Genomic DNA, 280,707 nt, shown 5'->3' with positions numbered 1-280,707 from the left:
CCGCGCACCGCAAGGAAGAGTAGCCCCTGCTCGCTGCAACTAGAGAAAGCCCACGTGCAGCAACAAAGACCCAATGCAGCCAAAAATAAAAATAAATTAAATTAAATTTTAAAAATCAAGTTAAAAAAAAAGAATAGCAAGAGTAAGGAGTTGTTAGGGAGGAAAAACTTAAAAAAAAAAAAAGGCTGGTGTATCAGTGTGAGGTAAAGTTAGTCTTGGTAACCACTTCATTGGGCTGTTAGGAGGGCATTTATATCATGGAACAGTGCTTGGTACTTAGTAAGTATTAAATAAATATTAGTTGTTGCCATTACTATTCATATCACCGCCCTCCTCAAAGCCTGACAAAACCAAGCTTCCAGTCTTCATGCTGCCACGAAAGCCCTGAGCATCATTGAGGCCCCTCATGGGCAACGTGGAAGTTAGTGCCTGTTTCCCAGGGCTGCTGTGACAATTACACAAAGGTGTGGATGGGAAAGTGGTTGTTAAGAAGCATGAGGGGTTATTACTATCTTGAGTGTTTTCCAAAAGAAAGTTAAATACAGGAAAGCCCAATTAGTTTCAAAGAAGAAAAATTCTATACACTCTTCACTTTCATTTCACTATTTTTTTTTTAGGTATAAAAATTATATTTATTTCAACCAAGGAAAGGAATCACAAGTTACGATTTTTTTTTTTCTTTTGCGGTACACGGGCCTCTCACTGCTGTGGCCTCTCCCGCCGCGGAGCGCAGGCTCCGGACACGCAGGCCCAGAGGCCATGGCCCACGGGCCCAGCCGCTCCGTGGCATGCGGGATCCTCCCGGACCGGGGCACGAACCCACGTCCCCCGCATCGGAAGGCGGACCCCCAACCACTGCGCCACCAGGGAAGCCCACAAGTTACAAATTTTAAAAGCTGACCAACATCACAAAATCTGTAACTGCCTGACACACGTCTGTAATACTTTTTTTTTTGAATTTTTGAATTTTATTTTATTTTTTTATATAGCAGGTTCTTTTCATTATTAAGATCCATATTCAGTCTTTGCTCCATTTCTGCCAGCAAAAAGGTACTTTGCAGGTATGTTCTTTGCACGAGATGCTGAATAAGAGGCCATTTCAGAGCCAGGCCTTAAAAACTACAAGTCTTAAAAACTAACAGGGACTTCCCTGGTGGTCCAGTGGTAAAGAATCCACCTTACAATGCAGGGGACACAGGTTCGATTCCTGGTCAGGGAACTAAGATCCCACATGCCTCGGGGGCAACTCAGCCCACGCACCACAACTACGGAGCTCGGGTGCCGTGGAGACTGCGTGCCACAACTAGAGAGAGAAAACCTGCACACCACAGCTAGAGAGAAGCCCACGTGCTGCAATGAAGAGCCCGCGCAGCGATGAAAGACCCAGCATGCCTCAACGAAGATCCCACAACTAAGACCTGACGCAGCCAAAATAAATAAATAAATAAAAATTAACAAAGGGAGTTTCAGAAAGAATTGAAGATCTAAGGGTTAGAGAGAATGTTGTGCATCATAAAATATTTAAAATAACCTACCCTAAATAATCTAAACTATTTAAACAATCTGTTACAATCACAAACAATTTAAAATAATCCAATTTGATAGGATGGTAAGTTGAAAGTGGTCACAAGATCTTATCTTCTGATGCAAAATTGGGACTGGTGTGAATATAACAGTTTCCAACTTCTGTCCATGATTAAAATAAATTTTTTCTTGCATGTGTTACTCGAACACAGAAGCTTTAGAAATTGTTTCCACATTCCACAACCTACAGGAAGGACATTATTTCTAGAGGGTTATCTTAGTTGATAGTTTGTTGCTCTGGAGGGCATCTTGTAACTGAGTCTCTGTATTCTTAATAGATACTTCCAAGATTTATCTGTTACATCTGACCACAAGGATCACTGGCCTCGTTCTCTTTTCCCAAATGCATGATGGAAAATGTCCAACTCTCCTGGTTTTATTATTTAACAATGAGCTTGAGTGTTTAAATGAAGAGTGTGAACTCTGCTGTTTAAGAAATTGTGATCATTCAACCTGCTCAGGACAGAAGCTGACACTTGTTGCATCTAGAAAAACTTTTTCCCTAAGACATAACAGTTTTAGTGTTTTATGTAGTGGGCACTACTAATTTCAAACTGAAACCAAATAATACTCTTGGAATTACTTTATTAACAATTCTGGTTGGAAAGTTGTAACATGATTTGACGAAATTTTAACATTTCAGGATATTAATCACCACACTTTTCTTATCTAAAATAGCCGGGGAGGGACTTCCCTGGTGGCACAGCACTTACGAATCCGCCTGCCCTTGCAGGGGACACGGGTTCGATCCCTGGTCCGGGAATATCCCACATGCCACGGAGCAACTAAGCCCATGCGCCACAATTATTGAGCCCATGCGCCACAATTACTGAGTCCGCGTGCCACAATTACTGAGCCCGCATGCCTAGAGCCCGTGCTCCGCAACAAGAGAAGCCACTGCAACGAGAAGCCTGCGCACCACAATGAAGAGTAGCTCCCGCTCGCCACAACTAGAGAAAGCCTGTGTGCAGCAACAAAGACCCAACGCAGCCATAAATAAATAAATAAATAAACAAAATAATAAGGAGGGACTTCCCTGGTGGTCCAGCGGTTAAGACTCCGCGCTCCCAGTGCAGGGGGCCTGGGTTCGATCCCTGGTCAGGGAACTAGATCCCACATGCCTCAGCTAAGTGCCTGCATGCTGCAACTAAGACCCAGCATGGCCAAATAAATAAATAAATATTTTAAAAAATAATAAGGAAAATAACATGCTAGTGAGGATGTGGAGAAACTGGAACACTCATACGCTGCTGGTGGGAAAGTAAGATGGTACAGCTGCTGTGGAAAACAGTCTGGAGGCTCCTCAAAAGGTTAAATATAAAGTTACCATGGACCCAACAATTCCATCCCTAGGTATATTCCCAAGAGAACTGAAAACAGCCTCACAAAAGTTTATAGGCTTGGGCTTCCCTGGTGGCGCAGTGGTTGAGAGTCCGCCTGCCGATGCAGGGGACACGGGTTCGTGCCGTGGTCTGGGAAGATCCCACATGCCGCAGAGCGGCTGGGCCCGTGAGCCATGGCCGCTGGGCCTGTACATCCGGAGCCTGTGCTCTGCAACGGGAGAGGCCGCGTCAGTGAGAGGCCCGCGTATCGCAAAAAAAATAAAAAACTTTATAGGCTAGAACAAATAATTTTAAAATTTGTATGGAACTGCAAAAGATCCTGAATAGCAAAAAAAAACCCACCAAAAACCCCCAAAAAATCTTGAGAAAGAAGAACAAAGCTGGAAACTGGAGGCAGCACAGAGTGACTCCAAACTGTATCCCAGAGCTAGGGTGATTAACAGTGTGGTATTGGTATATAAACAGACACCTAGATCAGTGGGACAGAATTAAGAGCCCAGAAGTAAACCCTCTCAGACATGGTCAATTAACCTACGACAGAGGAGCCAAGAATATACGATGGGGAAAGGACGGTCTCTTCCAAAAATGGTGCTGGGGGCAATCCCTGGCTGTCCAGTGGTTAGGGCTCCGAGCTTCCACTGCAAGGGGCGTGGGTTCAGTTCCCAGTCGGGGAACTAAGATTCCGCATACCACATGGCACGGCTCAGAAAAAAAAAAAAAAAACAGGGTGGGGAAAACTGGACAGCTACATGCAAAAGAATGAAACTGGACTACTTTCTTACGTCACACACAAAAAGACTTGAACTTAAGAGCTGAAATCACGTTTCAGCTAAACCACACCATTTCCACATCAAACAACGTGGGTATTGAATCTTATATTTAAAAAAACAGAAACTTTTTTTTGTTAATTTAACCATTTCTTGGGCAGCAGCTTAAATCTCCACTCATTTCTTTTCGTTCCAGTTGGGCTGCTGGAATTTGCCCCCCACACGAGTGATTCAGTGGTCAACTTGCACGTGGTTTATCCACAGACTCTGGGGCTCCCCTTCCCTGACTCTGTCCTCGCTTTTCAGTGGCTTTAGTTTTTCTGTGCTCTGTTCTCTAATTCTTCAGTCCACAAAGACTGTGCGTTTTCTATCTTCAGCCTCCCTGTTTGGGCTCCTGCTAGCGTGGTCTGTCCTCAGTCTATAAGCCATAAAAAACAGGTCTGTTCCTCGGGGCAGGTCCCTTCGTCCAAGCATCTACTTCCTCACAATTGGGCTCATTCTCCAAGGCCTTCAGGTATTTGTGTTTGCATTCTGACAAGAGTTCATAGTTGTTATCTGAGAGAGGATTATAGGATATACTTGACCATGTTGAAAGCACAATTCCATGGATGTTTACATTAAAAAAATTTGGAAACTAAACAAAACAAACAAAAAACAGACATAGAGAATAACATTTTAGGCCATGTTAGTCCCATGGATAGTGGGAAATGCCTTTTGAGACAAGTACCTGACCATATCACTTTTTTTTCTTTTTTTGCGGTACGCGGGCCTCTCACTGTTGTGGCCTCTCCCGTTGCGGAGCACAGGCTCCAAACGCGCAGGCAGCGGCCATGGCTCACAGGCCCAGCCGCTCCGCGGCATGTGGGATCCTTCTGGACCAGGGCACGAACCCGTGTCCCTTGCATCGGCAGGTGGACTCTCAACCACTGCGCCACCAAGGAAGCCCCATATCACTTATATTTAAACTGGCCAGCTCTTGCCCATCCTTCTACTCTTAGGTCAGGCATAGGAAACATTTCCGGATCCCCTCCACTGCAACCGCCTGGGCAGGGTTAGGGTGAGAGGTGTCTTGGAGGGTTTTCATGTTACCTGGACTTTCCTCTATCTCTGCAATTTCATACTTCAGTCATCCCTCAGTATCCTCAAGGGACTGGTTCCAGGACGCTCTGTAGATACCCAAACCTGCAGATACTCGAGTCCCTTATATAAAGTGGTATATAACCTACCCACATCCTCCTGTATACCTAAATCATCTCTAGATTACTTATAATACCTGATACAATGTAAATGCTGTGTAAATAGTTGTAAGTACAATGTAAAAGCTATGTAAGCTGTGGCCAGCGCACGGTTTGCTTTTTTGGAAATTTCTGGCATTTTTTTTCAAATATTTTCCATCCGAGGTTGCTTGAATCCTTGGATGTGGTACCTATGGATACACAGCAATGGCTGTACTGAAACTGCCTGCTAGTGTTCCTATTTATCCCACTACACTGTGGGATTCTTAAAGTTGGATATTGTCAATCATTTCAATGCCCAGCAACTTCCAGATCAATTGCTAATGTTTCTTCTTTTTTCTTTTGCTGCGCTGCTCTGCGGCATGCGGGATCTTAGTTCCCTAACTAGTGATTGAACCCAAGTCCCCTGCAGTGGAAGCGTGGTATCTTAACCACTGGACTGTCAGGGAAGTCCCTGTTTCTCAAGCCCTTAATTAAACAACAGGCACGTACTAAGAGCTTGGCATGCATTACTATTTATTCTGTGCTGTAACCCTTTAATGTAAGCACTGAGTTGGTGTCACCCCAATTTTAACAGATAAGCAATCTGCCTCATGTTACACAGGCAGAAAGTGGTGGAGCCAGAACTGAAGGTTAAGAGTCTGACTTGTTTTCTGGGTGGATGCATGAATGGAACTTCCGGACCCGTTTTCTAGATGCTGTGGAACTTGAGCAAGTCCCCTTTCCCCGCCTTAGAACATTTTGTCATTTCAAGTTTTAGTGATTTTTTAAGTATGAAATACTATGATTAATTCTTATTATAAAATAATTCAAATGCCATAGATGAAGTTCTCCCTCACCAGACATTAACTATGATTGATTTGTTTGTTTCTCCCAGCCCTTTAATAGATACTCACATACAGTATTATTTTTCGGTAAATGTCACCATACTATCTGTATTTTTCTGCAACTTGTTTTATTCATGTATGTCTTATAGACTTTCCATATTAGTACTTAGAAACCTAGGTCATTCTTTTTACAGCAGCATAGCATTCCCTAGAATGCCTAGTTAATAGTTTACTCAATCATTTGCCTATTAATGGTCATTTAGGGTGTTTTCAGCTTTTTTCCCATCAGAAAAAAAATGCCGTAGTAAACAGTTTCATCCATGACTCTTCTCGGAACTGCTTTTCAAGGATATATCGTGTTTTAATCTTATTTATGTATGAGGCTGATTACAGGGCATTTCAAATCATTATTTATAATCCAAGTAGAGAGCGCAGAAATTCTCCCAAGGTTGGATGACCATACTGATAAAAAATGTGATCAATAGATATTAGGGGCCTGAATTCTAAGGGCACATTCTTTTTTTTTTCTTAATGTTTATTTATTTATTTGGTTGCGCCGGGTCTTAGTTGCAGCAGGCGGGACCCCTAGCTGCACATGCGAACTCTTGGTTGCGGCATACAAGTGCGAACTAGTTCCCTGACCAAGGATGGAACCTGGGCCCCCTGTATTGGGAGTGCAGAGTCTTATCCACTGCGCCACCAGGGAAGTCCCTAAGGGCACATTCTTGAAACCGAATCATATTTACAAGAACAGTAAAACTAAAATACTCGTGACATTGAATATTAATAGAGATGAATCACATATAATTTGTAATTCCTAACTATTTCTGAGTTTACTTTTTTTTTTTTGCGGTATGTGGGCCTCTCACTGCCGTGGCCTCTCCCGCTGCGGAGCACAGGCTCCGGACGCGCAGGCCCAGCGGCCATGGCTCACGGGCCCAGCCGCTCCACGGCACGTGGGATCTTCCCGGACTGGGGCACGAACCCGTGTCCCCGGAATCGGCAGGCGGACTCTCAACCACTGCGCCACCAGGGAAGCCCTCTGAGTTTACTTTTTATTAAACGGATACACCTTTCTTTAACATATCTATAACGTGCCTTACTTCACCTGTGTTTTATTCTGAGAATGATCTTATTAGATTCTCCTATAAAAGTTTGTTTGGGTTAATTAATTAAACATTTATTTTTGAGAACCTGCATATAACTAGTACTACTCTGGGCACTGGGCGATACTGACGTTAATAAAACACAAAAATCATTACCATCATGGAGTTTTCATGCTACGTTGGGAATAGTTAATTAAAAAACAGGGCAGGGAAGTCTGGTGGTCCAGTGGTTAAGACTCCTCCCTACCTATGCAGGGGGCCCGGGTTCCATCCCTCGTCAGGGGACTGGAGCCCACATGCATGCCACAACTGAGTCCACATGCCAAGTAAGATCACGCATAGGGCAACAAAGATCCCACGTGCCGCAACTAAGACCCGGTGTAGCCAAATAAATAAACAAATATTAAAAGAACAAGTAAATAAATTCTTTGGGTAAGGAGATGAAGGATTTAGGGGTCTCGTGAGGTCCAGTAGGGTGGAGGAGAAGGCCTCGCTGGGCAGGCGGCGTCTGATAAAGCCACGGGCTGGGGTCGGGCAGGCTTCAGGCGGAGGGGCTGCAAGCACCAAGGCCCTAGGCCAGCGTGCCGGCCAGTGTCCCGACCACAGAAGCTTCACCCCACACCCCTCCCGCCGGGCCCTGAGCTCTAACTGCCGCGACAACATCTTTATTTCTCCGTCTTTTAGCTGCGGAGGTGGGCCGGCGCGGGACGCAGTGAAAAGCCCTCGAGAAGCTGGCACCTGTCTTCACGGACCTCCCGCACCTGCGGGGTCCGCCAGCAGGTGCACAGCCCACCCGGAGGACGCGGGACTCGAGCTCCCAGAGCCGTGAATGTGCGGCTAGCGAGCTGGACGGCGACGCCTCGGCGAAACCTGATACAGCGCGCGAGTCTGTGGTTCCCTGCTTCCTATCGGGAAGTCCAGAGTCCACGTGCGGCAAGCCTGACCGGATTCACCGGACTGCGACCCGGTGGGGACCAGCGACCGCCGCCCCCCAGCCCCGCCAGCTCCGCCCCTGCGGCAGCGCCCGCCAGCGCTAACAGGTCCAGTCCCGCCTCGCCTCCTCGGAGGGCGGGACGTCACGCGGCCGCCGCTAACCAATGGCGGGGGTGAAGGGGCGGAGCCTCTCCAGCTCCACCCATCGCCTGCCCAAGCCCATGGGGGAGGGGGCGGCGGGCGAGCCGCCGGCGGCTGGCGCATGCGCGGCGCGCCCCGGCGGCGATGACGTAGCCCTGTTGCGGCCTCGGCTACCCGCGAGCGCAGCGCGGGCGGTGCCCGCCACCCGGTCGCGAGACTCCGCTTTGTTCCGGGCCTGTCCCTTGGCCGTGCCGCCCGCAGCCCCGCGTCGCGCTGGCGTCGTCCTCGTCTCCGCCGGCGCCCCGGCGCGAGCCGGACGGCGAGGCCATGGACGCGGAGCTGGTGGTGACGCCTCCGGGCTGTGCGCACCTGGGCAGCTTCAAGGTGGACAACTGGAAGCAGAACCTGCGCGCCATTTATCAGTGCTTCGTGTGGAGCGGCTCGGCGGAGGCCCGCAAGCGCAAGGTGCACCCCCTGCAGCGCGGCTCTGCGTTGGGGGGGGGGGGACTCGCGCCTCGCCGTCCCCTCCCCCACCTCCTGCACGCCGGGCGGGGGCGGGGTGGGCGCGGCCGTGCGCGCGGGGGGGCGGTCTCTCCCGGGGCTGCCGGGTAGGAGGGGGAGGGTCCCCGACGCTGCAGCGCGGGGCGTGTCTTAGGGACCCTCCGGGCGGGGTGGGGCCGGGGATGGAGAGGCTGAGAGGGAGAGGACGCAGCTGCTGAGGCCTGTGCCGCCCACGCTGTGCAAAGCCTCCGCTGCCCTGGCTGGTGCCTGGGGGTTGCTGGGTCGGAGGCTCGGGGTCACCGGGATGCGGGTACAGCCGTCGAGCGCCCAGAGTTCGCAGGGACGCCCGCCCCGCCCTCTGAGTGCGGGCCGTCCCCGGGCCCAGGTTCCGCAGGGACGCGCGCCCCCCATTTCAGCGCGGGGCGCCCCCCATTTCAGCGCGGAGCACCCCCGGGCCCAGGGTCCGCAGGGACGTTCCGGGACGCGCCAGCTTCCCCCAGGTGTGCACGGGCGCAGGTGCAGAGCGCCGCGAGTCCTAGAAACCAGCCGGCTCTGCCGCTTAGAGTCGCGTGTTTGTCAGCGCGACGGGGATTGGGGAGGGGGTCCCCTGTGGCTGCGCAGGAGCGGGTTTAAAGAAAGGGCTGTCTAAAGGCAGGTGGGGCTGGGGCGCCTCCCTGAGGTACTGAGGGAACGGTACACAGTGTCCTGTTTTTCGGGCTTAGGTACCATCTAAGCGATTAGGCTTATTGGTGACTTGGAAATCAGAAAATGACATTATTTCTTTATCTTAACTGAAGAAACTGTTTTTACCGTGTAACGCGATTTTACAGTTCGCAGCCTGAGGGCAGGCGCTGTGTTAGGCAGTGTCCACCTTGAGTAGCATTTTTTATGGGAAAACTAACATTTGCTGAGCATGTAGAGAATGTTAAGCACCAGTTTTCTTTATTTTTATCAGTATTGGTGTTGGGAAGCACTGCCTGGTAGGATGAACTTAAATCGGAGATGAAACCGATTTCTACGAGGATGGGAGTGAGATTCTTGCTGGTGGAATTTTGTGCCCTTAAAATGAAATCGCCTAGTTGATAACTTTTTCAGGAGATAATCGTGTTACTGCTCCATATTGTTTGTTGGTCAGTATGCATGTGACCCATCTCCACATTGCGTTGAGGCGGGAGCCCCTGCCCTTTTTACTCTTTCCCTCCTTGCCAACCCCCACCCCTGTAATGTTTAACTTGAGTCAAGTTTAACCCATCATTAACTTTGCCGAATTTCCTGAGGAAAGGATCACTTTTTCTTTTTCTTTTTTGCTCATATGTGGCTTGGATTAATCTTCAAATGTCAGTGGCTTAGTTTGAAAGCTGATGAACCACGTCTGTATTACTCACTAGTAAGAACTTGAGCTATAGACAGACAAGAAGTGGTGTGAGAACCTGTTTCCGAACTCGGGTCTGCCATGCTGCAGTGCTTTATGGTCGTATCCCAGCAGTGAACCCTTATGTCCTCCATCTGTCATTCCCTGAACGTGCATTTCTACAACCCTAGTGGCCCAGCCAAAGAGGATTTGGTTTGAGGAATGGTGAACAGTGAGTAAGGCACGTTTGGCAGTTTGCAGAGGTTTCTCAGCTGATGTGCAGGCTTAGTAGTTTGGTTTTAACACCAGGAAGTTGTCTATAAAATATTTCAACCTAAGTTAAGCTTCTTTGAGGTTGCTCAAAGAAGCTGCAGTGAGGTCTCAACTATAGTGAAATTACAGGGGTTAAAACTCTGTCTCCTCTAAGTAGAGGTGGTTAATGATTTTTATATCCAAACTTTGATTTTTCTTTTCATGGACAGAGTGAGAAGAGCGTGATCAGATTTGATAATTTTCTGAACGGAAAAATGTTCCCCGATTGAGGACTCAGAGCTACTGGATGTCTCTGGCATGTGTCTTACCACTTGAGGGTTTGTGTGTGAAAATGGAAACGGGAAATGAAGACATCAGGAATTTTCAGTTCTTCTGTTTTTTATAACTTAACCCAGTCTGTGTTCTATTTTGAATATAAAGACACTTTGAGGGACAGGTAATGTTGTTTTAAATAATCCCTTCTGTCTTCTTGAACGTTTTCTGTGATTCTAAAATTTTCCAGCAGTTTGTCCTGAAAAATACGGAGCACTTCTTGTAGCCGTGGTAAATATTTTTACCAAAGTACGTCACCACAAAGTGGAGAAGCTTTGGCACTTTTGGACGATTACTGATTTTGGTTTAATTTGGACAGTAATCTGGAGGACAGGAAACCATCTTGAAGGTTTCTTGGCACAGAATTTGGGGACTAAGGCAACCCTTTGGGTAGAAAATCTATGAGAGGTTTTTTGTTTGAGAAAAGGGGCTGGAGAGAAGGGACTGTTTCTAGATGCTCTCAGGCGCAGAAGTCGGACCTTGCCTGCTCCAGCATTTTTTCTGTTTCTGCATTTGTGGGCTTAATGCTACTATTTAAAGAACTATGGACCGGGCACCCTGTGGAAGAAAGTGGGCTGATTCCATATTTTTTTAGATCTCCCATTTTCTCTTCAGTCCAGAATCAACTAACTCTTTTTTTCTTTTTTACTGAAGTATAGTTGATTTACAACACTGTGCCAATCTCTGCTGTACAGCAAAGTGACCCAGTTTACACATATAGACATTCTTTTTTTTAATATTTTTTTCCGTTATGGTTTATCCCAGGAGACTGGATATAGTTTCCTTTGCTCTACAGTAGGACCTTGTTGTTTATCCATTCTAAATGTAATAGTTTGCATCTACCAACCCCACACTCCCAGTCCATCCCTCTCCCTCCCCACCTCGGCAACCACAAGTCTGTTCTCTGTGTCTGTGAGTCTGTTTCTGTTTGGTATATAGGTTCGTATGTGCCATATTTTAGATTCCACATATAAGTGATGTTATATGGTATTTTTCTTTTTCTGGCTTCACTTAGTATGATAATCTCTAGGTCATCCATGTTGCTGCAAATGATATTATTTCGTTCTTTTTTGTGGCTGAGTAGTATTCCATTGTATATACGTACCGCATTTTCTTTATCCGTTCATCCGTTGATGGACATTTAGGTTGTTTTGCCTTGGCTATTGTGAAGAGTGCTGCTGCTATGAACATACAGGTGCACGTATCTCTTTTTTTCCTTTTTTTTTTTTTTTTTTTGCGGTACGCAGGCCTCTCACTGTTGTGGAGCACAGGCTCTGGACGCGCAGGCTCAGCGGCCATGGCTCATGGGCCCAGCCGCTCTGCGGCATGTGGGATCTTCCCGGACCGGGGCACGAACCCGTGTCCCCTGCATCGGCAGGCGGACTCTCAACCACTGCGCCACCAGGGAAGCCCCTGCATGTATCTTTTTTTTAACATCTTTTTTGGAGTATAATTGCTCTACAATGGTGTGTTAGTTTCTGCTTTATAACAAAGTGAATCAGTTATACATATACATATGTTTCCATATCTCTTCCCTCTTGCATCTCCCTCCCTCCCACCCTCCCTGTCCCACCCCTCTAGGTGGTCACAAATCACTGAGCTGATGTCCCTGTGCTATGCGGCTGCTTCCCACTAGCTATCTACCTTACGTTTGGTAGTGTATATATGTCCATGCCACTCTCTCACTTTGTCACAGCTTACCCTTCCCGCTCCCCATATCCTCAAGTCCGTTCTCTAGTAGGTCTGTGTCTTTATTCCCGTCTGGCCCCTAGGTTCTTCATGACCTTTTTTTTTTTTCCTTAAATTCCATGTATATGTGTTAGCATATGGTATTTGTTTTTCTCTTTCTGACTTACTTCACTCTGTATGACAGACTCTAGGTCCATCCACCTCACTACAAATAACTCAATTTCGTTTCTTTTTATGGCTGAGTAATATTCCATTTTGTATATGTGCCACATCTTCTTTATCCATTCATCTGTTGATGGACACTTAGGTTGCTTCCACGTCCTGGCTATTGTAAATAGAGCTGCAATGAACATTTTGGTACATGACTCTTTTTGAATTATGGTTTTCTCAGGGTGTATGCCCAGTAGTGGGATTGCTGGGTTGTATGGTAATTCTATTTTTAGTTTTTTAAGGAACCTCCATACTGTTCTCCATAGTGGCTGTATCAATTTACATTCCCACCAGCAGTGCAAGAGTGTTCCCTTTTCTCCACATCCTCTCCAGCATTTATTGTTTCTAGATTTTTTGATGATGGCCATTCTGACTGGTGTGAGATGATATCTCATTGTAGTTTTGATTTGCATTTCTCTAATGATTAATGATGTTGAGCATTCTTTCATGTGTTTGTTGGCAATCTGTATATCTTCTTTGGAGAAATGTCTATTTAGGTCTTCTGCCCATTTTTGGATTGGGTTTTTGTTTTTTTGTTATTGCATGAGCTGCTTGTAAATTTTGGAGATAAATCCTTTGTCAGTTGTTTCATTTGCAAATATTTTCTCCCATTGAGGGTTGAATGGGAGGGTTGTCTTTTGGTCTTGTTTATGGTTTCCTTTGCTGTGTGAAAGCTTTTAAGTTTCATTAGGTCCCATTTGTTTATTTTTGTTTTTATTTCCATTTCTCTAGGAGGTGGGTCAGAAAGGATCTTGCTGTGATTTATGTCATAGAGTGTTCTGCCTATGTTTTCCTCTAAGAGTTTGATAGTGCCTGGCCTTACATTTAGGTCTTTAATCCATTTTGAGTTTATTTTTGTGTATGGTGTTAGGGAGTGTTCTAATTTCATCCTTTTACATGTAGCTGTCCAGTTTTCCCATCACCACTTATTGAAGAGGCTGTCTTTTCTCCACTTCTTGCCTCCTTTATCGAAGATAAGGTGACCATATGTGCGTGGGTTTATCTCTGGGCTTTCTATCCTGTTCCATTGATCTATATTTCTGTTTTTGTGCCAGTACCATACTGTATTGATTACTGTAGCTTTGTAGTATAGTCTGAAGTCAGGGAGCCTGATTCCTCCAGCTCCGTTTTTTGTTCTCAAGATTGCTTTGGCTATTCGGGGTCTTTTGTGTTTCCATACAAATTGTGAAATTTTTTGTTCTAGTTTCGTGAAAAATGCCAGTGGTAGCTTGATAGGGATTGCATTGAATCTGTAGATTGCTTTGGGTAGTAGTCATTTTCACAATGTTGATTCTTCCAGTCCAAGAACATAGTATATCTCTCCATCTATTTGTATCATCTTTAATTGCTATCAGCGTCTTATCATTTTCTGCATACAGGTCTTTTGTCTCCTTAGGTAGGTTTATTCCTAGATATTTTATTCTTTTTGTTGCAGTGGTAAATGGGAGTGTTTTCTTAATTTCACTTTCAGATTTTTCATCATTAGTGTATAGGAATGCCAGAGATTTCTGTGCATTAATTTTGTATCTCGCTACTTTACCAAATTCATTGATTAGCTCTAGCAGTTTTCTGGTAGCATCTTTAGGATTCTCTGTGTATTGTATATTTTCTTTTTTTTTTTTTTTTTGGCGGTACGCGGGCCTCTCACTGTTGTGGCCTCTCCCGTTGCGGAGCACAGGCTCCGGACGCGCAGGCCCAGAGGCCATGGCTCACGGGCCCAGCCGCTCCGTGGCATGTGGGATCTTCCCGGACCAGGGCACGAACCCGTGTCTCCTGCATCGGCAGGTGGACTCAACCACTGCACCACCAGGGAAGCCCTATAGCATCCTTTTAAATTGTAGTTTTGTCCGGGTATAGCCCAGGAGTGGGATTGCTAGATGGTATGGTAATTCTATTTTTAATTTTCTAAGGAACCATCGTACTGTTTTCCACAGTGGCTGCACCAACTTACATTCCCACCGGCAGTGTAAGAGAGTTCCCTCTGCTCCACATCCTTTCCAGCATTTGTTATTTGTTTTTTATTCATTTGGCTGCACTGGATCTTAGTTGTGGCCCGTGAACTCTTAGTTGCGGCATGTGGGATCTAGTTCCCTGACCAGGGATCAAACCCGGGCCCCCTGCACTGGGAGCGTGGAGTCTTAGCCACTGGACCACCAGGGAAGTCCCCAGCATTTATTATTTGTAGAGGTTTTTAAAAAAATATTTATTTAATTTATTTTTTTGGCTGTGTCGGGTCTTCGTTGCGGCACGCGGGCTTCTCTCTGTAGTTGAGTTGTGGCAGGGGCTCCAGGGTGCGTAGGCTCCGTAGTTTGCAGCCCACGGGCTCTCTCGTTGAGGAGCGTGAGCTCAGTAGTTGTGGCGCGTGGGCTTAGTTGTCCCATGGCACGTGGGGTCTTAGTTCCCTGACCAGGGATCGAACCCGTGTCCCCTGCATGGATTCTTTACCACTGGACCACCAGGGAGTACCCTTGTAGAGTTTTTAATGATGGCCGTTCTGACTGGTTTGAGGTGGTACCTCACTGTAGTTTTGATTTGTGTTTCTCTAACAATTAGTGATGTTGAGCATCTTTTCACGTGCCTCCTGGCCATCTGTATGTCTTCTTTGGAGAGACGTCTCTTAAGGTCTTCTACCTAGCTTTTGACTGGGTTGGTTGTTTTTTTGTTGTTGAGTCAGAGCCAACTAACTCTTAAGCCCAGGTTTCTATCTTGAGGAATTGAAATCATAATTTTTAAAGGCCATTTAAATAGTAGGTGTCAAATAGCAAGATACTAAATACCTGCCTTAAAATTTACAGTATTTGTAGATGTCCAGTGACAGTTCCTACACATAAGATAATTGTAGCCTAAACATACGTGAAGGAATGTGTAAATAATTCTAGATGCTGAGATGTTGGTTTTACTGAGAAAGATTAAAATTCATGAATCCACATAGTTTTAAAAAGTAATTGCAGAAGTGATGGTATGAATATGTTCTCAGTGTTTAAAAAGAGAACAGTTCAGGACTTCCCTGGTGGTCCAGTGGTTAAGACTCCACACTGCCAACGCAGGGGACACGTGTTCCATTCCTGGTTGGGGAAGATCCTGCATGCCGAGTGGTACTGCCAAAAAAAAAAAAACAGGGCTTCCCTGGTGGCGCAGTGGTTGGGAGTCCGCCTGCCAATGCAGGGGACGCGGGTTCGTGCCCCGGTCCGGGAAGATCCCACATGCCGCAGGGCGGCTGGGCCCGTGAGCCATGGCCGCTGGGCCTGCGCATCCGGAGCCTGTGCTCCGCAACGGGAGAGGCCACAACAGTGAGAGGCCCGCGTACCGCCAAAAAAAAAAAAAAAAAAAAACAGAGAACACTTCAAAGCCATATACAGCAAAGTTATACATTTTTGTTTTTGTAAATATACATGCTGTGTATACTGTTTCCTTTTTTCATTTGTTCCTAATGCATACAGATCTCACTCTGTTGAACTGTGCAATTAATATTCCATTGGCTGGAAATGGCATTGTGTATTTTGCTCTCCCCCCACCCCCCAGGCTTTCAGTTTGGAGGATTTACTAGAATTTGTAAAACTTAAGCCTGGGAATCAGTTTTAAGAAGGAATAATCTTGGGCAAGACCCTTTTAACTGCATGAGTCTTGGTTTGCTGAGGGATTGAAATGTGATTTGTTTACTTGATACAAACCTGAGATGCATTTAAAAAGTGCAGTTTTATGTAAGGGAAACAGAGTAGAGAAATTTTAAAAAAGTGTAAAATATAAAAGTCTAAGATAACATACTTTCATAGAGTACAAGAGGAATGCCCTAACTTCCATTTTGTATCATTACAAAGGGACAGTATAGCTTGTTAGCCTATGAACACTTGCCTAAGAGGAGGGAAGCTTTTGTAGTCAGTATTTCATTTTATTTTATTTTCAATTTATTTTATTGAAGTCTAATTGATTTACAATGTGTTAATTTCTGCTGTGCAACAAAGTTACATTCAGACATGTATACATTCTTTTTCATATTTTTTTCATTATGGTTTATCACAGGATATTGAATATAGTTCCCTGTGATACACAGTAGGACCTTGTTTATCCATCCTATATATGCTAGCTTGGATCTGCTAATCCCAAACTCCCACTCCATCCCTCCCTCCCCCTTGGCAACTACAAGTCTGTTCTCTATGTCTGTGAGTCTGTATTGTAGATAAGTTCATTGTGTCGTATTTTAGATTCCATATATAAGTGATATCATATTTGTCTTTCTGTTTCTGGGTAGTCAGTATTTTAGAAGCATGGTTCAAGCCTTTGGTTGTGGTGTGGAAAGGGAGGTCATTTCAGGTGGAAAATGGTCTTACTTATCTTGAGTCAGTGTTACTTTACTATGTGTTTTTTTTTAATTAATTAATTTAATTTATTTAGTTTTGGCTGTGTTGGGTCTTTGTTGCTGCGCGCAGGCTTTCTCTAGTTGTGGTGAGCGGGGGCTACTCTTCATTGCGGTGCACGAGCTTCTCATTGCGGTGGCTTCTCGTTGCGGAGCACGGGCTCCTAGGCGCATGGGCTTCAGTAGTTGTGGCTCGCGGGCTCTTGAGTGCAGGCTCAGTAGTTGTGGGACACGGGCTTAGTTGTTCTGTGGCATGTGGGATCTTCCGGGACCAGGGATCGAACCTGTGTCCCCTGCATTGGCAGGCAGATTCCTAACCACTGCGCCACCAGGGAAGTCCCCACTATGTGTTTTAGAAGAAGATTTATTCTAGGGTTCTTACAGGTCATCTCTTTTTATCAATGTTGCTTCAGTTCTAGAGTCTGAGATCTGTCTCCTGAGGTCTGAATGAATCCCTTATGTTTGAAATTTTTAGTAGAAGTGATCTTTGGAGAGTAACAGTTCAGCTGTCACTGGCTTAGACAAAATACCTGAAGTGACCGGACACAGCATCTGGTAGGGGGTAGACCGAGAGCTGTGAAAAGTACAGCGTTACTGGCTCCACCAGTGACTAAATTAGTATTTTTTGACTCTGCCAGGCACTTAACGTGATGATGATGAGAATGCTGCAGAGAGCTGTCTCCTGTCCGTCATTTTTTTTTTTAGTTCATTTTTTAGATATGTCCTTTTTTTAAAGTAAACTTTTTTCCTTTTCAAAACTTCTTTGCAGAATTGACTTTTGCTTTATTTATTGATGAATTGGATCTTCCCAGTCATCACAACAAAGCATTGCAGCATTCATACTAAGCAGGGGACAGGCCATTCCAAGTAGAAGATCTAAAATGAAAACAGTTTTTCTTTTGAGGTAATTGTAGATTGACCAGCTGTTGTGAAAAATAGCAGAGAACCGGGCTTCCCTGGTGGCGCAGTGGTTGAGAATCTGCCTGCCAATGCAGGGGGCACGGCTTCGAGCCCTGGTCTGGGAAGATACCGCATGCCGCGGAGCAGCTAAGCCCGTGCGCCACAACTACTGAGCCTGCGTGTCTGGAGCCTGTGCTCTGCAGCAAGAGAGGCCGCGATAGTGAGAGGCCCGCGCACTGCGGTGAAGAGTGGCCCCCACTCACCGCAACTAGAGAAAGCCCTCGCACAGAAACAAAGACCCAACACAGCCAAAAATAAATAAATAAATATTTAAAAATATATATATAGCAGAGGACCTTTACCTGGTTTCCCCTGATGGTAACATCTAGCGAAACTAATACACTGTTACAGCCACGAGTCAATACCGATACAATCAGCCCACTTATTCCTATTTCCCCAGTTTTTACTTGCGCTCATCTGTGTGTGTATTTAGTTCTATGCAAATTAATAACAGAGTAGTTTTAGAGTTACAGAAAAGTTATCAAAAGTAATACAGAGGGACTTCCCTGGTGGTGCAGTGGATATGTCTCTGCACTCCCAATGCAGGGGGCCTGGGTTCCATCCCTGGTCAGGGAACTAGATCCCACATGTATGCCGCAACTGAGAGTTCGCATGCCGCAACTAAGCAGCCTGCTGCCGCAACTAAAACCCCGCGCAACCAAATAAATAAATAAATAAATATTTTTTAAAAATACAGAGAGGTCCTGTTATCAATCCCCCATCTCCTCGATTGTTAACTTTTTACATTTCTCTGGTACGTTTTGTCCCAGCTAATGGCCAAGGTTGATACATTATTATTAACTAAGGTCATACTTTATTCAGATTTGATTAGTTTTTCCCTGATCGTCCCAGAACCCCCTCTGGGATCCCACCTGAGATTTGGTCTGAGTCTCTTCAGGCTCCTGTGCGTGTGAGAGTTTCTCAGACTTGCCTTGTTTTTGACGCCCTTAGTGGTTTTGAGGAGTGTTTGAGGAGTATCGCTCAGGTGTTTTGTAGGACGTCCCTCGATGTGGGTTTGTCTGCTGTTTCCCTCATGGTTCCCGGCTGTGGTTCCAGGTTTGAAGAGGAAGCCCAAGCCTTTATTTATTAAGGTCTGCACTTGGTGCGGCAGGTGAGGTGAGAAGCGTCTGCCACCGCGAGCTTCACAGAACACCTCACGCCCTCGACCCCGCGCTTTACCTGCTCAGCTCTCTCCCAGCCTTTCGTCCCTGTGTGGGGTCCCCTCGTGGCTGTACCGATCTGTCTTGGTCGCCTCACCCCTGGTCCACACATGGCATCTGCTGAAGAGCTTGTGGCTTTGCCGGGATCATTTGCCGGGTCTGGATTTGCTGGTTGCAGGCTTGGGGCACGAATTCATCTTTGGTTCTATTTCCTGCAAATTGGCGGCTGATTCAGAGGCTGCATCAGACCTGAGTTGAGCCCTCGGGCGAGATCTGAAGCAGTGCTGGGTTTTTCCTGAAGGTCCTGCTGCCTGAGTGCCCAAACCTGAGGAGGCAGGTGTCAAGCAGATGTTGAGAAGCTGAGGTTTCCAGACACTGAGGTGACCTGCCTCACAGACGCCTGTTCTTGCGGCATCTTAACCCGGCAGCACCTGTAGAGGAGGGTGTGTCTGTCACTTTCATCACCTGTTAGCAGTTCTGGGGAGGACAGTGGGAGCAACAGGTTAAATGGGGTTCTAGGATAATCCGATGGCTTCTTGTAGGCACTTGTGATGGACAGTTGGGAGGTGATGGGGCAGGGGCGGGGTTGCTTCTGCCAGGTGTGTGCCCTGCGACCTTGGGCGGCTCCACGGCTCTTGGGCTCACCTGTTTTTCATTCATGATTATCCTACTTTGTATTTACATAGCATTTTGCGTTTTATAAAGCATCTCTCACGTAATTTCGTTTTGGAACTCACGGTGCAGTTTAGGTGGCCTTGGCAGTTAAGTCTCCTGCCCTGTACAAGGTCACTGATTAAATGCCAGGTCTGGGCCTTGAAATTAGGTCAGTCTGACTCTGAAGTTCATGCTCCGGCTAAATTATTTGGGCATGTTTTCCAGCGCGACCGAGTAATTCTCCAGTCTCAGCCGACACCAGCTGGGCGTCACACAAATCTGACTGTCTGACTCGTCGACCTGGAGTTGGCGGCCAATCCTGTAGGTTGAGGGCTCAGTCCCGCAGGATGCACCCACTTCAGACACCAGTCACAAGGCTGTTCTCCCCTTCTCGGGCTCACAAGGCTCAGGGAAACATTTACGTACGTTTACCCATTTATTATAAAGGTTATTATGAAGAATACAGGTGAGCAGCTAGATGAAGAGATCCGTAGGCTGAGGTCTGGGGGGTGCTGAGCAAAGGGGCTTCTGTCCCAGTGAAGTTGGGGTGCATCACCCCCCAGCACAGTGATGCATTCACCTACCCAGAAGCCCTCTGAACCATCATTTAGGGTTTTTTTGGAGGCTTCATTATACACAATTAATGGGGGTGCAGTGGTTAAGAATCCGCCTGCCAATGCAGGAGACACAGGTTCAAGCCCTGGTCCGGGAAGATCCCACGTGCCGCAGAGCAACTAAGCCCGTGCGCCACAACTACTGAGCCTGCGCTCTAGAGCCCGCAAGCCACGAGTACTGAGCCCATGTGCTGCAACTACTGAAATCTGCGTGCCTAGAGCCCGTGCTCCGCAACAAGAGAAGCTACCGCAATGAGGAGCCCGCGCACCGCAATGAAGAGTAGCCCCCGCTCACCGCAACTAGAGAAAGTCTGCGCACAGCAGCGAAGACCCAATGCAGCCAAAATAAATTTATTTATTTAAAAAATAGGCAGTGATTAAATCATTACACAGGTGTGATTGATTAAATCATAGGTTGTTGATGGAGGTTGGGGGATGAGCTAACGTCAGAAATGAAAAGATAATGTGAAAAAGAAATTCATATTAGTTTATAGGTAGAGCAATTCTGTATTGGTAACAAAGAAGTAGCAGTGTGATTGCTTTATGGTAGCTGAGTGTAATCAAATCAGTACAGTAGCTTGTACAGTAATGATTGAATCATTGTAAAATGTCTGTGGTACACAGCATTGCAGTCATGTTCATAATACCGTATTGGAAACATTCTTAAATTAAAAAGTTACCCGTGATGATAGACTGATACGCAGTATCTCCGATTGCGAGGAGAGCGGGAGCAAGGGGCGCATACTGTATGGTAATTCTTTGAAAGCAAAGTTTTAAAACAGTAAGAAATGAATATTGTACGTTAAACATCCCTTACCTTATGCCTATGTGAGGATAGGCTGTCCACTTCACTACAAGTCTTGCATATAGTGTTCTACACACATATTTTTTGTATGTTTCTTGAAAATCCACACATAAGTGGACCCGTGTAGTTCAAGCTTGTGTGGTTCAAGGGTCAGCTGTACATCTATCTGGATTCGTAAGCTTTTCCTTTTGAGGATGTTAAGTTTGGTTAAGGCCGTGTTGGCCGGAGTTCTCTGTTGCCAAACATAACCTTTTCCCGTTTAATTAACAGGAGTCGTCTCTGGGGTGATACTTTGAAAATATCCAGCACCCCAGTATACATACATACGTGCATATGTATACACACACGTGAATACTTTGATGTATTTTTTTTTCTTTATTGAGGTGAAATTCACACAAAAATTAACCACTTTAAAATACCAGTGAGTTCCCAGCGTTGTACAATCACCAGCTGCCTCTGTTAAGCTTCAAACCGTGTCACCTGCTCTCCACGCTCCCTCCAGCCGCCGGCAGCCTCTGATCTCTGTTCTCTCTCTGGATTCGCCTATGCTTGACATTTCATATAAACGGAGTCACACAGTATGTGACTTTTGGTGTCTGACTTTTCTCACTTAGCGTGTTGCGAAGGTTCATCCACATGGTAGCGTGAATTGGTACTTTGTGTTTTTTTATGGCTGGGTAGTACTCCGTTGCGTGGATACACCGTATTTTGTGTATCCATTGATCCATTAATGGAGATCTGGGCTGTTTCCACCTTTTAACTATTGTGAATGACCCAGTATTTTTTCACCCCCCCCTTTTTTTTTTACGTGAATCAGTTATTACTATGCTGATTATAAAATGAAGGCTTTGTAGTCTTGTCTACTACGGTAGGTGGAATCCTCCTATGAAGAAGACTGCGCAGCGTGTGTGTGCAGTGTCGGTTTCAGAGTGGACCTGGGGGATTCTTTTTTTGTACAGTGCATATAACCCATTCTTTCCGCTACTCATTTCTGTGCTCAGATAGGGCCAGAATTGCCCAGCGGGAGTTCCCAAGCTGTCTCCCCTCCCTCCTCATGCCCATCATGCTGGAGTCACTGGCTCGTGGGAGCTGCCGTTCACGGAAGCACCAGCTAAGGCTTGTGGGAGCTGCCGTTCACAGAAGCACCAGCTAAGAGCCAGGCGTTTCCGCCTGGGGCAGGTGGCGCGTCCTTGGTGGTTATGGAAAAGAGGTTTGTGCTTGGGACTGCCTGTCAGTGGAGCCCTAGTTATAAAATCGGATTCACGGCCTTAAAATGAGTCCTGAGCACGGGCTTTATGTATGTGGAAAAGGTTTAGTCAGATTGTGTGTGCGTGTTTAATCTGGGGCTTGCTTTCCCCTCATCTGTTTCAGGATGTGGCCAGTTCCTTTGTTCCTGGCTGTAGCCCATCTGCCTCTGTTTAATTTCTGTAGTTCTGTTTTTCTTCTGTGAAGTTCTGCAAGAGAGCAGGCGACACAGATGTACATTTGAAATTCAGGGCCTAATTTTGATCTGTTTTTAAAGCTTCTGTGTGTTTTAAGGGGAAAAAATGATGTGTTAAAATTATACACTTATCCTGATTTGTCTGTATTTTCAGGGTAATGCTAGTCCTGAATTCTTTCTCAAATTATATAAACAGAATTGGATTTCTTGTTAAGTTCGTAGAGGAATTTTCATAAAATTACGATCACACATTTAATATATCCTGAGTGATAAAAACAAGGAATACCTCTTAATCTTTACATCTGTAGCTGTAGTGAGCAGTAAACAGCTTCCAGGAATCTGTTCCTAACAGTATTTATATAAAAGAAAAATTTCACGGGTACTGGGAAGCATCATTTGTTACACATCAAGTAACTATTATGTAATTTAAAAATTTTCCTGTGTTAAAAAATAAATAAATAAAAAATAAAAACGTCCTTGTGTTACTGAGGACAGTTAGAGTTAGCGAATTCCTTAGATTGCTCATTGGAAGAATAAACAGGTGACACAACTACTGTTTCTAGCGTTGCAGCATTTTAGACAAGTGTTTTCAGTGACCCTCGCACTCCTGTGGGATTGTCCCAGAGCAGGGCTTCCTGCTGGGAGGGGGCAGGCGCCCCTGCGACCCAGGGTGGAGACCAGGAATGTCGCTGGACATCCTGCCATCCACAGGAACACCCTGCGCCACCCGAGCACACACACGGGCCCCCTGTGCTGAGGCCTGCATTGGGGCTTGACCATACAGGGTTTGCAGAGATACCCTCTTGCTGGTGTCAAAAAAAGGTAAATAACTAGCCATTGAGAGCGACTCTTTTTTTTTAATTTTTTTATTTAATCAATTAATTTTTGGCTGTGTTGGGTCTTTGTTGCCACATGTGGGCTTTCTCTGGTTGCAGCGAGCCGGGGCTACTCTGCGTTTCCGTGCGTGGGCTTCTCATTGCAGTGGCTTCTCTTGTTGCGGAGCGCAGGCTCTAGGCACACGGGCTTCAGTAGTTGTAGCACGTGGGCTCAGTAGCCGTGGTGCGTGGGCTCTAGAGCGCAGGCTCGGTAGTTGTGGCGCACAGGCTTAGCTGCTCCGCGGCATGTGGAATCTTCCTGGACCAGGGCTCAAACCCGTGTCCCTTGCATTGGCAGGCGGATTCTTCTTTTTTCTTTTTTTTTTTTTACGGTACGCGGGCCACTCACTGCTGTGGCCTCTCCCGTTGCGGAGCACAGGCTCCGGACGCGCAGGTTCAGCGGCCATGGCTCACGGGCGCAGCCGCTCCGCGGCACGTGGGATCTTCCCGGACCGGGGCGCGAGCCCATGTCCCCTGCATCAGCAGGCAGACTCTCAACCACTGCACCACCAGGGAAGCCCGGCAGGCGGATTCTTAACCACTGCACCACCAGGGGAGTCCTGAGAGCGGCTCTTAGTCAAGAAGAAATACAGTGGTAATGATCAGAGTTGCATTTGGATCCAGAGATAAATTGTACGTGGAGGTGAAAGATCAGCCTGGGCATGAGGTTTTCCTGAGGCTGTGCTTGCAGGACAGGGCCTGTTGGCCTGTGGCTGCCCATGAGGACTTGTGTTTCTCAAGCTGAGCACCTGGCATCGAGGAACTTGGTGGTCTGGCCGCCCTGTGTGCCTGTCCTCAGACCCGTGCTCCAGCCTCGCGGCTCTCGTCTTGAGGGAGCATCCACACGCTCTCCCCCAGCTCCCCTGCACCACTTCCTGCTCTTCTACGAAGTCTCTGTGCAGCTTCCCCTGGTGGAAAAACTGTGACTCGAGTTTCACGTGAAGAGAGGTTTGTGCCTTGTCCTCAGGCCATGCCCTCCACGCCTGCCATCGAGGGTGGACGGTCAGCCTGGCCCCCGGGCGGCTCCTGCCTGGGTCTTGCGTGTGCAGAGTGAGGCTCGGAGGGGCTGCTTCTGGGCTCCGTGGTGGAGCGTGGCCTGCGGGGTCAGGAGGTCCTAGCCCACGTGCCGCTGTGTGGCCACCAGCAGACGCATGTCAGAAGGGCTCGCGGCCTTCCTCGGGGCTGGCCGTGAGGATCAAAGGGCGTAATCGCTCCAGTACCCGGCGCCCGTGTCCGTGTCACGTTTGTGCTGCTGTCCTTTGTTTCTGGGCCTTTTCTGTTTTAACCCTACCTCCCAGGCCCTGTTCATCTTCCACCTCCCTTCACCCCAGGCTCCCTGCACCCCAGTCAGAGTGAGAGGGTTGTGTCGTGCGGTGTCATCGCAGGGGCTGGGAGTTCAAGTTGGTGGCCTGCAGGGGTTCACAGTTGGCGCGGGTGTAATTGTCGTGCCGGGCATTCCTGGGTGGTTCGGGGGGACGAGAATTGTCTACCATGGTGCTCTTAATCGCTGAGGTTAGAACTTTAGGTTTCCGTGGTCTGGTTCTCGGACACAGGCCGTTCTTTTTCTTTTTTCTGTGTATTGCTTTGATTAGTATTCATCTGGATTGACTGATTATAGGTTTGCTGTGGTCTTGGAACCTGGAATATGAAACTGGAAGTGAAGTGCAGGTTAAAGGTGACCTGGGGCTGGGGGCCCCGTTGGATGCGGAAGGACCTTGGCAGCTCCTGGAGCTCCAGGCGCTTTGTCTGAGCGGCTTTGAGTTGGAGAAGGGGCCGAGGTCTCTTACACGGAGCCACTTCTGAGCTAAATGACCAACGTGCCTTTTGGGGGGCAACTGACAGGATCAACGAAATGACCTTTTAGGCAGTGAGACCTTGAGAGGAAATCTGGGCTTTCCCTTCCTCCCGAGCTGCGCCCGTTGGGATCACCTTGCCCTGGTGTTTCCGAGAACCCCTGGTTTCTAACTCTCTCTTCTGCATTTCAGGCGAAGTCGTGCGTGTGTCACGTGTGCGGCGTCCACCTGAACCGGCTGCACTCGTGCCTCCACTGCGTCTTCTTTGGCTGTTTCACGAAGAAGCACATTCACGAGCACGCCAAGTCGAAAAGGCACAACCTGGGTAAGGCCACACGACGCCTCCTGGGCTTTGGGGTCACCTCCCCGACTCTCGTTCTGTGAATTTGACCTTCCACTCTCTCGGGAGTCCACCTTTGTCTGAAATAGCTTGTGCTCTCCTCGTGGAACTCCAGGGGGAGAGGAAAGAGAGACACTGAACCCACGAGAGGGGCACGTGCCCAGCGTGCCTGAGGTCACACAAAGTCGTGTAACCCTGAACGGTGACTTTCTTTAACGGAGCATCAGAGACTCATCTTCCTCTCTGAAAAGCACGGTTGGGTATTAGATCAGGCAGAAATTTGCACAGGTCTTAAATGCAGCCTTAGGTTATCGGTGTCAGCGTGGGGTTGGGGGGCACTGGGTGAACTTAGTGATTTCTGTAACGGGTTTGCAGTGTCGTCAGTGTTCGCAGAGAGGCTGGCGTTGAGGCGAGCTCACGTTTCATGTTCAGACACTAGTGCCTTCCAGAGGTGACGCAAAGCTGCGTTTTGCTCTTGGCTTGATTTTCTGACCGTTGTCACTAAATGTTTCCCTCGTTGAGGATTGTGTTTTCTGTCAAACGATGCTGAGGTTGTTAGGATATCTGTAAGAAAATCACTTTCAGATGGTCCAGACCACAGACCCTTTTCTAGAACGTAACTTGGTGTGACCTAGCCTTCCAGTGAAAGATAGTCTCAGGCCTTTTAAGTAGTAGGAATGGCTCGTTCAAACGCGGTCATCTCCGGAGGTCGTGCCTCATTTCATTTGCAGCTGAGAACTTGCAGCCAGTGCTGGGGCTCAGCCTGTCACCAGGAGCTAAGTGGCCTTTTTGGAAGGAGAGCTGGCGGCCCTGGAGGTGCTTCACAGCTGTGGGTGAGCGGCTGCCCGGCAGGGCGGGGGTCAGCAATCCCGTCCCCCTTCCCCACGAGGGACCAGAGGGAAGGTCTGATGGGGCAGGACGGGTGTGGTGGGATTCTGTGGTGGTGAGTTAATGTAGATCTTTGTGCTTAATACCATCTGATTCTGGGACCAGACCCGCTTAGGCTCCTCTCAGACCGGGGCTGTGATACTGTGTGGTTAAAAGGGTCATGGAAAATGGGAAGCACCTTTGCACTGCAAAGGGCTGCGAATCTTATTGTTACCTAGCATCATCTACAAAAGTCACTCGAGAAATTTGTGTGCTTAGTAATTTTATCAACTGATTGATAAACTCTGCCTCTACTTTGGCCAGAATGAATAAGCTTTAGAAGGTTTTCTTCAAGAGACAAAACCACAAAATGGGAGAGCCCAGGAGTTTATTGCAGGTTGTGTGTGTGAGCGTGTGTGTGCGCGTGTGTGAACAAAGCCAGAGCTTAGCTTTCTGTGTCCACATGGCAGGGGAGGGCACGGGAGAGGAGCCCCGGCAGGAAAGGGATCGCCCGCCCCCGGCCCTGCGTCTCGAGCTGCTCCCCGTTACCCCTGGAGCCCCTCAGAGCGGCGGCTTGACGTTTGAGGGCCAAGGGGCCGTGATTCCTGGGCCGAGTCCTGCCTCTGGGAGCCCCGCGGAATAACCCTGGGGCCTGACGTGGACGCTTAGAAGGATTTCTCCCAGGGCTTGCGGCTTCTAAGCGGAGGGGCGTGAGAGGCCCACGGGGAGTCTTGTCTGAGTATTTGCTTCTTTGCGAGTGTTCAGTTAAAACCAGCACGTCGGTAGCTATGGGGTCTTTGCTGGCGGCCTGTGGGAGGACGAAGCTTCTGCTCCTCTGTCCGACCTGCCCTGTGACCCTGCCTGGTGTGACGTGGCGGAAGTGGCCCCCAGAAGGAAGGGCCCGTCCTGACCCGCTGCCGGCCGGTTTGCTGTGCGGGATGGTGTTGGGGTCCAGGTCACTGAGTAAGATTTGGTTTCGTGCTCCTTAGTTTCGTACAGGTTTTTGTTTGATGTCGAGTCACGGGGGCCCGTGGATGTTACCTGCGTGAGCCACAGAGGCTGTGAAAGGAGTGCTTTTAGCTTTGTGTCTGCCTCTAGGAAGCGTTATTTTAGTTTTCCCAGAGGGTGTGAGGATGTATGTGGGCATCAGAGGGCGTATCGGCTCCCCTCTGAGCGGGTGACGTTTCCCTCCATCTCAGGATCCTCCTGTGGCTGGAGGGAGGGGGACACGCGCCTGCCTGGGGCCTGTCGGCCGGGGGTTCCCGGGTGAGTGGGTTGACGGCCTCCCCTCTTCCTGGGAGCGTCTCGCCCGCATCCAGGCAGCCTTTGTTTCCATGGGTTCTGCACCTGCAGATCCAGCCAAGCTCAGATCGAAAAACAAATTCCAGAAAGTTCCAAAAAGCAGAACTTGAGTTTGTCTGGTCCAGGCAGCTACTTACGTGGCATTCACGCTGTACTAGGTAAAGCAGCCTGGAGGGGATTTAAAGTGTGTAGGAGGATGTAGGTTCTGTGCAGATGCCACACCATTTGCTACAAGGGGCTCGAGCACCCTTGGATCCCGGTGTCCGCGGGGGTCCTGGAACCAGCCCCACCGTGGGTACCACGGGACCACTGACTGTCTGCTCAGCCTTTAGTCCCGATGCAGTCAAGCCTTTGTCCTTGGTTATCTTGACTGGGAGATAATTTTCTGGAGGAACTGCCGTGACTGTAGGTGTTGCGTTGGGTTTTTGAATTCCATATTGAGATGAAATTCAGAGAACACACAATTAACCATTTCAACCAGTACAGTTCAGTGCATTTAGTCACTTGCCATGTGGTGTGTGGAAATACCATCTCTCTTTATTTTCAAAACTTCTTCGTCTCCTCGAAGAATACATAATACATGTCTCTGTTACGTAATCCTCTCCGGGCCCTGGCATCTGCTGATCTGTCTTCAGTTGTGGATTCGTCTGTCTTGAATATTTCATATAAAAGGAATCATACAACACACAGCCTTTTGTGTCTGTTTCTACCTCTCGGCAGGTTTTCAAGGTGCATGAAGTGTCAGTTCATTTCTTTGTGGTTGAATAGCATTCCTTTGTGTTGATATTCCAGAGTTTGTTTATCCAGTCATCCACTGGTAGACATTTGGGTTCCCACCTTTGGCGTTTATGAATAATGCTGCTATAAACATGCATGTGTGAGTTTCTTTGTGGACATACGTTTTCATTTCTTTTGGATACCAGAAGACCTTGGAGATAACTGTGGGTTCAGTTCCAGACCACCTCAATAAAGCAGATATCTCAATAAAGCGAGGCACACACATGTTTTGGTTTCCCACTGAATATAAAAATAATGTTTACACTGTACCGTAGTTTAAGTGTGCCGTAACAGCATTTCTCTTTGGTTGTTCATGCTTTTTCGGTGTCAGACTAAGAATCCATTGGCAAACCTGAGGTCGGGACGCTTACCCGTTTGTGTCTGAGTTTATATTTATACTTTTAGCTGTGATGTAGGTTGCTGACCGTGTGGAGTGAAGTTTTGTGTGGGGCTGGGGTCAGGCAAGCTGCCTCCTCGTTTCATCCCGGGGCCCCAGCGCCCGTTGTCGGCCCCCGCCCCTCCTGGCGGTCCCAGCCCCACACAGCGGGTGGGAGGCAGACTCATCTGGGGACATGGGGCCTCCCTCTGCCCTCGCCGTGCGGCTGGCCTGTTTCTCGCTGAACCCCGCTGCTTCCCTGAAAGTGTCCCTCCTTCCCACCGTAAGCCCGCCTCTGCCAGCTTGCTCTGGTCCCCGGGGCAGGAGTGACACTGCCCAGGAGTGGGCAGAACGCAGGGCAGCTGGCCCCGGCCTCCAGAGCAGCCTCGACGTGGTCTTGCAGAGACTTGGTCGGAATTTTGTAGGTTTTTAGGGAGGGGCAGGGGTAGGCCTGGGATTCTCTGAAATTGCTACTTTGAGTCTTGATAGATCTGCTTTCGATCCACCACAGTATCATTGACCTGTGTCTTCGTACCTTAAGACATGAAATATGGGGGTTTCCCTGGTGGCACAGTGGTTAAGAATCCGCCTGCCAATGCAGGGGACACGGGTTCGAGCCCTGGTCCAGGAAGATCCCACATGCCACAGAGCACCTAAGCCTGTGCGCCACAACTACTGAGCCTGCGCTCTAGAGCCCGTGAGCCACAACTACTGAGCCTGCGTGCTGCAACTAATGAAGCCCAAGCGTGTAGAGCCCGTGCTCCGCAACAAGAGGAGCCACCGCAACGAGAAGCCCGCGCACCGCAACGAAGAGTAGCTCCCGCTCACCGCAACGAAAGAAAGCCCACAGCAGCAACAAAGGCCCAACACAGCCAAAAAATAATAATAATTTTTTAAAAAAAGACATGAAATATGATAAAAGCTGTGATTTGTTAAGACATTACCATTTACCAGGAGGTGCATGCCGCTTAGTTGTTTATATGAACTTAGTGACCATGCAGACCTGTGTCAGTGCTGTTGCTGTCCCTGTTATACCACAGGGGACGTGGGTGAGCTCAGAGGTGCGCAGGTGGCGGGGCCGGGTTTGTGCTCCGAGCTGTGTCCCGTCGCCTGGCAGATGTCTGCTGTCCTTTGGTGAGTCTGAGTCAAGGGGATTCTCTCTTTGTTTTTGGAATTTTGTTTTGTTTATTTTTTATATAGCAGGTTCTCAGTAGTTACCTATTTTGTACATACTAGTGTATATACGTCAATCCCAATCTCCCAGTTCATCCCCCCGCCCCCTGCCACTTTCCCCCCTTGGTGTCCATACGTTTGTTCTCTACATCTGTGTCTCTATTTCTGCCCTGCAGACAGGTTCATCTGAACCATTTTTCTAGAGTCCACACATATACGTGTTAATATACAGTACTTGTTTTGCTCTTTCAGACTTCACTCTGTGTGACAGTCTCTGGGTCCACCATGTCTCTACAAATGACCCAAGCTTGTTCCTTTTTATGGCTGAGTAATATTCCATTGTATACATATGCCACATCTTCTTTATCCGTTTGTCTGTTGATGGGCTTTTAGGTTGCTTCCATGTCCTGGCTGTTGTAAACAGTGCTGCAGTGAACATTGGGGTGCATTTGTCCATAGTTCAACCTTTTTTTTTTTTAATTATTTATTTTTGGCTGCATTGGGTCTTTGTTGCTGCATGCCGGTTTTCTCTAGTTGTGGCAAGTGGGGGTACTCTTCGTTGTGGTATGCAGGCTTCTCATTTCTCATTGCGGTGGCTTCTCTTGTTGCGGAGCACAGGCTCAGGCGTGAGGGCTTCAGTAGTTGTGGCACGTGGGCTCAGTAGTTGTGGCGCACGGGCTTAGTTGCTCCATGGCATGTGGGATCTTCCCGGACCAGGGCTCGAACCCGTGTCCCCTGCGTTGGCAGGAGGATTCTTCACCACTGCGCCAGCAGGGAAGTCCCCTAGTTCAACCATTTTGAACTATGGTTTTCTCTGGGTATATTCCCAGTAGTGGTATTGCTGGGTCATGTGGTAATTCTATTTTTAGTTTTTTAAGGCACCTCCATACTGTTCTCCATGGTGGCTGTATCAATTTACATTCCCACCAACAGTGTAAGAGGGTTCCCTCTTCTCCACACCCTCTCCAGCATTCCTTGTTTGTAGATTTTCTGATGATGGCCATTCTGACTGGTGTGAGGTGATACCTCATTGTATGAATGAAACTGATTTTCATTTCTCTAATAATTAGTGATGTTGAGCATCTTTTCATGTGCGTCTTGGCCATCTGTATGTCTTCTTAGGAGAAATGTCTATTTAGGTCTTCTGCCCATTTTTGGATGGGGTTGTTTGTTTTTTTAATATTGAGCTGCATGAACTGTTTATGTATTTTGGAGGTTAATCCTTTGTCCGTTGATTCGTTTGCAAATATTTTTGCCCATTCTGAGGGTAAGGGGAATTCTTTTTAATTGTTGAATTGAGCGAGTTCCTTCCAGGTGCTTCGAGGACTTTTCTCTTGTTTATCTTCGTGAGGAAGTAACTAAGGGCTGGGTTTCATGCCTGTTTTCGTGGAGGATGCAGTTTAGGAAGTGCAGGATCCGCTCACCGGGAGCTCTGGGCACGCCCTCCAGGCTGTCTGCTTGGGGCCGTGCTGCCCATCCGGACGCCACAAGTCCTCGTGGGCTGATATGAATGCGAGTTCCCCTTGTTTCAGAGGATAGGCGGAGGGTCCTGGTACCTGGGGGTCGGGTCCTTCGTAAAATATGGTCGTGGCGCCTCTTTCTCCCTCAGGTTCCTCAGCCCTTGGCGGGAGCTTCCAAAAAAAATTCACGTGCCTCCTCTGCTTAGGGTACACCATCTGGAGTGGGGGGACAACCTTTTGTAATAATGGGATTCTCTGCTTTGAGAAACGGTGCAGTGAAACGCCTAAAAAACTTGCTTGTTTAATTTGTGTCCTGAAGCATTACCTTTCGACTTTTAATTAAATTTTGTCTTTTTCCTCTTTTCTCTTTTCAGCCATAGAGCTTATGTATGGAGGTATCTACTGCTTTTTGTGTCAGGACTACATTTATGACAAAGACATAGAAATCATTGCCAAAGAGGAACAGCGGAAAGCTTGGAAAATGCAAGGTTTGGTTTTCCTGAGATCTGCATGCCTGCTTGTGTCTTAGCCCTGCGTTCCCTGCCCCCTTGTCTGTCAGGGCGTGGCGGGGGTGGGGAGGGAGGGGGGTGGTTCTGTTGAAGGGGAGGAGCCCCTACACCTGCCTGCTCCCTCCTGCAGGCTCACGGGGGGGCCAGGGGAGGCAGGCGCGGTGCCCACAGGCCTGCGGCTGCTGTCAGGGCTTAGCCGGGGTTGAGAGAGACACCCCCAACCTAGCCTCTCCGGTCGCCGGGCATTTTTACAGACACGGGGCTGAACCAGGCACAGTGTCCGCAGGGATTTTGTGCTGCCTCGTCCCTGGTAGCTGCCCAGAAAGCAGCCCCTCGGTAACTGCAGGATGTGTATGCTGACGGCTTCCAGGAGGGTAGACTATTTTCTCGTTAAATTACTGTTGCATCTCTTAAAACTCTTAACTGGAAAAAAAAAACCTCTTAACTGGTTAGGTTATGCTAAACCTGTGTCAGCACAGAATTAAACTTCCCAGAGGAAAAATGCAACAATCTACCGCTGAGGCCCCTTAGTTCAGGAGCGCGCTCTCCGTCCTGTGCGGTGCCTCTGTAGCCGGAAAGGGAGAACTCCAGGCTTTCCTTCTTGTGTAGGAACAACCCAGCTGATGAGTGTTTCTCTCCCGTGAGTCTCCTTTACTTGCACAGGACCCTTCACACCCAGCACTTCTGGTCACCAGGTGTTTTTTTGGGGGGGTCAGTTCCCTGCCAAGAAATTCCCTGTGGCGCCAGCTGGGTATCTTATGGATCAACTCAGTTCTGACACAGTCGGCCTGGAGGTGTCAGGCCCCACGGGATCCCCTCCCCAACTTCAGATGCTGGAGTCTCAAGTCCAGGGTCTCATCTGTGCTCCTGACTGTCCAGCTGTAGATCGGAGGCTCCCAGGACCCCCCTGGACTGGAGCGTTTGCTAGAGCAGCTCACAGAACTCAGAGAGACACTTAGGTTCACTAGGTCATTAAAGGATGTGACATAGGACATAGATGAGCAGCCAGATGGAGAGAGAGAGGCACGGGGCAGGGCTGGGGAGGGTCCCCGTGGAGTTGGGGTGCATCACCCACTCGGTGTGGAATGTTCACCCACCTGGTTCGCTCCCCGAACCCCGTGCTACTAGGATGTTATGGGGGCTTCTTCCTGGAGGCCTGATGGATCATTAACCCCATTTCCAGCCCCCTCCCCTCTGTGGAGGAGTTGGGGCCGGCCGTGCGGGTGCTGCAAATTCCAAGCTTCCCTGGTCTTCTGGTGGCCAGTGCCCATCCAGGAGCCCGCCCGGAGTCATCAGGACAAGAGGTTCCTCTAGTGCCCTTCCCGCTAAGGCGCCCTTATTACCAGGGCGCGGGGCTCATGCGGGGGACGGGGCGGGGGCGGCACATGTGTCCCACTGACTGCGCGGTGGCCGTGGAGCCATGCCGCCACTCCCGTCCCTTCGCTGGCACGTAGTCAGCGGCACACGTGAACGTTATGCAGCTCTTTTCTTTTTTGTTCAGCTGCCTGTTTTTGGTTTCCCTGATAGTTTTTTCTTTCTTGTTCTCATTTCCAGCACACGGTCATGGGTCACAACAGTAATAGGTGTAGAAAGCCCCACTGGCCTGTGACCGTCTCTCCACAGAGAACATACAACCCAGCATGTGGTTTACAGTGTTTTGCCTTCATTGTGCTCCTCTGTAGACGTGCCATGTTAGAGAACGGAGCACAAGCCAGGGCTGTCGGTCATCGGAGCCGATGAGCCCGTCTTCTCTGGAGAACAGTCTCTTTAGTCCACTTCCTGTTCTCTTCCACCTCCAAACCTTAGTAACGTTGCCGGTGAGGCTAAGGCTGAGGACATTATTTCTTCGTGCAGAACAGTCAAACCGCAGGGCTAAGAAATGCACGTCCCAGGAAAAAGTGGGATTCTTCTAAAATCGTTCCACAATTCCATCTGTCAGCAGGACGGTGCGTCCTTCAGAGCGTGTTGAGTTCTAGGTGCGTGGAGCCAGTGCCTCTGAGGAGTAGGCTGTGCACTGGGGTGCAGGTGGCCCTGCTGCCATCCTTGGTTTAAGTCTCTGGTGGGTACGGCCGTCCCTTCATCCCCGTCGCCACCCAGCGCTCCCTGTGGGCACGGGTGCCGTGGTCCCTCTGCTCAGGGCGTAATTAAGGCTGAGGAGACCGCTGGTGCTGGGGCAGCTGTCCCCCAGGTCCCGCTCTCCTCTCCTCCTCTGGGAATGTGATGTGGTTCATTCACGGCACGCTCTCTGAGAGAAGCTCCTGCCATTGTCTGGAACAGGGTCTTAGAGGACCCTACGTTGCCCGCCTTTGACTCTGATAAACCCTGTGCTGCCACCACGCTGGTTCGTAGACACGATCAGGGTGTAGCTAACGGCACCTTCCACCCGCTTAGGCGTCGGGGAGAAGTTTTCAACGTGGGAGCCGACCAAACGGGAGCTCGAGCTGCTGAAACACAACCCCAAGCGACGGAAGATCACGTCCAACTGCACCATAGGTGGGTGGGCACGGCTGGGTGGAGGGTGCATTCTCCAGGGGGGTGCAGCGTGGCTGTCAGCTTGTCGCAGAGGCTCCTCCCTGCCCTGCCCCGTTGTTACTGGGAGCCTTTGGGCGGTGAGGGCTGGTGGGGGTGGGCGCGAGCACGCCTCGGGACGTTTCCCACGGGTGAGGCACAGACGTTAGAAGTAGGTTCCACTCCGCGCTCTGCCTGCCAGGTCTCCGCGGCCTCATCAACCTCGGGAACACGTGCTTCATGAACTGCATCGTGCAGGCGCTGACGCACACGCCGCTGCTGCGCGACTTCTTCCTGTCCGACCGGCACCGCTGCGAGATGCAGAGCCCTGGCTCCTGCCTGGTCTGCGAGATGTCCTCCCTCTTCCAGGAGGTGCGCCTGGGCCGGGAGGGGGCCGGGCCGTCACGGGGTGGGCTCTGAACATCCACAGACGTGCCGACTGTGGAATCGCACGTCCTTCCCAAGAGGGATCGTTGGGTGAGGCACTTGGTCATCTGCAGAGGCTCGTGGCTGCCTCACAGGGGTGCACGTGGCAGGTGCCAGCCCCTGCCCGTCACCTGCCGCTTTCCGGCTTTGTCCACAGGACGGGCGGGTCTCCTGTTACTGGCCCTGCTGACTGTGTGTGTCACCAGAGGCCTCTGTCTTTGGGCCCCTGCCGTGGACATCAGGTTCTGTCCCGACGGGCTCGCAGGCTGGACCCCCCCCTTCTCAGAGCGGGAGTGCAGCCCAGCCGCTCCCTCGGGTGCTGCGGGGAGCCAGGGGTTCTTCAGGCGTCGGCCCTGGGCCAGCAGACTCGGCCGGGTCTGGTTTTGTCAGCCTTTGATCACATCCTCTCGTTTTCCCTGTTGGGCCCCGGCTGCCTGAACCCATCTGGCTGCGGAGCTGGAATGATTCACGGTCTGGCCCTTTTCAGAAGTTTCCCGACTCCTAGCCTGGCTTAGCCAGTCCCCACATACCTACAGCCTAGCCTGACAGCGGCTCCTGAGGTCACAGGAGTGAGCAAGCTGAATGATATCGTTGGGCCAAAACGGGGACACGGGTGCCTTGGAGAACGGGCTGATGGGGGGGCCTCACTAGGGCACTGTTGGTGGTGAGTTCATCTCTGTCAGGTTGGTTTTTAGGTTCAGGTTTACGGGGGTACGCGTTTCACACAGCACAAGTCACCTTTTAGTGTATGTGTGTGTGTTTGACAAAAGTTTGTCGCCGTTCATCGTTTTGGCTTATTTCTAGAAAACAAGTGGTGGGAATGGAGAAAACTCTGAGCAGACTCAGAGTCTGTGAAAACACAGTTTGCCTGAAAAGGAAAGGAAATGACTTGTTTGGGCCGCGCTCGCCAGCGGAGGCTCCGGGCGGCTGTCAGACGTGCGCGTCTGCGTCTGTGTTCGAGGGAGGCACGCGCTCCTGACGAGGGTGCTTCTCCTTCTCTCCAAGCAGTTCTACTCGGGGCACCGGTCCCCCCACATCCCATACAAGCTGCTGCACCTGGTGTGGACGCACGCCCGGCACCTGGCGGGCTACGAGCAGCAGGACGCGCACGAGTTCCTCATCGCAGCCCTGGACGTCTTGCACCGGCACTGCAAAGGTGAGCACTGCACAGGTGAGCATTGCACAGGTGGGCATTGCACAGGTGGGCGCTGCACAGGTGGGCGCTGCACAGGTGGGCACTGCACAGGTAGGTGCTGTAGAGGTGGGCGCTGCACAGGTAGGTGCTGTAGAGGTGGGCGCTGTTTCTCAGGGCCTGTTACTGGGCCTGCCAGGTGGATGGCAGGAAACTGTTCACAGGGAGGAGCAAGGGGGAGAAACTGAAAGCACACGCGCGTCCCTCCCGCGCCCCTGTGGAAACCCGGGCCCTCCTGCTGCACCAGCTCTGCCCCTTGGGTCAGCGGCTTGGCAGTGGGCTGGCTGCCTTGGGGGCCCGGGGTCCCAGAGCCACCGTCTCTTGCCAGGTGATGATAATGGGAAAAAGGCCAACAACCCTAACCACTGCAACTGCATCATAGACCAGATCTTCACAGGGGGGCTGCAGTCCGACGTCACCTGCCAAGTGTGCCAGTAAGTGTGGCCTCTGCAGCCCCGGTGCTGCCGGCCAGGCGTCGCGGGGCCTTGTCGCTGCGCTGCCCCCGGGCCGTGGTGCTCACCCGTCCCCCCTGCTTGCTCCTAGTGGGGTCTCCACCACCATCGACCCCTTCTGGGACATCAGCCTGGACCTGCCCGGCTCTTCCACCCCCTTCTGGCCACTGAGCCCTGGGAGCGAGGGCAGCGTGGTGAACGGAGAGAGCCACGCGTCGGGAACCACGACCCTCACGGACTGCCTGCGGAGGTGAGGCGTCCGCGCCTTGTGCAGAGGGGGGCCCTTCCTCGTGGCTGCTCGGGGAAAGTCCTGGTAAAGCCAGGCCCCCCAGGGCCCCACGTTCCCGCACGAAAGCTGAGGGAAGACGGGATGGCCAGCAGACGAGCTGTTCCTGTCCCTGAGTGCCCCCCACCCCGGCAGAGGCTGGAGGTCCGCGGCCTTTAGTGACTAACGGGCAGAGTCACACCCAGCAGGGCCGCCCTCCTGCTGTGGCTCGTGGCCTTTTCTGAAGGTGATGAAAACGTTTTTAATTAAACTTTTTATTTTGAGATAATTGTAGTTTTGCGTGCAGTTGTAAGGTACAATCCAGAGAGATCCTGTGTACTCTTTCCCCAGTTTTCCCCAGTGGTAACATCTTGTAAAATTACAGCACAATGTCACGGTCAGCAGGATCTCAACATCCCTGCAGTCAAGATGCAGGATGCTTGCACCCCCGCAGGGTCCCTCACAACCACACGTCCTGCACCTCCTACCCTTGTTGCCTCCTTAACTCCTGGCAGCCGCAAATCTGTTCTCCATTTCTAGAAATTCCACATTTCAAGGATGCTATATCCGTGGAATCATACATCATGTAACCTTTCAAGGATTGACTTTTTTCACTCATCCTAATTCTCTGGAGATTCATCCAGGTTGTGTGCATCACCAGTTGTCTCCTTTTTATTGCTTACTAGTATTCCATGGTGTACACGGCTTAACCACTCATTCGCTGAAGGACATCTGCATTGCTTCCGGGCTTTTTTTTGGCCTTTACAGATAAAAGTGCAGTAGCCGCTCATGTACAGTTTTTGTGTGAGTGCTGGTTGTCACTTTTCAGGGACAGATTTGATTGCTGGGTCTTAACAGTAGTTAGAAAATTATTTTGAGTTCACCAGACTTTCATTTTCCAAACAAGTTGAGGATAAATATTTTTTGAAGTGCTCGAGAAGAGAAAGGAAGGAATAGCTTTTTCATTGTGAAGTTATAAACGTCCCTAACTGTGTGTGTGTTTTTAGGAAGGACGTGAACCCCCTGAAAGTGATAAAATAACTTTTCTCTTTTTCCTCTCTTACTGCTGCCATCTTTTTCCCCTAAAAATCCATGTTTTCACTGCGTTGCAGGTTTACCAGACCAGAGCACTTAGGAAGCAGTGCCAAGATCAAGTGTAGCGGTTGCCATAGCTACCAGGAGTCCACAAAGCAGCTCACCATGAAGAAGCTGCCCATCGTGGCCTGCTTCCATCTCAAAGTGAGTTCCCCGAGCACGCGGGGCCTGAGGGTGGGTGGGTGTGCAGAGTCCGTCCGTGCTTGTGGGGCAGAGAGGGCGGTGCCTGTAAACTGCTCTGCTCGTGTCTGTCGCCGGGAGGTTTGCCCGTGAACCAGAAAGTAATTGCTTCATGATGAAAATAGGGTGAGTTACTCTGGGTGGGGGGTGGTTAGGGATCTACTGCTCCTCTCCTCCAAGTTCTTCTGTCCTCACCCCAAGTTTTCCGATTTTCTTTTACTGGAAAGCAAGGACCCTTAGCATTAAGGTCTAGTCTGGGGGTCAGCACGTTCCTGTGAAGGGCCAGTAGCAAATATGAATCGTGTATGATGTATTGTGAAAGAATATGCAGCAGAGACAGTGTGTCTGCTGGTCTTGGGTATTTGCGATCTGATTTTACATGTGAAGCATACAGTCTCTGTTGCTCGTTCTTTTACTTCATGACCCTTTAAAGACGTAAGACAGAAACCAAATCCGCAGCCCTACCTGTTTCTCCCACCGGGCACCGTGCTAGGCCCACACCTGCTGTTGGGCGCATCATTTCAGGGCTGGGCTGAGCCCTGTGGGTTATGTCGCCCTGTGGACTCTGAGCTCTAGCTGTGGCCAAGGGCGGTTCGGAAAATGCAGGAAAGGCCCACTTAGGGAGCCACAGAGACTGTGCTGTCGGAGGAGCCCTACAGCCTTCCCACCCCCACTTCTGCAGCGATTCGAACACTCGGCCAAACTTCGGCGCAAGATCACCACCTACGTGTCCTTCCCCCTGGAGCTGGACATGACCCCCTTCATGGCCTCCAGGTTCGTCCTCCGTGTCTGTGGTCGGGTGGGCGTGGCACCAGGTCCCTGATGAGGCCCCAGTGGGCCCTGATGTCACTTCGTCCGTGACACCTCACTGTCCTGATCTCACCCCAGGACCGTCCCTGTGTGAGGGAGGCTGTCCTCCTACCAGCTGGCTCAGGGCAGCATTTCAGGCGTTTCAGCCACAGGCACTGAGGTTGGATACAAATCAACACAGTGGTTTTGTGGTTGTAGGTTTCATTTATCTTGTTTTGGAGTCTTTGTATCAGGGACTGCTTGAAATTTACCCTTGCAAAAATAGGAGGATGCTTGCTGGTAGGAGGGCTGCCTTAGTGAACAATAACCACAGGCGGGACAGCTTAAAGCAACAGAGGCCTGAGTCCAGTGTTGGCGGGGCCTCAGGACGATCTGGGGAGGCTGCCTGCCTGCCCGCCTGGGGGTTGGCAGGGAGACGTGGGTCTGGGCCGGCTCTGAGCCTCGATCTCGGCAGTCCGCTTCCCAGCCTGGGCCTCGGTTTCCCCACCGTAACTCGGAGGTCATCTCTGCCTGAGATGGAGCTGTTGGGAGAAGCGGACCCGTGGAAGCCGCACCAGCACGGCGTCCGGTGTCGCGCGTCCCCGGTGCCCACGATACCATGTGAACCGCGGGTTGTTAGTGAACTGTTTTAATCGAGCCTGAGTTTGCGCCGTTTGTTACAGCAAAGAGAACAGGATGAACGGACAGTACCAGCAGCCGGTGGACAGTCTCAGTAACGATAACAAGTGAGTGGCACCTCGAGCGCGAGTGGGGCCGGGGGCTTCGCGGGAGGCCCACCTGCATCTCCCAGGAGGTGCTGCGTGTGAGGGGCAGCGGCCGGGCTTGCTTGCTCTTGGCCACTGGCCTGCTTCCTGTCGTGTTGCCACTGACCCTCTGTCGGGGAGGGGCCTCCCCCCTCCCCCCCCGCCGCATGGCGGTGAGGCCCCTCTCCCCGTCCCTCCTGTTGGTGCCGGCGGGGAGGGTAGAACAGCAACAGCGCCTCCCAGGCGGGCCCGTTCTCCTCTCCCCTGTGCTGCTGTCGCCTGTCAGCGTTTGCTCCTGGGCGGCTACCCGGAGGGGACAGTGGTCCCTGGTGGGGACAGGGTCGTGACCTCCGTCTCCCGCCACCGTCCCCAAACCAGGTACTCCTTGTTTGCGGTGGTCAACCACCAGGGGACCCTGGAGAGTGGCCACTACACCAGCTTCATCCGGCAGCACAAGGACCAGTGGTTCAAGTGTGACGACGCCATCATCACCAAGGCTGGCATTGCAGACGTGCTGGACAGTGAGGGGTGTGTCCCGCGGGGCCCCGGGACCACGTCGCCCCTCTGCACCCCGTTCGCTCCTTCCTGCTCATCGTTGCCTCCCTCGGTCTCCAGACCATCCGCGGGGCTCCTGCCCCACCCCAGCTGCCCTGAGCTCCAGCAGGCGTCTGGGCTTGGAGCCGCGAGCAGTGGGGCAGCCCTGAGAGGCTCTGTGGTGGCCGTGAGGAGGCCGGGCGGGTGGGCTGGGGCAGGGACCCGGGGCCAGCGTCCTTCCGAGAGGGACCGTGTACAGGGCCGGGGGGCGGCCACAGCCAGGGCCCAGCAGGTGGACGGAGGCCAGGCTGGTCGTGGACTGGGGGCCCTGCCGCCTCCCTGCCGTCTCTTCTCTGCGGTGACAGGCTGAGCGCGGCTGTCCTGGTCAGGGTGGTTTTGCTCCGACCCCTCGGGAGGTGGAAGTAAGCGTGCTCTGTCCTCTCTCCTCCTCAGGTACCTGCTCTTCTATCACAAACAGTTCCTGGAGTACGAGTAGCCGTCGGCGCACCGGCAAGTCCCCCGAAGTCATCCAGGTGCCCGGGGTCACGCTGTGTGGACACTTGGCAAGAGGTGGGCTGGGGGGTGGGGGCAGAGGAGACGTGCGCCGGAGTGTCTCCTGTGTCCCCGCGAGCCGGGGCAGGCGCAGCCCCCGCGCCAGCCGTTCCACGCTGGGGCCCAGAAAGCAGGAGGTGGAGGAGATGCAGGCCTCGCGGGTCTTTCTCTTGGTGAGTTTGGTGTCCGTGCGCAGCGCGGACGCGGGCGTGAGCCCCGGAGCCTGTGGAGCTGAAGACCCCGTGGGGCCTCCGAGCACGTCTGTCCTGCATGTGGAAGCAGATCCCCGTTTTCTAGAGATAGGCGTTTGCGTATCGTCCCCCTTTCTCTCTCTTTCCACGATGGTGAATCTCTTAAACGTAATGATGGTAACGTGAATGAATTATTGAGTTCAGGCTGAAATTTAGATCGTTTTCCTTTTATCCTGGAGAATGGATCTTGCTTTTTCATCGGTGCTGTTTTTGTTGCCCCCCGCCCACCCCCCCGCAGGCACCTTGGACCTGGTCAGAGCTGCCTGGCTCAGTGGAGGAGAATCAGGCTGCGCTGGGAACGGTCTCTGTCGTATTAATCTTTTAGTACCTGAAGCGTTTCCAGTGGTTTCACTGTTTCCCTCCCGTGTTTCCTTCCTGGCCACCTGTCCCGCGAGCTCTCCTGGTCGCTGCTGGGCGGCGGGTGTGTCGGATGATGCGGCGGCCTCCAGGGGGGCTGCATCCTGGCTCTGGGTGCCTCTGCCTTGCGTTCCGGTAGCTTCCGTTGCCGCAGGACAGACGGCCGGGACTGAGCTGGTGGGAGGGGCTGACGGGGGAGGTGCAGCATCATTGTTCCTCGTGAGCCGTCTCGCACGCATCTGTCTGTTCACACCCAAACTTAGATTGTCCGTCTCTGAGATTCCAGCCCAGAGACGGGGGACGAGCCAGTGTCCCCTGAACGTGAGGCTTCTTTCCTGCAGAGGAACACGTTCACCTGCGGCAGGGTCAGCGGACTCTCCGCAGAGGGCCAGGTAGTAGATGTTTTTGACTTTGGGGGCCCTGTGGTCTCTGCTGCAGGTCACGTGGATGAGCGTAGCTGTGTTCCAGTAGAACTTTACATGATTACGGGAAGTTGAATTTCATGTACTTTAGCCACGTCACAAAATTTCAGCCGTTGTCACTGTTTAAAAACGTGTGACGGGTTCTCAGCCGACAGACCGTGAACCAGGTCCAGCTCGTCGGCTGCTCGGGTCTGGGCGCGGCGTGGCTCCTGCCCCCTCCCGTGGAAGGTGCTGGGGTCCTGCGGCGGGGGCGTCGTACCCGGCAGAGTCCTCAACGACGCAGCTCAGGCGCCTGCCCCGCGTGGCCCGTCCGCTGTGGCTGCTCTGAGGGCCCTGGAGCCCTGGGCCTCCGTGCAGAGTGGCGACAGAGGAGATGTACTGGCCGCGGGGTTTCTGGCGGCTCGCCTGTGGTCTGGTCAGCCCTGCGGCCCTCCCCTGCCGCCCACTCATGTCCAGGGCTCAGCTGCTCCAAGGATGTGAAGATTCAGGAGACAATGAGGCCGTTTCTCTTTTCTGGGTGTTCTTTTGAATTTTTATGTCGAAGTTAACCCTCTGTTCCCTCTGGCCTGGTGTTCTGAGCACTTATCTCTCTGCTGCTGAGATTCCCCTGTGGCTGGAAGAACTACCTGGGGGGCGCGGTGAGGCTCCGGCTGCCTGCACGCGTGCCCGCCCCCCGTCCCGCGCGCTGAGGTCCTGCTTTGACGTCACCTCGTCAGGAACAAAGAACTGCGTGATGGGTTGGGGGATTTATTTTCTTTCAGCTCCCGATGCAGCTACTAAATACGGGAAAATGGTTTCCTGTTTCAAACCACCACCCGTGTCGATGTCCAGACCGCTGAGGAATCCCTGGGCGACCCTTCCTCCCTGGCTAGTGTGTTTAAAGTGACTTGTGTTTGTGAGACGTTGGCTGCCGTGTCAGCGCTTTACAGTGAGACAGTGGGCTCTCCCTGGGTGTCCTGAGCGGGGGGCTGGGCCCGGGCCCTCTCCAGGCCGCCTCGGGCCTCCCGTCGGCGCCAGAATGTCCAGGATGCTCCTGCTGCATCACGTACACTCGTGCCGTTGTAGTTCTGCTCGGTGTGGATGCTTTCGTCGTATAAAATTGCCGTTCTTTTGACAATTCAAGTGACTTGTTTCGTCGTTTACTATAACCTTGAAAACAGAAATCGTAAGAACGAGATTCCAATGATTGTGCTGTGGATTTTATTACCGGGATGTTTCCGCGTCCCTTTCACCTGTCGTTTTGAGGGACTGTTTGGCTCTTCTCTCTAATGGCTTGTAGTCTCTTCCTGTGTCGTAATAAAGCTACATTTTATTCTGAAAACTGGCCCGTCTTCCCTTACTAGCACACGAGTCCCGTCTGTGACACCAGCCCCTTCTCAGTTTGTTCCAGCCCAGACCTGCCCTGGGCCGGGAAGTCCATGCCCCCTGCGTCTCCTCCTCCCGGGGGCAGGATGGTGACAAATCTGGGACTCAGGACACCGTGGGCTGTCAGACTTTGACGCACTTAAAAGCCACCCGAGGGGCTTCTTTAAACGCAGGAACCCCTGCTGGAGTTTGATTACAGGACCTGGGATGCGGTGCCGCAATACGGGTGTGCGGCTCCCCGGGCGCTGAGAAGGCGGAGGGTGTGGTCGGAGAGCAGCCCCCGTCCTGGTCAGTGTGGTTCCGACTCTGCCCACCCCCCGGTCCACCCTTCATTTCTGAAGCGTGCTATTTTTGGATGCCTCTGTCACACGTTCCTTCACTTCACGTACGCGGAAACATCAGGAAGTACCAGCGAGTGCCCCTCGGTTCCAGAGCAGCAGTCCTGCCCGGGGGTCTCTCCACGTTCAGGAGGACCATTGCTGCGTGCCTGCAGGCAGCTCCCCCGGGGCTCCGAGGCCTTCCCAGCAGAGTTCTCCAGGCCTGGGAGGGAGACGTGCGGTGGGGCTCTTGGTGTGAAGCTGTGGAGCCTGCCCAGCCCCAACCCCTCCACCCCAGGACCCGCTGAGCCCGCCCAACCCCAACCCCTCCACCCCAGGACCCGCGGAGCCCGCCCAGCCCCAACCCCTCCACCCCAGGACCCGCGGAGCCCGCCCAGCCCCAACCCCTCCACCCCAGGACCCGCGGAGCCCGCCCAGCCCCAACCCCTCCACCCCAGGACCCGCGGAGCCCGCCCAGCCCCAACCCCTCCACCCCAGGACCCGCGGAGCCCGCCCAGCCCCAACCCCTCCACCCCAGGACCCGCGGAGCCCGCCCAGCCCCAACCCCTCCACCCCAGGACCCGCGGAGCCCGCCCAGCCCTAACCCCTCCACCCCAGGACCCGCACGCTCCGGTCGCAGGCCCTCGTTGAAAGCGTTAAGCTGTCCTGGCAGACAGACTCGTGCCTGCGTCTCGGTGGGCAGCCACGTGGACACAAGGCCCCTGCTCCGTGTCCCGTGGGGCTGACGGAGCGTCGTTGCGGGGGGTGGTGCCGACAGGCAGGACTGGCAGATCCGCGTCCAGGAGACGGGTTCGATCCCGTGAGGACGCGTCTCTGGCCTCCGTGTAGTGGGCCTGCCGGCAGGTGGCCAGCTGCTCCTGGGCCTTGGTGGCGGTTCAGTCGCCAAGTGGGCGCCCGGCAGGGCCAGCTGGTGAGCCAGGGTCAGGGCCTGACATCGAGCCTGTTGAGACAGCCCCGTCCCCATCTCGATGGCCCCTTTGTTCATGGAGTGGGGCGGGGGTTTTCAGCGAGCTGTCTGCTTCTACAACTGGCCGTTTTGCCCACCTGGCGGTGAGTGTCCTCTGTCGGGCTTCTCCTTGGTGAGCACAGTCTGTGCCCGTTTGGAGAGGTCTGTCCCCACCCAGATCTTCTGTCGCCAGTCCTTAAATCCCGTTGCTTCCAAATCTTTGACCGTCCAGCCAAGCTGAACTTTGAAGACAAAGTTACAGTAAACGATGGTCCTCGGGTCCCTGGTCACAAGGGTACTTGTGGTTGTGCAGCGGGCGTGATTGTGCACGTCACAGCCGCCCACTCTTGCTGTACTTTGCGCGCGAGTGTCCGTCCCTGCACACCCAGAGGTGGGCCAAGCGGTCGACAGCACTCACTGTGTTCAGGGCACTCGTGCCACGTGGTCACCGATGTCCGTGGTTAGGTGCTCGGCCCGCATAGCGGAGGCTCTTTCTGCGGAGGACCAGCGCCCATGGAGGAGGACAGGTTTGACGTGCTTGGAAGGTCTGTGCCGGTGTCCTCTGGTCCCTGCTGGAGGCTTGTGACACGTCCTCATTCGCCGCGGATGTTGAGTTACTAGGTCTCTCGTATCCTCAGGCTCAGTGGTCATGCAGCATTTTCGAACTCGTTCGGGTCCCTCTTTAACTGGGAGCCACGTGCTGCCTGTGTAGACGGGTGGAATTAACACACCCAAAACGGTCTGTGCTGCCTCTCAACCCAGCAGGGCTGCCTGTTCTCGGGAGGGTGTGGGAGATGCAGTGCCCTGGCTTCTCGCTTCAGAGCACGGAATCCACAGGAATGCCATTGAGCTGGGGACCCCTGAGTTTGGGGCGCATTATTTCTTGTGATGGATTGATTGATTTTAATTTTTTAAAATTATCTTTATTTTTTAACTTTATTGGAGTACAGTTAATGTACAATGTTGTGTTAGTTTCAGGGGTACAGCAAAGGGGATCAGTTACACACGTGCATGTATCCACTCTTGTTTAGATTCTTTTCCTACATAGCTCATTACAGAGCATTGAGTAGAGTTCCCTGTGCTCTACAGCAGGTCCTTATTAGTTATTTTTATATATAGTAGTGTGTATGTGTCAATCCCAGTCTCCCAGTTTATTATCTCCCTCCTTTCCCCCTGGTAACTATAAGTTTGTTTTCTACCTCTGTTTTGTAAATAAGTTTATTTGTACCATTTTTACTCTTAATCTTGTGGCTTATTTCGTTCACTATTATTAAATTGTCTGCTCATCAGATCCAGTCAGCGACACGTCACCACCGTGGTGCATGGGAGTGATGCTCTGTGCAGCACGCGATGGTCTGCGTGTCTGGACACAGCAGCAGAGGCAGGGTTGGTGTAGCCCTGAGGCTCCATCGGGAGCAGTGCGGTGGGGCTTCTGCTCCGGGGAGGGAGGGGTGGGGGGAGGGCAAGCGGGACGGGACCCCAGGGGAGGAAACACTGAGCGACAGGGGCGTCGACCGCCGAGGAAGGGCAGGAAGGCGTGCAGCTGCCAGGGAGCAGCCCCTCCCTGAGAGCGTGACCCCACGGGGCCAGGTGAAGCCATTGGGGCCCGGGGGTGATCACAGCAACGACAGAACCCAGCCAGCTCAGCCTGTGACTCGGCCCCTCACTGACGGCCTGGAGGAGAAAGGCCGGCCAATTCCAGGCATAAAAACTTGGTATGTCAGTCTCTGCCGTCCCACGCAGGTCTGGCGTTTGGTAAAAAAAAAAAAAAAAAATCACAAGACACACAAAACAGCAAGTAGAAACACACACTGCCAAGAGACAGAGCAATAGAACCGGACTCAGGATGATCTGAGTGTCGGAACCGGCAGGTGGAGATTCTGGATAATTAGGGTTAGTGTGTCGACGGCTCTCAGGGATGTGTGGAACAGGCGGGAGCCTTCAGTGGGATGGGGGTTGTGTGAGGAGGGGCCACGTGGATGGAGGTGCTGGGAGCCAAGATCGTGGTGACAGGAAGGATGGCCCTGACAGGCCCGTCCGTGACCTCACAGCTGAGGGAAGAGGCATTGGGGCCACCCAAACTGGAACAGAGAAGAATGGGGGGAAAACCGAAAGAATAGGGCACCTGGGATGTGGGGCGGTACCAAACAGTTTGAAGGGATAATGGCCAGTAATTTTATCATGAAAAACATCAAGCTACAGAACCCCAAGCTGGATAAATAACAAAACAGACCTACCCACCACAGGAAACTCCAGGACACGCCACACTGAAACCTTTAAAAAGTAAGAGAAAGAGAACGATTTGAAGGCACATGTTGCAAAGAAACAAAGGTAGGAATCACAGCAGCTGTCTTGTCAGAAACTGTGGGAGCCGGAGAGAGTAGGGCGATGTCTCTGAGATGCTGGAAAGAAAAAGCTGGCAGCCCAGAGTCTTCCCAGAAAAATCTCTCAGAAATGGAAAGGCTTTGGAAGCAGACAGAATTCATCATCCGCAGACTCGCACAGGAGGTGCTGAAGGAGGCTCTTCAGACAGAAGTGAGAGATACCAGACAGACCTAGGTCCACACCCAGAAAATGAGGATTGTTAGACGTGAAGGTAGATCTACAAAGCGTTGTTTTTGTTATTTTTAATCATTCTATACGCTACTGAGTTTCTAAAGCAAAAACAGTAGCGACGGGTCGTGGGCTTCCAGGACAGCAGCACCGAAGGCGGGGCGGGAGTGAGGCGATGCTGTTCGCAGACAGCTCTTCAGAAAACCGTAGAGAGACACAAAGAGGCCAGTGTCCAGAGAAACAGTAGCGACGGATCGTGGGCTTCCAGGACAGCAGCACCGAAGGCGGGGCGGGAGTGAGGCGATGCTGTTCGCAGACAGCTCTTCAGAAAACCGTAGAGAGACACAAAGAGGCCAGTGTCCAGAGAAACAGTAGATTGTGGTTGCCAGGGGGTGGGAAAGGGGGAGATGCTGGACAAAGGGCACAGACTCTCAGGGGTGAGACTGACACGTCCTGATACTGTGTCCTGTGCTTGAGAGTTGCAGAGAGAGGAGATCTTACATGTTCTCACCACACGGGTGATGGTGGGCTGGAGTGGAGGGGTTCCTGGTGCCACGTGGGGAGCGTATTACAATGTACAGATGCATCACCTGGCAACTCACAAAGTTACGTGTCATTTATGTCTCAGTAAAGCTGGAGGTAAAGGCCCGAGCTGCGGAGCAGCAGGGCGGGGAGGGTGAGCTGTGGTGCCCGGTCTGAGCCGCGTCGGCGGAGCCCAGTCCGACCCGCCGCCTCCCCTGGCGCTGGCTGCCTGGGCACAAGCGCGGCAGGGCTGGGTGAGCGCTGAGTCGTCGCCGAGAGTCTCTGCCGTCTGGTCCTTTTCAGAGGAGCTTGCTGAGCCCTGGGCAGGGTGCACAGGGCGGATTCGGGGCTGGCGTCGCGGGGGCTGTGGCAGGTGGCGGGAATCAGAGTGTATTTTGGAAGTAGGACCAGCAGAACACAGAACGTGGATAAAATGGATGGTATTTAGAGTTTCAGATTTTCTTTGCAGCAGAGGATCCTGGTCTTTAAAAAAACAAAACCTGCCACGTCAACTTACACTAAAGACCAATTGAAAAACTGACAAAAAAAAACCCAGAGGTTATTTTTGTGGAAAGCCGTAGTCAGGCACACATTTCCCTGTGTTTTCGGCAGCCTTCACTCCCCCCACGGTCCAGAAGCATCACCCAGGGCCCCTTGGGCTCAGATGAGCAGAATTTGAAAACAGCTGGAGGAGTCTGCACACGTTTCGGATGAGGCTTTGCATCCCAAGCGCTTCCGTGCAGCTCAAGAGATGTGCTGGGGCGTCGCCAGGGTCTGGCAGGCAGCTACCCCAGGTACAGGGTCCGTGCTGCCAAGAGATGCTGCCGTGGGCTTGGTGACCGGTGGGCACCGCACCAAGATTCTTGGTCCCCATTGCCGCCTCGGGCCCACTGAACACCGGGTCAGACGCTTGTCTTGGGCGGGTGCTTGTGAGAAGCTAACTTGGCTTCAGACCGCGTTGAAGTGAGACTGGACTTGGGAGGACCTGTGCTCTGGGCTGAATGTGTGCCCCCAGATTCATGGGTTGAGGTCCTAACCCTGAGAACCTTTAAGCATGACCCTATCTGGAGATTTACAGACATGATCAAGTGAAAATGAGGTCATTAGGGTGACCAGTGTCCTTAAGGGAAGATTTGGACAGACAGACACGCATCAAGGGAAGACGGCCATCTGCAGCCCTGGGGGCGAGGCCGGGGCAGTTCTCCCGTCACGGCCGCAGCAGGACCAGCCCTGTGACACCTGGGTGGGCTCCGGCCTCCAGACGGGGGACAGGAGGTTCCAGTGTTGAAGCCGCACAGCGTGTGGGGCTTTGTCCAGCAGCCTGGGAAGGTGACAGGGCCCGTTAGCCAGTGGATGAAGGAAGGATGGAGCCTCAGGCTTCTTGTGTACACCTCCCAGAGCGTGTTGTGTGAACCTTTGGTGCACGTGGGTACGCCAGGTGGTTTCCGGATGAATGATTTGCATAATCTTGTGTTTATCTGTGTGGCTGCTGCTTACAGCAGTTACGTATTTTCAGGCTTAAATGCTCCTAACATATAGGTTTCACTGCAAATACAGGTATAAAATACATGTAGTATCAAAAATTTGTGAATGTGGGACTTCCCTGGCGGTCCAGTGGCCAAGACTGCGCTTCCATTGCAGGGGGTGCGGGTTTAATCCCTGGTCAGGGAGCTGAGATCCCACAAGCCGCGTGGTGTAGCCAAGAAAACAAATTGTGAAAGCTCAGATACAGTGTTACCGGCCAGAATCCGAAAAATGTAGCGTGTAGGTCTGGAAGGAAAGGTCGGCTGATGTAAAGAAAAATACTAAACAGTAGCAGGTTGGTGTCCAAATGAGAGCACTCCTGAGGTGATGCAGGACGTGGTCCTGGGCTCTGAGAGCAGCCTGACGCCTGGGCTCAGCCCGCCTGCCCTCTGTCCGCCCCGCGCCCCGTGACACACGTGGGAGCAGCGCATGCGTGCACACGCGTGACTGTACACGGGCACACACAGTCACACTGCTTCACGCCTTTCTGAGGAGACACGGGAGGAAATTGGTTTTCCGAGATCGACACAGGTGGGCCCAGCCCTGATGGTGGGCCTAACCCTGATGGTGGGCCCAGCCCTGATGGTGGGCCCAGCCCTGATGGTGGGCCCAGCCCTGATGGTGGGCCCAACCCTGATGGTGGGCCCAGCCCTGATGGTGGGCCCAGCCCTGATGGGGGGCCCAGCCCTGATGGTGGGTCCAGCCCTGATGGTGGGCCCAACCCTGATGGTGGGCCCAGCCCTGATGGTGGGCCCAGCCCTGATGGTGGGCCCCCCATCAGCCGGCTGCTTTCTCCTCTTAGGCGACAGGGGACAGCAGAGCCTGCTTCTCGGTCCACACACCCGCTCAGATCCTTGGAAAGCAGGCCTGGAGCCCAGGGGCAGCGGGAGAGGTGGGATGGGGCAGTCACCATGGGGAGACGCGACCCAGACCAGCTGCAGTGAGGAGTGGGCAGTGCGGGAGGTTTTATTTCTGCCAAGGGTCCCCAGGGCTGGGTCCAGCAGGTGTGGGTGCTTTTGCTGCAGGTGCGTGTAGGTGCCGGTGACCTACAGTGGACGCCTGGGGTCAATACGGTGGCCCTGGCCCTTCTGCCAGCTGTTCCTCCACTCCCCTCCCCCTTCCCTGTCCTTTCCCCTTGCTCTATTCCTCTCTCCCCAGTCTCCCCCACCGTCATTTCTCTCTCCCATCACCATTCCCCCCAGCCCCCCAGGTTCATGTGGCCAGGCCTCCTTCTTGGGCGGGCGTGCACACGACCTCAATGCCGCAGAGGCCACCGTTCGGGGCGCGCACGCAGGGCTGTCCGGCTGCGCTCTGGCCGTGGCGCGCCCACCTCCCGGCACGCTCGGGCTCCCTGCACTCTGTGAAGCAGAAGCTGCACGTCTCCGTCGGCTCGGGCGTTGCCCCTGCAGCGCTGCCCGCTTCCATCCAGTGATCTGCTGAGGGGGAGAGGGCGTTGGCCTCGGCCTGGACCCCTCCTCCCCCGCCCTGCACCCCCAGGGGACCACCTCCGGTGTTAGCCTGTCCTGGCAAGTGGGGCAAGCCCCAGGGCCCAACACCCACCCTTCCTCAGGGCCCTGTCTCTTCTTGCCTTGGTGTTTGACCCGATTTCACCAGGACAGATAGGAAACTGTAGGAACTGGCGCCAGGCTGCTCCCCGGGAGGACCGGCAACCGCTCTCCACTTAGAAACGGGGGCAGAACCAGGACAGAGGGATGTCCAGGACCCCCCTGCGTGCTCACCCTTGGAGGACTTGGCCCGCATCCGACATGGCCCTGGGGGTGGCTGGCAGGAGACCTGGTCCCCCCTCCTCTTCAGGAAACAGGCCACGGCCAGCAGGAAGCAGCAGATGATGGCGCAGAGGCAGAGCCCCAGCGTGCTGTAGACCAGGGCCAGCTGGTCGGCGCTCAGCTTTAGCCCTGGGGGGGCTGCAAGACAGCGGGGGACCCAGAGTCAGGAGGGGCCCCTCCCTGAAGCACCCCCCCTCCGGCCAGCAGCCCCTCGTCCTCGCTTCCTCCTTGTGAGCCCCAAACAAGCCATGCGGTCACCCCCATGCCCCCTCGGAGGGCCGGGGGACCCCGGAGCTGCACGCCCTTTGTCGTTCTCTCTCACTGTGGGGTGTAGCTTGGGACAGTACCAGAGGTGGACGGGCGAGCAGGTGGACAGTTGTCCAGGGAGGGTGTTTGACCAGGGAGCGCGTGCTTGGAGAGAGACGGTGGTGGTGCTCCTGAGCCTGAGGGGCAGATGTACACCAGGGGGGCCTGGGGAAATGGGGCACTGGCCCCGCTCAGGGCCCCGAGCCAAAGCCCTGCCCTCGAAATCTGTCCCGGGCCCTGGGATCGGGCGCCCCCAGCCCGGGAGGAAGGGCTGCCGGCCGCCTGCTGGTCTTGCTGCACGCAACACTTTCTCTAGTGTGTCCCTGACCCTCGCGCTTCTGTGAAGGAGGGGCGCTCGCCCCCTTTACAGGTTGCGGTGTAGTCCACGTGCTGCCAGGTTCACGGCCCTGAAGATGAGGGGGGGTGGTTAGTGTGTTCTCAGGCTCGTGCAGCTGCTGCCTGTGCACCTGAGGGGTGTCCGGCACCGCATGACGCCCCCCGTCCGCCCCGGGCACCACCACGCTGTCTCTGTCGCCTGTCCTGGACACTTCATACCAGTGGAATTGTGCAGCACGGGACCTTCACGTCTGGCCTCTCGGCGTGTTTCCAAGGCTCAGGCGTGTGGCACGTGTGTTGGGTCTGAGTAACGTCCACCGTGTGGATGCACCACATCGTGTTTGTTTGTCCACGACGAGCAAGCATTTCGGTTGTTTCCACCCTTGGGCGGCTGTGAAGGCTTGCGTGCAGGTTTCCGTGTGCATGTGTGTGTGCTGCTCTCGTGGACGCGTCCCACGAGCGTAGTTGCCGGGTCAGGTGGCGCCTCCTTGCTGAGCTGTTTGAGGATCCTGCAGGCTGTTCCCGCTGTGGCCACACCGCCTTACAGTCTGTATTTCAGATGACAAAACTCAGCCTCAGATCTGGTCACAGTTGCAGAGCTGCACCTGGGGGCAGGTCTGATGGGCTCCACGCCGGGGCTCCACGCCGGCCGCGCACAGATGGCAAGATGGACACTGTCCCTCTTCCTTACGCAGCCTCCTTAGGGGCAGAATTTTATGAAGTGACAGCTGGCTGGTGCTACCCATCACAGAGCTCTGGGTGGGCTGTTGGTGCCACCCCCCGGCCGGCGACGTCCGTGTGTCCCAGCTCCCGGGCCCCCATCTGCTCACCGGCTCCTGTGCATCCCTGGGATAAAATAAAGCCATCGGCCTGGCCGGATTAGCAGGGGAGAGGCTGGCAGCCTTCGCGTGGGAGGTGGAATTCCCAGCTACCAGACGCTGCTAAGTACACAGTGAAGTGCTGGGTGGATTTCAGGTGTCTTCAGCTGAACTCTAACTACCTCGAGGCTGGCTGCTGGCATTTGGAGACGGTCCTTGATTCCTGCCCTTCAAGTCGGGCTGGGCCGGGCCCCCCTGCACCCAGCAGTACGCAGTACAGGGGACGCAGGGCCTGGCCGGGCCCCCTGCACCCAGCAGTGCGCAGTACAGGGGACGCAGGGCCTGGCCGGTGCCATGACGAGGCCTGGCAGCCTCTGCTCTGCTCTCCCGGGCGCCCGGAGCCACCACGTGAGGAGGGTGATTTGGGGCTTCCTGAGGGAAACGGAACCAGTTCCTGCCTGGTGACCCGCTCGTAGAGCGTGCTTCGCAGAGGCCCTGGATCCGGAGGAGAGGTGCAGTTAAAACTGCGAAAGATGTCACCTTCCGCCTCTGTCCCAGGCTGGCGACACAGGCACATCTGGGTGGGGTGGTCTCCTCTGAGGGCCACATGCAACCACCTGCCAACACGGACACGCCCTTTCAGGCTTGTGGACTCACTGCCTTCACTTCTAGGCACGTGGATGCAGGCATTTGCTGGGCTCTGTTTACAGTGAGAGCCGGAGACCAGCTCCCTGGTGGGTCCTGAGATGGGCTGAGCCTCAGGGGCAGGAAGTGAACAGGGAGAGAGAGGTGGGCGCTCGGGGTTCTCCCTGGTGTGAGATGTGCTTAGACAAGAGCATGTGGGAACCGACAAACCCAGGCCGCGGCAGGTGTTGCTCCTGGGGAGAGACTATCCCCAAACCTGGCTTTTTAATACCTTCTTTCTTCCGTCGCGATCCCCGTGTGTCGTCCGTTCGCGGGAACGGCAAGGAGCATGCTGGCTGCCTCACTTGTTGAAGCCTAGTCAGAGGCTGGCCAGGTGCGGGGACGGGGTCCCCAGCCACCGCTGTGCTTCCTCTGTTCAGTCACCAGCTGTTCAGGTCTGCAAGCTCGGTCGCTGACCTCTGTCGGCCCTCAGTGACCTGGCCCCGGAGTGGAGCGGCCTCGCCCAGTGCCTCCCTGTCTGCTGACCCCGGTGGGTGCAGGGGCTTCAGTCGGGAATGGATGTGAGCTCTGTCCTTGTCAGAGAGCCAGGCCTGCGGCGCAGTTCTGAGCACCGCCACCAGGGGGCACCGCGGATGGTTTATTTCCAAGCGGGTTTTCCATTAGATTTGTTCCGTGCTTGTACTGTTTTCAGAGTCAATCTCGCCTAGAAACAAGATTTCCCCGACTGCTGCTGCTGGGCTGGAGCTCGGGCTGGCCGGGCGGGCAGTGCTGTGACCTGTCCTGAGGGGCCTTGGTGTAGCCGGGGCAGGGCAGGTTCTGAGCCTGGGCCCTGCGGCCACCCTCGCTCACGGTCAGGCCTGCCTCCTGGTGAAACGGGGTGGACGCTCCGGCCTCCGCGCTGTTGGTAGCAGCTCGACCCAGTGGAACGTTCCGCCAGCATCCCCACGGCCCCAGCCCAGCGAGCAGGCAGGTCAGGGGAGGGGTGAGGTGGGCTCCCGAGGCTTTCTGCCCTCCTCCCCTGGCCTCAGCCCTGGGGATGCAGAGGGGGCCTGGGGCAGCCGCCACGGTGACATCTCTTGCAGCCGTCGGGGGCGGATGGGAGGTGTCGTGTGTGGGGAGAAAACACTCCACACCCTGAGATGAAAAGCCAGAGACGAGACCAACCCCCAGGCCGCCGTGCAGGATGTGCTCCCAAGGCGGGCATCGCCCTCCCACAAGGGGTCTGGTAACCTGCACGTGGGACCTTATGACCTGATTTGGGGAAAAAGCCTTTGCAGATGTAATCAAGTTAAGGGTTTGGAGCATCAAGGCCCAGGGTCGCTGAGGCCCTGCGAGAGCCCTGTGAGGGGGGTGCCGGGCTGCCTGTCCCCAGTGGGGACAGGGAGATACAGAGTCTGGAGACGTCCCAGGTCACCCGTGCTCACGCCACCTGGAGCTCTGAACCCGGGACCCAGGAGGCCCTTGAATAGGGCCTGGGGGCTCCGTGGGCTCGGATAAGAAAAGCAAACCTTAATTTTCACTAAAGCTTAGCCTTTGCTCCCACTGTTTGTAGCAGTCGCAGCCCCAGTGGTCCTAGCAGTGGCTGTACCCTGTCCACAGAGAATCCGTGTGTTTCCGCTCCCAGCCCCTCCCAGCACCTGCACATGCTGTGCCCTCTGCCTGGAACACCTTTCTCCACGTCGTCTCTTAGATGTATGCTTTCCTTTTAAATGAGCAGTTACTACGTGCTGATCCTGACACTCAGTGCAGCAACCCCGTGAAGGCAGGTGATCTCAGTCTTACGGAAACACTTAACCTCAGAGAGGTTAAGTGACTTGCTCAAGGTCACACAGTTGGTGGGAGATGGAACCAGGGGTCTGGCCCCCAGTCTGCCTTGAGGGCCTCTCCTCGGGGAAACCTTCTCGCCCCATTGCACCCTGGCTGGGGGATGTCGCCACGCACTGAGGTTACTCAGTCATTTGTCTTGTCTCTCCCATCAGACTGTAACTTCCATGGGGTCAGCGACAGGGTCTGCCTGACTCTTGGACCCGTCCCCCCAGGCACAGCTGAGCCCTCCACAGTTACCGTCAAATGAAGGAACGGCCATTCCGAGAGACGTGGAGGGACCAAGGGTGGGGGCTGGCAGGGCGGGGAGTGAGTGGGGGGACAGGTCAGCCCCGCGGCCACGGGCAGTGTTCTGCACGCCCTGCCCTTAACACCCAGGGTGTGGGCCCGGCACTTCTGTTCGCAGTCCCCACCAAACCCAGCTCTCGCCCCACCTGCACGCAGGTATCGGGACACAGCGGGACACACGTAAGCCCCAGACCTCCAGAGGGACACGCGGCAGGGGGCAGGTATGGCGAGGCGTCACCCAGCCCTCCGAGGCTCGGGAGGCCGCACCATGGAACGACTGGGACAGCGGTCAGGTCAGACGTGGTCACGCTGACCCCACTGGCTCCTGGAATGTCTGTCCACACTTCCTGGGGGATTCGTACCTGGAGGGTCCACCCCAGGCCCTCTGGGGAGGGGCCTTGGCTGGTGGTCACAGACAGGAAGGGCTAACGGTGTCACACTGGCAAGAGGTCCCCCTAAGTGGGCGACGGCACCACAGAACACTGCTCCGGGGATTGGCTCTTGCAGAGCAGACAAACTTTGGGACCCGCAGGCCGGGCCCGAGTCCCCGCTCAGCTGTGCACTGACTCTCCAGGTTTTGAGACTCAATTTCTCTGTCTGTAAAGGGGAATCTGTGGCATCGGAGGTGGACGGGGTTCTGGGTTTGGCTGGAAGAGTCAAATACGTCACTGCAGGGAAGGCGCAGGGGTCACCAGACCTTGGAGAGCAGCCCCCTTTGTGGTCCCGTTCGTCACCCCCTCCACCCGTATCCACGCCCTCTGTGTGTGAATCTGCATTTCCTATCACAAGAGGCTGTGCTGGATAAAAACCGGCCACAAACCCCCCACAGCTACAAATCCTTCGCCTCTCCTCCAGCCGAGAGTGGGGTCTGTCTCCCCCGCCTTGAATCTGGCTGGCTTTGCATCTGGAGGGATAGGATGCAGCAGATGATGGGTGCCAGCTCTTGGCCGAGAGGTTCAGAGGCCCGTGTGTCACCTCTGATGCTGCTGCCCACCCGCTGGTCCCAGGGGAGGATGAGAGACTCAGGAGCAGAGCCCCTCCAGCTGACTCCAGCCAAGCCCTATGCATGAGGAATAACACGCCATGGAATCTGGGGGCTGTTTGTTACGTGGCAGCAGCTTACTGACAGGAGAGCAGAGCAGAGTAAGAGACAACAGTCTAACCGAGAAGAACCAGGCTGGGCACTTCGTTATCAGGACACATGAAGCCTGTTCTCATGGAAGTGACGTCATGAGGAAAGTCACAGAAAAGGAGGAAAACCAGCCGGCACCTGGCAGACCAAGAGCACCATAAATATCAAGCGTTTGCGGGTCCACATCCCCACCCAAGCCGCGTCCTCTCTGACACCACAGAGCAGAGTAGCTGAGCCAAGAGGTATTTTCTGGGAGGATTAATTAGGTCATTTCCAGTGCTCGGCACTTAGTAAGTGCCTAGTTCAAGAGACCCCCTCACATATCTAAGGAGGCCCATCTCCACCGTGAGCTTTTTTGATAGTACTTTTCTTTCTCATTCTTGGGAAGTCTCCATTGCCTCTAAATGGAGTGGGGGTCTTGCTCACAGGTTAGCTGTGCTATCCACTCGCTGCCCTGTGTTCTGAGAATTCATTCAGCCACCATTATGAGACTCCCAACTGTCGGGCCTTTTTTCTTCTTTTGCTTCCTTCTTGCTCACAGACTTCTGTACACTTTGCTTAATTTTTTTTTTCTATCCTGTGATGATCCCCCCACCCCCCTGGTTTCTGGCCATTTGCCTGCACTGGACTTCCTGCTTTGCAGCCTCTCCTTATTGAGGCCTGGTGCCTGCCTTCCACCCACTCTGACCCTTGGACACCGCGCAGGCCAACCTTAGGTGGCTTACCTGGACCCACATCCGAGCCTCTGTGCTCTGGTCCCTGGTACCTCCCTAGGTTGTCTGCCCGGGTCGAGGCCTCTCCGGTCCGCTGTCTCCTGACCTCTGGTGGGAGGTTCACTTGACTCCTGAACTTGTTCTCACAGAAGTGTGTGCATTGCTTGGGGTGACGTCCACAGATGGAAGCACAGCTGATACAGTCCCCCAGGAGCTGGTCATAGTACCTGCCTTGCTCTTTGCGGCAGCTGAGTGACTCTGGGAGACAGAGATGCATGATGCTGCTGGGTGACAGACACAGGCAGAAACTGGGGGTCTGGCCTCAGAGGGTATCAAAGTTAAAAAAAAATCCTAGTCCAGTTCCCCAAAAGCAATTCCAGAGTAATCCAAGTCCTCTTCCAGTATGCAAATATAAGACTATACGTTGTCCTCTAAGTACTGTTTTAGCTGCATCACACACATTTTGACATGTAGTATTTTTTCTGTACCTAGTTTAGAATGTTCTTATTTTTCACTATTATTTCTCCTTTGACCTATAATTTAAAAGAGCATTTCTTAGTACTAACTGTATAAGGGTTTTCTAGTTATCTTTTCAGTTATTACATTGTCACATAACTTCTTTACTTGGGTTTTTCAAACCTCATAAGGGAGAAACATATTTCATATAAACATAAGGAATGGAGAACAAAGCCAGAATCTGCCTTAGCAAGTTGGGGAAGGGGACTGGAAGGAAGGTGAGAAAGCTCAGATTAATAGTTTTTTCTGTCTTAATAATAAATGAGAATTTTAGGAGCTTAACCAGGCATCAGTGCCAAGGGGCAGAAGCCAAGCAAACTGAAGCCCATTCACCCTTGCTGGAGAGAGCAGTTTTGAGTGCCATACAGAAACCTGTACTTTCACAGGGTAGGTTTCCCTTGTCTCTAAGGTTCATTCATATGAAAATGTGACTCGCATGCAGGTTTTCAGAGCGCATCTTGGAGGCAGCACAAGACAGAGGCCAAGAACCCAGACCTTGAAGCCACGCGGGCTTGGGGAAGCTCTGGTCCGCCTCTTCACGTGGTGGGCTTGGCCCCTCCATTCCTCAGTCTCCTGTTTTCCAGGAGAGGAATAGTTATAACAATGGTGATTTCTTACGGTTGTTACGGGGATTTGAAGTCCCCGGCACAGTGCCTGACACATAATGAATAATGCTCAGGGTTTAAATAGAATATTCACCTGTGCCTCTGCGACGCAAACACGCCAACGCGTACATCCTTTTCAGAGTAGAAGACAAAACCAGGAAGGCCTGCATTTGGGACCTCGGGAGACTCGGGTGATCCTGTCAGGACCAGTGACCACCCCTTGCCCTTACCCTGCTGTGGCCCCTGGACCCTCCTGACCCCGACACTCACAAGGTGGAGTTAGCCTGATGGCAGCAGTGTTCCCGGGCTTGCCGTGACCTCCTCTCGTCCTTGGGAACCCCCATGTGGCTGTGCAGGTGACAGAGCTCCACAGACCACCAGCCCTCACTGCCTGACCTCACAACCTCCCCTCTGGGCCTCGATATTCCCTGTTGTATTTTCCCGCCTCCACGCCTTTGTCCACGCTGGTCCCTCCAGGGGTGCCGTCCCCCCATCTGACTTCTGCATCTGTGGACTCTTAACAATCCATCGCAGGGGGCGCTTCTTACCAGAAAACTTCCTCGCTCCCCAACCCATCAGCCGGACGTGGTCTCTCCCAGCTGTGGCGTTTTACGGTAGTTCACCTTTTTACCATGAAGTGGAGTCATTTCTCCCACTAGATAGTAACCTCCTTGAAGGGTCTGTCAGATTCCTCTTTCCAGGGGTTTGTGGGTCAGCACTGAATGTCCACCTCATTAATGGATAGTGGCTCAGAGCCATGGTGTTGCAGACTCAGAAAGTTGTTGTTCAAATCCTAACTCTTCCACTATTGTGCTGTGTGATCTTGGGCAAGTCACTCAGCCTCTCTGAGCCCCACTCAGCCAGTATTGATGAAGCACTTACTATGTGTCAGGCACTGTGCTAGGCTTAAGAAAGGAATTGAGCTCTCAGTCGGGTGGTTGAGACACATGAACACACAGGAAAGAACGTGTGGTATAAGCTGTGATAAGTTCCATCAGGGAAAGAACAAGTTATGAAAAAGCAAGCAAAAGACAATTAGAGAAAACTGGATATGGCCTGAGTGCAGATGATATTAAGGAATTATTGCTGGGGGTGATAAAATATTGAGGTTATATTTTAAAGGCCCTTATGTTTTAGGCATTCGTGATCCAGTATTTACACATAAAATAATACGAGTTCTTGGATTGGCTTTAAAATACACAAGTAAAAAAATTGGGGACTGTAAAGGTGGCATTTCTAAAGCTGCTGATGGGTAGACAGGTTTATCGTGCTGTCCTCTCTCTCTGTCATAATTTCTATAATAAAAAGTTTCAGAAGAAAGAGCAGAGAATGATGAAGGAGGGCCCACTTTCCATCCGGCAGTCAGAGAGGACCTCTTGATTTGGGGCTGAGACCTGAAGGCCGGGTAGGAGGGAGCCCAGGGGAGAAGGTGGGGAAATGCATCCCTGTGCAAAGGCCCTGAGGCAGGAAGGAACAGAGCATGCTTGGGAAGCTGCAAGGAGGGTAGGAGGGTCGAAAGGTAGAAGGTGCCACACTGTCCGTCTCCCTCCACCCCTCCTCAGGCCCCAAGTGCAGGCCAGGGGGACCCCCGGGGGCAGGAGGGGCATCCAGCCCAGGCTCGGGCCCCAGAACTCACTGCAGAAGGCTGCACAGGTGCGTGGATTCTGATTGCTGCAGATGGTTTTGCAGGAGACGCAGGTGTTCAGCAGCGGGTCCCAGTACTGCTCTTCGGGGCAGGGCTGCATGGCCACCCCCAGCCGCAGGCCCTGTGGGGCTGAGAGGCAGGGAACGTGAGGGCAGCTGGCACCACTGGAGGCCGGAGCCCAGGCGGCCTCTCCCGCTCACGTTCCCTAGGGGGAACAGACAGGGTTGGTTTCTACCCCAGTTATACTTGCTGGGCAATCCGGGGCTGACACCCTGAGCCTCAGTTTCCCGTCTGGGGCACGGCAGTTCTGAGGCCCCTCTGGCATCAGTGGAGCCCTGCTCGGCCCTGTTCTCTACCCTCATGAACGTGCACACGCCTCCTGCCACGGGGTCTTTGCACGTGCTGGTCCCTTTGCACCCCATGCTCTTCATGCTTCACGACTGGTCATTTCCTCCTGACCCCTCAGATCTCTGTTGCAACTTCGTTTTTTCAGGGAAGCCTTTCTGACACCCTCCCACCCCGGATTGGGACTTGCTCCTTCTTCTGCACTTGTCACTGTTGTCACTTGACTTTTGTGATGCAGTTATTTGATAGTGTCTCCCCATTAACTGGGAGCATCACGCAGGCATAGATGCTAATTGATTTGTTTGCTGCTGGGTCCTCAGAACCTAGATAGTGCCCAGGACATAGTAGGTGCTCATTAAATGAATGAATTCGAAAAGCAGAGCTAGCCAGTGCCTAGCAAACAGCAAGCACTCAATAAATGTCCATTTCCTTCCCTTGCTCTTTTGCTGAGATGTGAGACACATACAATGACAAATCTCAAGAGTACAGCTTGACAAATCTTTGCACGTGTACACGCCTGTGTCACGACCACCGCGTCAAGGTGGTGAACATTTCTTGCTCCCTGATGACTCCCACGGGCCCCTCCCACCCAACATCCACCCCCAGAGGTGACTTCTGTTCTGAGTTGAACGCCACAGGGCCAGAGGCTGCTGTTACTGCCTGTTCCTGAACTTTCATTGTCTGGGTTCTTTGGCTCTGCAAGGCATCTGGGACTCATTCCAGATGGTTGTGTGTTGCTGAGTCTTCTGTAATTTTCTGCCTAATTTCATGGCATTTTCCTCCCCAACAAACAACTTCTTTTAAACATTTTTTGAGGCACTTGTTTATTCTTTAATGGGAGTCCACTGAGGAAAGACCAGCGGCTCCCCCTCGACCTGGCAGCTTAACCACCTGGGTTTATCCTCCTTCCCTCTTGGAACCAAACTGAAAGGGCAGGAAAGGATAGTTGTCCTCGAAGGTGGAATGGAAGAAGTGACTGCAGCAGGGGACAGGCGTCAGCAACGTTTTGGAAGACGGAAGGCAGAGGGCCTGGGGTGACAGGCTTCAGTTGAAGATCTCTCTCGGTTGAAGCTCACGGGGAGGAAGCGGAATTGCGTCACCGAATGCTAGGAACCTCCTGGAACTGGGGCACTAGGACCTCTGGCCGTGGGGGATGGGAGGGCAGAGCAGTGAAATAGGGTTGGATGGAGACTTACGTCAAGAGGGCTTGACCCCAGGCAGGCGACGGCCCCTCACCCACCCGAGCAGGAGGTTGGGGTCTCCTCAGACACAACTGAGGAGGGGTGGCAGTGAGGTCCACTATCCCCCCGGCCATACCTCAGGAGTGCTGTGGCCAGGTTTGTAAAAGATGTGTCCTTCCCCATCCTGCAACTGGCAGGAAGCCAGCAGACTCTGCTCTGGAAAAGCTGACCCAAAGGAAAAGCCCTGGAGGCACTGACTGGGAGATTCTTTCAAGAAAGTGACCGTGCTGCTGCCTGACCACTACAGCAAAGCTTCTGTGGGAAAACGCCGTCCATTTACCCGGAACTTCCAATCAGCCATTAGTGCCTCAGTGTGAATTGTGAACTGCAGCCAAGGGTCACCTGATATTGGAGCACCACCTCTGCATGAAAGAGACCTTGGACGATGCAAGCAGAAGAAATCCACCCAGTGCCAATAGAGACAATGCAGGGAACAGAAGAAAACTACAAGATGAAGGCAAGACATCCTTAGAAAGAGAAGAGAACTTTTATATCCACGAGAAAGAATGGTGTGCTCATTTTTTTTTTTTTTCCGGCTTGTGGGATCTTAGTTCCCCAACCAGGGGTCAAACCTGGGCCCTCCGCAGTGGTTGAGAATCTGCCTGCCAATGCAGGGGACACGGGTTCGAGCCCTGGTCTGGGAAGATCCCACATGCCGCGGAGCGACTGGGCCCATGAGCCACAACTACTGAGCCTGCGCGTCTGGAACCCGTGCTCCGCAACAAGAGAGGCCGCGACAGTGAGAGGCCCGCGCACCGTGATGAAGAGTGGCCCCCGCTCACCGCAACTAGAGAAAGCCCTCGCACAGAAACGAAGACCCAACACAGCCAAACATAAATAAATAAATAAATAATTTATAAAACAAAAAACAAAAAAAAACCCGGGCCCTCAGCAGTGAAAGTGTGGAGTCCCAGTCACTGGACCGCCAGGGAATTCTCAGTGATGTGCTACTTTTTAAATTTTTTTTGCGGTACGCGGGCCTCTCACTGCTGTGGCCTCTCCCGTTGTGGAGCACAGGTTCCGGACGCGCAGGCTCAGCGGCCATGGCTCACGGGCCCAGCCGCTCTGCGGCATGTGGGATCTTCCCAGACCAGGGCATGAACCCGCGTCCCCTGCATCAGCAGGCGGACTCTCAACCACTGCGCCACCAGGGAAGCCCAGTGATGTGCTACTTTTAAAGAATTGTATGCATAGAACAACTAAGAATGACTAGAAATTTTAAAATATAATAGCCAGAATAAAAACATCTGTTGAAGGGTTATCAGATGTAATTGAAGAAATATCCCAGAACATCGGAAAAGATGTGAAAAATATGGAATTATATCAGGACGTCTGGAGGTTGACTGATGGGAGTTCCAGAGAAAACAGATTTGAAAGACAGCCTCCAAATTCAAAGAGCCAATCAGGTGTCCTGCACAATAAATTCTCTCAAACCACAAGACCCACCATCGTGAAATTCAGGAGCAACAGAGACTTGGAGGAGACTCTTAAGCCTCCTTGAGAACAACCAGCTCACCTACAGGGAGGGCTGTGTGAGTTAGGAACTCTATGGACATTTCAAATCAAAGCGGGGGCGTGAGCGATGCCAGGGAAGATGGCCAGGAGGAAGCCCCAGCGACCTGCTTCTGCCCTAGCGGCCATCAAGCTGGCAGCCTTGGCCGAAGTAACGATATTGGAGCTCTGGGGTTGTCTATGGGACAGTTGGGCAAAGAGGCTGGTAGATTTGGGGAGTTTTGGTGCCTTTCAGCCTATCGTGGGGTGGTGGCTGTTCATGTCCCTGGGGCCACTTGCTGGGACCTGGATGGGCAGTAAGGACCTTGTCCTCTGAATGTTGGGATTGTGGGTTCTAACTGCTGGTTGCCGCTTTTGATCACTGAGGAGCCAGCACAGAGGGTGGTGGGCGTTGTTTCAACCTCCCTGGTTGAAGTGGCTCCCAGGGGCTTGGAAGAGATCTACTGCCCCCCATTTGGGGAGTCACACATTTAGGAAAGTCTTTGTCAGGTCGCTGGCTGACTGCAGAGACGAAGGACCAGAAACTTTGGTGACCACACACAAGGAATACCTACTTTGCAAAAATAGTTTGGAAGAGTCACAAACAGACTCCAGCTCTCAGCAACAAAAACTTCAGCAATCCCTGAGGAGTGAGAGAGTTAAATTTCCAGACTTACCACAATGTAATGCTCAAAATGTTCAGTTCTCAAAAAACTTAACAAAACGTACAGAGAAACAGGAAAATACGGCACATTCACAGAAAAAAAGCCTTTGACAGAAACTATCCCTGAGGAAGCCTAGACATTGGAAGTATCAGTCGAAGATGTTAAGTCAACTGTCTTAAATACGTTCCATGAGCTACAGGAAACCACAGACAAAGAACTAAAGGAGATCAGGAAAATGATGTAAGAACAAAATGAGGATATGAATAAAGAAATAGAGGTTGTAAAAAAGGAACCAAAACTTGGAGGCAATCCAGATACCCTTTAGTAGGTGAACTGATAAATAAACTGTGTCATCCAGACAATGGGACCTCAAACCGTGAAAAGACATGGAGGGATCTTAAATGCATGTGACTGAGAAAAGCCACGCTAAAAAGGCTCCACGCTGTATGATCCCAGCTCTGTGACATTCTGGAAACAGAAGAAAGATCAGTGGTTGTCAGGGGTTGAGGGGGAGGGAGAGATAAAGGTGGAGCACAGGGGATTATACAGAGCAGTGAAACTGGATGCAAGTCATGATACATTTGTCAAATCCCATGGAAAGTACAAGACCGAGAGTGAACCCCAGTGTAAACTGTGGAGTTTGGACAATAATGATGTATTAATGTAGTTACTCAATTGTAGTGCATGTGCCACTTTAGTGCAGGATATGGATAGGGAGGCTGTGCATGTTTGGGGACAGGGGGTATATGGGAATTCTCTGTAATTTCCATTCCATTTTTCTGTGAACCTCAAACCACTCTAAATAATCTATTAAAAAATGGAAACAAACTGAAATTCTGGAATTGAGAAGTCCAGTAACTGAAATGAAAAGACTCCCTAGAGGGGTTCAGTAGCAGATCCGAGCAGCCAGAAGGAAAGGACCAGTGAGCCTGGAGATAAGACTATTGAAATTATTTAGGATAGGAATCAGAAATTTAAAAGAATGAGAAAAAATAAACAGAACCTGAGGGACTCGTGGGAGCCCATCAGATGTAACAGCGTATGCACATAGGAATTTCAGAGAGAAGAGAGAGAGAAAATATTTGAAGAAATAATGGCTGGAGACTTCCCAAATCTTAGGAAAGACATGAATATACATGTCTGAGAATGTCCATGAATAAGCAGGATAAATTCAAAGACGCCCACATTGAGACACACTGTAATAAAATTGTGGAAACCCAAAGATGAGAGAATTGTGAACGCAGCAACAAAGAAACAATTGTCATATACAGGGGATCCTCATAAAATGAATAGCTGGTTTCTCCTTAGAAATCATGGAGGCTGGAAGTGAGCTGTTACATTTAAAGTCCAAAAAGAAAAAAAAAAAAACTATCAACCAAGAATTGCGTATCTGGCAAAACTACCTTTCAGGAATGAAGGAGAAGTTAAGACATTTCCAGATAAGCAAAAGCTGAGAGAGTTTGTTACCAGTAGACCTGTCCTACAAGAAATGCTAAAGGGAGTTGTCCTTCATGCGGAAATGAAAGTGCACTAGACAGTAACTTGAAGTCATAAGAAAAAAGAAGGAGCATTGGTAAAGGAAATCTATGACAATATCAATATCAATAGGAAGGGACAGAGATATAGAACAGTGTTTGTACACTACTGAAACTAGGTATTATTGAAACTAAGTTGTTAGAGGTTTAAGACATTAGTTGTAATCCTCAGGGTAATCACTTAAAAAAATAACTAAAAACATACAGAAACCGAAAGAAAAAGGGAGTAAAAATGGCACAGTACAAGTAATCAACTAAATACAAAAGAAAAGTCAGTAGTGGAGGAACTGAGGGACAGCAAACGTGAGACATACAGAAAACAGATAAATGGCAGAAGTAACTCCTTTATCAGTAATCATATTAATGTCAATGGACTAAACTCTGCTATTACAAAAGGCAGAGACTGGGAGATTGGATTAAAAAAACAGTATTCATCTATATCCTGTTCATAAGAGACTTACTTTACATAAAAGGACACGAGCTTGAAAGTAAAACAATGGACAAATATCGTCCATGCAAATAATAACCAAAAGAGAACTGAGGGGGCTATATTATTATAAGACAAAGTAGTTTAATCAAAAGAGGTTACAAGAGACAAAGACAAGATATATTGATTAAAAGTTTGATACAGCAAGAAGATTTAACAGTTATAAACACATATGTGTGTTACAACAGAGTGCAAACATATGAAACAAAAGTTGACGGAATTGAAGGGAGAAATAGTTCTGTGACAATATTTGGATATTTCGATTCCCCACTTTCAGTAGTGGGTAGGAGAACTGGACAAAAGATCAATGAGGACAAGATGACTTGAACAACTCTGTAAAGCAACCATATAACAGACATATACACGACACTGCACTCAGCGACACAGACTACACATTCTTCTAAAGTGTCCATGGAACATACTCCTGGACAGGCTATATATCAGGTCACAAAACAAGTCTTAATAGGTTCTAAAAGATAAAAGTAATTCAAAGAATCTTTTCTGATCGAAGTGGAATGAAACTAAAAGCCAATAACAGAAGGAAAATTGGAAGGTTCACAAATATGTGGAACTTCAACAACACACTTTTTTTTTTTTTAATTTATTTGGCTGTGCCGGGTCTTCGTTGCAGCACACTGGATCTTCATTGCAGCATGCAGCATCTAGTTCCCAGACCAGGGATTGAACCTGGGCCCCTTGCATTGGGAGCAAAGAGTCCTAACTGTTGGACCACCAGGGAATTCCCCCCAAAACACTCTTAAACAACCAATGGGTCAAAGAAGAAGTCACAAGAGGTATTAGAAAATATCTTGAGATAAATGAATATGAAAACACAATGTACCAGAAGTTATGGGATACAGTAAATGTAATGCTGAGAGGGAAATTTATAGATATAAATGGGTACACTAAAAAAAGAAGAATCTTTCAGATCTTGACCTATCTGTATACCATGAGGAACTAGAAAAAGATAAGCAAACTAAACCAAAAGCAAGCATAAGGAAAGATTAGAGCGGAGACAAAAAAGAGAATAGAAAAGCTGCAATATGGACTTCCCTGGTGGTCCAGTGGTTAAGAGTCCACCTTCCAATGCAGGGGACGCAGGTTCAATCCCTGGTTTGGGAACTAAGATCCCACGTGCCGTGGGGCAACTAAGCCTGCGTGCCACAACTACTGAGCCCGCACACTCTGGAGCCCGCATACCGCAACAAAGAGCCCACGTGCCGTGGCCAAGATCCTGCATGCTGCAACTAAGACCTGATGCAGCCAAATAAAGATAGAATTGATTAAAATAATAATAATAAATTTAAAAGAAAAACTGTAATAGAGAAAATCAACAAAGCCAAAAGTTGGGTTTTTGAATAGATTTACAAAACCAACAGACCCTTAGCTGGATTGATTAAGAAAAAGAGACGAAATGAAAGTGGGGCATTGATACATATTTTATAGGTTATAAGAGAGTACTGTGAACAATTGTGCACCGACAAATCAGGTAGTCTAAATAGACAGTTTTGGAAACATACAATCTACAAAAACTGATACATGAAGAAAGAATATCTGAATAGACCTATAACAGGTAAGGAGATTGAATCAGTAATAAGAAACCTCCCAACAAAAAGCCCAGGACCAGGGCTTCCCTGGAGGCGCAGTGGTTAAGAATCCACCTGCCAATGCAGGGGACGCGGGTTTGAGCCCTGGTCTGGGAAGATCCCACATGCTGTGGAGCAGCTAAGCCCATGCGCCACAACTACTGAGCCTGCGCTCTAGAGCCTGTGAGCCACAACTACTGAGCCTGTGTGCCACAACTACTGAAGCCCATGTGCCTAGAGCCCGTGCCACAGCAGTGGCTTCAATGAGAAGCCACGGCGATGAGAAGCCCGCACGCTGCAATGAAGAGCAGCCCCTGCTCTCCACAACTAGAGAAAGCCCGTGCACAGCAACGAAGACCCAACGCTGCCAAAAATAAATAAATACAGTTTTTTTTTAAAAAAGAATGTGATCATTAAAAAAAAAAAAAAAAGCTCAGGACCAGATGGCTTCACTGGTGAATTCTACCAAACATTTAAAGAAGAATTAAAACTAATCCTCAGACTTTTTCAGAAACGTTGAAGAGGGAGCACTTCCTAACTCTGTGAGGTCAGCATAACACTGGTGCTGAAGCCTAATAAAGACATCATAAGAAAAGAAAATTTCAGACCAATATGCCCTGTGAGTATAGATGGGGAAATTCTCAACAAAATACTAGCCAATCAAATCCAACAGCATATTAAAAGGATCATACATTATAACCTAGTGGGATTCATTTCCAGAATGCAGTAATAGTTCAACACATGAAAATCAATAGATGTGGGCTTCCCTGGTGGCACGGTGGTTGAGAGTCCGCCTGCCGATGCAGGGGACACGGGTTTGTGCCCCGGTCCGGGAGGATCCCACATGCCGCGGAGCGGCTGGGCCCGTGAGCCGTGGCCGCTGAACCTGTGCGTCCGGAGCCTGTGCTCCGCAACGGGAGAGGCCACAACAGTGAGAGGCCCGCGTACCACCAAAAAATTAAAAAAAAGAAAATCAATAGATGTAATACACTTCAAGAATGAAGGAAAAAACTACATGATCATTTTGAGGCAGAAAAAGCATTTAACAAAATTCAGCACCTTTTCATGATAAAAACATTCAGTAAAGTAGGAATAGAAGACAACCTCCTCTACATGATAACAACCATGTATGAAAAACCCACAGTTGACATCACACTCAGTGGTGAAAGACTGAAAGCGTCTCTCCTATGACTAGTAACAAAACAAGAATGCCCACTCTTACTACTTCAGTTCAACATAGTACTGGAAGAGTAATTAGGCAAGAAAAAGAAAGAAATGTATTCAAATTGGAGAGGAGAAAGTAAAATTATCTGTTCATAGGTGACATGATCTTATATGTAAAATCTCTAAAAATTTCACACACTAAACACTGTTAAATATTCAGCAAAGTTGCAGGTACAAAAGCAACACAAAAAATCAGTTGCATTTTTCATATACTTGCAATGAACGATCCTAAAAGGAAATTAAGAAAACAAATCCATGTTCAGAAACAAAAATGAATAAAATACTTAGGAATGAATTTAACCAAGGTGGTGAAAGAAGTATACCCTGAAAACTACAAAACGTTGCTGAAATCAGAGAAGATCTAAATAAAAGACATCCCATGTTCATGGATTGAAAGATGATGTTAAGATGTCAATACAATCCCTAACAAAATCCCAGTGACGTTTTTACACAAATAGAAAAACCCATCTTAAAAATTCATTTGACCCTGAATAGTCAAAACAATCTTGAAGAAGAACAACAAAGTTGGAGGACTCATACCCTGATTTCAAAACTTACTACAGGGCTTCCCTGGTGGCGCAGTGGTTGGGAGTCCGCCTGCCGATGCAGGGGACACGGGTTCGTGCCCCGGTCCAGGAGGATCCCACATGCCGCGGAGCGGCTGCGCCCGTGAGCCATGGCCGCTGAGCCTGCGCGTCCGGAGCCTGTTGCTCCGCAACGGGACAGGCCACAACAGTGAGAGGCCCGTGTACCGCAAAAAAAAAAAAAAAAAAAAATTCAAAGCTAAAGTAAACAGTGTGATAATGGAATAAAGACAGATACTCAGAGCAGTGGAATAGAATAGAACCCAGAAATAAGCTCTCCATCTATGGTCAGTTGATTTTCAACTGATGGAGGAGGGGGGAAAGCAGGGTCCGTCTCAGTCAAGAGGGAAAGATAGAAGTTCTCAGAATGATGGTGAAGGGAGTCCCTGGGACATGGCCTGGAGGGCAAGGGGGAGCCCTGTCTCAACTAAAATAGGAGAAAAGCGGAAGGAACATCTCCAGTAGAAACAGGGAACCGTATATAAGCGAGTCTGCTTGACCAGTTGACAGGCTGGATCTGCCCCAGAGCTGGGGGTGAGTTCCTGAGACATACAGAGAAAACCAAGGAGTTTCAACTCCAGGGAGGTCACATGGCTCAGCTGTGAACAAAGTTTACATCGTCATGTTGAAGTGAACTACAATCAGGGAATAACTGACTTTGTGTCTACAATAGTCACTCACTTGTGAGAGGGGACACCCCTAGACCACTGTCAGTGAACAGGGCAATGACAGGACTTATAAGACAGGAAGGAAGGAGGGAGAAAAACTGCAGAGGGTTTTGCATAGGGGGCAAATGGGTTAGCTGGCAGCAAAGAGGGTGATCTCTCCTTGAGCACGTGGTGGGCTAGGGGGTCTGAGAGAGTTTCAGCAGCTTCCACATTCTGGGTGACAGGTCAGAGAATTACAGTGATCATTTACAGTCTCTCTTTTATGAATCGGGAAGGAGGAGGAAGAGAGAAAGGTGGGGATGACCGTTTCTTCCCATTGTAATTTCTGCCTCCTGTTGACTCATTCTGAAAACCGATTTCCCATGGTTCAGTGACAAAATGTGTGTGAGCGCAGCCGTGCCTGTGGAGGAAGCACAGCTCTGAGTCACCAGCCAGCCAGCTTAGGAAAGGCTGGCAGCACAGCCTCGGGTTTTCTTTTCTGTAAACGGGGACTATGGGTGCTCCTTTGCAGAGCAGGTTTCCTCGAGGATGTGCACATGACACGCGTGGAACTGGCCCGAGGTGCCGTTGCCAAGTGGTAGTTATTTGGATAAAGTGGTTTAAAATATAATGGATTAATTATAATCATTTCATAATCAGCAAATCTGCACTCCAGGCCTGGGAACTGCCCCCAGAACCTCAGCTTGCGGCTGAAGCACCATAACTTCCCAAAGACACTTGTCCCTGTACGCTGCTGTGTCACCTGACCTCTCCTCTGAGATGTCTCAGGTGTGCCTTCCTGGATGGCCATGTGGCCTGAGCACCTTCTACCTGGTAATGTTTCTTATTTTGTAATTTGACGTCTGAGGGTGTAGCCATCTACCTCCTTACACTGTCTCATTCATCTCCGAGCCCAGTGCTTCTGTAATACCAGACACACAGTAGGTCCTCGGCCAATGGTCACAAATAACCAAATACTTTATACAGAGCTGTCCTCAGTGAAGACATGTGGAGTGGTAAGCAACCCTCGTGCTTGTGCTGTGTTAACATTGCATAATGTCTGAGTTTTGTTCTGCCCCCTCCCCTGCCTGCATCTCCTCCTTTCAAGTAGGACTCAGGGCAGAGGTGTCCTGAGGTTGGGGGGTGGGGTGGGAAGAGCAGAAACCCTGGCTTTTGCTTTCAGAACTTAGAGGAAAGGATTTTTGGCACAAAATGATTGGGCCAGAAAACAGCACAGAAAATAATTTCTCCTAGCTTGAAAAAAACAGCCCGAAGATTTAAGCGTGAAATAGAATAAAATTTTAAAAACTTCTAGAGAAGAAACCATTCGATAACTTCTTTATAACCTTGGAGTATGAAAGGCCTTTCTAACTGTGACCCCAAATCCAAACTCTATAAAATACAAAATTGATAAAATAGACTACACAAAACAAACAACTTCTGCATGGCAAAAAGCAGCCTAAGGAGGAAAGTCCAAAGACAAAAACGGGAACAAAAACACTTGCAACTTGTATCTAAAGAGTAAGCAGACGGGCTTCCCTGGTGGCGCAGTGGTTAAGAATCCGCCTGCCAGTGCAGGGGACACGGGTTCGAGCCCCGGTCTGGGAAGATCCCACATGCTGCAGAACAACTAAGCCCATGCCCCGCAACTCCTGAGCCTGTGCTCTAGAGCCCGTGAGCCACAACTACTGAACCCAAGTGCCGCAACTACTGAAGCCCGCGCGCCTAGAGCCCGTGCTGTGCAACAAGAGAAGCCACCGCAATGAGAAGCCTGCGCACCTGCAATGAAGAGTAGCCCCTGCTCGCCACAGCTAGTGAAAGCCCACATGCAGCAACAAAAACCCAACACAGCCATAAATAAATAAAATAAATAAATAATACAAAAGGAGAAACACATGTATAAAAAAAGAGTAAGCAGAAAGGAAAAGGCCAGCCACTCGACAGAAAATTGGGCAAAGGTAATGAACAGACAGTTCACAGACAGGGACGAACAGCATAAATTTGTCTGGTCTTATTCTTGGGAAACAAGCAAATTTGAACTACACTGAGACCATCTTCTCCCTAATAGATTGCTAAAAATCCAGAAGTTTACTAACACCTCCTGTTGGCAAGGTCACAAGGAGAGTGGCACTCATTCACTCTGGAAGGAGAGGAATAGGGATAACCCTCAAGGGGGGAGATTTGGCAACATTAGTCAAAATGACTGATGTTTTTACCTGCTGATATAGTGATTAATCTCTGGGATTTATTTCAGAGTGCAAAATGATAATTCATTGCAGCAATGTTTGTAATAGCAGAAGATTGGAAGTAGCACAAATGTCCATCAGTAGGGGATTGACTGAGTATATACACTGGACTATTATGCAGTTATAGAAAAGGGGTGAGGAAGCTCTCTGTATGTTGCTTTAGAAAGAACTCCAAGATATATTAAGTGGAAAAACAAACACAAGGAGCTTCCGTGGTGGCACAGTGGTTAAGACTCCACGCTCCCAATGCAGGGGGCCCAGGTTCGATCCCTGGTCAGGGAACTAGAGACCACGTGCATGCCGCAACTAAGAGTTCACCTGCCATAACTAAGGAGCCCGCCTGCCACAACTAAGACCCGGCACAACCAAATAAATAAATAATTTTTTTAAAATAATAAAAAAATAAAAACAAAACAAGGTCCATAACAGCATGGCTCACAGTCTCCCTTTCTTTCTGCAAAAAAGGAGAAAGTTCTAATCTAGATTTATAGGTATTAGTATATACATAAAGAAACACTGTAAGGAAACATACAAAACCAAAAACAGTGTTTTAAATAAAATACTGAAGAATAAATTGAACAAAAGAAGCACAAAACTTGCACATTGAAAACTACAAAACATTCCTGAAAGAAGATTTAAATAAATGGAAAGATATTCCATATTCATGGATGGAAAGACTTAATATTGTTAAGATAGCGGTGCTCCCCAAATAATTCTGCAGATTCAATGCAATCCCAATCAAATTCCCAGCTGGCTTTTCTGCAGAATTTGAAAAGCTGATCCTGAAATCATCTGGAAATGCAAGAGACCCAGAAGAGCTGAAACACTTTTGAAAGAGAACAAAGTTGTAGGACTCACACTTCCCAATTTCAAAACTTACTACAAACCAACAGTAAATAAGACAGTGTAGTACTGGCATAAGGACAGACGTGAGTCAGTAGAGTAGACTTTAGAGTCAAAAACTAAAGCCTAACATTTATGGTCAATTGATTTTCAACAAAGATACCAAGAAGATTCAACGGGAAAAAGGATAGTCTTTTCGACAAATAGTGCTGAGACAACTGGGTAAGCCACCTTCAAAAGAATGAATGTGGACCCCTAACTTACACCATACACAGAAGGTAACTCACAGTGGGTCACAGACCTAAATGTAACTAGACAAGTTTTAGAAGAAAACAGGAGTAAATCTTCATGATTTGGGGTTAGGCAGTGAGACCGAATGCACAAATGATTCAGAAGAAGCTTGAGAGACTGGACTTCATAAAAATTTTAAACTTTTGTGTTTCACAGAACACCATCAAGAGAATAAAATGATATTCCACAGACTTGGAGGAAATATTTCCAAATCATATATCTGATAAGGGATTTGTATCCAGAATATATAAAGAACGTTTACAACTGAATAATGAAAAGACAAATAACCCAGTTTAAAAATGGGTTAGGGGGCTTCCCTGGTGGCGCAGTGGTTGAGAGTCCGCCTGCCGGTGCAGGGGACACGGGTTCGTGCCCGGGTCGGGAGGATCCCACATGCCGCGGAGCGGCTGGGCCCGTGAGCCATGGCTGCTGAGCCTGTGCGTCCGGAGCCTGTGCTCCGCAACGGGAGAGGCCACGGCAGTGAGAGGCCCGCATACCGCAAACAAACAAACAAACAAAGAACAGTGCAGCTGCTTTGGAAAACAGTCTGGCAGCTCCTCAGAACGTTAAACACAGAACTACCATATGGCCCAGCAATTCCACTCCTAAGAGAAATGAAAACATGTCCACCCAGATACTTGTACATGAACGGTCACAGCAGCATTGTTCATAGTAGCCAAAAAGTAGAAACAACCCAAATGTCCGTCAACTGATGAATGGATGAGTAAAATGGTCCATCCATACAACGGAATGTTATTTGGCCACAAAAAGGTATAAAGTACTGACACCCTACCACATGGCTGAACCTCAAAAACATGCTCCTGGAAGAAGCTAGTCATAGACAGCACATTCCATTTCTATAAAATGTCCAAAGTAGGCAAATCTGTAGCGAGAGAAAGTAGGTCAGGGCCAGCCTAGGGCTGGGGGTGGGGAGGTATGAGGAGTGACAGGGGTTTTTTGGGGGTGACGATAATGTTCTAAGATTAGATTATAGTGATGGTTGCACAGCTCTTAAGCAGGTGAACTTTGTGGCACGTCAAGCATCTGAACAGAGCCGTTTATTCTAGAGGGGGCAGGAGAGCTGGGCGGACAGATGACCAGGAGGGCAGGGAGGCTGTGTGAGGTACCTTTTTATACTTTGTGGGCTTCCAGCCTGTGACTACCATCTATTCACAAAGCAGACTTATAAAGCAAGAGGCTGGGAATCCCCTGGCGGTCCAGTGGTTAGGGCTCGGTGCTTTCACTGCCGGGGCCCCAAGTCGATCCCTGGTCGCGGAACTAAGATCCCACAAGCCACACGGCACAGCCAAAAAATATATATAAAGAAAGAAAGAAAAGCAAGAGGACCTAAATGAGGAGTTTGGGATTGGCAGGTACACACTACTATATATAAAATAAACAACAAGCTCCTACTGTAGAGCACAGGGATCTGTATCCAACATCCTGTGATAAACCGTAATGGAAAAGAATAGGAAAAGAATATATAGGCGTATAACTGAGTCACTTTACATCAGAAACTAACACAGCATCGTGAATCAACTGTACTTCAATTAAAAGAAGATAAGCAGAGGACCACACAAAACTGAAGAGACCCCTGAGCCTTCTCCCATTTGGGGAGAGGAGGGTGGAAGCTTTCCCCACCCCACCCACAGGGAAGCGCTGGCCAGTGGACAGCAGGTTGGATCGGACGAGGGCAGCCTAGGAAGCCTCAAAGACCCATTCCCGGTCAGAGGGCACCGAGCCACTGGACCTGACAGGGACACAAGAGCCCACTCGGCCAGATGGCAGACACCCAGCTGACCGGATGTCTGCGCTGTCCCTGCCCACCCCTCCTCCAACACCACCGGAACCTACATAAAGTCCCAGAGCCATCATCCAGCCCCAAAGGAGGGCAGGAAAAGCCCCAAATTGACACTGGCCAGCAGAACAGAAGCCGTGTTGACCACGGGGAGAAGGGGAGAGCTCTCGCAGGCCTGGGTTTGTGGGCTGGGCTCATGGCCCGGGCTCTCCTGCGTCCCGGCTGTCTGCCCGTCTCCCTCACATGCCTGGCTCTGTAGGCGCTGGACCAAGAAAGGCCTCTGTGGTCCAATTAGTTTGAAAAACATTGGGCTAAAGAAAGCCAAAGTTCTGTTGTTTTTAAGTGCAGCCCTTCTCAGCGCCTTTGCTTGTGGCCCTTCAGGAGGGGCTCAGGCAGGTTCAAGGCCTTTCTGTGTCTTTCTCAGGGACTTCTGCTGGGGGAGAGGCTCTCCTTCATTTTACGACCGAGGAAATGGAGCCCAGAGAGGTGAAGGGGCTCCTCCAAGGTCACACAGCGAGTCGGTGGACAAGGGGAGGCAGGCCCGACTCCGCTGCTCCTGGCGGCCTCTGTCAGTGCCAGGTCCCAGTTCTGACAGGTTCCCGACTCGTGGGCCTGGGCCTGGGCGGTTCCATCCTGTGTCAAGGCGACCTCTTGTTCCTTCCTGGTCCAACTTTCTCAGAAATCTTAAACATCCGAGCCCTTAGCTGGGAACACATCTGGGGAGGTGGTTGCTTGACACAAAGGATTCCCATCCGGAGGATTCACGGAGGAGATGTGCTCCCTGCCAGGCGTGTGGTGGACAGAGCAGCCGTGGCCCCTCCAACCCGGCCGTGGGTCCTATCTGCACAGCGAGGGGCCTGGACCCTTCCACCTGCTTAGCACCCACGCTTCCAGATTGGGGCCTCTGAACAAACCTTCAAAACCTGCCCTGATAGAAATTCTATAGGATAAATGATCCGGTTTCTTTGATAAAAAAAAATTTAAAAAACAGCAAGGGAAAACATGAGACAGAGTGGGAATGTTCTAGTTTAAAACATATAGCCAAAATGATGGTGTTTGGATCCTGATTGGAACAAATCATCTGGAAAAGACATTGACAAGACAGTCGGGGAAGTCTGAACATGGGCGCTTTGGTGACACAAGGGAATCGTTCTTCGCAGAAGTCATCATGGCATGAGAGTTTTGGGGGGGGTTGTTTTTTAAGGAGTTTTTCTTTTTAAGGGAGACATACAGAGGTATTTACAGATCAAAAATGCACTGTTTGGACTTGTCTCTAAAGTGATCCAGCGGGCTGTGGGTAATCCTGGAAGTGTGGACAGTGGTCGACATCTGTAGGAGGGCCTGTTAGACACTCCTGATGTTTAAAACACGTCCTGGCCCATCTGGCTGTGGGTCCTGGGGCCAGCTTGGGGTGGGAGGGAGAGGGACTTCCTGCCTGTGAGGCCGACCCTCCAACCTTGCGGCTGCTCTCGGGAACGCAAGGCCAGACCCCCAGGGCCCCAGACCCAGGGCTTTCCACGTGCACAGGCGCGGGAGGCCCCGGGGCAGCCCGAACTTGCCCGTCTGCTGTGGGCCGCTTCCCCTGCGTCCCCAATGCCATGCAGAGACCCAGGCGGAGCCCCTTGCGCCCACCCCCACCTCCCCGGCTACTCACATGGCTCCTCCTGGCCCTCCCAGCTCCGGCCACCTCGCCTGCTCCGGCCCAGGCCACTCATTACTCAGGACGTTTATTATTAGCCTAGATTTGATTAGTGCCCGGGCTGCACTTCCTGGGTTTCCCCCCCAGCTGTAGGATGTAAATCAGCGGCTCCCCTCCCTCCTCGCTTGCGCCCTCTGTCTTGGGAGCTGAGGGGTGTGGGCCCAGCCCGATGCTCCAGGAGCCCCCCCACCACCACGCTGTCCGCTGAGCCCCCAGGGTGCACTGCCCATGGGCCTGGTCTCCTGCCCCATCACACACCCCAGGCTGCAGCCAGGGTGGCCTAGCCTCCAGGCATTGCTCAGGGCCCTTCCCCCTTTACAGCCCTTTCCTATTTCACTGCCCCGTCAGCTCCTCTGCTCCTTCCTTCAGGCTCCACTGAGGTGTCAGTTTCTCTGGGAAGCCGTTCCTGACTGCCCGAGGCCGGGTGAGGTGCCCGTTCTCTGCTTCCTGAGCCCCGGCCTTACCCCCGTCAGAGCCCTTGAGCGGCTGAACTGGAGTCTCGGCTCAGCCATGTACCGGCAGGAAGCCTTGGTGACAATTTACTTAACGTCTTGGTGCCTCTGTTTCCTCTTCTGTGAAGTGGGTATGAAGGTCCAGGTGGAGATGAGAACGGGATGTGTGCTCAGTTCAGGCCTCAGAGCACTTTCCTGGCGCAGCGAGTTCTCAGGGCTCAGTGTCCAGACGAGCACTGCTGCCCTCGTCAGTGGTCACTTTATTCCCGCCTTCCCAGCCTCCGCGGGGACAGGGCTGGAGGACGGCACGTTCAGGAGTCACAGGAAGCCCGTGGAGTTTGAGGGGGACTCAGGGTGGAGGGAGAGACCAGGCGGCCCAGGAAGATGTAGGGCAGGGCTGCTGTGAGTGGTGGGTCGCGTGGCAGAGGAAATACGAATGACTGGATGACCTAAAAAGCACCCAGTCTCATCAATAATCAGAAAAGCTGGTTTTCATCCACCCGGTCGGCAAAGTCTTAAAGCGCGGTAATACCGAGAGGAGGAGATCGGGGGAAGCCTGAGCTTGGGCCTGCGGGAGGGAGCGTGTTGGTACCTCTGTGTGGAAGGGGACCTGCCAGGGTCCCGTAAGATGGAGAACCTACGCCTGATCCCTGACCCCAGAAGCTCTCCTCCAGGGGCCACAGACGCACGAGTGTGGAGCAATGGAAACAGAGCCAGTGCCCGCCCCCCCCCCCCCCCCGGCAGCGATGGCCGAGCACGTGAAGCTCGAGGGCCATAACCAGGAATACTACGCAGCCGTCAAACAGAGTGAGACAGGTCTGTACGCAGTGACGTGGAGAGATTGTCAAGACCGATGGTTGAGTGAAGAAAAGTAGTTTGTGGCATGGTTCTTGCAGTAAGGGGCCTTTCCGTGAGACAAAGACGAACAGGCCTCCTTGCCTACGATTGTGTGCGCACAGGCGTGGCAGAGCTATGAAGAGGATGGGCACGATGACAGTGATCCTGCTGGGTAGGGCAGGAGGGGACCAGGTTGGGGATGGGGTCCGAGGGGCTTCAGCCCTGTTTGTAACGTTTTTATTTTTACACGGAGGTACATATTCCTTGTGTCAGTGGAAAGTAACAAGCCCACGGCTGGGCTGTGTGGGGTTTTGTGGGCCGGGGCAACCACAGATGCTGTCGCCTGTTGGAGAGGGGCAAGCCCAGCGTCCCTGTGGGATGACCTCACCGCGTCCCTCCGCCCCTTCTGCTTGCACACCCCCGGGGCCGGGGCTCTCACCGCCTCACGGAGCAGCTGGCTCCCAGGGGGTGAGCCGACTGTGCCTCAGTTTCCACAGTCACACGCGGTCTCGCCCGGTGAGACCGCCCTTTGGAATTTTAACACCGGCGCAGTTACCCATGAAATGAAAACCAAACAAAATCCAGCCTGGCTTTGGGCGGCGAGAATGGAATGATGGGGTCCCCAGCGTCTCACTGCTAATCACAGCTTTTTAATGCTTTTGCTTAAACGCTGTTTACAATTAATGGATTGTATCGACTTTCTGTGTTCTTTAATTAGAGGTGTAACGTACGCGCAGTAAGAGGCAGTATTCTCAGTGGGCAGGCCAGTGACGCTTACCTGTGCGCAAACCCAGGCAGCACTCCCCAGATCAAGACCTAGAGCATTTGCAGCCCCCAGAAGCAGCACACCCCACCCCACCCAGCATAACCAGTATTCTGACGTCTGTCACCACAGATGCATTTTGGCCGTTCCTGAACAGGGAACATACAAACAAGATGGTCCACTGCTTTTTTTCTGGCCTCTTTGCTCCAAGTTAGATTTTAGGACACCAGACAGAACAAGCTGGGGGACCTTTGGGGGGTCTCTGGGGGCCTTATTTTCCTCTGCCCAAACGATGATCATGGAGCTCAAACAGAACCGCAGCCCGTGGGACCTCTCCCCCACCGTGCCGCAGGGATTGTCCCGTGGGACCCCCCGTGCTGGGCTCCCTCAGAACAGGTGCCGAGGCTTCTGAGCCTCATTCTGAAACCAGCCCTTTCTCAGCCATCTCGCGGGAGGCTCGGTATCTAATTCTAAGCTCCACAGTCAAGGGGACAGAAGAGTTTTGGGACCTGGAGCAGAGACTCTGTTACCTCAAGGTTGGGAGCTGGCTCTGTTACATATGTCCTTAAAAAGGTGGAATGAGCACGCAGTGAAGAGAAGTTCAGGCGCTGTACGAGGCCATGCAGCACAGAGGACCGCTCCCTCCCAGCGGGAGGCTTGGCTGCGGGCCCGTGAGCTGATCTGGGCGCACGCGTGTACCTGCCGCCACGTGATGGGGTTTGCCTTATCACCCTCCCGTTTTTTTCTTACAGATGAATAAACACACTGTTAACAGGCTCCTTTTTTCACTGAATATATCCTATCAATCAAGTCCTTATCTTTTTAAATGAGCTCTTCAGTGGTCACCAGGCAAAACAAAACAGCATTGCAGACGCTATTCTAAACATTCCCCGCCTTCATTTCCTACATGATTTACCTTCTCCGTGTCTCATGCAATGGCTTGAATTCCTTAAGTGGAGTTACTTGGCCCAATGAACGTTCCGGTGGGACTGCTCCACTGTCCGCATGTGCCTGTGAGGTTTGGGCCCAGAGCTCCCTGCCCCCAGACCTTGTGTGTGCCTCCCTGGGGCCTGGTGTCCGCTGCCCCCGTGAGGCCACGTGGCTGAGTCTTCTCTGAGAGAGTTCCAGAGGCAAGACAAAAGCAAGAGTCCAAAAAAGGACATTTCTTAGAAATGCAGCGAAAGCCCTGATTTTCATGATGCCAATTTGCATGTACGACTCAGATGTGCTGAATTTCCAACGTGGCTTTGATTTGTACTAATTTCTCAGAAACGCTAGAGACCGGTACTTTAGCAAAACCCACTTCAAAGAAGGAAAAAACCCACTTCAAAGCGGCTTCTTCACAGTGAATTCCCAACCTTTTGTGGGAAGACCTATTTCCCATTAAAAAAATTTTTCCCCTCAAAACTTTTTATTATGAAAACTTCAAACCTCAGAGAAAAGTTAAAAGAAAGGTGAAATGAATACCCCCGGGAGCTCCAGCGGGTTGACCGGTGTTCACATTGGTGTCTGTCATCCACACGCTCTCTCTGCCTGTACCTTCTGCGGACCTTAGAACACCCCTTCTAGATGCTTTGCAGCGTCTTCAGAGAAGATGGACCGTCTCTCACACAGACTGTCGTTTTCACACCTAAGAAAATCAGTGATAATTTAAGGGCATCATCTAATATCAAGTCTGTATTGAAGTTTCCCAATTGTCCTAAGAAGCTTTTGTGGCTGCTTCCTTTTTTCTTATTAAATTTATTTTTAATTTTATTTATTTTTGGCCGTGTTGGGTCTTCGTTGCTGCGCGCGGGCTTACTCTAGTTGTAGTGAGCGGGGGCTACACTTCGTTGCGGGGCAAGGGCTTCTCATTGCAGTGGCTTCTCGTTGCAGAGCACGGGTTCTAGGTGCGCGGGCTTCAGTAGTTGCAGCACGTGGGCTCAGTAGGTGTGGCTTGTGGGCTCTCGAGCGCAGGCTCAGTAGTTGTGGCGCACGGGCTTAGTTGCTCCGCGGCATGTGGGATCTTCCCAGACCAGGGCTCGAACCCGTGTTCCCCGCATTGGCAGGTGGATTCTTAACCACTGCACCACCAGGGAAGCCCGTGGCTGCTTCCTGTGATTCAGGATCCAGCGAGGGTCACACGTGGCATCGGTTTGTCTCTAGCCATTTTTCTTCTAGAATCATCCCCTCGCTTTTGCTTTTTCCTTTTCTTCTGTCTTCTTTTCCTGTCTTCTCTTGGTTTGACATGGACGCAGCCTGTCGTGTGGAGTGTCCTACGGCCCCTTCTCTGCTTGCTTTCTCCCTGTGTGGTCTAACACCGTGCTCATCCTCTGTGAGTCCTGAAAGCTGAACGGTGGCTCTGACGGCTCCCCTGGATCACACACTTTGGGGAGAAGAGCCCTAGGTGATGGGTGTCCTTCCTGTTGCATCTCATCAAGTGGAGCCTGGTGTCAGCTCACCTCCCCCCCCCGCAGTGACACTGACAGGAGGTGGTGACACCAGGTGTCCCCACGTATAGGCCCCGGCGTCCCCCCAACTAGTCACTGGCGGCTGATGCCTTGGTATCTTGAGCGTCCTGGTTCCCAGCCGCCTCGGTAGATGGCTTCAGCTTTCACTGAGGGTGGTGGCTTTCCAAACCTGCCACTCCTCCCACGTTTCCCAGCCTGCGTTCTCTAGGAAGGAGAACTTCCTTTTTGTTTCCCTTTTTGAAAGAAAAAAAAATACAGAAAATAACCATGAATAATGTAACAAAACCTGTATTTTCACCACCTGGAATCGCATGTTATGAGGTTGTCATAGTCACCTTCAAGTTTTTCTTTTAAAAAGGAAAAGATGACAGGGAAAGCTCTGAAATCTCCTGCCCTAACCCTACCCCTCCCGTCGCCAGAAGGAACCACCGTCATGAACACGGCTCCGTCCTCCAGGCTTATTTTTATACCTTCAGAAGAATGTGTTTATCTATGAACATACAGTACACAGCACTGTTTTGCATGTTATTTTTAAATTTTTCGTATAAATAGTACTCTGGTGTGTATCATCATACGTCTTCCTGTTTTCACCCAGCGTTGTTGTGATCAACTCGCGTTAGCGCGCACACGGCTAGTGCATTCCTGGTGTGGTGCTGCTGTGGTCCTGGTGTGTTCCGGTGTGTTCTGCTGTGTTCTTTTTCACCACTGTCTGGAGCCCCGCACCCACTCCCATCCCTCCTCAAGTGAGGAACATCTAGGTTGCTTCCGATTCCTTGGTGGTGTGAGCAACGCCATCCTGGGCAGACGTGCAGCCTCTTTGCGCAAACACACGAGCGTCTCTCCTGGGCGGATGTTGTCCAGCAGGACCTCTGACCTGCAGGGTCCGCATGCCCCGACTTCAGTGGCTGTCGCCAAACTGGCCACACTCCTACTCACTCCCAGTGGCAAGGGGTGACCTTCCTCGTCCCTCCTCGACTTTATCTGCACAGGACAGGGTCAGGCTGTTTCATTTAGATTTTTTGGCAACCTCACAGGTGAGAAGTGTATCTTGCTGCCTTAATTTCCTCATTGCTGGCAAGGCTGTGCACACGTGCTTATTGGCCATTGGGAGAAGGCCTGCGGTCACTCAGGGGGAAGGAAGAGGCCCGGGGAGTGCACCTGGGCCCCCGAGGCCAGCGGATACTGCGACTGTCAGGTGGGCATCGTGGAGGGTGGGCGTCGTGGAGGGAGTGTGATTATTCTCAGTTCCTAAGGCTCCCGTATTTCTATTAATAGAAACGCTTGCCGCCCATGCCTGGCTTACCGTGCACCAGGCACTGTACTTAATCAGATCTCATTTAATTCTCTCGGGAATGCATTTAATATTATTCCTATTTTGCTGAAGGGGACACGGGGGGTCCGCGAGGTGCACTGACCTGCCTGAGAGCTGGTAAGCGCACCGTCTCCAGTCCCAAACCCTTCCCTCCGCGCCGCGGCCCCTCCCACCCGTGGGGAAGTTCCCAGAGGGGATAAACAATGGCTTCTCACAGAAAGAAGAGTCAGGCTCAGGTTTTGCTGCCCCTCCCCTTGGCTGTGAGCAAAGAACTTGTTTGTTAACTGAAATGTGCAACCTTGCAAATAGTTCCCAGCCCTCGGGCCCAGAAGACAGAGAAGGCGGGAGAGTGCTTCTCTCCAGGCAGCTCAGGAGGGAGAGGTGGGTTGGTGATCTCTTAATTTCTTGCAGTGTTTGGATCTTTGTAGCCTGGGTAGGTGCGGAGCGGAGCTGCGAGGCTCCACACTCAACAGCTGGTTGCATCTTAGGTTTGAGAGCAAGAGGAAGCCCTCCCCCTCCCTCCCGCCTCCCCCCAGCTCGTGTCACACACACGTGATGTTGGGGGAGATGCTTCCAGGCCCCCCCCCCAGCATCGGGGCTCTAGGAGAGCGGCGTCTGAGGCGGGCTCAGGTGCAGCCGGCCCAGGTTACAGGTGGGAAGGGAGACTCCGGGCTGCTTCTCCTCAGAGCCCAGCTGTGCACTCAGCACCGCGGCACACGCGTTGGTCGAGTGAATAAATGAATGGACGAGAAGGTTGGAAGTTAAAAGCAAACGCACTCTCAAGCTTTTGGCCCTTTGGGTTCTGCGGGGTGGAGGGAGAGGCGTAGGATCAACGAGGCGAGGCCTTCGTGAGAAGATGGCGCCGGGCCCCGCGGGAGGTGGCGGTGACTCAGCGAGCACGCGTCGCGGTCCACGGGCTGGCGGACGTCCTGTGCGGGCAGGAGCGCAGACGTGGGGACGGCACTGGACGAGGCGCCGCCCGGCTACCCCCCCCCCCCCCCCCCCCCCCGCCTCCCTGCTGTCCTTCCAGCCCCGCCCCCCACCCGTGCGCTTCCTGCCGGGAACACTCAGACAGCACTTTCTCAGGGGGCCTGTCCCCGCCTCCCAGCCGCCTCCCAGCCAGACCCCCCCCCACCAGGGACCTGGTGTGCTTCCCTCTGAGCTGGTCGCACGCTTCCTCCCCGGAAGGCCAGGGCTTCGTCTTGACTGCTACATGGTCCGTTATGAGAAATCGACTGTGTATTGGAAGAACCTGTTGAAGAAACTGGGCTGCACTGGGATCTGTGGCTGGCAAGGCTGGATGGCAGGTCCCCCGGAAAGGCCTGGGGTCCCACCGGGGTCCCCAGAGCACACGATGAGAGCCCTTGTTAGAGAGCCTGGGGGCTTGGGTCCTCGCTCCCCCGTTCCCCCCTACAGGGACTCCCCCTCCGAGCCTCGGTTTTCTCCTCCATGAAGTGGAGTGACTGGTGGCACCTGCCTCTGGGGCCGAGCTGGGGGCTGCTGGAGATGATGTAGAGGGACACTCTGCACGGGGCCCACCCTGCCGTGACCTGGAGCCTGTCAAGGACTGAGTGGAGAATTGTTCTTAGCTAAAGTATCCGGAGGGCTTTTCACGGCGAGAAAAGCTGTACTCGGCCCAAGTCTTCATCCAGAGGTGGGGGGATGGGGGGAGGGTCACGTCAGGCTGGTTCTGCACCCTGCGGCGGATTTTCCAGAAAGTTCCAGACACCTCCAGCGATGGATATCCCTTATCTGAGCGCCCCCCGTCCCCAAGCAGCTGCGTGTCTGCCCTGAGGTCCCCGGTCACCACCCAGGCCCCACCACGGCCGTGCCGGGCATGTGCTGTGAGGTGCCGGGGAGCCGGGATCCCTTTCCCGTGACCCGTGCGACCCCGTGGACGGCAGGATGGGGCAGCCGGGGTGCAGGCGTCTTCTGGTGCTGGGGGTGACTGGAGTGCGGGGCGCTCCGGTCCCCAGTGTCCTGCTCCCCGGCACCCAGGCTGATGGTTTCCAGCTCCTCCGGCCGTGTCACCTCTCCCCAGACTCACTTTGCCTGACCGTGGACTTCGCACAGAGGCGCTCACAGGGCGTCTGTGCCGGTGCTCTGGGCCCCTCGCTCCACCTGCGTCGCGTGTGTCGGTAGGTCACCCACTGCGTTCCCGGGCTGTGTCCTCGGGCTGATGGACACTTGGGAAGTTCAGTTTGGGGCCGTTACAGACAGCTGCCGTGAACGTTGTTCTACCGGAAGGTTTACCCGGGAGTGAAATCGCGAGCTCGGGGGAGGCCGAAGCCCGTGGCCCCGTCACCCAGCGAGGACAGCATCAGACACACTGGCCAGGCCTCGCTTTGGGCCCACGCCTCCCTTCTCCTAGCCTCAGTTTCTTCATCTGTAGAGTGGGGCGGCGAGGATGGGGTGAGATGAAGGCCTCAACCTCTTCCCCAAGAGTGACCCCCGCCCCCTCCTCAGAGCCCACAGGATGCCCTCCGTGGCCCGGTGGGCTTGGGTGGTGGTGCGAGGGGCGGGTCTCACCCGTCCCAGCAGGGTAAACCCTGGATCCTTCTTCCAGAAACAACACCTGTGGGGTCAGGATGGCTCTGACTCCACTCTGGGGGAAGGGGCTTCATGGGCCAGCCTCCGCACCACCATCCCCGCATGTGACGTGGAGTGCCGCTGGGCCCAAAGCAGAAGGGCACAGGGCCCTGCCCCCCGAGTCCCTGCCACCCCGGCCCAGGGCCCCTCCCGGCTGCCGCTCCACGCCACTCGCTGCCCGGGTTGGTGGGGGCTGGGGAGACCTTGCTGGGAACCACGCTGGGGATGACGAGCAGAGATGGCCACACCTGTGTCACCACCACGCCACACCTGTGTCACCACCACGCCACACCTGTCACCACCACGCCACACCTGTGTCACCACCACGCCCACACCTGTGTCACCACCACGCCACACCTGTGTCACCACCACGCCCACACCTGTGTCACCACCACACCACACCTGTGTCACCACGCCCACACCTGTGTCACCACCACGCCCACACCTGTGTCACCACCACGCCACACCTGTGTCACCACCACGCCCACACCTGTGTCACCACCACGCCACACCTGTGTCACCACCACGCCCACACCTGTGTCACCACCACGCCACACCTGTGTCACCACCATGCCCACACCTGTGTCACCACCACGCCCACACGTGTCACCACCATGCCACACCTGTGTCACCACCATGCCCACACCTGTGTCACCACCACGCCCATACCTGTCACAACCACCACCTGAGTCACCACCACGCCCACACCTGTGTCACCACCATGCCCACACCTGTGTCACCACCACGCCACACCTGTGTCACCACCACGCCCACACCTGTGTCACCACCATGCCCACACCTGTGTCACAACCACCTGAGTCACCACCACGCCACACCTTTGTCACCACCACGCCACACCTGTGTCACCATATGCCCACACTGTGTCAAAACCACCACCTGTGTCACCACCACGCCACACCTGTGTCACCACCATGCCCACACCTGTGTCACAACCACCACCTGAGTCACCACCACGCCACACCTTTGTCACCACCACGCCACACCTGTGTCACCATATGACCACACTGTGTCAAAACCACCACCTGTGTCACCACCACGCCACACCTGTGTCACCACCATGCCCACACCTGTGTCACAACCACCACCTGAGTCACCACCACGCCCACACCTGTGTCACCACCACGCCCACACCTGTGTCACCACCACGCCCACACCTGTGTCACAACCACCACCTGAGTCACCACCACGCCCACACCTGTGTCACAACCATGCCACACCTGTGTCACCACCACGCCCACACCTGTGTCACAACCACCACCTGAATCACCACCACGCCACACCTGTGTCACCACCACGCCAGACCTGTGTCACCAGCACGCCCACACCTGTGTCACAAGCACACCTGTGTCACCACTGGCCCACCAGCCAGCACTTCTCTGCCTGTAAACCCCTTTTCGTTCCTCAGCTGCCACCCCCTGTGCTGGCTCAGGGCCCTCACACATGCTGTTCCTTTTGCTTGAAACACTCTTCCCTCCCTCCGCCCGCCTGATGCTCTGTCTTCCTTGCGCCTCAGCTCTGCCTCTGCCGTCGGGAGGGAACCCCCTCTCGGCCACCATGGCCCCAGGGCAGCCCCTCAGCCCCCCGGGCCCAGCCCTGCTCGCCTCGTGTTTCAGCCCCTGATGTGTAGCCACCTGTCTCCTCGGGAGGGATCTGGGGAGGAGAGGAGAGACCCATCAATGCCTGTCTCACGAGGAAGACAGACGGGGAGATGGGAGACTTGCCCGAGGTTCTTGTGAGCGGTGACTCTGGTGTCGTCACCCTCAGAACCGTGTCCGAGCCCTCGCCGAGCAGAGCGCCAGGCCCGTGGGCGGCCTCGTTCACTTGCAGCCTGTTGGGGCTCTGGGAGGCTGGCTGGGAGGGCGGTACGGGCACCCGGCCCCGAGCGGCTCGGACGCCCCGCTTCCCTCCACGGCCCACTCACATCTGTTGGAAGGTTCAGGGGTCCCCTTCACGGTGATTCTGAGACCACCACCTCCCACCTTCTCCTGCCCCGCCTGCTTCGAGCCACTTCCCCCCTCACCTGGCTGGGCCAGGTGGCCTCTCTCCTGCCTGCGCCCTCGTCCGTGGGATCCCCGCCCGGGCCCAGTGCCACCTGTAGCCCAGGTCACTGCTTCGTCGTCCTCTGCCCAGAGCCCTCGGAGTGGGAGCCTGAGGCCAGGTCCCTGCACCCGGACCCTTCCCTCTAGGAGCCGCACGACCCCACACACGGGCTCCCTCTCTGGGCCTCAAGCACGTCAGGGCCTTGCTGTGCAGTCCCTGGGCCGGGAGAGCTCTGTGCCCAGATACCTGCTAGGGGGACCCGTCGGCTCCTGCAAAGCTTTCTTGGCACCTCACCCTGTCCGTGAGGACAGCCCTGACCACGTCTGGCTTGTGGCACAAGCTCAACAAGTGTGGGGGTGCAGGGTCACCACACAGCCACTTTCAGTGCGGTGAAGTCGGGTCACGGGGATCGCCAAAGAGCAGCCCAGATGGCGCAGCAGGGAAGACCGCTAAAGGCCACCATGAATGGGCGTGAGGGGGACGGAGGTGGCTCTCCCCGTCTGCCCTGACGCGGATTCTGGGACCCCAGACGGCACACAGTCTCATGGCCCTGCCTCCCCCTGAGGCTCAGCCCTGCCCACCCACCAGGAGGCCCAGGACCCTGGGAACAATGGGGTGGGCGGAGATGCTCAGGGTCCTCAAAGCTCAGCACGTTCCTCCTCCAAACAGGCAAGCCTGCCGCCCCTCGGAGGGGTCCAGACTCTGGACTCTGGTCCTGTTGGTGTCCCAAGCTCCGTGTGTGACCTCAGAGCAGGCGCTTGAGGTGCTGGGCCCCAGCTTCCCTGCTGTCAAAACCGGGGGAGCGGACGGCAGCCCCTCTGCGTTCTGAGTGTCTGTAAATACCGCACACGGTGCTTATCTGCTAGGAAACCTGGCCGCAGAACCAGCCTGACCAGTGTGGGTTTCACTCTGAGGCAGTAACCGCTGCACCTGGGCCGGCTGCACCCCAGACCAAGGGCGAGGTCACCTGGTGCCCCCCTTCCTCTCTGGGGGGACCGGGGTTTCACACGGAGCAACCGAGGCCCAAAAATAACAGCTGGCCACTCACAGGCCAACCCGCCCAGGCCCCAGAAAGGAAGTGAGAGAAAGGCGGGCACTTCCGTTCTTTCTACAGAAAGGAGCTGTTTCTAAGTATCTGCCGGGCGCAGGCCTGGCCCCTCCCCGCCGGTTCTCTGGGGCGGGTGTGGGCCGACTCCACCTGTGATGCCCCCAAGCGGACGGGTGAAGAGACAGAAGTACAGTCACACTCACAAGGGATGCGGCAGAGACTGGACCCAGGACTCTGTCCTGTATCATTCTGTGGCTCGCCGGAGTTCAAGGGGGTCGTGCTGACAAAACTGTGGAAAGAAAGCCCCGCGGGGGTCCTCCTAGTGACCCTCCAGGAGCAGGTGACTCAGGGTAAATCCCTTTGTGAGGTACCTTCACTTGTAGGTCCAAATAGTCACCCTGCCTTTCTTAGATTAAACTGGGCGGGGTAGTGCAGAGTCGCCTGGCCAGCCAGGCCCCTCGTGGGGACTTTGGAGGAGCTTCGACACACGGTCCCAGGACCCAAGGACAACGACGGTCCTTGCAGAGCCGGTGGGAGCAGAGGCGACGGGGAGGGTGTGAGTGTGTGGCTCTCGCGGGCCCCGCCCACCTTCATTCAGCTCCTCCTTGTTTTGGGTGGTCCCTCCTTTTCTGGCCCGGACTCTGCCCGGTGCAGCAGCAGGGTGCGGGATGAATAACGTGCTGCAGGTCCTGACAATGGAACACTGCACGGCAGGAAAAGGAAGGAGATCCTCGTGTGTCCCCTGCGGCCTGAAGAAAAGTCGCTCCATTTGTGTGAACTTTAAACACAGACCCCAAGGAGCACCGGGTGTAACCCCTACACACTTCCATACAGGTGTAAAATGGAAAACACGGGCCAGGAGCGCACGACCCAGACTACAAGCATGGTTACCTCTGGGAGGCGAAATGGCACCGGCGGGCGTGGTCAGAGGGAGTGGGACAGAAAAACACGGAGCACACACAGCCAGTTGTACACAAGGTCCATCTAGGGATTTGGTAAATTACGTCCTGCAGTACAATGAATATTAAAAGTCTTCTGGGCTATTGTTCCACTGTTGAATTCCAGCACGGAGTTTGCTGAGCCCGACTATATACTGGGCTGCAGGGCAGAGAGTGTGGGCAGAGCAGAGCAAGTCTCCCGCCCCCCCTCCAAGTTCATGGTCCCCTTAGAGAGACACACGGTAAACGAGACGAACAAAGAACATGGGAAGCGTGTCGGGTGCTGAGAAGGGCAGGAGTGGGGCCCTGGGGACAGCAGCAAGACGGGGAGAGCGTCTGTCCCTGTGGCTGCCGTGGGGAGGTCCACTGTCTTGGCAACTCAGACGACGCGCACTTATCCCCTCGCCGTTCAGAAGTCCAGAAGCCCCGGCCCCGCACCCCTGGGCCCAGGAGAAGGCGTGGGCAGGGCTGGCTCCTCCTGGAGCCCCCCGGGCAGAGACCCTTCCCTGCCTTTTCAGCCTCCTGAGCTGCACTCCTCGCAGCCCTCGGCCTGTCGGGCATCTCCCAGCCAGCAGCCGGGCATCCTGCTTCGGCCACAGAACCTGCTGCTTCTGCCTGCCCCTCACGGGACACTGGAGATCCCATTTCGGGTCCACCTGGGTATCCCGGGCCCACCTCCGCATCTCGAGATCCTCAGTGTAATCGCGTCTGCGAAGCGCCTTTGTCATCTGCGGGAACCTCGCAGGCCCAGGGGGCTGGCCCTGCAGGCCTTCGGGGTCAGCATGTTTGTCTGGGAGACCTCGCGACAGTGTGATGTTTGGATGAAGGCCCGAGGGGCAGGAAAGGGAGGCGCGTGGTTCTCTTTGGAGGCACATCCCAGGCAGAGGGAGCGGCCGGGCAAGTTCGAGGCACCTCAGCTATTTCCAGGTTTGGGAGGTTACCAAGAGAGCTGCGTGTTTGCGTGGCATCCATATTTGCATGGACATATTCTTTCGTTTCCCTTGGGTGCATGTCTAGGAGTGGAATCGCTGGATCACACACTGTAGGCGCATGTTTAAAATGTCCAGAATCTGCCGTATTATGTACCAAAACGGTCACACAGTCTGTGTTTTGAGTCCCGCGCTTCCATGTGTCCTCACCGGCACTCAGTGTGGCAGCCATTCTGATAGGTGGGCAGATGTGTCCCCTTAGGGGTCTAAGTCGCGTTTCCCTAACGACGAATGACGTTGAGCATGTTCTCATGTGCTTACTGGCCGTTGTATATCTTCTTTGATGAAGTGTCTGTACAAAGCTTTCGCCCACTTTAAAAAATTGGGTTGCTTATTTTCTTATTATTGGATAGGAGTGTTCTTTACATATTCTGCATAAAAGTCTTTCATCAGGGATTTGATTTGCAAGTATTTTCTCCTGTCTGTGGCTCGTCTTTTCATTCTCTTGAACAGCATCTACCGAAGAGCAGAAGTGTTTTATTTGAATGAAATCGATTTACCATTTTTTTTCTTTTATGGTTCGTGCTTCTGGTGTCGTATCTAAGAAATCTTGGCCTAACCAAGGTCTTCTCGTGTATTTTTCTAGAAGTTTATACTTTTAGGCTTTACATCTAGGTCCATGACCTCTTTTGTGTTGATTTTTGTGTATTATGTTGATTTTTGTGTAATGATGTATTAACAATATTTTGTATTAATATTTATTTACAGTAGGTCCTTGTTGGTTGTCTGTTTTAAATGTAGCAGTGTGTACATGTCAATCCCAAACTCCCAATCTATCCCTCCCCCTATTAATTTTTATATATGGATCCAAGGTTTTTTTTGTTTTTGTTTTTTTTGCATACAGACTTCAATTGTTCCAGCACCATTTGTTGAAAGGCTAGCCTTTCTTCACTGCATTTCCTTTGCACCTTTGTTGCAATTCACTTGTCCAGATCTGTGGGTCTCTTTCTAGACTCTCTGTTCTGTTCCACTGACCTAGTTGTCTGCTCCACACCAATACCACACTCTCTTGATTACCGTAGCTTTAAGCAAGCTGGTGTCAGTGCTCCAACTTTGCTCTTTTCTCAGAGTTGTTTTGAATATTCTAGCTTCTTTGCGTTTCCGCATGAGTAGGATACATGTGTATATATATGTCTATATATCTATATATCTCAATTCTGTTGTTTCTCTGGAGAACTTTGACTAATACAAGCAGTGCTTAGAACAGTGCCCGGCACATAGTAGGCAATAAATACTTGTTGAGTGAAATAATAAGCTTATCTGCTCGTTCATCCCCACACTGCCAGCACCTGACAGGCAGAACAATGCATGACAAATGTCGGCGTGAGTCTCTCCTGTTTAAGGCCAGGAACCCACACGCAACGCTGTCTAGGGGTTCAGCTTGCTCTCTGGGGTCCAGAGGCTTTGCACTTTGCTCCCCAAGAGGGGTGACCGCGGAGTCTTACTTGGCCCGCTCCTCTTTCCCCAGGTTTTGTCTACAACCCACGCGATTCTGCCCCCCGCCAGGGGACGTGTGACAATGTCTGGAGACATTTTTGCTTGTCTCAAGGGTGGTGTGGTGGTGTGGGGGGTGGAGGCCAGGGACGCTAGCAAACATCCGACAGTGCACAGGACGGCCTCACAGGAAAGAATGATCCAGCCCAAATGGGAATCGCGCTGATGCTGAGACACCCTGGTCTATACTCGCTGCTGGTCTAAACACGCCGCATTCGCGCCCTTTCACCGGCGGCTCTGTGCCAGCCTTCCGTCGGAACTGTGCCCCTGCGACGTGGGATGATCATGAAACTGTAAAACCACAGGCAAGACGCATTTGTTTTACGAGGAACATCCTGGAGACCACAGCCATCTACGAATTTTGCATACGGGAGGGTTTTGTTTCTGAAAACTGAAATTGCGGAATAAGTGCCCAAAGAGGCGAGAGAGAGAACTTCACTGTTTCTGTTCAAATTAGCAGCCTGAGTATTCTTGGCTCCTGACAGGAAAGACGGGCGGGTGCCCATGTCAGAGGAGCACATCTGCGGAGGCTGCGGGTTTCGTTCTGACCGGCTTCCCAGGCTCCGGCCACGAGAGCAGCAGATGTGTGGGAGACCAGATGCCTAGCCGGCCGCAGAGAGCGAGACTTGGACTCGGGGGCAAACAGAGTGATGATTTAGTAGGATGGGAAGATCTGCTGGCTGCCCACTCAGGGCGGGGCGTGGTGGTGTGCTGACCCCAAGACTCGGACCGCAGGGCTGGGCGGGGAAACGGCCTGTCTGGCTCCCGCTGGGGCTGGGTCGAGGCTGGGGAAGGGGAGCCACCAGGTGGAGCTGCCGAACTGGCGCTCTCCGGACGCGGCTGCTAGAGTCTTGAGAGATTTACATTTAAATTCAAATTAAGTGGGACTTCCCTGGCGGTCCCTTTGCCCATTCCACACTCCCAACGCAGGCCGCCCAGGTTTGATCCCTGGTCAGGGAACTGGATCCCACATGCTGCAACTAAGACCTGGCGCAGGGCTTCCCTGGTGGCGCGGTGGTTGAGAATCCGCCTGCTAATGCAGGGGACACGGGTTCGGGCCCTGGTCTGGGAGGATCCCACATGTCGCGGAGCAGCTAGGCCTGTGAGCCACAACTACTGAGCCTGCGCGTCTGGAGCTTGTGCTCTGTAACAAAAGAGGCCATGATAGTGAGAGGCCCGCGCACCGCGATGAAGACTGGCCCCTGCTCGCCACAACTAGAGAAAGCCCTCGCACAGAAACCAAGACCCAACACAGCAAAAATAAATTAATTAATTAATAAAAGGTGTTGTTATAAAAAAAAGACCTGGCACAGCCAAATAAATAAATAAATATATTTTGAAAAAGTGTGCATCTCTCAATAATTGCACTTTAGGATTGAAAAAAAAATTAAAATTAAGTGAAGTTAAAAATTCGGTGTCTCTCTTGGGCTTCCCTGGTGGCGCAGTGGTTGAGAGTCCGCCTGCCGATGCAGGGGATGCGGGTTCGTGCCCCGGTCCGGGAAGATCCCACATGCCGCGGAGCGGCTGGGCCCGTGAGCCATGGCCGCTGAGCCTGTGCGTCTGGAGCCTGTGCTCCGCAGCGGGAGAGGCCACAACAGTGAGAGGCCCGCCTACTGCAAAAAAAAAAAAAAAAAAAAAAATTCAGTGTCTCAGTCCCATGAGGCGCTGGACACCAGGTGGCCACTGGCCTTTCCCAGACCAGCACAGACAGACCATCTCCAACCACTGTGAGTCCCTACGGACAGACGGTGCCCAGGGCCGTCCACGCCTCCTCCCAGCTCTTCTCACATCCTGAGCTCCCCTGCGGCGCCCCCCAAAGGGTTGGGGGCTCCCCAGTTGGGTGAGAATGTCTCTCTCCCCTGTCTTCTGCAGTGATGGAAGGAAGGGCGGGGTCTCAAACTGCAGGGGGCCCAGAGGCCAGGCTGATAATGTAACAGAACTAGCCATTGATACAAGGGCAGCTCTGATCTTCTAAAATTTTGTATCAAGGTAAAATCCACCATTTTAACCATTTTCAAGTGTGCGATTCAGTGGCGTTTAGCACACGCCCTGTGTTGTGCTACTGTCCCCTCAGTCTAGTTCCAGAACATTTCGTCAGCTCAGGAGGGGACCCTGTCCCCACAGGCTGTCCTCCCTGTCCCCTCTTCCCTAAGCCCCCAGCAACCACGAATCTCTGTTAGCTCTCCTGGATATTTCATATAAATAGAACCTACAACGCATGATTATTGAATCCGGCCTCTCTCCTTAGCATAATGTTTTTAAGGTTCATTCACGAGGAAGCAGGAATCGGCACTTCATTCCTTTTTATGGCTGAGTAATATTCCAGCGTGTGGATGGACCACGTTTGTGCACCGATTCATCCGTCCATTGACACTGAGGATGTTCCCACCTTTGGGCCACTGTGAACAATGCTGCAGTGAACGCTTGTGTACGAGTGTTGGTTTTCAGTCCTTTTGGGTGTGTTTACCTAGGAGTGGAAATGGGGGTCATGTGGTAATTCTGTGTTTCACTTTTTGGAGAATTGTCAGACTGTTTTCCACAGTGGCTGCACCATTTTACATTCCTAGCGATGGAAGAGTTCTGATTTCTCCACATTCTTGCCAACACTTACTGTTTTCCTTAAAAAAAAACCCAAAACTATAGCCATCCTAGGGGATGTGAAGCGGTATTTCACTATGTTTTTTTAAATATTTATTTATTTATTATTTTTGGCTGCGTTGGATCTTAGTTGCGGCACGCGGGATCTTCGTTGCGTGCAGGCTTCTTTCTAGTTGTGGCGTGTGGGCTCCAGAGTGCGTGGGCTCTGTAGTTTGCGGCACGTGTGCCCTGTAGTTGAGGCGCAGGGGCTTAGTGGCTGCAGCGCGCAGGCTTAGTTGCCCCGCGGCATGGGGGATCTTAGTTCCCCGACCAGGGATTGAACCCGCGTCCCCTGCATTGGAAGGCGGATTCTTAACCTCTGGACCACCAGGGAAGTCCCTCACTATGGTTTTGGTTTGCATTTCCTTAATGACATACGTTTTCACATGCTTGCTGGCCATTTCTATATTTTTGGAGAAGTAGCCATTAGGGTCCTTTGCCCATTTCTAAATTGGGTTGTTTGCCTTTTTGTTGTTGAGTTGTAGGAGTTCTTTTTGTATTCTGATGTTAGACCTTTGCAGATATTTTTTCCCACTCTGGATTGTTTTGGCTCTTTAGGGTCCCTTGCAATTCCATACAAATTTTAGGATCAGCTTTTCCATTTCTAAAAAAAAGGCCATTGGGGGCTTCCCTGGTGGCGCAGTGGTTGAGAGTCCGCCAGCCGATGCAGGGGACGCGGGTTCGTGCCCCGATCCGGGAAGATCCCACGTGCCGCGGAGCGGCTGGGCGCGTGAGCCATGGCCGCTGAGCCTGCGCGTCCGGAGCCTGTGCTCCGCAACGGGAGAGACCACAACAGTGAGACGCCCGCGTACCGCAAAAAAAAAAAAAAAAAAAAAAAGCCATTGGGATTTTGATGAAAATTGCATTGAATCTGTTTATTGCTCTGGGCAGTATTGCATCTGAACAATATTAAATCTTCCAGTCTATAAACACAAGATGTCTTTCCGTGTATTTAGGTCTTCTTTAATGTCTTTCAGCAATGTTTTGTAGGTTTCAGTGTACAAGTCTTTCGCCTACTTGGTAAAAGTTATTCCAAAGTATGTTATTCTTTTTGATGCCATTGTAAGTGGAATTATTTTCTTAATTTCCTTTTTGGATTGTTCACTGCTGTTTGGACTGTTCATAGTGTATAGAAATACAACTGATCTTTGTGTGCTGATCCTGTACCTGGCAACTTTGCTAAATTTGTTTACTAGCAGTAATAGTTACTCAGTGGAGTTTTTGAATTCTCTATATGTAAGGTCATGTTATCTATGAACAGAGATAGTTTTACTTTTTCCTTTTCAGTTTGGATATCTTTTGTTTCTTTTTTTTTTTTTTTTGCCTAATTGCTCTGGCAAGGATTCCACCACTATGTTGAATAGCAGTGGTAAAAGCCGGCATACTCTTCTTGTTTCTGTCTTAGGGGGAAAGCTTTCCGTCTTACACCATTGAGTATGATGTCAGCTCTGGGCTCTTCGAAAACATCCTTTATCACACTTAGGAATTTTCCTCTATTCCCAGTTTGGTGAGTGTTTTATCATAAGGGGTGTTGGCTTTTGTGAAATGCATTTTCTGTGTCAGCTGAGATGATCGCGTGGCCTTTTTCCTTCGTTCTGTTAATGTGGTGTATTACATTGATAGATTGGGTAGCTCTGATTTTACAAGATAAGCTGGAAATCTGAATTCCAATGGGAAATCTTCTTTCTTTGAAACGATGACATGCGTAAAAAAATTGCACGGGCCAAATCAAAGTCAGCTGAGAGCCAAATTGTCTCTGGGGCCACCAGTTTGAAATCTCTGATCGAGAAACTTAAACATTATTCTGCCCTTTGCCTTAGGAATTCCACTTCCAGGGATCCATCCCGAAGAAGTAATCCAAAATACAGGCAAAGTTTTAAACCTACACTTGAGTGTCATTTTTATTTTTATTTTTTTGCGGTACGCGGGCCTCTCACTGTTGTGGCCTCTCCCATTGCGGAGCACAGGCTCCGGACGCGCCAGCACAGCGGCCATGGCTCACGGGCCCAGCCGCTCCGCGGCATGTGGGATCTTCCCGGACCGGGGCACGAACCCGTGTCCCCTGCATCGGCAGGCGGACTCCCAACAACTGCGCCACCGGGGAAGCCCTTGAGTGTCATTTTTAAAGCCTGAAGTCGGAAAGTTCCTGAACACCCAGCAGTGGAGGTCTAAGGGTGCCGTGTTTCCCAGGGAACCCGGGCTTTACTGCCACTTCAGGGAGGTTTTTGTGAAGATGGGGGGCCAGCAACAGACCCAGGCGAACAACCTTTCTTTTTGGCACTTTCTACATTTGATTCACATTTGAAAACATTTGAATCTCAGGAGCGCATTTCCATACACCAACTTCCATTTTGCTGCTTACATGGTCCACCTCCGTTTGCTGGTGGGTCATTATACATTAATTGCTTTGGGCAGAAATCCGTCCCTCGGCCCCAAACATCCCTGTCCTTTATAAGCACTTGAAGCAAAAACCATCTGGATTGTGGTTTTTGGCGTGACTGGCCGCCAGGGACCCACACCTGTTTAAGAATTAAACACCAAGTACAACAGTGTCCCCTCTGTGCTGATTTTGGCCATTTAAACTGTAGCCTTAACACTAAGCGGCTTGGATAGAGGCTGGCCTTGAGATTTATTACTTTATGAAACGTGCCACACCACAGAGACCTGATAGTTCTTTCCGTGGGTTCATCCTATAAATCCTGAATTCCATTTTGAGTATTCCAGGTCTAGGTATCCATGATGGTGCCTTAATAAGAAAAAAAAAAAATCCTGCTGCAGTTTTCTGTTTTTTTAAAAAATTTATTTAGTTTTGGCTGCGTTGGGTCTTCATAGTGGTGCGCGGGCTTCTCACTGCGGTGGCTTCTCCTGTTGCGGAGCACGGGCTCTGGGTGCGCGGGCTTCAGTAGTTGTGGTGCGTGGGCTTCAGTAGTTGTGGCTCACGGGCTGTAGAGCGCAGGCTCAGTAGTTGTGGCACACAGGCTTAGTTGCTCTGGGGCTTGTAGGATCTTCCCGGACCAGGGCTCGAACCCGTGTCCCCTGCATTGGCAGGCAGATTCTTAACCACTGCGCCACCAGGGAAGTCCCCCTGCTGCAGTTTTAATACCAAAGTGGGGATGGCCCATTCCTGCTGCATAAGGATGGGGCAGGACGGGGCAGGGGCTCTGACTCCCCAGAGTTGTGCTGGGATATCGTTGTAGAGGTGAGTGTAGGTGGGAACATGCTTCCCAGCCAGCAGGTTCAGAGCAGTGCGGTGCAGACCCCACCCAGCGGCCCACGTGCTCTGCTGGGCGCGGAGGACAGGGGCTGGTGCTGGTGGTGGTCAGGGAAGGCTGCATCAGGGGCCTCTGCTGAGTTCAATAGAATGCACCCAAATTCACGTCCCCCTGGCCTGTGATGTGATCTCATTTGGAAATGGGGTCTTTGTAGATGTGATCGAGTTAAGAATGAGGCGTACTGGATCCGATGACTTGTGTCCTCACGGGAAGAGGGGAGCGAGGACGCAGATGCACGGGGAGGCGTCGTCCTGTGAGGACTGAGCAGAGGTGGAGCAGGGGGCCGCCACCCCCGGGAGCTGGGGAGCCCGGGAACTCCCTGGCCCCGGATTTCGGGGAGGGGGGGCTCTGGACTCGGCCCTGGGAGGGATAAAATTCTGTAGCTGTCACCCCCGGGTTGGGTTGCGGAACCGCACAGACCCCGCCCGCACCCGCAGGAAGCCCGGCCCTGAACGCACCCGCGCGCCCCCCCCCGCCTCCGCCAGCAGGTGGCGCCCCGCCCGTTCGGCGGCCGCGCAGCCCGGGTGTGGCCGGTGTGGCATGAGAGTGGCGTCCGCGGGGCTGGGGTGCGCGGTGCCGGCTCCTCCCGGGCCACCCTGATGCTGAGGCCCGTGTCAGGGCCCCCCGACCTGATCCACCTGCGTGAGGAGGGGGGGGTCGCCCCTGCGGGGGGAACCAGTCCGCCGTCCTCCCTCCGGGCCGGCCGCCAAAGGACACCGGGGTTCGGGAAGGAGCGCGCGGAGCCAGGCCCAGCTCCACTCCCGCAGCCCACCCCAGCGCCCCCCACCCCAGCCTCGGTTTCCCTGGTGACACTGGCCTGAGCTGGGCTCCACGGAGCTTGTGCACGCGCGCGGCTCTGCCCACAGACCCGGGCCGACAGCAGAGGAACCTCTGCACGTGGTCTTGGTTTTTATTTTGGGGGGTTGTTGTTTTAGTATTTTTATTGTGGTAAAGTATACGGAACGTCACATTTACCATTTTAAAGTGTACAGTTCGGTGGCATTAATGTTCACGTTGTTGCACAGCCATCACCGCCATCATCTCCAGAAATTATTCATCTTCCCAAACTGACACTCTGTCCCCATCAAACCCTCACTCCCCACCCCTCCCCCAGCCCCCGAGAACCACCCTTCCACTTCCTGCCTGTGTGGATTGGGACTCTAGGTGTCTTACGTAAGTGGGATCGTGCAGTACTTGTCCTTTTGTGCCGGGCTTGTTTCACTCGGCAAAATGGCTCCAGCTTCACGGGTGTTGGAGCCCGTGTCTGAATCTCCTTTCTTTCCAGGCTGAATGATATTATTCCGTTGCATGCGTAGACCACACTTTGTTCATCTGTGGACAGACATTTGCTTGCTTCCACCTTTTGGCTGCTGTGAATTGTGCTGCTCTGAACATCTGTGGGCAGGTACATATGGGAGGCACCTGTCTTCCCAGGGCCTGCCTCTGAAGGGCCCCCGGAAGTGTGGGTGCCGCCATCGTAGGACAAGCACACGCCCTGGCATCAGGTGTGGCCTGTGTTTGCAACGTGCGTCCCACACCCGGGCTGGGAGAGCATACGCGGATTTGCAGCTCGTTCATCCTGCAGGCGCCCGGCTGAGCCGAGAAGGTTTCTGAGGCAGAACCACCTGCGCCTGCCACTCTTCTTCCTAAAAAGGCACCGCGTTCAAAGAGCTTCTCCAAAAGAAAGGCAAAGAATCTTTTCACCTTGAAACCTCATCGCTTATGATCCTTAAAATCATGCACATGTAATATTTATGTAACTGTGTTCACGTGACACATAAAGGCTTCCAAGCTGCCTGGTGCGTTCAGGGGCAGAGAAGGAGGGAGAAGACGTGAAGATCTGCTGTGCCTTATCTGTCCACAGCCCAGCAGTCCGAGACCAGCTGGGGGACGGGCACTGACCACTCAGCGGTTGCACTGCGTGGGCCTCCGCTCTCGCACACCAGCAGGATTTTCACTGCCTCCTGGAAAGCAAAGCCAGCCAGTGGAGAGGCAGATGTTGGCTCAGGACAGAGACAAGCTTTCAAATGACTAGAGAAATGACCTTGAGAGGTGGTGAGCCCCGTGTCCCCAGAGGTATGCAAGTAGAGACTAAAAGACCATTGGTGAGGGATACTATGACAGGCAGAGAACGGGGGGTGGTTCTTGGAGGACCTCGGTGGCCCAGCAGTGTTGATGCTTCTGAAGGAATGGTGTTCGCCACGCTGCCTTGACTCTACAGAGCCTTGGGAGGCAGCATCCACCCGGACAACAGCAGAGCAAATAACGACACTAGCTGCTGCACGAGGGCCCTGTAGGGAGGGCCGTCCGAGGCATGTGCTCCTGGCAGGAGAGCTGTGTTAAGAACGTGGATTCTGGAACCCAGGAATCTGGGTCCAACCCCTTTGTGAGGCAGGACGGGACCCAGGTGGAGGATGTTTTGATGGAGGTGACAGTGAGCCTTTCCCACAGCCGGGAAGGAAGGGCCTCCACTCTAGACAGTCCTGTCCTACTTGAACCATCACCACCACTGTCATCATCCCTGTGGGAGTCTGCTGTGTGCCAAGTACTATTTCAGTAACTCACTGAATCCTCCCCAGCCCTCCATTCTAAGGAAATGGAGGCCCAGAGAGGTTCGTTAACTTGCCTAAGGTCACACAGCAGATCAGTGGTAAAATCCAGTAAAGCTGGGATTTGTGGGGGCTCCAGCTCTGCGTGCCTGTGCGCAAGCCGGCTGCCTGCAGCCCCCACCTCTGCTGTGATGGGACCCACAGCCCTTCGAGCCCTCTGCCAGCGACACCTTCTTGACCACAGGCTGCGTCAGTGATGAGTCACCTCCTTCATTCCAAGGAGGAGCTGGTTCCGGCCTGGTTACCGCTGGGGTCCGCCCGCAGACCTCTGCAGCCTGTCTCCTCCCAGAGCCCCTCGCCAGTTGTCGTCACCCGCCTTTCCGCAAGCCCTCTCTTCGGGAGGCCCCGAGTTTACACACACACACACGCTATGGTTACTTCTTAGATTGCCTGCTTCCTGGCGACGTCGTGGGAGACAGTGACCGGATGAGTCTGAGGCTCACCCCGGGAGGAGCACCTGGGGCAGTCACCCCCATCTGGAGGGCCAGCTCGGGCTTTGCCTACATCAGGCATGAGCAAGCGAGGGATGTACGCTCTGGCAGTAGCCTGGGTCTTCAGTGACCTTCAGGTCAGGGGCAGCCTCCCAGCTCTGACACTTGAACAGGCCACGTTCCTTCCTTGGGCCTCAGTTTCCCCCCCGGACCTCTCAGGGGTGCCATGGATGCGGTTAATGCTCGCCCACACCTGCCGGGTCCCTTTCGTCAGACCCATGTGCCGCCCGAGCTACCGTGTGTGCTCACCTGCAGGGCTCACTCCTGCACCCTGGCCTGGGCTCCTGGGGCGGAGCCGCTGAACTGTGGGTGGCCCCTCATCCACCCCTGTCCTCAGCTAGTGACTGACGAGGGCTGGAGTTGAAAGCCCAGGTCCCACCTACTTCCCCGAGATGGAATTTATGCCCTGAGCCACCTGCAGCATCCAGCTGGGGTGGGGCTTCTCCTGAATAAACCACTCACACCAGTACTTGTCGGTGGGCTCCTTCCAGAATCAGCCCCCCACAGAGCTTGAGCCCACTTGAAGTGACCCTGTAATAGAACCTTCCTTATTGCTTATCTCGGAAAGCACCTGTGGTTAATAGGCTCTGGTGTTTACCTGCCGTTCTGGAGGAGAGGCCATGCCCCTTCCCGAGGGGCACTGCGTGGCTCTAACGAAGCAGGAGAACCAGCAACACCGGCAAAGCCCGTTTAAAGCACTTGGTTTTAGGGATCAAACTCACCTGCTTCTAGCAGTGGCTGGCATTGGAAAGTCCCTTGTCTCTCGATATCCCAAATAAGGCAGAAGGAAACTGGGCTTGGATGTTGAGCACAAGAGCCTGCTCATTGCCTGCGCAATATCTAATCTCCCCTTCTCTCAAGGTGACCAGGTGAGCAGCTAAGACTGCCTTTCCTGCTTCCCTAGCAAACAGGTTGGCTAATGACATACAAGCAGAAGTTGTTGGGCAGGACTTCCAATAAAGCTCCTAAAGAGCTCGTGTGCGCTCCTCTTATTTTCTTCCTTTTTCTGCCTGCCTGGAACGTATACGTGATGGCTGGCCCTCCAGAGGCCATTTTGTGACCTTGAGGGTGGAGCCAAACTCTAAATATGGCAGAACAGAAAGGATTGGGGGTTCCCGATGATGCGCTAGAATTATCACACCTGTCCTGGGAGTCCCTGACTTCTTTGATCTGTGAGAATAAACCTCTATTTTATCTAAGCCACTATTTCCCAGGTCTCTGTTACTTATAGCTAAATACAGTTTCTAACTAGTATAGATGTTACCACACATCTACAATTTGTTTTTTTGTTTTTTTTTTTTTTGTTTTTTTTGCGGTACGCGGCCCTCTCACTGTTGTGGCCTCTCCCGTTGCGGAGCACAGGCTCCGGACGCGCAGGCTCAGCGGCCATGGCTCACGGGTCCAGCCGCTCCGCGGCATGTGGGATCCTCCCGGACCGAGGCACGAACCCGTGTCCCCTGCATCGGCAGGCGGACTCTCAACCACTGTGCCACCAGGGAGGCCCATGTCTACAGTTTTGATCCGAAGTGAAACAGGGTTCTCTCTTCCCAGTCTCTCCTTCACCAGGCCCTTCACCTGGCCCTGCTCACAGAGACTTGACTAGAAGGAGCAGGTGACCGTTCATATCACCGAGAAAACTACACCAACCGTGCGGCCCAGGACTGCTTAAGACAATCGGAGAATTGCACCTCCTAGCCTAGGGCCAGAGTGGGGACTTCCTGGTTCTGCACAGAAAAGGGGGAAACGAAAGTGGACACAATCCAGGGCTTTACCATCTCCATCTAATGAATGACAGTGACAGAGAGTCAAAGTGCCGGAGCGGCACTGTTCATAATAGTGGGAAAAACCCTGGGAACAGCCACATGCCCACGAGCAGTAAGATGGGTCACTTGTGTGTCTTCACCCGGTGGGCACGACGTCACTGAACGTCTGCTGCTGCTCGCGGAAACACACCTCTTGCAGGCGTGGCGTCCAGAGAAGACACTGGATACGGGTGACTGTCGGCTGTGTGATTTCATTCTGAACATGAAGTTCAAAACCCGGCAAAACCGATGTGCGGGTGGGAAATCAGGATGGCCGTTACCCTTGGGAAAGGCAGTAGTGGGGCGAAGGGGGCTCTGGGCTGTGGTCCCACAAGCGTGGTCACTTTTGAGATTCAGTGAGCTGCATAATTACGATTTGTGCAAATGTCTGCGTGTGGGTTGAACTTACAGAGAATTGGTGGTGATGGACCCAGAGGAGGGAGGTGACCTAGTTTGGCAGATGTAACACAAAGCAGGCTCAGCACGTGGTGGGGTCTCAATAAGTGGCCCGAGTGGAACTCTCGGTGGAAAGGGCTGGGTGCTCCCTAAGGTGTAGGTCAGCTTTTTTTTTTTTTTTTTTGCTGCACCGCGTGGCATGCAGATCTTAGTTCCCTCACCAGGGATCGAACCCTCACCACCTGCAGTGGAAGCTCAGGTTCTTAACCACTGGACCGCCAGGGAAATCCCAACGTGGGTCAGCTTTGAAAAGGAGCCTCGCTCAGGAGAGGGGCCGTCGCTGTGGCACTTGGGGCGCCGTGGCCAGTGCAAGGTGGCGGGGGTGGATGGTATGTGCCTGGGCAGGCAGCCTAGACCCCCCCACACACAAACAGCACCGGCGGTCCTTCCCAGCCCCCCACCTGAGAGGCCCAGCTTGTCTGTGGGTGATGGGGCCGGGGCAGTGGCAGGAAACCCCGTGTAGTACGCATCCTACATCCTACGCACGGCTCTACTATACACCTTAGGTCTCTTTACGATAATTGCCTAAGGTAGTTATTACCATTGCAATCAGAGTGTTAATCAGGGTTCTTTTGGTTGCAAGTGAAGAAAATCAACTCAAACGGGCTTAACGAGAGAGTAAGAGAGAGAAGGAAGGGGAGAAGGGGAAGGGGGAAGGGGGGAGGGGAGAAGGGGGGAAAGGAGGCGTCCACATAGATCCACCCCACAATTCGTAGCGGCTATGCGGTTTCCCATATTGTGAACGTACTATCATTTATTCTCCTTTTGATAGAAATCTGAATTGTTACCAACTTGACGGAAGGCCGCGTGTGTGGACCTTTGCACAGCAGGGCAGATACTCCTCCCGGGCTGCTTCTCACAGCGGGCATCTGGGACAGAGGGGAGCACGTGCGCGGATCCTGTAACTCGGTGGGTGTGCCAGTGCCCACCGGTAGCTCTGCACCGTGAGGCTTTCACCCCAGGGCTCTCTCCCCACATCCTTGGTGATGTCCGAGTTTGCTTATCAGTCTGCACCAACCTGGTGGGCCCGTGGCATCTTGTCCATTTGCTCCTGCTTCTCTGCTCCCGGGTCACGTGTGCTCTCGTGTGTGTCTGATGGCCGGGGGCATTTGCGCACGTCGCCTCTTGGTGTCCTTTCCCGCATTGCGATTTGTTTGCCTGTTTCTTGCTGATTTGTACAGCCTTTTTACGTAGTGGATGTTAACCCTCTGTCCTGGTTGACTGGTTACTGACGTTTTCTTAGTTGATCATCTCACTTCCAGCCCTGTTGACGGGGGTTTGTGCATTTGTTTTGCCCTGTGTTTGGCCTTTGGGAGCGTTTCATGCTCACGTAATCAGATGTGTCATTCTTTCCCTCTGTCATTTCTGGTTTCTGTATTAGGAATCCCCACTCTTAGGCTACATTCTTGGCCTCCCGCTTCAGACTGGCCTGCCATTCTCTCTAGGTTGACTCGCCCGCATCCCATTCTCTCTGGCCCTTCATGGAAAGCCAGGTGGCCATTCTCTTCCCCCTGTTCCACAAGAGCAAACTCCAAGCACCCCGTCCAGGACCCTCCACCCTCCCGTCCACTTCTCTGACCCACCTTGGGGTCCACCTCTCACTTTCCTCCTCTCTGGAGCCTCAGAGCCCAGCCTGGTCGCCCCTCCCTGACCTGACAGCAAAGCTCAACACACCTGCTCACCAGCACCGCCCAGCCTGGGCCAGGAGTCAGCATGCAAGGTCATTATTTCTCCAGAAGGGAGTCATCGGGTTGTCCAGATGATTCGGGAATGATCTAGAATCACCTGTGGCTTTGCCCCAGGTCTGCCCTGCTGGTGCCTCCTTCCTGCCTTCTCAGCCCGAACTCCCCCGTGTCTGTCCCGCTGCCCGTGATGGAACACTTCACCTACAGACCAGGCTTGTCACAAGCTTGCGGACAGGAGTCCAGAGAAGCATGCCGTGTGAGCTCCTGCAGCGGGCTCTGTGGTCCTCTCCTCCCCTGCTGGCCAGAGGCAGGGTGCGTAGGGAGCTCGGGCGGCCCTGCAAATATCTCCACGGATGGAGCAGCTGTAGGAAAAAAGGTCGCTGTCAATGAACCACATCCCGCCGGGTCAGCTCCCAGGCCGGGACCTGGCAGCCTCCTCGTTGCTCCTGGCTCCTGGGACCATGCCCGGAGCTCCTGGTGCCCGTGCCAGGGTGGCCTGCGTGGCCAGGAGCAGCTGTTCCCCTCCATGCCCTCTGTGGGCTCTGGAAGACCCCGCCCTGCAGGTGGCAGGCAGGGGGCCCCTGCAGCCATGGCCAGTCTGGTCCTCACCTTCCCCTCCTGTTTTCATTGGCAAAGGGCCCCAGCCGATGTGGTGGGGAGCCCCCTCTCAGGTGCGCCGGCGGGTGCCTGGTTCCCAGCTGCTTGGCAGCCGGCTCAGGTCAGCGCACATTTCTGCAGCATCCACTGTATCTTCTTGGTTCCCGTGGGAGATCTTGCGGAGTGCCTGCTTTTATTTCTTCTATGACCCCGACCCTTGCTTCTGCTTTGCCGAGTGCCTGCTATATGCTGGGCTCTCTTCTACGGGCTGGGGATGCAGCCTTGAGCAAAGATGTCACTTTGTGTCCTCCCGGAAGCCGGCAACAAGACGAGCTAGAAATGCAAGGAACATTGGGGGACCCCCCTGCAGTAAGTGGGAAGGGGGCCTGAGCAAGCAGGGGGCGGCCCCAGCCCACAGAGGAGTCTGTGGGAGGGCCAGCAGGGGCCTCGGCCAGGCCAGCGGTGCAGCTGCAGGCTGTCGGCTGACAGCACTTCTTGTGGCAGCGTCTCTGGAAGGGGCATTGCCTGCGCAGCACACCCCACCCCGGCTGCCACGGCAAGATGGTGTGCAGCTGATATCCTCCCAGGTTGCAGGGGGCAGACAGCATACCAGCCGCATCCTCCTTCTGGTATAGAGGCCGGTGCCAGCGTCTGGAAGGAAGGCACCCCTCCTCCCTCCTTTGCTCCCTGCTGCTAAGGACAGGGATGTGGTGGTGAACCATCTCCAGCCTCGTGGCAAGACAAACGCCCTAGGGGTGGCCGGAGAGGAGCCGGGGCCCAGCGACTGCCGAGCAGAGTCTCCACGCCAGCCCTGCACAGCCTCCCTCCAGACCAGGTGCAGGAGAGGTGGATGCTGTCTGTTTCAGCCACTGGTGTTACAGGAGACAGACCCTATATCCTAAATAGAGGGATCGCATTCTTTTTTTAAAAAAAATTTAATTAATTAATTTATGGCTGCATTGGGTCTTTGTTGTTGGGCCTTCGTTGCTGCACGTGGGCTTTCTCTAGTTGCGGTCAGCGGGGGCCACTCTCCGTTGTGGTTCATGGGCTTCTCACTGCGGTGGCCTCTCCCGTTGCAGAACTCAGGCTCCAGGCATGCAGGCTTCAGTAGTTGTGGCTCGCAGGCTCTAGAGCGCAGGCTCAGTAGTTGTGGCGCATAGGCCCAGTTGCTCCGCGGCATGTGGGATCTTCCCGGACCAGGGCTCGAACCTGTGTCCCCTGCATTTGCAGGTGGATTCTCAACCACTGTGCCACCAGGGAAGTCCCAGGGATCCCATTCTTTTTGTCCACAACAGGACTCTGTCCAACAGACAGTGGCTGGAAAAGATCCCATCAGCCCCCAAGCCCCAGCCCTTAGCACAGAAGCTTAGTTGGGGGGAGGGAGGACGAGGGTGGAACTCCTTTGGGGCACACGATGACGTTTTCTATTGGTAAAATATACACACTGTAAAATTTGCCACTTTAGCCGTTGTAAGTGTTTAGTTCAGTGGCTTTAAGTACATTCATGTTGTCGTGCAGCCATCACCACCATCAACTCCAGAACTTTCTCATCTTCTAGGCTGAAACTCTGCCCCCGTTATGCCCTCACTCCCACCCCTCCCCCAGCCCCTGTGACCCGCCCTTCTACTTCCTGTCTCTGGATTGGGACTCTAGGGACCTCCTATGAGCGGAATCATACTGCGTTTGTCCTTGCATGTCTTGCTTATTTCAGTAACGTCCTCAGGGTTCATCCATGTTCTAGCAGGTGTCAGTCTCCTTCCTTTTTAAGGCTGAGTAATATTCCATTGTGTGGATGGACCCTATTTTGTCATCCATTCATTTGTCGGTGACACTGGGTGGTTTCTATCTTCGGTTGACTGATGCCGCTGTGCACATGGGTGTACAAGTATCTCTTTGAGTCCCTGCTCTCTTTTCTTTTGGGTATATTTATACCTGTAAGTGGAATCGCTATATAACAGGTTAATTCTACACATGCCTTTTTTTTTTTTTTTTTTTTGCGGTACGCGGGCCTCTCACTGTTGTGGCCTCTCCCGTTGCGGAGCACAGGCTCCGGATGCGCAGGCTCAGCGGCCATGGCTCACGGGCCCAGTCGCTCCGCGGCATGTGGGATCTTCCCGGACCGGGGCATGAACCTATGTCCCCTGCATTGGCAGGCGGACTCTCAACCACTGCGCCACCAGGGAAGCCCTACACATGACCTTTTAACTCGTTTTTAACGTACTTGGAGCCTGAGCCCTGACAGGGCCGGGTCCCTCCCACACCAGCTGGGAGGTGGTCAGTCCTGTCCTCTGGGGCCGAGCCGGGCCAGAGCCCTGGGCGCCGTGGCCCAGGAGGCCTGAGGCGTGTGGTTTTCTTGGGCCGGGGTCCGAGGCTGATGGCATTCTTTCGGCCCCGTCTCCAGGACTGGGGGGCTTGGCATGGGGACCCCTAAGAAACGCTTTTCCCCATGACGGTGTAGCTGCCATCAGGAGGGCCACCCGGGAGGGTCGGTGACCCGGGGCCAAGATGCAGCTCCAGCCGCTAGCTCTCCAGAGGCCGAGCGGTCAGGGCCAGCGTGGCCGCCGCAAACCACCCCAAGCTGGACGCCCTTCAGGCGGACCGGGGGACTCCTCGGGAACGAGGGCGCTAGGCCTCCCCTCCTGAGTCACAGGAAGGGCACGGGCTGAGCCCAGAGGCCCCGGTCTTCCTCCTGGGGCCTCACCTGGCTCCCAGGTGAGTCCCACCTGCCAGACCCTGGGTGGGGACTCTCTTTGGGGATAAAGCCCCTGCCGCGTCCCCCAGAGGAGGGGGAGACACGCGGGTGGGCAGGGAGGGGCCGGGGGAGCCCTCAGGCAGGACCCCCGACTGACTGCTGGGAGGCTGCTCTCAGAGGAAGTTGCGAAATCTTCCTTGGGACTAATTTGGGTTTTGGTTCGGGGCCAACCAGGCCTCTCTTTATGGCTCTGAGAACGTTCCCGGCGGTAGACATTCCTTCCGTGACGTGGCTTCATGAACACTAGACTCCCGGGTTCCTCACCCCTTCCTGGGGGGCCGCCTGCTCAGCCTCTCCGAAAGCCTTCGCACTGGGGAGGGAACGATTGCCAACACACGGGACAAAGGGCTGATTCCCCTCCTGTACCAGTAACGGTCTCGCCACGGGGCGCTCGGTCAGGGGGGCCTGGTCCCAAGCCCTCTTCGCGGTGGCTCCCCGGGTGCTCATGGAGGAGGAGGCCTGGGGTGCCGCGTGGGCAGCAGAGCCAGAGCTGGACTCCGAGGGAAGCAGTGCCCTGGCCTCCCTGTGCTACCCTCACGTCAGTCCTAATGACCGACAGGCGGTGACAAATGGCGGAAAACAGACCAAGGACACAGACGATGCACAGAAGGAAAGAACGCCAAATGGGTACCCCTGCATTCAAGGGAAACAGCGAGGCCCAGTTGGGACATGCCGGACTGGCTCATGTCTTAATGGTTTCCAGGGAGTCCGCGGCCGGGGAGCCTGGGGCAGGTGCCCCGCGTGGCGGGTGTGGCGGGCGTGGTGGGCGTGGTGGGCGTGGTGGGTGTGGCGGTGGTATAACCTTTCTGGAATGCCGAGACGCCTGCCACCAGGCAGGACCCGCCAAATGCCCTTAAACACCAGCAGTGTCCCCCCAGTCCTCCCACCTTAGAATCTCCCCGAAGAGCCTGCTCAGAGGCGCGCGCGGCAGAGATGAACGGATAAAGCATTGCTTACGCAGGCGAAAAATACACAAATTAAAAGGAAATCGTGGGCAGGCTGCTGGGGAGCCACGCAAAGGGATGCTTTGGAGGGAAGTTTTGTTACACAGGAAAATGCTCATGATATAATGTTACACGAAAAGACCAGGATACACAACTGTGTGTGTTTAGGGAAAGAGGGTACGTGATTGCTTGCGAGCCAGGCGTTGAGTGGGTGAACGGGGTGCCTTCCTGAGGACTAAGGCACCAGGTACCAGGTCCGGGAGACCCGCTTCCCTGCCTTGTGAACGGCTGAGATCTCTGTCGTGTACATGTATTATTATTATTATTATTATTATTATTTTGCGCGGCATGTGCGACCTTAGTTCCCCAACCAGGGCTGGAACCCATGCCCCTGTAGTGGAAGCGTGGAGTCTTAACCACTGGACCGCCAGGGAAGTCCCTACATGAATTATTTTAAAAGTTTCTGTTCTGAAATAATTCCAAACCTACAGAAAATTATTAAGAGTAAAAAAAAAGAACTTCCGGGGCTTCCCTGGTGGCGCAGTGGTTAAGAATCAGCCTGCCAATGCAGGGGACACGGGTTCGAGCCCTGGTCTGGGAAGATCCCACATGCCGCAGAGCAACTGAGCCCATGCGCCACAACTACTGAGCCTGCGAGCCACAACTGCTGAGCCTGTGTGCCACAACTACTGAGGCCCGTGCGCCTAGAGCCCGTGCTCCACAACAAGAGAAGCCACGGCAGTGAGAAGCCCTCACACTGCAGTGAAGAGTAGCCCTGTTTGCCTCAACTGGAGAAAGCCAGTGTGCAGCAATGAAGACCCATTGCAGCCAAAAAAAAAAAAAAAAAAAAACTTCCGTGACACCCTTCACCTTGGGTCACCGTGGTCAGGGTTTGATCACGTTTGTTTTCTCACACTTTGTGCTAACGTGGAGTTACACGATGCTGCACGTTGTGCTTTACGTTATATGCGTCATACGTGATGATTACACGCAGTGATGTATCACGTGTGCCGAGGTGTTTTTGTGAGCCACTCACTGGTAAACTGCAGACCGCATGTCCTTCACCCTGATGACTTCAGGGCGATCCCCTAGGGTCCTGAGATCAAGGGCGTTCTCTTCCCCACAGCACAGTGATGGAATTCACAAAGTTAGCGCAAATAAGCCTGGTATACAGTCCATATTCAGACTCTGTCACCGGCCCAACAACGGCCTTTTAAAGCCCTTCGCCCCACTCCCGTCTCCCACCCAAACCAGGGTCACATCTATTTCACTTCCTTTAATCCTGGAAGCGGTTCTCAGCCTTTCTTCGTTTTCCATGACTATAGACAGTTGCTTTGTATAAAGTCTGTCTTCGGGTCTGTCTGGTGTTTTCTGGTGATTAGATTCACACCGTGTGTCTCAGGGACATCGCCGCAGCGACCCCTCAGGGGAGTGAGCCTGAGCTAGGAGGCTGAGCGTCCTTGCCTGCAATAAAAATCCTTGTACTAGTGTCGTTTGTACACGTGCAAATGTCCCTGCAGGATAAATTCCTAGGAGGGAGTTTTTAGGTCAAAAGGCACGTGCATGAAAAAAATGGGACTCCCCTGGCGGTCCAGTGGTTAGGATTTGGTGCTTCCACTGCAGGGGGCACGTGTCTGATCCCTGGTCGGGGAACTAAGATTCCACATGCCACCTGGCGCGGCCAAAAAAAAAAAGTGCACTCCCACCAGCAACGTGTGAGGGCTTGTGCCCCACACCAACACCAGCAGCGTCATCACTGCCAACCCAGAGGTGAGAAATGGAGTTGGACTGTACTTCCAATTTGCACTTCTATTTTGAATAAGACTAAACATCTTTTCAAAAGTTTGAGACTCAGTTGTATTTCCTGTTCTGTGGGCTGTCTGGTCACATTCGTGCTTACTTTTCTGTTGCAATTTTTGTTTGTCTTATTGGCTTGTGGAAACTCTTTACTATTACGGAAAGGTGAGTCTCGAACAGAAGGACGCAAGGATGGCAGCAGAGGGGGAACGTTCTTCCCTGAGGCTGCCCGTGAGTTGTTTCCTGAATCTCTGGCCAGACATGTTCTTGCCACTTATTCTTTTGCTCCTGTGAGCCAAGTACACCCCCTGCTCGTTTTGTTTTGGCTTCATTCACCAGAGTGGAGTTCAGTGATTTAATGAACTGTGATGTGTCTGCCTTCTCCCCCCCACAGGTAGAGGTCCCAGGAAGGGTCTGAGGGGGTGTTCTCCCTCCTGGACTCCCTGCTTCCTCTGCTGCCCCCTGATTCCCAGGTCCCAGGTGCCTGGAGACCCCACCAAGCATCTGCAGCTTCCTGTGTCCCATCCCCTCGTCCTGGCCGGGGCTGCTGCTCTCTTTACTTAGGAGGTGGTGGCAGGGCCTGGGCTCAGAGATGGTTTGTGCTTCCGGCTCTGGGAATGTGGATGGCGGGTACCCCTTGATGACTGTACCCCAGAATCTCAAGGTCAGAGCCCATGGGCCTCAGGGAGCCTGGGGCTGGCTGCCTCTGTGGATGGAGGAGATGCAGTGGCCAGAGGTTGGCTTTCGCGGGGAAGGACTGGCCGCCCCCTAAAGGCTTCGTGGGAAAGCTTGGTGCTGGCTTGGAGGAGGCGTGACTCTTCGCGGGAACCACCCCGCCTTACGTGGCCACTGCGTAGCCCATCCAGGCCTCCCCTGAGCGCTTTCTCTGTGACACCCCTCCCCTGGGGAAGTGCAGAACTCACCCAGCAGCCCCAGCGTGGGGCGGCCAGCAGCCAAGGCCTGGTGGGAATTGGCGGGTCAGTATCCTGACGGCCAGTGGGCTGGTGACTGGGGGCTCCTGCAGGCGGGGGAGCCCACCTGGGCTCCTTCCCTTCCACTCACCTACAGTTTTCCGGATCCCCTCCACCCAGGCCACCCGCCCTCAGAACCTGTCTCAGGCTAGGGGACCGCAGAGCCAGAGGAGCTCGCGCAGGAGCCCTGGTTCTCCCCCTACCCGCCCGAGCCACGAGGTGTAATCCGACGCTCCTGACCCGTAAATTCCGCAGAATCGGAACCAGACCCTTCTTGCTCGTTGCTGGCCCCCAGCCCTGGTAGGAGGCACCTGGTGGGTGGTGTTGGGCTGGGGCTCCTGCAGAGAAGTTGGCGGGGGTGTGGGGGGCCCCTGGGGGACTGAGGCCTTTCCCCAGGTGAGCTGGCCACAGGAGTCGGGCGGCCGTTCTGCAGGGCTGAGTTCTGTCTGCAGCAATCCCGCCAAACCGGCTGGAACCTGTCTGGCTGGGTGCAAGGCCCCTGGGACCTCGGTCCTCCCACTCAGGGGCCGTGGCGTCAGGCAAGGCCCACAGAGGCATTTCCACTGCTGGGCCCCTCCCTGGACAGAGCCCCCCTCCAGATCTGCCTGGGGGCCATACCCTGGGACGGCCTAGTTCTTCTACAAACCCAGAATGGACTCTAGAGTTTGCTGGTCGTCACTGAACACATCCAGTACGCTGGACACCAGGCTGGGGATGAGGACACAATGATGGGTAGCAGGATGTCATGGGGTTTCTGGCCTCCTAGGGGAGCCCAGCCTGGATCGTGTGTCCCGTTCTCAAAGCCTCCAGTGCTGGGCAGGGAATGAGTGGGCAGCTCTGAGGGCCGAGGACAGAGGGGCCGGTGTGGGGGCAGATGGGAAGGTGGCTCAAAGAGGGCGGCCTGCAAAGACTAGTTTGGGCCCGGCGGAGGCGAGTGCCAAGGCCCTGAGGCAGGAAAGAGCAGGCATTTTGAGACCCCAAAGGGAGGCCGGAGGGGAGAGAAGTGAGGCAAGGGGGGAAACGGGGAGTGGGGGGGGGGTGCAGGTGGAGCCTGGGGGCCCACCAGGAGTGCTTCTGGGTGTGCTGTGAGCGGAAGCGGATGGGGAGCCAGGCTGTGACCGTTCTTGAGACGCAGGCCCTGGGAGGGGCGTGGGCATGAACAGGCCTCACACAGCTGCCCTCTGCCCACTTCACAGTCGAGGAAACTGAGGCTTGGAGACAGGAGGGAATTTCCCCGGTTCCCCCAGCAGCACCCTGCAGCCCCCTGATACCAGGCTGTTCTCTGCCTCCCCCGACGTCTTGATGCGGGCCTCACGTGGCCAGGGCATCTGTGTCCCCAAGGGGGGGGACGGAGGAGGGAGGGGTTTGCCCACACGAGCCCCGGCCTGCAGCCCTGCCCCACCGTGTTCCGTGTTCTCACGGCTTGGCTTGATCAGTGTGCTGTCCGTGCTGGCCAGGAAGCAAGAACACGCAAGGACAGGGGACCGGCCGGGCCGCGGAGCCGACCAGCAGATAAAGGAGTGCACGCGGAGGCGTCCTCCTCTGCTGATCGAGGTCCGACCCCACTCACGAGGCCGGGTGACGGGACCTTGGGTCTGACCTCACCTCCTCCCGGTACTCTCTTGTATGGGCCTTCCTGACCCCTTCGGCCTCCAGGCTCCCAACTGGAATGAGAGGATCCTTAGAGATCCTTCCAGCAAGCAGGGGCTGAACCCCGGCCAGTGGCTCCTGGCCCCTCGCCCGTCAGCCCCACGGGGTGCCTCCCACCGAGGCCCCGGCAGCTGGGCTTCCGTGGGGCTGGGACCCCTGTCGTGGCCCCCGGGGCTGGTGCGTCCTACCCCAGGGAGAAGGCCGAGAGCAAGGGTCTCTTTCACTAAGGAAGCTCCTGTCCCCTCCAGACCTCAGTTTCCCCTGCAGTGAGGGGTGGATGAGGGGTCTGGGAGGCTGGGATGCATTCCCAGAATCCCTTGGAGTCCCGGGACCGCCCACGCCCTTTGTCCCGCGATCCTGAGAAAGGCCAGGCTGACGAGGCTGTGGGTGGGAGGAGGGGCCTGGCCGCTCAGCTGCGCTGTCGGGGCCCCGGAGGTGGGGGGCAGCGGCCTGGGCTCCGGGCCGCCAGGGCACCACCCTCCTGGCATTTCAGCGATGCCGCGACGCGCCGGCCACAGAGGGCGGCCACAGTCTTATTTTGCAAGGTTTCCCGGAAAGAATGCCAAGTGGTGTAGGAGGGGAGGCGTGGCTGCCCTGGGCCCACCCCCAGCTGGGTCCCTCTGAAGCTCGCTCCTGAGCAGCGCTATTGTACCTTCTCCCTGGAGGATGGGACCCGCTGGCGTCGTTTCTGGGCTCATCCCATCTAGCGGGTGGGGGGCACGGTGCAGGACCACTCCCCTCCCTACCACCTCCAGCCCGGCCTCTCCCCTAGGCCTAGGGATGCAGTTCAGCCTCCGTGCCTAAAATTCCACCCTCGAGGCACAGTTCTTGCCAGGTAAGGCATCACCTTGGGTGAAAAATGTAGGTTTCCCTACTGTGAAATGCAAGCAGGATGGAATCGAAACGGGCTCAAGGAAACCGGCCGCTTTGCTCCCACGCCTGGCTGCGAACACCCAGAAAAAGCTGCTTTAAACAAGCAAACCTGACAGATGGAGCTGGTCCAGCCCAGGGCTGCCTTGCCCAAGGAGGGCCCTGAAGGATGCTCCCATGGGTTAGGGGAGCGGGGACCCCAGATGCGTTAGGGCGGTGTCCCGGGGCCTTCCGTCGGCTTCTGGTGCCATGAGGTATGGGTGTGGGGTAAACGGAAGCCCTGAGTGCCCCCGCCCCCCGTGGGACCTCAGCCACCTTTGCCCCACTGAGCACCGTCTTTCAAAGGGCGTCACTGTGGTCCTCCTCTCAGAGCTGCTGGGAGCAGGGGCCGAAGCCGGAGCCAGGGCCGGACACACGCTTGGTGCTCAGTGAACGCTGGTGACGCCGTAAGTTGCACGTGGCCCCCAAGCCCGTTTGACCCCCGAGCCCTTTTCCATGGGGCGCGCCCAACGGTGCTTGGCAGTGGGATGACCCCCTTGCAAGAGGGTGAACTCCCCGTCGGTGGGTGAGGCAGGTCACCAGGGTCTGGCTGGAATGGCCTCTGGTGGCGGAGGGGGAGGCTGCAGTGGCTGGGGACCCAGGCAGGGCCATGGGAGCCTGGTGGGCCCCTTCCCACACGGTCCAAGCCCACCACGCTCAGAAGATATCCACACTTCCTCTGAGGGCTGCCCCTGGTCTGGGCCTGCTGGGAAGGCAGCCAAAGACCTGGCAGGCGGGGCTCACGGCGGGGCTGTTCAGTAGCATCCCTGTCGCTGTGACACTGGGGTCAGGAGGAAAGCAGGAACTTGGGAGAGACGTTCAGGAATCCTTTTTCTTTTTCCTTAGTGTTAGACCCTTCTGTTCTTTAATATGTCAGCAACCATTATCTCCCTTCAATGCCCGGAGACTCATTCTCTGACTCTTTCTATATATGTTTGTGTGTGTGTGTGTATGTGTGTGTGTGTATATATATATATATATATATATATATATATATAAAATTTATTTATTTAATTGGTTGCACTGCGTCTTAGTTGTGGCAGGCGAACTCTTAGTTGTGGCATGCATGTGGGATCTAGTTCCCTGACCAGGGTTCGAACCCAGACCCCCTGCATTGGGAGCATGGAGTCTTATCCCCTGAGCCACCAGGGAAGTCCCCAGTATACATATATATATATATACATATATATTTAAAATAGTTATTTTTTTTTAAATTTTCAAAAAAATTTTAAAAAAATTTATTTTTGGCTGCGTTGGGTCTTCGTTGCTGCACGCGGGCTTTCTCTAGTTGCGGCGAGCGGGGGCTACTCTTTGTTGCAGCGCGCGGGCTTCTCATGGCAGTGGCTTCTCTTGTTGTGGAGCACGGGCTCTAGGCACGTGGGCTGCAGTCGTTGTGGCCCGTGGACTCTAGAGCGCAGGCTCAGTAGTTGTGGCGCATGGGCTTGGTTGCGCCGAGGCATGTGGGATCTTCCCGGACCAGGGGTCGACCCTGTGTCCCCTGAATTGGCAGGTGGATTCTTATCCACTGCACCACCAGGGAAGTCCTATATATATATATATATATCTTTTCTCATTTTTTTTATTGTGGTGAAATTACACAATATAAGATTTACCATCTTAGCCATTTTTATTATTTTTTTTATATTTTATTTTTTCTTAGCCATTTTTAAGTGTACAGTTCAGTGGCCTTAATAAACACGTCCACATCATCGTGCAACCGTCAGCCCCATCCACCTCCAGAACTTTTTCCTCCTCGGAAACTGGAACTCTGTACCCATTACAACTCCCCCATCACCACTCCTCCCCAGCCCCTGGCACCCACCATTCTGCTTTCTGTCTCTCTGGGTTGGGCTCCTCTAGGAACTGCATGTGAGTGGGATCATACAGTATGTGTCTTTATGTGACGGGGGAAGCCCTATATTTTCAAAATATATTGATTAGCACTAAAAAATTATGAAACCTTTCGGACATCCATAACAAATATCGACGTTCTCACCCCTTGGACTTAACAAATGGTCTTCTTTCCAAAACAAAATTAGACTGCACATCAGAGATGAGTTGATAAGTCAAATGTATTCCATCCATATAACGGAAAATCATTCAGCCTCAAAAAGAAAGGAAGCACTGACACGTGCTACAACGTGGATGAACGTTGAACGCATTGTACTAAGTGAAAGAAGCCAGTCACAGAAGGCCACACAGCACGTGATTCCACACGTGCGAAGTGTCCGGAATAGGCAAATGCATCGAGACAGAAAGCGGATGAGTAGTGTCTGGGCGTGGGGGTGTGTGGGGAGCCTGAGCAATGACCGCTTAACGGGTCCAGGCTTTCCTCTTGGGGTGAAGAAAATGCTGTAAATGTCGATCAGGGTGAGAGGTGTGCAAATCTGTGAACAGAATTAGAGGAGTGAATTCTGTCACGTGTGACTTACACCTCAGTGAAGACACGTGTCAGTTTGCTGGGGCTGCTGTAACAAAGCCCCGCACGCTGCGCGGCTTCAACAGCGCAACCTCCTGTCCCCCGTCTGGAGGCCGGAGCCCACCCAGGTGTCGCAGGGCTGGTCCTGCTGCGGCCGTGACGGGAGGAGCCTCCCCAGTCTCGCCCCCGGGACTGCAGACGGCCGTCTTCTCTGACGCGTGTCTGTCTCTGTGTCCAAATTTCCCCTTTTTCAAAGGGCACCTGTTATGTTGGATTAGGGCGCCACCTTAATGACCTCGTTTTAACCTCATGAGTCCTGTAAAGGCCCCGTCTCCAAGTAAGGAGACATTATCACCCTTCCCGGCACGTGGTTATTGACACAGAGTCCAGGAGGATTGAGGGCCGGGACACCCGGAGGAACCGGCCTGGGGTCCTGGTCGAGGCCCTCACGAACTGTGCAACTTGGGGAAGTCACGTCCTGACGGAGGAAGGCTGTTGGCCCCTGGCAAGAGGCCAAGTAGGCAGCATCTGCTCCGTCCAGCCCAGCCCAGCCGAGCCCAGCGTCCGCCCGCGGATTGCCGAGTGAACACGTGTGGAATAAGCGTCTCACGGCTCATGGTATAAATCTTCCCTCATTGATGACAGTCAGTCACTGGACCGCTCTCCAGGCCAGGCCCCCTGCTCAGTGCTTTACTCCCGACCCTCCCTGCGGGACCCCATTGTCCAGGAGTGGGCTCACCCCTCCCTCCAGAGGTGGGGGCCCAGCCTGGCAGGGGTGGTGCCTCCCCAAGGCCGCTGCTCAAAGGAGCAGCAAGATTGAAGCCAGGCTCCAGAGCCTGTGCTGCTTTTTTCAGAGTTACTCATTTTAAAAACTCGTAACTTCCACACCGTAAAGCGCATAGATCTGGTGTGTAGCTCACACGCGCGTGGCACCCAGATGGGGACCCAGCGTCTTCTTTGAGCTCTGTCCTTGCTGTTGGTTCACCAGCATTTATCCTGACTCCTCCCTTTGCAGGTGAGGAAGTGAGACCTACGGTGTCACAGCAAGAGCAGGACAGTGCTGGGACTCAAGCCCCATGTTCTCTGGGGCCACCATGTGCTCCGTCTGGGTAGGATCTGGGCTCACCGTGATGCCGAGAGCTGTCTGCTAGGGGCTGTGCTGGCTGTGAGTCCCGGCTCCCTGTGCACTAGCTCTGCGAAAGGGGGCAGGTGTCCCAGGCCTCCACTTCCCTGTCTGCAGAAGGGGCATGATGACAGCACGTCCTCCTCAGGGGTGTCAGAAGGGTTAGAACATGCCTGCGTTGGGGAAGTGTTCCACACATGATTTTATTTAATTAATTAATTAATTAATTTTTTTGTGGTACGCGGGCCTCTCACTGTTGCGGCCTCTCCCGTTGCGGAACACAGGCTCCGGACGCGCAGGCTCAGTGGCCATGGCTCACGGGCCCAGCCGCTCCGCGGCATGTGGGATCTTCCCGGACCGGGGCACGAACCCGTGTCCCCTGCATTGGCAGGCGGACTCTCAACCACTGCGCCACCAGGGAAGCCCACGCACATGATTTTATAACACAGGTTGTTTTTTATTTATTATTTTTATTTTTTAAAATTAATTTATTTATTTTATTTAGTATTTTATTTTTGGCTGCGTTGGGTCTTTGTCATTGAGTCTCCATTGCTGCACGCGGGCTTTCTCTGGTTGTGGCAAGCGGGGGCTGCTCTTCGTTCCGGTGCGTGGGCTTCTCATTGCAGTGGCCTCTCTTGTTGCGGAGCACGGGCTCTAGGCACGCGGGCTTCAGTAGTTGTGGCACACGGGCTCAGTAGTTGGGGCGCGTGGGCTCAGTAGCTGTGGCCCACGGGCTTAGTTGCTCCGCGGCATGTGGGATCTTCCTGGACCAGGGCTCGAACCCGCGTCCCCTGCATTGGCAGACGGATTCTTAACCACTGCGCCACCAGGGAAGCCCCACGGATTGCTTTTTACTCTCATTATAAAGTCTCAGCGTGTGGTGGAAAGATCAGATAATGATCTTTATTCCTGGAGCTGCCCAGACAGTCTTGGTTGGGGGGGCCTTCCCCCAGCACCTCCACGGCTGCCCTCTCGGCCTGGATGGTCCGACGGCCTCCACCTTCACCTCCGGGTGGGGTCAGGAAGGAATCCTGGGAGGCGGCTCACAATGAGCCGCATTCTTCGGAGAGGTTGCCCCGTCCACAGTCCACCCCGCTGATGTATGCCTGGGGTGCAGCCAAGTGCACGCAGGGGGCAGGTCTGCAGCCCCGTGACCCAGGGAGCCACACGCATGCCCAGGGCTCGGGCTGCCAGGCGGCCCAGCTGAGGCCACCGCGGGTACGACTCCCAGTTGTGCCTCTTTCCTTGGCTGCGTGACTCTGAGCTTCAGGGTCCCCATCCTGAACCGCAGGCCAGTCCCCTGGAGAGGCCACACCTGAGGTCAGCCCCGAGGTTGGGCAGGGCAGGAAGTGGAGGCCTGAGGCTGAGGGGAGAGCTGTCACGTGGGAGGTGTGCCCACAGCCTCGCCAGCTGCTGGCTCTGGGACCAGCCGGGCCCCTCCAGGCCAGGCCCGCTGCACACCCTAGGCACCTGGGCCAGTGACCTCCCACCCCTCCCGCTCCCTCAGAGCCAGGACCCCTCCCTCCAGGCCGTTGGGGGTGGTGACAGCGTGCCCTGCTCCCCTGGGCCATCCGGTCACTCCAGGAGCCTCCGAGCCTCTCCCACGGCCCAGGCGGTTTTAGAAGGAAACTTGGGGAGGGGGTGTCGTACGGAAGGAAGCAAGTTGCACAACAGCTCCGTCCGCACAGAGCAGACCGTCCGGTACGGGAGGGAGGAGATTTCAGAGTGAGGTGCCGACCCATGAGGGTGAGAAGGGCCCTGGGAGCCGTTCCAGGCAGAGAGAGGGGTGGGGCAAAGGTCCTGGGGGAGGGAGTGTCGGGCGTTTGGGGGGGCAGACAGCAGGCCTCTGCCCACCGCTGAGGACAGGGCATACCTGTCCCGTTCTTAGGGCCTTGGGGGCCCCTCCACTAGTGATGTACGGCTATGCCATCCGCTGTTTTTAGAGAGGACGTTCTTCCTAAGATGGAACCAAAGCCTCTCCCCTCGACGTGAAACCTCAGCCTCCCTTCTAGGCCCCCTGGATCCAGAGCAAGCTGGCTCCTGCCGCCACCTCCTCACCGGCTCCAAGGTGACCATCGTGGTGGGGAAGTGAATGGAACACCCGGTGACCTAAAGCATCTGCCCATGAACCCAAGACAACCAGATGGGCCTGTTTTATCAGCCTCGGACGCAGTGAGAGGAGCCAAACTCTGGAAGAGCAACTGGACCCAGGGCAGCGAGGGGAGGCTGGGGAACTGGTCTGAGCGCTCCGGACAGGGACTGGAGGGCTTTCAGTCAGCCTGTGGGGGAGGGGAAACAGGTGGACGGTACTAGTGAGGGTGTTCAAGTGAGTGCCCAGTAACTGAGAGGAGAGAAGGGAGCTTGGCGATCGAGTGAACCTTTGCTATGCTTGTGGTCTGTCTCTGTGACTAGCGTATAAGCTCCATGAGGGCAAGGGTTGTGTCTGTCTGGTCCGTGCCTGTATCCCCAGGGCCTGGCTACAGTAGGTGCTCAGTACATGTTTGTTGAATGAATGAATGACTCCTGTGGGCTGTGAAACCTGGTGCTACCCAGCTCTCTGAAGGGAAGGCCAGTTCTGCTGGGGAATTGCTGTGTGACCTCAGGTCAGGATCTTGCCCTCTCTGGGCTCAGTGTCCTCATCTGTAAAACAGGGGACTGGACCAGAGGGTCTCCAAGGGTCCCTCTGGCCTAAGGCTCTGAGGCTTCCTGCGTCTGTTACTCACCCCAGCTGACCCCCCATTCACCCATCGCCTCAATCCCCCAACCCTCCCCCAGCCCCCCCAGCTCACCTGTAAACAAAAGGCCTTCAGGCAGTACCTTGGTGGGCTGTGGGGGCTGTGTCTTGGAGCAAAGACTCTTCGAAGGCCAAAGGCAAGGGGCCCCCAGGAGCCACGCCAAGGCAGACTGGTGGCTGCAATGTGTGGAGGGGACGCAAAGGAGTGTACTCTGGGGCCTCCAAGCCTGGACTCTGCTGCTGGCCCACCCTTGGCCTTCTCACCCTGTGCCTCGGGCTCGGGAGCTGGAGGGGGTGCTTGGACCTACGTGCTTCTCACGGGGACCTGCAGGAACCAGGGAATTGAGAAGCTGGTGATGATTGTGACCTCTAACCCCCAAACCCTGACTCCTGACCTCCAGTATCCAACACTCCCACATACATGCACACATATGTACACTCAGTGGACACGCACACAGTTACAGACACTAACATACACTCACACGGACGCACAGACACACCCGAGACGCCCATACATACAATAGACATACAAGCAAGCACAGCTGAACAGAGCAGACACACACACACATGTGCGCACGTGTACACACATGGTATAAACACACAGGCAGTCCCGCAGAAACACAGATATGTAGGCATTGGGGCCAGCCAGCCAGGGCACCTGCCCACAGACACATAAACACAGAGGATCATCTCACACGCATACAACAGAGACACAGGTGTGCACATCTGCACGATGCGCCCTCACACTCACGGTTGTGGACCCACGGATGAACGTGCCAATACTCATGTAGGTACACAGCATGGCCATGCCTGTGGACACTCTGAAAGACGGCCAGACCCACCCAGACGTGCACAGACACGGACACCCGAGGGGATGCCGGATCCATCACTCACACGCACGCGCGCACACACATGCACAGTGACCTGCCCAACAGAGGGTCAGCACCGGCCCCGTGGGCCCCGAGCAGACCTCCGTCCCAGCCTGGCCGCGTGCAGGGCCGAGGCCGGGAAAGTGGCAGCTCCCCAGCCCCCACCCCGGGGAGCTGGCGGTCCTCCAGGCCCAGGAGCAGAGGGGGCCAAGGTGGGGCGGCCCCGCTGACACCCGGGTTGCCTGCCTCTTGGCACCCAAGCCCTCTTCTCCTTGGCTGTGTGACCCTGGAGGCCTTCTCCCCACGGCCGAGTGGGTCCTAGAAATTTGGGTAGCAGCCTGGATTTCGATTTCTTTTGGAGAATGAGAAGATCCGTCGGGACTGGTTCCAGGTCCCGTAGGACATTTCAGAAGGACGGCGGGCACCAGCCCACCTCTCCCCCTTGCCCTGGGGCTGCAGCACCGGGAGTCTGTGCACCCAGACCTTATTCTCCTGCGTGTGTGTACGTGTGCGTCCATTCACCTATATGCACACACCTTCTCAGTGATATTTTTACAAAAATGGGCTCGTTCAGCAAAAACTGTATGAGACCAGACACAGATTTCCCCTTTAATATATCATGTGTACATTCTTACGCTAAAAAATATCTACCTTCAGGAATTCCCCGGCCGTCCAGTGGTTAGGACTCCGAGCTTTCACCGCCCGGCCTGGGTTTGATCCCTGGTTGGGCAACTGTCCTGGAAGCCGAGGGGTGGGGCCATAAAAAAAAAGAAAAAAAAAAAAGGAAATACCTACCTTCTGGCTCTTTAAAATACTACTACATTTTGGAACAATTTAGATTTGCAGCAAAGAGAGCACAAAGGGCTCCTGTCCACGCTTTACCCAGCTTCCCTGAATGTGAATGTCTTACTTAACCGTGGCACATTTGCCGAAACTAAAAAATTAACATCAGTGAATTATTATTATTTAAAAAAATATTTATTTACTTATTTATTTGGCTGTGTTGGGTCTTAGTTGCGGTACATGGGCTCTTCGTTGTGGCACGCGGGCTCTCTAGTTGTGGCACGCTGGCTCTAGAGTGCACGGGCTTAGTTGCCCTGCAGCATGTGGGATCTCAGGTCCCCAAACAGGGGTCGAACCCATATCCCTGGCAGTGGAAGGTAGATTCTTAACCACTGGACCACCAGGGAAGTCCCAACATTAGTAAATTATTGTTAACTAAACTAGGGGCTTTATTAGGATTTTGCAAGTTCTTCCACGACTGTCCTTTTCCTGTTCCAAGACCCTGTCCAGGACCCCATACGGCATTCAGGCCAAGCTGTTACCTTTCCTCCTGTTTTGTGACCTTGACAATTTTGAAGGGCACCGCTCAGGCGTCTTGTAGAATGTGGGTCCATTGGGTTTGTCTGATGTTTTTCTCACGATGAGACTGCGGTAATGGTTTTGTGGGGGAGACCCTTCTCGGGGCATCCCATCCGGGTACCTGACGTCCACATGATTTATCACTGCTGGTGTCCAGGGGCGGAGCATCTGCTGGGCTTCTCCACTGTAAACTACTGTTGTTGCATTCCTGCTCCATGCTCTGGATGTCAATCGTGAAGTCAAGCCACGCTCGAGGGAAGGGGGAGTATTGTGCGCGTTACCACGACCTGGTTTCAAATGACAGGGACAACACTCCATTGTATGGTTCTGTCATCGTTTGTTGAGCTGGGACCCTAATGTCTTACACTTCTTCTGTTGCTTTCGGTTTTTCCTTTTACAAACAAAGCAGCAAAGAACAACGCTGGAGCTCAACCTCACATTCAACAAATATTTTCCAAGCAGCCTCTCTGTGGCAGGCGCGCGGCACACCCGGCAACAGTGTCCGCCTCTCTCTTTCATCTTGTTTTCCTAGAACAAATTCATGGGTTGGGATTGCAGGGTCAGAGATAAGCATATTTTTAAGGCTTTTGATAAGTGTCACTAAACAAACCTGCAGGAGAGTTGTACCAGTCTGTCTGTCCCCTGGATTGGCTTCCTCTTCGTTTTCAACCTTTATTATTATTATGAAAATAACTCACATTTTTTTGAGATAACTGGAAGTTACCGAACATATTAAAGAATTATTATTTTTTTAGGTGTGATCATGGTTTGTGGCTGTTCTAAAAAAATAGTCCTTGGGACTTGCCTGGTGGTACAGTGGTTAAGGCTCCATGCTCCCAATGCAGGGGCCCCAGGTTTGATCCCTGGTCGGGGAATTAGATCCCACATGCATGCCGCAGCTGGGAGTTCGCATGCCTCAACTGGGAGTTCGCATGCCTCCACTAAGGAGCCTGCGTGCTGCAACTAAGACCCAGTGCAACCAAATAAATAAATAAATGTTAAAACAAAAATTCTTAAAAAGAAATAGTCCTTATCTTTTAGAGACACACGTTGAAGTATTTTTGTTGTTGTTGTTGTGCAACTTCCTTTATCGCAATATTTTATTGCAGTGGTCTGGAACCAAACCCGCAGTATCTCCAAGGTATGCCTGTGTATGATCTTTGCACACGTTGAAGTACTTACTGAAGAATGGTATGAGTTTGGGGTCTGCTCTAATATAATATGGGAGGGGAGGGGAGGGGAGGAGGGTGCCTGAAAGGAGGCTCTTCCTGAGCTGGACTGTGGAAGCTGGGGGTGGGGACACCAACCTTCATCACATGACTCTCTATAAAAACCAAAAGTTTGTTTTCAAAAATTTACACACATGATATAAATCAATAGCTTAGCTGAGAGTCCACGTTCTTGTCCCTCCCAGGGTTAATTTCAGCAGTTTGGTGTCTGCGCCTCTAGAACTTCTCTGTGCAAATACTGTGTATGTTGTCTCTGTATCCACTTAAGACAGGAGGGAGCTACCAAGACACACACCATTTTCCTACCAGCTTTTAAACTTCACCTTACGTTGCAGACGGCTGGCCGCTTCAACCCTCTCATTCTTTACTAGCTTCGCGGTGCTCCCCTGTATCAAAGAACCATCATTTATTTATCGGATCCTCCGGTGGTGGCCAGCTGGCATGTCTCCGCGGTTCTGCTCTTGAGAACAGGGACGCATCCTTGTGTGTAACATACCTTTGTGCACGTGAGCAACTCCACACCTGTCTTTCTAGAGGGAATCACTAGGTCAAAGGGTGTGCATGCTTAAAATTTTAATCGAATGGCGAAATTGCCCTCCTGCCGGACTTTGTATGTCCAGTGCCTGTCATTCTCTTCAAGTGCATTTTTGAGGACTGTTGTCATTCGGTGTCTGCAGGAGTCAGAGCTGGAAGGGGCCTCCATGATCCTCTGATCTCCTTCCAGGGCAGCCGCACCTGAGCCCCGGGGAAGGGCGGGGCCCGCCTGCCCACAGCACCCTTGGCCGGGGTCGGGTAGGGCAGTGGTTATGGATATGCTGCCCACGTCTGAATTAGGCCTCACCGTTTACTGGTTGTACGACCTTGAATGCTGTCCTCGACCTTCCTGGGCCTCAGTTTCCTCACCTGTAAGCTGGGAGTAATACTAACCCCAGGCGGCAGTCAGGGAGGGGCTAGTAAGCTGCATTTGGACCATTTGGGGTGGCTTTGGGGGACTGCTGGGGGATGGGAGGTTAACAGTGACCCCCATCAGGCACCACTTGGCACTGCCAGAACTGCCTTCCAATGGTGGTAGTTGGGTTCAGTGCGCTTATATGTGATGGAACCTAGCATCCAGCCTAGGGCACACTGACAGCGCTCCATGACCATGGAACCCCGAGAGCCGACGTGATGGCTGACAGGGGCTAGACCAGGACCAGGGAGACCCACCTTCCTGAGAGACTGGCCAGGACAGGGAGGCCCGACCGAGAGGAAAAGAGGGGACCCAAGGAAGAGGGCCGACCTGGCCCCCCGCTTGTTATTGTAAATAAAGTTTTATTGGAACACAGCCTCGCCCACGTACTTATGTATTGTCTATGAAGCCTCCACGGGACAACAGCAAGAGGGGGTTAACTTGCGACAGAGACCACGGAGCCTGCAAAGCCTAAAATACAAGCTCACCAACCCTGACATAGAGGTTCTAGGCATAATAAAAGCTGAAAGTTTCGGAGCAGTTACTGTTTCAGATACCAAACTAGACACGTCACGTGTATTAATATATTTTGTCCTCACACAATAACCTATGAGTAAACACTGTTTGTGGCAGCCAGTCTCAAGGGGGCCCCCGGTGAAGCTCACGGAAAGGGGGCTGAGGCCCTGGGGCAGTGCCCGGGGCTGGGGCAGCTGTGCTGACTCATAGAAGGCGGAGGGACTTTGAGACCCTGCTGGCTTCTGCCTCCCCCTCCTGGAGCACTTTGGGGATCCCTGAGCTGTGGGGAGAGCCTGGGCACCATCTCACTGGGCTCACACTAGACCCCCAGGCCAGGCCAGCAGGACGGAGCCGGGGCCCAGTCAGCCCGCACAACCTAGAGAGGCAATAAAGCAGCAGCTGGTGGCGCTGGGTCGGTGGGTGGTTTCGTGCAGCCCTGTGACCTCCTGGGCCCTCCTGGGCTGGCGACCTCGTGGGCTGTCCCTCCCACTCTCTCTGAACCAGTGGGCCGCGCCCCTGCCCCTACAGTAACTCCCTCGAGGAGTTTTTCCAGATGCCGATTAAATCCGAATATCTGGGAATCGGGGCCCAGAGTAGGTATTTTTTAAATCGCTCAAGACTGGAGAACCACAGCTCCATCACTGTTTCCAAAACTCGCCTAAAGGTCAGGCAGGCCTGGCAACCCATGGCTTCCAGAGTGCCGACAGGCCCTGGTTCGGCATTTCCAGGGAAGGCCCCGTGAGCTGGAGAAGCAACACATCCCCCAGGTGAATCTTATTACCAAGTTAAGAAGCGGAGGGGGAGAGGAGGGCCAGCCCCCAGATGGGAGGACTGTCCGGGAGTTTCCTGTTCTGTGAAACACAGGCTCACCAAATCCCCAGCTGTGCCCTCTTGGGTGGTCCCAACAGAAGTAAGTGCTTATGTGGGCCAGAGTCGGGCCAAAGGGTGCCCCTCCGAGCCTCACTCACCACGGCCCAGACTGGGGACATTCGCGGGGCCACCCGGCCAGTGGACTCTGCGGCAGCGGTGAGAAATCGTGAGGCACTGACACACGTGACGGCACAGGGTGCACAGACCCACGGGTGAGTGAGAAAGCCAGACACAGAGTGCACATTCCACTCACACGCGGGTCAAGGGCCGAGTAGACTGATCCGCGGTGACCGAGATTACAGCAGTTACCTCGGTGAGTGTGTCCACGCGGGGGTTCCACAGCTGGGTCTAAGAGCGGATACGCACACGTGTGCACACACAAGTCCCGCTCCTTACAGGATGCTGTCAGGTGTGCAGAGCACGACTTGCCTGCATTTGGGGCCCAGGTGAGAGAGCTTTGCTTGCTTGCCTGTTTATTGCCTATTTGAGCTCTGCGTTATCCACAGAGATGTCTGCAGTGAACAGATCATAAGTGTACAGCCCGATGAATGTTTCTGTGTTCATGTGCAGTATTTGACCTTGTCCCAAGTGCTGTTCTAGGATCCCGGAAATGGAAACCAAGGCTGGAAGACACCCTGTTCGCGTGGGTTTTATACTCTGGTGGGGGAGAGACAACAATACGAGACAGAACGGTCAGTTTTCGTTGGTTCACACTTTCATGCCAGGCGGTGAAGCAGGCGCGGAAATGCAGCCGGAACCACAACCCAGCCCTGCTCGGACAGTGCCACAGTCTGGTCATGTCTGGAGAGCCCCACTTGGAAGGGTTAAGTACACCCGTCCGTCCTGAATATTTCCCGAAGTCTCCCACTGACTCTGTCCTAATTCAAGCCTCTACCTTCGCTGCTCTGTGGCCTGTCGGAGTAGTTTCCTAATCAGTCATGTTTCTGGTCTCCACCTCTGCTTCATTCTCCAGGCCAATAGCCCTTCTTAAGTGTTCAATCTAAAGATTTCACTTAATGGATCCCTACTGCCCAGGCAGCTCTGGGGTCAGTCTGTGTGGGCTTGAATCCTCACTTGGAGAGTGCATGTTGGGACCACAGGCAAGTTCTTCAAACGCCCTGAGCCTCATGTGTGTTTTCTGTAAGATGGAGACAAAACAACAATAATAATAAACACCAACATCGCCCATCTCCCTGAAGACGGTGAGCTTTAATCTGCCGTAATAGGTATTCGTTCAGCGAGGGCTAAACCTGTGCGAGCACCATCTGTTTACTGTTCCCCCTCACTCTCACCTCTCTGTGCTACTTCTGTCTGGAGTGACTTCCCTTTGCCTTCTCCTGGCTGGTTCTTATTCAGCTCAGGTCTCAGCCTGGCACTGCCTCCACCAAGGAGCCCTCCCTGAAGCCACAGACAGAGCTGGGTGCCCTTGACTGGACCCTCACAACACCCCGGATTGAATTTGTCTGTCTGCCCTCTGTTCTTATTTGTCTCCGCTTGCTCAAGTGTGAGCTCCTCCCAGGCAGGCCCGAATCAAATGCCTCTTTATTTCCCCAGCTGCAGACCCTTGCCATTCAAGGCAGGCACTGGATGTGTCGGCTGACTTGAGCGGAACCTGCCAAGCATCTTCTTTTTTCTTTTTATTATTTATTTATTTGGCCACCCCATGTGGCATGCGGGATCTTAGTTCCCCAACTAGGGATCGCACCCATGGCCCCTGCAGTGGAAGCACGGAGTCTTAACCACTGGACCTGCAGGGAAGTCCCCCAAGGATTTTCTTAAGGGAAGGGGCCTTTGAGTTGGCCTTGAGGCATGGGTAGGACTTCAAAAAGTTATTTTAAAACAAGTTACACATGCACACAATATCAAATCCAAAGTAGGACTTTAAAAAGTTACTTTAAAACAAGTTATACATGCACACAATATCAAATCCAAAGAAACAAAAGGGCTCACAGTGAAAATTAAAAGTAGGTCACCTCTCACCACCCAGCTCCCTCCCCAGAGGCCACCATTGGTGTCAGTTTCTGAGTATTCTGTGCAATTGTCTGTCTTCCCCACCACACACACACTTTTTTATTTTGCAAAAATTTAAACCAACAGAAAATTTGCAAGGATCGGACAATAAACACCTTTTGCTTGGATTCACCAATTAACATTCTGGCACATTATGCTAAATATTTGATAGGCATTATATCATGTAATGCTAACAATAAGCACACAATCATGCCAATTTTGTAGATGAGGTAACTGAGGCAGCGGGTAGGTGAAGGCACTCAACCAAGGTCAAGAGCTGGCCTTCCCCCTTAGGTGACCACAGGAGTTTGATCCACCTTTCTTCAGCTCTCTTGGGAGGAAAGTATTTTCTTACACTGACTTGAAATTCACCTCCCCGGGTTGTTCACCGGATGCTCAATGGAAAAGTACACAGCCCTGGAAGCAGTTGCTGCTTCTCCTAAAACCTTCCATTCCCTTAGCAACAGCTGCTGTCGCTGCCACTAAAACATGCTTCAGTGTCGCCTCCTCTGTGAGGGCTGAGTTGGCTCACCCCCTGTTTGGAAACTCCCGTGGTAGACTCCTGGCTGCCGGCAGGATGACCTTTACGCGCGCCTGAGCTTGGAACCCGAGGCGTGGGGTGCCCTGGCCCTCGGGAATCCCTCAGCCTCATCCGTCCTGCTCCTTCCTCTGCTACCTCCACCCCAGCCCCTCTCGACCTCTCACCTTCTGCTTGAATTTCCCCTCCTCTCTGAAGCCACCCCTAATTTCCCCAAGGAGCCCCCCTCTCTTGGCTGCTGAGCCTTCTGCCTGCGCCCCCTTTACAGTCTTCTCCAAGTGGTCTTCTGGCCAGGAGGCTGGATAGTGGACGATTGGAGTGACAGTTGGGCCGCCTAGTAGACCCCGCACACGCACACATCGGAGCCTTATTTTCCTCAAGCACGTAGTGGGGACAGGAATGCCTGGCTCAGTACCTGGCACCGCGTCAGCCCTTACTAATCTTCTGCAATAGAACTGACAGCTCTTCCGGGCTGACATCTCTTAGTCACCCCCCGCCGCTCAAAACCCTACGTCCCTCTCCTTAACTTCTCTGCGCCTCAGTGTCCGCCCTCGTAAGATGGGGATGGGGATGGGGAGGCTGTGAGCCTTCGCTGAGCTCATGCATATCAAGTACTTGGAACAGTATGTAGCCTTGCTGACCGCCACGCGGGGCCGGCGCATAGTGGGTGCCAAACTAATCGTCTCCGCGTGGGCGCGGGACCGCGAGGTTGCAGAAACTGTTTGCAGAGCCAGCCCGCCGTCCCCGCCCCCGCCCCCGCCCCCGCCCCCGCCCCCGCCCCCGCCTCCGCCTCCGCCCCCGCCTTCAGGCCCCGCCCCGCCTTCAGGCCCCGCCCCGCCTTCAGGCCCCGCCCCTCCCGCAGGCCGCGCCCCCCTCCCGCAGGCCCCGCCCACGCAGCTGTCAGGACCGGCGGCCGCGCGCCCGTCCACCAAGCCTGAACTCCCCACCACGCCCCGCCTTACTTCGCCTACACAAGTTACCTTGCGCCTGGCCGCCTTTTGTCCCACCCCCGGCTCCCATTGGCCAGGGGGTTTCTTTGTTAGCCAGGACGCGTCGCTGCCATTGACCCGCCGGGCCGCCGATCGCGCCGGGAAGCGGCCCCGCCCCGCGCACCGCCACGCCCCGCGCGCTGGCCTGTCGCTCCCTCGCGCGCGCCTGCCGCCCTGGAGTGCGCCCGGCGTTCCGCTCCCCTTCGCTGCGGCCGAGGGCGGTGCGGGCACCGAGCGCGGGGATCGGCGGGGCGGCGGCGGGAGTGGGAGTGGGCGCGCGAGGCCGCGTCCATGGGCCCGGGACCGGCGGGCGGCGGCGGCGGCGGCGCGGGCGGGCGGCGGGGGCCGCGCGCTCTGTGAGGCGCCGGCCTGCGTGCGCGGCTGGAGGCGGCGGCCGGGGATGCGGCGGTGCCCGGCCTGAGCCCGTTCCCGGCCATGTCGGCGGCCAAGGAGAACCCGTGCAGGAAATTCCAGGCCAACATCTTCAACAAGAGCAAGTGTCAGAACTGTTTCAAGCCCCGCGAGTCGCATCTGCTCAACGACGAGGACCTGACGCAGGTGAGCGGGCGGCACGGGCGGGGCGGACAAAGCGGCGCCCGCGGGACTGAGCGGCGCCCTCCGCTCGCCGCCCGGTGACTCATGCGTTTCGGCGTCTCGAGGCGCCCGGCCGAGCGCGGGAACAAAGCGCGGGGCCACACTCGGCCGCCCGGCTCCGCGCCCTCTCCCACCGGCGGCCACCGGGCGGGGGCGGCCTGGGTCCGGGTCTCGCTCTGGGCCGCGACCTGGGGCCGCCGGCGGGGGAGGGGCTCGCACGGCCTCCCCGCCCCCAGGGTCGCCGCTCCCGGCCGAGTCTCTGTCCCTCGTCCCTGGGGGGTTTCGCACGCTTTGGCGGCGGAAACCCGCCCACAGCGCGGCGCCGGGCCGTCCCGCGTGCCCCGGCGCGGGTCCTGGGCCCGGCCGGCCCTTCCGGAGCTGGGCTCTGCGGCCCCGCGCGGCCACTCCCGCTTTCCCGGTCGGCCCCGCCCCCCCACCCCCGGCCTCTCCCCAGCCTCCGTCCCCCCCCGCCAAGCCTCCGTCCCCCCAGCCGCCACGAGCTTCCCTTGGTCCCTCTGCGCGAGGCCGGGAGCCCCTTCCCGTTCCAGCCCAGCTGACTTCGTCGTGGGCGCTCCTTCCGCCGACACGCTGCTTTGGAGTGGACTGGCCTGGCCGTTTCTCTTGCTGCGAAGTGTTTACACGGCCGGCCGAGTGGGTGGCAGGGCAGGAGTGACGGCCTGGGACCGGCTGCCTTCCCCAGTGGCCAGAAAGAAACTTCTGGTACCCGAGACCCAGAGCTTCATCCCGCACCCAGGGCTGCGGAGTCAGAGCGTTAGGACGGCAGGGTCCGTGTCCTGGTGGTGTGCCGGGCTGTGGTGGGCTTCTGAGGGAGATGCTCTCCTCTCCACTGGACGCCTTGCCCTGGGAAGCAGTTCATGTGGCCATGAGGGTCCTGGACCAGGAGTCAGGGGACTGAACTTCTAGGCTTGGCTATCACTTGCAGCTGCGTGACCTTGAACAAGTCCCTTTGCCTCGTTATAGTTTATTTTCCTTCTCTGTAAATTGGGAGCAGGGATCCCTGGCTCTCCTGCCTCACTAGGCTGTTGTGAAAAGCAAGGCATGACATCGTATGAAACTTTTTCTTCTTGCAGTTTAAAAAACAAATGAACAGGAATCACCTACAGAACAGTAAGCTTGGATTTAGGAAGTTTCTGGTTTGGCAAGGGCTATTCTGAGAGAGTTTTCTGGTTATTCCAGGCAGCTGCCTAAATTGGGTGTTTACACCTCCTAGGGCTTGTTTTCCGATTCTTAAACTTAGATGAATTAGAGTGGAATCTGCATATTTGAATTGAGTCTGTTTTTAAAATGCTGATTATTAATTGGATTTGGTGGGGAGGGGGATGTCACAAATTTAAAAGTACCTTAATCTTGCACTGTATTCACAGTTGAATTGTGGGTTTTGAAATAGGCCTGGGCCCTCCAGGGCACAAGTGGAATGGTCGTTTCTGAAATGAGTGGGGTTATTTGTGCTGGGAGAGACTAGGCCAGCCTTCTACCTCTTGGGATCTTTCAGGAAGAAACTGTTTTTGAAGAGAGACGGAGGGAGACTCAGGGCTGTTGCCAGCAGCCTTAGCTGCTGCTCCCTGCATCCGGCCCTCCCCCAGCCTCTTACTCTCATCCTCATGGCTCCATTAGAAAACCTCAGCCAATCGGTTCCCATCAGTCTCCTTCAAGCCCCTGCTTCCTGTTGCCCCTCCCACCCTGAGCTTATTTTAGACCATCAAGGCTGGAAGATAGATCAGTGATCATTGAGGCCACCTCCTCTTTAAGGCATTTATCCTTTAGTCCTTCTCCTATGCATTTCTCTGCATACATGCAGACTCAAGTACAGTTAAAAAACCTATTTAAACCTAAACTGTATGTGCGTTTTTGCTCTGAAATATATTTTGTTTTTTCTGCTTAATGATGTTTTATAGCCATTTTCATGGTAATACATATCAATATACCAAACTTGTTTTTTGCACATTGTACCATCAGGGATATTTTGCATATTGTACCATCAGGGATGTACCATAGTTTAACCATTCCCTTATTGGTGGACAGCAAGGTTACTTCCAGGTTTTGTCATTATAGACAGTGAATGCCTCAACGAACAGCTTTCTAACTGCTTTTGGGTGTGTGTGTGTGTGTGTGTGTGTGTGTGTGTGTGTGTGTGTGTGTGTGTGTGAGAGAGAGAGAGTGAGAGCGCGAGAATGCATGTGCGTGCGCACACGAAAGCAAGTATTTCTCTGGGGGCAGATACGTAAAAATAGAATAGCTAGGTTGACATCAAGTGCATTAAATTTTTTTTTTTCTACAGATAATCACCAAATTGTCTTCCAAAAAAGGCTGTATCATACCATTGCCAGGATTGGGTATTATCAAATTATTTAATTCTTTAATAATTTCCCTAGTTACCAGTGAGATTAAGCCTCTTTTAGTAATATTTATTGACTATATTTTGTTCTTTCGTGGATTTTCATATTATTTGCTCATTTTTCTATCGGGTTAGGGCCCCCCCACCATTGATTTGTAGGAGCTTCTGTATATACCCTAGGTCAGCGGTCCACAAACTTTTCCTAAAGGTCAGATAGTAAATATTTCAGCCTTGTGGGCCATAAGATCTTAGTGGCTACTACGTAGCGTTGCCATTGTAGCACAAAAGCCGATGTGTGAAGTTGCTGTATACAAGACATACACTAAGGGGTATGGCTCTTTCCAGTGAAACTTTTATTTACAAAAATAGGTAGCTGGCAGGATCGGCCTGTGAGCCATGGTTTGCTCCTGCTCTAGATGTTAATCTGGCACCTGTCATACATTGTCTTTAATTGTATGGTCATTTCTCTTTCTCATGTGGTAGTTTTAAATATGACAGTTTAATTCCCATGTTTTTCTTTATAGTTTGTAGTTTTATTCTCATTCTTATGAAGGTGTTCTTTCCAATGTTATAAAGTAGTCTCTGATGTTTTTCTTAGTTCTTTCATAGTTATTTTTATGCTTAGCTTTGCTTGTTCGTTTGGTTTTTGGCTGCACCGCATGGCTTGTGGGACCTTAGTTCCCTGACCAGGGATCGAACCCAGGCCCTTGGCAGTGAAAGCGTGGAGTCCTAACCACTGGACCTCCAGGGAATTTCCTATGCTTAGCTTTTTAATCCATTGGATTTGTGTTTTAGGAAGATAATTCTGGCTAAAGGCAGAAGTTCTAATAGATGCTCTTGAAGAAGTCCAATTAAATGTCAGTAAAGGTCTTCTCTAGGTCAGTGCTGGCCAGGAGGGAAAGGAGTCGTCAGACACCAGGGACAGGATATTGGCAGTTGATCGGAGTGGGGATTGAGGAAACCTGTGTGGATAAAAGTACCCTTAACGGCAGTTGAGAATAGCAGATTTGGAGTAGATTTGAGGGAGCGGGGAGGAGTAAAAATAGTGTGGTAAGTTTGACTTGGAGGAGGTAGAGGTCCAGTTTGGTCCTTAGGTGGAATCACCCACTTAAGGCAGTAGGCGGTTAGAGCTGGAGGAGGGGTGGGGACCAGGTGGGAATTCTGATGTCATGGGAGTGAATGGAGTCACTCAGGAGGCTGTGTAGAGTGAAATGAGAATAGAGGGAGCAGAGCAGCAGGTCTGGAACTAGGGTTCTTGGCTTCCAGGTCCTCATCCCAGCCAGGGTTCCTGGTGGGTATTGACCTGACATGATGTCTCATTCTCCTGCTGACTCGTGCACTATTAGGAATCACTTTTTGTGGAAGGAGTACCAAACTTCAGTTCTAGTCCCTGGTCTAGCATTGTTTTGTTGTGGGACCTTGGCTGGGTTGTTTCTCCTTCCTGGAGAATGAGCAGGTTGGTCTTGATCTTTCCCAGCTCTTCAGTCCTTCTTTGTCCCCCCTCAGCCCTCCTGGTCTAATTCTGCCCCTTGCTGTGTCCATACTCCGCTGCTGGGACTGCTGGGGCCTTGGTGTAGGAATCCCAGACATAGAGGTGGGTGAGCCAGGAGTTGGCCTCAGTGAATCATTTCATCAGTCATTTCAGTCAATCATTTCATCATTTCCCTTTGTTCCTGTGACTTTCTTAGAAGTTCCATGGTATGGAACTTCTTTATTTGACTTAACATTCATCTCAGAAACAATGGGAAGATTCCATGCCCACCCTTTTTAGAAGATTTGTGATTATTCACAGATTGGTAGGTAGTTTGGCAAGGGGTGTGTCAGAAGTTCCAGACCTTACAAATGGCCAATAAGCACATGAAAAGATGGTTATCATCATTAGTCATTAGGGAAATGCAAATTGAAACCATAATGAGGTACTACTTCACACCTACTAGGATGGCTTTAGTAGAAAAGGGGAAGTATTAAGTGTGGTGAAAATGTGGAGAAATTGGAGCCCTTGTGCATTGCTCGTGGGAATGTAAAATGGTACAGCCGCTGTGGAAGTCAGTTTGGCAGTTCATCAGAACAATTAGCGTATGACTCAGTGATTCCATTGCTAGCATATACCCAAAAGAATTGAAAACAGGTATTCAAACAAATAGTTTTATGCATATGTTTGTAAGAGCGCTATTCACAATATCTAAAAAGTAGCAACAACCCAAATATTGATCAGTGGATGAATAGATAAACAAATTGTGGTCTAATCCATACAATGGAATATCATTCAGTCATAAAAAGGAACGAAGTACTGAGACATGCTACAACATGATGGACCCTCAGAAACATGATATTACGTGAAAAGAATCAGACTCTAAAGGTCACATACTGTATGATTCCACTTATATGAAATGTCTACAACAGGTAAATCTGTAAAAACAGAAAGCAAGTTAGTGGTTGCCAAGGTTCTGGTAAGGGGGGAATGGGGAGTGCCTGCTGATGGGGTTGGGGTTCTGTTTTCGGGTAATAAAATGTTTTAGAATTAGATAGAGATGCTGTTTATATAACATGAGGAAATTACTAAATGCCACTGAATTATGCATTTTAAAGTGGTTAATTTTATGTGATGTGAATTTTATCTCAGTTAAAAAAATAAACGTGCAAAAATCACACACACACACAAATTCCAAACCTGCCCCCTGCTCCTTGTGTCATTGGAGTGAATATCCGATTGTTTCTAGAGTCTAGACAAGGGATTGGCAAATTTTTTCTTAAAGGGCCAGATAGTATATATTTTAGGCTTTGCAGGCCCATAGGAAAAATAGAGGAATTTAAGTAGGTACTTATATAACTCTTGGAAAATGTAAAAACCATTCTTGGTTTTGAGACCTTAAAAAAATAGCCAATGGGCTAGATTTGGTCAATGGAACGAGCATACATAGCTTGCCAACCCCCCTGGGTTAGACCAGCCCTGTCCAATAGAAGTGTAATGCGAGCAACATATGTAATTTAAAATTGTCTAGTTGCCACATTTAAAAAGTAAAAAGAAACAGGTGAAATTAACGTTACGTTTTATTTAACGTATCCAAAATATTATCTTTTCAACATGTAACGAGGCTGTTATATACACTTCTACCTTTACAGCACCTTTGGTCCGGACTAGCCACTTTCCCAGTGCTCGGTAGCCACGTGTGGCTGGCGCCTACAGTGGTGGATGGGCGGCTCTGGCTGCAGTGGCCTGGCCTGAGACCCTTGGGGGAAGTCCAGGGTGGGAAGGCTGCGCTTGTGGGTTTTTCTCCTTGGCCTGCATTCGGATTCCTGGAATGTTGGCTCTCTCGTGCTGTTACTCCTGTTTGCATCCCCCTCTTGATGTCTTTTTGCCAACTTCAGGGGGTTCTTTCTTTGAATGTCACTTCTTTTTTGGTGACTCCTTTTACTGTGTTTTAGAGCTCTGGGGCTCTGATCCCTACTCCCTGCAGGGCAGAAGAGAGAAGGGTGTTTGCTGGTCAGGGCTTAGTGGACCTATGCTGTGGGGAGTGAATGAGAGCCCGGGGTGGGGGGGTGGGGACAGGCTTACATGTCCCTCCAGGCACATGGCAGGACGTGGTGACTGCATTCTGCACAACCCTTTGTATTTGCTGAGTGTTTTGCCGCTGTATCCTAGCTGCCTTTTTCCCTGTGTTCTAGCCTGCTACTTGACCTTTCTTTCTGAGTTCCTGTGCCCTTGCCACGCAGAAGGACTACAGTCGATGACCTGTGTTCTGTTCTTGGCACAGACGTGGCAGTGTGACCCAGAAAGGTTACTTACATTCTCCCGGCCTCGGTTTCCCACCTGTAAAGCAGGTGCCCACGTTCTGTACACAGGGAGTGTCCACTAATGGGATGGATGGAGACTCCTGAACCCCGTTTGTGGTAATTAATATTCCAAGAAGCATGCTGACGGTCTCTCCTGTGGGGAACAGATCTGCTCTCACCTGATCACTAGGACCCTGATGTTGTGTAGCTGAAATAAATTTGACTTGGAATATTTATCTTTAAATTGTTCCCAAGCTGCCAGCTAGACTTGAAGGAGAGGAGAGAGCATTGCCATCAGGGAAAAGAGACAAGAGGGAAGTAATATCCTACTGCCCACATCCTCGTCCTGTGGGGGAGCGAGGCACACAGGGAGGCGTGGTGAGCACTGGGTGCCAATTTCGAAGCATTTAATCTGAGAAAACAGGCTTTTCGTTTATCCTTGGAAACTCACTCTCCAAGCATCACTTTCTCATCTGAAACGACATGGTTGGACCAGGTCAGTGGTTTTCAAACTTTAAATTGCGGGGCCTTTTACTCAAAGGAATCTCGTACAGAAATATTGTGTATGAAACAGAAAAAGTGACACTGTTCTGGGCGACACGGGGTCAGAGCTTGGCCTCTCAGCCATCTGTTTCCCACCCATGGGACCTCCAGTCATTTCTGAGGTCTGCGAGGGGCAGGTTTGAAAACTCTGCCCTAGATTTCGTGGTCCCTTCAGTTTGAGCAGCTGAGGGCTCTGTGAAATTGTCTGCAGCTCTTTCTCAGCTGCCCTGGGATGGGACCCCTGAATGCCCATCCCCACGACTCCCATTATACTGTCACTTCCTTTGGGGGCGAGAGAGCCAGAGGATTGATTCGCTGCCATTTTGTTTCTGAAGCCTGGAACTAGAATCTTCCAAACCACTTGCTGGTTTTCTCAGTCAGGGTCATCCTAGTTCACATGAAACCACAGCCTGGTTCTTGCCTGGAGTCTGTAACCCTTCCAGCTCCTTCCTCTCCTCGCTCAGCTTGGTGTGTGTGCTGCGCTGGACGGTCTCCTGCCCAGTGCTTGGGGCAGCTCGCGGTGAGAATGAGTGGACGGGCCTGTGGAGTCCTCCTGAGCCTGCTTCGCACTGGATCAGGTGTTGTGTGTACTGTGACTTCCTGCCACCGCTGGCGGCTGGGGAGGCGAGCAGGGCTGGTGGCAACATGGCAACCTGTGGAGTGTAGGGGACGTCGAGTTTCAGAGAGGTTGGGTGCCTGCCCTAGGTCACGGAGCTGCCTGCGGATGGGGCTGTGTGCCACATGGTTCACACACCAGCCTTCGTGCGGCCGGGAACCTGCCCTCCCTCCTCCTGGCAAGGCCGCTTTGACTTGTTAATGTGGTACTGTTTCAGTAGGAGGCTGGGGTATTGCAAGCTGAGTTAGAGCTGTTTAATGGAGCTCTAATTCCTTCCCCCGGGAGGAGGGGCCTGAGGGGCTGGGGGATCCCCCCACCCTTGAGCAGGTGAAGGATTGTCCCCATTAGCAGGTGGAGCCACTGAGACCCAGGGAGGTGCAGCCTAGGTCACAGGAAGGCCAGTGTGGGTTTTTTCAAAGTTTTTCTTGGCCCTCCCTGTGTCTGCTAACATGCATTAACCTTTGCTGTCAGAAACAGGGCCTTACCCTGACTTGAATTCCTTGGTTGCTGGGGGCGCATGGGGCAGGCAGAGCATTTTACAGGTCCTCCTGCAGGTCCTAACATCTCAGCCTTGGGGTGTCTCACGTCCCCTGGACAGGCTGCTGGCCTGTTGCAGTGACCGCACCTTTGGTGCAGCCCTGAACAGGAAGCACTGTTTTCCCCTGAGGGGTTCAGAATCAGGAAGTAGTTGTGTCCTTGATCCCTAGGTCCTAAAACACTGGTTGGAACAGGCAGACCGGGGAGACTCCATGTGCACCTTCGGTCCCGTCTCTCCCCTCCTAGTATCCTGGCCCACAGCTAAAGGGGCTGGGCGGGGGAGCAGCTGCTGGGAGTCCCAGCTGAACCAGAGAAAGAGTCCAGGTCTCCCGGGTGCCGCACTCAGAGCCTGTCTACCTGGGGCTGGCGGGTCTTCCGCTTAGGGACCGCCCTGACCTAGAAATCTGACACAGTTACACGTGCTCAGGTAAGGGAATGGGAGGGTTGAGGGAGGGGGCTTTCAGCTCAGATTTGGGTCTTATGCTGCTTGAGCAACTTACTCAGAATTTAAGAGTCTGCATCCCTCCTCTGAAAACGGGGGCTGCAACAAGATTCATGTCTGTGGGCGCCTGTGAGGATGGTGGAAGATGCAGGAAATAGCAAGAGTGCCAAATCTGTGAATGCTTGGGTGTGTAGTGGGCGCTCAGTATACGGGGTTCGTTTCATCAGCACTGACCCAGAGAGGGGAGCCACCTCTGTGGCGAGGTGCTAGTACGTGGGATGGCTGGCCCTCAGACTCTCTTTCTGTCTGCCCTGTGCCCACAGGGCAGGGGCCCAGGCCGCCTACTCTCCTGCGAGCTGCTTGGCATCACCCTAGCAGCTTCCCCACTTCAGCCCCGAGGGATTGGAAGGGCCTTGTGGGTTTCCTTATGTGGGTTTGATTTTCAGAACATGTTTAAGTGTAAAGAGTGAACTGATTTGAAGAATTTTTAGAGTATAAGAAGCGAAGAGTCGGGACTTCCCTGGTGGTCCAGTGGTTAAGACTCTGCACTTCCATTGCAGGGGGCATGGGTTCGATCCCTAGTCAGGGAACTAAGATGCCATAGGCCGTGCAGCGTGGCCCCCCTCCAAAAAAAGCGAAGAGGCCAGGTACCATCAGGCTGAGACTTACCATTAGAGGGTGTGGGCTGCTCCAGAGGCCAGCAGCCAGCGTGACAGCCACCCCGAGCACCTGCCAAGCCCAGAGAAGTGCACAGTGCACGTCCCGTGAATGGCAGTGGCACATCCCGATTTCAGAAGTCACTGTGCATGGAAGTGTCTGAGTGGCCGTCAGCAAGGTGGGAGAGGGTTAAGAGAAGCTGCTTATCCTGCTGGTGTCCCTGGGAGCAGTTGTCTGGGAATCCAAGTTTTCTTGCCCGTGGGCCTGGGGGAAATGGGCAGAGGCGGGTAGAGAGCAGCCTGGGCCCAGTCCTGAATCACTGGGCAGTGAGTAGGAGGTCTGGCCAGGCCCTTTGGTCGCCAGCATTGATTAACTCACTTCAGCTGGCAGGTGGGTTCTCCAGCTTCCTCCCCTGCTGTCCCACATCCTTTACAGATCACACACTCTTCCAGGGGGTGGAGCGTTCCGTGGGGTCTAAACAAGCAGATGTGGCTCCTTGCGAGAGCCTGTGAGCAAGCTCTTCTAACAGGCAGATGCCATCTTGGCACACAGCCCGTTGACTCTCATCCCCACGTCTCCCTTCCCTCCTAGAAACCCTGTGAGCTTGGAGGATCTTCCTGGGAACTGGGCCAGCGAGCTGGCCATGCAGCCTTGTCTGGTGTGGCTTTCTATACTTAAATCGAAGGAGCAGTTGACGTGCTCTGAGATTAGTTATTGTGGCAGTGGTCAGTGGTGGCATTCATAGCTAACAATAACTGCTGTGTGCCAGGCCACTGTTAACTCATTTATATTCATAACAGCCTTATGAAGTAGAGAGATAAGAAAACTGAGATGGAAAGAGGTCCTAGAACTTGTCCCGGGGGTGACACAGCAAGTGGCAGAGGTGGGACGCAAACCCAGATAGTCTGACTTGGCCTCCTCCCACTGTTCCCCTTGTGGACCTGGGTGGGCTCAAGTAGGCTTTCTGGACCTTAGATCTCTAGCTGTGTGTGTCCCTTGGCCCCTCGTGTCCAGCAGCCAGGGGCTGCCCTGCCAGGGGTATATGTGCTGGGAAGGGTGGGGCTGGAGGATGAGGCTGGGGCTGAACTTGTTAAATTTCCTGTCTCTTTTTTTTTTTCCTTCCATTGGACTTTCCTGTCCTACCTGTTACTTTATAGGAAGCACAGCTTTTTGAGGGACAGGGTGTGATATTTTTCCTGCAAAGCCGTTGCCTCAGAAATTTGTCCCCACGCATTCTCTAGCATTCCTCCCTTTGCCACAAGTGGCGTCATGTTCCAGAAATCCCACGGCCATCGGCTCCTTGTCAAGCCCAAACAGGGAAGGGGCTTTCTAAAGTGTCCCTTTCCCCTCTTCCTGCAGCTGCTGCTGTCCAGGGAGGAGCCCTGGGCATGGGCTGGGCTTGCAGGGCATGTGTGTGGGCAGAGGGGTGAGTGGGCAGCTGAGCTGGGGCGTGGGAGGGAGGATGGCCAGCAGGCCGGTGGCCTCGTGCCCTCCCGTCTCTAGGCCTGAGATCTAGTGAGGTCTGCGTGTGGGTTTTTGTTTGTTCTTGGTTTTTTGAGGTAAAATTCATGGAACGTAAAATTAATCACTTTAAAGCATACAGTTCAGGACTTCCCTGGTGGCGCAGTGGTTAAGAATCCGCCTGCCAATGCAGGGGACACAGGTTTGAGCCCTGGTCCGGGAAGATCCCACATGCCACGGAGCAACTAACCCCATGCGCCACAACTGCTGAGCCCGTGCGCCACAACTACTGAAGCCCGCGTGCCTAGAGCCCGTGCTCCACAACAAGAGAGGCCACCACAGTGAGAAACCTGCACACCAAAAGAGTAGTCCCGCTTGCTGCAACAAGAGAAAGCTGGCGTGCAGCAACAAAGACCCAACGCAACCAAAAATAAATAAATAAATAAAGTGTACTGTTCAGTTGCGTTTAGCACATTCACAATATGCTAAATTCACCAGCAGTCTGTAATTTAAAACATTTCATCACCCCAAAAGAACACGCCATTACTATTGAAGAGTTAGGCTCCACTCCCTACCCCCATCCTCAGCAACCACCAATCTGCTTTTCTTCCCTATGGATTTACCTCTTTTGGAAATTTCACCAAAATGGAATCGTAGAAATTGTGACCCCTTTTGTCTGGCTTTTTGCACCGAGCATGTTTTCAGGGTTCATGTGGTAGCATGAACCTGTGTTCACTGCTTGTTTCTGGCCGAGTATTGCATTATGTGGCATAGCGCATCTTGTTTATCTCTTTGTCTGTAGATGGACCCTTGGGCTGTCCTGCCTTCTGGCTGTTGTGACTAGTGCTGCTGTGAACACCCACATGCACACTTCTGTCTAACCCTCCTTTCAGCTCTTCTAGGTGGAGACCAGGGGAGGAATTGTTGGGTCCTGTGGAATTCTGTTGTGAGCCGCGTTGGGAAGCGGCACATTAAGCCAGACCTCAGCACTGCGGACTGTGGGGTGGGCGGGCAGATACGGCGCTGGGCGGGTGCAGGAGCCTGGGATGGGGACCTGGGGTCTGTGGCAGAGGTGCTGAGCCCGTGTACAGGGCTGGCCGAGCCACCTGGAGCTCTGCTCCCTCCTGAGTATCAGCCTAGCTGCCGAGAAGGAGCTAAGCTGGGGCTTCAGAGTTGTGGGGAAGAGGGCCGAGGGGGCGTGGGAGCTGAAGGCCAGGCCGTGTAGGGAGACACCGGTGCACCCCAGGGTGGTGAGGTGCGGAGGAGCTGCTGAGAGCCAGTCTCCGACCTGATCTGGCCTGTTTACTACTTTTTATTTTTACTTTTACTTTTTGCGTTACGCGGGCCTCTCACTGTTGTGGCCTCTCCCGCTGCAGAGCACAGGCTCCGGACGCGCAGGCCCAGCGGCCATGGCGCACGGGCCCGGTCGCTCCGCGGCATGTGGGATCTTCCCAGACCAGGGCACGAACCCGCATCCCCTGCATCAGCAGGCGGACTCTGAACCACTGCGCCACCAGGGAAGCCCCTGTTTACTACTCTTATTACCAGTTTTCAAACTTTATTTCTTTAGCCATGGAGCATGGAGCCCCTTGAAATGGAACGCGGAACTTGCCCATGTGAAGTCCCCGGAGGGGGGAAGGGATGGTTCTCCAGCCGCCTGCCCCACCCCATGGTCTGCAGTGGCCCTGAAGCACTGTTTGAAAACCACTGATTGACTCTAACCCTTGCATTAAAATTTGTTAATAGAATGAAATATTTGATATATACGGAAGAACTTCAGTGGCGTGTGTGTACAGCATAGGTGCAGCCTTCCTGCTGAATGTTCGAGGTGCTGGTGTTTCTGCTGTGTCAGCCTCCCAGATGCTGGGATCCAGGGGAGGGGACCACAAGTAGGTGTTGCCCCGTTGTTGGGCCCAGCCCCCTCTGCAGACTTCCTCTCCATGCAGAGGCTCGCCTCTCGAGAGGAAGGTCTCCCTGCCCAGATGTGTGCAGGAGTCTTCCAGTTCCAGATGGACCTTAAGGCAGCTGCTGGGAGCAAGTCTGGTATGAGATGCGACCCGTTAAGATAGTGCTGTTGAGGAGAAAGGACTCTGTGTGGAGACCTGGAGACAGACCTGAAGGCTTGTGTGTTTGGGCTGACAGAGCCAGCGTGTGAGCAGGGCCCCCGAGAACCAGGAGGGCTGATCTGAGGACGGGCTGGCTGGGGGTGGGGCGGCTGGCTAGGTCAGTGGTTCCCAGAGTTGTTGTTTTTGGGCCCCTTTATGCTTTTGATTACTGAGGTCTTCAAAGGGCTTTTGTTTATGTCGGTTACATCCAATGGTATTTAACTGTATGAGAAATTAAAACGAGACATTTTAAAAATTTTATTAATTCATTAAAAAATAAAATAAACTTGTTACATGTTCACATAAATAACAGGTATATTCTGAAAAATAACTTTTCCAAAACAAAAAAAGTTTTGTTTAGAAGAGTCGCATCATTTTACCTTTGCAGATCTCTGTACCATCTATCTTAATGGAAGACAGTTGGATTCTCATATCTTTTGCACATGATCTGTTGTGATATCCTGTCGTGTAGCCTCTGGAAAAGCCTATATGCTAGTGAAAGAATGAGTGCAAAAAGGGCAAATGATGACTTAGTATTTTTGTAAAAATAGTTTTGGCTCATGGACCCCTTAAAAGGGTCTCAGGGCGCCCTTAAAAGGGCCATCCCTTTGAGGACCACTGGTCTGGCTCAAGCTGGGCCATTTGCTTGAAGGCCCCGAATGCCCCATGGGAGCGGCAGTGAGGACGTCTGTCAGGACGGGCAGAGCCCCAGGCGGTGCTCAGAGTGCTGTGGTGGGTAGAGGATGGAGCGGGAGGCATAAGCAGCCACCCTTGCCTCCTGCTGCCAAGGGCTGTCCGTGGAATAAATAAAGTGTGGGTAAGGCACACGGCATGTGGTGGGGAGTCGACGTGACACACAGGGAATGTTTATTCTGAGGCTTGGCGAAGTTGTTTTGCTGTCACATCTCCCCACTAGGCTCTGCAGCTCTCAGGAGGGAGGGTGGAGATGACCGGAGGTTTTAGGATGGAGCCTGCAGTGCTGGGGCTGGTGCCACCGTGATGTGTGGCGTGAGAGGTGGCTGAGGACTGCGGAGCAGGGCAGGCAGTCCTCCTTGGGCTCTGCCGCTGGTTTGCTCGGCAGCCAGAAGGCAAGGTGACCTCACTCTTTTCCCCTAGTGCTGCTTGACACATTCCGAGACCCTGGAGGCACAGCGTTGGGGCTTGGGTGGGAAGTCAGGGTGGAGAGGGAGATTAGGATTCCTCGCTCTTGGAGTGACGGTCAGTCGAGTCCTGCGCTCTTGAAGCATGTTGGCGGGAAGGGGATTCATGAGAGTCTCGGAGGCCCCCAGAGGTCTCAGGTGACACAATAGGGATTTTTAAATTCTATTTTGGGGGAAGAAGCTTGGATCAACCCTCAGGATTTTCCTTGGAGGAGGAAAATTACCTCTTCTGTTTGGGGTTAAAGTGCTCCTTAGCCGGGTCCTGCCCCTTGGATTTGGTAGCTGGCAGGAATTTAGTTGTCTTTCTTTAAAAAAAATTTTTGGCTGCACCTCACGACATGTGGGATCTTAGTTCCCCAACCAGGGATTGAACCCGCACCCCCTGCAGTGGAAGCACTGGAAGCGTGGAGTTTTAACTACTGGACACTCAGGGAAGTCCCGGAATTTCAGCATCTTTAATGTTAGATGAGAAGATATCCCCATAGACTTAGACCTTTTAGTTATACCACAGTTTCTGCTGTGACTATATCGTATGGCCTCTGTTAAAGAAAATATTTCTTTGCCCCTCCCTTCTTGTGCACTGGTTGCCCCGCCCTGTCCAGCCCGTGTGTGGCCGGCACGTGGAGGCTTCCAGCTTGAGCTTGATCTGAGCACTTGGGGCTGCTGCCCCCCAGTCTGCTTTCAGGGAGCCTCTCAGGACTCCCTTGCAGCACCCCATTCAACCCTTTTCCCTTTGCAGCTTTTGAAGAGCTGATTGTTCAGACTTCACATGACATGTGGTGTTTACCTCTTTGGTCTCTCCTAAAGGAGTTTTAACAACAGTCACCAAACTTGGATATGAATGTTCACAGCCACCAAAAGGGGGAAACAACCCCACTGTCATCAATAAACAGATGTGGTCCATCCACACAATGGAATATTACTTGGCCATGAAAAGGAGTGTGGTACAACCAACAACTACAGCATGGATGACCGTTGAAAACATCCGCTCAGTGGGAGAAGACAGACACAAAAGACCATGTGTTATCTGATTCCATTCATGTGAAGCGTCCAGACTAGGCAAATCTGTAGAGACATAAAGCAGATTAGTGGTTGCTGGGGACTGGAGCGGGGAGTGTGTGGGGAATGATAGCTAAAGTATACAGGGCTTCTTTTTGGGACAGATTTGATTATGGTGGTGGGTGCACTACAAACCATTGACTTGTACACTTTTAAATGGGTGAGTTGTATGGTATGTGAATTATATCTCAAAAAAGTAAGTTATTACAAAAATACACCAAAACAGTTATTACCCGCACCGCCCCCCCCGTTTTTGGTTTGTGCTTATAATTCATATTTTTTAAAAAAATTTATTTATTTTTGGTTGCGTTGGGTTTTCGTTGCTGCCTGTGGGCTTTCTCTAGTTGTGGTGAGCAGGGGCTACTCTTTGTTGCAGTGCGCAGGCTTCTCATTGCCCCAGCTTCTCTTGCTGTGGAGCACGGGCTCTAGGTGCGCGGGCTCAGTAGGTGTGGCTCGCGGGCTCTAGAGTGCAGGCTCAGTAGTTGTGGCGTACGGGCTTCGTTGCTCCGTGGCATGTGGGATCTTCCCGGACCAGGGCTTGAACCCGTGTCCCCTGCATTGGCAGGTGGATTTTTCTTTTTTTTAATATTTTATTTATTTATTTGGTTGCTCCGGGTCTTAGCTGCAGCAGGCAGGCTCCTTAGTTGTGGCATGCAAACTCTTAGTTTGTGCAAACTCTTAGTTGCAGCATGCACGTGGGATCTAGTTCCCTGACCAGGGATCAAACCCTGGGCCCCCTGCACTGGGAGTGTGGAGTCTTATACACTGCGCCACCAGGGAAGTCCCGGCAGGTGGATTCTTAACCACTGCACCACCAGGGAAGTCCCTGTAATTCACATTTTGCCAAACCTTTATTTGACATCTTTGTTTCCTGTCTTTTTGTCATTTTTGGTTTGACATCTGCTACCCATGAGTAGCTAACACCTCAGATTCTACCTCCATCCTGCGCTCTGTCCTGGTTACCCCAGGCCCCCAGGAGCATGCTGGACGGGCATGGTGTTGGCCTCGCCCTCTTACACCCACGTGTGCGTGTCTGTGCACGCACAGCTTGGGGCTCAGCCGTGGTCAAGTTCGTGGCAGCTGCATGGCAGCAGCGTGGACGTGTTCTGTGCTGAAAGCAACTGGCCATCAGATAACTTTATTTGGAGTTCGGTTCATTGTTTCACCAAGTATTTATTGTCTTTGTCTCCACCCAGTGCTACTTCTGATTTGGCTGAAGGGTGGGACTTTATCTCGAGGTTTAGAGCTCTGGAGGAGGGGGCCCCCAAAGACACTGGGCCTTATGGTATTTTGGGGGTGTGCCCTCTCCCCTTGGAACCCCGCGCCATAACATGCTGCCGGGTGGGCGGCATGAGGCAGTGTGTGAGGCTTGGCGGCCTCTGGAGGGAAGTGTGGGCCTCTGCACATGCCAGCCGGCCTCCCTGTCGCATGTCCCCTGACCTCCATTTCTGAGGTTGCCTTTGCTCGCTCCTCACGGAGGTCTCTCCCAGATCCCTCCTCTGTGCTCCCTGGTGCTGAGTTCCTTACCCTTAGCTCCAGTTTTTGTGTCTTTGTCTCGTTGTGGGTATTCTCAGTGGCTTTGTTGTCTTGGCATCCTGACATTTGACAGCAAAGATGGGTAAACTGCATTTCTTGTAAGTTTCTTTCTTCTGGGCCACATGTCCTTGTGTAATTAGTAGGCTCCCTACTCATTCCCCAAAGTATCCCAGTTTGGATGATAAATGTACAGGGTTACTCTACATTTGAGGCTCTACTTTCTCTGGGTGGAGGTGGGAGCCTGTGCTCACACTTACGTCTTTCATCCACAGGTACGAAAGACTCCTCCTTCTGGAGAAGAGCCCCATGGTCTCTGTCCACTCCCCAAATGCCTTCACAGCCCGTAGTGCCTGGCCAAGCTGGGTGGGCGGCTTCATGAAGGGTGGTTTGTGGAGGTTCATCCTCTAGTGAACTCCTTACGGGGACCATGCATTGGCACTACACACAGGCCCCAGGCCTCAGCTGCAGGGATGTCTAGGGGAGGCCCTGAGTGAGGTGCTGGTCAGGACTAGACCCCCAAGGAGAGTCACCCACTTGGGAACGTGCATCCTGCTGGGATAGTACCAGCCTTTACTTTTGGGAGTGGCTCACTGATGGGCGGTGTCGAGAGGTTAAAGGCAAGATATGGGGCCAGGTGGCCTTGACTCACACCTGCTTAGACACGGTGGTTTCCTTGTATGTGAAATGGAAGAGTGGCACAGGGTACATGATGTGAAGTGCCTGGAGCAGTGACTCGCCTCGTAAGCCGTGAGCGTTGGCTGTGGTGACAGTGGGGACAGCTGTGACTAACAGAGCAAACCGATGGGCATTTCAAGCAGACTTCCCACGTGCTCACTCAGAGGGAACGTGTTTCTTCAGGGCCACATACCTGATGCTTTCCTTTCTCGGAAGCTGGGCTTCGCCCTAGGCCCTGATGGCATTGAGTTGCATACGGTGGCTGCCCCACGATCGTGCGTATCTTCGCAGCAGCTGACGGTCCTCTCCTGACTTTCAGAGGCAGATGACAGGCCCTGGGCGCTCGTGCCGGCAGGTGGTGCCCACGTGGAGGAATGTAGTTTGGGTCTAGAACTGAATGTCTGTAAAGCAATAGGACAGTATTCTCCAGGACTTGATTGAGACACCTTGGACGAGGCTTAGAGACGAGTTCCAACACAGTTTGGTCCACGTGGCATTGGGAGGAGAAGCCTGGTGTGGCCTCTTGAGGGATCTGCAGTGATGGCTGACGCTGGTTGGCCCTGACGGGTTTGTCCTAAAAGAGAAGCCCCACGTTCCTGGGGTCTTGGCCCTACTGGCCTGTAGAGGTGTGTGCTAACCCAGGTGTGGGTCAGGCAGGTGGGCACAAGCTCCGCTGACAGGCCTCCCTCTGCGGTGTGCTTGGATGAAGTGGTCTTTGGGTGGCCAGGACACAGCGAGGTTTTGGCGGGGGCAAGGCGTCCGACTGACTTGGACATTTGCTCACATTTCCTTTTACTAACTTAACATCTACACATCCCAGAAGAGACAGGCAACCTTGGAATCTCCCATGATTTACAAGCTTGTAAAGATGGCCAGACGGCTGCTACCCAGGCATCGTTTCTCCTTTTGGAATTGAAATGCAGAAAATATTATACATCCTGTTTGCTATGAGTGTGGAAGCGTTTCCACAGAAACTCTTTTGTGGAAAAGAAGGTCAAGGAACCAACCTCAAAACCACAGAAGATATATTAGCTGCAATTTACACACCTTCTGCCCATAGATCTTTCAGTGAATCTTCTACCAAAGGGCCATTTGCCCTCACCTCATGCTTGAGTGCAGCTCCTCAACCCCCCACATCGGGCCCAGAGAAATCTTTGCCCCAGGAATCTCCCCGAAGCTGGGATACTGGCCCCCATAGGTATGGATCCTTCTTCAAGGCTGCTTGGAGATTGTTCTTCTTGAAGAACTTTCATGGGGATGGTCATTGTGCTTGGAGGTTATATGTTCAGGCTTGTGTGCGGGAGCCTGTGTGGGGTTTGCATGCTTTGCCCCTCCCCTCAGAGTCAGGAGTCCTGGGGTCCATCTGGACTGGCCTTGAATACTCTACAGTCTTAACCTTCACACTTGGGGTTCATTCCCCTGAGCACTGCTGGCCTCTACACACCAGCTGTGTGCATGGGCCTGAGTAGATGCTGGGATTTATGTCCCTGACTCTCAGGCATTGATTGTTTAGTGACTCAGTGTGTGTTTGTGTCTGATGTCATTTAAAAATTTTTTAATGGCAAGGATATATATATTTTCCTTTTATTGTAGATGTTGAAACTGAGATTCACAGCCGTAGCGTCTTGTTCTGGGCTACACAGTGATGAAGTCAAGGAACCAGGACTTGAACTTGGGCCTCCTGGCTCCCAGGCCGGGGTCTTTACACTGACTACCCAGAACTGTTAGGTCATGTTGGTGGAGAGTGCAGTACAGGGGTTCCCTAACCTCATCTTCTGCTGGGAATGATCAAGGCTGTATCAGAAGGCGTGCATACATGGGCAGTCAAACATCTTCCCTTCCTTTTAAAAAATAATATCTAGGGGTTTCCCTGGTGGTGCAGCGGTTAAGAATCTGCCTGCCAATGCAGGAGACATGGGTTTGAGCCCTGGTCCGGGAAGATCCCACATGCTGCTGAGCAACTGAGCCCGTGCACCACAACTATTGAGCCTGTGCTCTAGAGCCCGCGAGCCACAACTTACTGAAGCCCGCGCACCCTAGAGCCGGTGCTCTGCAACAAGAGACGCTACCACTGTGAGAAGACCGTGCACTGCAACAAAGAGTAGCCCCCGCTCGCTGCAACTAGAGAAAGCCCGCCCGCGCACAGCAACGAAGACCCAACGCAGCCAAAAATAACTAAAATAAATAAATAAATTAATTAAAACAAAAAATCTGGTAAGTGCTATATAGTAGCATTAGTTTACAAAAAATGATGTTAAGTAAACAAACAAAAACCCCCAAGAGTTGTTCATGATCCCAACAGTGAACGCAATAGCTGTTTTCTTGTTGACTCCCAATCTTACTCAGTCCTGCTGTATTTTTAAATCATAGGCCACATTTTCACATCCTGCCTTGGTTCCCTGAAGGAGACATCCCTGGTCCCCTTCACTAGACTGAATGCCCCTTGGGGACTATATGTGTTTCATGTTTTTATCTCTGATACCTTGAGTGATTGCAGCTTCAGAGCAGCTTGTGGGGAAATTCTGCTGAACACTTCCAGAGGGCTCTGATCACCCAGGAGGCAGAGAAAAGCCCCCAGCTCTGGGTGGGGAGCACTGACTTGATGGGAGTCCTGTGGGTTCATACTCTAGAGGGTTTCTTGACTTCCTCATAGTTATCTATAATTAATTAATTATAACTGATTGCTGTGTAATATTTTAGAGAGTTGATAGATCAGCATTCATTTAGCCATTGACTTGTTGGACAGCAAGTTGCTCCCAAGTCGTGAGTGGAGCTGTTTGTTGCTCTGTGTTATTTCTTTAGACTCCATTTCTGGCTGGTGGGTTTCCTGGGGGCAGGAGCATGGAAATACCATGGTTCTTGCCACATGTGGCCGCGTGGCTGCTCCCCGAGAGTGCTGGCTTCCCTGTGGTGTTTCTGCCTTTTGTCGAGGCCAGCGTGGCGCACACAGTGTTGGTTGGGGATTGGATTCAGGAAAGGGAGAGACGGTTGGAGGTCAGCCTGTCTGTGTGCTCCTCAGCGTGCTGGTTTGTCCCTTAGTGTCGGGGGTGGACCGGTTCCTCCCGGTGACCGGGCTCTGAGTGTGGAAGGCAGAGGTGTGGCCCGGGCTCACCCAGCCTTGGCCGGGAGCCCTCACAGCAGCACCCAGAGAACAAGTAGGGAGCAGTTGGGTGACGCATCAGTGTGTCCACTGACTCATCCCGATCACTCGGCCCTGCTTTGCACTGGGCACCTCACTGGGCGAAGGTGTGGAAACGGGAGGGATGGAGATGGCGCGGGGCTGGGAGATGGGTCTTAGGGGCGAGCAGACCGTTGCCAGCAGGATGTGGTGAAGAGCCCTCCACGCAGAGAACTGCTGTGCAAAGCCCAGAGGCCTAAGGTGGTTTTCTTTCCACGGGGAGGTGTAAGTGTAAGAGCAGCTCAGCAGGAGGAGCCCCAGGAAGTTCTCAGTAAGCATCTGGCTTTGGGTTGGTTACTGTACTTGAAGGGGGCTTGCGTTTTAAAAATATATATATATTTATTTATTTATTAATTATTTGGCTTCATCGGGTCTTAGTTGTGGCAGGCAGGATCTTCGTTGCAGCATGCGGGGATTCTCTTTAGTTGTGCTGCGTGGGCTCAGTAGTTGCAGTGCTGAGGCTCTCTAGTTGTGGCACGTGGGCTCTAGAGTGCACGGGCTTAGCTGTCCCGCAGCATGTGGGATCATAGTTCCCTGACCAGGGGTCAGACCCGTGTCCCCTGCATTGGAAGGCGGATTCTTAACCACTGGACCACCAGGGAAGACCCAGGCGTGGGATTTTTTCTTTTTTTATTTAATATTTATTTATTTATTTAGGTTGCATTGGGTCTTAGTTGCGGCAGGCAGGCTCCTTAGTTGTGGTTCGCTGGCTTCTTGGTTGCGGCACATGGGCTCCTTAGTTGCGGCTCAGCAGCTCCTTATTGTGGCATGTGAACTCTTAGTTATGGCATGCATGTGGGATCTAGTTCCCTGACCAGGGACTGAACCCATGCCCCCTGCATTGGGAGAGTGGAGTCTTATCCACTGGACTACCAGGGAAGCCCCCTGGGCATGGGATTTTGAGGGGACCTGCACAGGGGACAGGGAATTACCCTAGTCCGTGGAGTAGAGGTGTTTGTGTCGGGGGGTCAGCTTTGGAAGTGAGGGGCCCCAGTCCGTAGAGCGCCTTTAGGATGATGGGGTGTTAGCAGGGGGTCGGAAGGTGGTACCCACATTTCTGCAGGGATAGTTTTGGGTGCTCCCTCTATGTTGCCATACTGTGTGGCGTGTCTGACTGCCTTTCTCAATGCCCTGTGCACTCTGAGGGCGGGTGAATCTGAGGGGACAGAAAACTGAGCTTCACCGCCTGGCAGAAATCTGTCACTGATGTCTGCTCTCTTTGAGCCTCAGATGGGCACGGTGAAACTGAGAGACGTGCATGTAATGTTCTGGACGCCTTGGAGCTGGTTGTGATCGGGCAGCTGTGTGCAGAGGCCTGGATGTGTCTGGGAGGCATCCGTGTGGCAGCTTGACCACGCTGTATAAAGCCAGCCAGGGTGTTTGCTCCTTCACCTGCCTGCAGCCCACCCACTTGGCCTGAGTCGAGACATCAGGCTGTCCTTGATGCAACGCAGATCTGCCTGAGGAGGGTGGCGAGGGGGAAAGGGGCTGAAGAATCTCGCCATGGTCAAGTCCACAGGCCTCAGAGAAGGTGTATGCATGTGTGCCTGTGGCCTCAGGAGAAGCTGGTGGAAAGGCCAGTGGAGCTCATGCAGCACAGCTGAGGGCCATGCAGGGCCGCCTTGCCTGGGCATGACCCCTCTGGACTGCAGAGGCTTTTGTGGCTGGAGCCTCTGTGTTCTGGGGCTGCGATGGGTCCCCTTCCAGGGGTAAACGCTCATATGTGGGTGCAGGGAGTATTCTGAAGTAACAGGTTTTTTTTGTTCGTTTGAATTTTATTATATTTATTTTTTATACAGCAGGTTCTTATTAGTTATCTGTTTTATACATATTAGCATATATATGTCAATCCCAGTCTCCAGTTCATTCCCCCCGCACACACTTTCCTCCCTTGGTGTCCATACATTTGTTCTCTGCATCTGTGTCTCAATTTCTGCCTTGCAAAACGGTTCATCTGTACCATTTTTCTAGATTCCCCATATATGTGTTAATATACGATATTTGTTTCTCTCTTTCAGACTTACTTCACTCTGTATGACAGTCTCTAGGTCCATCCACGTCTCTACGAATGACCCAATTTCATTCCTTTTTATGGCTAATATTCCACTGTATACATGTACCACATCTTCTTTATCCATTCGTCTGTTGATGGGCATTTAGGTTGCTTCCATGACCTGGCTACTGTAAATAGTGCTGCAGTGAACATTGGGGTGCATGTGTCTTTTTGAATTACGATTTTCTCTGGATATATGCCCTGTAGTGGGATTGCTGGGTCATATGGTAATTCTATTTTTAGTTTTTTAAGGAACCTCCATAGTGTTCTCCATAGTAGCTGTATCAATTTACATTCCCACCAACAGTGCAAGAGGGTTCCCTTTTCTCCACATCCTCTCCAGCATTTGTTGTTTGTAGATTTTTAAAAATATATATATTTTAAAAATTTAGTTGTTTTATTTATTTATTTTTGGCTGCATTGGATCTTCGTTGTGGTACATGGGCTTCTCATTGCAGTGGCTTCTCTTGTTGCAGAGCATGGGCTGTAGGCACACGGGCTTCAGTAGTTGTGGTGCATGGGCTTCAGTAGTTGTGGCTCGTGGGCTCTAGAGCACAGGCTCAGTAGTTGTGGCACACGGGCTTAGTTGCTCCGCGACATGTGGGATCTTCCCCGACCAGGGCTCGAACCTGTGTTCCCTGCATTGATTGGCAGGTGGATTCTTAACCACTGCGCCACCAGGGAAGCCCTGTAGACTGTTTTTAAATTAAACTTTTTATTTTGAGATAATTGTAGTTTTGCATGCAGTTGTAAGATACAATCCAGAGAGATCCTGTGTACTCTTTCCCCAGTTTTCCCCAGTGGTAACATCTTGTAAAATTACAGCACAATGTCACAGTCAGCAGGATCTCAACATCCCTGCAGTCAAGATGCAGGAGGCTTGCACCCCCGCAGGGTCCCTCACAACCACACATCCTGCACCTCCTACCCTTGTTGCCTCCTTAACTCCTGGCAGCCGCAAATCTGTTCTCCGTTTCTAGAAATTCCACATTTCAAGGATGCTATATCCGTGGAATCATACATCATGTAACCTTTCAAGGATTGACTTTTTTCACTCATCCTAATTCTCTGGAGATTCATCCAGGTTGTGTGCATCACCAGTTGTTTCCTTTTTATTGCTTACTAGTATTCCATGGTGTACACGGCTTAACCACTCATTCGCTGAAGGACATCTGCATTGCTTCCAGGGTTTTTTTTGGCCTTTACAGATAAAAATGCAGTAGCCACTCATGTACAGTTTTTGTGTGAGTGTAAGCTTTTATTTCTCTGTAATAAATGCCCAGGAATGCGGTTCCTGGATTATGTTGTAGTCGCGTGTTTAGTGTTTAAAGAACCTGCTAAACTGTTTTTCAGAGTGGCTGTACCATTTTATATTCCCTCCAACAACATACGAGTTTCTTCACATCCTTGTCAGCATTTGGTGTTGTCACCATTTTTTTTTTTTTTCTTTTGCGGTACGCAGGCCTCTCACTGTTGTGGCCTCTCCCGTTGCGGAGCGCAGGCTCTGGATGTGCAGGCTCAGCAGTCATGGCTCGTGGGCCCAGCCGCTCTGCGGCATGTGGGATCTTCTCGGACCGGGGCATGAACCCGTGTCCCCTGCATCGGCAGACGGACTCTCAACCCCTGCGCCACCAGGGAAGCCCCGTTGTCACCATTGTTAATTTTAGTCATTCTGATAGGTGTGTAGTAGTATCTCATTCTTTTAAAAAAATAAATTTATTTATTTATTTTTGGCTGCGTTGGGTCTTTGTTGCTGCGTGTGGGCCTTCTCTAGTTGTGGCGAGCGGGGGCTGCTCTTCGTTGAGGTGCGCAGGCAGAGCACGGGCTCTAGGCGCGTGGGCTTCAGTAGTTGTGGCTCGTGAACTCTAGAGCGCAGGCTCAGTAGTTGTGGTGCACGGGCTTAGTTGCTCTGCGGCATGTGGGATTTTCCTGGACCAGGGCTTGAACCCGTGTACCCTGCATTGGCAGGCGGATTCTTAACCACTGCACCACCAGGGAAGTCCCTCTCATGTGGTTTTAATTTGCATTTCCCTAATAGCTAATGATGTTGAACATCTTTTCATGTATTTATTTGCCGTATGTATATCTTCTGTGAAATATCTTTTCATGTCTTTTGCCCATGTTCTAACTGGGTTGTTTGGTTTTTTTTATTATTGAGTTTTGAGAGGTCTTTATATATTCTAGATACTAATCCTTTGTTAGATATGTGGTTTGCAAATATTTTATCCCACTCTTATTTTTTCACCCTCCTAGTAGGGCCTTTTGTAAAACAAATATTTTAAATTTTAATGTGGTCCAAATTGCCAATTTAAGTGTGTGCTCCATTTTGAGTTAATTTTTGTGTAGGATTGAGCTTTATTTATTTTTTGCCTATGGATGTCCAGTTGCTACAGTACCATTTGTTGAAAGACTGTCACTCCTCCCCTGAAATTTTTAGCACCTTCGTTTTTTTTTTGTGGGGGGGTGCCTCGCCGTGCAGCACGTGGGATCTCAGTTCCTCAACCAGGGATCAACCTGTGCCCCTGCAGTGGACGCATGGAGTATCTTTTTGAAAAAATATATTTATTTTTTTATTTGGTTGCACCAGGTCTTAGTTGTGGCATGCAGGATCTAGTTCCCTGACCAGGGATTGAACCTGGGCCCCCTGCATTGGGAGTGCGGAGTCTTAACCACTGGACCACCAGGGAAGTCCCTTTTAGCACCTTTGTTCAAAGTTAAATTGGGCACATTTGTGTGGGTCTGTTTCTGGGTTTTCCAGTCTGTTCCATTAATCTATGTGTCTAACTTTCCATTAATACCACAGCTTTGATTACTGTGGATATATAATAAATCTTATAATCAGATAGATGGATTCCTCCCTCTGTCTTCTTCTTTTTAATTAAACGTAGTTCCTTTGCCTTTCCGTATAAATTTTAGAATAATCTTGTCTATATCTGCAAAAAAGTCTTTGTGAGCTTTTGTTAGGAATTGAATTAAGCTTATATATCAGTTTGGGGACTATTGACAATTTAGAATCGTCCAGTCTATGAACACAATATGTCTCTCCCATTTATTTATGTCTTCTTTGATTTTTCATCAGCATTGTGTAGTTTTCAGCATGCAGTTCCTGTACATGTTTTGTTAGATTTACACCTAACTATTTCATTTTTTTTAACAATTGCAAGTGGTATTTTATTTTTTTTATTTTTTTTTAATTAATTAATTTATTTTTTAACATCTTTATTGGAGTATAATTGCTTTACAATGGTATGTTAGTTTCAGCTTCACAACAAAATGAATCAGTTATATATATACATATATTCCCATATCTCTTCCCGCTTGCGTCTCCCTCCCTCCCACCCTCCCTATCCCACCCCTCCAGGCGGTCACAAAGCACCGAGCTGATCTCCCTGTGCTATGCGGCTGCTTCCCACTAGCTAACTACCTTACTTTTGGTAGTGTATATATGTCCATGCCTCTTTATCGCTTTGTCACCGTTTACCCTTCCCCCTCCCCATAGCCTCAAGTCCATTCTCTAGTAAGTCTGTGTCTTTATTCCTGTTTCACCCCTAGGTTTTTCATGACATTTTTTTTTTAAATTCCATATATATGTGTTAGCATACGGTATTTGTCTCTCTCTTTCTGACTTACTTCACTCTGTATGACAGACTCTAGGTCTATCCACCTCATTACAAATAGCTCAATTTCGTCTCTTTGTATGGCTGAGTAATATTCCATTGTATATATGTGCCACATCTTCTTTATCCATTCATCCGATGATGGACACTTAGGTTGTTTCCATCTCTGGGCTATTGTAAATAGAGCTGCAATGAACATTTTGGTACATGACTCTTTTTGAATTATGGTTTTCTCAGGGTATATGCCCAGTAGTGGGATTGCTGGGTCATATGGTAGTTCTATTTGTAGCTTTTTAAGGAACCTCCATACTGTTCTCCACAGTGGCTGTATCAATTTACATTCCCACCAACAGTGTAAGAGGGTTCCCTTTTCTCCACACCCTCTCCAGCATTTATTGTTTCTAGATTTTTTGATGATGGCCATTCTGACTGGTGTGAGATGATATCTCATTGTAGTTTTGATTTGCATTTCTCTAATGATTAGTGATGTTGAGCATTCTTTCATGTGTTTGTTGGCACTCTGTATATCTTCTTTGGAGAAATGTCTATTTAGGTCTTCTGCCCATTTTTGGATTGGGTTGTTTGTTTTTTTGTTATTAAGCTGCATGAGCTGCTTATAAATTTTGGAGATTAATCCTTTGTCCGTTGCTTCATTTGCAAGTATTTTCTCCCATTCTGAGGGTTGTCTTTTGGTCTTGTTTATGGTTTCCTTTGCTGCGCAAAAGCTTTTAAGTTTCATTAGGTCCCATTTGTTTACTTTTGTTTTTATTTCCATTTCTCTAGGAGGTGGGTCAAAAAGGACTTGCTGTGATTTATGTCATAGAGTGTTCTGCCTATGTTTTCCTCTAAGAGTTTGATAGTTTCTGGCCTTACATTTAGGTCTTTAATCCATTTTGAGCTTACTTTTGTGTATGGTGTTAGGGAGTGATCTAATCTCATACTTTTACATGTAGCTGTCCAGTTTTCCCAGCACCACTTATTGAATAGTCTGTCCTTTCTCCACTGTACATTTCTGCCTCCTTTGTCAAAGATAAGGTGACCATATGTGCGTGGGTTTATCTCTGGGGGTATTTTATTTTTAATTTTGGTGTCCACATATTCATTACTAATACGTAGAAATACAGTTGATTTTCATATACCGATCTTATATACTATAACCTGTTGAACTCACTAGTTCTAGGAGTTCTTTTTTTAAAATAGATTCCTTGTGATTTTCTACATAGACAGTTGTGTCATCTGTAAATACTTTATTTCTTCTTCCCAATCTGTGTCTTTTATTTCCTTTACTTGCCTTATTGCACTGACTAGATAGTCTAGCACTATGTTGAATAAGAGTTCTAAGAATGGACAACATTGCCTAGTTTCTGATCTTAGAGGGGAAGCATTTAGTCTTTCACCATTATGTATAATGTCAGCTCTAGGTTTTTTGTAGATGCTCTTTGTCAGTTGAGGAAGTTCCTTTCTATTTCTACTTTTCTGAGGGGTTTTGTTGTTGTTCATGTTTTTTAAATGAATGGGTGTTGAATTTTGTCAAATGCTTTTTCTGCATTAATTGATGTGACCACAGAATTTTTCTTCTTTAGCCTGTTATTATGGTGGATAACACTGATTGATTTTTAAATAGTAAACCAGCCTTGCATCCCTGGAATAAACCCCACTTGGTCATGGTGTATAATGCTTTAAATATATTGCGGACTTCTATTTGCTAATTCTTTGTTGATTTTTGCATCTATATTCATGAGGGATATTGGTCCATAGTTGTTCTTTTTTGTCCCCTTTTTTGGTATCGTGTCTGATTGTGATATCTAGTTAATACTGTCTTCATAAAATGAATTGGGCAGTGTTTCTTACTTTTTCTTTTTCTAGAAAAGACTGTGTAGAATTGGTGTTAATTCTTCTTTAGACATTTGGTAGAATTCTCCAATGAAACCCTCTGAGCCTGGAGATTTCTTTTTTGGGGAATTTTTAAATTACATACTTAGTTTCTTTAATAGTTATAGGGTCATTCAGATTGTCTATGTTTTTTGAGAAGTTGGTCCGTTTCATCTAAGTTGTCAAGTTAAAGTTTGTAGAATTGTTTGTAATAGTCCTTCGTTATCTTTTTTTTTTTTTAAATAAATTTATTTATTTATTTTTGGCTGCATTGGGTCTTCATTGCTACACGAGGGCTTTCTCTAGTTGGGGCAAGTGGGTGCTACTCTTCGTTGTGGTGTGCGGGCTTCTCACTGCGGTGACTTCTCTTGTTGCAGAGCATGGGCTCTAGGCACATGGGCTTCAGTAGTTGTGGCACATGGGCTCAGTAGTTGTGGCTTATGGGTTCTCGCGCGCAGGCTCAGTAGTAGTGGCACATGGGCTTAGTTGCTCTGTGGTATCTTCCTGGACCAGGGCTCGAACCCATGTCCCCTGCATTGGCAGGCGGATTCTTAACCACTGTGCCACCAGGGAAACCCCTCTTTGATTTTTATTTCTCTTCCTTCTTGATCTTTTGGGTTTTTTTTAGAATTTCTTTTTTTTTTTTTACGATAAATTTCAAGATTTATCTATGGTGATTTTTTCAGTGTAGATTTTTTTTAGTGGCTGCTCTAGGAGTTTCATTGTATATGCATAACTTACACGCTCTGTTGGTGGTGTCATTTTACCAGTTCAAGTAAAGGGAGTACCTCCCTTTACCTCCTTTTACCATTCCCTATGTAAGTGTCTTAAATATTTCCTCTACATGATTCAGAACCACATTAGATAGTGTTATAATTTTTGCTTTGTTCATCAAGCATAATCTAGAAAACTCAAGGAAAGCCTGGTTACAGGTAGTTTTGCTTACTCAGGTTTCCTTCTTTTATCATTTCCTTTCTGTTTAGAGAACTTCCTGTAACCATTTTGTAAATGTAGGTCTGCTAACTATTTCTCTTAGTTTTCCTTCATCTGAGAATGTCTTGATTTCCCTTTTGTTCCTGAAAGATATTTTTATTGGTTACAGGATTCTGGGTTGACAGTTGTTTTCTTTTAGCACCTGAAAAGTATTGTGCTACTTCCCTCTGGCCTTTGTGGTTAAGCCCAAATCATTATATTTGGTTTCTCCTATCCAAAACCTGTTGTTTTTCTCTGGTTACTTTCAAGATTTTTTCTTGGGCTTTAGTTTTCAGAAATTTGTTTTAATGTGTCTTGGTGTGGATTTTTTTGGATTTATCCTTTGGAGTTCACTCAGCTTCTTGAATTTATAGGTTACCATTCTTGCCAAGTTTGGGAAGTTTTCAGTTATTCTCTCTCTGAGTATATTTGTACCCTACCCTTCTTTCCTTCCAGGACTCTGATGACACAAATGTTAGATCTTTTGTTATAGTCCCACAGGTCCCTGAGACTCTGTTCTTCTCTTACTTATTTTTTTCAGTCTGTTTTCTCTCTGTTATTTGATTGGGTAATTTCTGTGCTTTTGTATTCCAGCTCACTGATTCATTCCATGGTTCCCATCATTCTGCTGTTGAGCCCATCCATTGAACTTTTAATTTCAGTTATTGTATTTTTCAGTTTCAGAATTTCCGTATGGCTCTTATAGCTTCTGTTTCTTTGCTCAGGCTATCTGTGTTTTTTGTTTATTCCAAGCATGTTCATAATTTCTTGTTGAACCATTTAGCATGGCTGTTTTAAATCTTCATCAGATAACTGTGACATGCCTGTCACCTCGGTGTTGGCATCTGTCTTCGTTCATTCAGTTTGCAACCTTCCTGGTTCTTGGTATCATGGTGATTTTTCAATTGAAATCTGGACATTTTTGTGTCACATTAGGTGACTGCAGGTTGTGTTTGACCCTTCCTTCTCTTTCAGTCGGCTTTTTCTAACACTGATGCAGCAGGGGAAGCAGGGCTGCTGCCTTTTACTTTTAGGTGGAGGTAGAAATCTGGCTCCTCACTTGGGCTCCAGTGATACTTGAGGCAGGAGATCCCTTGTTACTGATGCAGGGTGTGGGGTTCAGCTCCCCAGGTGTCCTCCTCTGACGTTGTACCAGGAGGGAGAGGGAGGAGACCTGTTACTGCTGGGTGGGGCTGAAAGTCCCAGCTCCCTGCCTGACTGCCTGACACCTCCCTGGTAGGGGTGCTGGGGCGCCTCTTGGCCGGCAAAGGGAAGTCTGGCTTCTGCTGGTGGGGGTGAGGGTGTGGCTCTCTGTTCTTTGGTGTCCGGCTGGAGTAGGACAGTTATTGTCTAAGAGTTCTCTGTCTTGCCAAGTTGTTCTTCCCCGGTTCTTCAGCCAGATAGGGCCTTTACTGGGGCTTCTGTGTTTTTGGTCTGCGCCCGTTGGCACTTCCAAGTTGCCCCTCCTCCAGACTCCAGTCTGGGACAGTGAGGCAGAAAGAAATCCAGGGCGTTACACCTCTGTATGGTTCCTTGGGTCTCGAGGTTCCCAGCCCCTCTGCCTTCTACTCTCCATCTTTTTGAGTCTTCTTAGGTTTGTCTTATATACAGTGTCCAGGGTTTTATTTGTACTTAGTGGGAGGCATAGGGAACATTTACATCTACCCTATCTTGAAGCAGAAATTTCCAGTGACCATTTTCAGAAGGGCTTTGGGCTGAGGAGAATGCCTAGGCCACCAGCAGTCTCTTCCCAGAGATCAGCCGGAAGCGTAGCCTCTGGTTTATTGGGTTTGCAGGGCATGGCTCAGTTTAATCGGAAGGGAAGAGGCTCAGCGGGTGCTCTCAGGTGGTGACTTCTGCACAGGTCTGGTGCTTCTTCCCAGGTGGCCTGCCTGAAGCAGAACTCAGTCCCATCTTTTGGGTCCTCAGTGTTGACAAGAGTTACCTGCTTCTCCTTTTCCCGCTGCCCCTTAAAGTAAAACCCCAGCTGCCCAGCCAGAAAACAGCAGCAGAACTACATACCATTAAGAGTTTCTAGAGCCCACTTCCTGTGCCAGCCGCCTTTGGGGTTGCCACAGTTCGTACGTCAGGTTTTTGGGGGGCTCCCAGGAAGAGGGTGCCTTCGGTCCTGTCAGAGGCCCCGCCCCGCCCCAGAAAAGATGAGGCAAGAGAGGGAGGAATGCTGCCCTACAAAACCTCTGTCTGCTTGTGAGCCTCTCCCATGGGGACAGAGGCTGTGGTGGGTGTTTCTGGACTCACTGGCATGGCTGGGTCTGCTGTTGCCATTTTTAGACAGTCTGAGAAATAGTGGGAGCAGCAGCTCCTCTGGGGCGCCCTTCCATGCCTATGGGGTTACCTGAGAGAGCGGGGTGTCCTGGTGTGTGGCTCTCCAGGCCTGTGGACGGGGTTCCAGGTGCTGATGAGTTGAAGGAGGGCGGCAGCCAAGCCGCGCTGCACTGGTGGACGGGCTCCTGCCTCTGTCTTCACTTTAGCTGTGCCCGTGCCAGCGAGTCCTCTCCGCCCCAGGCCACCCTCCTTCTCACAGGTTGGTTGTTCCCTGTTTGTTTGCTTGCTTGGATGGCAGTGCAGGGTGGCAGGTACCTTCCTGTCCCCTGACGACCCTAGCGTTGCGCACTGGACATCTGGAGGTTCTCGTCACCCAGCTGTGGACGCCAAGTCTGCCCTGTTAGCCCTTTGCCCCACTCCCGGCCCCAGCAGACCTGAGCTGCTGCCTTGGGCTTCCCTCTGGATGCTGTCTAGTATGTCCTAGCTCGCTTGCTACAAACCAGGGGACCAGCTCATTGTCCTTGGAAACTTTTGTCCCTGTCTCTTTGACTGAAGTTTCCCAAATCTGGCTGGGGGTGGGGGGCGCAGAGCACAGAGTCACTTGAAAACTTACGTAGCGAATCCCTGCCCCCGCAACCTTCCCCCCCCCCCCCCCCCCCCCCCCCCCCGCTTCCTTAGACTTGGCTTTCTTAGCTTAGACTTGGCTTTTCTTGGCTTTGGGAGAAGGACTCATTAGTTTACATTTCCTGTGGACTGTGAACCCATGAAGGTAGGAGCAGTTTCTTATTTATCTCTGCTTCCCCACTGCCTTACATGTTTGCCTTACAAACATTTGTAAATGTTTTTTTTTAAACAGCTTTATTGAGATAATTCTTCACATACCATATACAATTGACCTACTTAAAGTGTACAATTTGATGGTTTTAGTATACTCCCAGAGATGTGCAACTGTCATCACAATCAATTTTAGAATGCTTTCATCATCCCCAAAAGAAACCCTGTAGCTGTCACTCCCCACAATCCTTCCATCCCCTCTGCCCTGGGCAACCCCCGTCTGCCTTCTGTCACTATGGATTTGCCTTGGTAAATGCTCTTGTGGAACGTTACCCACTTCCCAGGCTGCTAGAGTACTTGTTTCTTGCCCTGTGCCCTCTACTGGCCCAGCCTTCCCACCTTTTAGGACGACCTGCCCAGATGGGTCCCCTTTGGGGTGATCCGTATATGGAAGTCTTGGCCAAGTGAGGTGGATGCTGGCAGGCTCCCTGAGTAGATGGTTGTTGAGCGAATAACGATGCTGATTTCGGGCCAGGTTCTGAGGGACTTGTGCCAGTCGCAGGTCTCCCACTGCCCCTTTTGAGGAAAGGGCAGGTAGGTGTAGCTGATAATGTGAAGTCGCCCCAAAGCCCTGCAGCCAGAAATGAGGAGGGTGATGTACGATCAAAGCCAGACAGAAACGGAGGAGACACGGCCTTGGGGTCTAACCTCCTGATTTTACAGGTCAGGGAACTGCAGGCCCAGCGGCCATGTGGGGGAGTCACCTGGCCGGGGTACACATGGGGTCGTCCCCCAGCACAGACCTCTCCGCCCTGTGTGCAGAGAGAGGCCAAGTGTGCTCGCATGCCTGGGGGATGGCTGGGTGCCGCTGGTGTTTGCTGAGAAAACAGACCTCTATTCTCTTTGCTTCTGCTTTCCCAGGCAGCATTTCATTCCACACACCCCATGGTCCTTCTGAGTCATGTCCCTCTAACTCTTGGTCCCCTGCCAGCACCCACTCCCCTGTTGCTTGCTTTCTTTTCTTTTTTTAATGTTTTTTCCTGCCTATAGACATTAGTATATCTTTTTTAAAAAATCAATTTGTTTATTTATTTATGGCTGTGTTGGGTCTTCATTGCTGCGTGTGGGCTTTCTCTAATCGCAGGGTACGGGGGCTACTCTTCTTTGCGGCGCGCAGGCTTCTCACTGCTGTGGCTTTTCTTTGTTGTGGAGCACGGGCTCTAGGCGTGCGGGCTTCAGTAGTTGTGGCATGTGGGCTCAGTAGTTGTGGCGCACGGGCTTAGTTGCTCCGTGGCACGTGGGATCTTCCCGGACCAGGGCTCGAACCCGCGTCCCCTGTGCTGGCAGGCGGATTCTCAACCACTGCGCCACCAGGGAAGCCCCCCCATGTTTCATCAACGCCAGTCTCGCTTCTTTCCTTCAGCCGACTCCATACCCCTTGCCCGAAGCCCTTCTTTCTGTTCACAGGGAAAAGCCAGTGCTTCCCCTGGGGGCCTGAGGACCCTGCAGAAGCCAAGAAAAGAGGCTCACCCCCCATGCTCTGTGACCTCTGGCAAGTGACCTTCCCTCTGTGAGTCACAGACTACACAGCTTTTCAAAATGAGGTGGTGTGACAGGGCCTCCCAGTTTGGAAATGTTGAATAAAAAGCATGCTAAGAGGACCCCTAGGGCTTACCCGGAGATAGTCTATGTGTGTAAATAGCAGGCAGAGGGTTTGGGCTTTAATTTGTGTTGCTGCCCTCCAAAGGGCAGTGCACACATTGGCCTGGTTGTGCCTTTCCCAGCCCTTTCTCAGGATCTGGGTATGGCTTAAAAAAAGGGAGGTGGAGTCTTGAGTGTCTGTCTTTATCTTTTAGCTCCTGTTGAACTCCTACTGCCAGTATCTGGGGGGCCAGGGGGACGCTTTGGATATAAAAAATATAAAAATAGCCAGCATTTATTAAGTATTTTAGGCCACACGCTGTGCTCAGGTATATTTTTTCTCGTGCAATTTTTGAGATAATTCATATACCATAAAATTCACTCTTTAAAAGATATTTATTTACTTACTTGCTTATTTTGGCTGCTCCGGGTCTTAGTTGCAGCACGTGGACTCCTAGTTGTGGCAGGCATGCGGGATCTAGTGCCCTGACCAGGGATCGAACCTGGCCCCCCTGCATTGGGAGTGTGGAGTCTTACCCACTGGACCACAAGGGAAGTCCCAAAATTCACTCGTTTAAAGCATACGATTTAGTAATTTTTAGCGTACTCACAAGTTCATGCAGCTGACTCCACTGTCTAATTCCAGAACATTTTCATCACCCCCAAAGAAACCCCATACCTGTTAGCAGCCACTCCCCATTTCCTGCTCCCTCCACATCCTGGCTACCTCTCATCTGCTTTCTGCTTCTGTGGAGTTCCTTATTTTGGACCTTTCATATAACTGGAATCATGCAGTTTGTGGTCTTTTGTGTCTGTCTTCTTTCACTTAAAGCATAACGTCTTTAAGTGAAAGGTTCAACCATGTTGTAGCGTGTCAGTACTTCATGCCTTTTTATTTCTGAATGACGTTACATTGTTTGGATGGACCACATTTTCTTTATCCATTCATCTGCTATGGACATTGGGGTTGTTTCTACCTTCCGGCTATTGTGTATAGTGCTGCTGTGAACGGTCATGTCCAAGTTTTTACTTGAGCACCTGCTTCCAGTTTTCTTGGGGTTGTATATACCTAGGAGTGGAATTCTGGGTCATAGGGATTTCTGAGTTTAACCTTTTGAGGAACTGCCAGACTCTTCCCCAGTAGCCGCACTGTATTGCATTCCTGTGCTGGGCTGTGTTTTACTTGGATTGTCTCTTCAGTCCTCACATAAGATTCATGAGCTGTAGATTAATTATCATCACTCTCACCTTTCAAACGGGAAGATAGAAACTCGAAGGGTTTTCAGCCCAGGGTCATACAACCAGCGAGTTGGTGATTCTTTGGCCAGTGCTAATGATGATCGCTAAAGCAGTGTCTCTGCTCCCAGGCCCTGTTCTGTACCATCAGGATGAGGGGCTTTGACTGTGCTGGTCACATGATATCCCTAGTGCCTGCACATATTGGCACTCGCATGGTTATGAAGAAAATGCCATTTTCCCCTGATCCTGGTGGCTTGATAAGAAACTTGAGGGGGAGGTATCTGTTTCTTAGGAGTTCCTATATTCTCCGGTGTTTCAGACTCTTGCTGGGTTTGCATTCTTCTCCCACAGCAGATGCTACAGACCTGCCAGGAGGCTCTCCAACATCTCTCTTGGCAACTTGGCCTGGGGCTGGGGAATGGGATGCATGGAGTGTGTGGAGCAGAGGTGGATTCTTTTTCCAGCGAGCGCTTGTCAGCTTGTCATTAACTTGACCGTTGAAACTGTCCAAGGCCACTGATGACCTGCCCTCCTTTTTCTCCTCCAGGCAAAACCCATTTATGGTGGCTGGCTGCTCCTGGCTCCAGATGGGACTGACTTTGATAACCCAGTGCACCGATCTCGGGTAAGGGCATCAGAGTGAATTCTTGGGTGGAGAATTCACCAAGAGAGGGGCCCACCTAAGGCAGATTGACCGAGTGGAGGACGAAGATGGGGGGTTGAATGGTGGATCCTGGGATGGCGGATCAGCAGGGAACCCCTACCTATTTGGTGAACTTGCAGGTCCCAGTAGTTATTATGCCTCGCCCTCCATTCAAAAGAGATGCACTCGCATGGTGCTACCTGTTTTGTGGGTCAGCTCCACTCTAGAAACAGTTAAATGGAAAAGACCTAAGGGCAGTTCAGCGCACATTTGCATTATGCTAATTAGGGTCCGAGTTCTTTCAGGGCCAATGTTCTGCTTCCTGTAGCCCCCCGCTCTTTCCCCTCCCTTCCTCCCCAGCTGGGAGCTCAGCAGATGAGCAGGAGTGAGGGGAGGCAGGCCTTAAGGGCCAACTTTGCTTGCGTCCCATCTCTCCTGGGCACCCAGCCCCGGGTGGGTCCTGCTGGACACAGGCTACTGCTTGGCCAGGTCTCAGCTGGAGCAGCGAGATGGTCAAACCAGAATCGTCCCGGGTCAGTGGCTTGTTCCTCTGTCAGGGAGCCCCTTTGGATTTGACTCCAATTAAAACATGCTTTCTTTTTCCACACGCTTTCCTCCAGGTACTGCCGCCTGCCCCCTTCCCCAGGGCCTCTGCCCTGCCTCTGGGTCTCTGCTGCCCCCAGCCTGAATGTTACACTCTGGGGTGGGGCCTTGGTACCCCACAGAACTTGCTTTGTATCTGGGATCTTTGGGCTTCCTTCCAGAATGGGTTTTAATTTTAAAAACAACAAATAGGAGCCTTGGAAATATTTCTTGGGAAGAGTCCAGTGGCCCAGCCTCTACAGGTCCTCTTTGCAAGGCCATGTGAGTGCCCTGTTCCTGCCACCCAGGCGTGAGGACAGCCAGAGCGACTGTGTTCCAGTGGCTGCAGTAACCAGGGAACAGCCCTCTTTCCTCTTTTGTATTTAGGTCATACAGAATTGCCATTTTCAGCTTCTGATGGGAAAATCATTATTACAAATGATATAATTCTGGCCCAAAGCAAAGAGACATGATATTTTAGTTAGTTCTTGTGGCCTTATTGCCAGTAAAAGTATGAATTTTGTTGGGCTTTTGGAAATGTTGAAAATAGGTCACGGATCTTCATGATGATTTTTGGGATTTGGGGACCAGCAGTCTCACGTTCTAGACATTTCCCCCCCACAAAAAGGAAGGGCCTTTCCATTCCACTGTCAGTGCCATTGGACCTCCATCAGCCGCTGGTGGCCTAGCCTTTGGGTGGAGGGCAGCGAGGGGGCAGGGGCACCCTTTGCCGGTCACTCCCTCCCTGGATGTCAGAGTTGTTCCCACTGGCCTCCCTCCTCAGTTTTGATTTTTGTTACTTCTGTCCCCTTCAGTGAATACTGGTGCCCGGCTGGCTTTTTCCCTTTTTCAACCTCCCTGTGGGTCACTGGAACAACCAACCCTTTTATACCATTTTTCCAGATTTTTTCAAAAGTGGGGAATCAGTGCTTGGCATTCTCAGGTTATCCCATGTCATGTCAGGTAATTCATCAAATTAATATTGACACATTATTAGTAATGAGCTCTGTGCTTGGTACATAAAGAATACAAAAAGGTGACCCAGACATTGCCTCTGCTCCTTTTTCTGAGGAGCTTACAGATTAAACTAGATCAGGCATCTTTTAAAATCTCAGTGATTGGGAACACACTGGGTGGTTTGGGCCTCTCCACTGGCCCAATCCTGGCTGACGAGGCACTGTTCTTCTACCCCTGGGCCCCAGAAATGGAAGCTGTGCAGCCAGCGTGCCTCAGAGGCAGGCTTGTCAGGCGCAGGGGCTCGGCAAGTGGAGACGGGCCAGAACCCTCCCGACACCCTCTGTGTTCCGTTGCAGAAATGGCAGCGCCGGTTCTTCATCCTCTACGAGCACGGCCTCTTGCGCTACGCCCTGGATGAGATGGTGAGTGTCCTCCTCCGCCCCTCCCCTCTCCTGCCCCGGCCTTCGCCAGGCCCCTTCGTTGCGGTGGTGTCGGCCTTGTGGCAGCTGTGTGCTCTTGCTTCGGCTTCTGCTCGGGAGGCTGGAGATGTGGAAGCCCGTGTGGCAGCTGGTTGCAGCAGCCCTCACAGCCCCGACCTTTGCCTCGAGGCGCCTTCAGTGGCCACGGGTGAGAGTCACGGTGAGGGAGGAAGTCACTTCTGTTCAGGGTGGTAGGAGCGCCTGGTTAGAGAGAAGCGGAGGAGGTTGCGGGCCCGCGGGAGCAGGTGCGGCCGCCCTGGGTGGGCGGGTGCCAGCTGACCCCCGCGGATCCGTGCGTAGTGCAGGGCTCCTCTCAGGTCCGTTGCTGGAATTGGTGTCGCTCATCGTATTTGATGTTCAGAGGTCTCCTGGCCACAGGGTTAGTGTTCTGGTCACTGAGCCAGGGTGTACGGGCTCCATCCTGTCCTGTCACCCACCTGATTTGTTTCCTGGGCTGGATGAGTATTTACCAACCAGGTAGAATATTCTGGCTTTTCTTTTCCCACCCATTTTGTCTCCTGACTTTTTTCTAAAGGAGATCAGTCTGTCCTAACTAATCTAAAGTATGACTGAGTTCCAAGCTTTATAAAGGATTGAAGGTGGAAGCTTTGAGTGCCTTTTCCTGTTCCATTGGCGTGTGTGTGTGTGTGCGTGCGTACCTTTGTGTGGGCAGCATTGTTAAACTGGGACTGTCCAAGAACATCTGTTCACACCATGTAAGACAGGTTGACCCCACCCCTTTCAGAGTTCATTTCCTTGCTGCAGGGGTGAGAGCAGGGTTCTGGAAGTGTGAGCACAGCACCTTGTAGTCTGTTGGGACACTTGGATGTTCGGTGGTTATCACAGCTGATACGTGACCAGGCCATCGGTGTTTCCGTTTCCATGTGGGGTCTTAATCTTTGTGATGCGTTTTCCATTTTGTTTGTGGGACAAGTTAATGGGTATGATATCTAGGAATGGGAATTAATAGGTATGATACCTAGTTCTGTGTTGACTATTTTGCCTCATTGGTTCCTTCAAAAAAAGAATTTTCTTCTTTTTCATTCTTTCTGATGAGCATATTTGTACAACGTGGGTGGTCCACAGAGGGTTTTTGCCGTGGAAACGTCTGTGGTCCAGAGTAGTTTGAGGCGACTGGGTTGGTACCACCGGTGGTGGTAGAATTTACTAGAGGCAGGAGCAGTGGGGCGGATTCACCTGGACACTCATTTCCTTTGGTGACTCAGCACTGCCCTCTGTGTTCTCCTGACTTGACCGTCATGTCAGCAGGCGCCCTGGGGCGGGAGGTGGGCTCCGACCTGCCTGGAGGTTTACTTTGTCCTCCCTGTGCCTGTCTGACTGCTGTTAAGTTCCGCAAAGACTAACCATAGAGAAGGGGCCTTGGAGGTCACTGGATGACATCCAGGCTGGGCCGGGCCATGAACCAGCCCAAAAAACAGAATTTTCTGGACTCGGCTTGGAGGCTGATTCTTCTCGTCAGGAAATCTTTCTTTAGGTCCAGCTGGAGTCCGGTATAGTCCATGGTTCTCTTCAGCTGCACGAGCCTGAGGGCGGCTGCTGGGCACAAATGCACAGCACACGCTGGTCCGAGAGCTGCTCCTGCACGACTGGGACTGTGAGCCGTGGGCGACACCCGGCTGTGCCTTCCGGTCTCCCCACAACCTGCCCGTCCTGTGCTGCTCGGGCGGAGGTGGGACGTGCCAGCCATGGAGAAGAAGGAAGCCGGGGAAAACCGGGGCTGCGGAGAGGGTGTTCGGGGTGCCCAGAGTGGAGGGATGGGCTCAGGTCACTCTGGCAGATCCCCGTGGGGATGAAGAGACTGACCGGTGCTGCTCTGTGGCCCAGACTGCAGTGCAGGGACACGGCCCTCCCGAGGTGAAGGGGCATCATTTCTGTGAGTGACAGGAAAGAGTAGCAGTTGTGTTGAAATACCTTTAGAGCGGCGTGGTTTTCCCTGTTGCGTTAGGAAGGCCCCGTGGGGGAAGTTCTGAGGAAGCCTCCGGGCCGTGTGCGCGAGGAGGCTGCTGAGGGACGGTCAGGTGCCGGCCGCCCGGTGGTTGGCGTTGACGGCCGTTGCCTTGGGGGCTTGCGGGTGGGCTCCTCCTTGTGGGGCTGGAGTGGCCTCTCCCACCCCGTGGTCTGCGTCAGGCCTTGTTCTTCGTGGCCGCTCCCCAACCCAGAGGCCAGTTTTCCTGAAGCCTAGACTCCCGCCTCCACCTGGAGCAGAACACCATGCGTGCAGACTTGTGTGTGAACCAAGTTCCAGTCGTGCCAGAATTTTCCTCTCTGAGTACCTAGAAGTGGAGCCGTGGTCCTCAACTGGGCACCTTGTGCCTCCCGGGGCTGCCCGGCAATGTCTGGAGTCATCTTTGAGTCTCACAGCTGCACGAGGGTGCAGAGGTGCTATTGGCGTCTAGTGGGTGGAGGCCAGGGTGCTGCGAAACAGAGTGTGATGCCCAGGATGGCCCCACAGCAGAAGGTGATCCAGCCCCAAGTCCACAGTGCTGGGCTGAGAGACCCTGTGTGACCTGGTCCGTGGCTTACTTTTTTTTTTTTAATTGTTTGACTTGCTATCATCCCGGTTCTTAAAAGGTTCAGAAGGCCCTACCCCTCAGATTTCCTGGGAGTGAGGGAGGTGATGGGCAGGGTTAGCCTGCTGGCTGGGATGGTGCGTGCTGCGCCTGGAATAGGATGGGCCTGTTCCTGGTGGGGAGGGGTTTCTGTGGGGTGTTCTTGCACATCAGACGACCACAGGGCCAGCAGAACTGCTTGTGTGGCTCTCTGCCGGGGAGTGGATAGGCACCGCTTCCTGTGGCAGCTCAGGGCAGTTCAGACCTCTGTACCTGTATAATAGGCCCATCTTGGTGTTGGTCTCCAAGAGCAGCAGCTCTGAGCAGCCGGTAGCCACTGCTGATCGTGCCACTGCTGCCAAGTTTAGCTTTAGCTCTCCCCCTTCCCCCACCCGCCCCATCCCTCCCCAGGAATCTACTGCATGTAATAAATTAGCGTTTTATGGCTGGGACCTTAACACTTAATGACAATCTGTTTCAAATTGTTATTTGGACTTTTATACAGTATTACTATTTGTTTTCATTTGCTTAAATGTTATCTTACCTACCGGATGGTACCTTTTTTCGTCAGTGCTGGGCCCCCAATAGTTTTTGGATACGTTTTTGGTACCTTCGTATTATCTGACCTGGGGTTTGGGTAGCGCAGACCTCGTAAACGTTTGTAAATGCGTTGCTGCAGGATCTCTGTCTCAGCGCGGGGGGGGCGGGTGGGGGGGGTGGGGGGGTGGGGGGGGCCTGGGCGCTCCTGGGGGAGGGGTTAGGTGCGCTTTGCATCGAAGCTCTTAGCGGTTCCTCAGCAGAAGGGAGGATGCGCTCCAGAGCATAGGGCGGGGACCCGGAGGGGCATCGTGGTGGCCAGGAGGCCCGGAGGAGGAGGGCTGCAGTCCCCGGGTCAGCGCCTGCCTGGAGGGCTGTATCGAGGGGCCCTCCTGCGTGGGCTCTTCTGCTGGGTCTGGGGCCTCAGGCTAGTCTGGCTCCCGGGGTGACTGTTGCCTTCTCTTCCAGGCAGCTCTGAGATGGGACTAACCTCCGGGAGTCACTTTTCCTTTTTTGGGAAATTTCTTTCTCGATACACCCACATACCCTGTAACCGTTGGGTGTGGAGGAGAGGCAAATTGCCCAAAAAAGGAAAAAAAAAATCTCAAACGCAGGCCGAGGTGAGGTGGGCTCAGGGCAGCCTCACAGACAAGTGGGAGCCTGAATAGTTTGGCTGCGCCTCTGTTTCTTCAGGAGTGGACAGAGTGAAGAATCTAGAAACCCAGGCTGCTGCCTCTCTCTCTCCTCTGCTTTTGTTTTTCCCTCTGTGCTCTGCCTGTTTGTTTACCAAATTCTGCCACTTTCCTTGAGCTTTTGGGGACTGATGTAAAGCTAAGGTGCTGGGGTCACTAGAAGGCTTTCCTGAAGAAGCTCCTCATCCAGAGGGGGATCCAGGGCCCCGAGTTTCAGGTGGAGCCGCTGGGCTGTGAGGCTCTGGGGCTCCGGGGGGACTGTGTCCGATGAGCTCTGGCAGCCTTGTCTCGATTTCGTCTTCTCTTCCTTTCTCCTCCTGGAAGCCAGGCCAAAACATGTTTTGTTGTTGTTGTTTGCTTTTAAACTGTGGTAAAATATGTGCAACAAAATACACCATTTTAGCCATTTTTGTTTTGTTATGTTTTTTGCGGTACGCGGGCCTCTCACTGCTGTGGCCTCTCCCGCTGCGGAGCACAGGCTCCGGACGCGCAGGCCCAGCGGTCATGGCTCACGGGCCCAGCCGCTCCACGGCACGTGGGATCCTCCTGGACCGGGGCACGAACCTGCGTCCCCTGCATTGATAGGCGGACTCTCAACCACTGCGCCACCAGGGAAGCCCTAGCCATTTTTAAGATTATAGTTCAGTGGCATTAAGCACGTTCACATTGTTGTGCAGCCATCACCACCATCCCTCTCTAGAACCCCTTCCATCTTCTAGGCTGAAACTCTGTCCCCGTTAAGCCCTCACTCCCCATCCCTCCCCCAGCCCCCACCACATACCCTTCTGCTTCCTGCCTCTACGGATTTGAGGACTCTAGGGACCTCCTGTAAGTGGGGTCATATGGTATTTGTCCTTCTGTGTCTGGCGTATTTCACTTAGCATAATGTCCTCAAGGTTCATTCATGTCAGAGCATATGTCAGAATCTCCTTACTTTATTTTATTTTATTAAAAAAATTATCTCTTTATTTAATTTGGTTGTGCTGGGTCTTAGCTGCGGCATGTGGGATCTAGTTCCCTGACCAGGGATTGAACCCAGGCCCCCTGCATTGGGAGTGCGAAGTCTTAACCACTGGACCACCAGGGAAGTCCCAGAATCTCCTTATTTAAAAAAAAAAAAAACAAAATTCTGGCAGGTCTAATGCTGTTGAACTCTTTCTGCTCTGAAACAAACTGACCCTGGGTCTTTCCTTTGTGGGAAGCGTGTAGAGGTTGTACCCATGCTTCCACGGCAGGTGTGTGGGGTGTCTCCCCCATCCTCTGCCCTGAGAGTCCTAGAAAGTCAGGACAGACCAGAGCTTTGCGCCTTCACAGGGGCCATGCTGCAAGGGCTTCAGTGTGCTTCACATCCCTACACATAGCAGGGAGAACACTTTTCGCCCTTGGGTGCCTTGTTCGAGGGCAGCTGTGGGTTTTCAGCCCCCTAGGAGGAGACGCTCCAGCCTGAGAAGTCACCCTTGGGGTCTGTGCTCGCATGTGAAGTGGTGGGCTTGGTCTGAACGCTCTTCAGAGGATGCTGAGTGCTAACAGGGTAGGGTTCTGGCTCCTTTACATTTTCCTTCCTGTAGGACCAAGTCTTGGAGGTTGCTTTGATCCCAGGACGTTTGCCTACTTCATTCTCAATGAATTTGGGCCCCAGGGGAGCATGGGGAGGGACTCACCTTGGCCCTGCTGCCAGTGGGGACTGTCTTTGAGGTTCTCTCGCTCCTCTGCAGCTGAGTCCCCATCGCATCCCCTGCTCAGAACCTCCTGAGGGCAAGGCCCAGGTAGCCACAGTTTAAATAACCATTTCCTGCAATTTTAAGAAGCACAGACATTGGAGAAGCCCTGCTTTAAGCGCTGGCTCTCCTCCCCCTTGCTAGGCAGGCCGATGCGTCTGAGTCAGTGGTAACCACAGTGGCTGTTGTGTCCGTAGCAAAGGGCCGTGGGGGGAGAACACACGGCCAAAAGAAGGTTCCTCTCACGGTGACGCTCACAGCCTGTTGGGACCCACGTGGACGCGTGAAGGTTAAATACCAAGCCAACCTCAGTGCGCATGCTCTTCAGGGCAGTGGATGACTGGGGAGTCAGAGGAGTCTTCTAGGAGGAGAGAGGGGGCCTTGGCCACCATCCTGCTGGTCACAGGGTTGGGGAGGGGGCGCATGCTCAGCCCGGTGCTCTGTGTTTGTTCTTCAGGCACGACCTCTAATGTGATGGTCACGTCAGTATTGCTTGACAGATACTGTTACTCTGTTTCACGGAAGAAACTGAGGCCCCGAGAGATGGTGGCATCACTCAACTTACGAGTGACAGAACTGGGATTTGTGAACTGGTGAGACGCCTTCTGGGAGAATGACGGGGTCCTTCCCCTGCTGTGTCTAGTGATGGGCGGCTCTGCGTGCCGTGTGGGAGGTGGCGCTGGCCGAGGGCCAGGCTGGCTCTTGGCCTCCTGCCCACCCCTCGGGTCTGTGCAGCTCTAGGAGGTTCTCATGTGCCTTCCAGCTCGCTGAACTAAACTAACTTCAGGCCTGTAGTCCGAGTGTGTGGACGTACGTTCAGAGATGTGTAGAAATCAGAACAGTACTCAGCTCCGTGCCGGTCTGAGCTGCGGAGAAGCTTCCCCACGTCTGATGTTTTACGGATTAGTCTCATGTCTTTAGATTTATTTTTAAACCCGTCATGTGTTTGGCCTGGCTTCGGCCTTCGTACTTTTCCACGCAGTTTCAGCCTCCAGGGCACAGAGGCAGGCCTGCTGTGTCAGGGTGCCGGGAAACTGAAGGGTGTAGGGAGAGAGCGTTGGTTTGGGGTCCAGTAACTAAGGGTTTTACTCTGGTTCCTCTCTTTCTGACTGAGTGTCCTTGAGCAGGGCCTCCTCCCTGCCTGATTTCCCTCCACAGAAACCTCGTGGTGGTGTTGGGCCCACAGTGAACCTGGGCTTCCTTCCGTCCCTTCCTCTGCTCAGCTGCTCTTCTGCAGTCCTGTGCTTGCCGTGGTAAAACTGGTAGTTTTGAAAAATAGCTTTGAACTTGGAAGTGTTCTCATCCTTACGCTAGCCTGTGAGCAAGATGCGGGCTGTTACAGAGCAGAAGCCGTTCCCGGGCCCTGCAGATGCACCACGTTCCACTGGGCCTCCTGGTGCTGTCACAGACAGGTTGGGAGACCTCTGTCTTTCAGTGGAATTCTGCACAGAAACTTAATACAAGTTTTAAAACTGATACAGTCTGGCGCTACTTTAGTTGAAATTGTGGGATACTCCCACCCCTCCTTCACCACCCCCCCACCCCACCCCCCAGCTGCAGAGAAGAATATGCCTTGACTGGACAGACCTGCTTCTGAGGTAGAATCATCTGGGTGTCTGAAGGCCCAGTCCACTAGCCTGCATGAGCAAGGCACCTCTTCTGTGTCGACCATTTAATTAACTTAGTTTTCCAAAATAATGAACTTTTAAAAAAACATTTGCAGAAGCGGTAAGTGCTTTGCCAGTGTTGCTGGATGTGTGAACAACACCCATCTTTCAAGGTAAACTCTGAGGCCTCTGCAGGGGCTGTTGTTCGTGAGGAAAAGCAGAGAGTGGCTCTCCACCCTCAGTGGCTCAGCCTGGGGGAGAGCTCAGGAGTCATGCACCCGCTGGGCTGTCTAGAAGGTGATTCCAGGGTGTTGAGGTGTTTTACTCCTGCCTGCTTTAATTTTCTAGACTTGGGGGCTGTAGATAGGGGGCTTACCCTATCTTTACTTAATCATGACAAGCTACACATCATTTTCACCTCTTTGGGAGGGATGTTGTAGCATTTAATTCCTTAATGACCCTTACGTATGTTGCGGATAAAATAGAGTCTGTAAATGTGTATTCTGTATGCAAGGGCTTCCTTGGCTGGAGGTGTGTGTAGTCTCTTGGGGCGGGTGTGGATGACAGCATGAGGGGTGGGTGCAGAGAGGACCCTGAGCTCTGCCTCTGGGCTTCCTGCAGGCCGCTTTGCCCTAGAGCATCTTTGGGTCAACTTCCAGTTACTTGGAAATGTTACAGTGAGTGAGCAAGGAAGGGCAAGATGAACCCAGTTGGGACTGGGAACCCCTCCCAACTGACAGCACAGCCTTCTTGTCAAAAGGTCAGGGGTTAGCGGTGAAACTCACAAGTGTCACATGCCTTCTTTCCTCAAGTTTGACTCACTGGGACGCAGGAGACTTCACCCATTAGAATGAAGCATCCCTGTGTACAGATGTTGTTCCCTGGAAACTGGTGGCCGAACTTTAAGTCCTTCCCTGCACTCCCCTCCTTTTTACTGAGTTGAGGAGGAGCTTGGAGACACGGGCTTGTTACGATGTCCGAGCCTGGTGTCTGTTGGAAGGTGCAGCGTTCTGCCTCTGGTAGCTTTTTGTTGGCATTTACCACTCTGCATGCTGACTTGGCTGACATTTCTCAGTATGGAACAGCTGGGGGATGGAGGCCACCAGCAGTTAATTATGGGGCTGTTTGGGATGAAGAACAGAGGTTTCTAGAGATGAGCTGGTCCAGATGTCCATTTGTGGCTGGGGAAACCCAGCGAGGAGGGGCTCAATCAGTAGGTGTGGGGCAAGCAGTCAGGTTCCTGGTTGCCTCGTCCCAAAGGGAAGGGCTAACTGTTAGCATGGGGGGCCTGAGTCTGGGGCAGGGCAGATGTTCTGTGCTTTCAGTGTTAGGGTCTGTCACCTGGTGGCCTGAGCCTTGTAGAGGAAAGAAGTTAGAGAAGAACACATGGGAATGAGTGGCTACAGAGGGTCAGGTAGAAGGGAGCAAATACATACCTGCCAGGTGGGCTAGGAAGGCTCTACAGGTAACCCTGAATCATTCACAAGAACCAGGAGAAGACACAGGCACCACTCCCAGGTGGGTCCAGGTCAGACCGATCTCCTTCCTCTGTCCCTTGTCCCCAGGGCGCATGTTTCCGTGTGGGTCTCCCTCTACAGGGCAGTGAGCACCTCGAGGCAGAGGCTGCTATTTGCCTGCATAGGTGGGACCTTACATAATACACGCGGCTGTGGGAGAAGCTCGGCACCTGTTGGCTGACCGAGTGGGGAATCGGTCTGCTGTCCTCCTTGACTCTGCGCTTGAGTCTTTGTCGTAAACGTTTAAGAACGCCGCCCCCCGGGAATCCTCCTTCTTTGACTTTCAGACCAGAGTGAGAGGACTTGGTGACCGGGTTGCCCCGTGAGTGCCTTTCTGTGTTACTGGGACCGTCCCGTGTACTTTCCTTCCTTCCCAATTGCCTGAGTGCTGAGTCAAGGACAGCAGAATAGGGATCAGCTACCTGCCTGTGTCTGGTGCCCCTGAGCCTAGTGAGAACCCACGGTCTTCTCTCTGCTTCTCCCAGGGTGCCCGCAGCTGCTGAGGGGACACATACGACTTGTGAACAGAGGAGGCTGCAGGAGGTTCTACGTCCTCTTGTCCACTTGGTTCCCCTGTCCGGCCCGCAGCACGCACACAGCTCTTTCAATGATGGGAGGAGGTGATGGGGGTGGTTGGAGCAGCAGTTTTGTTGAGTTGGGGGAGGGAGTTCTGTGGCCCTCACTCTGCGCTGGGATAGCAGCTGAGGCCGGGCAGTGGTGGGTGTCCTTGTTGGAGGTCTTCAGAGCTGTGGGGGGACTTCTGTGGCAGCTGCAACTGTGGCCTGGAGGGTGAGCGTCTGTGGTAATGGGCTGGGCAGCTCTGGCTCTCATGCAGAGACAGGAGTGGAGTGACTTTGGGTTTTAGGAAAGTGAGCAGCTGGGAATAATTGGTTAGGAAACTAATTAAGTGGCAGCAGGGAGAGAACTGTCAAAAAATGGGTCATTTTATGCGAGTCAGCAGCAGAAAACATTTGGAGTCCAAGAAACAAAGCCAAGTGACTGGTACTGGTGTGTCCACGTGTGAGCCCACGGTGCCCACACGCGCCTATGCAGGGCTGGATGGCATGAAGCCAGGCTGCAGAGACCGCCAGGGCATAGCCCCTGCACCCCGACTTCTCGGGCTCCTCACTCTGCCCCCACTCAGCACTCTGTCATGCACCCAGCCCTCCCCACCTGACCATCTCCTTCCTTTGGACTTTCCTGGGAAATTGGCAACACAAACAGTCTGATAAGCCAATCCACTTAAGGCATTAATTGTGGGTAGGCAGCTTAATATGTTAGTGTCTTAATCTCTCCTGCTCTCCTTCCCTCCACAACACTTTTTCGGAAGAATCTTTTCTTGGACAGGGAAGGGAAGGGGATGTTCTTTTTGGTGGAAAAGCCCTCTGAACCCAGGGCATGATTCCACTCATAGAATCTCACAGATGGCAGGTGGGGTTTCTTAAGGAAGGTACCTCACTTGGTACCATGTGATGACTTACTCTGAAGGGCTGATCCAGGCCATGTGCATGTGCACGTTGATGAACTGACCATTCACAGATGTCTCTCGAGTGTCAGAAGTGAGCCCAAGGTGGCTTCATTCTGGGCAGAGGATTCTGATGATGATATACAATGTGTAAGTGTATTAGTCTCCCATGGCTGCTGTGACCACTGCCACTGACCTACTGTTTTAAGACAGCATGACTTGCTCCCGCGGTCCTGGAGGTCAGGAGTCCAGCTCAGCATCCCTGCGGCTCCAGGCGACGGTGGTGTCTCGCCCTTTTCAGATTCCAGGGGCCGCCTGCGCCCTTCGGCTCGTGGCCGCTTCCTTGCCTCTCTGCTTGCATCGTCACCTCTCCTCACCTGTGTCAGTTCTCCCCCGCTTCTCTCCTGAAAGGACACTTGTGATGACATGTAAAGCCCACCCGCATAAGGTGGGATCATCCCCACATCTCAGGATCTTTAATCACACCTGCAGAGTCCCTTCTGACATCTGAGGTCACACTCCAGGTTCTGGGGATTGGGGTGTGGATATCTCTGGGGCCATTATCCAGCGGCCACAAAGGGTGTGATCAGAGGGACCTAATGCAGAGTGCTCTAGATACAGAGCAGGGCAAGCTGGTTCTGCCTGGAAGGTTTCACAGCAGAGAGGAGCTGGGCCGGGTCTTAGGGCTGGAGGGCTTTGCCTGGGATGGGGCGGGGAGACAGTGGGCATGGCTGGCTCTTGACTTTGTCTTCCTCCCTCCTTCTGTCCTCAGCTCCAGTTCTGGGCAGGATTAGGTGGTACTTGCGGATGTCCCTGCCGGGCTTGAGACAGGCACAGGAGATGGGAACAGAGAAAGGCAGTACATGGAAGACGAAAAGAATGATGGGCCCACCCATGGTTGTCCCCAACGGCACAGATGCGCTGTGTTTCCAGAGTGAGCTGGGCACGGGTGCAGCGTGGGGAAGGACCAGCCCTGTACCCATGAGGGGATGGAGAGGTGACGTTGCCCAGGTTATGGGGTCAGCTCCTTGACACAGCCCTCCCGGCCGAAGGTTCCGCAGCCAGCGCGGCTGGCATCCCTCTCATCGAGCTGGCCCGCAGGGCGAGCTGAGGGAAGCGGGAATCCCATGGCGTCCTGTTGGCGAGGCTGGTTTTCTGTGACTTGTAACGAGGGTGGTATTGCTGACCCAGCCAGTGGGACCGTGAGGTGCGGGAATGGGGCAGCGCAGGTGGAGGGAACAGAAACCCCCCAAACCGTGGAGGGAGGCGCTGAAGAACTTTGTACCCTGGCAGTTGTGGCCCACCTCCAGCCGCACGGGAGCATGCTCGTCCTCGAGCAGCGGAGAAGGGTCCTTGCGGCCTCATTGCAAGGCCGGGATTCCAGCCAGCTTCTGCTGCACCTGCTCTCTGTCCCTCCTCAGGTCACCTTCCTTTTGGGTTTCTGTCTGTACCTCTGCCTGGTGGATGCACTGCGCTGTTCGTCCAAGTCCACTATGAGTGATTCACTTTTCCCTCTGAACCCACTGGTGGGGGTTGTACCTGTCTCCCCGCTGACCAGTGAGGATTTGGGGGCCCGACAGTGCTTTGCGGTGCCCAGGCCCCAGCTGAAAGGCCGTGTACACGGATGCTCATCAGTGGCATCAGGCTGTCTGTCTAAGGGCGTGGTGGCTGCCACTGGGGCAGAAGCCCGAGGCTCACTTCTTCCACGTAGCCATGTACATTTTTTGGAACCAGCTAGCCTCTGATAAATGCAGAGCTAAAAAAAAAAATCACAGCAATCACTGTACTAGCTGCTCTCACTGGCTTCCCATTTAATCCTGAAAATGGTTCTGTGGGGAGAGCCCAAGGTGAACCTTGCCCAAGGTGAGGTTCTCCCCCCCCCCCCCCCCCCCCCCGCCCCGCAGAGCTGGGCTTGTGGCCTTGAGCCGTGGGTGGGAGGCCTGGTGGGTGGAGCTGCTCTGGCTCCTGTGCTGTGAGCCGAGCCCAGATCCCCCTCCCAGCACTTGGTGCCGGAGCTCTGCCTGGTTAACGTGGTGTGATGGGTACTGACGCCTGCTGAGCGCACAGGGCTGTGATGGGCAGAAAAGGGCCAGGCAGCCTTTTCTCCTCCGTCCCTCCCGTAAGGCAGCCAGTGTCTGAAGAATTCCCTGCTGGGTGGAGGCCAGACTTGTGCCTGGTGTGGAGGACACGCCTGGCCCTACCTTCCAGCGCTTTCTCAGGAGGAGACCTACCAGCACCGCCACATATTCGGGTGCCGGTGGTTGAGGGGCCGGGGAGTGGTAGATGTTGGGTGGTGTTGAGGGTCCTCGAAGGCATCCTCTCCTTCAGCCCTCACCTTTGACAGATGAGGAAACTGAGGCGCAGAGGGCAGGAGGGGTCTCTGTCGTCACCCTCCAGCAGGTTCAGAGACACGGCTGCGCCTCCACGCGGGGGCTCTCACTGCCTGGAGTCAGGGTTGCGTGTGAACAGGAGCTGTGAGCTCCTGAGGGATGGACACGCACCCCATTCTCACACCAGCAGACCCTCGCGTCTGTAATTGGCTCTCAGTCAGGCCTCCCTGCCCACCCGGTGGAGGAAGGTGGGGAGCAGGCCCAAGACAGGCTGGGGTGCCAACCCCATCTTGAGGTAGGAGGTGCGGCGTGAGTGTCGAGAGGACGCTTCAAGGCTTCTGATCTTTTGGGGGCTTCCGTCCGAGACAGAGAAGAGCACACAATTCCTGCTCTGTGAGAAGAGGTTAGGAAAACAGCCCGACCCCACATTGTTGGTGGGAATTCTCGAATGTTCCCTGATGTGCCTTCCTTTCCTTTCTCTTCATGGGCTTCCCTTGGCCACTGGACCGAGTCACCGTGCCCAGCTTCTTATCTGCCCTTCTGTTGCTGAAGTAAACACAAGCCCTGCCTTTCCAAACCAGGAAAAGCAGGGTGAAAGTGTCCTCTTAGGAGTGCCAAGCCATTTTATCTTCTTTGTCTAAGTAGGCCCATGTAGGTGACATTGACAGACATTGGAATGTCTTCTTAGATGGGACCCCTTGTCCTGCTGGTATGGGCCAGGTGAGGGTGGCCACCACTGCCTGGAGGGCAGGGCAGGGCCAGTTCTCTGCAGAAGGAGTGGGTGTGGAAGCACTCCTGCTTTGTTCACTTATCCACTCACTAACGATTTGCCAGGTCACGGGGCGTTGGTTCCTAAAGGATGCTTGAAAGGTTGGAAGAGGGAGAGTCGCCGTGTGGAGCTCCAGCCTGGTGGTTTAATAGTGTGGACACCTGCGAGCTCGGTAGGATTTTCATCCATGCCGGCTTCTTCCATGGATTGTTAGCCGCGTCCCATCAGGGAGAAAAGCATGTGCCTGATTTTAGAACACACCTGGTTATTTAGTTTAAACTTTACATTAAACCCCAAGTCCAGTGTTCAAACCGTCACAACCTTAGAAATGATCTTTCCGTAATTACTTTGGGAGACACGTGAACTCTCCTCCAGCGAAGGCCGTGTTTGAGGTTTTTGACTTAGGAAAAACAGTCGTTTATTTCTAACAGCCTTGCCCAGGGAGGAAATAATATATGAACACACCCTAAAGAGAAGTTGCATCCAGAGCTAACTGACTTGTCTGAAGACCCTGGGGGTCGGCCTCCTGGACCTGTGGGGGTGATGGCGAGCAGTCTTTTGAAAGGTGTGTGTCCGTTTCCAACCAGTAACTCAGTATTTACCCTGGGATCTCTGTGCTCCCTGACATACGTGAAGCCTGAAAATGGGCCAGATGGGAATTTTAAACCATCATGGGGGCTTTAATTTTTTTTTTTTAATAATATACATACATAGTTTAAAAAGTCAAGTCTGTAGCCTCAACACTTGTTATGCAGAAACGCGCACCACCCTGCCCCACTCCTTCCTCCTGTGCCTGTTCCCGCAGGAGGCCACTGCCAGTTCTCGTAGCTGGAGGATTTCAGTACTTACCTCTGTGTTTGTAAATAACACACGTATCCTGTCATTTCTTGAGTTTCGGAAGGCGGTGTCTGTGGATTTCATTCCCCACACCGTGTCTGTGGATTTCATTCCCCACACCGTAGGGTTTGGTTCTTGCGCCTGCTGGCTTTGCCACCCCCACCTCCCCACACGTCAGTGTGTGCGGGCATGTGCCTGCCTCACACCCTCTCTCGTCCCCCCCATCCTGCCGACACAGGTGCAGGGCAGTGAACAGTAGGGTTAAGGCAGTAGTGTTTATGTTATTATGACACTGTAAGAAGCGTGCGTATCCAAGCCGTGTAGTACACCATGACTGTGCTTCCTTTCACATTTGATTTCTCTTGCAGTTGATAATTGCCCTCCCCCCCTTCGTTCGTTTGATTTGTATTTAACTAAGCTTGATTGAACTTTAAACTTTCTGACAGAACTACAAAACTCCTCTTAGTGAGGGCAAGTCCCTAGGTCAGTGGCTCTTTTTTTTTCCATGGTCAGATCCCTCATGGAGCCTTTTCTCCTCTTGTTCCCATTTGGCTCTTCTCCAGGCCCGCTGCTTAGCTCTTGACTTGGGAGTTCCCTTCCTCCTTCTCCTGAGTTTCTTAGATGGATCTCTTCTTTTTTGGTTTGCTTCTCCATTTGGTAAAGCCTCTTGAGAAGGGCACAGGGAAAAAAAGTTTTGAGACCTTGCATGTCTAAAAATGCCTTTCCTACCCACACTCTCGATTGATAGCTGGACTGGTTGTAGGATGTCAGGCTGGAAATAATTTTCCCTTGGAATTTTGAAGGCTTTGTTCTTTGTTTTTAATTTCTACCATTGCTATTGAGAGTTCATGTACAAAGGATCTGATTCCCGACCCTTTGTAAATGAATGGAATTTTCCCTCTGAAAACTTTTAGGAGCTTCTCATCACCCCTTGAGTTCTAAAATTTCATGAAGGTGTGCTTTGGCGTGGCTCTGGTTCTTTCATTGAGTCAGAAGCCTGTGTACCTTTCAATGAGGAAAGTTCTGTCCTTCTGGTCCAGAAAGTTTTCTTGTATTTTTTTTTCCTGTGGTAATTTCTTTTGCCTCGTTTTCCCTGGTCTTTACTCTCAGAGCTCCTGTTATTTGGCTGTTGGTCCTTTTGGACAGGCTCTGATTTTATTGTCTTTTTGCATGGCTTTGTCGTGTCGGAGATTTCATTAACCTTGCCATAAACCCTTCTATTTCTGATCCCAGCTATCCTGTTTTCTTATTTTTATTCTGGTTCTTAGGTCAGCTGTCGTATCTTTAGTTTCTTAGGGCTCATTTTCATGTTCTCTGTGTGTCCCTGTTTATAGCATCTTATTCATGTTTCATGGATGCGATACTTTCTCTTATAATTTCAGTTATTTTGAAATTCTGTTCTGTCTCTGGTCTGACTTACTTTCTTCTTAGGTCCCTTTCTGCCTGTTTTGGTCTTGGGCTTCCTCATCCGAGTTGTGGCCCTTGGCTGTACGTTTGTGTTTAGGAACGAGACTGTGTGTGTGCGGGGTATACGTGGGTGACTGGTTGGCTTCATCTTAGAAGGACAGTCAGGCAGGGAACTGGCGAGTCCCCAGATCCAAATCCTCTGCTCTCCAGCCTGGGAGCCCTGTGGGCAGCAGAAGAACGTGGTGTTAGGGAGACCTCCACTTTCAGGATGCAGACTTTCATGGCATCTTCAACCCCGCCCCCCCGCTCCCCGCCGTGGTGCCTGCTGCCCCACGTCCAGAGCCTTTTCAGAGAGTACCTTCCGGGCGCTGCTGGCGAGGGCTGGGCCAGGGTCTCACTGCTCCTTGAACGGGCTGGCCAGGCCTCCTGCTCTCGGCCTTGCCTCCTTGGTCAGAGGTGCCTGGGGCCTCTAGGCCCTGAGCTTGCTGCTCTTCTGGGACAGCATCAGCCTCCTCCTCCTGGTTTCCCTCCAGAAGCTTCTCTGCTTCACCTGGTCACTCTCCGTGTATGCACACCCACTTCCCAAGTTTCAAAATTTATTTAATATCCCACATCTGCTGCTATCTCCTCTCCAGTTTTTCGTCTTTGAGAGTTTATGCCTTTTAAAGCTTCTCTGTGGTCATTTTGATTCGGGTTTTATCAGCAACTCAAACGTGTCACTGTGTGATTGTGGCAGCGTTTGACTGGAGACCCCCTCACGCATTTCAGGAATCGGTCTGCACAGAGGGCATGTGTGTGGGCACTCCCTCCTGCCTGCCCCACTCCTCTGTTTCTAGGCTGCTCTTCCCTTCTGTTCTCTCCTTGATTTGTCCTGTGTGGGTCAGTTGTTACCCTGGGTCTGCATAGCTCTTCATGTGTGCCTAGTGGGATGTGTGTGGCGTGCTTGAGAGTGAATGTACACCTGCCTGCTGCGGGTGTATGTGTGTTTGCCTCCTGAATTGTGTTCAATCTATAATTTGCTTCAGCACCTTTTATGAGGAAGAGATACTTTCATAGATAGTTGAAATTCTTGATTCTCTGGTCGGAAACCCAGGGGTTAATGATGACTGCTGTTCCAGAAAAGTTAGAGGGAGATAGTCTGTCTAATCTCCCTCTGGTGAATAAGGCCCTTGACTGACTGGGCCCAGTCACCTACTTGTACCAACAATAAGACCCTTGTTGTCATGGGCTGGGCAGGCTCTGTAACTGATATTCTGGCTGCCTTGAGAAAGACAGTCAGGGGATCTGGGGCTTGGGCCTGTCCTTATTCCAGGGCCTCATACACTATCGTGTTTTCCTTCTCCCCACGCCACATGTTTTCCTGATGACTTCCTGGAATCTTAGGAAACCAGGAGAGAGGTTGAATTCATTCATTCACTCATTGCTTGCTTGTTGTACACCATGGATGGGCTGGGAGTTGGAAAAATAAAGATGAGGAAGGGTCCTGCCCTCCAGGATCTCATAGTCCATAGTCAGGAAGGAGGGGTTAGCCAGCACGGGGGCATAGTGCTGAGAGAGACAGACGCACACACCCTGCGCGGCCCCAGGAGTGCTCCTGCCAAGCTCTGGGTCTCTCTGGGAAAGAACAAATTAGGAGTAATCTGGAGGTGGAGGTGCAGGATTGGTCAAAGCACAGAGATGGTGGTAGAAGATGGGGTTAAAGAAGTAGTGATTTTTGCTCCCCAAGGCCAGAAGTAAAATATGTTCATGATGAAAATTTTGGGAAGCACACAAAAAGCATGCAAAAAAAGCTGCCCTATACCAAGAGATCAAAATCTGTCAATTTCATGGTTTATGCGTCCTCTTAGGATGTGTAGTTGTATACTTATGTGAGGCCTAAAAGTAAGATTGTTACATTTAATAAAACTCTTCTGTTTAACAGTTCCTCATGTCACCCTTTGAAGTGCAGTCTTTAATAGCTATGTACTATGCCATAAGGTAGCCGTGTTTACTCATTTCCATACTGTGGGCCTTCAAGTTGCTTTTAAGTGTTTTCTTTTTCTTTCTTTCTTTTTTTTCTTAATATAATGCTTCAGCAGACATTCCCAGAAGCAGAATCGCTGGGTCCAGGATGTGAACGTTTTTGAGGTAGTCGATAGTTAGTTACTGCCGGATTGCACTCTGGAAACGCCGCACCGCATCAGTGGGAGGAGGGCATCCAAGGTCGCCCGCTTTGTTCTCTATTTTCCTCTCTCCACGTCCTGTACCCAGATTTGTGTGGCTATTCCGGAGGCTGTAGAGAGATGCTTTCTGAGTGAGGCACCCCACAGACGGTTAAGACCATATTTGTGGTCTTAAAGAACTGAGATAGCCTGACTCATCGGAAGGCTGGAGGTAATTGAAAATCCTTATTTTAGCTTCCATTTCATTTCCCCACAGTCAAACCAGAACCAGCAGCAAAGGAAGTTGGGGTGATCAGCATCTCACCCTGGCCCCTCACCACCTCCCCGTACTAATGAGAGCTGGGGGCTAAGAGCAGGTAGCCGAGGGGTGGCCCTGCTGGGGGCCCGGTGCCAGTGTTCTGTGCCACCCCACGCTGCTGTGTAGTCGTGACATTTGCCCAACTTGTGTAAGCGCGGTAGCAGCGAAGTGGCCCTCAGGGACCTCGGCTCCCCGCTTGTTTCTCCTTTCCTTGGAGTCTGATGCTTCCTCCCTGCCACGCTCTGCCTCCTGGGCCCTCACTCTCTATCACCCACTGGCCTTTCAGAGTTGGGATGGAAACAGAAACGTTTCCGGCCCCAGAAGGTCCCTGCTTGCTTAATTCCCATGTCTCTAAAAATATCTGTGAACTTCTTCCTGCCCAGTCTCCTCCCTACAGAATCCGCCTCTCTCCCTGCACCCCACCACTCAGGGGAAGAAACAAGATCTCCGTTTCATTGCTCTTTCCAGGCTCAGAATGGAATAAATAAGAAACGCTGAGTTTCCACAGTTAAAAGGGGAAAACTGCCTTTGTTCGGCCTGGAGGGCTGCCAGCGCGCCTGGGTCTGGGTCCACACTCTTAGGGTCCTGCCTCTCCTGCACTGGGAAGGGCACCAGGGAGGAAGAAGGAGGGGGCAGGAGTCCTCCCTTCCTTCTGTGCGTGGGGTGGCGCAGGGGGGCCAGCCCTCCTGCAGCGGGCAGGCCTCCTGAAGTGAGTTGCTGTGGGAATGAAGCCGGCCTCCCAGGCCTCTGGCCGCCTGATCAGTGAGGACCGAAAAGGAGTCTGTGGGAAGCCTCCACTCTCGGAGGCTGCTGGAGGCTCCTGGAGCTTTCTCAGGCATTCCTGGATTGGGACGGAGCCTCGGTCCCCTCCCCCGCCCCATCCCCAAACGTTGGATGCCTGCCTAATTGAGGCTTCATTTATTTCCACATTTTCCCAGCTCTGTATAAAGAGACAAGCAAGTGGGTGATGCCTCCCGATACTCCTAAGAGCATGGGGGGTGGTAAGGGGTGGCTGGGGGGAGAGAAATACTCCAGGGTGGGCTTCCTTCATCCCCGAGGGGCTGTGGAGCAGGGAGGGGCAGGGACGGGGAGCCAGGGCAAAGGGGCTGCCAAGCTAGGCAGTGGTGGGAAGAATTTCTTTTTTTCTCCCCACTCAGAAACCCAAAAATAGCCATGTCAAAGACACAAGCCTTGTGAGCTTGGAGCCAGCTGAAAGTCATTTGCTTCTCAGCCCCTCCCTCTTCCTCTCCTCTTCCTCCCAGGCCCCTTCTTTCCAAGCTCCTGCCCAGTCATAGGAGGACTGAGCCACCCAGTACTGTGTCCTTGCTGGTGCCTGTGGGGAAGTCTGAATGTACTGCCTTGCAGCCGTATCTTAGTGTAAAAAGTCACCCCTGCATTTACTTTCCTTCTAACTTTGAATTTGCCTATTAAGATTTCTTAAAATGAAGCAAATCTATAGCTAAAATGTAGACACTAAAAAATATGTAAAGACTGGATTGGATCTTGAAACCAAGGGGAGTGGTCATATGCAAGAGAGTAAATGCCACAAAAACTGTTTGCTATTACAAATGTTTTTCCCAATTATAAATTTATTTATTTATTTATTTTTAACTGCATTGGGTCTTGGTTGCTGCACGTGGGCTTTCTCTAGTTTCGGCGAGCGGGGGCTACTCTTCGTTGCGGTGCGCGGGCTTCTCATGGCGGTGGCTTCTCTTGCGGAGCATGGGCTCTAGGCCCGCGGGCTTCAGTGGTTGTGGCTCGTGGGCTTAGTTGCTCCACGGCATGTGGGATCTTCCTGGACCAGGGCTTGAACCCACGTCCCCTGCATTGGCAGGTAGATTGTTAACCACTGCACCACCAGGGAAGTCCCTTTTTCCCAGTTATAAAAGTAACATGCTCATTGTATAAATCTTGTGAAAACAGGAAAGCACAAAGATGAAAATATACTGACTATTCAGAAAAAATTCTCTGATGTGAACTTTTGGGGTTTAAATGATGAGAGGCCCTTTTTTTTTTTCTTGCGGTACGCAGGCCTCTCACTGTTGTGGCCTCTCCCGTTGCGGAGCACAGGCTCCGGATGCGCAGGCTCAGCGGCCACGGCTCACGGGCCCAGCCGCTCCGCGGCATGTGGGATCTTCCCGGACCGGGGCACGAACCCGCGTCCCCTGCATCGGCAGGCGGACTCCCAACCACTGCGCCACCAGGGAAGCCCAAGAGGCCCTTTTTGGTTTCCTTGCTCAGAGTTATTCCCACAGGAGAAATCCTTCCAGGCATCACATCTCCGTTGCCAGCCTGTCACACGGGTAGTCAGCAAAGGGTGAAGTGGATGTCCTGCAGGGTGTCCCTCCTCGGGGGTGCTGGAAGGTGGGCTGACTTGCAGAGGCTCCGTTTGGGCTGCTGTGACGAGTACCATTGACTGAGTGGCTTATGTAGTTTGTTTCTCAAAGTTCTGGAGGCTGGAGGGGTTCAGCATGGTCGGGTCCTGGTGAGGGCCGTCTTCTGTGTTCCAGATTGCTCCTTGTGTCCTCGCGTGGCAGAGAGAGCATGCAGGCTACTAACGCCATTCATACATGCTCTGCCCTCATGACCTCATCCAATGCTACCACCTCCCAGAGGCCCCACCTCCCAATACCATCCCACTGGGGGGTAGGGTTTCAATGTAGAAATTTTGAGGGTGTCACTAACATTCGGTTCATAAAGAGGCCCTTCGGTGACTCTGGCCAGGCTCCACCTCTGTGCTGCAGCTGTCCTGGGTGTGGGGTGGTGGCAAGTTAGCCTGGAAACCTATGTCCCTGCATACCAAAGGGCTTCTGCCTCGAGGTCCGGCTTGTCCGGGGCGCCTTGCCCCACACCCCCGCAAATGCCCCAGTCAGTCTTGCCCAGGGGAGCAAGGCTGGGCTTGTTTTGGGCTGGACTTTTCCCCCTTGTGGAACCTGTCAAAATGAAACTGAATTGGTCGGTCCTCAAGCATTTTGTCAGAAAATACCTGGATTGATGTGTGTGGGTTGAATTCCAGCTGCATCTGCTAGCTGTCCGTGGTCACTTTCTGTAGCCTCGTACATCTCAGTGTTCTCATCTGTGGTGTGGGGAGAGAAGTGCTTTTCAGGATGAGTGTGGACGTTGGACCAGAGCTCCGTGGAGCTGAGTGTCCTGTCTCCCTGCCGCCCTCCTGTCTCACTGGGGGTTCATCTCAGGCGCTGGGGGGAATGGAGGGGGGTCCAGCTCCACCGTCAAAGCAAAGGCATGCTTCCCCTGAAGGAGCCCCTCCCTCTCAGATCTAGGGACACCTGTCACCTGGTTAAGAAGAGAGTTGAACGTTTTGAAATAGTACATCCAGATTTTTAAAAATATGTATTTTCTATGTTTTTTAAAAGAAAAAAATTTCAGAAGCATTTTGACAGTCGCGTTGACAACAGCAAGGACTCCAATTCTATGTCTATGTTTTCCTCGTTTTTGAAATTACTTTCTGCAGCGGTGACAGTCTCCTCCTCAGGGTCCCGAGGGGTTCAGGAGACGGGGTTGCGTGCCCGGCGTGAGGTGTGCGCACCTCTGTGGCCCGGCGGCATCTGCTGGTGGCACATCTCCCTCCCTGTCTTCTGCGTCCCCACACCAGCCAACAGGCGCTGGTCCTGGAGAATGCTGTGCGCCCAAGCCTCAAGAAGCTTCCCTGAGGCCGTTTGGACCCACCGGGCAGCGTAGTGTCCTGTGCCCTCTGCTCTGGGCTCACCTCTGGGAAAAAAGAGTCAGACGTGATTCTTTTTCCTGCCCTTACCCAACTGAACGAACCCAATGCCCTTCCGTGACTTGACCTCCTTTATTTATCCCTCGTGTGACCACTCTGTCTAGCATGTGCCCCTGCAGTTGGCACTGACGTCCACAGCTTGGAAGGCCCGCGTGTGCCCAAGTCCAGGTGCAGCTGTGCTGGGGTCCTCCTGCGAGTCAGTCCCTCTCCCCTTACCCACAGGTGTTTCATCGTCCCTGCCCCCCCCCACCCCGGGGGCGTCTTATCTCCCTTGAGGCAGGGCGGTGCGGTAGAGCGAACACCAGACTGAGAGTCCGAAGGCCTGGTCACTCTGGGCAGCCGTGGACAAAGTCACTGCCACGCCCCGGCCTGGGTCAGATGCGCGTTGGTGAAAGTTAAGAGTAAAAGTACTGGCCAAGCGTAGAGCTAAGGAGGCCTCATTCGCTTCCTTCTGTGGTCCAGCCAGCTTCCTGTGCAGAGGAACCTGTCACCGTGACCTTGACCTGTCCTCGGCCCCGCTGGCTCTGGGGCCCTGTGCTCGCCAGCCACCCTGCTGGAGGGAAGCACAGACCATATCTTCTGATCCTGGGGCAGCCTCAGCACCGTCGGTATCCAGCTGCTCTGGCTGTTTTGGAGGCAGTGGCCTTTATTTTTAGTAAAAGCTGCCTGATTGGAGGCCCAGGTGGAGCTTCTCCAGCTCACCTGTGCTGTGATCCTTGTGTCTGGCCTCCTCTGTTTACATGAAGAGGGTTGAAGTTCGTGCCCCAACCGAAGCAAAGCTGCGTTCGCTGAAGACAAAGGCTGTCGCTGCTGAAGGCTGGCCTCCCACGGCCCCTGCTCTGTCTCTTACAGGGTCCATAGTGGGCTGTCTGCACTGACGCTGCTGCCTTCCTGATAGGCTCCCTCTCTTATCTGCTGCATCAGGACATCACAGGAGTGAAAAGACTATTGAAAAAGATGGAAGCATAACTGCAGGAAAACAGTTTGGTTTCAGATATGCTCTCCTTACATCCTGCCTCAGACAATGGTGCTTTGCACACGATTTCCCTGACTTCTGATGCCCCCGTTTTATTTTAAGCTGGAATAATCAAATCCTTGAGTAAAGCTGCTTTGTTTCTTGTTAGCAACAGGACATCTCATAGGACGTGAGGCAGGATGTTTTCTTGGGAACAATCATCATTTAACTTTTCCTTAAAGGGGAGGAACGTTTTATGGCTCCAGCAGCTGTGGGGTTAGTGTGGAGAATACGCTCACAACCTGAGTGAGGGCTCTTACCCTGTGACCCCCCCACACCAAGTGGAGTTGGGGGCTGATGCTCTGGAGACAGTCCAGGTCATCCAGGAAGTTCCCCCGGCCTCTTGGCTCATCCCAAGTACAGAAATCCTGGAACTAAAATTAACTCAAGGCATTTCAGTAGCTTCCGAGGGGAGGGGGGTAGAATGTGAGTGTTGGACTGGGAGGGGTCCTGATGTGTAGGGTTGGGAGGGTCGTTAGAAGGCAAGAGGGACCTCCGTGGCAGCAGCAGGGAGAGGACTCCCCAGGACGCTTCTAGGGATGCAGCCTATTCCAGCGGCTCGTCGGGCAGCCGGCGCTCTCTGGGCCTGGGGCTTTCGAGGAGACTGGGGCCCTGAGCCCAGTTCCACTGCTTCCTGACTTGCACGGCCCTCCCAGCTTCCCAGCAGGCCTGAGCCTTACCTCTTCACGCTGATGAGGGGTAAATCTGAAAAGTGTTCCGCGGCCCAGGTGGCGCCTCCTGGCCGGGGCAGGCTGGGGACATGCTCTGTCACGAGACGAGGACCTGTCCTCTCTTGTGCCAGGGCGCGCAAGGGCGAGGATACAGAGGTCACGCCAGCCGATGCCTCCTAGTGGGCCTCGGGTCCAGGGGCATTTCTGGCCGGTGATGCTCTCCGGCCCTTCCAGGTGGAGCCTCGTTGTTCAGTGACTGCCCCGACCAGGGCTCCGAGGTAGTCAAAGGAGCTGAGCACTAAGGCCTTACCTTCTCTGTTGGAAAGGAAGTGCTGTGCTGTTTGCTCTCTTGTATGTTTGGTGATCTCTGAGCATCAACTGCGTTTCTGCTGTTGAGCTAGGAAATGGGGTGGGGTGCTTCCTCCCAAGTCAGGGAGCTTGAGGCTTCGCTAGGAGGCAGACACACACTCCCAGGTGCCAGGTGTGGGTGGGAAGAGAGCCAGTGGTAGCGGCGGGGCTCCTGGGGCGGGGGTGGCAGCGGGGGTGGGGGTGGGGCGCTGCTGAATTGGACCTGGAGGAGGTGAGGCAGGAGTTTTCAGATCCCCGGGCAGAGGGGACGGAGGGGATAGACCAGCCTGCCTGGTGGAGCCTTGGGGGCCTGCGGTCCGTGCCGAAGGCAAGGAGGAGACTCCTTCCCATCCACGTGGTTTAGCCGGGTGGGGAGTGCGTGAGAGCCTGTGTGTGCGTGCGTGCGTCTTACCTCTTCCCTCCTCCAACTGCCATGTCCTGGCTGAGAACCTGGTTTCACTTGTACAGAGAGGACATGGTCCAGGGCTGCTCGTGGGAGCGATCTGCTGAAGCCTCCAGGGACAGTACCGAGGTTGGACGGATGAGGTGAGGGCAGGGTGGCAGGTGTGCTTGTTAATATAAAGCCTCCCCATGGCAAACGTAACATTTTCTGACTTTCTCTCTGGTGTGGGCTGCGTGTGTTCTCCTAAATTCTGATGCGTGGAGATATTGGACAGGTGGCCTTCATGCCCAGAAAACCCCGGAACGAGGCCTGTGAGGGGACACAGAAGGGTGGCCCAGGCCCTGGCCTGCCAACTTGCTAACTGTGTAACCTCAAGTAAAAAAAAAAAATTTTTGTTAACCTTTTTATTGAGATATATAGTTCACACACCATGCAATTCATGCCTTAATGTAAACAATTCAGTGGTTCTTAGTATATTGACAGAGTTATACAACCATTATTTAACACAGTCAATTTTAGAACATTTTCATCACCCCAAAGAGAAAAACCCTGTGCCCTTCAGCAGTTATTGCCCGTTTCCTTCAGGCACCCCCCAGCCGCTCTGTGGACCTGCCTGTTCTGGACAGTTTATGTAAATGGAATCATACAACAGGTGGCCTTTGTGCCTGCTTCTCTCACCCAGCATCCCGTCTTCAAGGTTACCCCGTGTTGTCAGAATTTCATTCCTTCTTAAAGCTGTAGGATCTTCTGTTGTTTGGCTGAACCACGTTTTGTGTATCTGTTCATCTGCTGGTGGACATCGTGCTGTTGCTGCTTTGGCTGTTGTGCTGTTGCGGATGCCCGTGGACAGGTTTGCACCTGTGTTGCAGTTTCTTGGATGTCTGTCAGGGAGTGGAATCGCTGGGCCACGTGGTAACTCTGTCCGACCTTCTGAGGGCTCTCCACACTGTTCCTGCAGGGACTGCCCCATCTTACATCCTGACCAGTGAGGGAAGGTTCCAGTTTCTCCACGTCCTCCCCAGCACGCCCCTATCCATCTTTCACACTGTGCTCATGACGCTTGTCCTCGTGGGTGTGAAGTGGTCTCGACTCACGGGTTTGAATGTGTGTTCTCATGAGCAGAACTGTGATGGTAATGAAGAATGTCTGTTTTATTTATCAGGTATTCATATGGCATTTCCTGTCTGCTCTGAAGTGCTCCGTGCCCTGTGGCTCATTTATGAAGCCATTTTGTAGATGGAAAAACTGAGGCTTGGAGAGCTTAGGTCTCTTGCCCAAGGCCACGCTGCTCTGCAGCTGTGTGATGAACTAACACGGTGCCTGGCACTTCCTGGGTGCACTTGGTGAAGTGTGCCAGGCGTGCCTGCTCGGGCCGCACATTCACGGGTTTGCGGCCCTGCGTCTTTGGCCTTGTGAATTACCAGAATTTGTTTTTCTTTTCCCGATAGAGAATGACTTCTGTGTCCTGGTAGAGGAGATGTACCATGAAGGACACACAAGTTGTCCCTGTTGCTGGGTGGCCCTTTCATCCTTCTTTCCTGCTAAGCACTTCCGGCAATCAGGTCTGGGTGGGAGATCACTAAGGCAGAACTATTCATCCTTCCTTTGTCCCTGTCACCTTCCTCCCCTGCCTACTGGCAGAGTACCTGTCCTGCGTCACAGGGACAGAGACCCGATTGTTTTCCTTTAGCCGCGTCCTCCTGGTGCCTCTCTCCTCAGGTCACCCGTAGTGGTCTGGTGGGCAAGCCGGTGCGGGGCCAGCAAGCCTGCTCCAGAGAGCGCCGGCCCTCCAGTCTTACCCGCCCCCGACTTGCCCAGCCCTACTCCACTCTGCTTCCCCTGAGATGCCCTGGGGCCCTGCTGAGGGCCACTTGGCAAGGCTTTCTGTCTCGAGAGAAGCTTACTCTGTTGAGGTTCTTACTGTTTGGGGAGTGGCTGACATTGGTGGGGCTGCAGGGTGCCTTGTTGCTTTCAAGTATATCTGTGGGACAGTCCCAAACGTCTGCCATGTGTGTTCTGGTGCTTTCCTGTATTTCCTCCTGTATCATGCTTTCCCTGCATTAAGGCCAGAAGCCTCACACAAAAAGCCTAGACACAGACTTGCTGTTCATCCTTGAGCGGACACTCATCTCGCTCAGCATTACCTGAGATGGGCATGGTTTCCAGTCAGCGTGCAGGCTTCACCACCCTGCGGTGCTGCTGCTGGTGGGAGCTCCCTGGGGCTGTGCCGCCGCCTCCTGTGGCCCTGGCTGTGGCAGAGGAAGGTGGGCGGGTGCTCTTGAAACTGAGTGGGGACCCCTTCCTCCCTGTGCTGCCCTTGCTGGGGCAGGACTGCTCTGGCCTCTGAGAATGTGGTGCGGGGAGGGCCCCATCCGAGACAGGCTTAGGCAGGGGGCTGGTTAGTTCCTTGGAGGTGGTGGTTCTTTGGAGACCCTGGCACAGGAGAGGCCGTTTCTGACGATCTGAAATCCTGTCAGGAGGAGGAGGTATTCAAGCCAGGGCTGTTCCTCTGGGAACCATGTCTCCTTGAAGAAGGGGTGCTCTGTGACCTGGCAGGCCTCTCTACACTTCAGTGCTTGGGTTTTTAAAATGGTAATTCCAGCCCTGTATGGGGCATATTCTACCCAAAGGCAGGTTTTTAAGTATTGGAGTACAGTGTACATATAGAGAAGCGTGCCCATTACAAGGTCCGGCTGGGTGAACGTTCACATGCCTGGGGTACCCGTGCCGCCAGCACCTAGCTCCTTGAGGTAAACATCTGTGGGGTGCCGTCCTGGGTGCCCCACCCTCATGTCCTCCAGCCCTGCTGGTGCTCAGTACTGTACATCCAGTGGCCAGAGGACTGAAAGCAGCCTTGGTCCCCCTGCTGTGAGTCTTTGTCAGCGAGCCTGAGCTTGTTTGGGGCCAGGGACACTCTGGAGACCACTCTCCCCACACCCTCCCTTCCCAGCCCCGCGCCAAGCTGGGCGCCGGGGCCCGGATGAGGCCTGCCACAGGGCTCAGGAGGCCCGCTCCTCCGAACGCCCCTGTGCTCTGAGCAGCTGCAGAGATTCAGGGTGGAGCGCGGTGCACGGGGCCCAGGCAGCCCCTGTTTCCTTCTGAGGCTGGGGCTTCCCTGGGGTTAAGGAGCATCATGAAGGACCTCATGCTGGCACACAGATGGCTGCTAGGTCTCCATAACCGATCTGTAAGTTTTCTCAGTCTTGGAAGGACATGTTGGGAACGGCAAATTATAAAGATGGACCTTAAAACGTTGCCAGGTCAATGCAGAGCCCCAGGAAGTGCAAATTTCTGAGAAATTGATTGGGAATTTCCAGTAGCAAAGAGACAAGTGAGAGCATCCTTTCTCAGATGCAGGCCCCGCCATACACGCAGGGGCCTCAGCTCTTCACAAGCCCTTTTATTGGGGCGGGGAAGTCTTTGGAAGCAGAGAATGAGGGGAAGAGAACCTTGTGGTCGAGCCCCCTCCTCTCTGGAGGTTTTCCTCCTCCTCACTTCTGCTCCCGCTGTATGGAAGTGTAACCAGGAGGGTGTCCGGCTTTGGTGAGCTCCAGGCTCCCTACCCTGAGAGGGAGGGAGTTGGTGCTTGTGGATTCTCTCTGTGGATCGTGGAGAAGCACTTCAGTCTGGGAAGAACAGGGTGCGTGTCCCAGGGCCCTGGTCTCGCACGGGGGCTCCAGCCCCTCCTGCTGACCAGCCCCAAGGAGCCTGCACAGGATGGGGCTTCGGTCCTGCGGCCGGGTTTGGACAGAGTGGGGAGGAACCAAGGTGGGCTGGGTCCCCGTTCACATTGCTCCAGCCCCGTGGCATGTGGGCACAGCGCCTGTCCTTAGAGGGGTTGGGGCTCTTAGCCCCAGGCCGGTTTCCCTTCTCCAGGCCTGCAGCAGGTGCGCCCTGGACCTGGCACCACTGCTGCAGGTGGACGCCTGCGTCTGACCTCAGAGCAGGCTTCCTCTGCCCTCGATCCTGGATGCCCGAGTTTCCCTGGAGTCTGGGGCCCCTGGGGGCTATGGGAAGGGCTGGAGAGCTGTGGCTATGCCTGGCCTGTATCCAGGCCGAGGGTCCCTTGCCGGAAGCTCTCGTTACCCGCTCTGCTCCCTTGCGTTCCAAAACCTGGATGGCAGGGGAGGCTCAGTGATTCCTGATGTGGTGTGAGCTCAGATCAGGGCTTCTCTCTCTCTAGGTTGTGTGGCTTCTTGGAATAAATCAGAGAATTTCTCCGTGAAGTGCTATTTGAAGTCCTTTGGGCTTCCAGCTTCTGTGGGTTCTGCTCAGCCAAGCCCTGTGGTAGCGCCAGGCCTGCTTGGTTTCAAGGTGTGTGTGTGTGTGTGTGTGTGTGTGTGTGTGTGTGTGTGTGTGTGTGTGTGTGTGTGTGTGTGTGTGTGTGTGTGTGTGTGTGCGCGTGCGCGTGTGCGTGTGTGTGCGCGTGTGTGTGTGTGCGCGTGCGCGCACTGCCTGCGTGCTCTGTGGCTCAGCGCATCCCCTGTGCTGCCTGCGAGCTCCCCCTGTGCTGTGTTCCAGCCAGAGGAGCCAGATCTAGTGCTCACGGCAGGGACGGTGGAGGCAGGAGCCTGTGCCTGCGTTGCTGGTCACCTGGGGCCCTCCCCCTCTCGTTACACGGAGCATGGTAGCCCCGGCCACAGGCCTCACCTCCCACCTGGCTCCTGTGGGTGGTGGGGTTGCCTGGCATGGTCTCCACTTTCTCAGTCTGCCGAGGGTCTCACAGTGTCACCAGGGAGGAGAGGACCGCCGTCCCTCCCCCCGTCCCCTCAGGCTGCTCGGGGTTTCGTTTTCTTCCTAGTTGTGGCTGGCGGGCCTTTTGGGGGTGCTAACACGAGCCGTGGGTGCTGGGGCCCCTTACGATACCGCATCTCCAGTAGCGCCCACTCTCCTGTGCACCCCATCGGCCCCCACACCCAGCAGGCTTGCGACAGCTGTGTTTTGTCTCTCCTCTCCTCTCTGTCACTGCTTTCATTAGGTCCTCTTTGGCCCGGCCAAAAGCTGCCAGTGACCTAGTACAGCTGGCCAGGGCTTGGGCCAGCCAGCCAGCCGCCAGGCCTGCTGTGGCAGCAAACGGATAGGTCTCCTCTCTAGGGAGTTGATCCCAGCCTCAGCTGGACGTTAGAAGCATGAGGGGACTTTTTAGTAATTCTGATGCCCAAGCCCCACCCCAGAAAATTTAAATCTGAGTCTCTGGGCAGGGAACCTCCATTTAAGGATCTTCCCAGGTGATTCCTTTATTCAGCAAAAGTTGAAAACCATTGCTTTAAGCTCTGATTGCTTTAAGCTCTAAGACCTTAAAGTTTAAGACCGCTCGCCTTCTTTCCAGCCTCTCCCGTGGGGTCTGGTCCCCGAGAGCCTCTTCTAGCTGCTTCAGACCCCAGTATTGGGGGTGAGCAGAAGGGAGCTGCAGGTGGGGCTTGGTGAATGTTATGGCCCCAACAGCTGCGTGGCTTTTAGTCCATCTGTAGCAAACAGCAGCTTGTTTTCTCTGGATCTACCTGGCAGGCCTTTGGGCAGGAGAGCAGTCAAACCCCGTAGCACCGCAGCACTCCCTGCCTCCCTGGCTGAGGCAGACTTGCAGGGGCGGCAGCAGCTGAAGACCAGAGCTGGGATGTGGGAATCTCCATATAAGGCACCGTCGCTCCCCCGGCCTGCTGCCTTCCTGCCAGCCCTTGCCGCCTCCCCGGAGCAGCTCCCTCCCACCTGCCCTGGTCTCTGGCTAGGCTGGAAGGGCAGCTTCTGCCAGGAGGTGCCTTTCGCCCTCTGTGTCTCCTCCTTCCTCTGGTGCCCCCCTCCTTAGCGTGCCCTGGCAGAGGGGCTCAGGAGCCATGCTGGAGGCAGAAAGTGTGCGATAGTGTCTGCTCCCTCACTGGGCTCTTAGGTTCTTCTCCCTGCAGAGAGTCCAGGTGGTGCGTGAAAGGAAGCACGTGCCCTCGGACACCAGTGGAGTCTGCACAGCTGAAGGCAAGAGGAACATGCACGTGGTGCACGTGGTGCGTGGTGCGTGGGCGCCATGCGCTAGCTGGTGAAGTGGCCCCCGTGGAGCATTGATTTACAGTTCTGAGCCACTGTGCGTGTGCTGGGATGGGGTTGAGGGGTACGGGCAAGCGAAGGGAGAGGCTAGAGTGATCCGTGTGGTCTTGGGTTAAAGTTGGGGGCACCAGTATGTTTAGCTTAAGAGAGACATGTGAGGAGGGAGAGAGAGATAGATGGAGAAGGATACATATATAGGTGGGGGGAGGGGAGTGGATGTAGATACGTGACTGTACATAGGTTATATGCGCATGTATTTCTTTGTTCTGTCAGCTGAGAAGGCCTAGAGGCAGCAACATCCCAATAGCCATGAGCATACCTAGCACCTAGGTATTGATTTCTAATTCTGTTCTCTGATGAAAGGAACCAGGGGTCCTTGGAGAAACGGCCGACTCTAGGACCAGGGCAGGTACACACAAGCTGAGCCTGGGGCACCTTGTCATGCCAGACAGTGGGACATGCACACGCTGGTGGGGCATGTCCAGGAGACATGGGGCCACGTGATCAAGGCCAGAACAGCTTGAGCAACAAAATAATAGTGTGGTATTGGATTATAATTTACACTATAAAATAGGTACCATGAGTCAGGAATGAGTGAATGAAGAAATAAGTGGGAGACAAGACACAAAATCTCCTGTGCAGAAGGATTCCAGGCAATCTGTGTGGTGACTCCGCCCTCAAAGAGGTGGCGCTCACCCCCCACTCCTTACGTGTGGGCCGCTCACAGCGACGTCCCTCCTAGAAGGACAGTGTGGACAGGGGGCAACAGTGATGAACGCAGCCTCAGCCGGGCACTCAGGGTCAGCGTTGACAGTGGAAGGTCCTGCGCCCTGGACGTGATGTGGGGAGAACTGCGCTGCCCCTCTGCGGTCTCCTCCCCAGACCCACAACCCCGGTGTAACCATGAGGCAACACCCCAACTGAGGGACCTTCCACCACACACCTGGCGGTCAGTGTTACCACGAATAAGGCAAGTCTGAGAAAGTGTTACAGCGGAGAGGAGCTAAGGTGACACGACAACTGCACATCCTGTGGGGTCTGGGACAGAAAAGGACGTGAGGAGAATCTAGGGAAATGTGAGTAAAGGATGGACTCCAGTTAACCGTCCCGGATCAGTATTGGTTCCGTGACTGTGATGAACATACCACACTGATGTGAGACATTACTAGGAAGGGGAACCGAGAGCTCTCTGCTGTCTTCACAGCTTTCTGTAAACCTAAATGTATCCTAGAATTAGAAGTTCATTTTAAAAATAAAAAGGAAGAAGCAGTACCAAAGAAACTGGGAGAAAGAGGAGGTTTCTCCAGGCCAGGCAGCTGGGAAGGGCCGGGAAATGCAGTGCCTCTGGAGCTGCCCTTGGAGGGCAGCTGGAGGAAGGGGGTACCCTGACCACTGGCAGGGAAGCCCGGGCTGGTGTCCAGTGCAGGACGGGGGGCTCAGGTCATGGGAGCAAAGCCAGAAGGTGGGTGGGCTCAGGTCACAGTCGGAAAGTACCACGGGCTTCGCTCATCCCCTGCTGCCCTGGGCACCTGCTGCTGTGACCTGGTGTCGGGAGGCCAGTGACGGTGGTGAGTCTGAGGCTGCACTGGGAACGGCTGTTGAGGCGTAAACTAGCACCTTCTCAGGCCTCCTTGTACTTTAGTTACTAGACTCTCCTTCAGACTCTTTGCCTGATTAAATCAGGGCAGCAGGACCGGAACGGGGCTTGAGGCTTACTCATCCATTGGCACCGGGAGGACTGGCACCTTCCCACCTTCCCACGCGTGGGCATGGCGGGTCCCCCTCGTCCTCTGTCCTCACTCCCACTTCACTCCCCACCGTGGCCCTTCACTGCCACCTCACACATTATTGACTCCGTCCATCTGACTTGTTTGACTCTGAGACCGCACGGTCAGCTCGGTGAGGACAGAGATGGTGGTCAGTTCTGTTTGTCGCTGCGTCCCCAGTGCCCACAGTGGAGCCCGGCACAGAGTAGGTGCTCGGCGAGTTCCTCCTGAACGGCAAATGCTGTTGGGAGCGGCGCTTTGCCTTTATCTACAGTGGAGGTGGTGCCAGCCCCAGGTTTATGGGGACAAAATGTCCATTTATCAAGGGACCCCTTAGCGTCTGCATGTCCTCGGCTCCAGCTGAGCTCCACACCTGCAGCTTCTGCCCCTGAGCCTGACTCTTCCCTGGGCCTTACCAGACCAGCCTGGTCCTGGGCCACAAGAGGCCTTTTAGACTTGGCTCCTGCATTCCCGGCCTCCTTCCCTTCTCCCCGTAGGCTCTGCTCATGCCTTTACTGCAGTGCTGAACTCACCGTGGTGGTGCTGTGTCCCCGGGGCCTGGCGTCCCGTGTGGATGCTTGTCGAGTGGATGCTTTCAGAGACGAGGCCCTGTCCTGTGTCCCCAGCCCCTCCGCCCCAGCCCTCCTCCTCTAGGCTCAGCAGCCTGGGCGCCTTCAGTCTGCTCCTGTGGGACTCATCTCAGGAGCCTGTCTGCACCGCTTGCCACTCCTATGAACCAAGTTCTGTTTATTTCTGGTCTTTGTCGAGTCCTGACTTAAGCGCGTCCCATCCCTGAAACACCCTCCACTGGAGCAAGGTGGCCTCCTCAGGCTGCGGCTGCGGAGCCTGGAGCGGCATTTCAGAGCAGCACATGGGGGCTGAGGGGTGAAGGGGGGACAGCTGCTGGCTGTGTGAGCTGCAGCGTCCTGCCCCACCCCCATCCCGCACATTTCTGTCAGGGGCGCCAACACTAGCCTTTCTACTCCCCCCTTGCCACGTCCTTCCCCTGGCTCCAGGAAGCCACCTGGTGGCCCTGGGCTTCATGGTGCTGCCCATGGGCCGTGTGACCCCTGTGGGTCTGTGCTCCCTTGGGCCGTGTGACCCCTCGTGGGTCTGCTTCCTTGCCCACTGGATACCTGATGTCTCAGGCCTCCTGCTCTGATGGATGTGAGTCTTTGCCAGAAGGAAACTGTCTCTGCTGAGAAGTGATAGGGCTGGGGACAGGGACACTGGCTCCATCTCCTTTACATCTCAGAAGAAAGTGGAGTTCAAGTCCCTTTCTTGATGTGTGTCCTCCTCAGCCCCCCAGCTCTGCCCCTCGGGACTGTTTCTGCTCTGTCTTGCGCCCCTTTCCTGCCGCACTCCTGCCCCAGCAAGGCTCTGCTCTCAGCCCTGAGCTGCCTCTGAGAGGCCTTTCCAGCTCCAACAGTCAGATGGTCCTTGGGTTCTCTGTCCCTCCAGCTCCCCTGATCTTTAGGTACCATCGTATGGGGGACCTCTCCCAGAGTTGCGGCCCGAACTGTCTTGTGCCCCAGGGGTGGCCGTAGCAAAGGCTGTGGTTGGCAGCTTGCTTTCTTCATGAAGCCAGCTGGTGACCTTGCCTTCCAGCCAGCTGCTGACCTCCGTCCTCTGCTGTCTCTGCCTTTCCTGCTCCTGCCTGTCTGAGTCCCGTCGCTTGTGTCATTAGCCTAAAAGGGTCCATTTTCTATGAAGGCGGGGGATAGAATTGCCCGTGAAAAGTAGCTGGAATATAAGCCAAGTGCAGAAAAGAAAAGAAATTCAGTTCTTGAGTTTAGCATCTTGTCCAGGGTCAGAGCCACAGTCAAGCGGTCTCCCTCTCCTGGGCCCCCCTCCGCAGCAGACCACGTCCTCGGGCCCTGCAGGCTGTGGCCACCTCGGGCCCCTTTGTTCCAGTCCTACCAGCAGGCCTGCCCTCTGGCTTCCGTGGGCCAGACCCTGCTCGTCCCTGTCGGGTGACCTGAGCGCTCGCTTTCTCCTCCACACGGCCTCTGCTGGGGTTCTGTGAGCGCGTCGCCTCCCCAGGCGCTCCCAGCCCCATACCTGCTGTCCTTGTATTCCTGTCACTTACCCCTACTTGAAATGGGATCGTTCTTTGTTCTTTTTATTTCCCTTCATCACCACGAGAGTAAAGTGAACTTTTGTAAAGGTGACATTCTGTCTGTCCTGTTCTTACCTCTGTCCCTGGCACAAAGCAGGGGCTCGGTAAACACCTGTTGTCTGAATCCAGACTTTTGCCTGTGCGTTCTAAGGTGACCCTGGGGTCTTTCAGGCAGGCCTCGAGGGCTTCTCCTCTCTCTCCCTCAGTAGATGTGATTATAACTGTCAAGTGGATCTGGTCAGAACCCAGAACTTAGGCAGGTGTGAGTACAGCACCAGGTGTGAGTCAGGCAGGCAAGGACGTATTTCCTCCAGCAGTGTCCTCGGTCGGCTCCCAAAGACTGCCGCAAGTCTCCAGGAGCAGAGGTCGATACGAGGGACACTGTGCAGGCCCGCAGAAGAACGGGGATAGGGGTGTGGGTGCCGGGCGGGAACCGGGCAAGGCAAAATGTAAAGGTCGGCTTTAGTGGTTCTGCTGATGGGGAAGGAGACTGATTTACTTCAAGGGCTGGAGCTAAGGAAGTGAGCCTCCTGGCCCTGGGGTGGACCCGGCCATTGTGCTCAGCTGCCCCAGTCCTGTTGAAGTCAGAAGGCTCACCTGTCCTGGTTGCTCTTTCGTACGTAATTTGTGCCTGAGGTCACCACACCTTCCAGGAAGATAGTTCTTACGTCGTCCAGGTCTGGCTGAGGTGTGGGGCACTGACCCCTGTACGAGAGGGGAGCAGCAGGGTCCCGGGCCCTGTGCTGCCTGTGTGGGGTGCTTCTCCCGCCCCGGGACGAGGATTGGGAATGGGGAAAGGTAGGGGGCTGGGGGTGAGAGGGTTGAGGTCCGCGCCCGTTGTTCTGTTCTGTGCATGTTGGGGAGGGCCTCGCAGGAGGCCACTGTGCTTTGGGTGACTTGGCTGGGCTCCATCCATAGAACGACCACTTCCACTCAGGGAGCCTGTTGGCCTAAATGCAGTGTTTCTTTTTGCCTCTTTCCCTGCGTCGGTTACTGCCGTGCGTGTTTTCACTCCCAAGGTGGGAATCCAAGTTGGCCTGGGCACTGTTTCTTGGGGTATATGTATGTGTGTGTACGCGTGTGTGTTCAGATACAGATAACATAAAACTTACCATCTTGAGCATTTTCAAGTGTGCAGCTCAGTGGCATTAAATACATCACACTGTTGTGTAACTATCACCATCATCCATCTTTGGAATTTTTCGTCTTCCCAGATTGAAACTCCATACCAGTTAAACACTGATATTTGTCCTTTTGTGTCTCGTGTATTTCACTTAACATAATGTTTTCAAGGTTCATCCATTTTGTAGCACGTGTCAGAATTTCAGTCCTTCTTTTAAAATATATTTATTTATTTTTGGCTGCGTTGGGTCTTTGTTGCTGCACGTGGGCTTTCTCTAGTTGCGGCGAGCGGGGGCTACTCTTTGTTGTGGTGTGCGGGCTTCTCATTGCGGTGGCTTCTCTTTGTTGGGGAGCACAGGCTCTAGGCGCACGGGCTTCAGGAGTTGCGGCACGCAGGCTCAGTAGGTGTGGTTCTTGGGCTCTAGAGTGCAGGCTCAGTAGTTGTGGTGCACAGGCTTAGTTGCTTCACGGCATGTGGGATCCTCCTGGACCAGGGCTCGAACCCCTGTCCCCTGCATTGGCAGGCAGAGTCTTAACCACTGTGCCATCAGGGATGTCCCATTTATTCCTTTTTATAATGAATAATATTCCATTGTTTGGATAAACCATGCTTTGTTTATCTCAGTGGACACTTGGGTTGTTTCTACCTTTGGGCTCCTGTGAATAATGTTGCTATGTATGTGGGTGTGCAAATACCTGAGTTCCTGCTTTCAGTTCTTCTGGGTATATACCTAGAAGTGGAATTACTAGATGATAAGATGAGTCTATGTTTGATTTTCTGAGGAACTGCCAGACTGTTTTCCACAGTGGCAGCACCATTTTCTCTTCCACCAGCAACGCACCATGGGTTCCAGTTTTTCCACATCCTTGTCAACACTCATTGCTTTCAGCTTTTTTAAAAAAATTATAACCATCCTAATAGGTGCAAAGTGGTATCTCATTGTGTTTTTTTGTTTGTTTGTTTGTTTGTTTTGCGGTACGCGGGCCTCTCACTGTTGCGGAGCACAGGCTCCGGACGCACAGGCTCAGCGGCCATGGCTTACGGGCCTAGCTGCTCTGCGGCATGTGGGATCTTCCCAGACCGCGGCACGAACCCGTGTCCCCTGCCGGCAGGCGGACTCTCAACCACTGTACCACCAGGGAAGCCCTCATTGTGGTTTTAATTTGCGTTTTCCAAATAACTAATGATGTTGCACATCTTTTCATGTGCTTGTTGACCATTTGTATGTCTTCTTTGGAGAAACGTCCGTTCAGGTCTTTAGCTCATTTATTTTTAAGAAAATTTATTTTGTTTATTTATTTTATTTTTGGCTGCATTGGGTCTCTGTTGCTGCACGTGGGCTTTCTCTAGTTGGAGGGAGCGGGGGCTACTCTTCATTGCATTGCGTGGGCTTCCCATTGCAGTGGCTTTTCTTGTTGCAGAGCACGGGCTCTAGGTGCGTGGACTTCAGTAGTTGCAGCACGCAGGCTCAGTAGTTGTGGCTCACGAGCTTAGTTGCTCCGCGGCATGTGGGATCATCCCGGACCAGGGCTCAAACCCGTGTCCCCTGCATTGGCAGGCAGATTCTTAACCACTGCACTGCCAGGGAAGTCCCTTTAGCTCATTTATTAATTGTCCGTGTTTTTGCTGTTGAGTTGTAAGGGTTCTTTATGTATTCTGGATATTAATCCTTTATCAGATATGTGATTTGCAAATGTTTTCTTCCATTCTGTGGGTTGCCTTTTTACTCTCTTCATTGTGTTCTTAGATGCACAGAAGTTTCTAATTTTGATGGAGTCCAGCTTATTTTTTTTGTTGCCTGTGCTTTTGATGTCACGTCCGAGAAGTCATTGTCAAATCCACTGTTATAAAGCTGTTGTCCTTGGTCTTCTTCTAAGAGGTTTATAGTTTCTGCTTTTACATTTGGGTGTTTGATCCAGTGTGAGTCAGCTGTCATGTGTGGTATAGCAGGCACCTGGCTCTTGTGCAGTGCTGTTGCCGTGCTGGCTGCGTGGGGAGAGCTGTCCTTCCCTGCGCTCCCAGCCCCATCTGAGGAGTAGGTGGGCCTTGGCCAGGAGCCTGAGGGCTGCCCAGCCAGCAGCCAGTCCTGCCCCGCAGGTGTGGGAAGGAACTTCCTGGCATCAGCAGCAAGTGGAAAGGGTCCTTGTGTTTTTTTCTTCCTTAAGAAATAAGTTTCGCTGACCCTACCAATGCCCCGTGAAGGCAAGGAGTTTGCTGCTCGACAAAGCCCAGAACAGGTCATCACCGCCATCTCCCCCAGACCACGGCAGTTGTGCGACGTTGGGCTCCTCGGCCCTCTCCTCTTCCAACAGCTGCCAGGCTGCCGCCCCAGCGGGCCTGTCCTGCGTCCTGTGGGCCCCTCTGTGCTGAGTCCATGGAGGCCCACGCTACCCCTGGGTGGGCCCAGGGCCGGATCTTGGAAGGGGGCCTCCTGGGGATGGGAGCAGCTGCTCATGTGTCGTCTCCAGCAGACGCGTGTCGTCAGAGCCGGGAGACTGAAGTTGGCCCTCAGGCTGCTCCACTGAGCTGCCCTGCTCTTCCTGCGGTTGAGGCCATGCAGAGGTAGCTGAGGAGCCGGGCACCTGGGCTTCAGTCCACCTGCCGTCCTGGGCCTCTGTCACCTTCCAGGCCTGGGCTGGAGGCCATGGGCGAGGAGTGCTCCTCCCGCAGGACCCTGACTGGGGCCAGGACTAGCTGGCCACAAGCCCTCCTTGTTATTTTCCACGTTTGCGCAGTGTTTTGTTTTGTTTTTAGGTATACAGGTCATTGTCTTTTAGTGTATTCGCAGGGTTGTGTATGACCATCACCACAGTCTAATCTGAGAACTGTTTTCACCACCCCCTCCAAAGAAGCTCTGTACTCCTCAGCTGTCACCTTCAGTCCTCCCCAGCCTTGTCGTCCTTCTGTCTCTCTGTGTACTCTGGACATGTGTTGTAGATGAGATCATTGCAGTGTCACCACCCCACCTCTTGCCTTTCTACTCTGTCGTCTGCAACTTGCTACAGTTCTGAACCCAGGGCTGGTGGCCACAGAGCAGGGCCCTGGGCTCCTGGAGGCGGGGTTCCCTTTCTGGGCCCTGCATCTCCCTCCAGCTAACTCCTCTCCCTCAGGCTCCTCAACTGTGGAGGACTTGTCACTGTGGCCTTTGCACTTGTGTCCTCTGCTGTCTGCTTAACAAACATGAGATTTGGTAAGATTGGGTATTCCTATTTTATAAATAAAGTGTAACTTCTTTACAAATAAGGCATAAATATTTATGCAATATAAACTTAGACGGGTTGGTTTGTTTCGTCTGTCATTAGAAAATGTGTACTGAAGCTCATTTTGGGCAGTGCCAGCGTAGGTATGTGGAGGAGAATCCAGTTAGTTTTATCCAGGCCCATGCGTGGACCAGGGACTACACACAGGGCCCTCCCCTCCAGAGGGGACAGGGCGACCATCCTGGTGGTGAGGGAGGTAAGGCAGGCGCTTCCGGCAGGGAATGGCCGTGCAAGAGGTGACCTGTTCAGCGAGTGGCCGCAGTTGCCTAGACCTGCGGGCAGGGACAGGAGGGGAGGCCGGAGTGGTCAAGGACCTCAGACTCGGGGCGGAGGGCTTGGGCCCAAGGCTGTAGGAGCAGCTGAGGTGAGGAGGTCTGGCGAGGCCTGGGCTCTTCCCGAGGAGCTGGCCGAGGAGCCGAAGCCACAGAGCCGCCACTGAACAGACCCCAGGCTCGGGGCTCCCACCTTCCTGACTTGATTCGAGGGGGATGCAGCCCTCACAGCTGGACCCCCTGCTCCAGGGAGCCCACGGGGAGGAGGGCGGGGATGCTGCACCGGGGAGAGGGTCGGTGCTGGGCAGAGGGCAGAGCCCTGCCTCCCCGCACCTTCCCCCAGCTCCCCCTGCAGAGTGTGGCTGGGGAACCAGAGCTAGATCTTCCCCAGGGCCTTAAGATGGGGGCTGACGAGGCACGGAGGATAGGCGTGAGCTGCTCGCCACCCTCGGGTAAACCCCTTGGTGTGGCCCGTCATTTTTAAGAGCCATTTGTTGGTCACCTTAGGGCCAGCAGGCAGGAGGCCAGGCTTTCCCTCCCGTCTCAGGGACAGGATGAGGCCTGGAGGTCCCTCCCGCCCAGCAGGTCAGCTCTCTCCCTTCACCCTGTGGCCCCCTCTGTGCCCCAGGGTAGGAGGCACACGTGGCCAACACTTGCATCCCTTCTTCCCATGGCAGCACTCAGGGAAAATGCAGTGACTTAACATCTCCTCTCCGGGTCATAAGGTGACTCCATGTTTAACTTTTTGAGGAACTTCCACACTGTTTTTCACAGCAGCTACTCCATTTTACATCTGGAGTGGGCATACTGTTACTCCCACTTTATACCTGTGGAAACTGAGGCTCACAATGTACACGTTGCCCAAGGTCACAGAGGTGGTGGCGGCACAGTTAGGATTCTGGTCCAAGGCTGGGGCTCCTCTTGGCCAGTGGGTTCTGGAAACCTAAGGCCCAGAGTTTAGCTTAGCCCCTCCAATCTCTGCGGGAAGGAGGGGGCTGGGAGTGAGGTCGGTGTTTGGCACCAGCACTCCCTCCTGTCCTGGGGTGATGGGCGGTCAGGTGGCAGGTCCCCTGTGCCATAGCCCCTAGCCTGGCTGGCCAAGCATCCTCCAGGGCAGTGAGTTGGAGCAGGCAGGTTCACACTGGAGATCTAAGGGGCAGGGAGGGTGCAGAGTCAGGACTCCCTGGGAGGAGATCAGGTGACAGCAAGGACACAGACCCGACGCCTGGGGACTGGCAGTGAGACTGTGGGCACAGCTTGGCCTGGGCTGCTCTGCAGGATGGCTGTGAGCCCCCTGTGGACCACGACGTGGAACATGGGGGAAGCTCACAGCACGACTGGGCACAGCTGGCTGCTGGCAACAAGAGGAACGGGAAGAAGGAAGTTCTGCTGGGCGGGCACCTCCTGTAGCCTCTTGTCCACCCCCACTGCTCCGGGGCCCTGGCCGAGATTGGCAGAGGCCTCTCTGAGCTGCTGGGTCCGGGCAGGGGCTTGGCTCACTCCGGGTCCTGGTGGGATCGTGATCTCATGGGTGCGCCTCAAGACCCCTTTTCCAAGAGTCTTTACAGTTTCCTTGGGGAACCTGGGTTTTGGGGATATCCATCTGGAGAGTGCTGGCTGCTGGGCTGGACTGTGGCCTGGGTGGCGCTTGAGGCGGTCACCAGCGCTGCCTCTTGAGAGAAGGATTCATGGTGTGCTAGGCTTGGGGCTCTGTGGACAGCTTGGCGGGAGTGGGAAGAGCCAGGAGACGGCCTCTGTGAGCCTGACCAGCACCTGCTTCTCCAGGGACGTGGGGCTCTGGGGGCGCCTGCAACTGGATGAGGTGCTCCCCAGGACCACCTCGCTTCTGTAGAGGACTCAGGTCCCACCTCCTCAATCCCAAAGAAAGGATGTGGGCTCTGCTTGGACCGGGCTTGAGTGGCCTAAGCAAGCTAGGACCTCAGACAGTGGACGGGGTTGGGCTCCCTCGAGAAGTACCTTCCGCCCTTGAGAGTGCTTCTTTGCCCTTTGCTTCTGTGGGTCTCCATTTTCCCCTCTGACTAGGGGAGTGAGGGGTAAAATGGCGGATTCCCATCCCAGCTGAGTCTCGCCTTCGAGCTGCCTCCCCTCTGGGTCTGCAAGCACAGCTGCCTGGTGGGACGGTCCTGCTGAAAGGTCTCAAGGGCCCTTCTCTGTGTTTCTGTCCAACTTTCCTCTTCTTTTTCTCAGGCTCTTAGAAGCTCACTGCTTCCCAAACTTCCAGGATCCGGCAAGAAATGGACAAGGGCTGTTTTCCCTGAATGGCACCTGCTTGGGCCGAGGGTGGGGGTGAGGCTGCTGCTCAGGAGTTTCCTGAGTGGGCCTCCTGTGAGCCAGCGAGCAGACGACAGGCAGGAAAGCTGGCTTCTCGGTAGAGCGTGGTCACATCCCCAGACAGAGGCCCTTGTCTTGTGCTCTCCTGCTTGGCCACCTCATTCTTAGAGGATCTTCAGCCCTGTCGCAGCTCTGCCATCTTAGCTGGTGCAGTGTGGAAGCCAGAGGAGGATCAGAGGCCCTCAGATGGCTGGAGGGCCGTCCAGTGACATTGCCGGGTGAGGACTGAACCCATAACTTGGCAACACAGCCGCATCGGTTGGCCTTCCGACAGCCATTCCTTTTTTGGAAAGTGAAATGAGCAAAACTAGGTGATGCCCAGCCTTGGGGAAGGCCTGGATTCCTAACCTCTTGAATTGCAGGATGAGGGCCGGGAGCTCGCTGGACTGGGCTGGTTTCTCTTCTGACAGTGCCAGGGGTGAGGGCTGCATTACAGCCTAGGTACTCACCCTGGCTCTCCCAGCACCAGGGCCGCCTAGCCAGGAAAGGGGTTGTTATATGGAGTGTGCTCTCTTCTCTCCCCAATGCTGAGCATGCAGGTGGGTGTGCTCTGCTCCTGGACAGAGGTGGGGAGGGTCAGACCTCAGCCTGGGACTCCCTGGAGACCCTTGGTTGAGTCTGCCCGAGCTGTGAGTGCGAGAGATGCAGTTGAAGGCAGAGCAGTGAAGGGGCAGGTGCGGGTGATGGGAGCGGTCAGTGAACGCGCAGCGGTGTGCGGGTGCTGCCTCTTCCCCTGGGTGGCGCTGTTGAGACCCCGAAGGAGCCGTCACGGGCAGGTCCCTGTGAACCTGGACCGGTTTGCCAGTTCTCCCTTCTGTTGATGACCGCTGTTTACTCTCTGCTCCCTCTCCTGCTTGTGTAACAGGATTAGATAATGCCCGCCTTGTGGTAAGCCACATTTAAGGAAGCAGGAAAGAGGTTGTAACTGGAAGATCCTGACACAGAGGTGGTAAAGAAACTTCCATGTCCTTCAGCCCTAGCTTGTTATGTTTTTGCCTTTCATTGGCCTTTCTGAAAGCTTTTCCGGAAGGAGGTAGAGCCTTCGTGTCAGGGAGAGGTTGCCAGAAGTCTCATGGTGCAGTTGGCGAGTGAGTCCTGTGACCACACGGAGCTGCAGGGCCGGCAGGGAAACCTCACCTGGGAACCTACTTACTGTGCAGAAGGGGCCAGTGAGCAGCTTGGTACCCCGAGCCCTGGAGCAGTGGTCTCTAAAGAGGAACGTGTGCCTCCAGGGGGCCCACTACGTGGTCTAGTGAGAAGAAAACTCTAGAACTTTTGATGATGTCTTTTATGGTTCCCATTGAACTTACCTGTGTGTATTGTGTGTGTAACAGATGGGTAACTCTTCAGGGCCGTGCGCCTGTGCCGGCAGCATGGTGGATGAAGGAGGAAGAGCCCCTCTGCTCCTGTCCGGCTCTCTCAGGAAAGGAGTGCACCAGGCGCGCCTGTGCTTTCAGCTCGTGCCTTACTCCTCGTGGCATCAGGGTCCTCCCTGAGGACCTGCCTCATAGAGGCCGTGTGCCTTGTCAGGGCCAGTGGGGATTGAGTGTTCCCGCCTGCGGGAGTCTGGCTCCAGAGAGGGCAGAGGTCGCCACCCAGAGACGGTTCCGAAGGGCACTGGCACGATACCGGGGAAGGCCCAGTGTTAGACCCTCTGAAGGGAGCAGGGGCTGGGGCCGGGGCAGGAAGTGGGGGAAGACACACTCATCCGGGGTGGGGAACCCAGGCCACCTCCCTTGTCCGCTGCTCCCAAGGGACCCCCTCTGCTTGGTTGAGGACAACCCACCCAAGCTCCCTTTCCCAGCTCAAGGGCCGTCCAGGAGCCCCCAGGAGAGATGCTACCAGGTCACTTCACTCAACAAGGGCACTAGGCTTGGCGTGGGTGTGGCCCCTTGTCATGTCCCCACCTGGGGGGCAGTTCGGAGACGGGACACACTTTGAATACACAGCAAGGGTGCATGCTATTTCCCTGTTGTGGGCTCACGGCCAGCCCTCCTGCCCTGCCACCTCCCTTCTGAGCTGGGCCCAAGGAGGACAGGCTGATCCCAGAGGTCCCCCACAGAAAGGTTTCTGGGAGCCAGGGAGCTTAGTCCTTCCCCTGCGGTGGCCCAGCAAGCCCGCGGCCACGTCAGGGCCAGAACTCGGGGAACCCAGTGCCCCTTGGGTCTGGCTCCTGGGGTCGGGCCCCAGTGGATAAGAAGGGAGGTGGTGGTGGGTCAGAAGAGCTCGGGGCCCCCCTCCTCTGCTGGCAGGTGGGAGGGAGGGAGCACGGACGAGGCAGCCCCTAGTCCAGCAGCCACCATTGCCTTTTCTCCCTGCTGCTCCTCCAGGACCTGGGAAGCGCCGAGCGCTTGGGGAGGGCTCCGTGGGGCAGCTGGGGGAGCTGGCAGCTGCCCTGGAGGTGGAGGTGGGGGTCGGAGCTGGGGCTCGTCTCCCTGTGAGAGCCCTCAGCGGGGTCTTTGCACCTGGTGTGGTGGCAGCCATGGCCACCTGCCTCCCCCGCCCATAAGCCTCCTCATGTTTGGGGGAGGTCCTCACCCTTCCCCTCAGTAGGAACTTCTTAAAACCATCTTTTCTTATTTCTGGGTTTCTCTCCCTGATATCAGTGTCTAATAGCCTAGCTGATAGAAAAGAGGGGGGAAGTTGTTATTCTGGCCCTGGCCAGGCAGCCTGGCGGTGCTCCTCATGGGCAGCCCTGGAGGTGGCCTGCCTGCCCCACAGCCTGCCATCAAGATGTGCTTCTCTCTGGCCCCCTCTTGCCTCTAAAAGTAACCTTGCTATTTTGAAACCACCTCCTCCGGAGCTTTTCTCCCTGCTTTCCTGGATCAGTCACCCTCTGAGACCAGGCTCCTGGCTGCCTCTGTCGTCCCAGCTGTCTTAAAGGAGTGTCTCCTGCCTGTCCCCACCCCCCAGCCCCCCGCCCTCCTCCAGGACTAGCTGGGATGTTGTTCTCCAGTGGGAAGGAATGTCCAGCTGGATATCCTCTGAGAAGAGCAGGCCTGTCACCGCTCCTCCCTGGAGATGGGTCAGTGGGAAGGCGGGCTGTGAGGGCCGGGCTGAGGCAGTGCACACCCTGTCCTCTGCTGTAATCAGCTGTCTGCACAGCTGTGAGAGGTCCAGGTGACTGAGGAGAAGCACAGAGGGTCAGAAAGGACCGTGGGATGCAGGGACACTCCCTGCTGCCTTCCTCTGCCCCCAGAGTGACTGACTCCCTGCCCCATCTTCTTCCTCTCGCAGCCCACAACCCTCCCTCAGGGCACCATCAACATGAACCAGTGCACAGACGTGGTGGATGGGGAGGGCCGCACGGGCCAGAAGTTCTCCCTGTGCATTCTGACCCCCGAGAAGGAGCACTTCATCCGGGCAGAGACCAAGGAGATCATCAGCGGGTGAGTTCGCTCTGCACGTCTTGGGAAGAGGGGCCCTCGCCTGCCAGCAGCTCCTTGGACCAGGACTCTTAGGCACGACAGCTGGCGTTGCCCTCACTTTCTGCCCCGTGTGTTTCCTCTTCTGAGTCCCTCTCTTCACCCACACTGGCCTCACCCTCCACCCACCTTTGCTTCATCCCCATGTCCACACACTCGCCAGGCTGCCCCTGCATGTCCTGCTCCCCCAGCGGCCTCCCTCTGCTGGCGCTGGCGCATCTTCCCAGCCTCTCTCTGGGGTCTGCGCTCCATTCTCACTGCGCTCCAACCATCTATCGCTCAGCCACGAGGGGCTCAGTTTCCAGAGCTCATCCGACCTCGCCTCCCTCCTGCCTGAAAGCCCCTGGGGCCCTTCTCAGCCCCGCAGCCTTTGCCCCCACCGCCCTGTCCCTCCTTGCTGAGCTGCTTGTCACCGCACGCCCCCTGCTGCCTCTCCCCAGCTCCTCGCCTTCGTTCCCGCCCTCCCCTCTGTCTGCAGTGACCCTCTGTCCCCAAAGCTGTGACGTCTCTGGGAAGCCCTCCACTGCGACGCGTGTGGCTCCATCAGCTGGCGCTCATAAAGGGCGGGGCTTGTCTGAGTGGAGGAGGCCTGTGTCTCCCTCGTGTGCCCCGTGCCTGCCTATGGGAGTCACCGCAGGGTGACCGCACGCACTGCCTTCCTCAGCCGAGGGGAAGGGACAGAGTTCTGGGTCACCTGCTCCCCCAGCATGCCTTGGCAAGAGGCTTGGGGAAGCCCTAGGAAGTAGAGGGGCCCAGATTTTCAGGCAGCCAATAGGCCAGCGGGCTGAGCTCTGTGCTCTGAGCCCTGCCACATCTGCCTTCTGGGAGCCCTGCTCCTGGGGCACCTGCCACCAGTCCTGTGCACCCAGCCACACACGGTACGTGACACGGTTCGTGACACGGTACGTGACATGGTACATGACAGCGAGCAGGTGCCCCGGCCCTGCCGGGAGCTTGGGTGCTGGGTCATGCAGAATCCCGTCATCCTTTAAGGTGAAAATGAAAAAGTGAACCAGAGGGGTTGGGGGACTGGGCTGATTATTACAGCACAGAAGACAGAGAATTAGAATGTCAGACACTTTGCTTTCAACAGATTGAAGGCTGCTGAGAGCCCTGGCCTGGGGTTCAGGGCTTCAGCTGCAGCCTGCCCAAGGCTGCTGAGTGGGAAAGTGAGAGTGTGGCCAGGAGACCCTGTTCTTGCTCAGGTGGGCGTGGAGCAGAGGCCAGACTCGTGCTGCCAAGGGGCTCAGAGGCCCCCTCTGGGGTACCAGCTCACCCCAAGTCCTCTTCTCCTGGGCAGAGGCAGGTTTGCGTTTCTGACTCTAGGGCCTAACAGAAGGACCACTTTCACTGCTACTCCTTAATCCTCGTCTTAGAACCTTGTGGTTTAAGAGTGTAAAGGGTTTTACAAGCCCTCGTTCTGCGGTTGGGAGACTGAGGTCCAGGACATGAAGGGAACCTAGTCACTCCAGGCGTGAGTGACAGCACGGAGCCATTTGCACGTCCTGGTTCACACTTGCTGCCATGGCCTTGTCTGGCAGGCACGCCTGGCCGAGGTTCCATTGCCCAACTGGATTCCTTGAGGAGATCTGTTCCCTGCCACTTGGGAGCTGGGTCCTAGGGAGGGGTCTGGGTGACGTTGGATGGGAAAGGGGTGTCTGAGGTCCCCAGGACAACAGGGAGCATGTGAGCTGGGGCCCAGGTCAGTGATGTAGTGGCGTGCCATGTGGTCTCTGGCCTCTCTGATGGGACCCTCCGTCAGGCACTTGGCAGGGTCCTCGGCTCAGTCCCTGAGCCCCTTTCCCACAGTCACTCCTATATGCATGTACAGGGCCTGCCATTCCTGTGCAGCGTGGGTAGACAAGGTCGTTAGCGGGTGAGATACCAGCTGTGTGTCCTGGGGGTCCTGAGGCTGGAGCCTAGTGTCGTGGCTTGGTGGCAAACCCAGAGCCGGAGCCAGTTACCTGGTACTCTTCCCCTCCCCTCATCCTGGGCTGGGCCTCGCTGCTTCCTGCCCAGTGCGAGGGCTCCTGCAACCCTGGGGACAGACTGTGTCTGCATCTTCTCTCCCTCCTCTGCCCTGCCCTTGGCCTCCTGGGTCTGAGCACCTGGCAAGGCTCCTTGCTGGGTAACCTCATCTGTGGGCTCTGGGGCCCCCACATGGGTCCCTAAAGAGGTGCTGACTTCAAGGGAGAGGAGTAGAGAACAGTCCCTTCTGCCTTCTTTCCGGGGTCTTCTCTGAATGGAGACCCCTGGATGGCCAGAGGCAGCCGCGTCTGTCCCAGAGCTGATGGCGAGAGTCTCTTTCCCTGTCCCCTCACAGCAGGAGGTGCCGCTCCACCTGGCTCTTCAGAGGAGGTGAGATTTGGCAGGAGTTGGCAAGGGGGCTCTTCAGTGCCTCTGGCGGGGCTGGGTCCCAGCTGCCCCTCCTCTCCATACCGCTGCCTTTGAGCTCTGCCCTCAGAGTTGAGGGGCCCCTCTACCGTGTCCCTGGCGCCCACATTCACCACCAGCCGCGTGTGTTCATTCCCCGCACTCATCTCTTTCCTGGGTGTATTTTAACGTCTGTAACTCATCTGGGTAGCACCAGACACATGCTGCTGGGCTGCTGTGAGGAACCCCAGTACAGGGGACACAGCCCATTATCTGTGCCTGGACTGGGCATCCCCCAACCTCTGGCCACGGCACCGCTGAGTGGGGCAGGCCGGGCCCACCCTCGCCCTGCGCTCCATCCCTGAGTCTCCGGGGGCTCCACTTAGTCAGCAGCGTAGCCGCGGGGCAGATCTTCTCTCCTTTCCCGTGAGGCCCTGTCCTGCGAGGTGCACAGGTTTGCCCAGCTCGTTAGTGTTGCCATTCAAGAGCGACTGGGCCAGCGTGCAGAGGCTCTGGGCACCCCGAAGGCTCTGCCCCTCCCTGCCACGGCCCCCGCTCCTGGGGCCCTGCGGGATGAGGTGACTTTGCCGAGCAGTCTCTCCTCCCCTCCCCTCCCTTCCCCGGTAAAGCTTGAAGAGGGGCCCTCAGCAGGCGTGGTTCCTTGGTGTGAACTTCCCAGAGGAAATTCAGCCCCCGTGGCAGGCTAGAAAGCAGGTCTCTTAACCCCACAAGCACGCGAACTCCTTAGGTTACCTGAAGGAAGGCCTTGGAGAGTGCTCGTCTGCTGCTGTGCAGATTCAGCCGTGGCCTCCTTTCTTGCTTCGAGGACCACAGGCGCAGGACCTGTGCGTCAGGTCTGCACAGTGCAGGGATTGTTCATTCTCTCAGCAAACTGAGAATGCCCTGCTCTTGCTGGGCTGGGCCTCACCTCGGATGCTGGGATGCCCCACACCCAATCCTGCTCTCCCAGCTGACAGCTGTCAGCAGCACGACCAGCACAGCCCCCTAGGCTGTCCCAGAAGCCGGCTATGACCAGCCTCCACCCCGCCCCCCTCCCCCGCAAATGAAAGAAGCACCTCTGAGAACTAAAGACCAGAGCCCTTCTCCCTGCCCCAGGCTTGGGGTGCCGGTCATTGCTACAGCCAGGGCCCTGACCGTGCAGACCCTGCCTTGTACAGCAGCTCAGCCAGCGCCACCAGGTCGTCTGCCTAGGCTGGCAGCAGGCCCAACACGGACCCTGGGGTTCTGGGAAGAAGTGGCCCAGTGTCTCCTGCAGTACCTTCCCCTGTGGAGAAAGCACTGGGGCTGCCCTTCGCCACCACACCTCCTTCTTTCCCCTTCCTCCAACCTTCCCAGCTATTACGAAGCTCCAGTGAGGCAAGCAGTGGTCATGTCACGGCCTAATCCAGCCCCTGGCGTCAGAGACCAGGAGACAGAAGCCCAGAGGCCTGGGAGCCACCTGGGGTCGTGGTTTGGGGGTGGCAGAGCCAGATCTGAATCCAAGCCTCCTGCCTCATTCCCTGTTCTTCCCACGCTCCCCCGTGGCCTTCCCTGCTGCTGGTCCAGCATGTGGGCCCTGGTATGGGTCCCTGGACAGGGTCCCTGGGCAGCTCTGCTGGGCCTTCCCCGAAACCGAGGTGCCCAGCGCCCTCCCTGTGCAAGTCGGGCCCAGAGGTGAGTGAATGAGTCTGGGAGGTCAGATGCGCAGCCCCCTGAAGTGACCCGCTGTGGGGAAGTTCAGTAGCAGAGTCCCGGGTTCCTTCCTCGAGTGGAGTCCAGGCCCCAGAGAAAGGTCAGTAGTAGAAACAGTGCCGAGTCCTTGGCAGGGGCCTGCGGTCAGGCCTCCCGCCGCACCAGCGTGGAGCCCGCCCCATCTCAAGGCCTGAAGGGCCTCCCCGCCTGCGCTGTGGTCATCGTGGGGTCAGCGCCTGGGAGTGGCCTCGGCTCAGTCTGTGCTCGTCCCGGCTGCGCTGCTGGGTTTCCTGCCCTGGCAGTGACAGCTCTGATCTGAGTGGTGCTCTGCCTTGCTCTGGTGCCTGGAGGCTGGGTGGGCACCGGCGGGGTCCTGGTCCCTGAGAGCAGGGTCTGACTGGCGCTCCCCCCTCCTCTTTCCCCAGCTGGCTGGAGATGCTCACGGTCTATCCCAGGACCAACAAGCAGAACCAGAAGAAGAAGCGGAAGGTGGAGCCCCCCACACCACAGGTGAGGGCGGGGCTGCCAGCTGGCATCCCCTTGGTGGAGCTGGGGCAAAGAGAGTGCGCCCTAGGAGGTTGGGGGGCTTCAGTACCCAGCCTAGAATAGGGTGCAAGGAAAAGGGGTCACGTCAGGGCTGAGGTGGCCATCAGCCCTGGGGTCCTTTCCTTCCTTCTGTTGGTCTGTGAGCTGCACACTCCTCTCCGAGCCACAAGGCAGGACCCCTACTGGGAGGGGGTGGCCTGCTGTGGAGCTGCCCCCAGAGGCATCCACCCTGCAGGCAGGGGGTTCGCAGCAGTAGCACAGTGCGTGTCCCTCCCCCGACCGTCCTGCCAGCTGCTGGGGAGCCGGGAGGAAAGGTTTCAGCTCAGCTCCACTTCCCACACAGAGATGATTCTGCAGACAGCAGGCTGAACAGGGGGGCTGGGCAGGGGGGTCCTAGAGTGTCCCAGCCAAGTGAGGGGCTCTTGAGGGGCCCCACTTATGCTCTGGGTTGACCATAAATGGAAAACACTGGCACTGGCCTTGATTTTGTGCCTCTGCCTCAGATCCCATGAGACCAGAGTGGGAGGTGGCTGGGGTGGTCCCACCAGGTCCAGCCCTTCCCTCCCTGGCTGGCCTGTAGGGGCTCAGGGCACTGGAGGGATTCAGGGACTCAGTGAGCTGATTTGCAAAATGGGCCTGTTGAAGTCTAGTTCTCGGCTACCCGTGTGTGTGGAAGGAAGTACTGGGCCCGTCCTGGGTGTTCAGTGCAGTTGACCCTGGAACACATGGGCTTGAGCTCTGTGGGCCCACTTTATGTGGGTTGTTTTCAATAGTAAATCCTGCAGGACTACACGGTCCGCGGTTGGTTGGAGCCGCGGACATGGAGGAACCGCGGATACAGAGAGCCGACTCTAAGTCGTGCTGGATATTTGACCGCTCAGAGGGGGCAGCGCTCCAACCCCTGCTTGTTCAAAGGGCCAACTGTACATGTGATTCCTTTCCTCTCTGCCCCAAACTTTCCTGTTACTCAGTTGTCTTGCCTGATTGAGCCTCACAGCACCCCTGAGAGTGAACAGGATGGTGATCGGGGGTCCCGTGAGCATCTCACAAGCCCCAGAGCCTGACAGCCCTCCCGTGGAGAACCTGGCTACCCTCTGGGGCTCATCAGTCCCTGCTGGCTCCTCTGGGCTTCCCTGGGTGACAGAGGTCTGGGCAGGAGAGGGAGGTGTGTGCTGGCCCGGTCCCCTTTCTCCTGCACGCCCCCTCAGACTCCCCTGGCCACGCCTGCTCTGGGCTGCTGCACAGGCCCTCCTGCTGATGGAGTGTGGCCCCGGCCTGCTCTCAGCCGATGGTCCTTGTCTGCCTTCTGCCCACCCTCCCCGAAGGGTCCCAGGCCAGCATCCCCCTGGAAGGTAGTGTCCCTGGCAGGAAGTCGGCAAAATGGAATTGCACGCGTTCCTAGAGACAGAAGGTGGAGCTTCCTGCTGGGGAACAGCAGACACACAGGCAAATCCCCCAAAGCTTCCTGATTTGAGAGAAAACCCCAGGCGGAATAAGGGTGTTTAGAGTTCCATCGCGTTTCCATAGCGATGCCTTGGAAACAGTGTTGGAGCAGAGCTCCTGCCTCCAAATAAGGCAAATACACATACAGAAGGCACTTTCAACCAGGCCGGGGAATTTGGTTGTGTCCCTGCCCAGTTGTCCCTTCCCCTGTGACATCCTCTCCCCGCAAATGCTGCTTCACATTTTGGGTTGGTAGCAGGAGCCATGTGATTTCAGGGTGGGGAGATCACCCTCTTCCCTGAGGGTCTCTTAGAGCCCAGGGTACTGAGGTCCCAGCCTCCTCTGCTCGACCTACGGCAGGCAGGGTGTCTCTTCCTTCTGCCCTGGCTCCCCTGAGCATCCCATTCAAGGCTGCTGATTTCTGGAAGCTGTGAGCCTTCATCAGGGACAACCCCCTGTCAGTCAGTCTCGTGGAGGGCTGTGGGGCCTGTCCAGAGGAGACTTGGGTCCGGGGGGCGGGGGAGGGTCTCTGGGCAGGCCTCCCCTCCACAGCCCAAGATGCAGCTGTGGGAAAAGCCTAATGCCTTAGGGGCCCCCATAGAGACAAGAACCCAAGACCCCATACCTAGCCTTTTTCTCATGGCCCCGGAGTTTGGGATCAAACCAGCTGGGGGCTGGAGGTGTCCCTTTGCTGCACCCCACGCTCTAGGAACTCAGGCGGGCAGGGGAGCCCGGAGTCCTGTTTCGAGGAGGGTGTCGAGGCATTTGGGAGCTGGGGCCTTGGAGCGTGCAGGCACCCCTCAGGCATGAGGGGGGATGAGGATTGGGCTGTGGGGGAGAGCAGACGTCCTCTCTGCCGGGGGCGGGGGTCCCAGCAGAGCCCAGCGCAGTGGGGGAGACAGGCTGGCCCTGACCAGAGTCTCCGAGGCTGGAGCCTGAGAGGCACAGGCTCCCGGGAGCTGCTTCTTGCTCAGGCTGTTTGAGGAAAGACTTCCTGGTAACGAGGTGCCTGGAGAGGAGGAGTGATCATCCACTCAGGGTGTAACCAGCGGCCCTTGCCTCCCTCTCCCCAAAGCCCAGAGCTGGGACTCGGGTGAGGCCAGGGGCCATGTGTCTCCCAGCCCCGTGTGCAGGCCAGGGGCTGGATCCTCTGTCTCCCTACCTGCTCAGGCTCTTGGCCCTTGCTTCTTGGCGTTTCTTCAAAGACCCATAAAACAGCAGACCTTTCTCCATGAGTGAGGCCCCACGTCAGGTCCAGGGCCCGGCCCACCTCAGGGCCATACATGTGCTGTCAGCTGCCACCTCTTCTCAGGTATCTTATTTTCCACTTGGGTGCTTGCTGCCGTACCCACTCCGGGTCAGGACCCTCCTTCTCACTGGGTCCCTGCTCAGCTTCCATGCCCTGGAGGTAGAAAGCAAGGCTTTCTGTGAAACTCCCTCCAGAGGGGCCTGACTTAGCATGTGGAGGCTTCAGAGGCCCCTTGACTGGGGCCTGCCTTCCTGCCCTGCTTCCTCTTTCGTCTCTGCTTTGAAAACCCTTTCTGAGCAGCCAAACAGCACAGACTTTATTATGGCACTGACAGCCCTGGACGTGCAGCTGTCCCAGCCACACAGAGACAGCACCTGGGAGCCTGGGTGTCCCCTCTTTCCTCTCACACAGGCACCAGGGATCTGTGTTGGCGTGCGCCCCGGCACCCTCCCTCCCGTGATGGTGACGCCTGGGGGGTGGGGGTGGTGCCGTGTGGCCCTGGCCCAGCCCCTGCGAAGTCTGCTGTCCACCCAGCTGCGCTGGAGAGAAGCGACTTTACTTAGAAACCAGCCCCTCTCCTGCAAGCCACAGTGGCTTTGTTCCTGCCGCTAGACTGCCCTCCTGTCCCTGCTGACTCGGTGAGGCTTGGCATAGAGGCAGGAGAAAGCAGGGCTACCAAAAGGAGAAAAAAAGCTCCCTGTGGGCCTTGGCCGCCGTCCAGAGAACCCCAGGGCCCCTGTTCTCTGGGGTGAGTCCCCAGAAGTGGGAGCCTGGGAGGGATCTGTGGGTGCAACCAGCCCTGTGCAGGTTGAGGGCCCAGGCCCAGGAGGCAGGTCTGGGAGCACTTGGTGCTGGGAAATGTGTTCCTTAAGCTCCCAGTCACTGCCCCTTGCATGTCAGGCCTGGAATTTCCTCTGCCTCTTGAGGATCCTTGCAAGCCCACTCCCTACCCAGTGCTGGGCTCACCCCAGGCATCAGAGAGGGGTATGCATGTGCCAGGGTGCTACACTCATGGCGTGGGGCTGAGAGCACTGTCAGGAAGGGCCTTCCATCATGGGCACAGCGCCGCCCCTCCCCCTCAACCCTTTTTGGCGGCCTCTGTCTCCCTTGGTTGTCTCCCTTGGTCCAGCCTCCCCTCCACAGAGGGGACAGATGCACCGAGCAAGGTCTTCAGGTCACCCCCGCCCAGCTCTGCAGGAGGAATCTCAGTGCCACCGTGGGCCCGGCAGAGCCACGCCCAGCCTCTGAGCACAAACCTCAGGTTGTTGGGAGGGGGCAGGGCAGCGGCACCCAGAACGGCTTCTGCTTAGGAAAGCGTCACCGCTGGGGTGTGGAGCAGGGGCCCCAGGGCCAGGCTTCCTCGGGTCATTGGAGCTGGTTCTGTTTTAGTGTCAGGAAACTGTCAGAAACCACACCATGTTCTTCCAAGTCCACTTCTTCCGTGGTGGGTCAGAGCTCTCGGGAATCTCCAGCTGGGGAGTCAGGTCTGCTAATGGCTCTGCCTGAATGGGCGGTCAGGTGTATCCTGGGTCTGTGGGAAGAGTCATCCTGGCTTTATCCCATCCCAGGAAGCCTGAGATCCTTGCAGAACTAAGGAAACTTTGGACCTGGTGAAATGCCTGTCTCTCACTTTGGGACACAGGGTGCCTGGGCTGCTTGGTGGCTCCTCAGGGGTGCCCGTACAACGTGAAGCCCCCTCTTGGGCCTTTCTCCTGCTCCCGGGGTGCCTGGTGGTGGAAAGTGCTCAGAGCCCCACTCTGCCTCTTACTGGCCGGGCGAGCGTGGGCTGCCGCCTCCTCTCAGCCCAGGCATCCTCCCCTGCGGGGTGGTTGGTGAGGGCTGGAGGGTGCGGCGCCCCGAGAGCCCAGCAGGTGGTCCCTGTGTTTTGGGGAAAGACAGCTGAGATGTGCCTCATTTCTGGGGGCACCCAGAGCCATCCTGCTGGCAGCCCCTCAGCAGCAGGCACCCCAGTGCCCTGGGTGGGCAGGGACTCGGGCCCAGGGCCCGAGCAGGTGCTGCATGGTGGCGGGGGTCCCAGCCCTGCCCTGTCTGGGCTCTAGGCTTGCAGTGTGGAGTTACGGTTCTCTGTGTGCTCTGGCCTTGGACTCTGTGTCTGGCTAAGTACCTCTCGCACAAATGCTTCTCCCTTGGGGCAGCACCAGCTCTGGCCTGGGTTCCCACCTGGGGTGCTAGCTGGGGCTGCAGAAGAGAAAAAGCTTCCAGCCCAACCAGGACATCTCTGTTCTGAGCCTTCCCTTCTGGCATTCTGGGCCTCTGACATGGTGTAGTTGACCTTGGTAGCCAGGTACTCGGGCGGCTCAGCCCGTGTGCTCCCAGGCCCGCATGGACACCGCTCTCCCCTGCAGGAGCCAGGGCCGGCCAAGATGGCTGTCACCAGCAGCAGCAGCAGCAGCAGCATCCCCAGTGCTGAGAAGGTTCCTACCACCAAGTCCACACTCTGGCAGGAAGAAATGAGGGCCAAGGACCAGCCCGATGGGAGCAGCCCGAGTCCAGCTCAGAGTCCCAGCCAGAGCCAGCCTCCTGTGGCCAGCACCCTGAGGGAGCCAGGGCTGGAGAGCAGAGATGGTAAGTGGTGGCCGGGCTGGCCCTTGGGCCCACCTGTCCTGGTGCCCCAGCTGGAAGCACTAGAATGGGCCTCCCGACAGAGCTGGTTCTGGGACTCGGGGCCTCTGAGCCGATCGTGAGCCCCGGGCCTCAGGCTCCCTCACCTTGTGTCCGTCAGCCCCGGGCTGGGCCTGGCCTGGTGTGGGACCTGGGTCGCTGGCCTCCAGCCATTGCCCTGCCCCTCCCCTGTAGCTCTTTTAGTCCTACCTGTAAAGGAGGAAGACAGCACCTGCTCTGTGAGCCCCAGGCAGGTGTCGTGTAATCAGGATGCTCTGTAACGAGGTCTGTGTACAAGGGGGCCTCTGGTTCCTGTGTCTCATGGCTGCTTCGTCTTCAAGTCCCCGTTATCTCTGGAAGCCCACTGTGTCCTGAGAGCAGCAGCAGTGAGGGCTGTCTCGTCCTGCTCTGTCCCATTCTGCCCAGGCGCCTGGGTGAAGCAGGGGAAGAGGATGCTGGGGAGGAAATGGTTGGCATGACTGCGCTTCTCCACCTAGCACTTGGAGTTGCCTGAGCAGAAGCGGGGCGGCAGCCTCAGCCTCCCTCGTCCAGGCCCTAGAGGGCTCTGCACGAGACAGGCTGGCTTTTCCCTTTACACCTGTCCAGGCCACTAGAGGCGCATGGACAGTTGGGACCCAGCTCGTTCAGGTGAAATGCATCTTGTACGGGCTCTGGACAGAAGGTCCCTCAGCCCTCCCCAGGCAGCACACGCCCATCCACATCCAGAACCGTTCACTCCTCTCACTCCTGCCAAGGTGCTTCTCTGCCCGTCCCTCCAAAAATGTACTAAAAGGTTGCGTGGCTAGTTGGCCCCTGGATTCCTCCTTGATGTTCGGTAGGAAGTAGTTGTTGCTGGGACGTCTCTCCTGGGAGAATCCTGCTCTCCCAGCGGAGCCCCCAGTCTAGAAGCTCAGGGAGCCCCTGACAGTCTGTCAGCGGCAGCCCGGTAGGGAGAGGCAGATAAGGGTAGGTTCCTCTCCTGGGGCTCTGCCCTGGGGGGGCCACGCCAGCCTTTGGAGGTGGGAGGTAGAGAGGTGGCCTGTTTGGATCTGCGTGCCTTCTTGGAAAGTCCTCAACCAGAGGTGGCAGCCGGCCTAGCATGTCTCCTGCCCCTCTTCCAGAGGAGAGCACCTCGAGCAGCGAGCGTGTGGACTGTGGCCGCAAGGTCCGGGTGGAGAGCGGCTACTTCTCCCTGGAGAAGACCAAGCAGGACGCGAAGGCCGAGGAGCAGCCGCTGCCGCCGCCGCTCTCCCCGCCCAGCCCCGGCACTCCCACCAACAGGTACAGTGGCTCCGGCCCGCCCTCCCGGGAGCTTGGCCGTCCCCTTCCTCCCCCAGGTCCTCAGCCCTCTGGCCGAACCGTCTGCAGTGGCTCCTTCGGCTCCCTGGACACAGCCAGCCGGCCCCCTACCCACGTGGACTCCGGCAGCGCTGGGGGGCGGGGTGCAGAGAGACCGGGGCGCGCCTCTGCCTTTAAAGCCAGCAGGCAGTATGCCACCCTGGCCGACGTCCCTAAGGCCATCAGGATCAGCCACCGAGAAGCTTTCCAGGTGGAGAGAAGGCGGCTGGAGCGTAGGACTCGGGCCCGAAGCCCTGGCAGGGAAGAGGTGGCCCGTCTGTTTGGCAACGAGCGGAGGTAAGGGCGGTGGGGGGGCGACTGGAGGGCCATGTGCTCGCAAACGTGGGTGCACACTCTCCCACCCTTGCAGCCCCTGCCGTGCACACTCACATTCTCTTAGACACACCCACCTGTGCACCCTCACACACGTGCATTCCGTCACATTCTCGTACACCCTCACACACTTTGTTACATGTTTCCTCCCTGCGCCCCCCCCCGCCCCAACACACAAACACACACACACACACACACACACACACACACACACACACAAGTGCCTGGGGAGAGACAGGGTTTGGAGATGGGCCTGGGCCAGGGCTGGTGGAGGTGTGGGACTTGACTGTGGTCTGAGGGTAGGAGGGCCCTTCCCTCGTTCCCCTGGAGAGTGGGGGGCAAGATCTTGCAAGGTTCCATCTCGGAGGCTTCAGGCCCAGGCCCGGCCCAGAGTGCCCCAGTGCCCCTGCCAGTAGGAGCTTCCACTCCTGAGTCTATAAATGGGGCGTCTGCCCAGCAAGAGGGTTCGCACCCAGCTGCGTGGGCTGCTGGCGGGATGTGAACCTCTCCAAACGATTCATGTTCTGGAAAAAGAAAATCCATAGTTTTCATTACATTTCCAAAGAAGTTGTTTTCTAAGAAAGAAGTTCAGACCCAAGTTCCACAAGTGTCTGTGGAGTGTCCTGCTGCCGCCCTCCCCCTGCCCAAGCCCAGCTCAGAGTTGGGGCGAGCTATGGGGACAGACTGGGTGGCCCTGGGCTCCCCCTCGAGGGGTTGGCTGGGAGCAGGTTGCTTTGCTCTCCTGCTCTCTTGCTTCTTAGCACCACCTGCTCTCCCAAATGTGCCCTCCAGCACTAGGAAGAGAGAGAAGGAAACAAGGTGCCTCAGTGCTGGGGAGGGGGAAGCTTACCTGTACTGGGGGGCGCCCTCCAGTGTCTGTCCGCCTGGTTCATTAGTAACCTTGAGAGATGTATGACCACCCTGGTATGCAGGGGCAGAGACGGGGGCGCAGAAGCAGGGCGGCTCCTCACGGGAACTGCCTGGGACAGCAGAGCCACGACATAAACCCCAGGCCGGACCTGGGAACGGGAGGGCCCTGCTGCCAGGATGGACCCGGGATAGGGCTGAGGCTGTCCTGAGCGCACTTAAGTATAAGTGAATGGACTTGCCAGAAGTATAAGTCAACGGACTTGCCAGATGTAGGCGGCCAGTCTTCTTGCTGCATCCTGGAGGCCCCTGAGTGGGCAGCCACACCTGGTTTGGCGGGGACCAAAGAATTAACATTCAGCGCACCTGCTTGGCTTGGAGTTCCCTCTCAGCTAGCAGCCCAGGCTACACGGCATCTCTGGGGCTTTGCTTCCGCCTGCTCTTCGCTACCACGGGATGTGCTTTCACCTGGTGCAGGCTGCCCTGGGGCCCCTCCGCGCTGCATCCTAACACTGTCACGTCACTTTCCTACTGACCCCTCATGACATCTGACTGGCTGCTGTCACTCTCCGAGGCCTGCTTTCTGGTCCTGAGTAGCCGCCCCTCCCAGTGCTGGACTGGATTCCTGTCTCTGGTGATGTAGAACAGAACCCCACGTGGGCAGGACACCGGCCACAGCTACCCAGAGTGGCAGCTGCCCGGGGGCCCGACTGGGGGGCCTCAGGGGTGGGTTTCCTGACGAGCCCTGGCCCGGAAGTAATCCTTCTCGGATGGCGAGCTGCTGCCGACTGAGCGTGGGGGGCCCTGGCCCTGGTTGAACTGCTGGTGACTGACCCCAGAACCAGCTGCCGGCGGTCCTGTCTGCGCCTTGGCTGGCAGCCTGGAGAGGTCGGGTTCCGTCCCATCACTGGCCCACCTGGGAGGCCTTTGCTGTCACACCTGCAGGGCTTCAATGGACCCAAGTTTCAAAGGCCCCACTTGGCAGAGTCAACCGTGGCTGACTCCCTGGCAGGTGGCGCCGCCCTGTCCGCTCCTCTGACCCCCTCGCGGCCATGGCCGGCTCGCAGCATGCGATTTGCCTGTGCCTTGCCGGGCGCTGCTCCTCAAGGCCTTCCTGGGGCTTTCTGGTCCCGGGGTCAGTTGGAAGAGCTCTCGTTCTGCATGTGGCGGCACCGAGGCCTGTGAGCGGGCCTGGAGTGTCCTCTAAACCCGGCAGGTCGGTTGGGGACAGGCCACCTCAGCCGCCCGGCCAGCCCGAGCACCCGCGAGAGCTCCCCGTGGTTCCCAGGCCCTCCCGCCGCCCCGGCTTCCCGCGCTCGCTCGCTCCCCTGCTGCCCCCTCGGCCGCACCGCTGCTGGCCCCGCAGGCTGCCTGCGGACAGCTGTGTCCTTGGAGGAGACTCCGCAGGAGCTGAGAGCGCCGCAGGCCCTGGCTTCACAGGGAGCCGGGTCCCCAGGAGTTCTGCCTTCCTGAGGAAGAAGCCCTGAGAGCCACCTGTACTGTGCGCCTCCCGAGGGCGAGCTGGCCTCCGGGGCCTCGGGGTGGGGGCCGGTTCCCCCACTTCCTCACGGAGTTAGACTTTGGGCTTCTGGGCCCAGCGGCCCCTCACTAGGTGCCCTCGACTCTGCTGCTCGTCCAGATGCAAGGACAGCCCTCCGTGTGAGGCGATCTCGGGGCGCCTGCCTGGGCGGCATCTCTGGGAGGACAGGCCTCTGGCCGGAGACACGCGGACAGCCCCCGAGGGCGTGTCCCCCATGCGGCTGCTCGCGGCTCCTCACTGGTCGCGCTCCTCAGTGATCACCTCGGGTTTTTGCTACTTTAATTCTTTGAATAATTTTGATTTACCATGATTTGATTTTTACAAGCCGTCCTTTTCTGTTTATTCATTCTCCAGCCTTATTTTCTTTCAGGTCTTGCCCCTCTCCACCTCCTCCTGCTGTGTCGCTGTGTGACGTTACTCGCCCCTCCTCCGCCTGCTTCGCTCCCATCTCAGCTCCGTCTCCAGCCGTAGATGGCCACGATGCCGCCCGCCCTTTCACACGAAATCAACTTGCTTTGTTTTTAATTTGGGTTTTGATTCTTTTTACTGTTGGCAGAAACAATGTTAATTCGTGGGTCTTTTTCTTGCTAAATTTTGGATGCCCTGGGGTGGGGGCCGCATCAGATATGCTGAGGAATGTGATGAGGACGGTGCCCTCCGAGGTGCTGGCTGCCTTCTGATGCGTCTGGCTCAGGAGAGGGTGCCGAGCGCTGAGCATGTGACTGCCGAGTTCGTCAGCGCGACAGAGCGACAGAGCGTGCGGGGACTCCAGTGTGGGGGCTGGGAGGCAGAGGGCAAGGAAGCATCTGGTGGAAGGGAAGGGCCTTGCCCGTGAACTGCTGGCAGCCCCCCAAAAGACCCCCCTCAGCGGAGGTGGGAGAGGGAGCAGGGGTGTCCGAGGCGAGCTGGCTGAGCGAGCGGTGTGCACTGCCGGGGCCCTGCGCGAGCCAGGCGTGGGGTGTTGGCTACGGGAGCCCCTCCGAGACTCCGGACCACGTCCCCTCGGGCTCTGGGGGACCCTGTCTCCCCCTCAGCCGCCTCATGCTCTCTCTTGCAGGAGGTCCCAGGTAATAGAGAAATTTGAGGCCTTGGACATCGAGAAGGCAGAGCACATGGAGACCAACGTGTCAGCCGGGCACTCGCTGTCCAGCGACACTCGCCAGGGCCGGAGCGAGAAGAGGGCCTTCCCCCGGAAGCGGGTGAGCGTTCAGGCTCCGGGGCGGCGGGGGCAGGGTCAGCACGAGGCCCCCACACCCACCGAGGCCCCACTCACACCCGGACGCTCTTCTGCCCGGCCTCCCACTCGCATCTCCTGGTTCTCTCTCGGGTCTCTCATCTCCCTCCCCATTGAGTGGACATCTTGAGGGTGAGGCCTGTCTTCTGCGTCTTCCTCTCGGAGCTCCGTCCGTCTCTGCTGAAAGCTGCTCTCGTGAGCCTTTTTTTGGTCCCAGGTCGTAACCAGAGCCAGTCTCTTCCTCTCTGAGGCAGTTGGGCCGCGAGGCTGAATACTTTTCCTTCCTCTCTCTTTCGGGTGGTGGCCACAGCCCCAGTTTCTCTCCGCCCAGTCCCCAAGGTGGATTCCGCTTCTGAAACCCACCTCTCCTGGGCCACCCACCTCTCGTGGCCCCCCTGAGTCTGCCCTCCGTCTTCCTCCTGTTCTCTCTGGGCTCAGAGGGGCCCTAGTGCTCACTGCACAGAGCCCAGCGTCTTTCCTCTGTGACCCCACGAGGCCCGGGGAGGACGGGGGCCAGGAGAGCCACATGGCTGGTGCGTCTGCAAGAAAAGGTTGCTCTCCCACCAGGGTGGCTCGGCCCCGGCCGCGGGCAGCTGGAGGCGTGGGACTAGGAGTCTGGGCGCAGGTCCTGTCCTCACGGGCAGAGGTGCTGAGGGAGCCCAGACGGCAGAGCGCCCCCTCCTCGTCTGGAACATGGCCCTGCAGCCCGGCCCTCCCGCGGCTCCGGCTGCCCAGGGGCTGGCTGGTGCTGACGGGGCTGCTCTCTGCCACAGGACCTCCCCAGCGAAGCTCCTCTCCCGGACGCCTCGGCCTCCCCCCTGTCTCCACACCGAAGAGCCAAGTCACTGGACAGGAGGTCCACGGAGCCCTCCCTGACGGTGAGCCCGGGCGCCCGCGCTCCGAGGCCTGGAGACGCTGCTCCTGCTGCTTCTGTCCCCTGGGCTCTTTGCTGCTGCTGCCTGTGCCTCCGCGCTGGCGTCCTTTCTGTGCACGGGCCCTCACGTCCGTGCGTGGGAAGCAGGTGCCGTGTTTCTGCCCCTTCTCTGGGCTGCGTGGGCATCCTGAGCTCTGAGGTCCGCAGCAGAGGAGGCCATCTGGCCAGAGCAGCGGAATTCTGGCTCCGGGGAATCAGGGCCACAGGACGAACCTCCGTTCTTCTTGTTTTGGGTGTTTGTTTCTGTGACATTTTGGAGTCGGGAGCCCCCCTCTTGCTGGGCACTTGTCTTGTTCGTGGGGTCACCACGGAGGGAGCCCAGCCTTTGCTCCAGGGCATGGGAGCCGTGGCCATCGGGTGCAGGTAGGGAGTGGTCAGGCGGGTCGAGCGGGCCCGTCCCTCCCTTGGGGAGCCCCGCGTGGCAGGCCAACGTCCCAGGAGTGAGGACAGCTGGCAGCTGTATGGGCCCTCCTCTGCTTTGTCCTCAGCCTTCCGAGGAGCCTGGGGCTGATGCCGCCCCTCCCAGGCGTGGGGCCTCCAGCGGCAACCTGACTTGGAGCCGTGGGGCCAGGGTGGAGGCTTTCTTGCCTGGAGTCTGGGTTTCGCTCGCAGGTTTGGAGCAGAGGCTCCAGGACGCGTGTGGCTGACTGGTGTCCCACTACGTGGCATGTGTTCTCTTAAACCCTCCTTGGGTCCTTGGAATATAAAAACACAGCCCCGTTCTGGTCGCGATGGCTGTGGAAGAGCACATGGGCCGAGGGGAGCAGTGGGCCACATCTCTTTCCACACTGGCCTTGCCTGCGCCCCGATGTGCGACACAAGCCAGGCCCAGGGGGCTGCCTGCCTGCGGCCCTCAAGGTGCTCTCAGGCTGCTCCTCAGGCTCTGGCGCACAGGTGCCAGAGGGAACATCAGGGACAGCGCCGCGTTCGGTGCCTGCGGCCCTGGTTCTGCTTCTTGTAGGGAAACGGAGACTCAGACTCATCTTGGCAGGTCAGTGGCCTGAGGGTCTTGGCAGGCTTGCTGCTGCGTCTTGCTTCACACCGGGCGTGGTCTCTGCTCTCAGTCTTCCTGTGGCCTCTGTGAGAACTTCTCAGCTCTCCTTTCAGCCATCGCTGCACAGCTTCCCTCCACGCGAAATGCCGGGTGACTCTGTCTGGGCCGTTCTTCTCTGCCTTCCGGGCGGCCCTGCGGGCGCAGCAGTCAGACTGCCCCACTTGTGCTGCTCACGGGGTGAGGGGGCCTCACGCTCCTCGAAGACGCGCGTCCGGGGGAGCAGCTCTGGCAGCCCCTGCCAGGGCGAGGGGCCACGGGGGCTCCTCTGGCAGGTGGATAAGCCCCTTTCCGGGGCCCCCTCATTGGGGGAGAGACAGCTGCCTTGCCAGTCACCCTTTACCCAGAACCGGGACACCGCTGCTTTCCTCTCAACTGTTCTTTTTTTTCCTTTCTTAGCCCGACCTGCTGAACTTCAAGAAAGGCTGGCTGACCAGGCAGTATGAGGATGGCCAGGTGAGTGGCCAGAGCTGCTGTGGTTCCTGAGGCGCCGGGGAGCAGGCATGAGGTCCAGCTGGCCTTGTCCCTGCGGATGTATGAGCGCTGGCCCTGTCCCCCGCCTCCAGCACACCCCCTCATCTTGGGGACCAGGGTCGTGGCCAAGACCCCATCTCCTCAGAACTGGGGGTGCAGTGGGGGTGGGGGCCGCCGGCCTGCCCGCTGCCAGCACAGGGACTGTTCTGCTCCCGACGGGGTCTCAGCATCAGGCCTGGGGACGTGCTGCAGCACTGGCTCCCCACCTGGTGACCTTTCCCAGAAGTTTCCCGAGAGCCCAGGCTTCCCCAGGACAGGAGGGCCTTCTGGTTGTGGGGTGGAGCCAGTAGCCAGGGTGCAGCCGCGGCCCTGCGGGGAGCAGTGGACTTGAGCAGGAAGATCGAGCCATTCGTGGCTGCTGGGGTGGAGCCTCCCAGGAGGTAGGAGGATGAGCCTGCGGGTCCCACCGAGAGGCCCGTAGAGTCCCCTCCCCGCTTCCTGAGTGACCGTGCCCAAATGCCCTCTTCTCTCTCTACCACATCAATCCCCTCGGCCCTGCCTGGAGCCTCGAGCCTCCCCGCCTTGCTCCTCACAGTGAAGATTTGGGAGGCCAGCTGGTTGGGTTGCTCCTGCCGGTGGCAGGTGGGCGCCCCTCTGGTTAGCCAGGGAGTGGCCATGGCTTGCAGGTGGCCTCCTTTTGGCTCTGGGGGCCCAGCCCCTATCTGCAGCCTCTGGAGCCGCAGCCCCGCTCAGCAGCCACACCTCTGCGGGTGGAGCACACGCAGCCCGTGGCCCACCACAGCTGTCCGCACCGCCTCGTCGCCAGGGAGAGGTTGTGCGCGCATGGCTGCCCATGGCCCGAGTGGAGTCCTGTGTGTGTCTGCCCCCAGCGGAAGGGGCCGCCTGCCCTCTGCGTTACCTGTGCCCAGTGAGGTGCCCCAGGACCCTGGCTGTTGGGTGCCTCAGAGCGGGAAGGGTGGGAGTTGAGTCTTGGTTTTCCCTTCTCTTTCAGTGGAAGAAACACTGGTTTGTCCTTGCTGATCAAAGCCTGAGGTTCTACAGGGACTCGGTGGCTGAGGAGGTGAGTGTCTCAGCTCCGTTCCTCTGTAGGGACAGGGGAGGTCCAGGTGGCACCGCTGTTCCTGGGCCAAAGTCCCCTCCGGGTGGACGGGTAGCCCAGTCCAGATCTGCAGAGGAGTCTGATGTTCCCGGGGCTGGTTCCTGCTGGAAAGTGGGCTCTCTAGGCCCTGCTTTCAGCACCCAGGTACGGGGGTTTCAGTGGCTTTTCTTATCTGTGTTCTTCGAAGAACACTGAAAGACGTCTTGTTTTAAAACTCAGGGTGAGTGGTTTTGTTCTTTCTATACAGAGATTTTGTGGTGAATTGAGTCTTTAAAGAACTGAACTAAATCTTGCCCCTTGTTTTCTGGACAAGGATGGGACGTGGCAGGTGAACTTGGCCAGCCTGGTTGAGAGTCCTGATTCCATGGTCGAACACCAAACAGAAGGGGCTCTTTTTTTCTTCACCTACAAAAAAAATCATCTGTTTTGAGCAACTTGGAAGTCTGTTTCTGCACCTTTTCCCTTGCATTCCACTCCAGGAATCCTTCAGATATACTCCCACATGTGAAGAAAGAGATGTGTTCCATGTCAGTGGTTCCTGCGCTTCTGTAACAGCAGGAGATCTGAAAGAACCTAAATGTCTAACGCTAGGGGCTGCTTATATACCCTGACACTAAGTTCTGTCTGGACTGCAGTGGAAGGATGTTGGTGACACAAGCCCAGATGTAGAGCAGTGTGGGTGGTGGGTCTCTGGGGGAGCCTAAAGTCAGGGGCCACAGGAGCATGGGTGTTTGGCTGTTCTGAGTGTGGTCTGTGGACCCCTGGAGACCCGTTCAGGGATTCTTCTGTAACAAAAATAGTGTCATAAAACTATGATGCCATTTCCTTTTTCCGTTGTGTTGGCCTTTGCACTGATGGGTGCCTCAGCCTGGTCACGCTGCAGGAGCAGGTGGCTGGCCCCCGTGCATCCTTCACCGCCACACACTGTGAAGTTACAGAAAGGGCCTTAACAGAGCAGGAAAGGTGCCCACTTCGGTAATACTCTGTGATGTGAGATGGGAGGTTGGCAGAGGTTGCTCCTGCTGCTTGTCCAGGTGTGACGGCCGTCCCGGGGGAGCACTCGCCCGCTGCCTGCGCTGCCCGCCCCGCCGGCCACCTCTCCTCGTGGCCCACCGCCTCTGCCTGAATGTACGACGCACAAGTGCTTGCTCGGTTTGGGTGTTCGGCAGACGTTTTCTTAAAAATGAACCAAGTGAGTCTCTTCCTTCAAGGAAAACGACCGACAGAATTGTTACCAGTGATTCAGTTTGAGCTTCCAAGCAAAACTGGAACTTTGGAAAACTTGTGTTCACCATCACTAACTTGACAGTCTCCCCCGAGCTTACAGTCTCTCCTGACTGAACAGGTGGTGATAATAACAAATGCAGTGTTTGCTCCTGTACAAGGAAACGTCAGTATCTGGGGGCTCTTCCAGAGGACGAGACAGTGTCACCAGATCATGTGGGGGTGAAAGACCCCCTCAAGGAGCAGGGTAGAACCATGGGTTCTAATGCAGCAGAGGACAGAAAGCATCCCCTTCGCAGTTCACCTTCAAGAAACTACCACTTGTCAAAGGAGAACAGCCACAACTGTCTTTTTGAAAAGACATAAAATTCACTTCCCTTTTCCAATCTCGTATCTGTGTGAGGCCAGACCGTCTTCATATGCTTCAACCAAAACATGTCAACAGGGCTTCCCTGGTGGCGCAGTGGTTGAGAGCCCGCCTGCCGATGCAGAGGACACGGGTTCGTGCCCCGGTCCGGGAAGATCCCACATGCCGCGGAGCAGCTGGGCCCGTGAGCCATGGCCGCTGAGCCTGTGCGTCCGGAGCCTGTGCTTCGCAACGGGAGAGCACACAACAGTGAGAGGCCCGTGTACCACCAAAACAAAAAAACAAAACATGTCAACAAACAGACTTGAGTGCAGAGACGGGTGTGAGAACCCAGCTGTCCTCGGAAGTTAAGCATTAAAGAGAGTTGCAAAAATCTCTTGCTGTTTTTTTTAAATGTTACTTTTTGTTAAAAAATGAAATGGGTTTGTGTACTTCAATGCATAAATTTTTTTTTCAATTTTTTTCCTAATTTCTAATAAGGCAGATATCATCAGTATGTACAACCCACATAAACAAGCTCTTTGGCACCATCAATTTTTAGGAGTGTAAAGGAGGTTTGAGAACCACGGGCATGGGATGTCTTTGGCAGGATGTGTGAAAAATGGTGGTGTGGATGCTTCTAGGTGGCGTGGGGTAGGCGGCGCCCTGCCTGTGAGCATGTACAGTTCACGGGGCACTGGCCTTTACTTTCTAAATCCCTCATTTTCTCCACAGGCGGCCGACTTGGACGGGGAGATAGACTTGTCTACATGTTATGATGTCACGGAGTACCCAGTGCAGAGAAACTATGGCTTCCAGATCCATGTGAGCTGGGTGGGGTTTGCAGGGAGGCTGAGTGCAAGGGTGGGGCCGTGGGCCTGACCAGCTGGTGCCTCATCCTGTCCCCTCCTCTGCCCTGGAGCTCCTCACCCCACCCCCAATCTGTGGTCTCGGCAAACATTAAGACATTAGCATCTCTCTCAAGGCTGTCTAAAAGGGTTTTTAACCAAAGGTTCTTTCTTTTTCTCCCATTTTTTAAACGCTGGAGTTCGGGCCAGTTGGAAGGATGTGGGATGTAGGAAGTTAGAGTGAAAGTATTGAGTTCTTAACTCTCAGGGTGCTGGGTTTTTATGCACTTGCTCTGTCCTTCATTCATCCACTTACCCACTCACTGGAGTCCTTTCTCCCCACAATCTTGTGAAGACCCCAACGAGCAAGGCATTGCCCCGTCCTCAAAAAAATAATCTGATCGGACAGATGAAACAGTCCTCACTGGCCATGTCATCAAAGCTCGGGCTCCAAGGGCTGCTCAGAGGTAGCCAGGCTCGTGGTGAGGGCACCGGCCCCCGGCTACCGTGTCTGCCCTCACTCTGATGCCACCTATAAGTCTGAGGGTGCCCCAGACCACCCTCACATTTGATAATTTGCCAGAAGGACTCACAGAACACAGGAAAACACCGTACTTAGGACTGTAGATTTATTTTAGCAGAGGGACACAGATTGGTACCAGCCCAAGGAAGCAACGTGTGGCGAACTGGACTGAACAGGAGGGCCCTAAGTGAAGCTTTCGTGCCCTTGGGACGTGTTTCCCTCTTGGCGCTGACGTGTGATGACACACAGAGCTTTTAACATGGGAAGCTCGCCCAAGCTTCAGGCCTGGTGCCAGGCCCAAGCCTCTGTGTCCAGAGTTTTTATAGAGGCTTCACAACTGATCAACTGAACTGCTGTCCACATGGTCAAATGCAGGTGCCAGCCCCCTGTCCCCCAGAGCCTGGCTGATGGCGCATGGCCAGAGCCCCAGCCCTTCACCGCATGGCTGGTCTTTCTGGTCTGGCTAGCCCCACTGTGCATCACAAGGACACAGGGCAAAGGCCAGACCTCCCTTTGGGGAAAGCTAATTCTTCCCCCATGAGAGCCTTAGGCATGCGATAGGAACCAAGTGGCCTGACAGCTGTCACACTGGGGCTCCCCGGCTGGGACTCCTGCAGCGTCACCTTCTGACATTTGGGCCCAGAGACTCAGCTGTATCTCTGGATTCAGCCTAGATGCAGCATGTGGCAATGACTAATATTAACCAAACTCAGAGGAGTGAGTTCAGATCTGAAGGCCAATGAATTCATTAAAAGGAAAAATCCAGCCCCCAGTCCACCAGGCTGCAGGGCATCTGTGGGGGGCATCAAGTCATAGCTGAAGGTGGCGCCAATCTGATGGCCCGTGCCGTCCCACCGTGATGCCCTTCTGCCCCTCATCCCTTTAGGGGGAAAAGATATGCTCAGTGAGCTAGACCTCTAGCCTCCTCTCTGTGGACAGATTTGGGGACGGTGCCAAGTTCTGGCATTGTGGGCCGCACGCTGAGCCCCCCCCCCCCATCTTTTTTCTTTTTATTTTTGGTTGCGTTGCTGCGCGCGGACTTTCTCTAGTTGCGGCGAGCGGGCTTCTCATGGCAGTGGCTTCTCTTGTTGTGGACCATGGGCTCTAGGCACGCAGGCTTCAGTAGTTGTGGCTCGTGGGCTCTAGAGTGCAGGCTCAGTAGTTGTGGTGCACGGGCTTAGTTGCTCCATGGCATGTGGGATCTTCCCGGACCAGGGCTTGAACCCATGTCCCCTGCGTTGGCAGGCGGATTCCTAACCACTGTGCCACCAGGGAAGCCTCTCACCTCCCCATCTTGAAGGGCAGGCTTCTCTGGGCAGGGCACCCTGGGGGTATGCGTCCATTCCCATCACTGAGCAGGTTACATCATGTTCTAGGGTCACTTTCTGTGCAGTAAGGCCGTGACCTGGGACTCTCCTGGTCACAGATGGGGCGTTTCTGAGTCACCTGTGCTCCCTGGCTGATGTCGTCCACCAGCCTGACCCCTCGTCACTTTACCTGGGTGGGGGGCAGTGAGCTTATGAGTTCTGGGGCTTTCTCATGAGCCCCGTGGACTGGGAGTTCTAAGTCGGGAGAGATGGCACCCAGCACGGGAGGCCAGCTTCCTGGCGGGACTCGGCCTGGCTCACTAGGGAGCTTTAGGATCTCAAGGGGCAAAGCTGTCCCTGGCCTGGCCACCAGACCTGGTGGCATCTACCAGGGGGCTGAGTGCAAAAGCTGGTGGGGTGGCATGGGGGAGCCCTGAGTGCCGAGTTGAGAGTCAGCCTTGCCCCGAGTTGTGGAAAGCACCGGAATGTGGAGGCAGCTGAGTGTCTGTGAGACGCATCTGGTGGGGCAGCAGGGACGGGAGGCCAGGTGTCTGGCAAGTGCGGGGCGCCCGGGAGAGGGAGGGGCAGGGTCAAGGGCTGGAGACCCAGAGTGCGGCGAGCCGTGTGCGGGAGTTGGCGGAGCCTGCAGCGTCCTGGCCCGTGGTGCGTTTGAGGCCGAGATGGGCCCTCTGAGACTGGTAGACAAGCAGCCAGCGTGTGGGCCTGGGGCCGGGAGAGAGCTCGTGGCAGCTGAGAACTGAGGTTGTGGGAGAAGGTGGCCGAGGTCACACTCCATAAACAGCACACCAGGAGCAGGAGGCGGCCCGGGGGCCAGCACTTCAGGGAGCCTGGAGGCCACGCCCCCCCCCACCGCGGTTGGCCTGCTTTGGGGGGAACCGGAGGGAGAGAGGAGTGGACGTGGGTGGTGGGCTGTGGTCTAGATGGGGCGCCAGGTGGGGTCTGGGGTGGGCCGAGGTCACCCCGTGCTGTGCTGTGCTCTGCAGTGCCCTGATGTTCTCTTAGTTTTGGCCCCTGGCCATGCCAGCTCCTGTCCCGAACCCATCTTGCTAACAGTGTCTTCCCATCAGCTGTTTTGCTGACGTCTCGTGGGTCCATTTATGAGTAGCCTGAGCAGCTTGAAGAGTTCTGATTCCCTCACTTCTGTAAGACAGGAGCCCATGGGCTCAGAGGCAGGGGAGTGGACTCTGTGCAGCCACCACCACATCCTCACCCGCATCCCCACCCCTCCTCAGCTTTGCTGGAGCCGCGTGGGCCGCTCAGGGCCACAGGGACTGTGTCTCCAGGCCACTCATCACCCACTGCCCATGCCGCCCCCTCCTGTGATGTCCTTCATCTTGATTGGCATCCCACCAACTCACCCAAGTGTGTGTGTGGGGGTCCAGGGATTGTCCTTGAGGTGCCCCCCCCCACAAGCCTGTCAGTGCTGCGCTGTGCATGCCACCTCCTCCACCTCTCTGAAGCCCCTCTCATCACCTGAACAACCAGCCCGGCCGCCCAGCAGGTCTCCCTGCCCCTCCTCAGCCCAACAGACACAGCCCCCATCGGGCCCCAGCCACCACTGAGCCTCGTGCCTGCCACTCCTGTCCCCGGTCACCCTGTGAGCCTGTTGTGCGTGGTTGCACGCCCCAGGCCCACTCCCTCCACCTGGGTCATGCACCCCTTCCCCGTCCACTCGCCCACCCTCCCTAGCCCTGCCATGCCCTGGCCCCTTCCCGCTGCTCCCGCACACACGTTCTCCTTCCTTCCAGTCTGCGAGCTCCTTAAAGAGCAGGGAGTGTCAGTAAAAGTAAAGGCCTGCTGGGTCCCATGGGGAGGGGACGCCCGGGTTAGCCACAGCCATGACAGTGTTCGCGGCTTTGCTCTCTCCTTTGCCCTCCAGCTCTGTTCATCCTGAGTGAGGCACATACCGCACTCCTGGGACGGCCACCTGGCCGCCAGCCTCCCTGCGGGGCCTTCTTCAGGGGTGGGGAGGTGCCAGTCACTGCTAACTCCTCGTCTTCTGTGTAGACAAAGGAGGGCGCCTTCACCCTCTCTGCTATGACGTCTGGAATCCGGCGGAATTGGATCCAGACCATCATGAAGCACGTCCACCCGATCTCTGCCCCCGACGTGACCAGGTGAGCCGGGAGGGTGCCCGAGGGGCCCAGCACAGCCTGCCCCCCGGCCTTCAGTCCGCCGCCCACTCACTCTCCACTTGGCCTCCTGGGAGGTTACCCTTCCCCCTCAGGCCTGGCCGCGGGAGAAGCTCCCCAGGGCCCGGGCACTGAGCCACGGCTGGGTGAGGGCGGCTCCGATGCCGCATTCACAGGCCACCTTAGCGTTTCCTTTTCTTGATCCTTCTGCCTCACTCCTGAATCTGCTGGATTTCCGTGCAGCTGTGACAAAGCTCTCTTTGCATCTCTTGGTGCTGGAGGCCAAAGTTGGGAAACGGTTCCCCATGTCAACATCCATGCTTCATAAATCTCGTGATTCGCCCCACACCTTCCTCCTCCTGCCCTGATGGTTAGAAACCTGAAGTTTTCATTTTACAAAAAGCAGAGAAGCTCCCTGTGTGTGGCTGGTGCTGTGATGTCGAGAACTCTGCTGCCCTGACCCTCACGGCTTCGGCGCCTTGCGGGTTCTGAGAGCCTCTTGCTTGCGGTTTTCGGTCCGGTCGTTTAAATGCTTCTTGAGTGACTCTCTTGCGTTGGAGGTTGCGCCCAGGGGGCGACCCTGGTGCCCACGGAGCGCTCCTTGGCCTAGGGCGGCCTCACACCTTGGTCAAGTTCTGGCCTCCTTGCTAGTGACCTGCACCTCTTTGAACAAGAAGGCAGGAAGGGACCCTAAATGGAGGACTCTCCTCTCTAGTCCTTCCGTCCTGTGTTGTCTGTTCGATTGTTTGTTCATTCCTTCCTTTATTGCACGAACAGAATACCTGGTTGTTCCCGAGTCTCTACGACCAGGAGCAGAGACCAAAGCTCTTTCCGGGTACTTTGAGGAGGCTGCGTGCGGTGGGTCGGGGCCCGGCTGGGTTCGTTAGCCTTGGGATGTCGCAGGTGTGTGGCTCTGGCCTCAGAAAGGGCAGGAAGAACGCGCTCAGGCGACACATGGCTTGGGAGAGGCGCCTCCCCTCCGTGTTGGGGCCACAGCCCATGGGGACAGTGTCCTCCTGATGAGCAGTGCACTCCAGGGTCAGCCGCCTCACAGCCGGGGTGCTTGCCTCACCCAGTTTGTTCTGTGTGGGCTTTTATACTTTGAGAAAAGATGGATTTTTTTAGTGCAGCAAGGCCATGTCCCGGGAAAGTTATTGGAAACAGGTACAGATGTCAGAAGTGTGGGTTTGAGCTGCACACCGCGGCCCCCCCAAGTCTGGTGGGGAGTCGCAGGGGCTTCTTCTCCTGCGGATAGTGGCGGGTCCGGCTTGTTGTGTCATCCTAATGGCTTATGCAGTCCGAGGCCTGGGCCAGCTCTCAGTTCAGTGGCATTGTTGAAAAGGTCCGTTCTGGAGAAACTGTGTGCAAGCGTGTGGTCTTGACTTGGAAGCTCCCAGGGCCACCTCCCGGGACAGGGAGGATGCTTCTTCTGCAGGCTCCCTTCTCTTTGGCCACCTTTCAAACACAGATGTTCCCTGGAGTCCCCAAGGCCCAACCCTCACCGCGCTGGGGGTCTTCCCACCCTGTTTTGAGGGCTTGGGGGGGACCAGAGGCCAGTCAGCTCAGGCCAGGGTCGCAGGCTCTTGTCCTTGGAGCCCGGAGACCTCTGCCTCGGACGGCCACAACCAGTGCCCTACAGCACCCTGCCCGGGGACCTCCGCTGTGGGGCAGGTGGGGGAGGCGCATCCAGCTGCTGGGCAGGAAGAGGTGCCCTCGAGTGTCCTGCTTCCTGCTCACCTCTGCCCCGGGTGGGCCACCAAGTCCTCTCAAGTCCTGTTCAGTGAGCCCCTGCCTGGTGCCGGCTCGTGGGTGCCACCTGGGCCATCGAGCTCACTGGCCCACAGGTGGTCCCAGGGCCATCACTCTGATCCGTCTGTCACGCCAGCCACCCAGAGTGGTTTTTTAAAACACAGACCTGACCGTGTTACATACCTGCTTTTTAAAAACCCATGAGCCTTTCGAGGGAAGCGGTTGTTGGTCTCGCTTGTTCCGTCACCGCCGGCCCAGTGCCTGCGTGCCGTGGGGTCTACCTCCCACGTGGCCTTGTGTGGGTGTGGCCGTGCCCGGCGCAGCCTGAAGGGGCTCGCGGCCCCCCCATTATCATCCTGCGGGAGACCTCTGGGCTGTTGTCTGCGGCTCCTTTTCTGCTGTCACCACTCAGTGCCACTTGGGGTTCCCTCCACAGACGTGTCAGTGAGTCAAGGCAGAGTCTCCCCCTTCCTTGTGGGAGCCACAGCCGCGTAGAAAAAGGCATGTGGTGACAGCAGGGAGCTGGGCCCTGTCGCCGGGAGCCCCGCCTGACCAACTGTCTCCCCCGCCCCAGCTCGCTGCCGCAGGGCAAAGACCGGAGCAGCTCCCCCTCGGAGACGAGGCTGCGGGAGAAGCAGGACGGGGAGCCCGGGGAGCCAGACCCCGAGCAGAAGCGGAGCCGGGCCCGTGAGCGCAGGCGGGAGGGCCGCTCCAAGACCTTCGACTGGGCCGAGTTCCGCCCCATCCAGCAGGCCCTGGCCCAGCAGAGAGCCAGCGCCCCGGGGCCTGCCACCACACGGCCCGAGGCAGAGCCCGGCGAGCTGGAGAGGGAGCGTGCGCGGCGGCGGGAGGAACGGCGCAAGCGCTTTGGGGCGGTGGACGTGGCTGACGGGCCCAGCATCGACGACACGGCCTTGCGCATGGAGGTCGACCGGGGCCCGGGGCCGCCCGCGACCGCCGACCTCAGGACCCAGAACGTGCACGTGGAGATCGAGCAGCGGTGGCATCAGGTGGAGACCACCCCTCTCCGGGAGGAGAAACAAGTGCCCATCGCCCCCCTGCACTTGTCCTCTGAGGATGGAAGCGACCGACTGTCCACTCCCGAGCTGACCTCTGTGCTGGAGAAGGAGGTAATGGCCGGGCGGCATGGGCAGGGCAGCTCCGTGCAGCCACCTTCCCGGGCACCCGCTGTGCCTAACCCGCCCCAGGAGCTTGCAGGCCCTCAGGCAGACAGACACGCGACAGCCCCCCCGCCTCCCCGCCGAGCGCAGTGCAGGCCTGAGGCACGCTGGGGTGGGGGGTGGCAGGGAGGGCACCGGACCCTTCTGGAGACCAGAGGAGTGGCGCTGACACTGAGAGCCAGAGGTGCCAGAGATGAGGCGGGTGGGCTGCAGGCCAGGTGGGGCCCCGTCTGCCCTGCTTCCGCCACGCACTAGAGGCTGGGGGCAGAAGAGACATGTGAACAGAGTTAGCTTTCTGTCTGGACTGGGCAGCCTTGTGACCCTCAGTGAGACCTGATGGGTGCGGGGCAGGCAGCAGGAGGCGGGGCTGATTCTAGGTATTGGGGGCAGGACGGCCCTGCTGGGGGGCCTGGCACGAGCCTCCTCCGGATGCAGAGGTGGGTGAGCGGTCCCTGCACTTGGTAACGTGACATTTCCCTTCATGAGGAAGCGCCCAGAAGTCAAATCTGCAGAAGCTGGGCCGTGGGTTTGTGAGTCTGAGCAGAGGTGCCACGGCCAAGGAGGTGGAGTTCCAGCTGCCTCTCAGGAGTCCTCAAGGATGCGATTCACGTGTGCGCTTGACTTGGGTGGCTGACGAAATCACAGCTTGGCCACTGGCCTGCCCACCTCTCATCCTCTTCTTATTTGGTTAGATTCACGAGGCTGACGTTTATCACTAGCATCAACACTTGGATTTTTTCCCAGTTTTTTCCATTTTCTACGCCTGTTAATACAGTAATAGAGGCAAGATGTGGAAGAGTAACAGTTCAAACTCACGTTGCTCTAAACAGCCAAAACGAGCCTGCAAGTCAACAGGCCACACATTGGACCCTGAGTTTGTTTCAGACAGCAAGGTCTGAAAACCAAGGTCCGCGTGCCGGTCAGCACAGTCTGCTGCACACCCAGCTCCCTGCTTGCCACGGCCCAGCAGCTGAGGGCACGTAGGTAAGGTTCCAGAAGGGGGCAGATGGGTGACGGCTGGATTCACAGCCAGTGACAGCAAGAGTGTGAAGCAGCTCAATTCTTGAGGACCTCTTCTCACAAAAAGAATTTTATATGAAATCCATTGTACCCAACTGGTCAAACAGGGTTTCCCCAGAAGCCAAGGTCGAGCCTGGCGTGAGGCCTGCCCTGGGGCAGCACGGGCGTGCTTGGCCACGCTGAGAACACCCAAAGGCCCCAGTGGGCAGTCTTCCCTCTGACAGGGGCACGAAGTCCTCATTTCCTGGTGGGTCTGCACCTGGTGGATCCTCAAGCAGGTGTGGAGCTTACGTGGCTGCCCAGGTTGATTCACAGCTTGAGCTGGAACCTTGGGTGAAGACCCGACGAGCACATCCACCCAGGTGTGGCCGCCTGCAAGGCCCTCGGAGGCGCCACTGAGCTCCAGCCCAGCTGGAACTGGGCACGCCACCGAGCGCCCGTGCCATGCTGCTGCTCCTGTTACCGCCATTTTGCTTAAAAACGTGTGTCTTTTTGCCAACAGTTGGAGCAGAGCCAGAAGGAGGCCTCAGACCTTCTAGAGCAGAACCGGCTGCTGCAGGACCAGCTGAGGGTGGCTCTGGGCCGGGAGCAGAGCGCCCGGGAGGGCTATGTGCTACAGGTAGGGCTGCGGGGCCGCCACGGCCCTCCAGGCGCCCTCGGGCTTCAGTGTGCAGGACCCAGGCAGGCTAGGAACGTGCAAAACTGAGTGCCAGGCCTCTGGACTCCTGTGCCACTGGAGCGGGCTCCCTGGGCAGTGGGCTGCCTGGGTCTCCTCCTTGTGCAACAAGTTGGAGGATCTGCCTGAGCCCTCTACGTCGAAGGGTTATTTAGATGTTTTCAGTAGTAGTCTTTCTCTTTGGCTTCCAAAGAGTCCAATATATATTTATTATCAACATCACATGTTTGCATGTTGTTTCTAACTTTTTTCACAGTGGCAGCATTAGTCCCATTTTACAAATTTAAGAACTTGAGTAACAGCCACATGCCCATGGCAGAGCTAGAACTGGTTTCCTGCCCCTGACCGTGTCTGTACCACACCTACAAGGCAGCCTGGGACTGTTACCACTAGCCTAGTGGCCCATTTCTTACTTTCTGCCTAGGCTGAAGTTTGAGGGGGAAACATGGCCGCCCAGCCCTGAGCCAGCCTGCCCAGTGGTGTGGAGGGGAGGGAGGGCAGCAGCCTGAGTCCTGAGCTGAGAGTCCAAACCTAGCGTCTTCCTGCAGAGGCCTCTGTGCCAGAGTGCCGCCCCCCGCCACCCCCATGCAGCAGCGGGCATGCCACAGGCATCTTGTCAGGCAGGAGGTCACCTGGATGGAGCAGGCCGACGTGAGCCAACTCTTCCGCAGCGTTTCAGGCCCTGCTCTAGTTCTGGGGTATAAAACAACACTCTCCTGCCCCTTCAGCCAATGTGCAGTGGGGAGAGGTGATTCACAGATGAGTGCCGGGGGGAAAGCAAGACAGGGCGATGGGACGGAGAACTCGAGCTCTTGGCCAAGGCTGAAGGCACAGCGTTCAAGTCAGGGTCCTGCACTGACCAGAACCCGTGGCACCCCTCCCCTGCAGCATCAGCCTCCTTGCCTGTGTAGACCTAGACTTCGTCCCCGAGGGCTCTTCAGACTCTCAAGGACCCAGAATCTCTGTGATAAGTTTTTGCATCAGCATTTCCAGACTGCAGCACACTAGCTTCCTTGGTCCAAGTGGATCTTCTGGGCGGAGTCTGCCCTCCTACCTCTCTCCATGCCCTTTTTGTGGCACGTTTCTTCTGCCTTCCTTTCCCCCTAAGCTTTGGCCATGGCCCTGGGCACCCCGTGTCCCCTGGACCCTCCTCCTTAGCCCTTCAACCATAGTTGTCGCCATGCCCAGTTCAGACTCTTGAGGTACTGGAACCTGGTGATGGGGGGCACCCCTCTTTCCTGCATGTCTCACTCCGGGGCTTTCTGAGTCATTTGTGCAGACCTCGCAGGTTTGGGAAGCATCTTTTTAAACCCTGGTTTGGGCCGCCATCCTACACGCACTCATTTCACACCAGGTGGTAAAAATCCTGGCAGCAGAGTTCGAACATTACTACCCTGTCCTGTGTCTGACCTGGACGATTGCATGAGCCCGCACTGAAGCCCATCCGTCAGCTGACATGCTGACACCTCCCCGCCAGGTCAAAGGACAGTTTACTTTTAACCTCCCTATGTGCTTTGACAATTCTTATAATCAAAAGTCTGAATGAGCAAGGGGCTTTGGGGTTAAGGGTGAGAAGGATCTGCAGCTGGGGGTGGGCTCCGCGCCGATGGCCGGGAGGAGCTGGCAGGGTGTGGACGTGGAGTGTCTAACTTACCGTAACTGAGTGTCACATCTGTGGCTTCCCCACCAGCACACCTGGAGGGAGCCACAGGCAGGCCAGTTCTTAGGCTGAGCTGTTCTCACTCCTTTCACGTTCTTCTTTTTTCCTGCGTTAATTAGTTCTGTCTGTTCTGCATGCCTTTTAGTTTGGGGAGTTTTGTTTCAATTGTGTTTTATTTTCTGCATGCTTCACTTTCTTATTTTGAATATGCCACAAAGGTTTGTTTGTTTTGTTAACTCTCATATTTCACTCCATGGTTTGCGTTTTCCCCTTCGTTTTGTCTTCTTGCAGGTAGAGATTAGTTCTTCCTGTTACTGTAGAGGACGGGCTCCACCTCTCACAGGAAAATGTTTCGGATGTCACCTCGCTGACATCCGCCAGCGGTGCCTCCCTTCCTTCTCCCCTGTCCCAGAAGGAAGTGGCGTCGTCACCGGTCCTGCGCTTTGGTGGGGTTTGTGGTCTGGAGCTGTGTGCCTTTTGTTTTGCAAAACAAACAAACGGATGCTTTGCTCTGCTCCTGCCCGTCCCTCTTGCTGGAGTCTCTCGTCCCTCAGTCTTCGTTTTGCTTATCAGTGTGCTCCATTATTCAGTTTTGTTTGGTTTATTTCTCCTAGAAGCTGTTCGGTTAGAGCTGTTTTGAATGTTAATGTCCATGTTTTCTGTTTACCTGGAAGCAGCTACTTACCAAAAAAAAAAAAAAAAACAGACGATTTGTTAGGTGTTTTTCTTTTTTTTAAATGAAAATAAAATTGTGCAGAGGATAAAAGGCAGACCCACCAAGGAGCCTTTCTGTGGTTGACCCTGGCCAGAGGTGTGACACTCAGAACTGGGAGGCCGAGTGTTACTAACCCGTATTTCATCGGTTTTTTTAAGACTGAAGTGGCCACCTCCCCGTCCGGCGCCTGGCAGAGGCTCCACAGAGTCAACCAGGATCTGCACGGCGAGCTGGAGGCCCAGTGCCAGCGCCAGGAGCTCATCACGCGGCAGATCCAGGCCCTGAAGCGCAGCTACGGGGAGGCCAAGGACGCGATCCGGCACCACGAGGCCGAGATCCGGAGCCTCCAGGCGCGGCTTGGCAATGCCGCCGCCGAGCTCACCATCAAGGAGCAGGCACTGGCCAAGCTCCAGGGCGAGCTGAAGCTGGAGAAGGACAAGGTCCGCGAGCAGCTGGAGGAGCGGCAGCACAGCGAAGCCGCGCTCAACGCCCAGCTGCGCGCCAGCGAGCGGAAGCTCCAGAGCGCGGAGGCCCTGCTGCTGGGGAGGACGCAGGAGCTGCGGGACCTGGAGAGGCAACAGGCGCTGCAGCGGGACCGGCAGAAGGAGGTGCAGAGGCTGCAGGAGCGCATCGCCGACCTCAGCCAGCAGCTCAGCGCCAGCGAGCGGGCCCAGAGGCTGATGGAGGAGAAGCTGCAGAGGAACTACGAGCTGCTGCTGGGGAGCTGTGAGCGGGAGAAGCAGGAGCTTCTGCAGAGCCTGAAGGAGGCAGAGGACAGGGCCAGCGCCTTCGAGGACCGGCTCCAGGACCACGAGCAGCAGATGGAGGTCCTGCAGAAGGAGAAGCTGAGTGCCAAGTCCGAGGGCAGTGAGGTGGTGCACCGGCTGGAGGAGCAGCTGGAGATGAAGGAGGCCAGCATCCAGAAGCTGGCCGAGCACGTCCAGAGCCTCCGAGACGAGCGGGACCTGATCCGACAGCGCTTCCAAGAGCTGATGGGCCGTGTCGCCTTGTCCGACGGGGACGTGGCTGCGCTTGAGGAGAAGCTGAAGGGGAGGGAGGCTGACTACCAAAGCCTGGAGCGCTCCTACAGGAGGGTGGCCAGCCAGCTCCAGGGCGCGCACACGCGGCTCCGGGAGAAGGAGGAGGAGCTGAGGTGCATCCAGGACACGCACGAGAAGGCGCTGGCGAGGAAAGAGCGGGATCTCCAGGATGTGCTGGTTAAGATGACTGTCTTGGGGAGCAGCTTAGAGGAAACAGAAGTGAAGCTCCAGGCAAAGGAGTCCTCAGAGGACGCCGAGGAGCCACGGAGCTTCTTGGAAGAAGCCGAGGAGGAGGACGGCGTCGCGCGTTCGGGCCCACAGCTCCAGGCTGCCAGCGCACCTCCGGGGGCTGCCCTGGGGGAGGAGCACAGGGACAGCAGCCCCAGGAGAGAGAAGAGCCCAGTGCCCCCAAGGTCAGAAGTGTCCGACAGGGAGGGGCACCTGCAGAGCACCTCAAAGCCCGACCAGGGAGCACCGGGCCTTAAGAGGCAAAGAATCCGGTTCTCCACGATCCAGTGCCAAAAGTACACCCACCCTGACGGGTCTGAGAGGACCTGGACCAGCAGCACGTCCTCTGACACCAGTCAGGACCGCTCACCCTCGGAGGAGAGCATGTCGTCGGAGGCCACCCCCAGCTCGCTCCCAGCGACCAGCGACTCGGACACCTACCTGTCCATCATCCACTCCCTGGAGACCAAGCTCTACGTCACCGAGGAGAAGCTCAAAGATGTGACAGTGAAGCTGGAGAGCCAGCAGGGCCAGAGCCAGGAGGCCCTGCTCGCTCTGCACCAACAGTGGGCTGGCACCGAGGCGCGGCTGCGCGAGCAGCTCCGTGCCAGCCTGCTCCAGGTCGCCGCGCTGGCCTCCCAGCTGGAGCAGGAGAGACAGGCGAGGGCGGAGGTGGTTGAGAACCACGTGGAGGAGCTCGGTGACTTCCGGGTGAAGAACAGCCAGGCCCTGGCTTGCCTGGAAAGCTGCCGGGAACAGCTGCGGTCGCTGCCGGCTGACGCGGGGGCAGGGCTCCTGGCCGGCGTGGAAAGCTTGCTGGTCGGTGCCATCCAGGCCCTGTGTCACCAGCCACCTCCCACAGGGGAGGCGGGTTTCTCGGAGGAAGAAAAAGCGACCTCACGGCAGCCACCATACCTGCCAGAGCTGAGCGACCAGGAGCAGCTCCAGCTCCTTTCTGATCAGATAGCTCTGGAAGCCACGCTGATAGACCAGATAGCAGACTCACTGAAGAACACCACCTCCGATATCTCGCACGTGCTCCTCGAGATCTCTCAGTCCGGAAAGTGGCCGCTGGAGTCCGAAAGTACCGTGGCCTGTCCTGGGGCCCCAGTGGATGCCTGGGCCAAGAAGGTGCTGGTGGATGGAGAATTCTGGAGCCAGGTCGAGTCCCTGAGCCGGCACCTGGAGACGCTGGGCGGAGAGGCAGCCAGTGCCTCGGGAGGTGGGCGGCCAAATGCCCCGCCAGCCCCGGTCGCTGCCCTGGCCGACGCCACGTGGGTCAGGGCGGAGCTCAGCCTTGCCGTGCATTCGGTGAGGGGGTCCCTCCAGCGCAGGCTGCAGAGCATCCAGGAGACCCTGCAGGGGACACAGGCAGCCCTGCAGCAGCACAAGCGCATGCTGGGGGAGATCCTAGGGGCCTACCAGACACCCGACTTCGAGAGAGTGATGCTGCAGGTCTCGGAAACCCTCCAGCTTCCAGCAGGTGCCGGAGATGGTGTCCAGGTGTCCTGGACTGGGAGCCTGCCAGAAGAAGTACCAAGTCATCCGGACCCAGCTGGCTCGCAGGCTCTCTGTCCCTTGTCCAGCCAGAGCTCTGGGGCCTTGGTTGCTATTCAGGAAGAGCTCGCCCTGCAGCTTAAGGATAAGGCCAGTCTCTTGGGAGAGATCTCTGCCACTTTAACCTCACTTCTCTCTGTGGAGGCAGTGCGAGACTGTCAGAAGCTTCTCCAGGCATCCCGGCATCTCTCCCGTAGCGCTTGTCTGGGAGGCCTCGGCCAGTATTCTTCCTTATTAGTTCAAGATGCGATTATTCAGGCTCAGGTGTGTTACACAGCCTGCAGGATCCGCCTGGAGTATGAAAAGGAGCTCCGGGGCTACAGGGAGTCCTGGTCGGGCGGGGGGGCCTCCTGTCAGGAGCACGAGCACGCTGTAGGGGCCCTGAGGGAGGAGTACGAGGGGCTTCTCCGCAAGCAGAAGAGCGAGTACCTGGAGCTGATCGCCATCGTTGAACGGGAGAACGCGGAGCTCAAGACCAAGGTCGCCCAGCTGGGCCAGCAGCAGAGGCGTCTGGAAGAGGGGCAGAGTGAGCGCCGTGAGAGCCTGGCTGCCCCACGAGGGTGGTTTGAGGAGTGGAAGGTCAGCTACACAGGGGAGCGGCTGAGCCGGGCGGAGGGTGCGCTGCAGACCGCGCGCGGCAGGGTCCTGAGCCAGCTGGATGCCTTGGCGGGGGACAGGCAGGACCTGGAGAGGCAGCCTGTGGACCAGGTGCAGACCCTGGAGGACAAGTTCCAGCTCAAGATCAGGGAGCTGCAGGCCATCCATGAGGAGGAGCTGCGGGCCCTGCAGGAGCATTACTCTCAGACGCTGCGGTGCCTGCAGGAGACCCTGCACCACTACCAGGGGCGGCCCCCTGCCGCCCCACCAGCCCACGGACCCCCGTCCTCCAGCCGGCCAGCTGAGGGGGAGGCCGACTCCATGATGGGGCTGAAGGGGCGCATCCAGGAGTTGGAGGCCCAGGTGGACGTCCTGCGGGAAGCGCTGGAGCACAAGGACCTGGCGGGTGGCGCGGCCTCACTGCGGGAAGAGCGCCAGAGGGACTTTGAGAGCCTCAAGGTTTCGAAGCAGAGCGGTCGGGGGGCGTCCAGTGCAGGCGGAGCTGGGACACGGTTCTTGGCTCCAAGTCACCGAACAGCAGAAGGAGCTGATGGGCTGTTCCCCGCTTGACCTCCCACTGGCTGCGGTGGGGTCCCAGCAGGGCTTGGCGAGGCAGGGTGGTGGGGAAGCTCCCCCACTGCCCCCACCTCCAGGCTGTGCAGACCTGGACCTGGGGAGGGTCCTCTTCTTCCTGCTGTCCTAGGAGAGCAGAGTTGGGCTTCCCAAAGGCTAGAATGTTTGCAGTGGGGTGTTGAGGGCCACTCCCCGCCCCAGTTCTGTGGGGACAGACGTCTGGTGGGAACGGCTGCTCTTACAGGGAGCACAGCCTTATTTGCTCCAGGGGTTTTGAGAAGTGACCTTCCCACCACACCCCGACCCCGTTTCACACCCACCTTGGTAGACAGGATTCCCAGGCCCTGGCCCATCAAGGTGACGTTTCGGGCCCTGGGGCGTTGGGCTGTGTGGAGCCATCAGGGCAGCCTGGGCTCTGGGCTTCATCCTCTCGGGCTTCTCGCCATCCCTTGAGCTGCATCCAGTAGACGCCAGGCTCTTCCCGTGCCCTCCGTCCCCAGCCCCGTCCTCCAGCTGTGAGCCGGCAGTGCGTCCAGTCCTGAGGGCAGCCCGGCGCTGCTGCGACAAGCAGGCGGGCCGTTAGTGCCTGCCAGGCTGTTTCCAAGTCAGTGCAAAGCTTTTGAAGGCCATTCTGGATCCCAAGGAAGCTTCAAGGGCTGTTGGAAAGTGCCACACAGTCCCCGTGTGGCCGGCGCATACCAGTGCCGCGTTGAAAGTAACTTCCCGGCCGCTTCCCACAACACCCAGCGCGTCTGCGCAGCAGGAAACTCAGACGAGGCCCAGCCTGGCTCTCACGCCCATCGGCACGAACCTGGGAGGGAGGAAAGCCCTGGGCTGACACTGGGGGCAGGCTCTGCCCCGGCGGTGATGCAGGCTGGGGCTTGGATGCTGCCTGCTGTGGGCGGCGGCCTCTGTCCTGTGCCTATTCTTGTTGGGCCCTGTGAGACACGCAGAAATTACAACCAAACCGCTCTCCTGGGGCCCGGCTGACAGCTGTTACTTGTGCAGATTTTTGCCGAGGTCAGGGAGACTGGGGTCTTCGCCTGAGGGCCCCTCTTTTGATAGCTGAAGGCTGGTGCTCTTTCTCACGACTCTGCACAGTGGTTGCCGAGGAACTTTGATTGATCCCAGGGATTACTTACTGCCTTAAAAATTAGATTGTTTCTTAAACACGTATACTCTCCAAGGAAGCAGCCAGTCTTTAAAGACACCTTAGTGTTTCTGTAGGAAGAATTTTGACCCTTATCTTTATTCTAAAGCCCTCAAATCAAACTAAGACCTTGCAGCTATGTGTTAACCAAGAGTCCACGTTGAACCACAGCATGCGAGAGGGCAGCGCTAGGACCCTCCAGTGTCCCGGGGTGTGAGGGCAGTGAGAGGAGACAGCAGCTTCCAGGTGGAGCCCCTGCAAGAAGAAAAACGCCCCGTGAGTGGTGCACAGCACTTAAGACCACTTCCCCAGTGAAGCAGATCTGTCGCAGGGAAGTCCAGACTCTGACCGTGAGTTTGAAAAATACTGACTGGAGAGTCTCAGAAGGGCCTCTCAGTCACCGTGGGGCTGAGACAGAGGTGCCCACACGGAGGCTGCATTTCTTGGTACCCTTCCTTGATTCATGTGCAAGTACAGGATACTTGGGTTTGGAATTAACGTGGCCACATTCTTCCAGTTTTTAAGGATCAGTGAAAGGCGCGATCCCTACTTTGAAACAGATCTTCCAAGGGATTTAGACAAGAAATGTGCCTCCACGCACAGAACAGCTGCACAGACCACCCCTCATACCCACCCCATCAGTGAGACCAACTGATAAGCCAGGCCTGGGCTACTACACAGTGAGGGGGTGTGGGGTGGTCTGAGCCCTTCTTATTGGGTCATGCCTGTGTCCTTCCCCACACCCACGTCTAGGTCAAACACCAAGCCAGGCTGCAGCGAGGCACAGACAGGTTTGGAGAGCAGCTCTTCCGTCGTGGGTCTCGGTACAGTTAGCAGAGGCACTCGTTAATTAGTGCCCCCTCTTTGTACTCCTTCCAAAGAAAAAGGAAAAGTTGTACACCCTAGCCTAATTTTCTCGGACGCCTGAGAGGTTCAGTGACCCGGTGAGGGCGGCCAAGTTGGGCAGTGGCAGGGCTGGGCCCCCTGGCTCCGTGCACTGGGCTACCCGCTACCCGTCACTCACAGGATGGCCTTGCCTCCCTGCGGCTGACAAAGACATTACTGTTCATGACTGTGCTTGATGCCCATGAAACTCAGACCAGACACGGCCAGCCTCTGCCCGTTCACTCTGTCCTTCCCCCTCCTGTCGGTCCACAAAGGTCCAGGATTGGCTATTTTAAATTCTACTGCGGCCTTTTCCTGCCCACGATACCAACTCTTTTACAGAGAAATGGGATGCACAACAACCACAGAAATCAGGCACCCTTTTCTAAATGCTCTGGGAGCATGACACACGCAGGAGCAGAGTGAGTCTCCAGACAGCTGGCGCGGGGCTCAGCTCAAGAGAGCACCTTCTCTGTGCCAGGAGCCTGGAGGGCAGGGCTGAGGTCTGTTCAGTAAATAGCAGAAGAAAAGTCCGTAAAGCCTCTTGTGCACCTTGCAGGCCACGTGCGAGCGAGGGTTTGCAGCCATGGAAGAAACACACCAGAAGAAGATCGAAGACCTGCAGAGGCAGCACCAGCGGGAACTGGAGAAACTGCGGGAGGAGAAAGACCGCCTCCTGGCTGAGGAGACCGCGGCCACCATCTCAGGTGGGAGCCGCTAACCCCGGGACGGGCCGCAGGGTCTTCCTGAGCTGATCGCACAGCTCTGAGCAGTGACTGGCCTTCTCACCGTCTTTCGGCTGAGATTGAAGCCTTGCTACCCACGAGAATTCTTGGACAGTTCTCTTGGGGGAAAGGCTTGTTAGAGGAGCCCTTTGAGAGCCCGAGAGCCCCGCGCCAGCACTCCCGCTTTCCGTGGCCGCCGGCACCCTTGGTGCTTGTGAGGGGCTGCCCTGGTCTCATCGGCCCGTCTGCTGGCACTGCTCTGGCAGCGGACACCTCTGCCCGCGGCCCTTGGTCCGTGAGAGCCCAGAGTGTCCGGACTGAGCCCTGGGCCTTTGGCCTGTGTCCCCTCCGTTCATGTAACTATCCTGCGGTGCTTGTGATTTCGGCACTAAGAAAACAGGCCTAGCCTGAAAGCCTGCTTGTCCTACAAACTCATACTTGGATTTAACATTGACATTTATTGAATCAGTTTGGTTTTCTGTTAACATCAAGAAAAAAACACACCTGCATCCCTTTCATGGGGGAGTTCCCCGGGAATCCTCCCGGCCCAACTGCCAATGGGCTGGCATGAGCAGTGGGGGGATGTCCCGCCTTCCTGTCGGTCTCACCTCCCAAGCCTGTGGGTGCTGAGGGCCACATCCTGTCCACAGCCATCGAAGCCATGAAGAATGCCCACCGCGAGGAGATGGAACGGGAGCTGGAGAAGAGCCAGCGGTCCCAGATCAGCAGTGTCAATGCGGACATCGATGCCCTGCAGCGGCAGTACCTGTGAGTCACCGGAGGTGGCCCTTGCGGGCAGGGCCGGAGGGAGGGCCTTCGGGGGCGGGGCGGCACCTTCCCTGTAAGAGCCACAGAGACTCGGGTCCCCAGGGTGGCGCAGGTGGAGGCCCGTGGGCGCTGAGGCTGCTCAGAGCCTCCTTCCTGAGGGGCCCAGCACCAACCTGGGGGTCAGCGAACCACTGCTCTCATGGCCCAAGTGGGCTCCTGTTACTGAGTCAGACAGAAACCAGTTACTAAAATGTAAAGAATAAGACGTGGCAGAGGAGATTTTATAAATACTGTCGGATCTTCAGGGCCGACCTCAGAGGCTACCCCAGATTCCTTCTGTCCGTCAGCTGCTGCTGCTTCAGGAGTTCGTGGGGAGGGGACGCGGTGTAGCGCATGACACAGATGCTCTGTGGCTGTGCGTGGCAGAAGTGGCCACGACCCCTACATCTTTAAGACGTGCGTGTGCCAGTTCTCTTTGCAGAGGCAGGGGAATGGGGAGCGTTCACCAGCACGGCCACTCTTTAGTTTTGCCCTCAGTGGAACTCGCACCACTCGGAGCGCCTCGACTGGCTGCTGCAGGGGCCGTGCAGAGCCAGCCTTCATGGGGCTCCGCAACGCACAGAGTCAGGGTCTCTCCTCTCCCGGGCTCCCGTGCAGTGCAGTCAGGGAGCAGGTGGGTGGGCAGGTGGCCGGGAGCAGCTCACCTCGGCTGGAGGGGGTGTCGGTTCCACAGTACCAGCCCTTCTCAAGTCCAGGGTGGCCGAGAACGACGTCACGAGGCTTTGGTTTTCTGAACGTGGATCGAGTTGGCACAGTGCTAGAAACGGTCCCAGGTCTGACCTCTCTCTGACACAGCGTGTTTTGGGGTGCGTGGGTGAGGCCTCTCCTAACCCTGGGAGAGGAGTGCCGCCCGTGGGGGCTTTTCGACTGCTGGTAAGAGCACAGGGACGGAGCCGCCGAGCTGCATGGCCACAAGGTGCAGGGCTCTGCTCGCGGTCGCTCTGCTGTGTGGGTCTCGGCATCCTTGAGGCTTCGCGAAGGGGACTCTGAGCTTCTTAGAGGCCTGGGCCCTGGGGCGAGGGCAGAGGAGTGAGCAGTGCCCTCTCCCCAGGGAGGAGCTGCAGTCTGTGCAGCGCGAGCTGGAGGTCCTCTCTGAGCAGTACTCGCAGAAGTGCCTGGAGAACGCCCACCTGGCCCAGGCGCTGGAGGCCGAGCGGCAGGCCCTGCGGCAGTGCCAGCGCGAGAACCAGGAGCTCAACGCCCACAACCAGGTGCGCCGCACTGGGCCCCCAACCTGCAGGCATCTCCCGACGTCTGGCATCACCGGGGTGTGGACAGGAGCTCCCTGCAGCTGCTGGGATTGAGCCCCTCCGGCTCCGCAGCTGGCCGCTGGCCTTGGGGTCTGGAGGCTCCGAGATGTCTGTTCCTCCTCCGTGGTTGCTGGGCGGCACGGGTCCAGGTCTCCCGTCCCCACGGCTGGGACCGTGTTTAAACACCTCCCAGTCAAGACCATACCCTGCTCGCATTTGATTCTGTCAGATTATTCTCTTAGAATGTGCCTGCTCCTGGGCTTCCCCGGTGGCACAGTGGTTGAGAGTCCGCCTGCCGATGCAGGGGACGCGGGTTCGTGCCCCGGTCCGGGAGGATCCCACATGCCGCGGAGCGGCTGGGCCCGTGAGCCATGGCCGCTGAGCCTGCGCGTCCAGAGCCTGTGCTCAGCAACGGGAGAGGCCGCAGCGGTGAGAGGCCCGCGTACCACAAAAAAAAAAAAAAAAAAAAAATGTGCCTGCTCCTTAGGAAACTAGGGTACATATAAAATCCTGGCTAATGGAACAGCTCAAGGTAGGTCTAGTTTCAAAAAAGCTTCTCTGTGGGTACAAGACCCCGCACTGAGGAGACAGCCACGTCGGCCTGGCCCAGGCTCGAGGCCTCTGTGGGCCCACAGCTGCCCATATGTGGGGGACACTCCAGCAGGACTGGTTCTGCTTGGTCACTGCGGTGGCCTAAGACGACCACCTGCTGGCTGGAAAGAAGGTACAGAAAGCGAGTGGTGAGGGTGGCAGGAGGTCCTGATCCTGCAGAAACTCAGGAGCACAAATCCTGGAACTGATTAACACTAGTCACGGTGACAGAAAGGGGCTGAGGAGCATGGATCCTGCAGCTGCAGTTCCACAAAAGTATTGGGCCGTGTAAATGGCTTTGGCAAGGGTGTCCACACTGACTCTGAGATGCCACCGTGCACAGGCACCACTGCAGGCCTCCCGTGCTGCATGCTACCCTGGCCGCGCCCTGTGTTCGTGGTCAAACAGCTCTGTAGAGCACCCTGTTTGGTTGTGTTGCTGTCCCCCAGGAGCTGAACAACCGCCTGGCTGCTGAAATCTCACGGCTACGGACGCTGCTGACCGGGGACGCCGGTGGCGAGGCTGCTGGTTCACCTCTCACGCAGGGCAAGGACGCCTATGAGTTAGAGGTACGGCTCAGAGCCAGGTCCCTCTTTACCAGCTCACACCATACAAGCCCCTAGCTTATGGGCAGCAAGAGGGGGAGAACCTGGAAAGACCTGAGTCATGCCAGGACGCAAAAGAGAAGAGTTAGCTGCCAGGCAGCGTGGGACCCCTCACGAGGCCACAGGGACCTTTAACCCATCCTCACTCACCTGCCCTCCGCCCCTCTGTTCCACCACGTCACAAACACTGACCAACTAAAATGAAACTGAGTAACTGTGAACACTGCAGCTGCTTGAGATTCTTAAGGCTGTATTACTCAAGATCAGGAAAGTTCATTTTTAAGTCAGAATGATTGCTTCTTATGTATAAGGTGTTCTTTTAGGAAAGCACTTAGATTTTTCCCCATTCAATTAAAATTTCATGAAACCATCTCTTTCTAAATGATGGGAGAGGCTGACCTGAGGTCTCTGCAGGACCCCTTCCTGGGCTCTGTGCCAGGAGCTCCCGGGCTGAGGATGAGGCTTTCGGGTCAGGAGGGGTCACGGCCGTTTCTTCCTGACAAGGACTGGGAGAGAGCTGCCTGCCCACCGGCGTGTGGAGGCGAGTCCTCCGTGTGGCTCAGTCTTTGCTTCCGAGGCCCTGGCCGTCCCTCTGCTCCCGAACGTGAGTCTCTTAATTTCTCTTTCTAGGTCTTATTGCGGGTCAAGGAGTCAGAAATTCAGTACCTGAAACAGGAGATCAGCTCCCTCAAGGATGAGCTACAGACGGCGCTGCGGGTAACGCACGTCCCCGGGACCCGTGGACCTGGGGGATGGGCTCCGGATGGGGCGGGGCCACGCGTGTCCAGAGTCACATGTAGCAGCTCTGAAGTAGATTTCGCTTCCACGAGAAGAATGGCAGCCTGCAGGTGGGCGCGGCAGGAACAAGGGGCTGTCCCCGTGCCCGCCACGTGCTGGGGCAGGGACCCGAGACCCAGGCACACTGTTGCCTCCTGAGGGCGCTCCTGGAGGCCAAGTCACTTAGGAGATCCAAGGCACAGGGGTTTTCCAGCCTGAAGCCACACAGAGGTCCTCGGGGCTCAAGGCGGCGCCAGCCTGGCTATAGCCCGGGGCCCTGCTGTGTCTGTTCCACTCTGTGTCCAGTTTCTGCCTCTGGAAGGCGGGGGCTGGCCTGCCTTCTCTGCTGCCGGGCCCATCCCCAGTCACCCCCGAAGCGCTCTGGCCCCAGGAGCATGGGCCACCCAGCCTGGCTGTAACTGCTCTTTGCCTTTCTATCCCCAAGGACAAGAAGTACGCTAGTGACAAGTACAAGGACATCTACACAGAGCTCAGCATCGTGAGGGCGAAGGCCGACTGTGACGTCAGCAGGCTGCAGGAGCAGCTGAAAGCCGCGACCGACGCACTGGGTGAAAGGTCACCGGAACACACCCCCGTGTCCGGCTACGGTGAGTCCTCCAGCTCTGGATTCTGACTCAGTAACTCGCGCCGATTTAGTCCTGGAGCTGCTGGCGCTTGATTCAAGCAGAGGGGTCCTTTTCTGTGTCAGACTAACTTCCTGGTAGGGAACAGCTGCAGGGGTGGTAGGCGCCCGGCTCTCGGGCCCTCCTGGTTGGGAAGCCCTTCTCCTCCGACGCTGCACTGGTTGCCCTGAGGGACAGTCATACCTCGGGGTGTGTGTTTACAGTGACAGCCGGCTGTGTTCCCCATTTTCCTGAACAATTCACTCATTCCGTAAGCAGCTCTCGCTGGTTATTGATCCTGGGGGTTTACTATAAAATCTGCAGAAGGCCATGGGGGGAGGGGATGGGGGGATGCCGCCTACTGAAGAGATGCCCTAGCTCACTACCCGCTTCCTCTCGGCCGGAAAGGATCCCTCCTCGCCAGTTTGCATCGCTGCTGGGCGGGCACGTTACAGGTCTTCCCGAAGGCAGGCAGGCCATGTGCAGCGAAGCTCAAATCAGACCCGGGACGGGATGGTGACACTGGCTGCTTCCGAGGAGTCGTCTGGGGGCCGGGAGATTTAGGGTTAGGAGTGAGCACGTGCAGCCTGTGACCCTTCTGAACGCACAGGAGCACAGAGCTGGCTCTGCCTCCACGGTGGGGGGCTGAACCGTGAGGTCACTGCACAGCTCTCAGCAAGTGAGGGAGAGCGCCGTTAAGTATGGGAAGTTAAAAACCCTGAGCAGCCCGGGGCTCTCAGGAGGAGGAGGGCGGCAGGTGTGCCCAGCAGCCCAGGGGCAACGGGTGCTGCGGCCGGCCAACGGGGAGGAGCCTGGCCCGGGGCCTCGCGTGCCTCCTCCAGGTCTCCCAGCGCCCACAACTGTTCCAAGGATCTCGTGCTTTACAGCTCTTTGTTTGGGGTTCTCGTGGGTTGTTGAAGGAAACGTCTCACGTGTGGGTGAGGATGATAAGCCTTGGAAGCCTTCAAGCCCAAGTCTGTTCCCAGGGGGTTTACAAAACAGGCACTGGGTCTGCTTGTCTTCTCAGATATAATGAAGTCTAAAAGCAACCCTGACTTCTTGAAGAAAGACAGATCCTGTGTCAGCCGACAGCTCAGAAGCATCAGGTCCAAGGTGAGTCTGGGGTCCAGCCCCTGTGTACGTAGAGCCCACCTAGGGCCACAGCAGAGGGTCCCCAGGGTCCCAGAACTCACTGGCCCCACACGCTTAGCCTGCTGGGCCAGTTCCAGGGGCTTCGCACTGAGTGTGTCCCTCGCCCAGCAGGGGGACCATCTCCTGCCAGCGACAGCGGAGGGCCAGGCCCACAGCAAGCAGGGCTCGGGTGAATCCCCTCAGACCGGCGCCCTGCTGGGTCGGTCCTGCCCCATCTGGACTGCTCCTTGCATGTCCCTAGTTCATGCTGACGCCAGCTGCCTTCGAGAGGCAAAGCTGCCCGCGCCCCTTCCCCCCCAGCGTGTGCCCTCCGCCCCCACGTGCCCCTCTGTGGGAAGGTGGGTTGGAGGGTGGGGGTGACCAGCACGTTGCATTTAGGATTTATTGTGTGTGTGTCTTTTGTTTTGTGCTCTTTCCCCCGACAGTCCGTAATTGAGCAGGTCTCATGGGATAACTGAAACGACCCGCTTCCCGGTCCCTTGTCGTGTAGGTAAACCACTCTCACCACCACCCACCCGCCTGCCGCCCTCGAGGGGGTGCTACCTGCATGCACACTGCTCACACCTCCATAGCGAGCTCCTTGTTTTCCGGTCACTTTCATTCCTCCTGCTCCAGCCGGCACATACACGATCCATGTGAAGTTTCTTAACCTGTTCTGGGGAGTTAACTGCACTGTAACCTCTTAACAGAGGGGAGTTCCCCCCAGCTTGGTGGGCTGTCCGTGGGGCCAGCATCTCGGCCCCGTCACATGCATGTCGAATGGTGTGTGCGCTCACGTTCTCTGGGGGCACCGCTGCCCTCCGTCGGGAAGCAGACTTGACAGAGCCACCCACTACTGAAGTGCCCCCGCCCCGCGCCCCCCGCCCTGTTAACAGGCTCAGGAGGCCCGAGCCCAGCAAGCCAGGGAGCTGATACCTCGCGCACGCAGCTCCGGAAACCACTCAGTACAGCGAGCGCTTGGGGCTGAGCGTTTGCCAGCCCTGAGGACCCCGGGCGCCTCCAAAGACGGGAAGCAGGGGCTGAATGAGCGCTGGCTCAGAAACATCAGGCTGTCTGACCCCGACCCTGCCTGGACGCTCCCGACTCCCACGAGGCCCAGGCATCCGGGGCACAGAGTCACTCATTCCCTAGTGGGTTTATCAGCTCGGCTGACCTGATCTCGTTGATCCTCTGAGAAGGAAGTTGAGGACAGCAGGAAGGGCTCAGAACGGGACGCTGGCAGGTGCGCCCGGCTCACTTGGCGGGCTGAGGGGTTTGGTTTAGGGAGAGTTTACGGAAGGAAATCCAAGTAGTTCTGTACTTGATATGTTTATTTCCCTACAGTCCTGGCTCACTTATCACCAGAAACGTTTAAGCCTGTTCAAAACTTAGTTCGGGCTTTTTTCTTTAAACGTGGAAAACATTCTGTTTAGCAAAAGGGAAACGTGTTCTTGGTTTTCTTGTTGATGATTTTTACTTCTATCTGAGGCTGAACTGTAGCTGCTGCAAGTTCACCGTGAGTGCTTTGGGCCTTTTGCCTGTAAAATGACAAACACTTCTGCTAGGGCCCTTCCAGGGAAGCCTTGCTCCAGCAAGCCCGCCCCATCAGGCGGACCGTGTGTCGGGGGAGGGAAAGTGCTTTGCAGGAATCTGCTGGTGGTCCAGTGGTTAGGACTTGGCGCTCTCACTGCTGGGGCCTGGGTTCGATCCTTGGTCGGGGGACTAAGATCCCACAAGCTGCACAGTACTTTGGGCTCTGGCAAAGGGCCAGAAGATCAGTGGAAACATCTCTGTCAATAAGGGCCTTTGGCCATGAGATGTGCTGGCACACATGTGCGGCCGTGTAGATGGCGGCTTCTACGCTGGCCAGCAGCTTGCTAAAGCAGAGGCCGGGAATGAGAGAGGAAACTGTCAGGCACACCCACGAGGGTCTGCCTGCGGCTCTCTGCAAGGCCGGGACCCAGATGAGTGTGGGGAGGAAGCCCAGGAGCAGGGTTTCCCAGAGTTGTGTTCGTTTGAGTCCGAGTTTGGCTTGCCAAGTTTGCGACGTAAAAGCAATGCTCTTGGTGTGTGGGGACAGCCCTGCTGGCCCAAGGAGGAAGCTGGGGCCCTTATGGTCCACCCTCGGGGACACCAGCCGTGATGCTGTGCCTGTAACGTGCTGTCAACGGACACTTGCACAGCTCTGTGCTGCCCTTTTTCCTGATTGTATTTGGAAACCGTGGAACCTCCCACAGGAAGACGGGAACTAAGTTGCCCAAAAACAACCTGTCACTGGTGCTTTTTGATACAGGGTCTGATGTATACAGATGTCTACCTTTTCACGTGTGTTGTCTCTGTACCTGCCTCCCTCAGCAGGACAGAAAGGCTCAGCCCCCATCACGTCAGAAAGCTCGTTGCCTAAGAGCAGCTGGGCTCTTCTGGGATGGAGACCAGAGAGGACGTTTCCCAGGCTCCTCCCGGAGGCCCCCGCCCGGTCGGCCTGAGCGTGGGGTCACGGAGATGCTGGGTGTGTGGGGCAGCACGGGGTCTTCTCAGGCTCCGCCCCCACAGCTGTGGTGAGCGGCTGCACAGTAGGGATGATCACCAAGCGTGTGTGACAGTGCGCGGAGGGAAAATCTCTGTCCCTCAGGACTCAGCAGTGGCGGTTTGCTGCCACCCAAGGGAAAGTCCCCAACTAAAGCGGTGCAGCGTGGCAGGTGACGGGGCCCAGCCCCCGGATGAGACTGGCTGCCGTGTAGACAGCAGCCGTGTAGGTGGCAGCCCTGACCTGAAGCAGGCACACTTGGGAAGAGTCCCGAGAGCACGTGAGGCAGTCGTGTGTGTTAATGGATGTCAGCATGGGACGTGGATTGGTCCTCTTCCTCTGACCAGTGGCATCCAAATTAAAAATACAGGCAGGCAGAGCTGTCCTGGGTGAAGCTGGGGCCCCAGGGGACGCGGGTCAGCTCTGAGGGGGAGGCTCGGCTCAGTCTCACCTGCTGATTGTGGGCCGGCCCCGGTTCCGCAGCCTCAGTGAAGCCTGGACTTGCCACGCAGATCCGATGGCAGCGAGGCACCTTCGTTCCCAGTCGTGCTCTGAGGTGATGCTCCTTTTCTCGTCCAGAAATTAAGTCTCTGTGAAGAGCCTCCCAGAGTAAAGCAGGAAATCCTCTGTCCCGCACCTTCGCCGAGGTCCCACATGAACAAGGATGGGCTTCCGTTCTCAGAGACTCAGTAAAACAAACCGACATGTTCCCACCGCCACGTTCCCAAATCCCCGGGGCAGTGAGAGTCCAACAGGGTTTGTGATCGGTGCAGCAGGTGCCGCCAGCCTGCGGTCGCGAGAGAGCGGACGTGGATGCGGACGTAGCGGGCATCTTCACGTTCTTAGCAGGGCTCCTCTCCCGCTCCACTGGTCTGCTCCCTGCTTGTCGGGAGAGCCCTAAGCTCAGCGTCGGTCTTGTTTCTGTTTCCTTCTCATTTAGTAACACCACCACCTCGGGGGTCGTGGCCCTTCTAGCACGCCCACTAACCCTCCGGGAGCCCCGAGCCGCGCCTCTCGCCAGACTGCAGCCCGTGCCAAGCGGGGCCGCTGGCTAACGGCCTGTCTGTTTCTCCACCAGAGTCTGAAGGAAGGCCTGACGGTGCAAGATCGCCTGAAGCTCTTTGAGTCCAGGGACCTGGAGCGCGACTAGCTGCTCCCACGCAGCTCAGACGCACCCTCCCTGGCCCGCGGCCGCCACCCTCGTCTGTACCTTCGATTTCTGTTATCGTTATCGTCGTTATCGCCCTCAGTAACTGTGGTATGGATGCATGAGAGACTGGTCTGTGGGTTGCTCACATCACCCCTGTTGTGTTTACCGAAGCTTTTCCCCATGGTTTTCTACGACCAGCCCAGCCGAGGGGCCGAGCGCATGTGGCTCTCCCCCATCGCCCCCGCGCTCATGTCAGTATTAAGGCCCAGCAGCCTGCGATAAGCTAGCTCTGTCTCGCCCAGTGCGCGGTGGGGTCAGGGCCCGGGCGGGTCCCTGGGAGAGAACCGGCCACGAGGCGTGGAGGCGTGCGCTGCGGTCCCAGCGCGGATAGCTGGTAGCCTGCGGGGGAGGGGGAGTGTGGCCTAGAACCTTGGATGTACCACCTTTGGGCTTCAGAGGAGGACAGCATTTTGTATTTGTTCCACTAATGCCGCTTAGAACCACACCCCAGACACTCGTGGTAAACCTTTCACAACCTGGAAAATGTTGAAAGCAGCCATTCCTATTTTTGTTTGTTTTTTATTAAATCTTGCACAAAACCAGGCCCCTCTCATTCCTTCCTACGCTCGCTTCTTTCTTGGTCACCAGGAACCCTGGTCCTTTCATACTCGGTAGATGCTGACCTGTGATCACAAAGAATGAAGAGAGTTTTCCCTCAGAATACGGTTGACAGGAGACCCTGTGTTAAGCCGAGGTTAGAGCAGATGTTGGAACCAGATAAGAACTGGCCATTCGTGACGTGCTCCTAAGCCTCCTTCAGTTCACCTGAGGTCTCAGGCCCTGCGGCACTGGGGGCGCCTGCGCCGGGCCTGGACCGACGGCTCTGCTTCCTTAGTGGTCTGAGTAACAACTCTTTAACCGCCACCAGACACTCCACAGCACTTCTTGAAAACCTCTGAAATCGGGGTTCTATGACGGCCCCATGAAAACTCCTCATCCCGTTAGGGTGGGGAGTGTAACAAAGCCCACCAGGTGGGAGCCAACCCCGGGCGCGGGGGCGAAGGCCTCCTGGCCTCGCTGCTTGGGTGAGCACCACTGTCTCGGGTACGTGGGTGCTTCGGGCGTGGAACGTAGAAATCATCTTGCTCAGTTTTTAGATTAAGTGAACGCACGAGGTCATTTGGAGAAAGTCCTGGAAGGGCAGGACAGAGGCCCTGGGGTGTGTAAGAAGTGCAGCTCCCGTGCCGTCTTCCCACTGGATGGTCTCAGGGCTCCTGGCTGCAGGGGGCCCTCCCTCCTCACAAGCTGTTCAGAGCCTCCCACCACGCCAGTCACTCCTTCGCCACTATCCTCCCACGTCTTTAAAAGCAGAGAACATTAGCTCCTTTAATTCTGGCATCAGACACCCCCGCCATGTAGACTGGCGCTGTCTCCAGAATGGTCTGTGAGCGTGTCGTCGAGGGCAGTGTGACAGGTGCCCTGGGGATCTGCTGGGCGGGCCTCTGCCAGGCTCGGGCGGCTCTTCGGGTGTCATGACTGTGGCTTCGTGTCCCTCCTCCGAGCAGGCACCTCGTCAGGCCGGGTTGGCCCTGTGCTGCCCCTGCTGCCCCTGGGGGGATCTCCGGCCCTCCCAGAAGGGCAGGGTCCGCGCACAGAGTTGGGTTTCGTCTGCCCGTAGACGTGAGCGTTTGGATTGTGCAGTGCTCCTGATTAGGTCAAAAGAGCATTTTATTCACGTGTCTTCCTCAGTTGTCCTTTGAGGTCTGCCCTCAGGAATCTTGGGGAACAGGTGGCGGCAGCAGCATCCGGGGCTTGCAGGCAGAGGCGGCCAGGAAATGCACCGCGAGAGCTCAACCAGCCGAGCAGCGACCCCGGCAGTGCTGGGCAGCAGCACGTGGTGACGGCCGCCGCCTGGTTCGGAACCAGGTCTGAGCTTCGGGCTGGCGTGAGCAGGCAGGACAGGACGGCGAGGGTCTCTGCTCTGCATCTCACCGTCCCACCTCAGCCCCCGGCACGCAGCGTCCTCCGGACTCTCCCTGCGAGCACCCAAGCTCCCAGGCGGCAGTTCAGCTGCCGCACTCCAGAAGGGAGGAAGAACACGTATGCGGAGGTTGAGCCGGTGTCTGCGTTGGCAGAGAACAGGCCCTCGGGGGGCTGTGGACAGGGAGGCGCAGGTGACCGCAAGCCCAGGGTGCTCCCGGCACTCCCCCAGCATGGGGAGCGTCCCCACGTCCCCAGGGAGGAAAAGGTTCCCTGGGTCGTCTCTTCACAGCAGTGATATTTTCCTGTAAACGTTTCTCCTTCATCTGGGACCTGCGAGCACCTGCAGCTAAGCCGAGCCCGACAGGCCAGCGGGAGGCTGGACAGGCTCACACCACCTGACGGCTCTGCGAACACCTGCATCACTGCAGGGTACGTGCGCCGGGCTCGCGGCCTCCTCTGCTCCGACGTGCTGCCGGGGCCTAAGCAGGTCTGAGGCCAGTGTTCCGGTGACTTTGCTGGCCGCAGAGTGCCTCGCGGGCTTGTGCCATGGCGCGAGAGCCAGCGTGGCTTTCTGGGATGAAGCGATGGCTGTGCTGGGGTGACCGGCGGAGACCGAGGACGACGGAAGGCCCAGCCTCTGGCCAGTCACGGGCAGCCTGTCGTTCACGGTGTCCAGACGCAGGCAGCGGCTCACTGACCCAACAGCTGGGCACCGAGGCCTCATGCTCAGGCCAGGCTCAGGAAGAGAGGGAGCTGCCTGAGAGCAGTTCTGACAGATGAGGCCACGAGACAAGACCTACGGCGTCAGCACTCTCAGAGACGTCTATTTAATGCCGTTTCTCTGCGAGGGAAACACCATCTTTCCATCGCTGCGCCTGGCAGCCCCCTCCACATCCTCTGGGTGAGGCGGCACAGTGCCTGCCCCCTCCGAGGGGCCTGTATGGTGAGCGCTCACCCTGGAACCTCCTCTCCAGCCAGGTGCCAGGGTCCCCCAGCTCTAGCCGGTGAGACCTGCGCAGGCGCCCCAGGGTGTCCCCCGCTGGGAGGAGCAGGTAGACAGGCGTGCGCGTTCTCCTCGCGAAGGAACTCACGCCCGCTCCTCCCTGAGGACGTGGCGTCCCGCCGGAGCACCACGAGCCAGGCTTCCCGCCGCCGCTCGCTCCTGACGTGGTCTTCTCCAGGGACTCAAAGCTGTTTTCCATTAGAGAGTAAAATGAACACAGCCCGCCAGCAGTTCTCTTTCCTGAAAGGAAGTTTGCTCATCATCGTTCTCAAGAAGCTTACTTTCAAGACGCAATTTCATAAAACAAAAATACTAGACACCTTTATCACCTAGAAAGGGGAGGAAACTTAACTGTTGCCAGAGTTTTACAAAGGACTGGAAAGTGTGTAGTATGATACTTAAAAAGAATGAAATACTAGAAGGAAAAAAGATCTGGCACCTTAACTGGAAGCTTCTCTCCTCTGGAAACTGCAGTGTTCCGGAACGTCTCACACCCCAAAGTCCTGGACAGTGAGCTCTTGGTGTTTCATGTTGAATAGGAATTTGCTTTATGAACAGCTTTTACCTGTTGCCCTAGCATTTCCTCCACTCAGCCGAAACTAACGAGGGTCCCGGCGCCCTGGTGCTGCAGCCCCACCCTTAGAAGACTTGGGAGGTGCTGCTGAGAACCGACTTCTTCCAGAGGTTTTCACTGCAGGCATCTGCACACCCATCTTGTCCACCTGTGATCGTGGGCGCTCCTTCATCCCACCATCCTGAGAGGGGATCCTGGACGGCGCCGAGAGGCCTGAGCGCAGGTGTCGGACTCCCAAGCCTGGGAAAGGTCTTCCTCACCATAGGTCAGGTGAGACGTAGCGCCCGCCCCTGCTCTCGGCACTGAGCGCACGACGCTAGGGACACTCCCGCCGCAGCAGGCCCAGCCCGGCCCTCCTTAGCCTGCTCTCAGGAGGCGGGGCTGCACTTTAGTTTTGTGTATTTTCACGTGTGTACACTTTCGCAAGGCCATACTTTCCACAGCTGAAAACTTAAATAAGCAGCAGCCTTAAGTGAGGTCTCAGAAACCACGTGTTTTGGGTTCTTTGATAGGAAGACAGGACAGAAACCCAGTATGGAGATGAACTGTCAGTCTCTCAAGTTTTGTCTGACTGGAGAAGACCGGTCTCGTTCTTCTGCCCTTTTGAGAACGGTGGGTTTCTTCCTGTTTCTCTGTAAAGGGAAGCAGTCTCCCCTCCCTGAGGTCTGTCAACAGAAGACCCTCAGAAGAGCAGGCCTAAACCTGTGTCCCCGAGAGCAGCTCAGACACACTGTGTCCATTCCTTCCAGGGCCCACGGGACCCCGCACACCCCGTGCAGCTCCCAGGTCCTCTGTATTTAGAAAAACCGGATATTATTCAGAGCAAGCAGTGTAAATATTACTCAGAAGTTACTGCATGGATTTCTGTGACAAAGTCTGTGGGTTTTTTTCTTTTTTCCTCATACAAGCATTGCTTTCTAAGATAGGACGAACAGCTTTGGGTACAACACTGAATCCCACTCAACATTACAAGGAAGTGTTTTTAATGACTTGTGTTACCTTTCATAAAGCTCTGGCCGTTTAACAGGTGGTTTTGTTTTTCCCTGAAAGATCTCGGTTGTACTTGTTCCTCATTCTTGGCAGAGCCGTTCAAAGTGCTGAGGAAAATCAGGAGGAGGAGGAACACAGGAGGGGCTCCTGCCCGGGCCCTGCACACAGTGACTGGGGACCTGCAGGAGACCCAGCACCTTGGCGTCTAAGTCAGTGACCTGTGGCCACCTGCTGGGGGCTGCGTGGGAGTCCAGCCAAGCACCGGGTTGTGTGACGGCTTGGACGTTGCAGAACTCGTAAGGCTGTTATTCTATGATGTGCGCCCGTCAGGCTGGCAAGCGTACTTGAGAACTGGACCATCCAGGCCTGTGGGATGAGCCGGGAGGGCAGTCTGAGCTCACGCAGAGCAGCCTTCAGACGAACGGGCGCGTGCTGCCCATCACGTTTCCAGCCATCCGCCCTCTCCCCTTTACAGCTAGCTACGTCGCACATTTCAGTTTTATTTTATAGAAAGCTAGAAATAGATTACAAAGAACACTAAATTCATTCCTGTGTTATGCTTGTATCACAAAACCAATTAAAATGGATTTTAGGATTTACCTTTAGCATTAACAACATATCTACTGGCTTACTGTTAGGATTCAAAACCAGTTAAGCGATTAAGACTTTTCCTAAGTAATATTTATAAAACGTAAAGTTTCTCCTCAACAATTAGAATCCTCAGTGATCTTTCTCACAGATATGCTCTTCTATCAGGGTGAATGTCTCAATCCAGCTACTTGAGACGAAAGCATACTATGCCTAGCTGCTGGCTGGGCGGGGGCAGCATACGAACAAAGTGGAAAAGCGTAGGTAGCTGCTTCTACTGTGACAAGTTCGGGAATAATTCACAGCAACAATCACTTCTGCCACAGCTACTTTTTCACGGGTGGTACATGTTCAAAGAATAAGCTTGTATAATTTTAACGGGCGTTTAATTTATGTACTAACATAATGTTCGCCAGGCTGAAGTGGCATGGAGACCCACCGCGTGCCCCCCCCCCCGGCCCCCAGGAGGGGGCCCATCTCCCGTGGGACTGCAGGGGCCTCTTGAAGAGAAGGGCCTGGTCAGCTCGCTGCTCTCTGACAATTCAAGACTTCTACGGTTTAGTTTGAGGCTCCTTTTTAAATACAAAATTTCTGATCAACTGCTCACTACAACTGAAGTGTTACTTGTCAAAATATTTATTCCTTTGTGTGACATGCTAGATTCCCATGGATGTAGCTGATCATTTCTACTGTAAATATTACCTAACTTTACATAAACAATATCATAATAAACTATTTTTGCATCACCCTTGGCATGCTGTAAACGAGGTTTTGTTTAACGGAAGGACATGACGCAAAACAGGCGTTTAGGTCACAAGTCAGAGGGCTTGGTCAGGAGCCCAGAGATTTATGATGGAGCTTTGGTTCTACTTGTACAAAACCTGCTTTTTAAGTGTCTGGATTAGTTGTCAACACTTTAAAATCAGGAGATTTCACATATTCACACACAACGAAGAGTCAGAAATATTTTACATCCATAATCTAATTAAGGTACATTGGCTCTGTTACAGAAACTTTCAGGGGGCCAAAAAGACAATAAGAAATACAAGAAAAAGAACTATAACTCCCCCATACCTACCCCTTCATTCGTAGATTTACTTACAATATTTTTACTTTTTGTTTAAAAAAGAAAATGCGGGCTTCCCTGGTGGCGCAGTGGTTGGGAATCTGCCTGCCAATGCAGGGGACACGGGTTCGAGCCCTGGTCTGGGAAGATCCCACATGCCGCGGAGCAACTAGCCCCGTGAGCCACAACTACTGAGCTTGCGCATCTGGAGCCTGTGCTCCGCAACGGGAGAGGCCGCAACAGTGAGAGGCACGCGCACCGCGATGAAGAGTGGCCCCTGCTCGCCGCAACTGGAGAAAGCCCTCGCACAGAAACGAAGACCCAACACAGTCAAAAATAATTAATTAATTAATTAAAATTTAAAAAAGAAATAAAAATAAAAGAAGAAAAAAGAAAATCATTTTTCATCATGACCCAGTACGCACAAACATACACCCCAGCCACAATCCAACATTTCACAAAATAATGCACCCTTCCTAGGACACACACTGACGTCTCTATCCCATTTCATTTTGTAAAATTCTGGTTGTGACCCACTAAGTAAATTTAAAATAAGAAACTTTTTTCCCCCCAATATTGTCACAACCTTTGGAGTAAAACGTGAAAATGACTGCAGAATCCAAACTTTTACTCAGATAAACACAAACAAATTCAAGTCTGACTCTACCTATTAGAAATCAACTTGTGGAATCTGTAAAACTTGACAAAAATCAACTTGAGTACAGACACGTAAACATTTTCAGTACTATTCCAATTGTTCAAAGATGTTTCAGTTGTTTTTCACCCATTTAAAAAAATTATTCTTATCAAAGCATAGTTTCAGGACACTGGTCTAATATAATGGTGTTTTAACAGCTTTAACACTATTTTTTTAAAGCTATGTACATGCAGTTTTAAAAGCCAGTAGGCATTTGGAAAAGTGGTAAAGACACTCAACAAGCTAGGCACAGAAGTGAGCTTCCTCAATATTAAAGGACAGGGACTTCCCTGGTGGCGCAGCGGTTAAGAATCCGCCTGCCAATGCAGGGGACAGGGGCTCGATCCCTGGTCTGGGAGGATCCCACATGCTGCAGAGCACCTAAGCCCGTGAACCACAACTACTGAGCCCACGCGCTGCAACTACTGAAGCCCATGTGCCTAGAGCCTGTGCTCCACAACGAGAGAAGGCCACCACAATGAGAAGCCTGCACACTGCAACGAAGAGTAGCCCCCTCTTGCTAGCCACAACTGGAGAGAAAAAGCCCATGCACAGCAATGAAGACCCAACACAGCCAATAAATAAATAAATAAATAAAGGATAACTATGAAAAACCCAGTTAACATCACACTCAATGGTAACACTGAAAGCTTCCCCCTAAGATCAGGAGCAAGACAGGGATGTCTGTTCACGCCTTATCTGTCCAACACTGCTTGAGAGACTAGCCAGAGCAGTTAGGAAGAGAAAGGAAAGGCATCCATGTGGAAGAAGAAGTAAAACGACCTCCACCTGCAGATGACAGGATCTTGCATAGAAGAAGTTCTAAGGAATCCACCAAAAAAAAAAAAAAACTATTAAAACTATAAATGAGCTCAGCACGTGTGCAGGATACAAGACTCACACAAAAACCAACTGCATTTCTCTACACTAGTAAATAATCTGAAACAAATACATTTTAGAAGTGTAAGACTTGCACACTGAAAACAATGAAACATTATTTAAAGAAATTAAAGATGATTTAAATAAATTGAAAAGTATCCCATGTTCATGCGCTGGAAGATGGAATACTGTTAAAATAGCAATATTCTCCAATTTGATCTACAGATTCATGGCAATCCCTATCAAAATCCCAGCTGCTACTGCAGAAGTTTATCAGTTGATCCTAAGGTTCATAGGGAAATGTATGGGGTACCTGGAGCAGCCAAAGCACGTTGGAAAAGACGAACAAAGGTGGAGGACTCATTCTGCTGGGTTTCAAAACACACTGCAAGGCTTCAGTAATCAACACAGTGTGGTATTGGCATACAGATCAGATCAATGGAAGATAACGGAGACCCAGAAGTAAGCCCTTACATTTACAGTCAGCTGATTCTGACAAGGGTGTCAAAGCCATTCAGTAGGGAAAAAAATATTCTCTTCAACAAGTGGTGCTGGGACAACTAGCTACCTACATGCAAAAGAATGAAGTCGGATCCCTTACATCACACCACATACAAAAATTAACTCAAAATGGGACTTCCCTGGTGGCGTAGTGGATAGGACTCCATGCTCCCAATGCAGGGGGCCCGGGTTTGATCCCTGGTCAGGGAACTAGATCCCACATGCATGCCTCAACTGGGAGTTCACATGCCAAAACTAAGGAGCCCGTGTGCCGCATCTGGGGAGCCAGCTGGGCCGCAACTAAGGAGCCTGCCTGCTGCAACTAAGACCCAGCACAACCAAATAAATAAATATTCAAAAAAAAAAGTTCAAAGAAAATATATTTTAAAAAATAACTCAAAATGGTTCATAGACCTAAATATAAGACTTTCAGGAAAAAAAGTAAGAGCAAATCTTTGTCACCAATGGGTTGGGCATTGGTTCCTTAGTTAAGACACCAAAGCACAAACAGGTGAAGAACAGATAAATTGAACTATACCAAAATTAATAATATATGCTGCAAACAATGCCAGCAAGAAAGTGAAATGACTACCCAAAGATGGGAGAAAATATCTGCAAATCATACTTCTGATAAGGGACTTATATCCAGAATATACAAACACTCTTATAACTCAACAATAAAAATGCAACCCAATTTAAAAAATGGGTGAAGGATTTGAATAGACATTTCTCCACAGACGATATATAAAAGACCAGTAAATACATGGTGGTGCTCAACACCATTAGTCATCCAGGAAATACAAGAAAAAAACCACACTTGAGGCAGCACCTCACACCCAATAGGATGGCTATCATTAAAGTCAGATAGGTGCTGGGAAAACTGGACAGCTGCATGTAAAAGAACGAAAGAACATTTTCCCACACCATATACAGCAATAAACTCAAAATGGATTAAAGACCTATTGGAGAGGATGTGTAAAAAAGGGAACACCCCTACACCGTTGGTGGGGATGTAAACTGGTGCAGCCATTATAAAGAACAGTATGGTGGTTTCTCAAAAAACTAAAAATAGTTACCATATGATCCTACTCCTGGGCATGTATCTGGAAAGACAAAAACTCTAATTCGAAAAGATACATGCACCCCAATGTTTGTGGCAGCACTACTTAAATAGCCAAGACATGGAAGCATCCTAAATGCCCATCAGCAGATGAATGGATAAAGAAGATGTGGTACATATATATAATGGAATATTACTCAACCATAAAAAAAGAATGAGGGACTTCCCTGGTGGCACAGTGGTTAAGAATCCTCCTGCCAGCACAGGGGGACACGGGTTCAATCCCTGGTCTGGGAAGATCCCACGTGACACGAGGCAACTAAGCCCGTGCGCCTAGAGCCCATGCTCTGCAACAAGAGAAGCCACCGCAGTGAGAAGCCCGCGCACCGCAACGAAGACCCAACACAGCCAGAAGTAAGTAAGTAAATAAATGTATTTTTTTTAAAAAAAAGAATGAAATAATGCCATCTGCAGCAACATGGATGTACCTAGAGATTATCATACTAAGTGAAGTAAGTCAGACAGAGAAAGGCAAATATCTTAAGATATTATTTATATGTGGAATCTAAAAAAATGATACAAATGAACTTACTTCAGAAATACTCTCACAGACACAGAAAACAAACATGGTTACCAAAGGGGAAGGGGAGTTTGGGAATAACAAACATTACTGTATGTGAAATAGATAAACAACAAGGACCTACTGTGTAGCACACGTAACTAATTCAATATCTTGTAATAACAAATAATGGAAAAAATGTAAAAAAGAATACATATAAAATATATAATGTGTATATATGTATATAACTGAATCACTTTGATGTACACCTGAAACTAACACAACATTGTAAATCGACTATAATTCGATTTTTAAAAAATGGATTAAAGACCTAAATGTAAGACCAGAAAACATTAAACTCCTAAAAGAAAACGTAAGTGGAATACTCTTGATGTAAACTGTAGCAATATTTTTTTGGATCTGTCTCCTAAAGCAAAGGAAATAAAAGCAAAAATAAACAAATGGGGCTTCCCTGGTGGCACAGTGGTTAAGAATCCGCCTTCCAAGGCAGGGGACACAGGTTCGTGCCCTGAAGATCCCACATGCCAAGGAGCAACTAAGCCCACACGCCACAACTACTGAGCCTGCGCTCTAGAGCCCGTGTGCCACAACTACTGAGCCCACGTGCCACAACTACTGAAGTCCACGTGCCTAGAGCCCGTGCTCCGCAACAAGAGAAGCCACCACAATGAGAAGCCCGCGCACCGCAATGAAGAGTAGCCCCCGCTCGCCACAACGAAAGAAAGCCCACAGCAGCAACAAAGACCCAACGCAGCCCCAGAAAATAGATAAACAAATGAAACCTAATTAAACTTAAAAACTGCACAGCAAAGGAAACCGTCAACAAAACATAAACACAAGCTACTGAATGGGAGAAAATATTTGCAAATGATATGACTGATAAGGGGTTAATATGCAAAATATAATCAATATAAACAGTTTATACAGCTCAACATCAAAAAAGCAAACAACCCAATTAAAAAATGGGGAGAAGACCTGAACAGAAGTTTTTTTACAAATAAAAACCACAGATGGTTAACCGGCACATAAGCAGATGCTCAACATCGTCCACCATCAGGGAAATGCAAATTGAAACCACAATGAGATGGGACTTCCCTGGTGGGTCAGTGGTTAAGAATCCACCTGCCAATGTAGGGGACACGGGTTTGAGCCCCAGTCTGGGAAGATCCCACGTGCCACAGAGCAACTAAGCCCATGTCCCACAACTACTGAGCCTGCGCTCTAGAGCCCCTGAGCCACAACTGTCAAGCCCAGGTGCTGCAACTACTGAAGTCCGTATGCATAAAGCCTGTACTCCGCAACAAGCAAAGCCACTGAAATGAAAAACCCTCACAGCGCAATGAAGAGCAGTCCCCACTCTCCACAGAGAAAGCCCGTGCACAGCAACGAAGACCCAACGCAGCCCAAAATAAATACATAAACTAAAAAAAAACAAAAAAACACAATGAGATACCACTTCACACCAGTCAGAATGGCCATCATCAAAAAGACCACAAATAACACCCTCTGGTGAGGATGTGAAATAAAGAGAACTCTCACACACTGTTGGTGGGGATGCAAATTGGTGCAGCCGCTATGGAAAACAGTCTGGCAGTTTCTAAACAAAGTAAAAATAGAGCCACCATGTGACCCAGCAGTTGCACTCCTAGGTACATATCCAAAGGAAACGAACAAACTGATCGGAAAAGATACACGCACCCCAATGCTCATAGCAGCACTATCTAAAGCAGCCAAGATATGGAAGCAACCTAAGTGTCCATCAACAGGTAAATGACTAAAGAAGCTGTGGTACATACATGCAATGGAAGACTAGTCAGCCATAAAAGAGAATGAACTAATGCCATCTGCGACAACATGCATGGACTTGGAGAATATTATGCTCAGTGAACTAAGTCAGACAGAGAAAGACAAATACTGTATGATATCATTTATATGCGGAATCTAAAAAATCAAAGAGACTAGTGAACATAACAAAAAAGGAAGAGGCAGATCTAGAGAACTAGTGGTTACCAGTGGGAAGATGGGAGGGGGAGGGGCACAATAAGAGTAGGGGATTAAGAGGTACAAACTTCAATGTACAAAATAAGTTACAAGGATATTTAGTACAACACAGGAAATATAGCCAATATTTTATAACTGCAAATGGAATATAACCCTTAAATACTGTGAGTCACTGTCGCACGCCTGAAACTTACATAATATTGTACCTCAATTATACCTCCATTTTTAAAACTAATTTTTTAAAAAGTCAAATCATAGCTTTCTGTTCGTGAGGATGTGGAGAAAAAGGAACCCTGATACACTGTTGGTGGGAATGTAAAATGATTCAATCGCTTTGGAAAACAGTCTGGCAGTTTCTAAAATGGTTAAACAGAGTGACATGACCCAACAATTCCACTCCTAGGTATATACTCAAGAGAGACGAAAACATGCCCACACGAACACGCGTATGTGAATGTTCACAGCATCGTATCTGTAACAGACAAAAGGTGGAAACAACCCCCATGTCCATCAGTTGACAAACAGGGAAACAAAATGTGTTCTGTCCATACAATGCGTTATTATTCAGCTATAAAAGAAGTAAAATGCTGACACCTGCTACAACACGGACAGCCCTCAACAGCACTACACTCAGGGAAAGGAGGCAGAGACCAGAGACCACAGGTTGTGGATTCCATTTATGTAAGACATCCACACCAGGTAAATCCACAGAAACAGGGTTTCTTTCTGGAGCGAAGAAAACACTCTGAAAGCAGACAGTAGTGATGGCTGCACAACTCTGGTAATGTAGTAAATAACAACTCTGTTAATACACTAATAACTGATAATCTCTTAATAGAATGTTAATACACCGAACTGCATATTTTAAAAGAATGAGTTTTATGGTATGTGAATCTGAGTGAAGTGTTTTTTTAAACTAGTCAGTTGCGTTAAAAACCAATTCAGAGGATTCCCTGGTGGCGCAGTGGTTGAGAGTCCGCCTGCCGATGGGTTCGTGCCCCGGTCGGGGAAGATCCCACATGCCGCGGAGCGGCTGGGCCCATGAGCCATGGCCACTGAGCCTGCGCGTCCGGAGCCTGTGCTCCGCAACGGGGGAAGCCGCGGCAGTGCGAGGCCCGCCTACCGCAAAACAAACAAAAAAAACACTTCAGTACAACCAATACAGTGCTTTAAATACAATGGAACTGCATTGTTTGAACCCAACATTCTCGTGTATTTGACAGCTACGGGACAAACTACTACCAGGACATTTTTTTTTTTACCACAAGGGTTGCATGAGTTTAAAATATTTTACACGTTAACTGTGCCAATGTTTAATTAACTTTGCCTGTCAGGTTTGTTAAGCTGCATCACTGCCCCGTAGTTAAAATGACGACTTTGAACCAAAATCACGAGGCTGGCCAGGAGCCTGTGGGGCGGGGGCGGGGGGCAGTAAGAGGGGAGCTGACCTCGATGCCTCTTAGGGAGCAACCGCCAAGCCTCCTGGGGGTTGATTCCCTCTTGTAATGGTTCCGTTCGTGACAGAATCTTGTGGACAAAGCGTGCAGCTTCGGACGACACGCCACGCAAGTCCCCTCCCGGCCTCTTCCCCTCCGTGCTCAGGTCACTCCTGGTGTCCTCTGCCCGCCGATGTCAGCCACACCTCTGGGGGTCTCGTCGGTGCGCCTGCCCATCACTGGATGAGCCCCCAGACAACTGCCGCTCCGCACAAGCCACTGACTCGGCCTGAACTACCTTCTGAATCACGAAAATACCGACGGTTCCGCCCACCTGCTTCCACAACCCGGAGACCCGGGAACCACGCAGCCTCGGCCGCGACCCCCTCTGGCTCTCCTGGAGAACCAGACACGCCGGCCTGTGCCCTGCCCCCAGCCCAGCTGCCCCTCCTCACGCCTCTCCCGTCAGAGCGGGGCTCTGGTCACCTCGTATGGTCACCCACCCTCAAGGGACAGAACAGCCTCCGAAGTGGAGGCTGATCTCAGCGCTGCAGCCTCGTCAGCACCAAGGCCCTCAGAGAAAATGTTTTCCTTTCAGAAAGGCTGTTAATCTGGGACTTGATTAACTCCGATTCAAATTCCCACCGCTACGATGACAGTAACTAAAACAATATAAATAAAATTACATTAAGTAAAAGACTACGTGAGATGAGCTCATTTCACAACTTCTGCAGTATCAACCTGGATGGTGGGGCTGGATGGTCCGCTGCGCACAGTGCTGGGACTCCGGACACTGCCGGCTTCCGGAAGGAAGGCGCAGGCCCCACGCGGGCCGGGCGGACACTCGGAAGACACTGGGGGTCCCCCAAGCAACATCCCCAAATCTTCACTCCTCGAAAGGCTCCTGCCTTGGCCAACGGTTTCTAAATAGCTGGATGTTCCCCCACCACCACCACCAAAAGAAGTTTTGTTTAATAAGTAGCCGCCATTCGAATGAACAAAAGGCAGAAACACACAACGCTAGTCGACTAGGGGAGAGCGCGTTTATTCGAGGCGGCAGGCCCAGCTCGGGAGAAACACGGTCACTGTGAAGCCATGTCTGTGACTTCCAATCTGAGAATACAGCTTTGGTTAAGTAAGGAAAGCTAAGTTTCGGGTTTACGTATCTGACACTCTAAGTCAGAGGTAACTTTAAATCGAGAGGAACACGCCATGTGGGGGAGGGGTCCCCAGGGGCCGGGAGATGAGGGAGGAGACCCAGGGGTGCCCACCGGGCCTGAGCGACAGGAGAGAGCAACTGCTGTCCAGATGTCTTCGGAGCTGCCTCCGGGACAGTTCAAACATGTCACATCCCTGCCCCGGGAACGAGGACAGCCCAGTGAGGCCACCCCCGGGACCCGCCTCGCCTCGGTGATACTGAGCAAAGCCACGAGTGTCACGGTGAAGGTCAATTCTAAATGCACACACAGCCTAACTTCTCCGAATGTGAGAATGCTAAAAATTAAAATCCTAACACGTGGAAACGGGAGCAGCTTCTGGACACTCCTGTTTCCACGTGTTACGATTGCTCACTTCACCTTACACACACCAGGGGCTGCCAGGCGCCAAGCTCTCAGTGCTCATCCCTCCTACTGAGTGATTCCCAAGGATGACGGCCACTCCTCGCCGTGCCATCCCCCGCCCCTCCCCCCAGGAGCTGGAGGCAGCAGGGAGGGAGGGACCGTCACCTCTGGCCATCCAGGTTCCGCCCGCTGGATGGGGGCTGAGGGAGCACTGAGGGGCCCGAGGGCTGGACCGACGGGTCAGGGGAAGCCGGGGAGGCCCCAGAACCAGGCAAGGGGCTCGGCGCGGCCTCCGTGACGAGGTGGTGGCCCTCCCTGCACGCGCAACCCTGACGGAGGCACCCGGCACCTGGTCCAAAAGCCCGCCCTTGCGCTGCACAGCATGGCCTCTTCCTCGTAAACCCCAGCACTCTCTAGGGAACTGTACCATTTAACAAAGGAGAATTTAACGGGACTGGCTTTCCTTGCACAACACGTGGGATTCCGGCCCCGGAAGCGCGCAGCTCCTAGCAGGAATGTGGCCGTGGCCCCCAAGGGTCGCTCCAGCTCGAGGGACGCCGGCCCCACCTCCCCACGTGCAGGCGTCTCAGCGACTTCCCTTTTTGTGAGGGAAAAAGGTGTACTTGGTGGGGTTAAACTCCTCCCAGATGCGCTCAAACTCCTCCAGAAAGAGCCGCACGCACTCCTCGTCCTCTATGATGAGCACGTTCTCCCGGTTGCTCTGAATGGCCTGAGTGGTCCAGTTCAGCGAGCCAGTGATCAGCACCTTCTTGTCCACGATCGCGAACTTGTGGTGCATGTAGCCCAGATCCTGGTCGTGCCGGACCTGGATCCCTGCAAAAAGTGAGACGTCACTGCTGCCTGTCACCCCGACTGAGCCGCCAGCTGGGCGCTCCGTCTCATCACCCCCACGCGGGGGCCCCTCGCTCCCTCCCCCCAGCCCCTCCTCTCACCACCCATCGCTACAGTTCAGGCTCCTTCTGCAGCATGGATGTGTTCACATGACTGATCGCGCTCGTGTCCGGTTTCGCGGGCACCACCACGTCTGGATGGTGACGGCGGCTGAGCCAGGCAGGGACCCGCCCCACCAGCCCCAGGAGGAGGCGTGGAGGACACAGAGGCATCGGGGTGGGGGGACCACAGAGCCGAGGGCCGGGTGGCAGCAGGGACGCGTGACTCAGTTCCTCTGGAAACAGGCCCTGTTCCCAGCCCCTGATCCGGGGCAGGCTCCCCACCCCCGCCAGGGCACACGACCCGCATCATCCTTCAGTTACTGGTTCCAGGACGATCCAGTGGTGACTGGCGCAAAACCCATCTGCTTGGGTTCACTTGCCCCTAAGGTCTCACTCAGGCCCAGAAGCAGATCCCCTTCAGTCAGCACCTTGTAAGGGGGACAAGCCTGGAGGGAGGGAACAGCACAGGAGACACCGGGCCCTGGCCCTGAAGCCGTGGCTCTGGCCCTGTGACCACCCCGCTCGCACAGCCTCTCTGCCTGTTGGAGCCACGGAGCCCAAGGTGCACCCGGCAGCCCCTCCTCGTGACTCCCACCTTCGACCACAGGATCGCCTGCCACTCCTCACACGACAGCATGGGCCCTCATGCGTGTCACGTCGCGGGCAGCTGTCCTGCGACATCTCCTGACCCTTCCTGGCGCCTCAGGACTCCTGCTGCAGTCAGCCTCCCACCGTTCAGCAGTGTCTCCCCAGAGCCTGGAACCGGTCCAGGCAAATAGAGGCTCACAGAGAGACCGGTTCAACAGGGAGTGACAAACGACGGCCTGGATGCCCTCAGAGGGGTATCAAGGTTTAGACGGGGTCTGGTCGCGGGGCCCTTTAAGGTTCTTCCCAAACCCGAGGTTCTGCGGTTCTCTAAAAACCTAAACAAAATAAAACCGCTATGCCGAAACATAGCCAAGTTTCCCCATCGAAAGAGCCAACAGATCAGGACAACACACGGCTACCAGGAAGAGCGAAAGCCAACGGTCCTCAACATTCACACTAGGTTTCCAACCCCGCCCACGCGGAAGCAGCCGGAAAAGCAGCAGAAGACTGAAGTGCGTTCCCATCAGGAGAGCGGGCAAGAGGCCCGTGCAAGCTGGGCTGAGAGCAGCCGGGACAGTTCTTAAAGGCCCCACGCGTCTTTCGGCCACAGCGGCCACCAGAATCGACAGGTCAAACAGATGCTGGTGCAGGAATGTCCTTTCTGGGTGCCTCAGTGATCGAGAGACGGGCACGAGGTTCAGACTCCGAATAGCTCACACAAGACACAACGTCACACTGAGGCAGGAGGAGGAAGCAGAATTCACAGGTAAGGCAGGATGTGAATTTAGAACGTCTTCAAAATTATTCACACATCCGGGTTCATCTGTCCCCACTCCAGTGAGAGAGGCAGGCCGGCCACAGACCTGACTTCCCTGACATTTTGTAGCCTGAGAAACAAATTAACTGTCACCAACTAAACATTTCAGCTCCACGTTGTAGTGTATTTTTAAAATTCATTTCAGGGCTTCCCGGGTGGAGCAGTGGATAAGAATCCGCCTGCCAATGCAGGGGACGCGGGTTCGAGCTGGTCCGGGAAGATCCCACGTGCCGCGGAGCAACTAAGCCCGTGCGCCACAACTACTGAGCCTGCGCTCTAGAGCCCGAGAGCCACAACTACTGAGCCTGCGCTCTAGAGCCCGAGAGCCACAACTACTGGAGCTCGTGCTCCGCAACGAGAAGCCACCGCAATGAGAAGCCCACACACCACAACGAAGAGTAGTCCCCGCTCGCCGCAACCAGAGAAAAGCCCACGCGCAGCAACGAAGACCCAACGCATTCAAAAAATAAAATAAAATAAATTTAAAAAAATTCATTTCAGAAGCTCCAAAACGAAATTCACTAACGAGTTTAAGGGGAAAAGCCTTTTCCTCCCTTTGGTCTTTAAGCAGACGCAGCCTCTCTGCACACCTGCGCCCTGACCAGCTTCTGCTGGCACACCTGCTTCCAGCCTCGGCCCCTCCCGGGGCTGTCGCCCAGGTTGCGGGCTCAGACGCTCTGCACAGAAGCTCCTGAGGAGACCTTGGAGTTTCCCCAGACCTTGCAAGGCCGCCAGGGGACGCGAGAGGGTCTCCCCGGTCCTCAGGCCCCCGCCCCAAACACCCACGCCATCCTGGCTCTGCCTCCCGCCTCCCAGGCCCCGCGCCCGGCCTACCTGCCTTGCGGAGCAGCCCAATCTGTGAGCCACTGAGGGCCATGTAGTCGCAGTCGGTGACCACGCGAACGCGCACCCCGCGCTGGTGCAGCAGCTGCACTGCGCGGCCTAGCTGCGGGCTGGAGAAGGCGAACAGGCAGAGCTCGAGGCTGGCGCGGGCTGCCAGCAGGGCACGCAACAGGCGGCTCAGCGAGCTCTCGCCGTGGGGCAGGTTGCAAGGGCAGCCCGAGGGCGCGGTACCCGGGACCCGCAACAGGGCCTCGGTGCACGTCACCTGCGACGGGAAGAACAGCACCTCGCGCCGCGGCGGCCGCCGCCCGGCCCACAGCCAGCGCAGCACAGCGGGTAGCGCCTCCAGGGCCAGCGCGAGGCCTCCGACAACAGCAGCCACCACCTGCCAGCGTAACGGCCCCATCTCGCCTTTGGCGTCTGAGGCCCCGCCTACCACGTGCGCCCGCTGCCCACTGCGCCTGCGCGCCTGCCTGCCGCCCACCTGCGCCTGCGCATTCAGCGCCCATCGCCCACTGCGCCTGTGCGCCCGCCGTCCACGGGCCACGTGCGCCCTCCGCCCCGGGGCACTTGCTCCTGCGCTTTCGGCGCCCATTGCCCACTGCGCCTGCGCACCCGCCTGCCGCCTACGTGCGCCCGCCCACACTGCGCCTGCGCACCCAACACCCAAAGGACCCAGGAGGCAACCAAAGAAAACCCACAGGGGCTTCCCTGGTGGCGCAGTGGTTAAGAATCCGCCTGCCGATGCAGAGGATGCGGGTTCGTGCCCCGGTCCGGGACGATCCCACATGCCGCGGAGCGGCTGGGCTCGTGAGCCATGGCCGCTGAGCCTGCGCATCCGGAGCGGAGAGGCCACGGTGGTGAGAGGCCTGCGTACCGCAAAAAAAAAAAAAAAACACAACTGGTGAAATCTAAATAAAGTCTGGACTTTAATAGTAATGTACCAATGTCAGTTTCTTCACCTTGGCAAATGAATTACAATAATGGAAGATGCTATCTTTGAAACTTTTTGGTAAATCTAAAATTATTCTGAATTAAAAGTTTATTTAAAATGTTAAACACACACCTTCCATATGGTCCAGCTGTCCCACTCCTAGGTATGACCAAAGAGAAATGAAAGCGTATCCCACACAAAGACCTGTACGCAAATGTTCAGAGCAGGTTTACTTGTAATAACTCAAATCTAGAAACAACATAAATGTCCGTCAACAGATAAACTTTTGCATATTAATGCAACAGAATATTTAGCAATAAAAAGAAATAAATTATTGATATATACTACCACATGGACGGATTTCAATTATGCTGACTGAAAAAAGCCAGAAAAAAAGAGTACAGACTTATGATTCCATTTATATAAAATTCTAGGAAATGCAAACTATAGTGACAGAAAGCAGATCTCTGGTTGCCTAGAGGTGAGGGAAGGGCAGGAGGGATTAGAAAGAGACATGTGATAGATATGTTTATTATCTTGGTGGTAGTGATGGTTTCACGGGCATATTCGTATGTAAAACTTGTCAAATTACGTGGCTTAAATAAAACTTCTTTAATAGAGTTCCTGAGTTTAACTCTGGCTCCCCTGCTTCCTAACTGCAGGACCTCAGGCAAGTGGCTTCATCTCTTTGAGCCTCACTTTCTTCATTTGAAATGATAATAAAGAATGAGAAGAAGGACTTCCTGTCACGGCAGTATAAAGAGGTGCTCAATTCCTCCTTGCAAAGAACAAACAAATTGGGACTTCCCTGGCAGTCCAGTGGTTAGGACTCCGAGCTCTCAGTGCTGAGGGCCCGGGTTCGATCCCTGGTCAGGGAACTAAACTCCCACAAGCCTCGCGGTGCAGCAAAGAACAAAAACCAAAAAACCCCCATAAAACTGGGGGAAATGGTCAAGAACAACAACTTCAGGGCATTGGAAATACCGCAAAGGCAGACATCAAAATGAGAAGTGTTCGCTTTTAAAACCCGGCGGTGCTTAGGATAGGAGCAGGAGGAGTCCGTGGCCCTGTGGACTGAGGCTCCCATCCCTTCAAAACCCACCCCTCAACCCTGGTTGGAAAAAGTAGCTGTCTTACCAATGTGGGACTGGCTGCAGAAACCTACAGTTGTGCTGGCCAAAAATGGTGGATTCAGTTGTGAATGAATGATCAAAACACGCAGCCTTACCAGCCCAAGAGGCAGTCCAAGTTAGGGCAAGCAGCAGGTCAGTCAAAAATGTGACAGACATCCTGGAAGTGAGAAAACCATAAAAGGGCTGAGTTATGTTCTCCCCACATGCCTGGCTAACTGGGGAGCAACGTATGAGTGGGAGAGACCCAGGAGAGCATGGGGAAAAGTGAAAGCCAAGGGCGCTTGAAAGCATTCCCCAACCCAGATTGATCAGCAGAGGGTATGAGGCCTACAGGCTCAGAGTATTTGGGTTAAACCAAAATCACTGCTGACTACCACATTAGAAAGACTCAGGGGTGACCCCTACGAATAAATAAAAATAATCGTAAAAAAACGAGCAGACACACCAGTGGCTGCAGAGTGCAGGGGAAGAGATGCTGAAGTTTAAGTCCAGGTAAGTTTCCAAAGGACAACCACCTCAGAAAAATAAAGTCCAGAGTTGCTACACTCTATTATCAAAAATGTCCAGTTGTCAACCAAAGCCTACTAGACATGCAAAGAAACAGGAGGTTTTTTTCAACAAAAAATACTAAGCTTTCC

The 280,707-nt window shown here is 54.1% G+C and overlaps 4 protein-coding genes, 1 long non-coding RNA gene and 1 other non-coding gene across 8 annotated transcripts; 3 read left to right on the top strand and 3 right to left on the bottom strand.

The window, feature by feature from the left end:
* Nucleotides 1-8,090: 8,090 nt before the first annotated feature.
* USP22 (ubiquitin specific peptidase 22) lies at nucleotides 8,091-42,840 on the top strand. Its single transcript, XM_059998662.1, has 13 exons — nucleotides 8,091-8,401; nucleotides 25,121-25,253; nucleotides 31,598-31,711; nucleotides 34,124-34,225; nucleotides 34,443-34,612; nucleotides 35,675-35,822; nucleotides 36,187-36,292; nucleotides 36,402-36,560; nucleotides 37,688-37,814; nucleotides 38,533-38,624; nucleotides 39,323-39,385; nucleotides 39,782-39,931; nucleotides 40,391-42,840. Exons 1-13 carry the CDS (start codon nucleotides 8,264-8,266, stop codon nucleotides 40,431-40,433), a joined length of 1,545 nt encoding a protein of 514 aa, XP_059854645.1. The 5' UTR covers nucleotides 8,091-8,263; the 3' UTR covers nucleotides 40,434-42,840.
* A 7,130-nt stretch (nucleotides 42,841-49,970) lies between these two features.
* Nucleotides 49,971-76,077, bottom strand: TNFRSF13B (TNF receptor superfamily member 13B). The gene is made up of 5 exons (XM_059998319.2): nucleotides 76,020-76,077; nucleotides 59,374-59,511; nucleotides 56,629-56,874; nucleotides 50,507-50,692; nucleotides 49,971-50,200 (listed from the first exon to the last, which is right to left on the bottom strand). The coding sequence occupies exons 2-5, from the start codon at nucleotides 59,480-59,482 to the stop codon at nucleotides 49,980-49,982; spliced, it is 762 nt and encodes a 253-aa protein (XP_059854302.1). The 5' UTR covers nucleotides 59,483-59,511; nucleotides 76,020-76,077; the 3' UTR covers nucleotides 49,971-49,979.
* Nucleotides 76,078-113,330: 37,253 nt separating this feature from the next.
* Nucleotides 113,331-124,620, top strand: LOC132414515 (uncharacterized). Its single transcript, XR_009516964.1, has 4 exons — nucleotides 113,331-113,495; nucleotides 113,901-113,976; nucleotides 123,186-123,217; nucleotides 123,677-124,620. It is a non-coding gene; the product is annotated as an uncharacterized lncRNA (long non-coding RNA).
* A 4,722-nt stretch (nucleotides 124,621-129,342) lies between these two features.
* Nucleotides 129,343-265,766, top strand: MPRIP (myosin phosphatase Rho interacting protein). Of its 3 annotated transcripts, none has more exons than XM_059998493.1 (24): nucleotides 129,343-129,735; nucleotides 164,872-164,949; nucleotides 166,863-166,928; nucleotides 211,239-211,390; nucleotides 215,917-216,001; nucleotides 221,096-221,315; nucleotides 222,473-222,986; nucleotides 226,487-226,628; nucleotides 227,437-227,541; nucleotides 229,048-229,104; nucleotides 230,135-230,203; nucleotides 232,548-232,637; nucleotides 236,519-236,628; nucleotides 238,967-239,522; nucleotides 241,096-241,212; nucleotides 243,803-247,525; nucleotides 250,234-250,381; nucleotides 251,050-251,167; nucleotides 252,279-252,438; nucleotides 253,518-253,637; nucleotides 254,304-254,390; nucleotides 254,896-255,058; nucleotides 256,101-256,186; nucleotides 259,810-265,766. In XM_059998493.1, exons 1-24 carry the CDS (start codon nucleotides 129,613-129,615, stop codon nucleotides 259,879-259,881), a joined length of 7,161 nt encoding a protein of 2,386 aa, XP_059854476.1. In that variant the 5' UTR covers nucleotides 129,343-129,612; the 3' UTR covers nucleotides 259,882-265,766. The 3 variants fall into 3 exon arrangements, with proteins under 3 accessions (XP_059854476.1, XP_059854475.1, XP_059854474.1); XM_059998492.1 differs by lacking the exon at nucleotides 243,803-247,525 and adding an exon at nucleotides 256,651-256,711 and having other exon boundaries at nucleotides 129,358-129,735; nucleotides 222,473-222,632; XM_059998491.1 differs by lacking the exon at nucleotides 243,803-247,525 and having other exon boundaries at nucleotides 129,358-129,735; nucleotides 222,473-222,632.
* On the bottom strand, nucleotides 154,538-154,610 carry TRNAG-CCC (transfer RNA glycine (anticodon CCC)). Its single transcript has one exon. It is a non-coding gene; the product is annotated as a tRNA-Gly (tRNA).
* Nucleotides 265,767-274,281: 8,515 nt separating the features above from the next.
* PLD6 (phospholipase D family member 6) lies at nucleotides 274,282-278,423 on the bottom strand. Its single transcript, XM_059998175.1, has 2 exons — nucleotides 277,994-278,423; nucleotides 274,282-275,635 (listed from the first exon to the last, which is right to left on the bottom strand). Exons 1-2 carry the CDS (start codon nucleotides 278,406-278,408, stop codon nucleotides 275,388-275,390), a joined length of 663 nt encoding a protein of 220 aa, XP_059854158.1. The 5' UTR covers nucleotides 278,409-278,423; the 3' UTR covers nucleotides 274,282-275,387.
* Between the last annotated feature and the right edge of the window lie 2,284 nt (nucleotides 278,424-280,707).

Source organism: Delphinus delphis, chromosome 19 (genome assembly GCF_949987515.2).
Source record: "Delphinus delphis chromosome 19, mDelDel1.2, whole genome shotgun sequence".
Taxonomy (NCBI): Eukaryota; Metazoa; Chordata; class Mammalia; order Artiodactyla; family Delphinidae; genus Delphinus; species Delphinus delphis.
Note: the sequence above shows the minus strand (reverse complement) of the source record. Positions and strands in the feature narration are given on the sequence as shown.

Excerpts from the sequence above, each read along its gene's own strand:
- PLD6 (XM_059998175.1), bottom strand. The coding sequence starts at position 278,408 with ATGGGGCCGTTACGCTGGCAGGTGGTGGCTGCTGTTGTCGGAGGCCTC. Across the intron at positions 275,636-277,993 it reads TGGGCTGCTCCGCAAGGCAG|GGATCCAGGTCCGGCACGAC; the intron begins GTAGGCCGGGCG and ends CACTTTTTGCAG.
- TNFRSF13B (XM_059998319.2), bottom strand. The coding sequence starts at position 59,482 with ATGCAGCCCTGCCCCGAAGAGCAGTACTGGGACCCGCTGCTGAACACC. Across the intron at positions 56,875-59,373 it reads CACCTGTGCAGCCTTCTGCA|AGTCACTCAGCTGCCGCAAA; the intron begins GTGAGTTCTGGG and ends TCTGTCTCCCAG. Across the intron at positions 50,693-56,628 it reads AGGCTCGGATGTGGGTCCAG|CCCCCCCAGGGCTAAAGCTG; the intron begins GTAAGCCACCTA and ends GCTGTCTTGCAG.
- MPRIP (XM_059998493.1), top strand. The coding sequence starts at position 129,613 with ATGTCGGCGGCCAAGGAGAACCCGTGCAGGAAATTCCAGGCCAACATC. Across the intron at positions 230,204-232,547 it reads GGGACTCGGTGGCTGAGGAG|GCGGCCGACTTGGACGGGGA; the intron begins GTGAGTGTCTCA and ends TTTTCTCCACAG. Across the intron at positions 239,523-241,095 it reads CCTCTGTGCTGGAGAAGGAG|TTGGAGCAGAGCCAGAAGGA; the intron begins GTAATGGCCGGG and ends TTTTGCCAACAG.
- USP22 (XM_059998662.1), top strand. The coding sequence starts at position 8,264 with ATGGACGCGGAGCTGGTGGTGACGCCTCCGGGCTGTGCGCACCTGGGC. Across the intron at positions 34,613-35,674 it reads TGTCCTCCCTCTTCCAGGAG|TTCTACTCGGGGCACCGGTC; the intron begins GTGCGCCTGGGC and ends CTCTCCAAGCAG. Across the intron at positions 38,625-39,322 it reads ACCCCCTTCATGGCCTCCAG|CAAAGAGAACAGGATGAACG; the intron begins GTTCGTCCTCCG and ends CGTTTGTTACAG.